Source organism: Salmo trutta, chromosome 28, assembly GCF_901001165.1.
Source record: "Salmo trutta chromosome 28, fSalTru1.1, whole genome shotgun sequence".
NCBI lineage: Eukaryota > Metazoa > Chordata > Actinopteri > Salmoniformes > Salmonidae > Salmo > Salmo trutta.
In genome coordinates, this window is record NC_042984.1 from 11,395,579 (window position 1) to 11,683,936 (window position 288,358).

The 288,358-nt window shown below is 44.7% G+C and overlaps 5 protein-coding genes and 2 long non-coding RNA genes across 29 annotated transcripts in view; 6 read left to right on the forward strand and 1 right to left on the reverse strand.

The window, feature by feature from the left end:
* Nucleotides 1–2,315: 2,315 nt before the first annotated feature.
* Nucleotides 2,316–13,074, reverse strand: LOC115165475 (isocitrate dehydrogenase [NAD] subunit gamma, mitochondrial). Of its 2 annotated transcripts, XM_029718633.1 has the most exons (13): nucleotides 12,934–13,072; nucleotides 12,603–12,656; nucleotides 11,203–11,214; nucleotides 10,930–11,027; nucleotides 8,900–9,009; nucleotides 8,321–8,381; nucleotides 7,705–7,837; nucleotides 7,447–7,580; nucleotides 5,193–5,295; nucleotides 4,788–4,934; nucleotides 4,328–4,422; nucleotides 4,128–4,188; nucleotides 2,316–3,284 (listed from the first exon to the last, which is right to left on the reverse strand). In XM_029718633.1, exons 1-13 carry the CDS (start codon nucleotides 13,012–13,014, stop codon nucleotides 3,183–3,185), a joined length of 1,191 nt encoding a protein of 396 aa, XP_029574493.1. In that variant the 5' UTR covers nucleotides 13,015–13,072; the 3' UTR covers nucleotides 2,316–3,182. The 2 variants fall into 2 exon arrangements, with proteins under 2 accessions (XP_029574493.1, XP_029574494.1); XM_029718634.1 differs by lacking the exon at nucleotides 11,203–11,214 and having other exon boundaries at nucleotides 3,083–3,284; nucleotides 12,934–13,074.
* A 204-nt stretch (nucleotides 13,075–13,278) lies between these two features.
* LOC115165476 (protein FAM3A) lies at nucleotides 13,279–21,184 on the forward strand. Its single transcript, XM_029718635.1, has 10 exons — nucleotides 13,279–13,831; nucleotides 14,083–14,141; nucleotides 14,232–14,339; nucleotides 17,197–17,220; nucleotides 17,403–17,526; nucleotides 18,103–18,161; nucleotides 18,288–18,338; nucleotides 18,547–18,631; nucleotides 19,000–19,126; nucleotides 19,444–21,184. Exons 2-10 carry the CDS (start codon nucleotides 14,129–14,131, stop codon nucleotides 19,540–19,542), a joined length of 690 nt encoding a protein of 229 aa, XP_029574495.1. The 5' UTR covers nucleotides 13,279–13,831; nucleotides 14,083–14,128; the 3' UTR covers nucleotides 19,543–21,184.
* A 1,687-nt stretch (nucleotides 21,185–22,871) lies between these two features.
* LOC115165472 (serine/threonine-protein kinase WNK3) lies at nucleotides 22,872–118,559 on the forward strand. 2 transcript variants are annotated; one of them, XM_029718626.1, is made up of 24 exons: nucleotides 22,872–23,415; nucleotides 44,513–45,814; nucleotides 72,755–72,927; nucleotides 76,773–76,993; nucleotides 78,647–78,804; nucleotides 82,544–82,632; nucleotides 83,094–83,313; nucleotides 83,888–84,224; nucleotides 85,330–85,448; nucleotides 85,678–85,878; nucleotides 90,960–91,003; nucleotides 91,325–91,460; nucleotides 91,571–91,687; nucleotides 91,938–92,039; nucleotides 94,256–94,304; nucleotides 98,936–99,097; nucleotides 102,165–102,496; nucleotides 102,741–102,990; nucleotides 110,512–110,591; nucleotides 110,848–111,188; nucleotides 111,519–111,751; nucleotides 113,107–113,202; nucleotides 113,292–113,467; nucleotides 115,376–118,559. In XM_029718626.1, the coding sequence occupies exons 2-24, from the start codon at nucleotides 45,038–45,040 to the stop codon at nucleotides 116,012–116,014; spliced, it is 5,052 nt and encodes a 1,683-aa protein (XP_029574486.1). In that variant the 5' UTR covers nucleotides 22,872–23,415; nucleotides 44,513–45,037; the 3' UTR covers nucleotides 116,015–118,559. The 2 variants fall into 2 exon arrangements, with proteins under 2 accessions (XP_029574486.1, XP_029574487.1); XM_029718627.1 differs by having other exon boundaries at nucleotides 102,741–102,849.
* A 676-nt stretch (nucleotides 118,560–119,235) lies between these two features.
* Nucleotides 119,236–151,538, forward strand: LOC115165474 (histone lysine demethylase PHF8-like). Of its 4 annotated transcripts, none has more exons than XM_029718629.1 (21): nucleotides 119,236–119,729; nucleotides 125,510–125,850; nucleotides 125,961–126,046; nucleotides 126,308–126,446; nucleotides 128,984–129,144; nucleotides 132,224–132,365; nucleotides 132,597–132,783; nucleotides 134,512–134,674; nucleotides 136,720–136,807; nucleotides 137,225–137,331; nucleotides 137,431–137,522; nucleotides 137,711–137,800; nucleotides 137,993–138,268; nucleotides 138,428–138,510; nucleotides 140,199–140,374; nucleotides 142,490–142,697; nucleotides 142,977–143,323; nucleotides 149,718–149,798; nucleotides 149,977–150,086; nucleotides 150,414–150,777; nucleotides 151,014–151,538. In XM_029718629.1, the coding sequence occupies exons 2-21, from the start codon at nucleotides 125,753–125,755 to the stop codon at nucleotides 151,100–151,102; spliced, it is 3,087 nt and encodes a 1,028-aa protein (XP_029574489.1). In that variant the 5' UTR covers nucleotides 119,236–119,729; nucleotides 125,510–125,752; the 3' UTR covers nucleotides 151,103–151,538. The 4 variants fall into 4 exon arrangements, with proteins under 4 accessions (XP_029574489.1, XP_029574488.1, XP_029574490.1 ...); XM_029718628.1 differs by having other exon boundaries at nucleotides 119,236–119,595; XM_029718630.1 differs by lacking the exon at nucleotides 119,236–119,729 and adding an exon at nucleotides 123,535–124,817.
* Nucleotides 151,539–162,415: 10,877 nt separating this feature from the next.
* On the forward strand, nucleotides 162,416–248,171 carry LOC115165470 (E3 ubiquitin-protein ligase HUWE1). Of its 18 annotated transcripts, none has more exons than XM_029718607.1 (86): nucleotides 162,416–162,519; nucleotides 163,851–163,935; nucleotides 168,404–168,454; nucleotides 168,691–168,760; nucleotides 168,871–168,969; nucleotides 169,437–169,643; nucleotides 170,116–170,268; nucleotides 170,613–170,675; nucleotides 170,926–171,003; nucleotides 171,146–171,193; nucleotides 171,391–171,559; nucleotides 171,888–171,988; nucleotides 172,386–172,536; nucleotides 172,951–173,078; nucleotides 173,477–173,617; nucleotides 174,010–174,130; nucleotides 177,542–177,649; nucleotides 177,784–177,885; nucleotides 178,291–178,371; nucleotides 178,585–178,691; nucleotides 179,442–179,634; nucleotides 181,091–181,182; nucleotides 182,055–182,275; nucleotides 182,445–182,502; nucleotides 185,890–186,066; nucleotides 186,370–186,642; nucleotides 186,917–187,050; nucleotides 187,260–187,375; nucleotides 187,612–187,800; nucleotides 188,231–188,447; nucleotides 188,952–189,074; nucleotides 189,341–189,578; nucleotides 191,038–191,160; nucleotides 191,314–191,407; nucleotides 191,565–191,749; nucleotides 192,053–192,109; nucleotides 192,998–193,120; nucleotides 193,306–193,401; nucleotides 196,080–196,349; nucleotides 196,695–196,847; nucleotides 196,989–197,116; nucleotides 198,258–198,339; nucleotides 198,514–198,690; nucleotides 201,260–201,410; nucleotides 203,167–203,428; nucleotides 206,623–206,803; nucleotides 206,990–207,185; nucleotides 207,457–207,624; nucleotides 208,289–208,431; nucleotides 208,694–208,802; nucleotides 209,022–209,245; nucleotides 213,657–213,868; nucleotides 214,304–214,486; nucleotides 216,346–216,512; nucleotides 220,346–220,567; nucleotides 220,860–220,961; nucleotides 221,324–221,454; nucleotides 221,677–221,833; nucleotides 222,276–222,504; nucleotides 222,794–222,972; nucleotides 223,214–223,303; nucleotides 223,453–223,662; nucleotides 224,616–224,930; nucleotides 225,351–225,561; nucleotides 225,859–225,983; nucleotides 226,159–226,382; nucleotides 226,624–226,839; nucleotides 227,035–227,219; nucleotides 227,328–228,000; nucleotides 228,244–228,937; nucleotides 229,148–229,239; nucleotides 229,721–229,877; nucleotides 230,971–231,106; nucleotides 236,799–237,013; nucleotides 237,290–237,513; nucleotides 238,519–238,621; nucleotides 238,895–239,044; nucleotides 239,370–239,615; nucleotides 239,836–239,953; nucleotides 240,221–240,361; nucleotides 243,837–244,124; nucleotides 244,263–244,368; nucleotides 245,360–245,477; nucleotides 245,918–246,099; nucleotides 246,393–246,583; nucleotides 247,276–248,171. In XM_029718607.1, the coding sequence occupies exons 4-86, from the start codon at nucleotides 168,716–168,718 to the stop codon at nucleotides 247,376–247,378; spliced, it is 13,950 nt and encodes a 4,649-aa protein (XP_029574467.1). In that variant the 5' UTR covers nucleotides 162,416–162,519; nucleotides 163,851–163,935; nucleotides 168,404–168,454; nucleotides 168,691–168,715; the 3' UTR covers nucleotides 247,379–248,171. The 18 variants fall into 18 exon arrangements, with proteins under 18 accessions (XP_029574467.1, XP_029574484.1, XP_029574476.1 ...); XM_029718624.1 differs by having other exon boundaries at nucleotides 237,290–237,372; XM_029718616.1 differs by having other exon boundaries at nucleotides 236,811–237,013.
* LOC115165479 (uncharacterized) lies at nucleotides 231,113–234,157 on the forward strand. The gene is made up of 2 exons (XR_003870178.1): nucleotides 231,113–231,991; nucleotides 232,050–234,157. It is a non-coding gene; the product is annotated as an uncharacterized LOC115165479 (long non-coding RNA).
* Nucleotides 248,172–283,775: 35,604 nt separating the features above from the next.
* LOC115165480 (uncharacterized) overlaps nucleotides 283,776–288,358 on the forward strand; it is a 57,965-nt gene continuing 53,382 nt past the window's right edge. Inside the window, exon 1 of the long non-coding RNA XR_003870179.1 lies at nucleotides 283,776–283,885. This is a non-coding gene — a long non-coding RNA (uncharacterized LOC115165480). The remainder of the gene's footprint in view (nucleotides 283,886–288,358) is intronic.

Here is a 288,358-nt window from a genome sequence, read left to right on the forward strand (position 1 = left end):
TTTGATCAATAACAATGCTAATTTCATTAATCCAGCCACAGCTATAGTATATGAAACCAAAAAAAATCAATTTCATTTAGCAGTTTAATGTGCTCTGTTTACTCTAAATTTTAACCACTAAGTTAAGAGACGGTAAATACCCAGAGTGTACAAAACATTAAGAACACCAGCTCTTTCCATGACATAGCTTTCACTTGATCAGTCTATGATCCCTTACTGATGTCACCTGTTAAATCCACTTCAATCGTTGTAGATTAAGGGGATAAGACAGGTTAAAGAAGGATTTGTAAGCCTTGAGACAATTGAGACAAAGATTGTGTATGTGGGGCATTGAGGGTGAATGGGGAATACAAAAAATGTAAATGCCGTTGAACACGGTATGGTAGTAGGTGCCAGGCACACTGGTTGGGTGTGTCAAGAACTGTAACGCTGCTGGGTTTTTCACGCTCAACAGTTTCCCATGTGTATCAAGAGTGGTCCACTACCCAAAGGATATCCAGCCAACTTGAAATAACTGTGGGAAGCATTGGAATCAACATGGGCCAACAGACCTGTGGAACACTTGAAAACTTGTAGAGTCCATGCCCTGACAAATTGAGACATCCTGAGGGTAAAAGGGGGTGCAACTCAATATTAGGAAGGTGTTCTTAATAATGGTTTGTACACTCAGTGTAGGTATTTGTGGCACAAACACAATGGTTGTTTTTTAAAACAATACAGAGATATATGCACTTCTGGTTTACAATTATGATTCCCCCCCCCCACTGGATCAAGTGAAATACAATATATATAAAAGAGTATAACAACAACATATTATATTTCAGGGTACAGTTCTGAGTTGTTCATATAAAGACACAGTCTGTAACAGACAAAGAGGAGAAGTTATAGACCAGTATAACAAAAAAACCTTACAGATGCACTACACAGAAATCGCTCCGCCATTTCCTGGTTGCTAAAATTCGAATAGTTCACCTAATTAGTATAGTGTAGTGAATCATTGTACCATCTAAACCGCTGTGAAATATATTTTCCATAAACAAAAATATAGTATTTTCAGCTGGTGTACAAAACCGAAAGTAAAAGACGCAAAAACAAAACTTAAGAACTGGAAGCATAGAAATAGCACACATAGAACAGACCTACCGCTTTTAGACTTGCTTTCAACGAGAATTACATTTATAACATTTCCACATGAATTTGGTCAGGTCGCCCAAAAAGTGACATATTGCAGCTTTAAGGCAAATTAAAGAGTACTTAAATTGATTTCAAGATCACAAAAAGGACATTGGTAAATCATAAGACTTTGGTATCTGTGGGAAAGATAAATCTGATAAAGTCACAGATAAAGTGCCCCCCACCCCCCTTTTACGCTGCTGCTACTCTCTGTTTATCATATATGCATAGTCACTTTAACTATACATTCATGTACATACTACCGCAATTGGGCCGACCAACCAGTGCTCCCGCACATTGGCTAGCCGGGCTCTGTGCATTGTGTCCCGGCACCCCCTCTTTTACGCTATTGCTACTCTCTGTTCATCATATATATATATGCATAGTCACTTTAACCATATCTACATGTGCATACTACCTCAATCAGCCTGACTAAGCGGTGTCTGTATGTAGCCTCGCTACTTTTATAGCCTGTCTTTTTACTTTCTTTACTTGCCTATTGTTCACCTAATACCTTTTTTGCACTATTGGTTAGAGCCTGTAAGTAAGCATTTCACTGTAAGGTCTACACCTGTTGTATTCGGCGCACGTGACAAATAAACTTTGATTTGAGGCAGAGAAAGGGGGTTACCTTGTAAGTTGTGCAACAATGCATTCAACAGAAAATGTATCCCAACCCCTCTGAATCAGCGCTTCTACCTGCCAGGCTACCTGTAGACGTAAAGCTAAGCGCTGGACTGCGAGAAGAACATAAAACCGTCTATAATCTTTCAGCAACATTGCAGTACCACTAGTGGTTCTGGGGGGGGGGGGGGGGGGGAGTGCCCCTGTGACAACAATTTTGGACCCCCTTGTGGCCCCCCTAAATGTGGAGTATGAAATAATTTTTACATAACAAGTTTTTGCTATCGTTTTTTTTTTTACTTCCGTTATTAGACAGTGGCAACGATGATGATTATGAACATGGTATTTTGCCTCCTAATGCCTGCAATGCAGTGAAGAAAACGATATGACAACAATAACGTCTAATGTAACTGGCCCCTCTAACAGTACAACTGGCCCCAGCTTGGCCCCCCCAGTTGAAATGGTCTAGAACTGCCACTGTGCAGTACCGTACGAAACATAACCGTTTACACAATTTCTTTTCTACTGTACGATAAATTGCAATTAGGAAAATAGGTCGACAGTATAACCGTTTCAAGTCTCACAAAAGTCTGCAGTGAACCGATATACCTAAGAAACAGTCGCTGAAATATAAATCACACAAACACATTATCTACATATAATAGGTTTAAATGGAGCTGGAGGTGTTGCTGTCTAGGCCATCATGTCCTGGGATGTAGGATGAGCCTAGCAGAGTAGCTATAAAGTGCTGCAGTTAAACCCAGGAAACAGATCCTAGCTGTTACTACTTCACTACAGCATGTTATTACAGATGCAGTTTGAGCCTCCTACTTCCTTTGTTTACACTCAAATGTTAAATGTGCTTGAAACAGCCAAAGAATGGTTATGGAAAGACAGAATGGTGTTAAATTGAAATAACATTGAAAGACACAGACATGAATGAATGAATGGCATGCAGAGGAGAAGATAACATGGTCCTGTGTGGCTCAGCTGGTAGAGCATAACACTTGCAACACCAGGGTTTTGGGTTCGAGTCCCACAGGGGACCAGTACAAAAATGTATGCACTCACTATAAGTTGCTCTGGATAAGAGTGTCTGCTAAAATGTATAAATGTAAAGTGATGAATAACTCTGCTCATCTGAAAGGTGTGTGCGTGTGTGTGTGCGCGTGTGTGTGTGTGTGTGTGTGTGTGTGTGTGTGTGTGTGTGTGTTTACAGACAAGACTAAACTGCTCAACGGAGGAGCATTACTATGGAAATAAACATGCACAAACACACACCCACTCTCTCATATGGCACACAGTTGTTCAAATATACGAGACACACCAAGTATTTGTATGTTATCCAGCAGCATTGACTTGATGTGTGTGGTCGAAGTGCATGTTCAGAGCTCGCTGGTGAGAGGCCCCTTGCTCTGGATGTTTCTCATGATCGCCTGAACCACCTCAGAGGTGGTGCCCTGCCCCCCGATGTCAGCTGTGTGCAACTGCAAGAGAATAATAAAATACTGTAATACCAATCACATTGCCTGCTTCTGTCAACATTCAGAGGTGAAATATTTCACAATGTTGATAACAGAAATAACACAATTGTTGTTCTACACATTTCTTTCAGAATATTCTGCAACATCACTCTCCCCTGTACAGGCCTCAGAATTACTATCCATCACACCCACCAGAGGATGCTGGTGGGAGGAGCTATAGGGCTCATTAAAATGGCCATCCTCCTGTAGCTCCTCTCTGCAGACAACTCAGAGGCATTCTACACAGGTAATAAATCAGTAGGTACATTAGCAACATTTTGTACACTAGAAGAGACTCTATAGAGAAGCATATGTTTGATTACAGGTTGGACTAGAGAGAGTGTCAAAGATGAATTTGAGAAATGCCAAGCTATATTAACAGAATTAAAAAAACATGTGAGTAGCTCTTTATTGGCCTGTGCGCCATTGATAACTGGCCAGACCTGTCTCTCAGGAGGTGAGCAGGCAGTCAGGTGTTATATCAGGCGAGAGTACTGGGCAGGTCAGGTGAGAGTACTGGGCAGGTCAGGTGAGAGTACTGGGCAGGTCAGGTGAGAGTACTGGGCAGGGTCAGGCGAGAGTACTGGGCAGGGTCAGGTGAGAGTACTGGGCAGGGTCAGGTGAGAGTACTGGGCAGGGTCAGGCTAGAGTACTGGGCAGGGTCAGGTGAGAGTACTGGGCAGGGTCAGGTGAGAGTACTGGGCAGGGTCAGGTGAGAGTACTGGGCAGGTCAGGTGAGAGTACTGAGCAGGTCAGTGTATTGCGCATAGTGACAAGTGTGCAGTGAGGTGAGAGGACTTGACTTACCTGAGTCTCGTTCATGGTTGTAAGGACCGCATTCCTGATCATAGTGGCATAATCGTAGAGCCTGAGACACACAGAAGGACAATGACTTTCATACCCTCTGTTCTGCCCAACAAGTCGACCGCAGCTCAGATTATACAGTACATACACATCGTCATGGTTTAGAAACATCACCTTCATTAGACTACGCAAGGTGAACTCACTTGAGGTGATCCAGCATCATGCAGCTGGCCAGTAGCATGGCAGTGGGGTTAGCAATGTTCCTGTCAGCAATACTCTTCCCTGTGTTCCTGGTGGCCTGAGAGACATATAGAGAAAGAACATATTGCGAGATCAATGATATACAGTGCATTCGGAAAGTATTCAGACCACTTTACTTTTTCCACATTTTGTTAAGTTACAGCCTTATTTTAAAATGAATGATTGTTTTTCCCTCTCATCAATCTACACAAAATACCCCATATTAACAAATAAAAAACTGTTTTTTATAAATTTTTGCTAATTTATATATTTAAAAAAAACAGAAATATTCATTTTATATTATTCATCGATCCCAATGGGATCTAAACATTGTCTGTTATTGGGGCATCTCAATAGACCACTGTGGAAGCATAATATTATATTATCAGAGTTGTGGACACTACAGGTGCCCACTGGACTGACCGTTTCGAAGACAGCATAGTCACGGCCATAGTTGGCCCCTGGCACCAGCCCTGGTCCTCCCACCAGGCCAGCACACACGTTGCTAACCACATTACCATACAGGTTGGGCATCACCATAACGTCAAACTGCTGGGGCTTAGACACCAGCTAGGGAATGAGAGAGGGATAGGTTAACAACACCAATAAGCAGTAGTAACACAGACAAAACAGACTTAAAAGATATTTAAAAGCAGGGATATGAACCTTCTTTGCCTGGTCCCAGATCTGTTTCTGCTGTCTCGCCAAGTGCCAACTCATGGCAATATCAAAGACCGCAGGAGTTGGCGAGTCAGCGCAAACAGATATGAGACCAGGCTAAAACTTACTGGTGTGCCTCTATCATAAAGAGAGCATTGATTTTCATACCTGCATGGTGGTGTTGTCTACTATCATGGCGTCGAAGGCAATGTCAGGGTACCCAGCAGCCACCTCTCGACAGCACTGCAGGAACAGACCATCTCCCAGCTTCCTGTGAAGGTGAGAAAACAGGATGTTCATCACCTTGGTTGTAATATAAGTAATGTATACCGGATTGGTCTGAGTACTATCTATCCAAATGTAATGTATATGAAAAAACTATATCTTGCTATGTAACTACTTTGTAAAAAAAAAAAAAAAAATACCATGTAAAAGTAACAACAACAAAAAACGTCCTCCGAAGAGGTGTATGGGCCAATAAAAATATATACAGTACCAGTCAAAAGTTTGGACACCAACTAATTCAAGGGTTTTTCTTTATTTTCACTATTATTATGGCAAGAACAGCTCAAATAAGCAAAGAGAAACGACAGTCCTTCATTACTTTAAACATGAAGGTCAGTCAATCCGGAAAATGTCAAGAACTTTAAAGTTTCTTCAAGTGCAGTCGCAAAAACCATCAAGCGCTATGATGAAACTGGCTCTCATGAGGACCTCAGATTGCAGCCCAAATAAATGGTTCACAGAGTTCAAGTAACAGACACATCTCAACATCAACTGTTCAGAGGAGACTACGTAAATCAGGCCTTCATGGTCGAATTGCTGCAAAGAAACCGCTACTAAAGGACACAAATAAGAAGACTTGCTTGGGCCAAGAAACACGAGCAATGGACATTAGACCGGTGGAAATCTGTCCTTTGGTCTGATGAGTCCAATTTTGAGCTTTTTGGTTCCAACCGCCGTATCTTTGTAAGATCAGAAGAGGTGAAACGGATGATCTCCGCATGTGTGGTTCCCACCGTGAAGCATGGAGGAGGAGGTGTGATGGTGCTTTGCTGGTGACACTGTCAGTGATTTATATAGAATTCAAGGCACACTTAACCAGCATGGCTACCACAGTATTCTGCGGCGATACGCCATCCCATCTGGTTTGCACTTAGTGGGACTATCATTTGTTGTTCAACAGGACAATGACCCAAAACACACTTCCAGGCTCTGTATGGGCTATTTGACCAAGAAGGAGAGGGATGGAGTGCTGCATCAGATGACCTGGCCTCCACAATCACCCGACCTCAACCCAACTGAGATGGTTTAGGATGAGTTGGATCGCAGACTGAAGGAAAAGTGCTCAGCATATGTGGGAACTCCTTCAAGACTGTTGAAAATGCATTCCTCATGAAGCTGGATGAGAGAATTCCAAGAGCGTGCAAAGCTGCCATCAAGGCAAAGGATGGTTATTTGAAGAATCTCAAATATAAAATATATTTTGATTTGTTTAACACTTTTTTGGTTACTACATGATTCCATATGTGTTATTTCATAGTTGAGGTCTTCACTGTTATTCTACAATGTAGAAAATAGTAAAAATAAAGAAAAACCCTTGAATGAGTAGGTGTGTCCAAACTTTTGACTGGTACTGTACATTGGTTGCATTCTGACTGTACCCTTCTTCTAGAAGTGTGCACTTAACTTGTTCACTTCACCTCATGCTTTTCAAAGCATTGGAATAGCGTACGCATGGGCTAGGGGGCGGGGTCAGTTTCCACCATATTTGTTACACAAATGTTTCCTTTAAAAATCTATGAGGCGGCGTGAACGAGTGCACACTTTGGGGAAAAGGGTAGAGATTTGGACCGTAGCCCCAAAGCACTCAGAGTGTAAGTCATTATAACACACATCTAGTGGAATACATAGACACCTCACTGACTGACTGACCTGCCGTCACTGACTGACTGACTGACCTGACGTCACTGACTGACTGACTGACCTGACGTCACTGACTGACTGACTGACCTGACGTCACTGACTGACTAAATGACCTGACGTCACTGACTGACTAAATGACCTGCCGTCACTGACTGACTGACTGACCTGCCGTCACTGACTGACTAAATGACCTGCCGTCACTGACTGACTGACTGACCTGACGTCACTGACTGACTGACTGACCTGACCTGCCGTCACTGACTAAATGACCTGCCGTCACTGACTGACTAAATGACCTGCCGTCACTGACTGACTAAATGACCTGCCGTCACTGACTGACTGACTGACCTGACCTGCCGTCACTGATTGACTAAATGACCTGCCGTCACTGACTAAATGACCTGCCGTCACTGACTGACTAAATGACCTGCCGTCACTGACTGACTGACTGACGTCACTGACTAAATGACCTGCCGTCACTGACTAAATGACTTACATGATGTTGGCCTTATGAACTGCAGTGACCCTCTTGCGACCTTTCTCCCGGGCCAATTTAAAGGCATACTCAGCGATTCTCAGGGAGTTAGTCCGGGTGATGATCTTGAGACACTCCACCACCCCTGATACACTCTACAGGACGAAGGGAAGGAGAGAGGGATGTTCATGCAGGTTATTTACAGCAAAGTGTGAATAGAAAAACACGAAGGGATGAGTTGAGGGTGTGTGTGTGCCTGTGTGCCTGTGTGCGTCTAACCTCATGCTCCAGACTGCTGTACTCTCCCTCAGTGTTCTCCCTGATGATCATGATGTCAATGTTGTTGTGGCGAGTCTGAACTCCAGGGAGGGATTTACAGTGCATGACGTTGGCATACAGGTCCAGACTGGTGCTGTGGGACAGAGAGACAAAGACGGTGTAAGCTGACAGGACTGGACAGAAAGATGGGGGAGACAGTGTAAGCTGACAGGACTGGACAGAGAGATGGGGGAGACAGCGTAAGCTGACAGGACTGGACAGAGAGATGGGGGAGACAGTGTAAGCTGACTGGACAGAGAGATGGGGGAGACAGTGTAAGCTGACAGGACTGGACAGAGAGATGGGGGAGACAGTGTAAGCTGACAGGACTGGACAGAGAGATGGGGGAGACAGTGTAAGCTGACAGGACTGGACAGAGAGATGGGGGAGACAGTGTAAGCTGACAAGGCTGGACAGAGAGATGGGGGAGACAGTGTAAACTGACAGGGCTGGACAGAGAAAGCTACAGAGGACCATTTGGGATAGAGATAGGTGCCCCGTTAGCAGCAACAGAGCACTCAAGGAAGAGGTCCTCTGTCTTTTTGAAATAAACGATTGGATAGACACCTTTACTTACCGGAGGAGGTTGTTTCTGGACTTGTGGGAAGCAGGCAGGGTGTGGAGGGTCTCAATGTTACCTACAAACACAAACATAAGCATGTTGACTGTTTTATAGGCATTCTATAGAACAGTGTTTCCCAAACTCAGTCCTGGGGACCCTAAGTGGTGTATGTTTAGTGGTTTTAGCCCTAGCACTACACAGCTGATTCAAAAAATCAACTCAATGTCAAGCTTTGATCATTTGAATCAGCTGTGTAGTGCTGGAGCAAAAACCAAAATGTGCACCAGGGGGGTCGCTAGGACCGAGTTTGGGAAACCCTGCTATAGAATACAGACACACAACTTATCATATGACGCAGTGACTGACACAGCTGCAGTTAATGGACAACAGGATTAAATAACTAGAAGCTGCCTACAATTTTAGTACAAAATCACTTCAGTATTTCTCCCATAGAAAGTGCCTTCCCCATTCAAGTTAATGATGGCATAAATGGGTGAACTGGCAGCCATTGCAAATGTACCCATGAGTTCACCAGTCAAATTGCCAGGGTTAGAGCTTCCAAGGCTTTTCCATGGATTCTACAGTTTCTCCTACCTTTGAGGGCCACTCCGTTACGGCGGATAGCTGTGATGGCGTTGTTGACGTCATCCTCGGTAGCTGAGCTGACGTTCACAACCTCAAAGTCCACAGGTACACAGCTGAACCTATAGAGCACATTAACACAATATGGGAAGGAAAACCCAACGACTCAGTCATTCTACCTCAACTCATTGGTTGTACTGTACAACTATGGGCATGAGACATATTGATGTCTATGTGTTTATAAGCTGTGAATATCCTGTTATGAACTTGGAACAAGGTAGCCACTCACTACCATTCCAACACATTTAAAGGGATACTTCAGGATTTGGGCAATGAAGCCCTTTATCTACACTGAACAAAAATATAAACGCAACATGTAAAGTGTTGGTCAGATGTTTCTTGAGCTGAAATAAAATATCCCAGACGTTTTCCATATGCACAACAAGATTATTTCTCTCAATTTGTGTTTACATCCCTGTTAGTGAGCATTTCTCATTTGCCAAGAAAATCCATCCAATTTATAGGTCTGGCATATCAAGAAACTGATTAAACAGCATGATCATTACACAGGTGCACCTTATGCTGGGGACAATAAAAGGCCACTAAAATGTGCAGTTTTGTCACACAACACAATGTCACAGAGGTCTCAAGTTGAAGGAGCGTGCTATTGTCATGCTGACTGCAGGAATGTCCACCAGAGATGTTGCCAGATAATTGAATGTTCATTTCTCTACCATAAGCCACAAACGTTGTTTTAGAGAATTTGGCAGTACATCCAACCTGCCTCACAACCGCAGACCACGTGTAACCACTGCAGACCAGTACCTCCATATCCGGCTTCTTCACCTGCGGGATTGTCTGAGACCAGCCACCCGGACAGCTGATGAAACTGTGGGTTTGCACAACTAAATCATTTCTGCACAAACAGTCAGAAACCGTCTCAGGGAGGCGCATCTGTGTGCTCGTTGTCCTCACCAGGGTGTTGACCTGACTGTAATTCTGTGTCGTAGCCAACTTCAGTGGGAAAATGCTCACCTTCGATGTCCACTGGCATTCTGGAAAAGTGTGCTCTTCACAGCTGAACCCCTGTGTCAACTGTACCAGGCAGATAGAAAACAACGTGTCTGGTGTTGTGTGGGTTAAGCTGTTTGCTGGTGTCAATGTTGTGAACAGAGTACCCCATGGTGGAAGTGGGGTTATGGTATGGGCAGGCATAAGCTACCGACAACAAACACAATTGCATTTTATCGAGGCCAATTGTTGTGCCATTCATCCGCCGTTACCACGTCATATTTCAGCATGATAATGTACAGCCCCATGACACAAGGATCTGTACACAATTCCCAGTTCTTCCATGGCCTGCATACTCACCAGACTTGTCACCCACTGAGCATGTTTGGGATGCTCTGGATCAACATATACGACAGCGTGTTTCAGTTCCCGCCAATATCAAGCAACTTCGCACCAGATACTGAATGGTTTTGTGATCCATGCCCCGACATTTAAAAAAAAAAAAGGTATCTGTGACCAACAGATACATCTCTGTATTCCCAGTCATGTGAAATCCATAGATTAGGGCCTCATTCATTTATTTAAATTAACTGATTCCTTTAGATGAACTCTAACTCAGTAAAATCTTTGAAATTGTTGCATGTTGCGTTTATAGTTTTGTTCAGTTTTGTTCGCCAGAGTCAGATGAACACATGGATAAAAAGAAAAATCCTCTGCGTGCAGTTTGAAGGAAGTTGCTAGTAGATACCACAGACTTCAAGTCATTGCGCTAAAGCCAATTGTATCCATGAGTTCATCTGACTCTGGACAAGTAGATACAATCCTGAAGTATCCATTAAATAAACTGTTAAATGAATGAACTGTTATAAGTGTTTATAAGCCATGAATGCTATGACCAGTTATAATACAATTAGCAGACCTTAAGAGCTACCAGGGACATATTAGTGGCTATGTGTTTATAAGATGTTGATGAGGTGCAAATAACAGCTTATAAACACGTTATAGACTGTTATAAAGCATATTTGACTGACCTGAAGAGCTCCTTTACGTGATTGAGCAGTTCTGGTCCAATACCATCTCCAGGTATCAGAGTTACAGTGTGTCTGCCACCATACTTCGCAGGAGGGGGCTGAAATGCATAAATTATTTTGTTATCCTTGCACCCTATTCTGTCAGAGTTACTAGGCTGCACCAAAAGCAAATCAAACTATGGCTGTGTGCCAATGGTGTGAATAAGGCGTTTTGTGTGTGATGTGTAACGTGGGAATGTGATGTACGGTGATGCAATGCAACGCGGTACTTACAATGATTTGTCCCTATTAGTTGTAGAAACGGCCGGAAAAGCAGAACAATACAGTGAGAGATTAGCAAAGCACCAGAAAACAAACAGTTGCCAGTTTTGTCACACCAAATCAACCAAACAGTAATCAATACCAAGCAGAAGTGTCTAGAGCTCCATCTGAAATGTTTAAATCTGACAGAGTGGCAGTGTGAATCTTGTGCTGCTCACAGTAAGATACCTGGGTAGGCTAGCTACATCACCAGTACCATGCCTCAAATAGACATACTTGACAGCAAACAAGCCTTGTGATTTCTGACAGTCAAGTGTACTTGGCAACTCATCATGTGCCTAAAGTGCACATTATAAACTGGTTGGTTTGAGCCCTGAATGCTGATTGGCTGACAGTCGTGGTATACCACGGGTATGACAAAACATTTATTTTTACATTGCCAACCAGTTTATATTAGTAATAGGGCACCTCGGGGGTTTGTGGTATATGGGGCTAAGGGCTGTGTCCAGGCACTCCGTGTTGCGCATAAGAACTGCCTTATTGCTTAAGTAAGAGGCCTAGCTACTGTGATCTCTGCACACTCTGCCAGACAGCTAGCTACTGTGATCTCTGCACACTCTGCCAGACAGCTAGCTACTGTGATCTCTGCACACTCTGCCAGACAGCTAGCTACTGTGATCTCTGCACACTCTGCCAGACAGCTAGCTACTGTGATCTCTGCACACTCTGCCAGACAGCTAGCTACTGTGACCTTTGCCTGACAATCAGACTGTGATAGGTCTGGTTCATAGTTAGATTAATGCCATACATTGGCTTGGAAAATTTCCTCACACAAGCTCTACGAGCCAGAATATTGAATAAAATTATATTTTAACGGTTGTCTGTGTAGTTGGTCCTTTAGGCAGTAGGAATGTGAGACAATATATCCACAGGAAATTATAATTAAATCACCTTATCAAAGTGCTGGTAGTGCTTTCACATTTCTATCACCTGAAGCATGTAAACACTTTACAGGAGCTCAAGTACGCATGCGTGGCGTGCATGTATTTTCATATTGTGCACATGCACGAGGTGATAGAAATCTCAACACACTACCAGCGCTTTGAAACGTTGATTTAATTGTACTTTCCTGTGACTATATTGTCTCACATTCCTACCTGCAAAAGGACCACATTTACATTTAAGTCATTTAGCAGACGCTCTTATCCAGAGCGACTTACCACCCTAAAGTGAGCTAACATTTGATTGTATTTAACGCTCATTTCTGCTTGAAGTAGAATTCAACGCAATTCCACATCGGGTTGGTTTCCATGTAACTGTAATCTCTGCACATTCACCAGATCTAGATACAGTAGGCATACTCAAACCACCACAGACAGCCTATCTGATACAGTTTCCAAGATGGCACTCACTACTGTTGACTTCTCTCTGCGACTGCTCACGGTGGCTCCAAACACCTCAGAAAACTGAAGAACAGGACAGGACGTTAGATAACTCAACATGAGTCCCTTTGGGTCTTTCTAGAGATAAGCAACAATACAGTATACCGTATGAATGTCAAATGAGAAAGTAGCAAAGGGAGAGATATTGGTTATCAGTGACATGCGCTTCTTGCTGATGCTAACCAGCAAACTAGCTAACCAGAAATGACCTTCTATTCTAGTCCAGAAACACAATTTCTCTCAATCATGTTGTATGTAGTTTATTTACCAGCATAACTGTGAATCACAAACTCTGTCTTACTTTTGCTGTCGTTGCCAACCGTCCACCCCAAATGGGTTTAATGATTTTGGACATTGATATCACTGCACTGGAGGCGGCCATCTTGACGGAATCTGACTAATGCCGAAACCGCGCATCTGCTCGTGCCCACACAACAGAGAGAATAATCGATAGAGATCCTATTATAACATTATTCATTATTAAATTACTAATAATTATTAGTATTCTAATTCCCAATTCTATGGAATAATATTGCCATATTAGAGCTCGAGCTGTTCATAAGTCAGTTTACCATATAATTTTGTAATCCATTCTGTCTCCGTAATATAGTTTATGTAGTTAATTGGGTGGTGATATCCCCCCATCATAACATGAACAAAATGTATGACGCATGGAGGCACCATAATGAGTAACCAATGATTTACAGTATGTACTGTATACACATGGGAGTAATGCCGCGTTCAAAACAACTGGGAACTGGGATCTCGGAAATCGCGGACTTCCGACTTCAGTGCGTTCAAAACAACTAGGAACTCGGAAAAAAATCTAGCTCGGTTACTCCTGCCTTTTTCTGGAGCTCAGACGTTCCGAACTGAAAATCACTGACTTTGTGATTTGAAGTCGTATTTTTCCGAGTTCCGAGTTGTTTTGAACGCGGCATAACAGTGGAAAAACGCATGCACGCAGACTTGAGGCTGACGTCACCGAAAATGAAACGCTCAAAACTAATCAGCAAGATCGCACGCTTGATGAAATTAAGATAATTTCTCCATGCTTGTCGTAACTGGAACGATACAAACACTACAGACGGTGAACTAAGCCTCCCAAATCATATTTTTTGGTTTCCAAGTTTGTCTTGCCGGGAAAGGTGAATTTTCACGAAGAAAATCTAGATGAGTTTGCCTTGGAATAAATAACAGTGGGTGTTTCCTTTTTGCTCTCCTTGCAGTGGGCGCCTTCTTTCCACTTTTTGCCTTTGTCTTGTCGAATGCACCTCGAATGAGCTATCTTGCTTGCCACATTGTATCATTGATAGAGATTCCTGTAATTTGCTCAAAAGTATCCTTTTAATGTTTCAAACATTGTTGCTTCAGTGAAACTGCCACGAAATGACCAGGAAAGCCCATGTTCGTTCTAACACGACTATATTATTCTCATTGTTTTCTATAGGACTACTTGCCGGTCTGTCTGCCTTAGCTTCTGAAGAAAATAAATCATGAGATTGGCAGGTAGGAGTGTGTCCATCGGTCTTTTTAGTTGTATCTAATGTATTTTTGCTGAGAAAGAGCCTATTCTAATGGGATGTGTCTGTGTGCCAGGGCCTCTGCGAGCTGTTGCTGTGCTGCTATTGGTGGGCCTCACCTGGGTGTTAGCCAGCTCCATACTTGGAGGGGACAGCAACTTGGTGGTCAAACACTTCTTCAGTGGTAAGACTAAGACAACCTTACTGTCTGACGTCTAGCCCCCACAATAGTACAGTGCCTTTGGAAAATATTAAGACCCTTTGACTTTTTCTAGATTTTGTTACTTTACAGACTTATTCTAAAATTGATAAAATTATATATTTTTTCTCATCAATCTACACACTACCCCATAATGACAAAGCAAAAACAGTTGTTTTAAAAAAAAATTTGAATGTATACAAAAAAACAAACATACCTTATTTACATAAGACTTAAATTGAGTTCAGGTGCATCCTGTTTCCATTGATCGTCTTGGTGGTGTTTCTACAACTTGATTGGAGTCCACATGTGGTAAATGCAACAGGACAAGGACCTTAAAATTAATTTGGGATCGGTGGGTCCCCTGCAGGACAGTTGCGCTAAAATAGGCTAATGCGATTAGCATAAGGTTGTAAGTAACAAGACCATTTCCCAGGATGTAGACATATCTCATATTGGCAGAAAGCTTACATTCTTGTTCATCTAACTGCACTGTTCAATTTACAGTTGCTATTACAGTGAAATAATACAATGCTATTGTTTGAGAGTGCACAGTTTTGAACATAAAGCTATTAATAATCAAATTGGGCACATTTGGGCAGTCTTGATACATTTTGAACAGAAATGCAATGGTTCATTGGATCAGTCTAAAACTTTGCACATACACTGCTGCCATCTAGTGGCAAATCTATATTGCACATGGTCTGGAATAATACATTATGGCCTTTCTCTTGCATTTCAAAGATGACGGTACAAAAAACGGTTGGCTTTTTCTTTGTTTTACCAGATCTAATGTGGTCTCCTACATTCCTTTCACATTTCCACAAACTTCCAAGTGTTTCCTTTCAAATGGTACCAAGAATATGCATATCCTTGCTACAGGCAGTTAGTTTTGGGTATGTCATTTTAGACGAAAGAGACGTGCGTTGTGCATCCATGCAACACTCACCTTTTTTTTGGACCATGGCCTCCCTGCGGCCTCAGTGGATTAGTCCACTGAGACAGGCGCAAATCAGACGGGTCTCTCGTGCCATAAGAAAAAAACATTTGCGACTGCTTTACAAAAAATCTTGGTCGACCAACAGCCTATCAACCGATCAGTTGGTTAATGAGGTCAGCCCTAGTTGACAATATAGCGATCCCACATTCTTCCACAAACAAAGCACAGCTAGCTAAATAAAGTTCATAGTCAACACCAAACAATGGGAAACTGTCACTCTGCTAATGTATAATGCATGCAATGGGTATTGCTCATCTAAAATGAGTAATTCCATATGTTCCTGAGAACCTGAAGTTGCCATCCAAGTAAAAAAAGTAGCCGTGGGGGGTGGGTGCACCAAGGTTGAACAAAGCCTACATTATTGCTTGCCTGACCTTTGCCTTATCTGATGAATCTCAGTTCCTGCTTTTTCATGCTTATGAGAGCACTAGGGTATGGAGAGAACCACAGTAAATGCATACATCAGGCCGAGTGTCAACGTTGTAGGCTGGTGATGATCGTGTGGGGTATTATTTTGAATTCATTGCCAATCAGGTGCATCCCTTCATGGCAGCAGTATATCCATCTGCTAATAGATGTTTCAGCAGGATAATGCCCCGTTCCACAAGGCTAGGATTGTCCAGGAGGGGTTCCACCAACATCAATCCAATTGAGCATCTGTGGGATGAGATGGAATGAGATATTCGGTGTGGAGATGCACTACCAGAAAACTTGCCACAACTGTGGGAAGCATCTGGACTGCTTTCAACACCTTGTAGAGTTCATGCCACGACAAATTGAGTCTGTTCTTAGGGCAAAAGGGAGTGAAACTCAATATTAGGAATAAGTTCCTAATGTTTTGAAAGATAATTGTGTGTGTACACTTTTAATAGGACACTGAAGAGTATGAATTAGGCTGTTTGAGAAGGTTTGAATCCTAAGCAACCTGCATAGACATTGTTTGAAGTACAATAGACCAAAAATAGCTCTGACCTACTACAGTAGCTGTGTGCTAAAAAAAACTTGGTGTAGACATTGTGGAGCACATGTGAATTTCCTTTTTCGGCTTCAGACCAATGCCTACTTCTGACAGTTTTTAATAGACTAGGGCTGGGAATTGCCAGGGACGTCACAATGCAATGGTTAAGGGCTTGTAAGTAAGCATTTCACTGTAAGGTCTACTACACCTGTTGTATTCGGCACATGTGACTAACATTTGATTTGGAATACGATGTTATCACCACACTTAGTGCCGTTAGTATTCACCCCCTTGACATTTTCCACATGTTGTTGTTACAGCCTGAGTTTAAAATGGAGTAAATTTAGATTTTTTTTTGTCACTGGCCGACACACAATACCCCATAATGTCAAAGTGGAATTGTCTTTTGACATTTTTATAAATTAATTACAAATAGAAAACGGATGTTTTGAGTCAGGTATTTAACCCCTTTGTTATGGCAAGGCTAAATAAGTTCAGGAGTAAAAATATGCTTAATAAGTTGCATGAATTTCTTAATAACTATCTTATCTAGCAGTGAATTCCAAACACAGATTCAACCACAAAGACGAGGGAGGTTATCCAATGGTAGCTCTACAAACTGGTAGATTTATTTATAATTTTTAAAAAGCGGATGTTGAATATCTCTGAGAGTGGTGAGGTTATGAATTACCCTCTTGGATTGGGTATCAGTACACCCTGTCACTACAGAGTTACAGGCTTCCTTCCTAATTCAGTTGCCGGAGAGGAAGGAAACCGCTCAGGGATTTCACAGCGGCCAATGGTGACTAAAACAGTTAGTTTGATGGCTGTGATAGGAGAAAACCGGATAGATCAACATTAACTCGTATCTATCTTTTCTACAGGGACAAACGAAGAGCCAACCACTGGTATGTGAAAAGTTAAGACCATTATTTACAGTGCCAATCACAAAAAGTCATCCTTTTGGAACCTGAACATTTCAATGTCAGTGGGACAGTGCTAATCGATGTCCCTCAGTTGAGCACCATATTCCCAGCTTGGGTACGCTTTCATTCTAATGTGCTAATTTGTGTGTCCTCTCCTCTTCCAGAGCCCAAACCACGCAGGTACAAGTGTGGACTGTCGGCTCCCTGTCCTCAGAAACATCTGGCTTTCCGCGTCGTCTCTGGAGCCGCCAACGTCGTTGGACCCAAAATCTGCCTGGAGGATAAGATGTGAGAATTATTGTACATCATCGGTGCCATCACACTTCTTACACCAATGATTCAACATCACCGCCAACCATCTCACTCTCCAGCTTGCCTCTGTTTCCTTTTATTTCTCTTTCTGTCATCTTCTCATCTTAACCCTGAAGTTTGTCTGAAGAGCTGAATGCAAGTATTTGTCTTTTTTTCTTTCTTTCATTAGCCTGATCCCAGATCTGTTTGGGCCATCTTGCCAAAAATGACCGAAGGAGTGGTTTTGTCTGTAGCGTCCTTCTGTCTGTCATTCTGTCTGTCTGGTGGCTCCTTCATTGTCGGTGTGTAACAATGTATAGATCAACTCTTTAGGGGTTAGTTTCCTGAAAGTTTAGTAGCTCTAATCTCATCTTTCATCTACTGCCTACAATGAGTTTATGATCGTCTTAAATTTAACCAGTAAGTTATGAAATGTTAATGGTCACATACACATATTTAGCAGATGTTATTGCGGGTGTAGTGAAATGCTGGTGTTCCTAGTGAGTACGTTAACTAACCCAGGTAAAGTGTTGGTACTTACGGTTCCTCCAACCTTTCCTTTTCTCTCCTCAGCCTTGTCAGCAGTGTCAACAACAATGTCGGTAGAGGACTAAACGTTGCTTTAGTAAATGGTAATTAGAACAATCTCTGCCAAATTGTTCATAGTTATGTTTCAAGTTCATTTGTGCAGTTGTGATTTTGACTTGACTGTTGCACAGATTGCTAACTTTAAATGAATTCATGTTTCTGCTCATCAGGGGTATCTGGAGAGCTCTTGGACACAAAATCATTTGATATGTGGGCAGGAGGTAAGAGGATTAAACCCCTTTATCCTGATGTCCTGCTGTCATTTGACACGTGTTCGTTATATTTGAATGAGTTTATTTTATACATAATTATCTACAATATTTTCACTGTACAAGAGGTTAAAAGTGGATTAACGCCCCTCTACATATTGTTCAGTTAAATACAGGTACTTTAATAGGCTCATCCTACCCGTCTGTCTTCCATTCTCAGATGTTACTGACCTGCTGAAGTACCTCCTGCCTTTACATGAGGGAACACTTGTGTTTGTAGCTTCCTTTGATGATCCTGCCACAAAGTAAGAGTCTAGCATGGACATTACCCAGTGAGCCCCAGTCCCGTGCAATGCTTTCAGCGCTGCGTGGTTATAATATTACGCTTCATGGCACATGACTCGCACACACAGCACGAAAGGGCTTGTTTTACAGTCACCACAATCTTGTAAAATGCTTAACGAAACCAAATTGAACATATTGACGACTTGTAAATCTACCAGTCTATTTCTTACCATTGTAAACATTAAGTGAAAATTATGTTTGGTGTTAAACTATATAAAAATGGTATATTGTACTGTATGGCAGGGTTTCCCAAACTCAAAATGGACATTCATCTAGCTAGCCTACTTTACTGTAACTGTCTGTCTCCCTCTCCTAACACCCGTGTCAGGTTAAATGATGAGGCTCGTCGTCTGTTTGAGGAGCTGGGTAGCACAGCAGTGAAGGAGCTCACCTTCAGAGACAGCTGGGTGTTTGTAGGAGCCAAGGGCATCGAGAACAAGAGTCCATTCGAACAGGTAGACTACCTGTACTTAAAGCCTAAAATATATAGAATTTATACCATACAACAACGCAAGAGCGCCAAGCAAAATGGCTATCCTGCGTAGTTGTCATTTATAATTGGATGTGCTTGTACATATACGTGTGCATGAGATAAGGATACGTGATCTGTGTGATTACGCGTGATGAAGCATCTGTTCACTCACTGTTCTGCTCGTAACCCTGTCCATATTATAGCTACACTGTGTTATATCTATGGTTCTGTCAGTGTGTTTGTTCTGTAAAGCCTAATGTTCATGCCCTCTCTCTGCCTGTCTCTCTCTCTCCCCCCCAGCGTATGAAGAACAGTAAGAACAGTAACAAGTACGAAGGCTGGCCTGAGTCTCTGGAAATGGACGGCTGTGTCCCCCTCCGTTCCCCTTCAGAGGGTTAAACACTCTCTGCTTGTATCACTCCCTTCCTCCACTCTTCTCAGATGATGCTTATGCCCTACATGGATCCAATGCTTTTAAATACTGGGAGTGTGCAAGACAACTGCACACTTTGGGAGAAGGGTGGAGAGTTGGCACGCAACCCGTTTCTAAGGACTAGCACCCTTTGAGAGCGAAGGCCTCTGGTTCTAAGGATGAGCAGCACAGATCTATCTGGAGAAACTGTAGCAGCAGAAGCTTTGACGATGACATTTTGACTAGCCTCGATTTACAGGCTTCCTCACATTCCTTCTCATTAATGAAACTTGTAGACGGACTGGGACCATAAATTTCCCCCTGCATTTCTATCACACCGGACCTTTTTTGTATCTCTCGGCACCCATTAATATCCAAATGGTCATTTAGACAAGCCCGCTTAATGGGCTTAAGATGGCCCTATGGCCAGTCTGTCCCTCATGAGACTTGAGTATGGTATTGGTATTGCACGACTACAGTTGGATGAATGATGATCTGTTACAATATCATGTAACTACAGGGAGGTCAAGACTCGTAACAATACTTCATTTTTTTTCTTCACTTTTAGTTTTTTTGTCAAGTAACACGTGCTGCAAAGGACATCTTCTCTTAAGTGGACTGCCTCACTGTAACAATGCTGGTAGCACAACAGGCAAGCTGGCCTGATGGTTGATATGCTAACTTGTTGAAGCAACTGTTTGGACTTGACATTTGAACTAGGAATTTAAGTATTTGAGGCTTAACGTTCCTGGGGATGACCACGTAGGAGGACATGAACATTTCAGAGACCAGATGTTTGATGCACAGATAAGGGAAGAAGAAAAACGATGCTGGATAGAATAAATGAAAGAAGTAATGTCTGTAAAACCCTGTAAATGCACAGGAAGAGGGCGGATAATGCTGCCTATATGAACGGAAATCGCAAACAAAATACAATTAGGGTTCATAGCTACACTAGTACTTCACTAGTAACATGTTATTGCTGGCTGTTCTAGGAAGGATATTGTATGTTGTGATAAATTAAGATTAAAATGCATTAATATATATTTTGTATGCATAGTTTTAATATATTAAATTGTAGATTTCAATCTAGTTGTGCTAGCCTGAGTGTCTGTCTGTTCCATCATGCCAACTCGTCATGTCAAACATTTGGCTTGACAAGGTGCAATGGAGTTGCCAGAAGCACAAACAGATCTGGGACCAGGTTAAAGTGCTACTAACCTCCACCTTTTAGTTGAGGGTTACCCTGGGTGTGGGCTACACCAATGCCACGATTACTGTATATATGTGATAACCTTTTGTATGCTTGCAATGTGCAGTGATGGGAAGGTACTGGGTAAATGGAGATGTCCTGCTTTAGTTCTCAGGCTGAGAATGGTCTGCAGCTGCTGATAGTCACCCAGCCTCAAGGCCGAGATAGTAGAGAGAGAAACCACAGTCTAGACATGTTTTTCTCATCTTAGATACTTTGTATCTAATCCAATGCAACAATGTTAAGATATGATTGACGGTAGGTTGTATAAAGAGTGTTGTCTCTTGTTTCGCGTCACAGGTCTTTACTATTGAGCTATTCTCTATGTGAAACTCTGTCTGCAATTGCAGTTTATTACTAAAGACTTTTATACCGAGGTTCCTGTGTCTGTGTCATCTATCTGAAAGACTAATTGGTAAAGGAAACTTATATCACCCCATGCAAAGGACCAAACAACATTTTCTTAGAGAGAACATTGATTGCTGCACAGCAAGTTTACCCAAATACATTCTGTCAACATTTGCTAATGTTTAATTATGAACTATTTAACTGGAAATAGAACTAACCTAGTCTAGAATCCTAAAGATACTTATTATACCTCGTAGGCTATTTTCATGGTTTGATTTCACACTAGAGTGGACTTCAGTGCCTAAAATAAACATGATTGTACTGTTGGATAACAACACTATCCATGCTTTTACCTGTGTATCTCAGGCCTTGTCCTTATTGTTGTTTATTTGGATATTGTATCACTTTATTACATTTTTTTCAATTTGATAGGTATCTTGCATATTTTGTTCTCTGGTTATTTGATTAAATATTTACCACTTGTTACATTTTCAATACACTAAAAGCAAACTTCGCAGAATGTTTTGGTCCAGGAATAAGTGCTTTGAGACCAAGTGTACTATAGAATTCTACTATTCATTTTTGTGACTTACACTATTTTGTAAAATATTCAAATCTATTAATCTCTGTGTGTGGTGTGGTTCAGCCTGATTGCCAGTCTGTGTGTGCTATCATGCCATGGCTTGACAATGAGCAATGGAGTTCGCAAGAGCACAAATCGTCTAGGACCAAATACTACCATGAGTAAATTGTATAGGCTATCCTTTGTGGAGTATGACTGCATGCGAAGTATGTATTTGGTCATCTGATTACTGTAATCTGCTTTATGGGTTGATGTAATGACAATGTGAATGATTGAAAAAGCTGATGTCAACTCAATGTACAGAAGACATTGTGATATAAAAGGCAGAATGGGCCCTAGGTCAGCACTGATGCTCTTGAGACATACTGATCCTAGATCAGCACTGATGCTCTTGAGACATACTGATCCTAGATCAGCACGCCTACTCAGTCTTGTTACATGCAGCCCTTGGTTCCTTCCTGTCCATTAATTCTCTTAAAAGCAAAACTGATCCTAGATCAGCACGCCTACTCAGTCTTGTTACATGCAGCCCCAGATCTGTGGGAAGTCGTGCATAATGCCCTCATCTGCATGCTCGATGAAGAATAGGGAGCAGTGTCCTGCACCGTGGTCAGGCAGCAGTAATCTGTTAAACCCGTTAGGGGGCGCCAAAAGACGGGGTTATTCAGTTCATTCTGTACTTGTGTGAGTGGTCGGCAGAATGGAGGGAAATGCCCCCCCCCCCCCCCCCTTTCACTGAAGATCTCCTTCCCCTCTTTCTCTGTCATGTTTTGTGGAATAGAGATTTGATCATTATTGCATTTATATGCTTTTTGGGCATTATGAAAATGATATGCTAAACTCTGTCCTTGACTTTGAGCCGATGCATAAGAAATGGAAAATGACGGCTAAACATCAATTTCACAAATGACAAGTCATAGATTTTGGTTTTGTGCAATTACAGACATGTCTAGCATGCCCAATCTAATTGTAAGAAGAAGAACTCAAATGCCATGTACAGCAGATAATGACATAATCATGACAACAATGTAATGGGACTTACTACTGTGTAATGCAGTATTTCATTCAAATGGAAATGCCGCCCTCTTGTGGGCCTGTTCAGCAGCGCTCCCGGGCGCACGTCAGAGCCTCTCGCAAGCGCCTGCAGTTACACCTTGTACACAGATGGCCGTGTGACTCCTAGCTTGTAAATGATGTACATAAATTAACGTCTGAAGGTATCTGCGTGTATAAGTGTATATGCATTTATGTCGCCACATCGACGGTTGACGGGGAAATCTGTACATCAGAGATCAGACCAACGAAAGGCAAGCATCATCTGTGTGGCACGTACCGTTAGACTTCCAGCCTGCTCTAGTATATATTTAGAAAGACTCGACTCTAGTTGGGATTTTCAAACTTGGATTTACCGACACGCACTAATGGTGAAGCTTACATTTAAAAAAGGATATCATTTGAAAATGAGTCGTATCTCGCATAATTTGATAGAATATTGATGTTATTAAAACAATTATAGCCAATGAAGTGCAATTTAAAGGTCGCTTGAGTAACGTTTGAAATAATTTGTGTAGCTACATAACGGAATATAAATTATAGGGCTTGGTTAGCTAGCTTGCTAGCTGTCTGGTTTACCAGTTTGTCTAAAATAATCAGAACGGACGTCAACGAGACATTTAGGTAAGTGCAGTTTTCTTGCTACATTGTTTCAATTGTAACGAATTTCCAACAGTGGTCGACAGCCGGAATGGATCCCTATTTCTGTTCAGCAGGGTAGCTTAGGTGTTGCCATCTGTTATTGTACGCTACCATGATGGCTAATTGGGGAGTTAAATGTTTCTACCCGGTAATGTCTTGCCTCACATGTTCTTATTTAATCCCAGCACAGGGCAGGCTTCAATATTCATATATTATTTCCTAGGTTACATTGTTTACGTTATGTCAGATGTCTGTAGTGCGGGATAGCCTGTTATTCGCGCCCGTGCGCCTGCTCCATGGAAAATGCCATCAAATGTATTATTTGGCAATTGCTTGTTACGTTAGTTTAGCTTCCCCTGCTGAAACAACAAATATGTTGTCTTATTATAACGTAGCGTATCCATGTATGATTTTTGTGGGATTTCAATCTGACGTGTCAATCATGAATGATAGCCAACCCTTGCGCGCTAGGTGACAACACTGATCCTGCACGGCGTCTACAGTCTGCTCCAGCAGCCAGTGAAATGGAAGAGGACCGGCGCTCGGCCGTGCTGTGTTTATTGTCAACAATATCAGGCTATAGCCTACAAACACCATCATTAATTGCGTTTTGCTTTTATTTTAAGGTCAAATTAGAATCAATCAACATGATGTGTCTTCCTCTTTTATTATTATTAAATGTTGTATATATATATACATAGTGATTATTAAAAATACATATTTTTTGTTTAAAAAAAAGTTTGTTAGAAGAGAGCGTCAAAGTACTGGTTGTCATGTTTTATTGGATCACCCCACTGGGAGTAATAGCAGATGGGTGGCGTCTGAAATGGCACCCTATTCCCTATATAGTGCACTACATTGAACGGAGCCAATAGGGCCCTGGTTAAAAGTAATGCACCATATAGGGGATATGGTGCCATTTTTGATTCAGCCATGGTCTATAACAGTGATGTACTGTAGTCATGATCAGACAATTCCTTCTTGATAAAAAATGCTGAGGACTTCATACGTTAACCCCCTGAACCCAGTCACTGAAAACCATGAAGAGTACAGCTTATAATAAATCACTCTTCTAATATAAACTATGAAACAGTTTGGTTCAGAGGTGACACTCAGTAGCATAGAAATAAAATATGTGCCATGGTCTGAGAGGCTTTGGCCATTCTGTTAATCCAATTTGATCAGTAGTATGATATGTAGTGGCCTAGACCTAAAACAGCAGGCCTGTCCATCCACCATGGGGCGAGGGCTCCATCCACCATGGGGCGAGGGCTCCATCCACCATGGGGCGAGGGCTCCATCCACCATGGGACGAGGGCTCCATCCACCATGGGGCGAGGGCTCCATCCACCATGGGGCGAGGGCTCCATCCACCATGGGCGAGGGCTCCATCCACCATGGGGCGAGGGCTCCATCCACCATGGGGCGAGGGCTCCATCCACCATGGGCGAGGGCTCCATCCACCATGGGGCGAGGGCTCCATCCACCATGGGCGAGGGCTCCATCCACCATGGGGCGAGGGCTCCATCCACCATGGGGCGAGGGCTCCATCCACCATGGGCGAGGGCTCCATCCACCATGGGCGAGGGCTCCATCCACCATGGGGCGAGGGCTCCATCCACCATGGGGCGAGGGCTCCATCCACCATGGGGCGAGGGCTCCATCCACCATGGGGCGAGGGCTCCATCCACCATGGGGCGAGGGCTCCATCCACCATGGGGCGAGGGCTCCATCCACCATGGGCGAGGGCTCCATCCACCATGGGCGAGGGCTCCATCCACCATGGGCGAGGGCTCCATCCACCATGGGCGAGGGCTCCATCCACCATGGGGCGAGGGCTCCATCCACCATGGGCGAGGGCTCCATCCACCATGGGCGAGGGCTCCATCCACCATGGGCGAGGGCTCCATCCACCATGGGCGAGGGCTCCATCCACCATGGGGCGAGGACTCCATCCACCATGGGCGAGGGCTCCATCCACCATGGGGCGAGGGCTCCATCCACCATGGGCGAGGGCTCCATCCACCATGGGCGAGGGCTCCATCCACCATGGGGCGAGGGCTCCATCCACCATGGGCGAGGGCTCCATCCACCATGGGCGAGGGCTCCATCCACCATGGGGCGAGGGCTCCATCCACCATGGGCGAGGGCTCCATCCACCATGGGCGAGGGCTCCATCCACCATGGGCGAGGGCTCCATCCACCATGGGCGAGGGCTCCAGGAATAGTAAACCACTTTAGTAGCATGCGTAGTTGGCCTAGTTATAGTAATAAAAGTGCTCATTCATCCAAAGAGATGGGAGCTTGAGTAGATGATAGCTCCACTCCAGTAGTAGGCATAGGTCCCTTCAGTAACATGTGTAACTCCTATTACTAAATGATTTCAAGTCAGAGGTGATCAGCTCAGTAGTATGTTATATTAAAACAGCTAAATCCATCCATTGGGATCGGAGCGCCATCTCAGTAGTAGACCTAAGACACTTTAGTAACATGTTGTAATCCTGACTTATCACAGAGACATCCGCTGATTAAGGCCCTCTCACCTGGATTAGATAGACTGTTGAGTGGGAGAGGGGAGGGAAGGACAGGACAAGGGACAGAAGAAAGGAGGGGACAGGAGAAATAAGTAAAGAGGAGAGGAGGGGGAGGGGTGGGAGGGAACAGGAGAGAGGAGAACAGAAGGGAGGATGGGAGAGAGGAAAAGAGAGGGGGAGAAGAGAAGGAGACAGGAGAGGAGAGGGGACAGGAGAGGAGAAGAGAGCAGAGAGGGGAGGACAGGAGAGAGGAGAAGAGAAGGGGACAGGAGAAGAGAAGAGAGGGGGAGTGGAGAAGAGAAGAGAGGGGGAGTTGAAAAGGGACAGCAGAATAATAGACGGTTAGATAATACTCCTTCCTCTCACACTCTCTCTCTCGTTCTCTTCCCCCCTCTCTCTCTCTGAGTGATCTCACTCGATATCTCTCCTCTCCCCCCCCCCCCCCCTCTCTCTCTCTCTCTCTCTCTCTTCCCCGCTCTCTCTGAGGGATCTCAGTCTCCCACCCCTCTCTCTGAGGGATCTCAGTCTCCCCCCCTCTCTCTGAGGGATCTCAGTCTCCCCCCCTCTCTCTGAGGGATCTCAGTCTTCCCCCCTCTCTCTCTGAGGGATCTCAGTCTCCCCCCTCTCTGAGAGATCTCAGTCTCCGCCCCTCTCTCTCTGAGGGATCTCAGTCTCCCCCCTCTCTCTGAGAGATCTCAGTCTCCCCCCTCTCTCTGAGAGATCTCAGTCTCCCCCCCTCTCTCTCTGAGAGATCTCAGTCTCCCCCCCTCTCTCTCTGAGGGATCTCAGTCCCCCCCTCTCTCTGAGGGATCTCAGTCTCACCCCCTCTCTCTCTGAGGGATCTCAGTCCCCCCCTCTCTCTCTGAGGGATCTCAGTCTCCCCCCTCTCTCTGAGAGATCTCATTCCCCCCCTCTCTCTGAGAGATCTCAGTCTCCCCCCTCTCTCTCTGAGGGATCTCAGTCTCCCACCCCTCTCTCTGAGGGATCTCAGTCTCCCCCCTCTCTCTGAGGGATCTCAGTCTTCCCCCTCTCTCTCTGAGGGATCTCAGTCTCCCCCCTCTCTGAGAGATCTCAGTCTCCGCCCCTCTCTCTCTGAGAGATCTCAGTCTCCCCCCCCTCTCTCGGAGAGATCTCAGTCTCCCCCCCTCTCTCTCTGAGGGATCTCAGTCCCCCCCTCTCTCTCTGAGGGATCTCAGTCTCACCCCCTCTCTCTCTGAGGGATCTCAGTCCCCCCCTCTCTCTCTGAGGGATCTCAGTCTCCCCCCTCTCTCTGAGAGATCTCAGTCCCCCCCTCTCTCTGAGAGATCTCAGTCTCCCCCCCTCTCTCTCTGAGGGATCTCAGTCCCCCCCCCTCTCTCTCTGAGGGATCTCAGTCTCCCCCCTCTCTCTGAGAGATCTCAGTCTCCCCCCTCTCTCTCTCTGAGAGATCTCAGTCCCCCCCCCTCTCTCTCTGAGGGATATCAGTCCCCCCCTCTCTCTGAGGGATCTCAGTCTCCCCCCCTCTCTCTGAGGGATCTCAGTCTCCCCCCCCCCTCTCTCTCTGAGGGATCTAACGGTCCTCTGTGTGCTTGCTACCTACACTGCCCTCAGTGTCACATGCTTGACCTGGATTGGACAATAGTAGTTGTTGTGTTCCTAAGCCTTGGGTTCCTCCAATGGGAAGAGAACAATCACTGTGTGTTTGAGTGTTGTATGGCAGTTCCAAGTCTCTGTCTAAATGCAGGACAGGAGAAACAGTATCAAAGAGTCAGATACTGTGATGGTGACTATGATTAGAGGAGAGGAAGGAAGTTTAACTTCTCTCTTTTCAAAGTTAGATAAGGCATTTTATGTCTTTGATCATCTCTTCTCAAAATAGATTCTTATTGTAAACGGTGTTGTTGTTGTTGGGCGGTCTGATGTCTGTGTACAAATGCACATTTTCATTCAGCTTCTATCCAAATACAAAATATTCCTCTTCCTGGTATGTTGCTCAAGTCTGTACCTGTTAGCTGAAGCTGAGTGTTTTGGGCGTTGATATACAGTTGAAGTCGGAAGTTTACTTACACTTAGGTTGGAGTCATTAAAACTTGTTTTTCAACCACTCCACAAATGTATTGTTAACAAACTATAGTTTTGGCAAGTCGGTTAGGACATCTACTTTGTGCATGACACAAGTAATTTTTCCAACAATTGTTTACAGACATATTATTTCACTTATAATTCACTGTATCACAATTCCAGTGGGTCAGAAGTTTACATACAGTAAGTTGACTGTGCCTTTAAACAGCTTAGAAAATTCCAGAAAATTATGTCATGGCTTTAGAAGCTTCTGATAGGCTAATTGACATAATTTGAGTCAATTGGAGGTGTACCTGTGGATGTATTTCAAGGCCTACCTTCAAACTCAGTGCCTCTTTGCATGACATCATGGGAAAATCAAAAGAAATCAGCCAAGACCTAAGAAAAAAAATTGTAGACCTCCACAAGTCAGGTTCATCCTTGGGTGCAATTTCCAAACGCCTGAAGGTACCACGTTCATCTGTACAAACAATAGTACGCAAGTATAAACACCATGGGACCACTCAGCCGTCATAATGCTCAGGAAGGAGACGCATTCTGTCTCCTAGAGATGAATGTACTTTGGTGCGAAAAAAGCTAATCAATCCCAGAACAACAGCAAAGGACCTTGTGAAGATGCTGGAGACAACAGGTACAAAAGTATTTATATCCAGAGTAAAATGTAAATGTAAATGTAAAACGAGTCCAATATCGACATAACCTGAAAGGCCGCTCAGCAAGGAAGAAGCCACTGCTCCAAAACCGCCATAAAAAAAGCCAGACTACGGTTTGCATCTGCACATTGGGACAAAGATCGTACTTTTTGGAGAAATGTCCTCTGGTTTGATGAAACAAAAATAGAACTGTTTGGCCATAATGACCATTGTTATGTTTGGAGGAAAAAGGGGGAGGCTTGCAAGCCGAAGAACACCATCCCAACCGTGAAGCATGGGGGTGGCAGCATCATGTTGTGGGGGTGCTTTGCTGCAGGAGGGACTGGTGCACTTCACAAAATAGATGGCATCATGAGGGAGGAAAATTATGTGGATATATTGAAGCAACATCTGAAGACATCAGTCAGGAAGTTAAAGCTTGGTCGCAAATGGGTCTTCCAAATGGACAATGGCCATAAGCATTCTTCCAAAGTTGTGGCAAAATGGCTTAAGGACAACAAAGTCAAGGTATTTGAGTGACCATCACAAAGCCCTGACCTCAATCCCATAGAAAATTTGTTGGCAGAACGGAAAAAGCGTGTGCGAGCAAGTAGGCCTACAAACCTGACTCAGTTACACCAGCTCTGTCAGGAGGAATGGGCCAAAATTCACCCAACTTATTGTGGGAAGCTTGTGGAAGGCTACCCTACCCTTACATTAATCATGCTTTGACACCAGGACAGTTTCAGTTACGGGTATGCCTATCAAGTTAGGATTTGGCCAGTAGCCTTTGATTGAATACAAAATGACTGGTACTTGATACTTTGACCAATAGGACACATGCTTTCATCTCGTCATCAAAGTACTGTATCACTATTCATCCTTCTGAGAGTGAAATGTAAACTCAGATGTCTGAATGATGGATACCTGCCACTGATGTCTGAATGATAGATACCTGCCACTGATGTCTGAATGATAGATACCTGCCACTGATGTCTGAATGATAGATACCCGCCACTGATGTCTGAATGATAGATACCTGCCACTGATGATTGAATGATAGATACCTGCCACTGATGTCTGAACGATAGATACCTGCCACTGATGATTGAATGATAGATACCTGCCACTGATGTCTGAACGATAGATACCTGCCACTGATGTCTGAACGATAGATACCTGCCACTGATGTCTGAATGATAGATACCTGCCACTGATGTCTGAACGATAGATACCTGCCACTGATGTCTGAATGATAGATACCTGCCACTGATGTCTGAATGATAGATACCTGCCACTGATGTCTGAATGATAGATACCTGCCACTGATGTCTGAATGATAGATACCTGCCACTGATGTCTGAACGATAGATACCTGCCACTGATGTCTGAATGATAGATACCTGCCACTGATGATTGAATGATAGATACCTGCCACTGATGATTGAATGATAGATACCTGCCACTGATGATTGAATGATAGATACCTGCCACTGATGTCTGAACGATAGATACCCGCCACTGATGTCTGAACGATAGATACCTGCCACTGATGTCTGAACGATAGATACCTGCCACTGATGTCTGAATGATAGATACCTGCCACTGATGTCTGAATGATAGATACCTGCCACTGATGTCTGAATGATAGATACCCGCCACTGATGATTGAATGATAGATACCTGCCACTGATGTCTGAATGATAGATACCTACCACTGATGATTGAATGATAGATACCTACCACTGATGATTGAATGATAGATACCTGCCACTGATGATTGAATGATAGATACCTGCCACTGATGTCTGAATGATAGATACCTGCCACTGATGATTGAATGATAGATACCTGCCACTGATGTCTGAATGATAGATACCTACCACTGATGATTGAATGATAGATACCTACCACTGATGATTGAATGATAGATACCTGCCACTGATGATTGAATGATAGATACCTGCCACTGATGATTGAATGATAGATACCTGCCACTGATGATTGAATGATAGATACCTACCACTGATGATTGAATGATAGATACCTACCACTGATGATTGAATGATAGATACCTGCCACTGATGATTGAATGATAGATACCTGCCACTGATGTCTGAATGATAGATACCTGCCACTGATGATTGAATGATAGATACCTGCCACTGATGTCTGAATGATAGATACCTGCCACTGTACAAATGCTCCCACAGTTTTATTGTGCAACGTTTTGACCTGAAGGACTTCATCAGGCTCAGATGTCTACAATCCTTTGAATGGCCTTATTTAGGTGTGTTGCCAGGCAGAGGGCAGTGTAGCAGCCACTCTTTTATTCAAACTTTTCTTTCTTCCAACACATACACACACACAAACACATTCATACACACACATTCATTCATACACACACATTCATTCATACACACACATTCATACACACACATTCACACACACACAAACACATTCATACACACACATTCATTCATACACACACATTCATACACACACATTCATACACACACAAACACATTCATACACACACATTCATTCATACACACACATTCATACACACACATTCATACACACACAAACACATTCATACACACACATTCATTCATACACACACATTCATACACACACATTCATACATACACAAACACATTCATACACACACATTCATTCATACACACACATTCATTCATACACACACATTCATACACACACACACCTCCCTGGCGGTCGGTTTCGGTCCTGTGCTCACAGGATTAATCAGCAGGAGCTAACGAGCAGGCCTTTAACGGGCTTATGAGAGTCCTTCCTCCCCTGTCCCCTTCTCCTGTCCTCACCCGTGGCAGGTCCTCGCCCTCGTTCCCCGTTCCTACCCGCGTTCCTCCATATCCCCCCTTCATCCATGTCCCTCCCCCCCAGTCCTCGTGGGGTTATTTAAGATACTATTTGAAGAGGTAGGGTTTCAGAAGTTTTTGGAAGTTAGGCAGGGACTCCACTGTTCTGATGTTAGGTGAAGCTTGTTCCACCATTGGGGTGCCAGGACAGAGAAGAGCTTTGACTGGGCTGAGTGGGAGCTTCCCTCCCATAGGGGTGGGAGGGCCAAGAGACCAGAGGTGGCAGAACGGAGTGCTTGGGTTGGGATGTAGGGTTTGAGCATAGCCTGAAGGTAGGGAGGGGCATTTCCCCTTGCAGCTTTGTAGGAAAGCACCTTGAAGATGATGCGAGCTTAGACTGGAAGCCAGTGGACTGTGCGGAGGAGCGGGGTGACATGGGAGAACTTGGGGAGGTTGAACACCAGACGGATTGAGGTATTCTGGATAAATTGCAGGGGTTTGATGGCAGCAACGGGGAGCCCAGCCAACAGAGAGTTGCAGTAGTCCAGACAAGAGATGATAAGTGCCTCACCACTTCCTGTGTGAGGAAAGGTCGTACTCTACTGATATTGTAGAGCGGTTCACTGCTTTGATGTTTGCAGAGAACAACAGGGTGTTGTCCCGGGTCACAGACACGCCAAGGCTCCCCGCCCCCCTGAAGGATTTGAACCCACCAGTAGTGTGGGTCGATCGGGCAGCGTGGCACCGGGGAACCAAACACAAATAGATCACTATTTAAGTCAATGATGTCATAATGAGTGTATTGGCGGCGATTTGAGCAGTGATTTTATTTCTATGACCAAACTGCTGTGCTCTGGACGGAGCAATACGCCACAGGGCAAAACCCCCCGAGCTTCTGCTCCTTATGCTCCTAGTCACAGTCAGTGGCCATGTCTGAATACCAATACTAGCACACTACACATTTAAACTGCATACTCATTTCGGCGTTTGATCTAGTAGAATTCACTCGTCTTTTCTGACGTGTTTGACAACATCTGATAATGAGATAAATTGATTCGCTGTACCAAAATGAACGACTGGTGGGAGTCAACGCAATAGTGCATTGGATGGCGCATTCGGAGTACTATTTCTCCAAATTTCACATACTATAAAACTTTTTTTTCTCGCATACTATTTAATACACTAGTATGGGTATTCAAACACAACCAGCCACTCAGCCTATAGAAATATTACTATGCTAATGGAATCAAATATCTCCGTCATTTTCCTCTACCCACAATCCATCCACTCTCATTCCTCTCTTTTTCTCATGTTCTCTGTCCTATTCATCCCTGTGCAAACACTAGTTGTTTTTGTTCAAGCAGAAATGTAGCTATAGTCACTGCTTTCATTCACACAAACACTGGCATATTTAATCAGGGAGAATCCCCCACAACCCCCTTTTTTGTCTGTACCCCCCCTCTCTTCATTTCTCTCTTGTTCTCTTTCACACAACATTTTTCCCACCCCTTCAAACCAGCCAGCCCCATTGCTTCTTTCTCTGCACATTTACAGTCGCTCTGGTCCAGGGTTAAGTGCCTTGCTCAAATGCATATCAACAGATTTTTCACTAAGTCGGTTCATGGATTTGAACCAGCAACTTTTTGGTTACTGACCCAATGCTCACCTGCCGCTCTTCTCTCTAAATCTCCCTCTCTCGTGCTCTCTCTCTCTCTCTCCCTCTCGCTCTCTCTCTCTCTCTCTCTCTCTCTCTCTTTCTTTCAATTTGAAACCTTGATGTCCCCTCTCTCCACTCTCAATCCCTTTCTGTCCACACACACACACACACACACACACACACACACACACACACACACACACACACACACACACACACACACACACACACACACACACACACACACACACACAGTAGACACACAAACATTGCATCCCCCTCCTCACCCCCCATCAACACACACATGCACGACCTCGCACACAGTGACACACAAACACACACTGGCACGCACCCCATTCCCCTGGCTCCTCCTTTGTCTGCCTGACTAAATCACCAGAAGTTGTTCAGTCCCAGGGGATTAATGTGTGCATGCCCATGAAGGGAGGGATGAAAAAGAAGGGAGAGAGGGAAAGAGGGAGCACAGTGTTTGTTATGTTTGCAGTGCAGCGACTCTGTGGTACAGAGGGACCCTCTGTGTCCCTCTGTGTCCCTCTGTGTCCCTCTGTGTCCCTCTGTGTCCCATGTCCATGGTGTCCCTCTGTGTCCCTCTGTGTCCCATGTCCCTCTGTGACCCTCTGTGTCCCATGTCCCTCTGTGTCCCATGTCCCTCTGTGACCCTCTGTGTCCCATGTCCCTCTGTGTCCCTCTGTGTCCCTCTGTGTCCCTCTGTGTCCCATGTCCCTCTGTGTCCCTCTGTGTCCCATGTCCCTCTGTGTCCCTCTGTGTCCCTCTGTGTCCCTCTGTGTCCCATGTCCCTCTGTGACCCTCTGTGTCCCATGTCCCTCTGTGTCCCTCTGTGTCCCATGTCCCTCTGTGTCCCTCTGTGACCCTCTGTGTCCCATGTCCCTCTGTGACCCTCTGTGTCCCATGTCCCTCTGTGACCCTCTGTGTCCCTCTGTGTCCCTCTGTGTCCCATGTCCCTCTGTGTCCCTCTGTGTCCCTCTGTGTCCCATGTCCCTCTGTGTCCCTCTGTGTCCCATGTCCCTCTGTGTCCCTCTGTGTCCCTCTGTGTCCCTCTGTGTCCCATGTCCATGGTGTACTATGCGATGGAGACTGTGGTAGCCTAAATTGTGTGATGGAATTTAGTTTCCCATGCTTGCATTAGCCTGTACATTAACTACGTTTTCAAACTTTGAGTTCATGTTTCATTAGAGAAGTATGGGGTTACCACGTGATACATTTTACTGTAGCTAGTTTGTCATGTTTGCAGTAGACTGTAAAAAAATTCTACTTTGAGTTCCAGTTTCATAGAGGAGTTTGGGGTTAAATGGAACTGAGCAGTAATAGGCAAATTGTAAAAATTTCGTAATAATCAACTGAAAGAGTCATGATGATTTTAGCTGTGCATAAAAAAAAAATGATATTAGGCTGCATGCCAAGTGTACACACCTATATGGTCCATAAAGGGCCTGGAGGGACAGGGAGGAAGAACACAGCTGGATGTTCACACCTCATTACATGTAGGCCTACTTGATGTAACTCCATTACTGCAAGGCTGAATGGATGAGATTCAGACCAGCAGTGACATGATGTGATTGTGAACATGTGCCTTCACACAAAAACACAGGTCTACGATCCAAATGGCAACATATTCCCTATATAGTGCACTACTTTAGACCAGAGACCTATGCACCCTATTCCCTATATAGTGCACTACTTTAGACCGAAACATATGCAACCTATTCCCTATATAGTGCACTACTTTTGACCAGAGACCTATGCACCCTATTCCCTATATAGTGCACTACTTTAGACCAGAGACCTATGCACCCTATTCCCTATATAGTGCACTACTTTAGACCGAAACATATGCAACCTATTCCCTATATAGTGCACTACTTTTGACCAGAGACCTATGCACCCTATTCCCTATATAGTGCACTACTTTGACCAGAGACCTATGCACCCTATTCCCTATATAGTGCACTACTTTGACCAGAGACCTATGCACCCTATTCCCTATATAGTGCACTACTGTTGAGCAGGGCCCTGGTAAAAAGTAGTGCACTATTTATGAAATATGTTGCCATTTGGGACACACAATACAAAGCCTCAAAACCAGGCTTTATCTAAACAGTATTTTGTTTGTTATACTTATCTCTTATGACCACTGATATTTATCATATTTGCTGCCAACTTGGGAGGTAATTTCCCTGGTGTCAGGATTTGTTATTTTTTTTATACAGTGCCTAAAGAAAAGTCTACACCCCCCTTGGATTTCTTCACATTTTATTATGTTACAAATTGGGATTAATTCTCTTTTATTTATTTATTTATTTTTTCATTTCTGAAAGATTAATGAAAAATAAAACCCTAGTAAACCTTGATTAGGTAAGTATTCACTCCCCTGAGTCAATACATGTTAGAAACACCTTTGGCAGTGATTAAATCAAATGGTATTAGTCACATGCGCCGAATACAACAGGTGTAGAACTTACCCTAAAAAAATACGGATAAGAAATAAAAGTAACAAGTAATTAACCTCTCTGGGGTATGTGGGACGCTAGCGTCCACCCGCGGGACACACTATTCAACAGCCAGTGAAATAGCAGGGCAGCAAATTCAAAACAACAAAAATCTCATAATTCAAATTTCTCAAACATACAACTATTATATCCCATACACTTCTCGTTAATCCAACCACATTGTCCGATTTCAAAAAGGGTTTAGGGCGAAAGCATAACATTAGATTATGTTAGGACAGCGCTGAGACAAGAAAAACCACACAGCCATTTTCCAAGCAAGGAGAGGCATCACAAAAAACAGAAATACAGAAAAAATTAATCACTAACCTTTGACGATCTTCATCAATGTTACACAATACATGTATGTTTTGTTCGATAAAGTTCATATTTATATCCAAAAACCCCATTTTACATTGGCCCGTGATGTTCAGAAAATGTTTTGCCTCCAAAACGTCCGGTGAATGAACACATCAATTTACAGAAATACTCATCATAAACGTTGATAAAATTTACAACAGTTATTGAAAGAATTATAGATACACTTCTCCTTAATGCAACCGCTGTGTCAGATTTCAAAATAGCTTTACGGCGAAAGCACATTGTTCAATATTCTGAGTACAGAGCTCAGCCATCAAAATAAGCTATACAGTTACCCGCCAAGTCTGGAGTCAACAAAACTCAGAAATAGTATTATAAATCTTCACTTACCTTTGCTGATCTTTGTTGGAATGCACTCCCAGGACTCCCACTTCCACAAGAAATGTTTGTTTTGTTGGATAAACTCCATATTTATGTCCAAATACCTCCATTTTGTTCGCGCATTCAGATCACTATTCCAAAGGCACAATGCGCGAGCGCAAAACCCTAGACGAAAAGTCAAAAAGTTCCATTACCATTCGTAGAAACATGTCAAACGATTTTTACAATCAATCCTTAGGGTCTTTTTATCATAAATATTCGATAATATTCCAACCGGACAATAGCATATTCATTACAGAGGAAAAATAAGGAACGGCGCACCTGCGTGACCGCGCAGTAAACACCTCATTGGCCTCAGGCAGTCCACTTGTTGAGTCAGCTCTTATTCTCTCCCCAGTAACAGTAGATGCATGAAACAAGGTTCTAAAGACTGTTGACATCTAGTGGAAGCCTTAGGAAGTGCAAAATGAACTCTAAGTCACTGTATACTGTGTAGGCAATCACTTGAAAAACTACAAACCTCAGATTTCCACACTTCCTGGTTGGATTTTTCTCAGGTTTTTGCCTGCCATATGAGTTCTGTTATACTCACAGACATCATTCAAACAGTTTTAGAACCTTCAGAGTGTTTTCTATCCAAATCTACTAAATAAACATATCCTACCTTCTGAGCCTGAGTAGCAGGCAGTTTACTACGGGCACGCCTTTCATCCGGACGTCAAAATACTGCCCCCTACCCTAGAGAAGTTAAAGAGCAGCAGTAAAATAACAATAGCGAGACTATATACAGGGGGTTAACGGTACAGAGTCAATGTGCAGGGGCACCGGTGAGTTAGAGGTAATATGTACATGTAGGTAGAGTTCTTAAAGTGATAGATGACAGCAACAGAGAGTAGCAACGGTGTAAAAGGGAGGGCAATGAAAATAGCCTAGGTAGCCATTTGATTAGATGTTCAGGAGTCTTAGGGCCTTCCTCTGACACCGCCTGGTATAGGAAGCTTGGCCCCAGTGATGTACTGGGCCGTTCGCACTACCCTCTGTAGACTCTGCGGTCGGAGACCAAGCAGTTACCATACCAGGCAGTGATGCAACCAGTCAGGATGCTCTCGATGGTGCAGCTGTAGAACCTTTTGAGGATCTGAGGACCCATGCCAAATCTTTTCAGTCTCCTGAGGGGGAATAGGTTTTGTTGTGCCCTCTTCACAACTGTCTTGGTGTGCTTGGACCATGTTAGTTTGTTGGTGATGTGGACACCAAGGAACTTGAAGCTCTCAACCTATTCCACTGCAGCCCAGTCGATGACAATGGGGGCGTGCTCGGTCCTCTTTTTCCTGTAGTCCACAATCATCTCCTTTGTCTTGATCACGCTGAGTGAGAGGTTGTTGTCCTGGCACCACACGGCCAGGTCTCTGACCTCCTCCCTATAGGCAGTCTCGTCGTTGTCGGTGATCATGCCTACCACTGTTGTGTCATCGGCAAATTGAATGATGGTGTCGGAGTCGTGCCTGGTCGTGCAGTCATGAGTGAACAGGGAGTACAGGAGGGGACTACCCTTACCACCTGGAGGCGGCCCGTCAGGATGTCCAGGATCCAGTTGCAGAGGGAGGTGTTTAGTTCCAGGGTCCTTTGTCCAGGTGGGAAAGGGCAGTGTGGAGTGTAATAGAGATTGCATCATCTGTGGATCTGTTGGGGCGGTATGCAAATTGGAGTGGGTCTAGGGTTTCTGGGATAAGGGTGTTGATGTGAGCCATGACCAGCACTTCATGGCTACAGACGTGAGTGCTACAGGTCGGTAGTCATTTAGCTAGGTTACCTTAGTGTTCTTGGGCACAGGCACTATGGTGGTCTGCTTAAAACATGTTGGTATTACAGACCCAGAAAGGGAGAGGTTGAAAATGTCAGTGAAGACACTTGCCAGTTGGTCAGCGCATGCTCGCAGTACACGTCCTGTTAATCCGTCTAGCCCTGCGGCCTTGCGAATGGTGACCTGTTTAAAGGTCTTACTCACATCGGCTGCAGAGAGCGTGATCACAGTCTTCCCGGAACAGCTGGTGCTCTCATGCATGTTTCAGTGTTATTTGCCTCGAAGCGAGTATAGAAGTAGTTTAGCGCGTCTGGTAGGCTCGTGTCACTGGGCAGCTCTTGCCTGTTCTTCCCATTGTAGTCTGTAACGGTTTGCAGGCCCTGCCACATCCGACGAGCGTCAGAGCCGGTGTAGTACGATTCGATCTTAGTCCTGTATTGATGCTTTGTATGTTTGATGGTTTGTAAGAGGGCATAGCGGGATTTCTTATAAGCTTCCGGGTTAGAGTCCCGCTCCTTGAAAGCAGCAGCTCTAGCCTTTAGCTCAGTGCGGATGTTGCCTGTAATCCATGGCTTCTGGTTGGGGTATGTACGTACGGTCACTGTGGGGACGACGTCATCGATGCACTTATTGATGAAGCCAATGACTGATGTGGTGTACTCCTCAATGCCATCGGAGGAATCCCGGAACATATTTCAGTCTGTGCTAGCAAAACAGTCCTGTAGCTTAGCATCTACTTCATCTGACCACTGTTCTATTGATCGAGTCACTGGTGCTTCCTGCTTTAATTTTTGCTTGTAAGCAGGAATCAGGAGGATAGAATTATGGTCAGATTTGCCAAATGGAGGGTGAGGGAGAGCTTTGTGTGCATCTCTGTGTGTGGAGTAAAGATGGTCCAGAGTTTTTTCCCCTCTGGTTGCACATTTAACATGCTAATAGAAATTTGGTAAACGGATTTAAGTTTCCCTTTATTAAAGTCCCCGGCTACTTGGAGCGCCGCCTCTGGGTGAGCGTTTTCTTGTTTTCTTATGGTGGAATACAGCTCATTCAATGCTGCCTTAGTGCCAGCCTCAGATTACAGCTATGAGTCTTCTTGGGAAAATCTATAAGATCTTTGCACACCTGGATTGTGCAATATTTGCCCATTATTCTTTTCGAAATTCTACAAGCTCTGTCAAGGGGTTGGGGATCTTGGCTAGACAGAAATGTTCAATTCTTGCCATAGATTTTCAAGCAGGTTTAAGTCAAAACTGTAACTAGGCCAATCAGGAACATTCTCTGTGTTCTTGGTAAGTAACTGCAGTGTATATTTGGCTTTGTGTTGTAAGCTATTGTCCTGCTGAATGGTGAATTCCTGGTATAAAGCAGATTGAAGCAGGTTTTCCTCTAGAATTTTTCCTAAGCTTAGCTCCATCCCGTTTCTTTTCATCCAGAAAATCTCACCAGTTTTTGCCGATGTCAAGCATACCCATACCAGGATGCAGCCACCACCAAGCTTGAAAATAAGGAAGCAGTTACGCTGTGATGTTTTGTGTTGAATTTGGCCCAAACATAAGGCTTTGCATTCAGGCCAAAAAGTGTATTCCTTTGCTGTGTTTTTTTGCAGTATTACTTTCGTGCCTTGATGCATACATATGCATGTTTAGGAATATTTGTATTATTCTTTTCACTCTGTCATTTAGGTCGTTATTGTGGAGTCACTACAATGTTGTTGATCCATCCTCAGTTTTCTCCCATCTCAGCCATTGAACTTTGTAACCGTTTTAAAATCACCAATGGCCTCATGGTGACATCCCTAAGCAGTTTCCTTCCTGTCCTGCTGCTCAGTTCAGAAGCACGACTGCATCTTTGATGTGTCTGGGTGGTTTAATACATCATCCACAGCATAATTATTATCTTGACCATGCTTAAAGATATATTCAATGTCTGATTTGTTATTCTTACCCATCTACCAATCACTGCCGTTCTTCATGAGGCTTTCGATAAGCTCCCTGGTCTTTGTAGTTGAATCTGTGCTTGAAATTCGATACTTGACTGAGGGGTCTTACAGATGTTGAATGTATGGGGGACAGAGGAAGGGTTAGTCATTCAGAAATCATGTCAAGCCCTTTTATTTCACACAGAGTGAGTCCATATAACTTATGTGATTTGTTAAACCAATTTTTACTTCTGAACTAATTTAGGCTTGCCTAAACAAAGGGCTTGAATACTTATGCAACGACTATATTTTAGTTATTAAATTTGTATTAAATTTTTAATTAAATCTATTTCAATCCCACTATGTAACACAACAACATGTGAAAACAGTTCAAGGGTGTGTAAACTTCCTATAGGCAGTGTGTGTGTGTGTGTGTGTGTGTGTGTGTGTGTGTGTGTGTGTGTGTGTGTGTGTGTGTGTGTGTGTGCATGCCTGTGTGTGTGCATGCCAGTGTGTGTGTGTGTGTGTGTGTGTGTGTGTGTGTGTGCGTGCGTGTGCATGTGTACGCACATCTGTGTGTGTATGTGCATATGTGTGTGTTTGTGTATGCGTGTGCATGTATACATGCCTGTGTCTGTGTCTGTGTGTGTGTGTGTGTGTCTGTGTGTGTGTGTGTGTGTTTATGCGTGTGCATGTATACATGTCTGTGTGTGTGTGTGTGTGTGTGTGTGTGTGTGTGTGTTTATGCGTGTGCATGTATACATGCCTGTGTCTGTGTGTGTGTGTGCTTGCGTGTCTGTAAATGTGTGTGTAGGAGAGAGTCAGTGACTGTGAGGGAGAGAGGGATGGGCTGTGTCAGTGTGAATGTGTTTGATGCACTGTGATAACTCTGTTCCATGGGAACTCCTTGCCCTGGGGACACTGGGGAATAAGCTCTTATTTAAAGGAGATATTCCCCCGTGTCACCTATTTCCTGCTGAGGCCTTACCTATCGACCCATGTCTGTCTCATCCACAGACTCACTTATATAATGTCTGTCCCCATTCCCCACTGTCTGGTCCCAGATCTTTTTGTGGTGTCTTGTCCAATGAATTTTCAATGACCATAGGAGTTGGCAAGATAGCACAAACAGATCTGGGACCAGGCTAATGTCTGTCCTATATAATATGTTTGTCTCCACTCTGGTTGCTTTCCCTTGTTTGTGGTCACATCAATTAATAAGGACAAAGGACAGGAAAGAACAAAGAGAAAAGTTCAGGTTAGCACTGTAATGTGAAAGAGGTATAAGTCAATTGAGAGGTTTGGAATAATATTACTGTAGCTACCTGACTAGACAGCAGCTAGACCTACAGTATTCCTATGACATGTATCTACAGACAGAATAGAGTTTGTGCTCTTAATAGTTATAGTGTCTAACTTTCATCTTTGTCTCAATCCTCATGCTGTAAACAGACTATAGCCTTAATGTAGGCTACAGATGGAGGAGCATGTATTACTGTACTGTATGGGTCTAAGTAGTAATGTACAGTGCCTTCAGAATGTATTCACACCTTTTGACTTTTTCCTCATTTTGTTGTGTTACAGCCTGAATTTAAAATTGATTAAATTTAGATTTTGTTTCACTGGCCTTCACACAATACCCCACAATGTCAAAGTGGAATTATGTTCTTCGAAATGTGTACAAATTAATAAAAAATGAAAAGCTGAAATGTATTAACAAAGTATTCATCTCCTTTGTTATGGCAAGCCTAAATATGGTCAGGAGTAAAAATGTACTTAAGTCACATAATAAGTTGCATGGACTCACACTGTGTGCAATAAGTGTTTAAAATGATTTTTTTTTAATGACTACCTCATCTCTGTACACCACACATACAATTATCTGTAAGTTCCCTCAGTCGAGTAGTGAATTTCAAACACAGATTTAACCACAAAGACCAGGGACGTTTTCCAATGCCTCGCAAAGAAGGGCACCTATTGGTAGATGGGTAAAAAAAGCAGACATTGAATATCCCTTTGAGCATGGTGAGGTTATGAATTGAGCTTTTTGATGGTGTATTAATACACTCTGTCACGACAAAGATACAGGCATCCTTCCTAACTCAGTTGCCGGAGAGGAATGAAACCGCTCAAGGATTACGCCATGAGGCCAATGGTGACTTTAAAAAAGTTACAGAGATTAATGGCTGTGATAGAAAACTGAGGATGGATCAACAACATTGTAGTTACTCCACAATACTAACCTAATTGATAGAGTAAATATAAGGAAGCCTGTTCAGAATACAAATATTCCAAAACATGCATCCTGTTTGGAATAATACACTAAAGTAAAACTGCAAAGAATGTGGCAAAGAAATTAACTTTATGTCCTGAATACAAAGCTTTATGTTTGGGGCAAATCCAATACAACAAATCACAGAGTACCAGTCTTCATTATTTCAAGCATGGTGGTGGCTGCATCACGTTATGGGTATGCTTGTCATCAGCAAGGACTAGGGAGTTTTTTTATTTATAAAAAGAAACGGAAAAGAGCTAAGTACAAGCAAAATAGTTCAGTCTGCTTTCCAACAGATACAGCAGGACAATAACCTTTCAGCAGGACAATAACCTAAAACACAAGGCCAAATCTACACTGGAGTTGCTTACCAAGACGAAAAGGCTGTTACTGTGTAATAGAGTAGCTACAAGTACGAGTTGACAGATATCGCTAAGAGTTGACAGATCGCTAAGAGCATCCCTCTGCTCATGAATGAATAATGAAGGAATGAATGGTCCATAGTACTGAATCATCCATTTTTAATAATCAGAACAGGATTTAGCACCGTTGTATTGACTAATGGTCTCCACCATTGGTCTACACCAAACACAACTAAAATTGCAACACACTCACTAAATTCTGGTTGATGACAAACTCAAAGCAAAACTATGCAATATATTATTCTATGACAGATTCCTTAGTTTAACTAGTCTATGAAGTTAAATGCACAACACTTTTTAGGGGTGCTGGGCTGTAGAAAACGTTGCTTAGTTGAACCGGCCCATAACAAAGATTAGGCTGTCATCAGATGTCACGACACCTACAGAAGGTGGCGCCCCTCCTCGCCCGGGCAGCGCTCGGCGGTCGTCGTCGCCGGCCTACTAGCTGCCACCGATCCTCTGTTTCACGTTCTGTTAGTTAGGTCTAGGATAGGCACGCACCTGTTTTGTATTAGTTGTTAGTGTGGGGAGGTATTTAGGCTAGCTAGATAGGTTTGTGTTTTGTGCGGGATTGTTTTTGTCAGGGCTCATGTTTGGAAGTGAGGGTCTGTGTTTTTCCTCTGCCAGTGTTTTACGCAGAGTTTATATTGGGCTGCGTCCCTGCGTTATGTTTGGAGAGGGTGGTGCGTTTTATTTATACGCCCTGCCCGACCGTGCTTGTATTTTTTTCGTGTGGATATATTAAAGAAGTATTCACGGAATTATCTGTCTCCTGCGCTTGACTCTACCTCTCCTGCTTCCTTGAGCCACACCTTGTGACATCAGGGTTTTTGATTAACAGATTTTAATGGTTCCTTTCCTCAGAGTAGGCCTACATTATCTCAAGTCTCACCATACATGGGGAGCTTGTAGCATGGCCTGTTCTAACATGGCCTGTTCTGGCAGGGCCTGTTCTTAAGCCACCCAATCCAAAATGAATGAATCACCTGACACTCTTCAGAATTAACCCAAAAACACTGGAAACGTGGAACATGCCATCTGCGTTAGCCAGCATCCTATTACTGGAGAATTTCTTCAGCAGACTTATGAGGGTTGAAACTGAAAGAAGCAGTCGGTATCGGCTTGCTGGCAAATTAAGGATTGTAGCAATTTAGAAGATACAAGTTTGCTACTAGCTACGGCACAGACTGCAGAAATAGAAAACCCATTGCAGAATATTCCCTTTTTTAGACGGCAATCAACACTTGAGATGGAACAGACACTGGGGAAATGCCTGGGAGTAACACCATAAATTGGTACTAGCCAGGCAGTGTTTAAAGTGTCCTATTAGGAATGAGTTACATTCAAAATGAGGAAACCATTCCTCTGAGGAGTGTATGAACATTTCTCCATTGATAAGAACTATTTGATTTGATAGGATTTTACACATTGTGAGCAGGCATTCTTTGACAGACAGGACTGACTGTGAAAAGGAATATAGTCCCAGGATAAAGCTGAGAACTTTGATTATTCTCAGATCCTCCCTCTGTGCAGTCACCCACTGACCTCACCATCAAACCCAGAACATCAAACAAAAACAATCTCAAACATCAAACTGAAACTGGTGTTCTTGGAAATGAATGATTTGAATATGACTTGAACAGTGGAAAGTTATTAGCATCTCGCTATACTAGCCTGCTGAATACTAATGTGTTTGTTTGTTTTCTTCACAGGATTTACCTGAGGAGATTCACCTTAAGACTTTGAAGGAGAGAATTATCTAGAAGAGGAGGAAGAGGCCCTAGCTTCCCTTAGCTTACCTCTCTTTCCCAGAGACAGTAAACACTGTCCCCTGCCTCAGCGTGTGTATATAGTAAGATTGGCTGAGGTGAGGCTTTATTGAGGTGCCTATTGAGTTTAGTCCCCTTGGTAAGGTGCACAGGAAAGGGTATGCACTGTAGGAGATGGAGAGAAGGAAAGTAAGGACAGAAAGCTAGGACGGAGTGGAGATAAGAAGCACTGTGCTGCTCATCCTCTTTATGCCTCTGTAAAGACTCTAAAGAAAGGAGAGAGGAGGAAGGGAGCCTCTAGTGGCAGGGCCCAGCCCCGTAGTCACCAGCAACACTGGAAGAACAGCAGCCAGAGAACCTAGAAGGTGGGTAAGAAGAGGACCACAGAAAGAGAGGAGAGACGGGGACTGAACGAGAACCAGAGGGTCGGAGGAGGAGGAGAGGACGGGGAGCAGGAGGGGCATCCCCATGGCGACGGACCCTGGAGAACCCACGGGGACAGAGGACTCCTCAGATAAACCTGATGGAGCGCGAGAGGAGGAGACGGAGCAGGAGGATGGCAGGAGGGGAAGGACGCAAAGTACCCCCTCTGACTTCCCCTCCTCCCAGGCCCAGGAGAGGAGAGCCGCCGAGGGTAGGGATACAGGAGAAGGACCAAGAGGAGGCGGAAGCAGAGGAGGGCGAGGAGAGATGGAGGACAGAGATGTTAAGGAAGAGGAGATACCTCCGTTTAGACCTATGTCTCTCTCCACACCCTCATCCCCGGCTGCGACCGTGGTGGCTTCAGGGTCAAGAGGTCATGGGCCGAGGCTGAGGAGAGAGAAGCGTTTCTTCAGGAAGAGTGTGGAGATCTGCGAGGAGGAGGACGAGGTGGCGGCGGACCCCCCAGAGGTCTCCCACTCCGCCCCCCACCTGGATTCAGTCTTCACTCTCATCGGGGCCCAGGCCCCTACCGCCGCTTCAGCTTCCGCAGCCCTAGGACACGACACCGCTCACCATAACCCATCCAGCCCCAGCACCACCCAGGACCCCGGGGCCAAGGACGCCCCCTCCTCCGCCCCTGCCCAGACGGGGAAGGAGAGGGACAGGGAGCAGGAGGAGGAGGCAGAGATGAAGGCCGTGGCCACCTCGCCAGGGGGGAGGTTTCTGAAGTTTGACATTGAGCTGGGGAGGGGAGCCTTTAAGACCGTTTACAAAGGCCTGGACACTGAGACCTGGGTGGAGGTGGCCTGGTGCGAACTACAGGTAAAGAACAATACTCTTTCTTTCTAGTTCCCTCGAGGCTAGACACTATTCAGACATTGTGCCGACCCAAAACAAACTGTACTGCCTTGGATATGTTATTTTCAGCACGGCTCCAGCAAGTATGGTGGATGCGTATGCAGACAAGCTTAGTACAGCTTGGTTTGGCTCGGCTCAGTTTTATGCAGACCAGATCAGTACAGCTTGGTTTGGTTCGGCTCAGTTTTATGCAGGCCAGCTCAGTACAGCTTGGTTTGGTTCAGCTCAGTTTTATGCATGCCACGGTTTGATTTCTGGTTTATGACAACAGTGTCTGTTTAAGTATGTTAATTACATGTGAGTGGTCTCTAGAGATAATGACATGGAAGGTGTCGGGAGGTAGTACTAATCAATGGCAACAATATATTGTGTTGATTTTACTGGTCTGTTTGGAAAATCTATAGCTATTACTTTTGTATTAAATTACACACACCATAATGCATGATTTAAAGTCAGTTGAAATCTTCCCAGGACCCTCACACAAACACACACACACACACACACACACACACACACACACACACACACACACACACACACACACACACACACACACACACTTAATGCTTCCCAAGAGTCTTCTCAGGAGCTTCTCTCTTCCCTGGGATAATCTCAGCCTGTTGTCTGCTCACTATTCAGTCTGAGATTCAGACTCACTGCAGCACATTGGAGACAGAAAGAGAGAGAGACAGAGAGAGAGCAAGACAGAGAGACAGAGAGAGAGGGGGAAAAAGAGGGAAACAGATGTATTTTTGCTGAACTCAGGAACACATGAATAATGCATGATGATATAGTAGTAGGTACACTCCCTGTGAAAAAGAAAATGCACTAGATTTGAAACGTTCCAGGTTGAATGTGCAGACTGCAGCGAGACAGTCACCCACACATGCCTGTACTTTCTATGAAATCAATAGATGACGGGTGAGTCATTCATTGTCCATTGATAACAACGTTGCCTGATATTCATTACATCCTTGCAAAAAAGGTGCTATCTAAAACATAAAAGGGTTCTTCGGCTGTACCCATAGGAAAACCCTTTGAAGAACACTTTTTGGTTCCAGGTAGAACCGTTTTGGTTCCAGGTAGAACCCTTTTGGGTTCTATGTAGAAACCTTTCCACAGATGGTTCCAAAAGGGTTCTACCAGGAACCAATAAGGGTTCTACCTGGAACCAAAAAGGGTTCTCCTATGGGGACAGCCGAAGAACCCTTTTGGAACCCTTTTTTCTAACAGTGTAGTATTCATTCCCACTGCATTGCAATTATATTGTATTATATTCTGTATTACTACTATTCATTATCACTGCATATGTCATATATATACACTACCGGTCAAAAGTTTTAGAACACCTACCCATTCAAGGGTCTTTCTTTATTTTTACTATTTTCTACATTGGAGAATAATAGTGAAGGCATCAAAACTATGAAATAACACAAATGGAATCATGTAGTAACCCAAAAAGTGTTAAACAAATCAAAATATATAACCATCCTTTGCCTTGATGACAGCTTTGCACGCTCTTGGCATTCTCTCAACCAGCTTCACCGGGAAATCTTTTCCAACAGTCTTGAAGGAGTTCCCACATATGCTGAGCACTTGTTGGCTGCTTTTCCTTCACTCTGCGGCCCGACTCATCCCAAACCATCTCAATTGGGTTGAGGTGAGCGTCTGTTCCTTCTGCGGCAGGAGACGAGGAGCGCTCAAGACTTCGCGCTGGAGTTCCAGATCTTGGCCGCCGGCTCGGGGTGGAACGACAGGGCCTTGATAGACCACTATCGGTGTGGCCTACATGAGGACGTCCGCAGGGAGCTAGCCTGTGGAGACGCTACCCTCACCCTGGACCAGCTAATGGACATGTCCATCAGGCTGGATAACTTGCTGGCTACCCACGGGCGTTCGGACGGGGTCCTGTTGGTTCCACCCCCCAGCACCTCTGCTCCAAACCCCATGGAGGGCGACCGGAGGAGGAGCCTCCTCCCACACTGGAAGTGGTCGGAGAGGGCACACTACCGACCGGTGTTGGAGGGGCTCGTCTGGGAGTCGAGATGGCAGGCAGGGCACTGTTTAGATACCTCAGGTGAGTCAGCACCAGGCTCACCCAGAGCCCCCTGTTGGTCACATGTTTGTTTTAATTTCTTTCCGTGAGTTTTTCCCTCATTCCCAGCATAAGGCGCTAGTCGATTCAGGTGCAGCAGGGAATTTCATGGATCGTGGTTTCGCACAGAGGTTAGGGATCCCCCAGTTTCCGCTGGATAAACCCTTTCAGGTGCACTCCTTAGACAGCAAACCACTAGGGTCGGGGGTGGTCAGGGAGTCCACGGCGCCACTGGACATGGTTACGCGGGGGGATCATGAGGAGAACATTTGTTTTTTCCTCATTGATTCTCCTGCGTTTCCAGTGGTGCTGGGGATCCCTTGGTTGGCCTTTCACAACCCTACTATTTCGTGGCAACAGAGGGCTCTAAAGGGTTGGTCAGAGGAGTGCTCAGGCAAGTGTGTGGGAGTTTCCATCGGTGCAACGACGGTGGAGAGTCCAGACCAAGTCCCCACAGTGCACATTCCTCCCGAGTATGCCAATTTGGCTATCGCCTTCTGTAAGAAGAGGGCGACTAAATTACCACCTCATCGACGAGGGGATTGTGTGATAAACCTCCAGGTAGACGCCGTACCGCCCCCGGAGTCACGCGTATCCCCTGTCCCAGGAGGAGACGGTGGCTATGGAAACATATGTCTCTGAATCTCTGAGGCAGGGGTACATTCGGCCCTCCATGTCCCCCGCCTCCGCGAGTTTCTTTTTTGTGAAGAAGAAAGGAGGAGGGTTTGCATCCGTGCATTGACTAGAGGTCTAAATTCGATCACGGTGGGGTACAGTTACCCGCTACCTCTCGTTGCTACGGCGACGGAGTCATTCCACGGAGCACGCTTCTTCACAAAATTGGATCTCCGGAGCGCGTATAACTTGGTGCGTATCCGGGCGGGAGATGGTTGGAAGACAACATTTAGTACCACATCCGGCCATTATGAGTACCTCGTCATGCCGTATGGGTTGAAGAATGCTCCAGCCGTCTTCCAATCCTTTGTCGACGAGATTCTCAGGGACCTGCACGGGCAGGGTGTGGTGGCTTATATCGATGACATCTTGATATACTCTGCTACGTGCGCCGCACATGTGTCTCTGATGCGCAAAGTGCTTGGGCGACTGATGGAGCATGACTTATACGTTAAGGCTGAGAAATGCGTGTTCTTCAAACAGTCCGTCTCTTTCCTGGGGTATCGCATTTCCACATCAGGGGTGGAGATGGAGTGTGACCGCATTTCGGCCGTGCGTAATTGGCCGACTCCCACCACGGTGAAGGAGGTGCAGCGGTTTTTAGGGTTTTCCAATTATTACAGGAGGTTTATCCGGGGCTTTGGGCAGGTGGCTGCTCCCATTACCTCACTGCTGAAGGGAGATCCAGTGCGTCTGCGGTGGTCGGCTGAGGCGGACAGAGCTTTTGATCGCCTGAAGTCGCTGTTCACCGAGGCTCCCGTATTGGCTCATCCGGATCCGTCTTTGGCATTCATGGTGGAGGTGGACGCATCCGAGGCTGGGGTAGGAGCCGTGCTCTCACAGCGCTCGGGCACGCCACCGAAGCTCTGCCCCTGCGCTTTCTTTTCGAGGAAGCTCAGCCCAGCGGAGCAAAATTATGACGTGGGGGACCGGGAGCTGCTAGCGGTCGTGAAAGCGCTGAAAGTGTGGAGACATTGGCTCGAGGGGGCTAAACACCCTTTCCTCATCTGGACCGACCACCGGAATCTGGAGTACATCTGAGCGGCGAGGAGACTGAACCCTCGTCAGGCAAGGTGGGCCATGTATTTCACTAGATTTAGATTTACTATCTCATATAGACCAGGTTCCCAGAACACTAAGGCAGACGCACTGTCCCGTCTCTATGATACGGAGGAACGGCCCATCGATCCCACCCCCATACTTCTGGCCTCATATCTGGTGGCACCGGTGGTGTGGGAGGTGGATGCGGACATCGAGCGGGCATGTCGTTCAGAGCCAACTCTGCCTCAGTGTCCTGCGGGACGGAGGTATGTCCTGCTTGGTGTCTGCGATAGGTTGATTCGGTGGGCGCATACGTTACCTTCCTCTGGCCACCCAGGCATAGAGAGGACGGTGCGAAGCCTTAGGGGGAAGTACTGGTGGCCCACGTTAGCTAAGGACGTGAGGTTTTACGTCTCCTCCTGTTCGGTGTGCGCTCAGAGCAAGGCTCCTAGACACCTGCCTAGAGGGAAGTTACATCCCCTCCCCGTTCCACAGCAGCCTTGGTCACACCTATCGGTAGACTTCCTAACCGATCTCCCTCCTTCCCAGGGGAACACCACGGTCCTGGTCGTTGTGGATCGGTTTTCTAAGTCCTGTCGTCTCATCCCTTTGCCCAGTCTCCCTACGGCCCTACAGACGTAGGGAGACTCACGTCTTCCGGCACTACGGGGTGCCTGAGAACATAGTTTCTGATCGGGGTCCCCAGTTCACGTCTCGGGTGTGGAAGGCATTCATGGAGCGTCTGGGGGTCTCGGTCAGCCTAACCCCAGGTTTTCACCCCGAGAGTAATGGGCAGGTGGAGCGTGTGAACCAGGATGTGGGTAGGTTTCTGCGGTCGTATTGCCAGGACCGGCAAGGGGAGTGGGCGAGGTATATCCCATGGGCAGAAATGGCCCAGAACTTGCTCCGCCACTCCTCAACTAACATTTTGCCTTTTCAGTGCGTGTTGGGGTACCAGCCGGTCCAGGTACGATGGCATCAGAACCAGACCGAGGCTCCTGTGGTGGAGGATTGGGTATAGCGCTCGAGGGAGACCTGGGAGGTCATCCAGGAGCACCTCGACCGGGCCGAGGCCCGGCAGAAGACGAGCGCTGACCGCCGCCGCAGTGAGGTCCCAGTGTTCACGCCTGGGGATCGGGTCTGGCTCTCGACCCGAAACCTGCCCCTCCGCCTGCCCTGCTGGAAGCTGGGCCCGCGGTTTGTGGGGCAATTTAAAGTCCTGAGGAGGATAAACGAGGTGTGTTATAGGTTACAGCTTCCCCGTTATTACCGTATTAACCCCTCGTTTCATGTGTCTCTCCTCAGGCCGGTGGTGGCTGGTCCGCTTCAAGACGCTGAGGCGCTGGAGGTCCCTCCACCCCCCCTGGACATCGAGGGGGCCCTGGCGTACACGGTACAATCCATACTGGATTCCAGGCGTCGGGTGAGGGGCCTGCAGTACCTCGTGGATTGGGAGGGGTACGGTCCGGAGGAGAGATGCTGGGTGCCGGTGGGGGACATCTTGGATCCTTCTCTGCTGAGTGAGTTTCACCTCCTCCATCCGGATCGCCCTACACCTCGTCCTCCAGGTCGTCCTCGAGGCTGGCATCGGCGTGCTGCGGGAGCCGCGCGTCGGGGGGGTACTGTCACGACTTCCACCGAAGGTGGCTCCTCTCCCTGTTCGTGCGGTGCTCGGCGGTCGTCGTCGCCGGCATACTAGCTGCCACCGATCCCATTTTCCTTTTAATTTAGTTCTGTCTAGTTTTACACACCTGTGTCTTGTTTTGTTTGATTTCGGTGGGTTTATATTTCCCCGCAGCAGGTTAGGCTGTGTGCGGGATTATTTTGCTGTAGGCAACATGTAAGGGGTGCGTGCCTGCACCACGGGCGTTGTTTATTGTTTGTACGGTATGTGTTTACCGTGGACATTTTGCTTGTGGCATAACGGAGTTGAGGTTTCTCCCCTGAATGTGTCGTTGTGCTTTTCGGATCTGCCAAAATAAACGGTGGATTTTCCTGGAACCCTTCTGCTCTCCTGCTCCTGATTCCACACACCCCCCCTCCATCGAGAGGCTCTGTTACAGCTAAGGTGTGTGTAAACTTCTAACTTCAACTGTATAATTCACTTTTTTGGCTACTACATGATTCCATATGTGTTATCTACAATGTAGAAAATAGTTCAAATGAAGAAAAACCCTTGAATGAGTAGTTGTTTTAAAACTTTTGACCGGTAGCGTATATATTGAAGTGACATGTTCCCCTTAGGCACTGTTGTTTAGCCTATCTATCTCTGACGAGCCTGACGCGAAGGATATACTACTTCCTCGGGAACAGGCCCCGATCCCCAAGATCTGCCTCTAGAGTAGGTGGAGAAAGAGGGGCCGAAGGGCGGGCTGCCTTCTAAGAATTCGTAGGCGATCAAATAGACCCCCACTTCCCTCCATTCTGCTTGCAAACGAGAATAAAATCGACGAGCTATGCGGAGAGAATAAAATCGCTGAGTTATGTGGAAGATTAAACTACCAAACGGACATTAAAAGCTGTAACATCTTATGCTTCACGGAGTTGTGGCTTAACGATGACAATATCAACATGGTTATACGATGTACCAGCAGGATAGAACAGTGGCGTCTGGTAAGACAAGGGGCGGTGGACTATGTATTTTGGTAAATAACAGCTGGTGCATGATATCTCAGGAAGTCTCGAGTTATTGCTCGCCTGAGGTAGAGTATCTCATGATAAAATGTAGACCACATTACCTACCGAGAGAGTTTTCATCTGTATTCTTTGTAGCTGTTTACATACCGCCACAGTCAGAGGCTGGCACTAAGACAGCATTGAATGAGCTGTATTCCACCATAAGCAAACAAGAAAGCACTCACCCAGAGGCGGTGCTCCTAGCAGCCGGAGACTTTAATGCAGGGAAATTTCAATCTGTTTTACCAAATTTCTATCAGCATGTTAAATGTGCAACCAGAGGAAAAAGAACTCTGGACCACTTTTACTCCACACTCATACGCATACACACGCATACAAACTCTGCTTTGCCCTCCATTTGGCCCTCCATTTGCCCTCCATTTGCCCTCCATTTGGCAAATCTGACCATAATTCTATCCTCCTGATTCCTGTGTACAAGCAAAAATTAAAGCAGGAAGCACCAATGACAAGATCAATAAAAAAGTGGTATGGCATTGAGGAGTACACCACATCAGTCATTGGCTTCATCAATAACGTCGTCCCCACAGTGACCGTATGTACATACCCCAACCAGAAGCCATGGATTACAGGCAGCATCCGCACTGAGCTAAAGGCTAGAGCTGCCGCTTTCAAGGAGTGGGACTCTAACCCGGAAGCTTACTAGAAATCCCGCTATGACCTCTGACAAACCATCAAACAGGCAAAGCATCAATACAGGACTAAGATCGAATCGTACTACACTGGCTCTGATGCTCGTCGGATGTGGCAGGACTTGCAAACCAGTACAGACTACGAAGGGAAGCACAGCCGAGAGCTGCCCAGTGACACGAGCCTACCAGACAAGTTAAACTACTTCTATGCTCGCTTCGAGGCAAATAACACTGAAACATGCATGAGAGCACCAGCTGTTCCGAAGGATTGTGTGATCACGCTCTCCACAGCCGATGTGAGTAAGACCTTTAAACAGGTCAACATTCACAAGGCCGCAGGGCCAGACGGATTACCAGGACATGTACTGCAAGCATGCGCTGACCAACTGGCAGGTGTCTTCACTGACATTTTCAACCTCTCCCTGTTCGAGTCTGTAATACCAATATGTTTAAGCAGACCACCATAGTGCCTGTACCCAAGAACACTAAGGTAACCTGCCTAAATGAAGCCATGAAGTGCTACAGAGGGTAGTGCGAACGGCCCAGAACAAGCTTCCTGCCATCCAGGACCTCTATACCATGCGGTGTCAGAGGAAGGCCCTAAAAATTGTCAAAGACTCCAGCCACCCTAGTCATAGACTGTTCTCTCTGCTACCACATGGCAAGCGGTACCGGAGCGCCAAGTCTAGGTCCAAGAGGCTTCTAAACAGCTTCTACCCCCAAGCCATAAGACTCCTGAACATCTAGTCAAATGGCTACCCAGACTATTTGCATTGCCCCCCCTCCCCTCTCCACACCATTGCCACTCTCTGTTGTCATCTATGCATAGTCACTTTAATAACTCTACCTACATGTACATACTACCTCAACTAACCGGTGCCCCCGCACATTGACTCTGTATCGGTACCCCCCCGTATATAGTGCTGCTCTTTAATTACTTGTTACTTTTCTCTTGTTCTTATCCGTATTTTTTTTTAAACTGCATTGTTGGTTAGTGGCTCGTAAGAAGCATTTCACTGTAAGGTCTACACCTGTTGTATTCGGCACATGTGACTAATAAAATTTGATTTGATTTGATATTTCAAAAGTATTGTGTTGTAGAGGCCAATGCTTTTGTGTCTGTTCCTGAGCTGTGACAACCAACACAACAGGATCAATGAAGCTTAACCCTATAAATGAATGATGATATTTACATAGAACAATCAACAATTGGACAAGAAAGGTAGAGTGGAGAAAAGAGGGTGTGTGCAGGTACTGAAATAGGAACAATAGCCATAATGAGAACATACCTCACCAAGAGGTTGAGCTTAAGATGAATGATAAGGTGAACATAGAACAACACAGAGACAGAGAATGAAAGGAGGAAAGAAAGCAAGAGGTGAAAAGGGAAAGGGATGTGCGTACAGGGCAGAAAGTGAAATATGAACCAGTAGTCGCTTTAGAGAATGTCCCTTCCCATTGGTGGACTCTCATAACTGTCATTTATTGGCCCTGAAGACCTGAGAGCGTGACAAGCTAAATGTGAGATTGTACCCTTGCGGAGCAGCTCGTGATTTACTGACACTGTAGATCGACAGGGAACAACAGCCAACGGCATCATACGGTGTGGCCTCAACTGGTGGGAGACACCAGTCGAACTTACTGTTTGCGGTCACAAAAGAGAAGCTGTGTGATTCGGCAGCTGATTTGTTTGATGTCTTGTGTGGAAAGGCTAGTAGGCTAGTCTACCATGGCTGTGTGGAAAGGCTAGTAGGCTAGTCTACCACGGCTGTGTGGAAAGGCTAGTAGTCTAGTCTACCACGGCTGTGTGGAAAGGCTAGTAGGCTAGTCTACCGCGGCTGTGTGGAAAGGCTAGTAGGCTAGTCTACCGCGGCTGTGTGGAAAGGCTAGTAGGCTAGTCTACCACGGCTGTGTGGAAAGGCTAGTAGGCTAGTCTACCTCGGCTGTGTGGAAAGGCTAGTAGGCTAGTCTACCGCGGCTGTGTGGAAAGGCTAGTGGGCTAGTCTACCTCGGCTGTGTGGAAAGGCTAGTAGGCTAGTCTACCGCGGCTGTGTGGAAAGGCTAGTAGGCTAGTCTACCGCGGCTGTGTGGAAAGGCTAGTAGGCTAGTCTACCTCGACTGTGTGGAAAGGCTAATAGGCTAGTCTACCTCGGCTGTGTGGAAAGGCTAGTAGGCTAGTCTACCAAGGCTGTGTGGAAAGGCTAGTAGGCTAGTCTACCACGGCTGTGTGGAAAGGCTAGTAGCCTAGTCTACCGCGGCTGTGTGGAAAGGCTAGTAGGCTAGTCTACCTCGACTGTGTGGAAAGGCTAGTAGGCTAGTCTACCACGGCTGTGGTAGGTGTTGGCTGTGGAGCTTATGCTACATAGCAGCTGTGTCCAAACTCTCTCTCAAATGGCACCCTATTCCTTGTGTAGTGCACTACTTTTGACCAGAACCCTATGGGTCAATTCCATTTCAATTTTCTTAATTGAAAAGTAATGAAGCAAATTGTTTGGAATTGAAATTTCAGTTTACTTCTTGAATGGAAAGAATTGAAATGGAATTGTGTTAGAGCACTGCTTACAAGACTAACCACCTCCATTGCTACCCTCTAGCCTTTAGCTCGATTTCCCTGTTTAATAACAGCACTTTTTCAAATATGTGTAATGTTTTATTCAGACAGTATTGAAGTAGAGGGGTAGATGAATGAGGAGAGGAGACTCAGCAGGAAGGATTGATGTCCCGTCTCCTGGGGCGACAGACAGATTTTTATGTGTGCTAGGAACTGTGTTACCATTAGACCACTAGACCACGGGGCTCTACACATAACAACCTCCGTATCCTACCACCTTTCAGCTCTGTCCCTACTGCTCTTACCATAAATCACATCAGGTGTTACCACTAGACTGCTTGTAGAGCTATGACCACCAGTCCTGCTCTTACCGTAAATCAGTCCCACCAGCCAACCGACCGCTCTGGTTTAGATCACTTACCACTCCAACTGGTCACACCATCAAAGGCAGCCAGCAGCAGCCAACCATACCTAAGCACTTAGGAAAGCCAGACATCCTCAACCAGAGACTTACTGAGGCAGTAAAAGTAGCCTGTTTCCATTAAGGCAGTAGTACTAGTGTGTACCATTTACTGTGGTAGTAACATGTTTATTGTACCACCAGAGAAGGAAACCTGCATTATGATTGTATGCACTCTGCTTTGGCCCTTATCTCAAGTAATGAAAACAGTGTTCTAGATCTTGGATTTGCAAACATACTCTAGGCCTTTTCCACCTTATGAAAACTGTTTAAAATGAGAGAGACGGAGTGAGAGAGGGAGAGCGAGGGAGGGAGGGAGAGTTAGAGACTGATGAGCCAAATAGAGGATTAACATGGCATGACTCCCAGAGAGTGGCAGTCTGGCTAATGCACACACACACACACACACACACACACACACACACACACACACACACACACACACACACACACACACACACACACACACACACACACACACACACACACACACAGATGGTTGGATTTGTGTGTGTGCCACACTCTCACACCTCTCTCTCTAGCCCTCTCTTTCCCTCCCTCCCCCCTCTCTCCTCCCTCCCTCCATCCCTCTCCCCCACTTTGTCTGCGAGAGTGAGTATACAGAGTGATCCAGGGAGTTAATTACAGTGGGTGCCTGTCAGGCGGGAACAAAAACCCTGCACAGACAGCACAACTAACTGGTCTGGGGCGGTCTGGGCTAGGATAGAAACCCCACAAACCAACCCCACAGGCTGGCTCACCCCAACCCTCTCTTCTCCTGTCAGCCCACTGAGCCCACACCGGCCTGACCCAATCCAGCCGAAATCCACCCAAACCACCCATTCCACCCACTCCACCAAATCCACGCAAACCACCCATTCCACCCCAATCCAGCCCAAATCCATCCAGTCTACCCAATCCAGCCCAAATCCATCCAGTCTACCCAATCCAGCCCAATCCACCCAGTCTACCCAATCCAGCCCAAATCCACCCAGTCTACCCAATCCAGCCCAAACCCAGCCAGTCTACCCAATCCAGCCCAATCCACCCAGTCTACCCAATCCAGCCCAATCCACCCAGTCTACCCAATCCAGCCCAAATCCACCCAGTCTACCCAATCCAGCCCAAATCCACCCAGTCTACCCAATCCACCCCAAATCCACCCAGTCTACCCAATCCAGCCCAAATCCATCCAGTCTACCCAATCCACCCCAAATCGACCCCATCCACCCAAACCACCCCAAATCCATCTAATCCACCAAAATCCACCCAGTCCACCCCAAATCCATCCAATCCACCTAATCCACCCAAATCCACTCAATCCACCCTGTGTGGGAATGTATCAGTGTCCGAGTGTGTGTGTGTGTGTGTGTGTGTGTGTGTGTGTGTGTGTGTGTGTGTGTGTGTGTGTGTGTGTGTGTGTGTGTGTGTGTGGAATGAGCCAGGCAGCCAGGCGAGGGACAGCTGGATGGAGCTAGTCTAGCCAAGAGAGTAACCTGTCCAGGAACGACAGGTTCCGACCAGTCTTCTTCTTTTCTGGTTTTATGACGGTCTGCAAAACAAATGTTTCTAGGTGCATGCTGCCACCTACTGTACGGGTAGTGAATGAGGAAAATTCTTCTCACTTTCTCCACCTAAGAGACACACTAGACAGCCCTTACTCTTGTCACTTCTGTCTCTATCACCATAAAAGGGCACTTCAGGAATTCGTTGCATGTTTGCCACCACAATTGCAGCATTTCGCCTCAGCTGGCATTTGATATTCCTCCCGTGCCTTTGGAAAGTTTTCAGACCCCTTGACTTTTTCCACATTTTGTTACGTTACAGCCTTATTCTAAAATTAATTAAAAATATTTTTTAAATCCTCAGCAATCTACACACAAAACCCCATAATGATAAAGCCAGAACAGGGTTTTAAACATTTTTGGAAATTTGTTAAAACAAAAAACAAAAATACCTTATTTACTTAAGTATTCAGACCCTTTGCTATGACACTCGAAATTGAGTTCAGATGCATCCTGTTTCTATTGATCCTCCTTGAGATGTTTCTACAACTTGATTGGAGTCCACCTGTGGTAAATTAAATAGATTGGACATGATTTGAAAAAGCACACACCTGTCCATATCAGGTCCCAGTTGACAGTGCATGTCAGAGCAAAAACCAAGCCATGAGGTCGAACGGATTGTCTGTAGAGCTCCAAGACAGGATTGTGTCGAGGTACAGATCTAGGGAAGGGTACCAAAACATTTCTGCAGCATTGAAGGTCCCCAAGAACACAGTGGCCTCCATCATTCTTCCATGAAAGAAGTTTGGAACTTCCTAGATCTGGGCGCCCGGCCAAACTGAGCAATCGGGGGAGAAAGGCCTTGGTCAGGGAGGTGACTAAGAACCCGATGGTCACTCAGAGCTCTAAAGTTCCTCTGTGGAGATGGGAGAACCTTCCAGAAAGACAACAATCTCTGCAGCACTCATCCAATCAGGACGTTCTGGTAGAGTGGCCAGACGGAAGCCACTCCTCAGTAAAAAGCATATGACAGTTTGCTTGGAGTTTGCCAAAAGGCACCTAAAGACTCTCAGACCATGAGAAACAAGATTCTCTGGTCTGATGAAACCAATATTGAACTCTTTGGCCTGAATGGCAAGCGTCACGTCTGGAGGAAACCTGGCACCATCCCTGCAGTGAAGCATGGTGGTGGCAGCATCATGCTGTGGGGATGTTTTTCAGTGACAGGGACTGGGAGACTAGTCAGGCTTGAGGCAAAGATGAACGGAGCAGAGTACAGAGAGATCCTTGATGAAAACCTGCTCCAGAGCGCTCAGGACCTTAGACTGGGGTGAAGGTTCACCTTCCAACAGGACAATAACCCTAAGCACACAGCCAATACAACGCAGGAGTGGCTTCAGGACAAGTCTCTGAATGTCCTTGAGTAGCCCAGCCAAACCCCAGATTGTACAGCAACGCTCCCCATCCAACCTGACAGATCTTGAGAGATCTGCAGAGAACAATAGAAGAAACTCCCCAAATATAGGTGTGCCAAGCTTGTAGCGTCATACCCAAGAAGACTCGATGCTGTAATCGCTGCCAAAGGTGCTTCAACAAAGTACTGTGTAAGGGTCTGAATACATATGTACATTTGGACTCTCCACTGGAATCTATTTCTCCTCACTATTATATCTACTCGACACGCCATCAGTTCAAACAAAACATCCGCTTCCGCCATCTTCCGTTCCGACCAGACAGCGGATGGAACGGCTTTTAGGTTCGCTTTACTGAAGAAAAGGGTTGCTTAGGGACACTTTACCGCAGTAAAAGGTTGCTATGAGACAATCGTTAGAGATGTTGGAGTGATTTAAAGTGTCTGGCCTCCTGAGGATTCACCTTAGTATTTATGTCATGTCCACACACAGAGGTGCTAATGCTCTCTCTCTCTCTTTCTCTCTCGAACACACACACACACACACACACACACACACACACACACACACACACACACACATCCAATAAACACACAGACACTCATACACACACACATCCAGTACACACACAGACACTCATACACACACACATCCAGTACACACACACACATACACTCATACACCCACACACATCCAGTACACACACACAGACACTCATACACACACACATCCAGTACACACACACACACGCATGCATACACACACACACATGCATGCATACACAAACACACACGCATGCATACACACACACACACACACACGCATGCATACACACACACACGCATGCATACACACACACACATGCATACACAAACACGCACGCATGCATACACAAACACGCACGCATGCATACACAAACACGCACGCATGCATACACAAATACACATGCATGCATACACAAACACACATGCATGCATACACACACACCATCCAAGGCTCCAGTTGGGGGAAACATGGTATTTCTGTGACAGACTCTCTAATCGAGATTGGGTTCTGGGTGCTTTAGATTAGGGACAACAAGGTTAGTTAAAGGTGGCATTATCATGTGTTCACTCAGCTCAGACCCTGCGGGGAGAGGAGGCACTCTATTGGATTAAAGACAAAGATTAAAGGTCAAATAACCACAACAAGATAATATAATAGCACAGAAAAGTGTTAATCTGAAGTGGAAGAAAGGCAGATTTATTTAACATATTTTGTTCATCTAAAAGGGCCATTGTAGTCCGGTCAGGGGGAAAAGGGCCATTGTAGTCTGGTCAGGGGGAAAAGGGCTATTGTAGTCCAGTCAGGGGGAATAGGGCCATTGTAGTCCGGTCAGGGGGAAAAGGGCCATTGTAGTCCAGTCAGGGGGAAAAGGGCCATTGTAGTCCAGTCAGGGGGAAAAGGGCCATTGTAGTCCAGTCAGGAGAAAAGGGCCATTGTAGTCCGGGCAGGAGAAAAGGGCCATTGTAGTCTGGTCAGGGGAAAAGGACCATTGTAGTCCAGTCAGGGGGAATAGGGCCATTGTAGTCCGGGCAGGAGAAAAGGGCCATTGTAGTCTGGTCAGGGGAAAAGGACCATTGTAGTCCAGTCAGGGGGAAAAGGGCCATTGTAGTCCAGTCAGGGGGAAAAGGGCCATTGTAGTCCAGTCAGGGGGAAAAGGGCCATTGTAGTCCAGTCAGGGGGAAAAGGGCCATTGTAGTCCAGTCAGGGGGAAAAGGGCCATTGTAGTCCGGTCAGGGGGGAAAGGGCCATTGTAGTCCAGTCAGGAGAAAAGGGCCATTGTAGTCCGGTCGGGGTTATACTGGATTACGCTGTAGGAGTCAAAGGTCATTGTCATGATAATCCCATAGGAATACTATTTAGGGCTTGACTGGTTCAGAGACAACTGGTAGTTCACACTAAAGAGACATACAGTCAATACGAGTTTTGTTGGTTCATTTTGTTAGCCTTTAACCTTAGTTGCTGAATAGGTTATTATTTACACGTGTTTTGGGGAAGGGTGGATTGGGTGGCAAGTGTTAAAATGTTGCAGTATTTAGCAGTAATAAAAAAGAATATGGTAGCAGCAGATGTGATTTGTGTGTGTGAATGAGTGAGTACGTGTGTGTTAATGGATACTTCCGGATTTTGGCAATTATTTAATTGCTGAACACTTGAACTGGACTGACCACCTGCATTGACTTGCCGCCCCTTAAAGGGATACTTCGGGATTTTGCCAAAGAGGCACTTTATTTAATTCCCCAGAGTCAGATGAACTCATGGATACCATTTCCATACTGGATACAGAGATAGAAAAATGGTATCCACATATCATCTGACTCTGGGGAAGTAGATAAAGTGCCTCATTGGCAAAATCCCGAAGAATCCCATTAAGGGGCGACAAGTCAATGCAGGTGGTCAGTCCAGTTCAAGTGGTCAGCGGTCTGATGGCTTGTAGATAGAAACTGTCTCTGAGCTTCTTGGTATCAGACCTCATGCTCCGATACTGTCTGCCAGACAGTAAGGGAGTTCATGGCTGGGGTGTGTGGGGTCCTTGATGATGTTGCATGCCTTCCTCAGGCACCGTACACCACCCACTGAAGGGCCTTGCGGAAGTCGGAAGTTGACATACACCTTAGCCAAATACATTTAAACTCAGTTTTTCACAATTCCTGACATGTAATCCTAGTAAAAATTCCTTGTCTTAGATCAGTTAGGATCACCACTTTATTTTAAGAATGTGAAATGTCAGAGTAATAGTAGAGAGAATTATTTATTTCAGCTTTTATTTCTTTCATCACATTCCCAGTGGGTCAGAAGTTTACATACACTCAATTAGTATTTGGTAGCATTGCCTTTAAATTGTTTAACTTGGGTGAAACATTTTGGGTAGCCTTCCAAAAGCTTCCCACAATAAGTTGGGTGAATTTTGGCCCATTCCTCCTGACGGTAATGGTGTAACTGAGTCAGGTTTGTAGGCCTCCTTGCTCGCACACGCTTTTTCAGTTCTGCCAACAAATTTTCTATGGGATTGAGGTCAGGGCTTTGTGATGGCCACTCAAATACCTTGACTTTGTTGTCCTTAAGCCATTTTGCCAGAACTTTAAAAGCATGCTTGGGGTCATTGTCCATTTGGAAGACCCATTTTTGACCAAGCTTTAACATCCTGACTGATGTCTTGAGATGTTGCTTCAATATATCCACATAATTGTCTTCCCTCATGGTGCCATCTATTTTGTGAAGTGCACCAGTCCCTCCTGCAGCAAAGCACCCCCACAACATGATGCTGCCACCACCGTGCTTCACGGTTGGGATGGTGTTCTTCGGCTTGCAAGCCTCCCTCTTTTTCCTCCAAACATAATGATGGTCATTATGGGCAAACAGTTCTATTTTTGTTTGATCACACCAGAGGACATTTCTCCAAAAAGTATGATCTTTGTCCCCATGTGCAGATGCAAACCGTAGTCTGGCTTTTTTTATGGTGGTTTTGGAGCAGTGGCTTCTTCCTTGCTGAGCGGCCTTTCAGGTTATGTCGATATAGGACTCGTTTTACTGTTGATATAGATACTTTTGGACCTGTTTCCTCCAGCATCTTCACAAGGTCCTTTGCTGTTGTTCTGGGATTGATTTGCACTTTTCTCACCAAAATACATTCATCTCTAGGAGACAGAATGCGTCTCCTTCCTGAGCCTTATGACGGCTGTGTGGTCCCATGGTGTTTTTACTTGCGTACTATTGTTTGTACAGATGAACATGGTACCTTCAGGCGTTTGGAAATTGCTCCAAGGATGAACCAGACTTGTGGAGGTCTTGGCTGATTTCTTTTCATTTTCCCATGATGTCATGCAAAGAGGCACTGAGTTTGAAGGTAGGCCTTGAAAGACATCCACAGGTACACCTCCAATTGACTCAAATGATGTCAATTAGCCTATCAGAAGCTTCTAAAGCCATGAGATCTTTTTTCGGGAATTTTCCAAGCTGTTTAAAGGCACAGTCAACTTTGTGTATATAAACTTCTGACCCACTGGAATTGTGATAGAGTAAATTATAAGTGAAATAATCTGTCTGTAAACAATTGTTGGAAAAATTACTTGTGTCATGCACAAAGTACATGTCCTAACCGACTTGCCACAACTATAGTTTGTTAACAATACATTTTTGTGGAGTGGCTGAAAAACGAGTTTTAATGACTCCAACCTAAGTGTATGTAAACTTACAACTTCAACTGTACATACCCACTTTATTCAGTGGGCATTGCCTATACTCACTTCTTAATCCGTTTTGTTGCGTATCAAAGTAGTGTAGTGGAGGTATTCGACTAATTAATTATGTAATACAATAGAGAAATCATGCACAAAGTAGCCTACACAATCGAAAAGCATGTGAAATATATTCACATGCGCGCAGCACACAGCCTAGTGTCTGTGTTCATATTTCAGAAGAAATATGAACACAGAAATACTGGACATTTTGAACTCCACTGGTGACGATTTGACAAAATTACAGTCATGGTCCTGAATTGGACTGACATTTTTCTGATCTCGGTCTTGACTTGGCCTCGAACCTCTCGTCCCCCTCCCGGTCTTGACTCGGCCTCGAACCTGTCGTCCCCCTCCCGGTCTTGACTCGGCCTCGAACCTCTCGTCCCCCTCCCGGTCTTGACTCGGCCTCGAACCTCTCGTCACCCTCCCAGTCTTGACTCGGCCTCGAACCTGTCGTCCCCCTCCCGGTCTTGACTCGGCCTCAAACCTCTCGTCCCCCTCCCGGTCTTGACTCGGCCTCGAACCTCTCGTACCCCTCCCGGTCTTGACTCGGCCTCGAACCTCTCGTCCCCCTTCCGGTCTTGACTCGATCACGCCTCCGGTCTTGGTCTTGAATCGGTCTCACTTTAGGTGGTGAAGGCGAAGGTCGAGTCATGTGTCCTCCGAAACAAACACCCGCCCACTTAACCCGGAAGCCAGCCGCACCGATGAGAGGAAACACTGTTCAACTGACGAACGAGATCAGCCTGCAGGCGCCCGGCCTGCAGCTTTGGTTTTCTTGGGCACTGGGATGATGGTGGTCTCCTTGAAGGGAGCTGGGGACTACAGCCTGGGACAGGGACAGTTTGAAGATGTCCGAGAAGATGCCGGCCAGCTGGTCAGCACACACTGTGATGATGTAGCCAGGCATGACAACTGGGCTACCCGGTCGCCTCACATTCTCAACCACTAAAACGCTTATAGCCTAGGCTGCTCTCTCAACATGACAGCCACACTTCAGTTAGCTAACAGTATGTACTCACACCCCTAGCTACTCCTCTGTACACACGCACAGAGAATTACCAGTGACCTGTGGAGCTGGTTTCCTACAGGCCATACCTCCCCCTTTCACATGTTAGGTGAATAATCTCCTCTATCTCCCGCATAGACACACCTGAGATGTTAGTTTATAGTAGATAAACCTATCAAAAGGAGGTGTATCTTAAACTCAGTGGTGTAAAGTACTTAAGTAAAAATACTTTAAAATACTACTTAAGTCGGTTTTTTTGGTATCTGTACTTTACTATTTATTTTTTACTTATCATCCCTACTGCCTCTGATCTGGTGGACTCAGTAAACACAAATGCTTCGTTTGTAAATTATGTCTGACTGTTGAAGTATGCCCCTGACTATCGGTATATTAAAAAAACAAGAAAATTGTGGCATCTAGTTTGACATATATATGGAATTTAAACTTTTACTTTTACTTTTGATATCACTTTTTATTTCAAATCAAATACTTTTAGACTTTTCCTCAAGTAGTATTTTACTGGGTGACTTTCACTTTTGCTTGAGTCATTTTCTGTTATGGTATCTTTACTTTTGCTCAAGTATGACAATTGGGTACTTTTTCCATCACTGCTAAAACTGTTGTCTATTTATGGTAATGTAGAGGAGGAATGGAGAGGCCCCTCACAGTCCAAACGAAGTGGGGTTGTTTCCCTGCTGACTGGACACAGATGTCTGCCATGTTGGCTGACTGTCTTACCGGCTGTCTGTCAGGCTGACTGACTGCTTTATAGGCCTTGCTGACCCGGAACCTGGCTGGCTGGCCTTCTGCTTAACAGAAGGTGTCTGGTTCAAAACAGTGTCATGGTGTGTCTGGTCCAAAACAGTGTCATGGTGTGTCTGGTCCAAAACAGTGTCATGCTGTGTCTGGTCCAAGACAGTGTCATGGTGTGTCTGGTCCAAGACAGTGTCATGGTGTGTCTGGTCCAAAACAGTGTCATGGTGTGTCTGGTCCAAGACAGTGTCATGGTGTGGTTGGTCCAAAACAGTGTCATGGTGTGTCTGGTCCAAAACAGTGTCATGCTGTGTCTGGTCCAAGACACTGTCATGGTGTGTCTGGTCCAAAACAGTGTCATGGTGTGTCTGGTCCAAGACAGTGTCATGGTGTGTCTGGTCCAAAACAGTGTCATGGTGTGTCTGGTCCAAGACAGTGTCATGGTGTGGTTGGTCCAAAACAGTGTCATGGTGTGTCTGGTCCAAAACAGTGTCATGGTGTGTCTGGTCCAAAACAGTGTCATGGTGTGTCTGGTCCAAGACAGTGTCATGGTGTGTCTGGTCCAAAACAGTCTCATGGTGTGGTTGGTCCAAAACAGTGTCATGGTGTGTCTGGTCCAAAACAGTGTCATGGTGTGTCTGGTCCAAAACAGTCTCATGGTGTGGTTGGGGTCAACCTGGGTCTGAGTCTATTTACAAGCCTGTGGCTTGTGACTGTGGTTATGGGCCAGGAAGTGGGACTGAAACCGCCACACAGAATGTCTTAGTCGGTTTAAAGACAGAGTTACAGGCCTGTCACTGTGACTGGGCTGGAGACGCAGTGTTGTGCACGTTACCAAAACCATTACCCATACATAGTACATTACCAAAACACATTATCAAACATAACACTAGTCTACTGTACTTACAACCGGATTTACAAGCCTGCCACCAGACAACACATTGCCAAACAGCACATTACCCATTCACATTACATTACCAAAACACATTATCAAACACCTTACTAAACACATTACCAAATACTTTTTTTATCAGGAGCAACTGTGAACAATAGCCATGTCAGACATGAATTACATCTAATTGGCCAATCTTATTGTTCACTGATAGCTCAGGGATACAATCTTACAATACACATTACCAAACAGATTATCACACTAAACATACGGGCCATTATTTGTAGACTTTTAGCCCTGTTCATGTTCAGTAATGTGTTTTTCTCTGAGTGCTACATTGTTATTATCAGCATTAAGTGGCTGTTTGGCTTAGGGGCCCAAAATAGCTGCTTTATAACAACCAGTTAAGTGGTGCAACTATATTCAGTTCGTGTCCTAAATGGCACCCGTTTTTTTTTATAGGCCCTGGTCAAAAGTAGTGCACTTTAAAGGGAATAGGGTCCCATTTGGAATGCATTCATAATCGTCAAATGGGTTGGAGTCATCGAGCAACATCAACACACAAGGACTTGTTAGGAATTATCAGACAGACACTAGATAATGGTTTATTTATGTTATGTGGGAGCCGGAGGAGTTGTGTAGATTATTGCATGATTGCGTCACCAATAGCAACCTATTGCCCATATAGTGCATTACTTTTGACCAGAGCCCTATAGCCCCTGGTCAAAAGTAGTGCACTATTATAGGGAATAGGTTGCCACTGGCAACACACACCATATGTATCACACCACTTAACTTAGTAACTAGGATATTCACTCAGAGGGAATGCAGAGAGACACCCACTAGGTTGTACACAATAGGCCTCTTTCATAGCTGCCCCCATCTCTTTCACTCCCTCTCTTCCTCTGTTTCTCTCTCTGTGTTACTCTGTTGCTCTCTCTCCCCCATTTGTCTTGTGGTCAGCTTGATCTTCTTTGTTTTCTCAACTGTGTGTTTGTCTTTTGTGTATGTTATCACATCGTATACTGCCAGTTTGTTTGCTTTGCTGTAGAAAAGTGTCACTATTTTCATAGCTTAGTAGTTTTTGTAAACCACATATAGTATCTATTTTATTGTGCATCGAATAGCTGGCCAGCGTACTGTGAGATTTGATTCTGGGTTCTGAGAATACTTAGAATGAATGGAGGATTATGTCTTATTTATGCAACCCCAGAGCATATATTCTACTGCCTTAACATATTGTAGAGAGCAGATGTGTGTGTGTGTGTGCGTGCGTGCGTGTGTGTGTGTGTTTGTCTGGGGCTGCCATGACATAACAGACAGGATAATTATGATAATTGACCCTAGTGACCTTTGCTGACCCCAGATTGTCTGACCTGACTCTGGTAAACACAATAGATGCACCAGGGGAGAGGCCAGAATGAATATCTCTACAGGGAGAGCTGCTGGTTCAGTGGAGAGAAAATGGGGAGGTAATGAGACAGATGGCCATACAGGGACAGATGACAAGCAGTGACACAGGGTGGTGCTCTGATTATACACAATGACATTATGACAGATGCAGTCAGACGGTTACCAACGGAAACGACACACACACACAATCACGTTGTAAGGGAGTTAGATGCAGAAATAATGTAAAGAGGCCTAGACAGACCGAAGGACACATCTACTAACACCCAGAGTCCCAGACATATAAAAACACTCACACATAAAGCCAGTCAGACTGTGACGCAGCAGAGAGTCTAGGAGAGGAGTGGAGAGGCAGTGGGGCAGTCCAGATTTGAAGATGTTGAGAGAGAGAGAGAGAGAGAGAGAGAGAGAGAGAGAGAGATAGAGAGAGAGAGAGAGAAACACTTCATTACAATTAGATTATTTACAATGAAATGGTGGTTCTATGTGTTATGTCTCCCTGAGTGCTGCCAAGGGTTACTACATCAGGTGTTTGTGAGGAAATGCTCAGATTGTTGTTCCTTCTAAACTTCAAGATCTAGTTTTGAAAACATCTCATGACGTTTCTGGTCATTTAGGGGTTAGTTAAACCTATGATCGAATTTGGCAAAATGTTTAATGGCCTCGTTTAAAGAAAGACATTTCCACTTACATCAAAACATGCCGTGTTTGTCAGCTGACTGGGAAGCCTAATCAGATGTTAAGGCCAGACCAGCTACAACCTATTCCTGTTGCAGGCCAGCCATTTGAGCATTTGATTATTGATTGTGTTGGACCCTTACCCCGTTCTAATGCTGGTAGCACCTACCTGTTAACTGTGATGTGTCAGCCTACGAGATATTCTGCAGCCTATCCACTTCGCAACATTACCACTAAGTCTGTTGTGAAGGCTTTGTCACAGTTCATCTACCTTTTTTGGAATACTTAAGATGATTCAGAGCGATCACGGTTCCAACTTCACTTTGCACATATTTGCACAGGTCTTGCGTACTGCACTGAATCAGAAGGTGACTGGGAAGAGGGGTTACCCTGGTTGCTACTCTGCTAAAGAAGTATCACAGAGCACCGGGTTCAGTCCTAATGACCTTGTTTTTGGTCATGCTGTATGTGGTCCCCTTGCTCTATTAAAGGAGGATTGGAAGGGGGTTGAGCCTCCCCCAAATTTGTTGTCATATGTTAGTGGTTTCCGACACAGGTTGTATGGAGCCTGTGAAATGGCTAAAGAAAAACTAGCATCCTCGAAGGTGAGGATGGAGCAAGGAGACAATTGCCTTAATCTGGGCGTTGCAGCATTTTGATGTATATGTGGGGTCGGGTGTGGTCCCTATTGTGGTTTACACTGACCACAACCCATTTAGTTTCCTGCACACCATGCTTTGCTCAAATCGCAGGATTATGCGCTGGTGTTTGTTCCTGCAGGCGTTCCATTTGGATGTGCGACATGTAAAAGGTGTGGATAATGTGGTGGCTGATGCGCTTTCCCGTGCACCGATTTAGTCGACCTTCGGACGCCTTTGTTGCGTTTGTTTATCTTTTCGGTTGGTGGTATGTACATGGTTTATTTAGTCCTTCCTGTTGCTCTGGCTTCTGCTCTCCTGTCGCTCGGTCTCCATTTCTTTCTCTGAAATTGTTGCTTCCAGGTACAGTGGTTGCTGAGGTCGGATGGGTTTAGGCGATTTGGTTGGGTTGGTGTCATGGGCATCCGGTGGGCCTCTTACCTTTATGGTTTGTATAGTATTTTGTGTCTGAACCTTTATTAGTTATGGTTTTTGATCAGTTGTATTTGTGTGGTTGGAGGTTTTGTTTTCGGGTCCTTGTTAGACCCCGGTTTTTAGGTGGGGTGGGGCGTTACACCCCCCTCACTCTCCCTGCCTACTTCTCTGTGTTTGTGCTTTTTTTTGCAGATTGGGGACAGGTGGAGCTGATTGGGTCGTTAAGGTGACAAGTTGCACCTGGGTTTGGGATCAACTAGGAGATAAAAGTTCCTGGTGCACAGTCCTGGCTCTCACTCTCCACAAGCACCATTTTGTTTTGTGATCTGGTTGATTATGGTTTTTTGATTAGGTGCACCCTTCAACACTTACACACATTTTACCTTCAGCCAGGCATCTCCATTACACCCTTCACATGCCTACTTTCACACTTCAAAGTTTAGTTTTCCTTTGTAGTTTTATACTTCATTAGTTATTTAATAAATATTTGTGTTACTCCTTAACTGCCAACGTGTCACCATCTAAGAGCCAGGTTGTGACATCTGTAGCTCAGTTGGTAGAGCTTGGCACGTACAATGGCAGGATAGTGGGTTCGATTCCTGGGACCACCCATATGTAAAAATGTATGCATGCATGACTATAAGTCAGTTTGGATAAAAAACATATTTATTATATTAAATGTCTGCAGTAGTAGCTCCTCTCCCTGCAGACAAGGACTCATCAACACAGAGCCTATACAAATGGAAAGCAAAATATTATGAATGCTATTCCTGGGATGTTTTAGGCTGGGTTTCTGTACAGCACTTTGAGACATCAGCTGATGTAAGAAGGGCTATATAAATACATTTTATATGATTTGATTGTTGTTAGTTGTTATCATGAACCTGACAGGTGCTAGCTAGAGGATGGTAGTTATCATGAACCTGACAGGTGCTAGCTAGAGGATGGTAGTTATCATGAACCTGACAGGTGCTAGCTAGAGGATGGTAGTTATCATGAACCTGACAGGTGCTAGCTAGAGGATGGTAGTTATCATGAACCTGACAGGTGCTAGCTAGAGGATGGTAGTTATCATGAACCTGACAGGTGCTAGCTAGAGGATGGTAGTTGTTATCATGAACCTGACAGGTGCTAGCTAGAGGATGGTAGTTATCATGAACCTGATAGGTGCTAGCTAGAGGATGGTAGTTGTTATCATGAACCTGACAGGTGCTAGCTAGAGGATGGTAGTTATCATGAACCTGACAGGTGCTAGCTAGTGGATGGTAGTTATCATGAACCTGATAGGTGCTAGCTAGAGGATGGTAGTTGTTATCATGAACCTGACAGGTGCTAGCTAGAGGATGGTAGTTGTTATCATGAACCTGACAGGTGCTAGCTAGAGGATGGTAGTTGTTATCATGAACCTGACAGGTGCTAGCTAGAGGATGGTAATTATCATGAACCTGACAGGTGCTAGCTAGAGGATGGTAGTTATCATGAACCTGACAGGTGCTAGCTAGAGGATGGTAGTTATCATGAACCTGACAGGTGCTAGCTAGAGGATGGTAGTTGTTATCATGAACCTGACAGGTGCTAGCTAGAGGATGGTAGTTGTTATCATGAACCTGACAGGTGCTAGCTAGAGGATGGTAGTTATCATGAACCTGACAGGTGCTAGCTAGAGGATGGTAGTTGTTATCATGAACCTGACAGGTGCTAGCTAGAGGATGGTAGTTATCATGAACCTGACAGGTGCTAGCTAGAGGATGGTAATTATCATGAACCTGACCGGTGCTAGCTAGAGGATGGTAGTTGTTTTCATGAACTTGACAGGTGCTAGCTAAGAGATAGTAGTTTTTTTGTAGTTTCTTGCTTTGTTTTGCAATATGACCATCAAGCCTTGTTACCACTTGTTGCAAGTGTCACGTCTGCGGTTTCCCCGCCTCAGGTCATGACCTTTGGTTGTTGTCCTATTCAGTCTAAAGTGTGATGTTGAATGATGCCTAAGAGACCACAAGTGACAAGGTCAACTGAGGTCAATGACCACAAAAAGCCCACAATGCTTCATTTGTTCTTTTTTCGGTGACAATTGTTAGGACAGCTGCCATCTGTGAAATGGCTAAGGGGCCCATATGCTTCAACATTAATTTATTGATATCATACATAAAAGTGTCCTGTCATCCTATCATACATAAATGTAAAATCATTCAGCATTTCCTAATAGTATAAAAGCATGCGGAATGGTTCTGACTTAGATTTTTTTCTTTACCCTGTAATAGAGAAGTGTTTAAGTCTGTGATCTCGCCTGGGTTGAAATTAATATGTATTGCATAGCATATTTTTTGTGCTGTATGTTTTCTAACTGCGTACCTGCATCACAATTTCTCATCAAGTAGCTGAATATATCCAAAGTGTGTATTTGCCAGAAGCCAACAGAGGAGCCAGTCAGTAGTCTGCGCTGTGTGTGCTGTGTGTGCTGTGTGTGCTGTGTGTGCTGTGTGTGCTGTGTGTGTGTGTGTGTTGTGTGTGCTGTGTGTGTGTGTGTGTGTGTGTGTGTGTGTGTGTATGCTGTGTGTGTCTGTTTCCACCATGAGTGTGGCTGTCTGCATGTGTGTGTGTGCGCATGCATGTGTGTGTGTGTGTGTGTGTGTGTGTGTGTGTGTGTGTGTGTGTGTTCCCCAATGATTTACTGCCAGTGAATGGATTTCTGCAGCATCCGCCATACTGGTTCTAATAGCAGCGTTGGAGATGCATCTGAATGAGTTGTACAGGCTGAGGTGGGGTGTTGGCTCTCCACTGATGCAGATGAAACTACGTTCTGCTACCGCCATCTAGTGGTTGTAGATGTGTAATTAAATGAAACATGGTTGCTTGGTAGTGTAAAGAGGCCTGACTGATTGGTATAGTTCTCCAGTATTGGCTCTGTTGTTGACAGTACTGTTTCCTGATTGGTATAGTTCACCTGTATTGGCTCTGTTGTTGACAGTACTGTTTCCTGATTGGTACAGCCTTCCCTGTAGCTCAGTTGGTAGAGCATGGTGTTTGCAACGCCAGGGTTGTGGGTTCGATTCCCACGGGGGGCCAGCACAGAAAAAAATGTATGAAATTGTATGAAATGTATGCATTCACTACTGTAAGTCGCTCTGGATAAGAGCGTCTGCTAAATGACTAAAATGTAAATGTAAAATGTTCTCCAGTATTGGCTCTGTTGTTGACAGTACTGTTTCTTGATTGGTATAGTTCTCCTGTATTGGCTCTGTTGTTGACAGTACTTTTTCCTGATTGGTATATTTCACCTGTATTGGCTCTGTTGCTGACAGTACTGTTTCCTGATTGGTATAGTTCTCCAGTATTGGCTCTGTTGTTGACAGTACTGTTTCCTGAAAGCATGCTCCCCGTAATCTCAGGTTTAGTATATGCATCGTCTCCTGAAAGCATTCTTCTTGTCATAGGTTTCATGTTCAGTGTATGGTGATGGTGGAATGTGCAGAAGTGTGAACCTATACCACTTGAAAACAGATCTAAGCACTTTAAACCCATTGTTTGTTTTTGTACAATATTAGGAGTGTAGCACTGAGCGCTGTCTAGGCTGTGGGTATGTTCTTACTGATGAAGACCTTTGGGGTTGAAATGTTGGCCTGCTGGAGCATTCAACGGTGTGCAGGTATCGATCTTTGTAACTTGATCTCACAACCAAGTGCTCTCACTGATGTTTACTTATGTCTAACCTGCGTTGTGTGTATTCCTGTGTGTCTACAGGACCGTAAGCTGACCAAGGCGGAGCAGCAGCGTTTTAAGGAGGAGGCAGAGATGCTGAAGGGGCTCCAGCATCCTAACATTGTCCGTTTCTATGACTCCTGGGAGTCAGTGCTGCGAGGGAAGAAGTGCATTGTCCTGGTCACCGAACTCATGACCTCGGGGACACTCAAAACGTAGGTAGAAGACACACACACATAGACAGACCGACACACACATGCACACCACTGCTCAGCGTCAAATAGGGTTACACCAAAGACATGACGGCTCACTCTAGCTTCCTGTAAATTGGAACCAGTAAGTTGGCTAATCAGAGTGCATTCATGAGGATGTTGATATTCTCTCTGTAGAAATAGGGTCTCACTTTAAATAAAGTATTTCTCATGAAGTTTAATGAAGCCTCTATAAGCCGATGCATCACAAATCACTTATAACCAAATGTCACCTACCGCCTCGATTCAGTGTTATGTAGCAACATTTCTTACATTAGATAAAATTAGAGACTCAGAGATCCAAAATGTTATATCATACACTGCAGTTGAGGAACAATGAGAAAGTAATTCTGCTTCGAAAGTTGATAAATTTGTAACTACACTTTTGAGAAAATGGTCCTTGAATGTTTTGGTACACCTACTGGAGAGCTCTTCTTTGTCTACACCCATTCAGCATCGCTCTTAAGCCTTAGCCCCACCTATCTCTTCAAGGATTCACATGTGAGGCCATGTGCTAAACAGAGTGAGTAAGGTAGTGTAGTAAAGAACCACAGATATCAAGACTAAAAGTGGTGAAAGTAGTAGCCTACAATAAGGAAAGACTCCAGGTAAAGTCACACTTGATCTAGTCTTTGGCCTATATCCTAATCTGACTTTGCTACAGGTCATGTTGTTCTTCACATTACTATCTCTGGTAAACACACACTATATCAAATCAAATCAATGTTTATTTGTCACATGAACAGGATGCAGAAGGTGTAAACGGTACAGTGAAATGGTTACTTGTATATTTGCATAGTAGCAATATCAAAAATAGAAAGTGTCCAAATAAAAAATATTGTATAAATATTGAATCATTTTTAGAGATGATGCTTACCCAGACACGCTTGTCTAAATTGATGGGTCACGTGAAATAAATGCTATAAACACCCCTCAGTCACATCTAGCTAAGTGGATGGGTCACTATTGTCTAGACATTTACACATGTTCAAGAAATACAATAGATGGCCATAATCACCCCCAGACACACCTGGCTAACTTGATGGGTCATGTAATCATCTGGCAAATTGTAGTCTTGTTTAGACATGTAGCTAGCTAGCTAAACAATGAACCATAAATCCAACCCATAGCTACAGTATAAACAGATTGTCATAGCTAGCCACCATGCATGAAATGCTGTTGTATGAATCTGCAGGTAGCTAAAGCTAACCAATTAGCTAGCTAGCTAAAACTGAACCTAACATTAGGCTATAACTAGCAATGCAAATGGCTTTCAGAAATACTAATAATATTTCTACACAGATCATATACGTAACGTTCGCTAGCTAGCTAACAGTATGCTTTAACTTGCAATGAAAACAACTTTCTGACAAAATTAGAAATGTATAATATCTGAAAATGTAGCTAGACTCTTACCCAAATACATGGATGAATCCTTCACAGCAGCATGTCTTTTCTGTTTTGTTTGTAGCTAGCTACAGCTTGTTTGGTCCGTTTTGTCAAGTCACTCCGGTTCACACGTGTGCCAAATGTAGTCCATCACAACTTTTGTCCACTGATCTTTGTTGATAGCGCTGGCCTAATTCAGGGCATCAATGTTGTTGAGAGCAGTAACAACACTTGCAGTTCTCCATGGCTAACATTATATACACTACTCAAAAAAATAAAGGGAACACTTAAACAACACAATGTAACTCCAAGTCAATCACACTTCTGTGAAATCAAACTGTCCACTTAGGAAGCAACACTGATTGACAATAAATTTCACCTGCTGTTGTGCAAATGGAATAGACAATAGGTGGAAATTATAGGCAATTAGCAAGACACCCCCAATAAAGGAGTGGTTCTGCAGGTGGGGACCACAGACCACTTCTCAGTTCCTATGCTTCCTGGCTGATGTTTTGGTCACTTTTGAATGCTGGCGGTGCTTTCACTCTAGTGGTAGCATGAGACGGAGTCTACAACCCACACAAGTGGCTCAGGTAGTGCAGCTCATCCAGGATGGCACATCAATGCGAGCTGTGGCAAGAAGGTTTGCTGTGTCTGTCAGCGTAGTGTCCAGAGCATGGAGGCGCTACCAGGAGACAGGCCAGTACATATGGAGACGTGGAGGAGGCCGTAGGAGGGCAACAACCCAGCAGCAGGACCGCTACCTCCGCCTTTGTGCAAGGAGGAGCAGGAGAAGCACTGCCAGAGCCCTGCAAAATGACCTCCAGCAGGCCACAAATGTGCATGTGTCTGCTCAAACGGTCAGAAACAGACTCAAAGAGGGTGGTATGAGGGCCCGACGTCCACAGGTGGGGGTTGTGCTTACAGCCCAACACCGTGCAGGACGTTTGGCATTTGCCAGAGAACACCAAGATTGGCAAATTCGCCACTGGCGCCCTGTGCTCTTCACAGATGAAAGCAGGTTCACACTGAGCACGTGTGACAGACGTGACAGAGTCTGGAGACGCCGTGGAGAACGTTCTGCTGCCTGCAACATCCTCCAGCATGACCGGTTTGGCGGTGAGTCAGTCATGGTGTGGGGTGGCATTTCTTTGGGGGGCCGCACAGCCCTCCATGTGCTCGCCAGAGGTAGCCTGACTGCCGTTAGGTACCGAGATGAGATCCTCAGACCCCTTGTGAGACCATATGCTGGTGCGGTTGGCCCTGGGTTCCTCCTAATGCAAGACAATGCTAGACCTCATGTGGTTGGAGTGTGTCAGCAGTTCCTGCAAGAGGAAGGCATTGATGCTATGGACTGGCCCGCCCGTTCCCCAGACCTGCATCCAATTGAGCACATCTAGGACAGCATGTCTCGCTCCATCCACCAACGCCACGTTGCACCACAGACTGTCCAGGAGTTGGCGGATGCTTTAGTCCAGGTCTGGGAGGAGATCCCTCAGGAGACCATCCGCCACCTCATCAGGAGCGTGCCCAGGCGTTGTAGGGAGGTCATACAGGCACATGGAGGCCACACACACTACTGAGCCTCATTTTGACTTGTTTTAAGGACATTACATCAAAGTTGGATCAGCCTGTAGTGTGGTTTTCCACTTTAATTTTGAGTGTGACTCCAAATCCAGACCTCCATGGGTTGATAAATTGGATTTCCATTGATTATTTTTGTGTGATTTTGTTGTCAGCGCATTCAACTATGTAAAGAAAAAAGTATTTAATAAGATAATTTCTTTCATTCAGATCTAGGATGTGTTGTTTCAGTGTTCCCTTTATTTTTTTGAGCAGTATATATATTTTTAAATGTGGTAGCAAGGATTATCTACACATACGGAGCAGCTCATGTTATAGACAAAAGCGTTCTACATGGCAGACCAATCCGAACTCATCTCTTGGCATGTCCAGCCCATCCATTATCTCAGCCAATCATGTCTTTTTCCGTGGCTAAACCAACTAGGCTCACAATTTAACAATTTAATTTGTATTTACAAATGGCGTACACGCTTGTTATTAAGGCACATGAAAGTTCACATGTTCCAGAAGGCATTTCTGCCAAAAAACTCATTTTTATTTAAAAATAAAATAGAATCATTCAAATGCCTCTCCTGTGAAGTAGTGACGTGCGACATACACCTAGCTTCTTGAAATGTGTCACAAATGTGGTCATACAGTTGGTCCTCTGTCTATATAAACCATAATCATTATACTGTTGACCTTAGTTATAACCTTTTGTCCTCTCCTGTCCGGTCCTGTCCTCTCCTGTCCGGTCCTGTCTGGTCCTGTCCGGTCCTGTCCTCTCCTGTCCGATCCTGTCTGGTCCTGTCCGGTCCTGTCCTCTCCTGTCCGGTCCTGTCCGGTCCTGACTGCAGGTATCTGAAGCGCTTCAAGGTGATGAAGCCTAAGGTCCTGAGGAGCTGGTGTCGTCAGATCCTGAAGGGCCTCCAGTTCCTCCACACCCGGACCCCTCCCATCATTCACAGGGACCTGAAGTGTGACAACATCTTCATCACGGGCCCCACCGGCTCCGTCAAGATAGGAGACCTTGGACTGGCCACTCTCATGAGGACCTCCTTTGCTAAGAGTGTCATAGGTAACTAACGATCATCAGTTATCAGTTGTTGTCTTATGTTATGTTGTGGGAAGGGTATTGACATTTTTAATGGGCCACAGTTATGTCAGAACTCTTGTGAGTAAGATTTCCGATGTATTTATTACAAATGGCAATTAATCTTGAACTAGTGCTAATGGACCTCTCTGTTGTACAAATGGCTTTTAGAATCTGTGGTCACTCTGCAACATTAGGAATATTTTATAAGCTGCCCCAACTCTCCAACAAATCAAATCAAATCAAATGTATTTATATAGCCCTTCGTACATCAGCTGATATCTCAAAGTGCTGTACAGAAACCCAGCCTAAAACCCCAAACAGCAAGCAATGCATGTGAAAGAAGCACGGTGGCTAGGAAAAACTCCCTAGGAAAAACTCCCTAGAAAGGCCAAAAACCTAGGAAGAAACCTAGAGAGGAACCAGGCTATGAGGGGTGGCCAGTCTTCTTCTGGCTGTGCCGGGTGGATATTATAACAGAACATGGTCAAGATGTTAAAATGTTCATAATTGACCAGCATGGTCAAAATAATAATAATCATAGTAGTTGTCGAGGGTGCAACAAGCACGTCCGGTGAACAGGTCAGGGTTCCATAGCCGCAGGCAGAACAGTTGAAACTGGAGCAGCAGCATGGCCAGGTGGACTGGGGACAGCAAGGAGTCATCATGCCAGGTAGTCCTGAGGCATGGTCCTAGGGCTCAGGTCCTCCAAGAGAAAGAAAGAAAGAGAGAAAGAGAGAATTAGAGAGAGCATATTTAAATTCACACAGGACACCGGATAAGACAAGAGAAATACTCCAGATGTAACAGACTGACCCTAGCCCCCCGACACATAAACTACTGCAGCATAAATACTGGAGGCTGAGACAGGAGGGATCAGAAGACACTGTGGCCCCATCCGATGATACCCCCGGACAGGGCCAGACAGGCAGGATATAACCCCACCCACTTTGCCAAAGCACAGCCCCCACACCACTAGAGGGATGTCTCCAACCACCAACTTACCGTCCTAAGACAAGGCCGAGTATAGCCCACAAAGATCTCTACCATGGCACAACCCAAGGCGGGGCGCCAACCCAGACAGGAAGACCACGTCAGTGACTCAACCCACTCTAGTGACGCACCCCTCGCATGGACGGCAAGGAAGAACACCAGTAAGCCAGTGACTCAGCCCCTGTAATAGGGTTAGAGGCAGAGAATCCCAGTGGAGAGAGGGGGGCAGTATCAGTAACAAGGCAGTATCATCTGTGTACAGTCTCTGCTGTGATTATTCTTGCTCTTAGGTCAAGCCCTAGTGCACTAACTGCCACTCAAAGGGAATGTTAAAGGGATTTTGGCAATGAGGCCCATTATCTACTTCCCCAGAGTGGATACCATTTTTATGTCTCTGTGTCCAGTATGAAGGAAGTTAGAGGTAGTTTCACGAGCCAATGCTAACTATCATTAGCGTAATGACTGGAAGTCTATGGGTATTTGCTAGCATGCAAAAAAAATATTTACAATTCACACATGCATACTACACATGTACATGTGTGACATTTTACAAATATAAAGTACCCAACAAATATAAGTAGCCAACAAATTATTATTTATCAGGTTATTAACCTTTACAGTTGTCTCTGCTGTCCTGTCTTCCAGGTACACCTGAGTTCATGGCTCCAGAGATGTACGAGGAACATTATGACGAGTCAGTGGATGTCTATGCCTTTGGGATGTGCATGTTGGAGATGGCCACCTCAGAATACCCGTACTCAGAGTGCCAGAATGCTGCACAGATCTACCGTAAAGTCACCAGCGTAAGTATGGGTTCCTGGGACTGCAGTCCATTTGAGCTTTGGTTGGCCTAGTCTCTCTATTCCCTACTTCTGCAAGATCTTTCTCTTGATAAAATTCCCTTTGAACCTTTTGCAGTCTTGTCTTTTCCCTACTTCTGCTTGATCCCCCCCCCCCCCCCTCATATTCAGTAAATGATTATACACTACATATACAAATTAGTAGATTTGGCTATTTTAGCCACACCCATTGCTGATAGGTGTATAAAATTGAGCACACAGCCATGCAATCTCCATAGACAAACATTGGCAGTAGAATTGCCTTACTGAAGAGCTCAGTGACTTTCAACGTGGCACCGTCATAGGATGCCACCTTTGCAACAAGTCAGTTCTGCCCTGCTAGAGCTGCCAGGTCAACTGTAAGTGCTGTTATTGTAAAGTGGAAATGTCTAGGAGCAACAACGACTCAGCCGCAAAATGGTAGACCACACAAGTTCACAAAATGGGACCGCCAAGTGCTAAAGTGCGTAACGCGTCAAAATTGTCTGTCCTTGTTTGCAACACCCACTACAGAGTTCCAAACTGCCTCTTGAAGCAACATCAGCACAATAACCGTTCTTCGGGAGCTTCATGAAATGGGTTTCCATGGCCAAGTGTTGGCTGGAGTGGTGTAAAGCTCGCCGCCACTCTGGAGCAGTGGAAACTCGTTCTCTGGAGTGATGAATCACGCTTCACCATCTGGCAGTCCGATGGATGAATCTGGATTTGGTGGATGCCAGGAGAACGCTACCTGCCTCAATGCATAGTGCCAACTGTTAAGATTGGTGGAGGAGGAATAATGGTCTGTGGCTGTTTTTCATGGTTTGGGCGAGGCCCCTTAGTTCCAGTGAAGGGAAATCTTAATGTTACAGCATACAATGATATTCTAGCATTGACAAGCATGACAAGCATTTCTCTACACCCGTAATAACATCTGCTAAACATGTGTATGTGACCAATAACATTTGATTTGATTTTAGACAATTCTGTGCTTCCAACTTTGTGGCAACAGTTTGGGGAAGGCCCTTTCCTGCTTCAGCATGACAATGCCCCCGAGATTCATACAAAAATGGTTTGTTGAGATCGGTGTGGAAGAACTTGACTGCCCTGCACAGGGCCCTGACCTCAACCCCATCGAACAACTTTGGGGTGAACTGGAACGCCGACCGCAAGCTAGGCCTAATCGCCCAACATCAGTGCCCAACCTCACTAATGCTCTTGTGGCTGAATGGAAGCAAGTCCCCACAGCAATGTTCCAACGTCTAGTGGAAAGCATTCCCAGAAGAGTGGAGGCTTTTAAAGCAGCAAAGGGGGTACCAGCTCCATATTAATGCCCTTGATTTTGGAATGAGATGTTCGACGAGCAGGTGTCCACACACTTTTTGTCATCTAGATTGTATCTGTGACAGTATATTATCGGTAGTCAGGGCTTCTTCATTTCTGCTTCATGATTAAAACTCTGAAGCACAGTAGTCCCATTTAAGGTACAGTTGAAGTCAGAAGTTTAGATACACCTCAGCCAAATACATTTAAACTCAGTTTTTCACAATTCCTGACATGTAATCCTAGTAAAAATTCCCTGTCTTAGGCCAGTTAGGATCACCAATTTATTTTAAGAATGTGAAATGTCAGAATAATAGTAGAGAGAATGATTTATTTCAGCTTTTGTTTCTTTCATCACATTCCCAGTGGGTCAGAAGTTTACATACACTCAATTAGTATTTGGTAGCATTGCCTTTAAATTGTTTAACTTGGGTCAAACATTTCAGGTTGCCTTCCACAAGCTTCCCACAATAAGTTGGGTGAATTTTGGCCCATTCCTTCTGACAGAGCTGATGTAACTGAGTCAGGTTTGTAGGCCTCCTTGCTCGCACATGCTTTTTCAGTTCTGCCAACAAATTTTCGATAGGATTGAGGTCAGGGCTTTGTGATGGTCACTCCAATACCTTGACTTTGTTATTCTTAAGCCATTTTGCCACAACTTTGGAAGTATGCTTGGGGTCATTGTCCATTTGGAAGACCCATTTGCGACCAAGCTTTAACTTCCTGACTGATGCCTTGAGATGTTGCTTCAATATAGCCACATCATTTTCCTACCTCATAATGCCATCTATTTTGTAAAGTGCACCAGTCCCTCCCGCAGCAAAGCACCCCCACAACATGATGCTGCCACCCCAGTGCTTCACGGTTGGGATGGTGTTCTTCGGCTTGCAAGCCTCCCCCTTTTTCCTCCAAACATAACGATGGTCATTATGGGCAAACAGTTCTATTTTTGTTTCATCACACCAGAGGACATTTCTCCAAAAAGTACGATCTTTGTCCCATGTGCAGTTGCAAACCGTAGTCTGGCTTTTTTATGGCGGTTTTGGAGCAGTGGGCGGTTTTGGAGCAGTAGGACTCGTTTTACTGTGGATATAGATATTTTTGTAGCTGTTTCCCCCAGCATTTTCAAAAGGTCCTTAGCAGTTGTTCTGGGATTGATTTGCACTTTTCGCACCAAAGTACATTCATCTCTTGGAGACAGAATACGTCTCCTTCCTGAGCGGTATGACAGCTGTTGTCAGAGTTTAGGTGATGTGGGTAAGGCGGAGTCAGGCGCAGGACACAGAGATGAGTAATAATAGTAACTTTACTCAAAAATAATACTCCAACAAGGAGAACGAAAATCCAGAATCACATAAACGAGACAACTGACAACAATAATCTCTCACAAAACCATGATGGCTCCAGAGGGTTAAATAGGGAAATAATTAAAATGAAATGGGAACCAGGTGTGTACAATACAGACAAAACAAATGGAAAAAGAAATGTAGATCGGTGGAGGCTAGAAAGCCGGTGATGTCGACCGCCGAACGCCGCCTGAACAAGGAATGGCACCAACTTCGGCGGAAGTCGTGACTGCTGCGTGGTCCCATGGTGTTTATACTTGCGTACTATTGTTTGTACAGATGAATGTGGTACCTTCAGGCGTTTGGAAATTGCTCCCAAGAATGAACCTGACTTGTGGAGGTCTACAATTTTTTTTCTGAGGTCTTGGCTGATTTCTTTTGATTTTCCCATGATGTCATGCAAAGACGCAATGAGTTTGAAGGTGAGCCTTGAAATACATCCACAGGTACACCTCCAATTGACTCAAATTATGTCAATTAGCCTATCAGAAGCTTCTAAAGCCATGACATCATTTTCTGGAATTATCCAAGCTGTTTAAAGGCACGGTCAACTTAGTGTATGTACATTTCTGACCCACTGGAATTGTGATACATTGAATTATAAGTGAAATAATCTGTCTGTAAACAATTGTTAGAAAAATTACTTGTGTCATGGACAAAGTAGATGTCCTAACCGACTTGCCAAAACTATAGTTTGTTAACAAGAAATGTGTGGAGTGGTTGAAAAACAAGTTTTAATGACTCCAACCTTAGTGTATGTAAACTTCCGACTTCAACTGTATATTACTGTCCATTTAGGACAGAGTAGTCCCATCTAAGGTATATTACTGTCCATGTAGGACAGAGTAGTCCCATCATCTAAGGTATATTACTGTCCATATAGGACAGAGTAGTCTCATCTAAGGTATATTACTGTTCATGTAGGACAGAGTAGTCCCATCATCTAAAGTATTGTCTGTTCTATCACCCCCCCCCCCCCCCCCCCGTCTGTCTCTCTCTCTCTCTACTCTCTACTCTCACTGTATCTCTATCTCTCTCTCCCTCTCTGTCTACAGGGTATAAAACCAGCCAGCTTTGATAAAGTCAACGACCCAGAGATTAAAGAGATCATCGAGTGCTGCATCCGCCAAGACAAGAATCAGAGGTAAGCAGTTTTACCTCTCCCCTCTCTTTCTCTCACCATCTCACTCTGTCTTTATGTCTCTCTGTCTCTCTCAATTCAATTGAATTTCAGTTTAAGGGCTGTATTGGCATGGGAAACATATGTTAAGATTGCCAAATCAAGTGAAGTAGATAATAAACAAAAGTGAAATAAACAATAAAAATGAACAGTAAACATTACACTCACAAAAGTGTCTCTCTCTCTCTCTCATAATAAGGACGAGTGCTTGTAAAAAAAAAGTTCATTTGGTGGACTGTCTAAAGTGATTAGTACCACTGACCTCGGTACACATACCAGATCAGGCATGGGTTCAACTCCAGCCCACTGCCCTTCTGATTTGCCCCTCTCCTACTGTTCCTGTCATCTCTTCTTCACTGTCTTATCCAATAAAAGGAAATAAGTGGGAATTTGTTCTTTGCTTGATGTGTTCTCTCTCTCTGCAGGCTGTCCATCCGGGACCTGTTGACCCACGCCTTCTTTGGGGAGGACACTGGGGTGCGTGTGGAGCTGGCGGAGGAGGACATGGGGTATCAGGAGTGTCTGGCCCTCAGGATCTGGGTGGAGGATCCCAAGAAGCTGAAGGGCAAACACAAAGACAATGAGGCCATTGAGTTCAGTTATGACCTGGAGAATGACAGCTCAGAAGAGGTGGCTCTGGAGATGGTGAGAGAGGGGGAGAGAGAGGGGGGGACCTAGAGAACAACAGTGCTGAGGAACTAGCTTTAGAGAGGGGGAGAAAATGAGGGAAGGAGAGGGGATGGTGAGTGAGGGAGAGAGAGAGATAGAGGCATTGATACCCTTTTCACACTATGGTACCAACCCGAAACGTACTCTGCGGGTTATTTTCTTTTTAGATTGACCTTTCTAGCATGGCCCCAGGCCAGCGCAGTACAGTAAAGGTCGGCTCAGCTCATTAGTGTGAAAATGACATGAGAGAGAGCAGTGCAGGTGGGAAAAGGAATAACTAGGCCCTCTCAGAGAACTACAGGGAAGGTGAGAGGGCCACAGGAAAGGTGGGGCGGAGTTGCTTTGATGTATTGCAAAGTCCACAGCTCATTAATCAAGGTTTCCTCGCTTGTCTAACCTAAATTCCCTTGCAATGCTTTTAATGTCTCTCTGTGTCTTTCTCTGCCTCCCTCTCGCTCTCTTACTCTCTCTCTCCCTCCCTCCCCCTCTCTCGCTCCACCCCCCCAACCCCCCTCTCTCCCTCCTTTTCTCTCTTCCCCCTCCTCGCCAGGTGAAGTCGGGCTTCTTCCATGAGAGCGATGCTAAAGTGGTGGGAAAATCTATCCGCGACCGTGTCACGCTCATCAAGAAGTCCCGTGAGAGACGCCAGCAGCAGCTGCTCCAACAGCAGCAAGGATTTGATGAGAGACGGGACTCCACCCTTACCTCCTCCTACACCAGCTCTTACCCCTCCTGCACCTCCTCCCTGGGGCCTGGGGTGGCTGGGCTGACAGGACGAGGCGGGGGAGGTGGTTGGCAAGGGGAGGCTGAGGAGATACCAGAGGTAGATCAGCATATGAGGCAACAGCAGCAGATCCACAGTGGGAATCCTCTGAGCCTGCCCACAGGTACTGTACGACTCTATCAGAGGCTTATCAGATAGGTTTGTACTGTACAATACACATACACTGACTGTACAAAACATTAACAACACTTTCCTAATATTGCCAGCACCCCCTTTTTGCCCTCACAACAGCCTCAATTCGTTGGGGGCATGGACTCTCAAGCATTCCACAGGGATGCTGGCCCATGTTGACTCCAATTCTTCCCACAGTGGTGTCAAGTTGGCTGGATGTCCTTTGGGTGGTGGACCATTCTTGGTACACACTGGAAACGGTTGAGCATGAAAAACCCAGCAGTGTTGAAGTTTTTGGGTCCCATGTGGCTCAGTGGGTAGAGCATGGCACTTGCAATACCAGAGTTGTGGGTGCGATTCTCTTCGGGGACCAGTATGGGAAAAAGTAAAAAAAAATTCTGGATAAGAGCGTCTGCTAAATTACTAAAATATCAAATGTTAAGAAAAACCAAACCCCGTTCAAAGGCACTTAAATATTTTGTCTTGTCCATTCACCATCTCAATGGCACACATACACAATCCATATCTCAATTGTCAAGGCTTAAAAATCCTTCTTTAACCTGTCTCCTCCCCTTCATCTACACTGAAGTGGATTTAATAAGTGACATCAATAAGGGATCATAGATTTCACCTGGTCAGTCTATGTCATGGAAGAGCAGGTGTTCCTAATGTTTTGTATACAAATGCCACGTTCAAAACAACTGGAAACTCGGAAATCGCAGACTTCCGACTTCAGTGCGTTCAAAACAACTGGGAACTCGGGAAAAAAACGAGCTCCGACTGGGAAATATCGATTTGGACGGTCATCCAACTCGGAATTCCAACTTGGAAACTTGGGCCTCTTTCTAGAGCTCCGACTTTCCGACCTGAAAATCACTGACGTCATGATTTGAGTTCCCAGTTGTTTTGAATGCGGCATTAGTGTATATACAGTACCTACCACTGTAACAACATCAAACAAAGTATATTGAACATGTAACAGATACACATATTTTTGGATTGTGGACAGACTGATACCAGTATAAAAATGTGTATCAAATAATTTCAATATCCCCAAAAAATCTGTTGTTTTACACCTCCCATTGTATTTACTTCAGGAGAGGAGAGCATTGTTTCAGCCAGCTGTGAGTCCAATGCCAATGGCCAGAGCCAGGCGTACCCTCAGCAACGGGAGTCCTATGTGCTTTCTCAATCCAACCTCCCTGCTGCTGCTTCGGCAAGTCTATGGCTACATCTCAAATAACACCCTATTCCCTATGTAGTGCACTAGTTTTGACCAGGGCCATGTAGTGCACCATGTAGAGACTAGGGTGCTATTTGGAACAGACACAATGTTATGGTTGTTCCTGTTTTGGAAAATCCAGTTTACAAAGAGATTGAAGTTTTATTTTCACTCAGCAACACTGCAATCACGTTAACTTATATTGTCTGTTATTTATTTTTAGGAAATTTTGGCCCACACCCAAATTTTCCCAATTAGTCAGAGCAGAGGAGTTCCGAATGTGCTTATTGGTCAGAGTAGTGGGATTTCCGGCATGTCCATTGGCCAAAGTGGTGGTGGGGCTCCTGATGGCCAGCAGACTTACGTTCAGCCTGTTGCCATGCCAACACAGGTTTCACCAGGTGTACCACAGCAGTATTCTCAGGTGAGTGGATCTGCATCTCTATCGACTCTAGTCTCTCAAAAACACTACAGCTACCCTCAAAACAGTTTGAACCTTCCCAAATAACTCTTAATCATCACCTTAATATTTTATCAGATGTTCTTTAACAATAATGACAATTCCAATGATCATAATTATGCTTTCATGTTTTCTAAAACTGTTTATAATTCTTTGATTAAATCATGTGATTAATACTTACACTTACCTTCTCTCTCCACCTCAATACCCCCTCTCCCCTCTTACCATAACTCCCTCTGCCCACCTGACCATCCCTCTGTCACCCTGTGACTACCATCCACCAACCATCTTAGTCATACCACTCAGATGGGTCACAGATTGCACATATGGCCCCTTCCCTGTCCTACGCACCCCCAGCCTCCCCCCAAGCCCAGCTCAACATCCTCCCAGCTCCCATGTTAGCAGGGGACCCAACAGGACGAGTGGGGGCCATGGTCCCTCTCCCACAACAGGCCCAGGCCAACGTCCCTCCCAATGTCATCCAGATGACACCCCAGCCTTTAACCCAGCAAGCACTGCCTGATATGATCCCACAGCAGCAGGCCATTGTTCAACAACAACAGATACTGATGGAGCAACAGCAGCAGCAGCAAATGGAGGCTCAACAAGCCGCCCTGCTTCAGCATCCTCAACAACAACATCAACAACAGACCAGTGGAATTCCCCAGAACCAGGCGGTACTGATACAGCAACAGATGGAACAACAACAGACCAGTGGAATTCCCCAGAACCAGGCGGTACTGATACAGCAACAGATGGAACAACAACAGACCAGTGGAATTCCCCAGAACCAGGCGGTACTGATACAGCAACAGATGGAACAACAGCAGCAGCAGCAGCAGCAACAGCAGACTATAGCAATCCAACAGCAGCAAACTACTGAGCCACAGCAGCAAGTGTATGTGCAGCAAGCTTTGGTTCAGCAGCAGCAGGCCTTACAACACCAACAATCAATAGAACAACAGCAACATCAGGCCTTACAACACCAACAATCAATGGAACAACAGCAACATCAGGCCTTACAACACCAACAATCAATGGAACAACAGCAACATCAGGCCTTACAACACCAACAATCAATAGAACAACAGCAACATCAGGCCTTACAACACCAACAATCAATGGAACAACAGCAACATCAGGCCTTACAACACCAACAATCAATAGAACAACAGCAACATCAGGCCTTACAACACCAACAATCAATGGAACAACAGCAGCAGCAACAACAGGGGTTGTCATTGCAGCAACAGCAATTGGATCAAACCCAAGCCTATGCGCAACCACCACAAATCGACGTACAACAGCAGCAACAACTGCAGCAGCAGCAACAGCAGCAAATATTGTTACTACACCAACAACACCAGATAGAACATCAGCAACAACAACAAGCAATGTTACTAGAACAACAACAGCAAGTGTACATACAACAGCAGCTTGAGCAACAGCAGCAACAGGCTTTGCTACAACAGCAACAACAGGCGCAACTACAACAGCACCAACTGGAGCAGCAGCAAGCGTTGTTACAACAGCAGATATTTGAGCAACAGCAGCAGCAAGCGCTGTTACAACAGCAGCAACAAGAGCAGCAGCAACAGCAAGCCTTAAAGCAACAGCAACAACAGGCACAACTACAACAGCACCAGCTAGAGCAACAGCAAGCGCTCCTACAGCAACAACAGCAACAACAACAACTGGAGGCTCACCAAGTGAGCCAGATACAACAACCACAAATGGATTTACAACAGCTGCAACAACAACAGCAAGCTGTGCTGAAACAACCCACCCAACTACAACAACAGGCGGTCGTCAGTCATCCAGTCAACCCACAGCACCAGCAGGCTGTGCTCAAGCAACAGTTGGAACAACAGCAAGCCATGCTACAACAGCAACAGCTTCAACAGCAACAAGTGATTTTACAGAAGCAGCAATTGGAGCAACAACAGCAGCAAGCTCTGTTACAACAACAGATTGGACAACAACGGCAACAGCAGGCATTGCTACTGCAACAACAAGCGGAGAGAATTCACCAACAGGGTTTGCTACAACAGCAGCAGCAGCAACAAATTCAACAACAGCAAGAGACTGGGCAACCGCACCAGCCAACCGCCATAATTCAAGTACAACAAAGCGAGAAACAAGAGACCGCTTTAATTCTGCAACAATGTGAGCAGCTGCAAGCATTGATTCAACAGCAACAGATTGATGTATGTATGTTGCAACAACAACAGCAAAACCCTGCTTTGTTTCCACCTAGTCACACTAGCCTAACCCAGCAGCAACTGACAGAACAACAGCAAGTGGTGCTGATACAACAACAGCAACAAAAACAACCTATCTTACTGGAGCAACAACAACAAGCGTTCGTTGCCCAACAACATCAGCAGCACCATCAGAGCTCTGTCATTGAACCTCAGCCTCATATCCCCCTTATAGCCCCAGCCATACCAGCAGCAGAGGTTACACAGGCCATTCAGGTCCAAGCTCAGATGGCCGCCCAGGGTCAGGAAGTCATACCTGTAGCCATTCAGCTACAGATTTCCAGCAAAGCTCTACCGGCTGTAGTGCAAGCCCATGCCCAAGTCCTGGCCCAGATTCAAGCTCGGAATGAAGCTCACCCTCAGAGCCAGGGCAATGTCTCAGTCCCAGTACTACAAGCCCAGCCCCAGCCTCCACACCAAGCCCAGCCCCAGCCTCCACACCAAGCCCAGCCCCAGATGATCGAGGTCCAGATTCCATCTCACATGGTGGCCCCAATCCAGGCACCAAGTCCTCCGATCCCTATCCAGCCTCAGGTTCCTCTGGTACAGGCTCCCCATCAGATGCCAGCTCTAATACAGGCCCAGGCGCCAGGGCAGTCAGTCATCCAGCAGACTCCCCAGCCTTTGCATCCAATCCAGGCCCTGACTCAGACTCAGATTCCAGAAGTTCTTGAGACTCAGATGATGCCTCCTAAACAGCAGAGCACAGCTCTGGTCCAACCCCAACCTCCAGTCTCAATACCCCCCATGCAAAGCCAGGTCCAGCCTCAACCCCAGAACCAGTCTCTAGTGCAGCCCAGTGTTCAACTTCCAGATGTGGTGCAGCCTCAACTCCAGCACCAGGCTCCGGCCGGCCTATTGGCACCGCAGTATGTCACTGCACTTCAGCCCACCCAACAGCAAACCATGCAGCCAGTCCAACAGCAACATCAGGACATCACTCAACAACTGACACAACAACAACAACAGATACCGATGGATCAACAACAGGAGATCACTCAACAAGTACCACAACAACAACAGCAGATACTGATGGATCAACTACAGGAGATCACTCAACAAGTACCACAACAACAACAACAACAGCAGATACTGATGGATCAACAACAGTACATGCTGCAGAACCAGCAGATGATGCTGTCCCCTGGATCTGTTGATGTTGGAACTGTCCTTGCAGCCAAGGTCATAGACCCTACCACCTTGGTCTCTGCTTCGTCCCAACACATACAACAACAGACTGGACAAGCTCCAGCTCCAGCCCCCATCCAGCTGGCTCTGCAGTCCCTTCCCCCTCAGCAGCAACAAGTCTCAATTCCCCCTCTCAACCCAAGTCAACTGGCTTCTCCGCTTCCTCAGATCCCCCCACATCTTTTGCCCCAGCAGCCCACTGTTAACCCAGCACAGATAGCAGCCCCCAGTAACGTGCCCCAGCTCGGGACTCAGACTAGAGCCCTACCCCTCTGCAGTCCGGTAGGAGCAGGAGGTCCTCCACCATCCCCCCAGCACCAGGCTCAGCTGACGCAGCTGCTACCCGCCCACACACACACCCAGACGGCCATGCAAGCTCTCACAAACACTCACACCCAGACACTGGCCGAGACGAAGGTCCACACTGAGACCCAGCTCGCTGAGGCCGCATCGGTGGCTGCCACCACCGAGCAACTACACCCTCCGAATCACCCCCAGGCTACTTCCCTCCCTCTTCCACCCATGTCCCCCTGCTCCACTCATACAGCATCACACACCCACCCTGCCTCCCTGCCACCCCTCCATCCTGCTACCCCTGGTACAGAGACCCAGCCCACCCCACCAGAGACCCAGCCCACCCCACCAGAGACCCAGCCCACCCCACCAGAGACCCAGCCCACCCCACCAGAGAGTCAGCCCACCCCACCAGAGACCCAGCCCACCCCACCAGAGACCCAGCCCACCCCACCAGAGAGTCAGCCCACCCCACCAGAGACCCAGCCCACCCCACCAGAGACCCAGCCCACCCCACCAGAGACCCAGCCCACCCCACCAGAGAGTCAGCCCACCCCACCAGAGACCCAGCCCACCCCACCAGAGACCCAGCCCACCCCACCAGAGACCCAGCCCACCCCACCAGAGACCCAGCCCACCCCACCAGAGACCCAGCCCCCCCCACCAGAGACCCAGCCCACCCCACCAGAGAGCCAGCTAACCCTGCCTGGCCTGGCTGATGGCCCTCCGAGCCCCACTTCTCCCCCGCCTGTTGCCGCCGCTGCTGCCCAGCCCCTTGATTCTAACGCCCCCTCGCTGCTGCCCCCAACCTCAACCTCGCTCCCAGACTGTGACCCTGCTCTGCTGAGCATTGCTCAGGTACAGAAGTGCATGCCACTCTACCACTACAGCAGACTGTTCCACTACTACCACTATCTGCAGCCAATAACCAGCCGGTTCTAGAAATGTGTATACAGTAGAGAGCAATCCAAGCACCCTTTTTAAGATACAGAATAAAACACATTATTTATTTTTTTGAAGAAAAGCTCCTTTTACTTAATTACGCTAAGTACATTTGTATGGTACTTGTTCTGATTTAAAGTTACCAGTACTACAACAACATGATCAAGTGCTTTCCTTTAACTTACATTAAAATACAGTCCTTTTTTACTCATTCCCAATTCAGTTTTATTTTTATTAGTCAAATAATGGTTTGGTATGTATTTTTTCTTTGTGGGTTTTTGCTGTTTTCTGAATGTCTGTATGTATTTGTGTGTGCGTTGGTCTGTCTGTGTGTCTGTCTCTATCTATGTGGCTCTACAGGAGAGTCCGAAACCGTCTGGGACAGAGAGACACTCCACTTCAGGGTATGTGTCACATCATTACTCTCAACGTCGGTCCCAATTCGCTGCCTAGCTCTAGCGCCCTGGCACTGTCACGTCAATGTTAGCACATCTATAAGGTGGAAGTGATATGGCGGATGCTTCACCACTACACTGTTTATACCTATCCAGACCCTTCAGATCTGCAATCATCCAAGGGTTAAGGCCAAGGGGAAGGGCTACGGACCGGTTGTCAATTTTATACTGCTCGTTTTGAATGTCAAGCCCTCTTCCATGTTAGAAAAGGTTATGCCCAATACTGTACATGAAGTACTAACAATAGGAGTACTATTCATTTGACCGCAGCTCTGTTCCAGCCAATGGGGATGGGGATTTACAGATGTTGGCCAATGGGAAATTAGAGAGGGTGAAGTCTCAGAGGAGATTGTCCTATCGGGGGCCAGAAAAAGGATCACATGCATTTCAACTGACCATGATTCAGGTATAGTATCCCTAATAGTAAATATTTCTAAAGAAATAGTAATGTCCAAGACATTTTTGTGTCCAAGACATTGGACAGAACAACATGGTTTCTCTTCCTGTGCTCCCTAGGTGTCCGGCTCTGGGGACAACATGGTGGAGTGTCAGCTGGAAACCCACAGCAACAAGATGGTCACCTTCAAGTTCGACACTGAGGGAGACGCACCTGAAGACATTGCAGATTACATGGTGACTAGACCAACACACAGTTATACATGGACATTGTATGGGATTGTAGCACCACAAACATCTACCTGTTTGGATACATTACATGTGATTATATTCATGTTTAATTATATTATATTGGCTGGGATGAGGAGTTTTGCAGCAAGCACTCTCATTTGGTCTAATGCCAAGTTCCCCATGCAGTCTTCGTTTGGTCCATTAAGTTTAGTTTTAAAAAGTGTGTTCTATTGTGTATCTGTAATGGCTTGTGTAGGTGGAGGAGGATTTTGTCCGTGAATCAGAGAAAGAGACATTTGTGGAAGAGCTGAGGTCCATTGTCAAGAGAACGCAGGAAATTCTCCTCACACATCAACAGGTCTGGTTTGAAAACATTGGTTGCGTCCCAAATGACACTGTATTCCCTACATAGTGCACTACTTATGTCCAGAACCCTACAGCCACTGGTCAAAAGTAGCGCACTACAGAACCCTATGGCCACTGGTCAAAAGTAGTGCACTACAGAACCCTATGGCCACTGGTCAAAAGTAGTGCACTACAGAACCCTATGGCCACTGGTCAAAAGTAGTGAACTACATAGGGAGATAGGAAGGGTGCCATTTGGGACGAAACCATTATGTAATGTCTGTTTGGCTCTTTTCTACTCTAAATCTTTACAGACAGACAGTTTTTAATGCTGAGCACCATACACATAGTACAGACGGGACAATAATGTCCTGCTTTGAATATAATGTTGCCTCTAAACAGGTCTATGTACTGTCTGGTCATTTTCTCCTACCATTATGGAAACAATATGTCAGGAGCCATGTTTTATAGTATGGCAAAAATAAAAGAAGAAGAGCCTGCACACTCATGAGCTCCACCCTGTACCTTTATTAATAAACAAACAACGTTTCCATCCTGCAAGGTGAACACTGAACATACAGAGAGCTAATGTCATATGTTTATGGTGTATGGAGAACATACAGGGGCCCTTACAGTAGCTAATGTATTGGAGCAACAGTAACTAATCAGGTGTTTTACCATGTAATTCTGCCTGTATATGTAAACTCAGTAAAAAAAGAAACATCCTCTCACTGTCATCTGCATTTATTTTCAGCAAACTTAACATGTGTAAATATTTGTATGAACATAACAACATTCAACAACTGAGACATAAACTGAACAAGTTCCACAGACATGTGACTAACAGAAATTGAATAATGTCCCTGAACAAAGGGGGGGGTCAAAATCAAAAGTACCAGTCAGTATCTGGTGTGGCCACCAGCTGCATTAAGTACTGCAGTGGATCTCCTCCTCATGGACTGCACCAGATTTGCCAGTTCTTGCTGTGAGATGTTACCCCACTCTTCCACCAAGGCACCTGCAAGTTCCCAGACATTTCTGGGGGGAACAGCCCTAGCCCTCACCCTCCGATCCAACAGGTCCCAGACGTGCTCAATGGGATTGAGATCCGGGCTCTTCGCTGGTCATGGCAGATCAATGACATTCCTGTCTTGCAGTAAATCACGCACAGAACAAGCAGTATGGCTGGTGGCATTGTCATGCTGGAGGGTCATGTCAGGATGAGCCTGCAGGAAGGGTACCACATGAGGGAGGAGGATGTCTTCCCTGTAACGCACAACGTTGAGATTGCCTGCAATGACAACAAGCTCAATCCGATGATGCTGTGACACACCGCCCCAGACCATGACGGACCCTCCACCTCCAAATCGATCCCGCTCCAGAGTACAGGCCTCGGTATAACGCTCATTCCTTCGACGATAAATGCGAATCTGACCATCACCCCTGGTGAGACAAAACCGCAACTCGTCAGTGAAGAGCACTTTTTGCCAGTCCTGTCTGGTCTAGCGACGGTGCGTTTGTGCCCATAGGCGACGTTGTTGCCGGTGAGGTCTGATGAGGACCTGCCTACAAGCCCTCAGTCCAGCCTCTCTCAGCCTATTGCGGACAGTGTGAGCACCGATGGAGGGATTGTGCATTCCTGGTGTAACTCGGGCAGTTGTTGTTGCCATCCTGTACCTGTCCTGCAGGTGTGATGTTCGGATGTACCGATCCTGTGCAGGTGTTGTTACACGTGGTCTGCCACTGCGAGGACAATCAGCTGTCCGTCCTGTCTCCCTCTAGCGCTGTCTTAGGCGTCTCACAATACGGACATTGCAATTTATTGCCCTGGCCACATCTGCAGTCCTCATGCCTCCTTGCAGCATGCCTAAGGCACGTTCACGCAGATGAACAGGGACACTGGGCATCTTTCTTTTGGTGTTTTTCAGAGTCAGTAGAAAGGCCTCTTTAGTGTCCTAAGTTTTTATAACTGTGACCTTAATTGCCTACCGTCTGTAAGCTGTTAGTGTCTTAACGACCGTTCCACAGGTGCATTTTCATTAATTGTTTATGGTTCATTGAACAAGCATGGAAAACAGTGTTTAAACCCTTTACAATGAAGATCTGTGAAGTTATTTGGATTTTTATGAATTATCTTTGAAAGACAGGGTCCTGAAAAAGGGCCGTTTCTTTTTTTGCTGAGTTTATGTTAACATGGTCTGTTCTGTGTCTTCCTGTTGTCCCACCAAGACTGGCTCTATGGAACAGCTGCATGTGAGCACTCCAACAGGCACAGCAAGTGAGTTACAGTCTAAAATGACACCTCATTCCATATATGATGCACTACTTTTGACCAGATCCCTATGACCCCTTATCAAAAGTAGTCCACTACAGATCCCTATGACCCCTTATCAAAAGTAGTCCACTACAGATCCCTATGACCCCTTATAAAAAATAGTGCACTACAGTATATAGGGAATAGGGTGCTGTTTGGGAGGCAACCCTTCCTCTCTCCTCCCCTCTCCCTTCCTCCCTCCTCTCTCTCCCTCCCCTCTCCCTTCCTCCCTCCCCCCTCGCTCCCTTCCTCCCCCTCGCTCCCTTCCTCCCCCCTCGCTCCCTTCCTCCCCCCTCGCTCCCTTCCTCCCCCTCGCTCCCTTCCTCCCCCTCGCTCCCTTCCTCCCCCCTCGCTCCCTTCCTCCCCCCTCGCTCCCTTCCTCCCCCCTCGCTCCCTTCCTCCCCCTCGCTCCCTTCCTCCCCCTCGCTCCCTTCCTCCCCCCTACCACTCCTCCTACAGGATCTATAGGCTATAATCTACTGATCTTGGAATGGAAAATACAGATGAGAAGATAAAAGCGAAAGATGAAAACTTAATTGTCCCTTTACATTTTCATAAAATAGATGATATTGTAATAAACTTTTTACACAGTTCCATTGACATGATGTAATATCTCTCTATCTTCTTGTTGAAATACTGTATTTTTTTTTACACTCAAATAGCAGTCAATACAAACTGAAATGAATGTGTATACAACATTTTAATGGACAAGAGTAACAAAATAAAACAAATAAGAGAAACAATTTAAATCAATAATGTCCCATGGTCTTAAAGCCACTCATTATTCAAAGAGCAGAAATATGGGATTGGTGACCTCAGTCCGTTTGTTTTGGCTGCTAGTGTTCCTGCCTGTCAATGTGATTCGGTCAGGGTGTATCCAGTCCCTGAATTTAGATTTTAAGAGGCTGACCGTGAAGAGTTGTGTCCATCTTTGGTGAAACCGGGGTAGGGACAGGGTCATCATGCTCTCTTCTACTAGACAATACATGGTCATAACATGTGGTCATTACATGTGGTGCTTTGACAAACATGGCTTAACCCTCTTTATAAAGCATTATGAATGATTATGAATGATTTCTGTTTAAGGCAGCTTCCTTTAGCTTTTTTTCATTAAAGTGGGATCTTTTTATACAGGATTTCTCTTTTCTTCCAGCACCCCAGTCAAACATCTCTGTAGGCCAGGATCAATTTCCCAAAACAAAACAAACAATATATACATGCACACACTACCGTTCGAAAGTTTGGGGTCACTTAGAAATGTCTTTGTTTTTGAAAATAAAGCAATTTTCTTTGCCCATTTAAAACACTATCAAATTGATCAGAAATACAGTGTAGACATTGTTAATTATTGTAAATGACTATTGTAGCTGGAAATGGCAATTTTTTTAATGGAATATCTACATAGGCGTACAGAGGGTCATTATTAGCAACCATCATTCCTGTGTTCCAATGGCACGTTGTGTTAGCTAATCCAAGTTCATCATTGTAAAGGGCTAATTGATCATTAGAAAACCCTTTTGCAGGTATGTTAGCACAGCTGAAAATGGTTGTTCTGATTAAAGAAGCAATAAAACTGGCCTTCTTTAGACTAGTTGAGTATCTGGAGCATCAGCATTTGTGGGTTCGATTACATGTGCAAAATGGCCAGAAATAAAGCACTTTCTTCAGTCAATTCTTGTTCTGAGAAATGAAGGCTTTTCCATGTGAGAAATTGCCAAGAAACTGAAGATGTCGTACAACGCTGTGTACTACTCCCTTCACAGAACAGCGCAAACTGGCTCTAACCAGAATAGAAAGAGGAGTGGGGGGCCCCGGTGCACAACTGAGCAAGAGGACAAGTACATTAGAGTGTCTAGTTTGGGAAACGGACGCCTCACAAATCCTCAACTGGCAGCTTCATTAAATAGTACCCGCAAAACACCAGTCTCAATGTCAACAGTGAAGAGGCGACTCCGGGATGCTGGACTTCTAGGCAGAGTTCCTCTGTCCAGTGTCTGTGTTCTTTTGCCCATCTTAATCTTTTATTTTTAATTGGCCAATCTGAGATGTGGCTTTTTCTTTGCAACTCTGCCTAGAAGGCCAGCATCCCGGAGTCGCCTCTTCACTGTTGACATTGAAACTGGTGTTTTGTGGGTTCTAATTAATGAAGCCGCCAGTTGAGGACTTCAAAAACAAGGACATTTCGCAGTGACCCCAAACTTATATATAAATATATATATATATATATACACACAGTTGAAGTCGGAAGTTTACATACACTGAGGTTGGAGTCATTAAAATCGTTTTTCAACCACTCCACAAATTTCTTGTTAACAAACTATAGTTTTGGCAAGTCAGTTAGGACATCTAGTTTGTGCATTACACAAGTAATTTTTCTAACAATTGTTTACAGACAGATTATTTCACTTATAATTCACTGTGTCACAATTCCAGTGGGTCAGAAGTTTACATACACTTAGTTGACTGTGCCTTTAAACAGTTTGGAAAATTCCAGAAAATGATGTCATGGCTTTAGAAGCTTCTGATAGGCTAGTTGACATCATTTGAGTCAATTGGAGGTGTACCTGTGGATGTATTTCAAGGCCTACCTTCAAACTCAGTGCCTCTTTGCTTGACATCATGGGAAATCAAAAGAAATCAGCCAAGACTTCAGAAAAATAATTGTCGACCTCCACAAGTCCGGTTCATCCTTGGGTGCAATTTCCAAACGCCTAAAGGTACCATGTTCATCTGTACAAACAATAGTACACAAGTATAAACACCATGGGACCACACAGCCGTCATACCGCTCAGGAAGGAGACACATTCTGTCTCCTAGAGATGAACGTACTTTGGTGTGAAAAGTTCAAATCAATCCCAGAACAACAGCAAATGACCTTGTGAAGATGCTGGAGGAAACAGGTACAAAATAATCTATATCCACAGTAAAACGAGTCCTATATCGACATAACCTGAAAGGCTGCTCAGCAAGGAAGAAGCCACTGCTCCAAAACCACCATTAAAAAAAACAGACTACGATTTACAACTGCACATGGTGACAAATATCATCCTTTTTGGAGAAATGATCTGGTCTGATGAACCAAAAATATAACCTTTTGGCCATAATTATTATGTTTATTATGTTTGGAGGAAAAAGGGGGAGGCTTGCAAGTCGAAGAACACCATCCCAACCGTGAAGCACGGTGGTGGCAGCATCATGTCGTGGGGGTGCTTTGCTGCAGGAGGGACTGGTGCACTTCACAAAATAGATGGCATAATGAGGTAGGAAACGCATGTGGCTATATTGAAGCAACATCTCAAGACATCAGTCAGGAAGTTAAAGCTTGGTCGCAAATGGGTCTTTCAAATGGACAATGACCCCAAGCAAAGTTGTGGCAAAATGGCTTAAGGACAACAAAGTCAAGGTATTGGAGTGGCCATCACAAAGGCCTGACCTCAATCCTATAGAAAATGTGTGGGCAGAACTGAAAAAGCGTGTGTGAGCAAGGAGGCCTACAAACTTGACTCAGTTACACCAGCTCTGTCAGAAGGAATGGGCCAAAATTCACCCAACTTATTGTGGGAAGCTTGTGGAAGGCTACCCGAAACGTTTGACCCAAGTTAAACAATTTAAAGGCAATGCTACCAAATACTAATTGAGTGTATGTAAACTTCTGACCCACTGGGAATGTGATGAAAGAAATAAAAGCTGAAATAAATAATTCTCTCTATTATTATTCTGACATTTCACATTCTTAAAATAAAGTGGTGACCAAAGACAGGGAATTTTTACTATGATTAAATGTCAGGAATTGTGAAAAACTGAGTTTAAATGTTTTTGGATGAGGTGTATGTAAAAATCAGACTTAAACTGTGTATATATTTATTTATAAAAATAATAAAATCAGAACTTAGTCGGATCTCAGTTTACTGTTGAGAGTTAGAATAGTGAATACACCAGGTGCAATCAGTCACTGACAGTCACACAATTAGCTCATGTCAGCCAACATTTTTTTGGATTGTTAAGTTAGTTCAGCGGCCAGCTATTTAAACTTGTCGTAATCATGGTCAAATTACCGACCACAGGGCCACCATTGATTTTGTTAGTCACTCCCACTCAGATATCATATTAAAAACTGCAAAAATTTCTCTCCACCTTATGGCAAAATGTGTAGAATTGCATGAAATTAGTTCTTGTAACAATTTAATTTTCATGGCGGTGGCAACAAGCTTAGGTCCCCCAAAAGGCTAGAGCTAGCTCTGACTGTGTGGGTGTGGATGTGGGTATACAGACTCGCAAGCCACTGCGACCCTTCATGAGGAATTCCGATCTTTTATGGCCCCCTCCCCCATCAAAGTTGCCTATCCCTGCTATAGGCTTTATGAAGTGTTGATGGAGCCTTGAAAGTTGAAGTTAGTTTAAAGTGGATTCAGAACCCCCCTTGTGGATTCAGAACCCCCCTTGTGGATTCAGAACCCCCCTTGAAAAAACTGTTATGAATGATTCTGAATGACTTCTAAAACATATATGTGGGCTTTATAAAGTGTTTAAGGAAACTTTGAAAGTTGTAGTTTAGTTTAAAGTGGGACTTTTTATATATTATTTTATGTTCCAGTGGACGGGGCGCCCCAGTCGTCTCCGGTGGGCAGATGGAGGTTCTTCATCAACCAGACCATCAGACACAGAGACTCCACATCCAACCAGGGAGGAGCGTCCACCCCTCCACCTCTCTCGACCGGAGAGGTCAGGGTGCCTCAGTCTACAGACACTGACAGAGGTACAGTAACAGGATGACACCTGGGTCTGGGCTAACAGTCATTTAACACTGGGCAGTCATACCCTTTTCACACTACCAAGCCCTCCTGAAAACCAGTAGGGGTTGAAATATTTTCTGAATTGTCTTGTGCAGTTAGTGGGCTATGCACTGTACAGACCATGTACATTTTCTAACACAGTTCCAGCAACCAGGGTGGAAGCGTAACCAGGCCAGCGTAGTACGGATGGGCTCTGCTTAGTAGTGTGAAGAGGGTACATTCTGCTGTGTTTGGTTCTGTCTGTTGAGTAACACCAACTAACCCTCTGTACCTCCTCTCTCTGGTCTGCTTTGATTGGTCGACATACTCTAGAGTGGGATGAAGGATCCCAGAGATCGGACTCCTCCTTTGCTGAAATAGTTTCCTCTCCTCCTATCTGCCCCACCTCCACCTTGTGTGCCCTGGCCTCTGCCTCCTCCCCCCCTGCCTTCACCTGCGTCTCCACCGTTTCTACCCCTGCCTCCATGTCTGCCCCCCCAGCCACTGCTGCCCCCACTCCTGACACGACTGCCTCTGCTGCCTCTGACAGAAGTGTTTCTGACCTGGCTTCTACTAGTGCAGCTGTTGCCTCAGTCCCACACCCAGTCCCCGCTGCCTCAGCTGGCCTAGACCTGCAGGCTTCCATACACCAAACTTCCAGTACAACCACAGCAACATCCTCCATTCCAACCCATGTCCCAAACACCGCTACCAACCTCCCAGTCCCTGCCATGGTAGCTGCTTCTGCCACCATTGCTCCCTCTACCACAGGCTGTCTAACTGAAGCTCTGACCTGCTCCATGGTGAGCCAGGACCAAGGCCCAAGCCTGGGGGATGTAGTAACGATGGCAGCCCCAGGGCAGTGTGTGTCTGGAGGGGGCCACTCATCTACCGGCTCCATCCACCCTCCAGTGGCTGTGGCTACAGCTGTGGCCTCTCCTCCTGCCAGCCATGCAGGTCTAGAGCAGCAGCAAAACACTCTGCCTCAGATTCAGTGCATGGCAGCCCAGCCTCAGGCTCTGCCTCAGATTCGGTGCATGGCAGCCCAGCCTCAGGCTCTGCCTCAGATTCAGTGCATGGCAGCCCAGCCTCAGGCTCTGCCTCAGATTCAGTGCATGGCAGCCCAGCCTCAGGCTCTGCCTCAGATTCAGTGCATGGCAGCCCAGCCTCAAGCTCTGCCTCAGGCCCAGGTCCAGTTACAACAGCAGCTCCAGACAATGCAACAGCAGCAGCAGCAACAACAAAACCTGCAGGCTGTGCAACTCCAACAGGTACAGCAACAACAGCAAGTGTACCAAGAGCAGATACAACTGCAGCAGCAGCAGCAGCAACAAGCGTTGCAAAAATCTATTGAACAGTTGCAGATGCTGCAACAGCAACAACTACAGCCACAACAACAACATCAACAACAACAACAGCAGCAGCAGCAGTCTCAGCTACATTTACAGCCCCAGCTCAGTCAGACAAAGCCACTACAAAAACAGTGTATGTCCCTGCAACCACAGACAGAGATGTTGCCACTGGCACTACAACAACAGATACAGCAACTGCCTGTCCAAATGCAGAACACACAGTGCAACACACAGTTACACATGCAACAGCCACAGCTACACCAGTTACCACCACAACAACAACACCAGTTACCACCACAACAACAACACCAGTTACCACCACAACAACTTCAGCCACAGCTACACCAGTTACCACAACAACAACACCAGTTACCACCACAACAACACCAGTTACCACCACAACAACACCAGTTACCACCACAACAACAACACCAGTTACCACCACAACAACTTCAGCCACAGCTACACCAGTTACCACCACAACAACACCAGTTACCACCACAACAACACCAGTTACCACCACAACAACACCAGTTACCACCACAACAACAACACCAGTTACCACCACAACAACTTCAGCCACAGCTACACCAGTTACCACCACCACAACAACACCAGTTACCACCACAACAACACCAGTTACCACCACAACAACACCAGTTACCACCACAACAACAACAGCCACAGCTACACCAGTTACCACAACAACAACAACACCAGTTACCACCACAACAACAACACCAGTTACCACCACAACAACAACAGCCACAGCTACACCAGTTACCACCACAACAACACCAGTTACCACCACAACAACAACAACAACAGCCACAACAACACCAGTTACCACAACAACAACAGCCACAGCTACACCAGTTACCACCACTACAACAACTACACCAGTTACCACCACAACAACAGCCACAACAACACCAGTTACCACCACAACAACAACCACACCAGTTACCACAACAACAACAGCCACAACAACACCAGTTACCACCACAACAACAACACCAGTTACCACCACAACAACAGCCACAGCTACACCAGTTACCACAACAACAACAGCAACAGGCAGCGATTGACCTGCAGCAACAGCAACAGTTAGGTCTGGAACAGGCTCTAGATATTCAGCAGCAACAGGAAATGCTCCAACAACAACAACAGTCTTTTATGGCTGGAACTGCCATACAGGGAGATGTGTTACAGCAGCAACCTGCGCTGCTAGCCCAGTCAGTGAACCAACAGTATGTCCAACAACAACCAGTACAGCTACTAAACATGGCACTGGTGAAACAACAGCAACAAGAGGTTAACCCTCAGCAGAAGCATCAGGTGCCCCAGCAGGAGCAGCCGTCGTTCCAACAGTCAGAGTGGGAGCTGTCTACATGGGAGGCCATTGTGACCGAGGATAAAGTCAGTCACTCTGCCCCTCTACACCACTCCTCAGACTCCACTATGCCACTCAACATTAACACAACCTCCGATGCCCCCCTACACCCCCTCTCCCTCACCCTGACACCCTCCCCGGTCCAACCATCCTCTGTGGCTGAGTCGGACAGCGAGGGTCCTCCCAAAATCGAGTTTGTAGACAACCGCATTAAGACTCTGGATGAAAAGCTGAGGAACTTGTTGTATCAGGAGTATAGTAGTGGGGCAGCTGTGACGGGGGGAGCTGCTGGGGTTTCTACCGCAGGTCCCACCGCAGTGTCAGCAGCCTCCACATCGGCAGGAGGGGTCAAATCCTCGGAGCCGCCCTCGCTCCATCCCTCCTCCTTCCCTACTCCTGCCTCCTCCTCCTCAGACACCTCTCCTCATTCCTCCTCCTCCACCACATCCCGCTCCTCCTCTACCTCTCCTGACCTGAAGAGGGGGAGAGGAGTAGGGGAGGAGGCTCCTCCAACAGGCCCGGTGGAGCAACAGCCCGCCCCGTCTCTCTCCTCCGCCTCCCCCCCTTCCTCTCCCCTGGCCCTGCCACATGGAGACTCTGCCGGGCCCCCGCCTATCCCTGGAGAACCCACCGTTCTTGTAAGTGAGGTGCACATATCTGAATAGTGTTTGATTGACTTCTTCCTGAAACATTTAATAAAGATCACTGCTTTGATTGCCTTGTTGTTATAAATTGATAGATACATGTATTTTTCGATGCTATGGTTCTTGTAATGTGCTTATGATATTTCAGTATATCTCCTTTTCTCTCTGAGTGTCTCTACCATTACCCCCATGGCTGCAGCCACTCTTACCTTATCGCTGTGTTACCTATCCCCTCCAGGCTGCCCCCTCTCACTCTGACACCAGTACCCCAGGAGAAGTCACTACGTGGCCCCCCAATCTGCACCCCATCCCCCTGGGCCATGGACCGCCACAGCATAATGCAGGAGGTGGATATTTTGGCCTAAACCTGACATGTCCTAGTATCAGAAATCCCGTTAGCAAGAAATCCTGGACTCGCAAATTCAAAAGCTGGGCATGCAAACTGCGCCACTCCGCCAGCTTGTTCAAGAAGCCCAGAGTCAAGCAAGGTAGCGTGTTTTATAGAGAGAGAGAGAGAAAGAGAGGTTGAATGGGGTGTTTGTTGGTGGGGGTGTTTATCTAAAATACAAATGTTGTCTAGTTACGTTTAGTGTAATTCTGTTTAGTGTAACATACAGTGGGGGAAAAAAGTATTTGATCCCCTGCTGATTTTGTACGTTTGCCCACTTACAAAGAAATGATCAGTCTATAATTTTAATGGTAGGTTTATATGAACAGTGAGAGACAGAATAACAACAACAAAATCCAGAAAAACGCATGTCAAAAATGTTATAAAATGATTTGCATTTTAATGAGGGAAATAAGTATTTGACCCCTCTGCAAAACATGACTTAGTACTTGGTGGCAAAACCCTTGTTGGCAATCACAGAGGTCAGACGTTTCTTGTAGTTGGCCACCAGGTTGCACACATCTCAGGAGGGATTTTGTCCCACTCCTCTTTGCAGATCTTCTCCAAGTCATTAAGGTTTCGAGGCTGATGTTTGGCAACTCGAACCTTCAGCTCCCTCCACAGATTTTCTATGGGATTAAGGTCTGGAGACTGGCTAGGCCACTCCAGGACCTTAATGTGCTTCTTCTTGAGCCACTCCTTTGTTGCCTTGGCCGTGTGTTTTGGGTCATTGTCATACCCATCCACGACCCATTTTCAATGCCCTGGCTGAGGGAAGGAGGTTCTCACCCATGATTTGACAGTACATGGCCCCGTCAAATGATGCGGTGAAGTTGTCCTGTCCCCTTAGCAGAAAAACACCCCCAAAGCATAATGTTTCCACCTCCATGTTTGACGGTGGAGATGGTGTCATAGGCAGCATTCCTCCTCCTCCAAACACGGCGAGTTGAGTTGATGTCAAAGAGCTCCATTTTGGTCTCATCTGACCACAACACTTTCACCAGTTGTCCTCTGAATCATTCAGATGTTCATTGGCAAACTTCAGACGGGCATGTATATGTATTCTTGAGCAGGGGGACCTTGCGGGCGCTGCAGGATTTCAGTCCTTCACGGCGTAGTGTGTTACCAATTGTTTTCTTGGTGACTATGGTCCCAGCTGCCTTGAGATCATTGACAAGATCCTCCCGTGTAGTTCTGGGCTGATTCCTCACCGTTCTCATGCTCATTGCAACTCCACAAGGTGAGATCTTGCATGGAGCCCCAGGCCGAGGGAGATTGACAGTTCTTTTGTGTTTCTTCCATTTGCGAATAATCACACCAAATGTTTTCACCTTCTCACCAAGCTGCTTGGCGATGGTCTTGTAGCTCATTCCAGCCTTGTGTAGGTCTACAATCTTGTCCCTGACATCCTTGGAGAGCTCTTTGGCCTTGGCCATGGTGGAGAGTTTGGAATCTGATTGATTGATTGCTTCTGTGGACAGGTGTCTTTTTTACAGGTAACAAGCTGCGGTTAGGAGCACTCCCTTTAAGAGTGTGCTCCTAATCTCAGCTCGTTACCTGTATAAAAGACACCTGGGAGCCAGAAATCTTTCTGATTGAGAGGGGGTCAAATACTTATTTCCCTTATTAAAATGCAAATCAATTTATAACATTTTTGACATGCGTTTTTCTCGATATTTTTGTTGTTATTCTGTCTCTCACTGTTCAAATAAACCTACCATTAAAATTATAGACTGATAATTTCTTTGTCAGTGGGCAAACGTACAAAATCAGCAGGGGATCAAATACTTTTTTCCCCACTGTAGCTGTGTAATTTCTGCTAATCTTATCTTGACAGGAATGATTATTTCTTTGTTATTTTTTAACTAATCTTTTGGTAATAAGTAACTGTAGTCTTATATTTTTCTTGTATTTCTATTGTTATGCGATTGTCTTTGTTATATAGTGTCGGTGTTGACGATATCACTACATGAAACATCACTCTTGTGTTTTGAATTGTTTTGTTTTGCAGAATGGCTTAACTGCATTATTTGGCAATCTTTTTTGTTTGCATGAGAGGGGTTCTTCACCCTGCCTGGGCCTGCTTGAGGGGGGTTCTTCACCCTGCCTGGGCCTGCATGAGGGGGGTTACTCACCCTGCCTGGGCCTGCATGAGGGGGGTTCTTCACCCTGCCTGGGCCTGCATGAGGGGGGTTACTCACCCTATCTGGGCCTGCATGAGGGGGGTTCTTCACCCTGCCTGGGCCTGCATGAGTGGGGTTCTTCACCCTGCATGGGCCTGCATGAGGGGGGTTACTCACCCTTCCTGGGCCTGCATGGGGGGGTTCTTCACCCTTCCTGGGCCTGCATGAGGGGGGTTACTCACCCTGCCTGGGCCTGCATGAGGGGGGGTTACTCACCCTGCCTGGGCCTGCATGAGGGGGGTTACTCACCCTGCCTGGGCCTGCATTAAACCAGAATAATGTAGAAAAGAAGAGAGAAGAAAGAGAGAGATGGGGGGATCAAATCAAACTTTATTTGTCACATGCACTGAATACAACAAGTGTAGAACTTACCATGAAATGCTTACTTACAAGCCCTTAACCAACAGTGCAGTTCAAGAAAGAGTTAAGAAAATATTTACCAAGTAGACTAAAATAAAAAGTAATAATAAAAAATAACACAATAAGAATAACAATAACAAGGCTATATACAGGGGGCGCCGGTACTGAGTCAGTGTGCAGGGGTACAGGTTAGTTGAGGTAATTTGTACATGTAGGTGGGGGTGAAGTGACTATGCAAAGATAATAAACAGCGAGTAGCAGCAGTGTACAAAAAGAAATGGAGAGGCGGGTTGTCAATGTAAATAATCCGGTGGCCATTTGATTAATTGTTCAGCAGTCTTATGGCTTGGGGGTAGAAGCTGTTAAGGAGCCTTTTGGTCCAAGCCTTGGCGCTCCGGTGCCGCTTGCCGGGCGGTAGCAGAGAAAACAGTCTATGACTTGGGTGACTGGAGTCTTTGACACTTTTTTGGGCTTTCCTTTGACACTGCCTAGTATATAGGTCCTGGATGGCAGGAAGCTTGGCCCCAGTGATGTACTGGGAGGAGGAGGAGACAAGGGGAGAGTGTAGGAAGAAAGAGAGAGATTGAGGGGTGAGGAGGAGGAGAGAAGAGGAGAGTGTAGGAAGAAAGAGAGAGATTGAGGGGTGAGGAGGAGGAGAGAAGAGGAGAGTGTAGGAAGAAAGAGAGAGATGAGGAGAAGGAGAGAAGAGGAGAGTGTAGGAAGAAAGGGAGAGATGGGGATGAGGAGGAGGAGAGAAGAGGAGAGTGTAGGAAGAAAGAGAGAGATGGGGGGTGAGGAGGAGGAGAGAAGAGGAGAGTGTAGGAAGAAAGGGAGAAATGAGGAGGAGAGAAGAGGAGAGTGTAGGAAGAAAGGGAGAGATGAGGAGGAGGAGAGAAGAGGAGAGTGTAGGAAGAAAGGGAGAGATGAGGAGGAGGAGAGAAGAGGAGAGTGTAGGAAGAAAGAGAGAGATGGGGGGATGAGGAGGAGGAGGAGGAGAGTGTAGGAAGAAAGAGAGAGATGGGGGGATGAGGAGGAGGAGGAGGAGAGTGTAGGAAGAAAGAGAGAGATTGAGGGGTGAGGAGAAGGAGGAGGAGAGAAGAGGAGAGTGTAGGAAGGAGAGAGATGGGGGATGAGGAGGAGGAGAGTGTAGGAAGAAAGAGAGAGATTGAGGGGTGAGGAGGAGGAGGTGGAGAAAAGGGGAGAGTGTAGGAAGAAAGAGAGAGATGGGAAGAGGAGGAGGAGAGAAGAGGAGAGTGTAGGAAGAAAGAGAGAGATGGGGGGATGAGGAAGAGGAGAATGTAGGAGGAAAGAGAGTGATGAAGAGGAGAGTGTAGGAAGAAAGAGATGGGGGTGAGGAGAAGGAGAGAAGAGGAGAGTGTAGGAAGAAAGAGAGAGATGGGGGTGAGGAGGAGGAGAGAAGAGGAGAGTGTAGGAAGAAAGGGAGAGATGAGGAGGAGAGAAGAGGAGAGTGTAGGAAGAAAGGGAGAGATGAGGAGGAGGAGAGAAGAGGAGAGTGTAGGAAGAAAGGGAGAGATGAGGAGGAGGAGAGAAGAGGAGAGTGTAGGAAGAAAGAGAGAGATTGAGGGGTGAGGAGGAGGAGAGAATATATCTCTCTATTATATAGTATATCTCTCTGGTCACCCCTAAAGCCAACTCCTCCTTTGGTCGTCTCTCCTTCCAGTTCTCAGCTGCCAATGACTGGAACGAACTACAAAAATCTCTAAAACTGGAAACACTTATCTCCCTCACTAGCTTTAAGCACCAGCTGTCAGAGCAGCTCACAGATCTCTGCACCTGTACATAGCCCATCTGTAATTGAGCCCAAACTACTACCTTTTCCCCTACTGTATTTATTTATTTTATTTATTTTGCTCCTTTGCACCATATTATTTATATTTTAACTTTTAACTTTCTTCAAACTACAAATCTACCATTCCAGTGTTTTTCTTGCCATACTTTATTTACTTTGCCACCATGGCATTTTTTTGCCTTTACCTCCATTATCTCACATCATTTGCTCACATTGTATATAGTCTTATTTTTTTCTACTGCATCATTGATTGTATGTTGTTTTACTCCATGTGTAACTCTGTGTTTTTGTATGTTGTCGAACTGCTTTGCTTTATCTTGGCCAGGTCGCAATTGTAAATGAGAACTTGTTCTCAACTTGCCTACCTGGTTAAATAAAGGTGAAATAAAATAAAATAAATAAAAGAAGAGGAGAGTGTAGGAAGAAAGAGAAAGGGGGGGTGAGGAGGAGGAGAGAAGGGGAGAGTGTAGGAAGAAAGAGAAAGGGGGGTGAGGAGGAGAGAAGGGGAGAGTGTAGGAAGAAAGAGAAAGGGGGGTGAGGAGGAGGAGAGAAGGGGAGAGTGTAGGAAGAAAGAGAAAGGGGGGTGAGGAGGAGGAGAGAAGGGGAGAGTGTAGGAAGAAAGAGAAAGGGGGGGGTGAGGACGAGAGAAGGCGACAGTGTAGTAACAAAGAGAAAGGGGGGGTGAGGAGGAGGAGAGAAGGGGAGAGTGTAGGAAGAAAGGGAGAGATTGAGGGGTGAGGAGGAGGAGGAGGAGAAAAGGGGAGAGTGTAGGAAGAAAGAGAGAGATTGAGGGGTGAGGAGGAGGAGATTGTAGGAAGAAAGAGAGAGATGGGGTGAGGAGGAGGAAAGAAGAGGAGAGTGTAGGAAGAAAGGGAGAGATGGGGGTGAGGAGGAGGAGAGAAGAGGAGAGTGTAGGAAGAAAGAGAGAGATGAGGAGGAGGAGGAGAGAAGAGGAGAGTGTAGGAAGAAAGAGAGAGATGAGGATGAGGAGAGAAGAGGAGAGTGTAGGAAGAAAGAGAGAGATGGGGTGAGGAGGAGGAGAGAAGAGGAGAGTGTAGGAAGAAAGAGAGAGATGGGGATGAGGAAGAGGAGAGTGTAGGAAGAAAGAGAGAGATGAAGAGGAGAGTGTAGGAAGAAAGAGAGAGATGGGGATGAGGAAGAGGAGAGTGTAGGAAGAAAGAGAGAGATGAAGAGGAGAGTGTAGGAAGAAAGAGAGAGATGGGGATGAGGAAGAGGAGAGTGTAGGAAGAAAGAGAGAGATGGGGATGAGGAAGAGGAGAGTGTAGGAAGAAAGAGAGAGATGAATAGGAGAGTGTAGGAGGAAAGAGAGAGATGAAGAGGAGAGTGTAGGAAGAAAGAGATGGGGGTGAGGAGGAGGAGAGAAGAGGAGAGTGTAGGAAGAAAGAGAGTGATGAAGAGGAGAGTGTAGGAAGAAAGAGATGGGGGTGAGGAGGAGGAGAGAAGAGGAGAGTGTAGGAAGAAAGAGATGGGCAGTATAAGGAGGCTGATGATGAGTTTACATCTGTAACTCTGGAGATCAGAATTGAACCTGGCTGCTTGCTGCACCCAGGATATGAGAGCATTAGACCCCTTTATGACCCCCACCAGCCCCGCCACACCCCCAGTCTGCCCCCACTCTGCTCTCAGAGGGTAAAGGCCACTGCACACTGCTCAGTCAGTGCTCACCACATAGCAACCACGCACTGCTCTACGCTTCACCTGCTCAGACTGAGCACCTCACACTTGGCAAATGTCATGACAATCACCCCATTAGAAATGCAATACATTATGCAATGCTTTATAAATGACTCAATTGCTTGCCAGTATGTTCTGTATGTAATATCCTAGAATATAGTGGCATCATAATTGACTATACATTGTTCAGTGCAGGGTTTAGAAGCAACTACCTGTTCCCTTTCTTTCTTACCTGCATAGGCTTTTACAAGGCCGTCATTGTAAATAAGAATTAGCTCTTAACTGACTTGCCTAGTTAAATAAAGGTTAAATAAAAAGAAAACAAATAATAAAATATAAGGCTGAGCCAATAAGCCACATTGTTTTAGAAGACTGCTATGCTTGCATGTATTAGTGTGTTCCACTGTAGTTTAGTTATATGTGAATGTTTATTGTAGATATAGCATGAACATACAGCACGTTACATACCTTATGTTCAACATCTGTGTGTATCACAGGAGGCTGCTGAGGGGAGGACGGCTCATAATAATGGCTGGACCGGAGCAAATGGAATGGCATCGAACCATGTGTTTGATGTATTTGATACCATTCCCCCAATTCCAGTCATTACCTCAAGCCCGTTCTCCCAAATGAAGGTGCCACCAACCTCCTGTGATATACACACTTTCTGTTTAAAAGCTGCCAAATATCATACACCACGGACAACATCACTGTTTATCCAAGTGAATTCATAATGTCAATCAATTCATTGATTGGTTGATTGATTGATTGATGTTGATTGGTTGATTGACGTGTGATGTTAGTGTGGGGTGTAGTATGTTATTGGGACACTGTCTATGAGTGTGTGAGAGAAAATGGATGTGTGTGGGTGGGTGGGTGAGAGAGAATGGATGTGTGTGGGTGAGAGAGAATGGATGTGTGTGGGTGGGTGGGTGAGAGAGAATGGATGTGTGTGGGTGGGTGGGTGAGAGAGAATGGATGTGTGTGGGTGGGTGGGGATAAACTGATGCATACGTTGAACTAACTGACCCCTCCCCTAAAATAGATTTATATATTATGATTAATCACTTATCTACCACACTTCCCCACATCCCATAACATGTCATGCTTATTTAAGCAGGATTTTATTGTAGATGTACTGTATCTTTAGTTGTCTTTATCATTACCTTTTTGTTTATTCCTGTCGCTGTAAGAAAAGGACAGAAAAGCATTGTAAAAATACTATAGTTTTCTAAATCAACGTAATGTACGCACACTTTCCCATAGTCATGCATGTACTGTTAGCTTGTATACAATGCATACAATGTATTGTACAGTCACAGGGTGGTGTGCTGATGCTGATGTGATGTCGTGTGATTCAATGATTTTTAACTCTGTTCTTCTGTGGTGTCTGTGTGTTCATGTCTTATCTCTGTACTTGTTGGTGTGTCCCTCTTTGTGTGTGTTTGTTTCTGTGGCTCTACCTTGTCCTCACTCATGTGAATGTCTGTCTCTATGCCTGTCTCTGTGTCCTTGTCTCTCTGTGTATTCTCTTTCTCCTCCCCTTGTTTTTCATTCGCCCTCTTTTTACCAGATGGTCACTCTAGAGGCAGCCAGGCAGTCAGAGAGGGAGCTTCCTCCAACCCTACCCACTCACTCAAGGGACGATTTCGGGTACGGCCCATCCCGAAAAAAAACTAGCCCCCTAGACAATAGATCTGAAAGGATTAGATAGGTGTAAGAATTATGGTAAAATATCCACCAAGTGTACGAGGGGACAAGATACCTACTACCACGTCTAATCAATTATTTCAGATCTATGAGGTGCCTAGAACTTTCTGATAATCCTGAAAATCCCTTCCTGTTTAAATATCAGAATACGCTGGTAGGGGAAGAACACAATCAAAGTTAATGACTCACATTTCTCCAGGTCACCGCAGTGCCCCAGCTCCCCGAGGCCTCTCCCCCCAAAGAGGCAGGCTCCAGTATAGGCAGCAGTCACAGGAAAGTGGGGCGCTTCTCTGTCACCCAGACGGAGGCCCAAAAAGAGGAGAAAGAGCTAACAGACAGCTCTCCTGTGTCTCCTGACCTGGAGAGAGAAAGGAGGAGGACCCGAGGGAAAGAGGGAGAGGATGGGAAGAAGAATCCAGCACTCAGCCACCCACCCCGAGGACATGGGCATGGTCACTTACCCCTAGGCAGTAGTGATGATGAGGAGAGTGAAATGGGGGATGAAGACCTGAGGAAGGAGCTGCACAAGCTGAGAGAGAAGTGAGACATGGAGGGGATAAGGAAAGATTAGATTATAATGAACCCAATCAAGAAAGAAAGAAACTGAAGTATCTACTGAATTCACCTTTTTCACATTTTGACTAACCAGTTTTTATTCTCTTCCTCCCTCCCACTCCACTTCATCCCTGCCTGTCTATATTCTCAAAATGTACTCACTTTCTCCTCCTCAATTATTTCTCTGTTTCTCTATACTGTCTCCCTTTCATTAATGATCTCCCAAACTCCATTCTATTAATTTCCCTTCCTCCCTCCTACCCTTCTCCTCTTCCTCTTTCCTCTTTCCTCTACCTGTGTTCTACCTCTTGCCAGACACATCAAGGAGGTGGTGTCCCTGCAGGCTCAGCAGAACACAGAGCTCCAGGAGCTGTACAAACAGCTCCGCTCCCTCAAAGACCACCGGCCGACCCTGCCTCTGCCCCGCACCCCAACCCTCCCCTCGGGAGCGGCAGCCCTCTCCCCCCGCAGGCCCCGCCCGGCCAAAGCCAAGCTCCGGCCCAGACCCCACTCCCACATAGACAACAATGGAGTCACTGGTCACCCTGGTAACCAATCTCTCTTCCTGGGTCTACTTTCGGTCTTTCAATCTCGATCTCCTTGTATTTTTCTCTCTCCCCCCCTCCTTCCCCCTACACAAAACACCCCATAATGACAACGCAAAAACAGGTTTTTAGACATTGTTTCTCATGTATTAAAAAATGTAAAACAGAAATATTTTATTTACGTAAGTATTCAGACCCTTTGCTATGAGACTCTAAATTTAGTTCAGGTGCATCCTGTTTCCATTGATCATCCTTGAGATGTTTCTACAAGTCCATCTGTGGACATATGATTGGACATGATATGGAAAGGCACATACCTGTCTATATAAGGTCCCACAGTTGACAGTGCATGTCAGAGCAAAAACCAAGCCATGAGGTCGAAGGAATTGTCCATAGAGCTCCGAGACAGGATTATGCCGAGGCACAGATCTGGGAAAGGCAGTTAACCGACTGTTACCCGGTAGGCCGTCATTGTAAATTAGAATTTGTTCTTAACTGACTTGCCTAGTTAAATAAAGGTACAAATAAAAACAAATAAAAAATGGAGTTTGCCAAAAGGCACCTAGACTCTCAGACCATGAGAAATAAGATTCTCTGGTCTGATGAAACCAAGATTGAACTCTTTGGCCTGAATGCCAAGTGTCACGTCTGGAGGAAACCTGGCACCATCCCTATGGTGAAGCATGATGGTGGCAGCATCATGCAGTGGGGATGTTTTTCAGCAGCAGGTACTGGGAGTCTAGTCAGGATCGAGACAAAGATGAACGGAGCAAAGTACAGAGAGATCCTTGATGAAAACCTGCTCCAGAGCACTCAGGACCTCAGCCTGGGGCGAAGGTTCACCTTCCATCAAGACAATGACCCTAAGCACACAGCCAAGACAACGCATGAGTGTTCGATCGGCTTTCGAACCCAATCGAATATCTCTGAAGAGACCTGAAAATAGCTGCGCGGCAATGCTCCCCATCCAACCTGACAGAGCTTGAGAGATCTGCAGAGAACAGTAGGAGAAATTCCCCAAATACAGGTGTGCCAAGCTTGTAGTGTCATACCCAAGAAGACTCGAGGCTGTAATCGCTGCCAAAGGTGCTTCAACATTGTACTGAGTAAAGGGTCTGAAATCTAATGTAAATGTGATATTTCCATTTAAAAAAAAAAAAAAATTAGCAAACATTTCTACAAACTTGTTTTTGTCATTAAGGGGTATTGTGTGTAGATTGATGAGGGGGGGAAAAACGATTTAATACATTTTTGAATAAGGCTGTAACCTAACAAAATGTGGAAAGCGTTATGGGATCTGAATACTTTCCAAAGGCGCTGTACATGTGATATCTGACTGTCTGTTGTATCTCGTGAAGGTATCCAGCAGTCCAGTAGTTTTTCAGGTGGAGAACAGAGCAGACTACCACCATACTGCAACCCAGAACACACCAGTCTACTGACTACTAAAAGAGGTAAGTAAAGGTTTCACCAAAACATAAGACTATTCCTCTTCCTCTGAATAAAGTGTTTGATTGAATATCTTCCCTTTTTCTTTTCTCAGACCACAGTCCTCCCTCCCAAGGTGCCAGGAAGAGCACGTTCACAGATGACTTGCACAGACTGGTTGATGATTGGACAAAGGAGACAGTGGGTCCCACCCATCCCAAGCCCTCGCTCAATCAGATGAAGCAGATTCAGCAGGTGCAGGAGTTGAGAGGCTGGCCACAGCCCACAGAGGTAAAGTACAAGGTTCACCCACTTGTGACCTATACGTACAGTTGGTGTACAATTCAGTCTATGACTGCAAGCTACCAATAACTACTACTACTACTGTTGTTACTACTACTACTACTACTACTGTTGTTACTACTACTATTACTGTTGTTACTACTACTACTACTACTGTTGTTACTACTACTACTACTACTGTTGTTACTACTACTACTACTACTACTACTACTGTTGTTACTACTACTACTACTACTACTGTTGTTACTACTACTACTACTACTACTACTACTACTATTGTTACTACTACTACTGTTACTACTACTACTACTACTACTGTTGTTACTACTACTACTGTTGTTACTACTACTACCGTTGTGAATACTGTCGTTACTACTGTCACGGTTGTCGTAGGGTAAAGTGGACCAAGACGCAGCGGGGAAATGTGCACTCATCTTCTTTTATTTAAATGGACAAAGAAGGTGAACCAAAATAAACACGTACACAAAAACACAACGACTAATAACAGGCCGGTAAGGCAACAAAGCTATACCCAGCACAATCTCCCATAAATACTAAAACAAACACATACCTATATATAGAACCCTCAATCAGAGGCAACGAGAAAACACCTGCCTCCAATTGAGGGTTCAACCCCCAATTAACTAAACATAGAAATACATATAACTAGACTGAACATAGAAATACATAAACATAGAACAGTGCCCAAAACCCGGAATACTAAATCAAACACCCTACAACTAACACAACCAGCCCAAACCACATAAAACAAATACCCCCTGCCACGTCCTGACCAAACTACAATAACAAATAACCCCTATCACTGGTCAGGACGTGACAGTACCCCCCCCCCCACCCCCAAAGGTGCAGACCCCGGATGCACCTCACACAAATAAACAAAATAACCCCAAAACAAAATAAATCCCCTAAACTAAAGGGAGGGAAGGGAGGGTGGCTACCGTCAACGACAGCTCCTGTGCTACACCCCCCCCCCCCTCCCCAACCAACCTATACTGGAGGTGGCTCAGGCTCAGGTCTATTTCCCCCACCCAACCTGTCCACCCCTGCTGAATACTCAGGGCTGTAGAGCGTCTCTGGGAGCTCCGGACTGTAAGCCGTCTCTGGAAGCTCCGGACTGTAAGCCGACTCTGGAAGCTCCGGACTGTAAGCGGGAACAGGACGTTGTTGTTATGTTTAGGCTATAATCTGAATGGAGTTATTGTTATGTTTAGGCTAACTGTAGGACAGTGAGAAGTGCAGTAACATTATGGCTAGCCTCAATTAGTTTATTATATCTCTGTTTGATGTAGTCAAGACAGGTAATATGTAATCGGATTGGGACGATAAGTTGCTAGCGAGAAGTCAGTCTAGCGTGAGATAACAGTGGTTACGGTCTCTCCCTCCATGCTGCGGTGCTCCTAGCCTTTTAATAAAGTAGCAAAACCATTGGCTTTTCTGCTGCTTCCCTCACTCGGATCGGACCGCTTGTCCTTTAGATCATTTTGGAACAGGTTTTGAAAAGGCATATTGAGTCTGGGGCTTTCCCATGTCTATTTCGGAACGGAAACTCTAACTCCCATCACTATTTGTCCTTATTCAAATTCAATCATGATGTGTTTAGAGACTGATTAGAGGAACAATAGAGCACTTAGTACCAGGCCATTAGCAAGGGCCATTAGCAAGTTTGGTAGGCTACTCATCAGCGCCATTCATTTGCAGTTTTGGATTGGGATTACAGTGACCAACGGTCATAGGCAATTTGACTGCGGTCATGACTCGTGACTGCCGGTGTGGCGGTAATATGGTCACTGCAAAAGCCCTAGTTATTACATACATTATAATGGTATGCTTGGTGTTATGGTGCTCATTAGTGTGTCTTGACTGTCATCTTTCCAGGTGGCTCCTCCAGGTTGGTTCCCTGTGGCACCACTGAACCCCCAGGCCTCCCCAGCCCCAGCTCAGTACACTGCTGGGCGGAGCCTGAGCCAGTGGCGCGGGGTGGGGGGACCACCAGGATCACAGCAACAACAACAACAAACGCACATGCCTCAAGTCCCACAGCTGCAGCAAAGTTTACATCTCCAGCAAGCCCAGCCTCCTCACCCATTACAGATACAGCCCTTTCAGCAATCACCTCTATGCCTACAACAACAGCCCCTAATCCAGACTCCACTATTGTCTCAGTCCCCGGCTCCTGTACAGCCACAGACTGGGCAACAACAGACACCCAAGCAACCCAATGTCGGTGTAGGAGCCTCACCACAGAATCAGAATCAACCTCTGTTGCCTTCCCAGATACCCCAAATGGCCCCGTCATCTCAGCTGGCCCTATCCCAGCCTGGGTGTCTGATTCCTGGGTCTAGCACAACCACGGTGGTGGGAACCATAGACACTGGACCTGCTGCTGCTGCTGCCACCGGTGGCCCCGGAGGGACATTCTGCTCCTCCTCCTGCTGCTCTGCTGCTACTCAACTATCCAGTGCCAAACTTCACCCCACGCCCCCAACCTCAACTCTTCCTCTGGGACAGCAGTAAAATGAAGAAAATCAAAAAAGGGAAGAGTGATGTCGATTATGATGGAACGAGGGAAGGAGAAAAAAGATGGAGAGTGTGTATGTTATGAGAGGTAATGTCTGAGAATGAGAAAATGGACGCCAGTGGGTTTGTAAAGATGAGATGGGGAGTGAATGAGAGAGATGGTTGAGTCTATGTAGAGTATGTAGATTAGAGTAGAGTATGTACAGACAGAGGGGACATTTGGAACTCTGGGGGGGGGTTATTGTTGTGTTTGAGTGTTGAGATGTACAAACTTACGTAACGTTTGTGTGTGTATTTGTGTGTGTGTGTTTGTGTTGCCATTGATTTTCTCAATACATATCTCTTGTGTGTTTTGACACCAAGTAACAGTCATGTTATTTTTTAAATCCAACTAAAGTTGGACCCTGAACTCTTCTCCCAAGTAGAGACATGAAGGAACACAAACATTATGACATTATTATTGTATTTTTTTATTTTATTTGTCAATGCTTACTTATATTGAAAAGGACTATGGATTTTAGAAGTGCAATTACTAACTGTCATCTAAATGTTTTCATCCTGTATTGGCGTGATTTGTCTGTAAGGCATTTAACTAAATATTTTTGTAGAAGCACGTTGACAACAATCAACCAGACATTTACAAGCCAATACAGTGAGCCAACATCTTACATGAATATAGCACAAATGTTTCAACAGGCTACCAATGAGATGTAAAGCAGCTAAAAACAGCATGTTACAGTAACACCACAGAGCATGGTAATAATGGTGCTACCTGGCTATTATCACTACCACAATGTCACTAAGCACACTGTTGTACGGTGTAGTGCACTTGCAAGGCATGTACTTTGTGTATTGTTATATTTTACATTGATAAGTAGTGGTAACAACTAGGTTAGAAGATTTAAAATAAGTTGATGAGTAACATGATTAAATTCTGATCAATTGATTTCCTTAATACACTGATAAATTGATTTCATTGATGAATATGTTCAGTGGGCTTTCATTGAAATCTTCCTGAATAGACACTCACCGAGACTAAGACTGCGTGATCTTACTGCTACAACATACCTTGACTTGCCTGACTTTAGTGCAATCTACTTACACGTGTGCTTATATATATATATATCACGTCTGCTGCTGTGCACAACAGAAAACTCCAAGGTAACTTATTGATCAGGAATAAATCAATGTTTTATTTGAGCTAAAATAAATACATTTGTTTTAGATAAATGTTTTATTTCCTCTACCAGTCTCAGCCCTGCATATTGAAGGTGTCATCCAAGGAAAACAATGATGAGAAAACAAACAAAATGCTAAGTCATTTCATGGTAATGGAGAACCCATGTAAATGTATAGGGGCTGTTCTCATATTGCCTTCTACAATTAATACTTTACTGTGTGTGTGTGACTGTGCACCAAAAACGTGGACTATGTACAAGAAGTGCTATAGTTTCTAAAGGGTTTACCCTATATGGTGAAAATACCCTCAGATTAAAGCTGACAGTCTGCACTTTAACCGCATATTCATTTTATAATTTCCAATCCAAAGTGCTGGAGTACAGAGCCGAAACAACACATAATGTGTCACTGCCTCAATACTTTTAGAGCTCACTGTATGAGATAGACTGCTTCATAGTGAATTGAAAACTCACCATAAAACTACTGAAAGTGGAAGGACGAAAACAAAACATTGACATTTCTATTGGGGAGCTAAAACAGTTTGTGCTTACGCTTATGGTTGTTCAAAAAGTAAAACCGTTACAAATTGCATATGAATATAGAGTTTAACATAATGGTTTCCAGTATTAATGAGACAACCCACATTTTCACAGTACTATAGTTGCTGATTATTAGTGGAGGAAGTTGCTGTGCTGTCAAGTCAATACTAACATGTTGACCATATGTCACAGCTTAATGATATTCATGAAAAGGAAATGTGGAACTCATCCTTTCCTGAAGTGTTACCAAAATGTAATCTAAAAGAAGAAAATATTATTTTTGTATTTTGAAATGGGGTTGTACAAAATGTAAAAATGGTGTTCTTCTGATCAACATTTAAAATCTGAGGTTATCTGATACTAGAAAACATTGGTTCTCATCTCTGTTGATGGAGTCCCTCCATGCATATATTATGTTCCTCTTAGACTATGTGCTGAAACAGAGCTACGTCATGTTTCAATTACCAGAGGTTTAGTCAGCGTGGATATAATCATAGGGATATCTCAACTTGTTTTATCTCTATGGTAATATTGTCTTACATTTCACATCTTGACTCACTGGACAACAACAAAACGTTATCAAGGGGCAGACCTAGACTATCTATCGGCCATTGGGATCTTCTATATGACACATACTTGAGTGTCCAGATATTACACTAGATTGGGAACCAATGATTTATAAAGATATTTAATCAGAAAAATATATAAATAAAACTTATGTTGCTGGTGATTTAGCCTCTGTAAAATGTTAACTAATTGAATTGTTGATTTTATTTATGTTTTGTAACTAATCAAAATAAATGGTGTTAAACATCAAACTGTTAATGGGCATTTTGTTGCTTATTCTATTGGACACACACCTGTCCTCAATTTCACCAGTCTTGTCATTATATGGTTGAAATAATGTATCTTATTACAGACCTAGGTGGATCGGGTGGAATAGCTGCTGGTTAGGGTTATTACAGTTGAGTGATTACTTCCTTGTAATGTAAATATTGTTTCATTTTGTGTCGGCCTACATCACAGATTATCCATTATATTGAACAGATAAAATAAATGTCTTCAAAAATGGAAGGCATTTGGGAGGAGGTAAGATCGAAAGGACGAATTCCTGCCAATTCCAAATCCAGCCAATGACAGGGCAGATATGCGTGTGAACAACAGGCACAAAGTCAAAATGGGCTATATCGTAAGAATTCATGAAAACAAAAATTTGCTTTCTGGTCTTAATTTAGGATTAGGGTTAGCAGTGTGGTTAAGATTAGGTTTAAAAGCACATTTTAAGAGGATACATTGTGGAAGTAGGCGGAGTTTGACTTTGTGGCTGTGGTAACTAGTGACAACCAGGACCAACTCCGATATGAAGTGTTTTTTCTCAAAGTTGCCGGGATATCACATATCCTACTTATATCGATACACTCATAACAACCTAATAATTACGAAACTTATATTCAATCAAATAGGCCACACGTAGCAAATAAGCCATTACATTTTTTGTTAACCAAATTCGATACTCACTCATTGGCCTCCATACAAAAATTCATCGCCTAGTGAGCGAAAAAACGCCACCTGCTGGAGAAGACAGATTTCGGGCCCAGTTATGCCGCTCGCTTCGCCTCTTCCTCTCTGCCTACATTTGAAGGCCCGCTACTAGCGCAACTTTATTGTTATTTCAACTGCAGACAGTCTCTTTGCGAGTGGTTTGAAATGCCGTTGCTCCATCACAAATGTCTTTATTTCTGAGTTGTTTATAGTAACATTGCTCCTGTAGTGGTCTTTTCATCTATTCAAACCCTGCATACATATTTGGTGACAAACTACACACCTGGACATAATTTGTGGCAAAAAAAAACCTATGCAGTAAGTGCAATTTTGTTAATACTTTTCGCTGCACAATAAGGCCTCATCGATCCTCGGCCTTTCGTACGGATTTTAACCGATTTCGAATGCTTGGCCGGTGGCCTCTTTGCAGCAACCAGACAATTCAAATCCCGGTAAGAAATGATTTCGGACCGATTTTATGGACGTGCAACTTACGTACAGCTAATACAATACTCTTTTTTTTGTCATGAACGAATATGAAATACTAGATATTAAACTAGCTAGATTAATACAGATTTATCCGATGTTTAGTTAACGCGTTACCTAGTTAGGTTGCATACGTTAGCCGCTAGCAGAACATGCTAGCCACCGTTGGCTAAGTTAGTGAATAAACAGCAGTTATAGTAGCCAAATACTGAAATGTGTTGTCTTGAATTGCAACTAACTAATATATAGCTAATCATTTAATTAATACAAATTATTACCAGCTTGCTAGCCATCGGTAACGTTAAATTAACTGTACTTTTCGTTTGTTAGCTAACATTAGTTTCCATACCTAGTTACTTTTTATTTATTTTATTTATTAACAATAACATGCAAAACATAAACATAACAGCCAGAGGGATTCCAAAGAATTGAGAAAAAAAATACAACTATTCCACATTATATCAAATCAAATACAGACATATAGCGAATACATTTTTGTGACATTTTGTTTTGTATACGTTTTGTATACGGTTTTTTCTTCATAAATTTTGATGTGTATGAAACATTTTCCTAATAAAATAAAGAGATTTATGACATACTCACGTTCAATTGTGGAATCAGTGTAGTAAAAATATGTCAAACTTAGTAATATCAATGGTTGTATGCAATTTGAGGCCAAGATATAGTTTTACATCAGTCCAGAACACTTCACTATATAAACAATTACAGAATAAGTGTTCAATAGATTCAGTTTCTAGTTCACAAAAACTGCATTCACTGGTAACATCAAGTATGTATTTAGAAATCAAACTATTACACGGATAGAATCTATGGATTATCTTAAAGGAGATCTCCTTCACTTTATTGGTCACCATAAATTTGTGTGGAGTGAGCCAAGCACGGCGCCAGTTTACATCAAACGATGAAGCCCAATAAAATATCGTAGAGGGAATAGACTTCCTGTAGAAAATATCCCTTACTAAACGATTGTTGAATTTCGTATCTAGTAGACCAATGCCATTCACCTGAACATTGCTTACAATCGAAGATATTCCAAAATATGTATTATTCTGAAGTAAAGTTTTTATCCTATTAGGTATAGCTTTAATAACAGTGTCATATTCCTTGCTTGAAACCTCAAAGTTGTATCTTTCCATAAATTCTCTCCGTGTAAATTGATTCCCACTATTATCAACTAATTGGCTGACAAGAACAATGTTTTTCGAGAACCATTTATGGTTAAATAACATCTTGTTTCTCTGTAATATCGACCCATTGTTCCATATAAAACATTTGAGGTGAAAAGTTGTGTTTATACAACAAAGCCCAGCACATTAAAGCCTGCTTGTGAAAATCCGCCAGTTTCACAGGAAGTTTACCCACAATATATGGACATTGTAGTAAAAAATTAAGCCCTCCGAACTTCTGAAAAACAAAATGAGGTATAATATTCCAGAAACTATGATGATTTTTTTATGTACCTTTTAATTCAGTTAACCTTTGATATCTGATTAAAGAGAGTGAAATCTAAGACATTTAGACCACCATCACAAACCCTGTTGGTGATAACATCTCTTTATCTTATGTGGCTTGTTTTTCCATATGAAGTTGTACAAAAGCCTATCTAAGGTACAGCAAGTGGATTTGGGAATGTCAATAGATGAAAAAAGATAGGATGCACGAGATAGCCCCTCAGCTTTGGATAAAAGCACCCTTCCTTGAAGACTTAAATCCCTCCCTAACCATGAGGATATTTTTTTTGTTGACAGATTAAGTTACAGGGTTGAAATTAAGATCATTCATAGCCTTAAGATTTTTGGTGATCTTTACACCAAGGTAGGTTACAGTATCTTTTTCAGAGATGTTACAATCTGCTGGATTGACAGCTCCTTTCAAAACAAACATCTCACATTTGGAAAGATTTAAAACCAAACCTGAGATTTTGGAGAACTGCTTCACGATATCCAATGCTAATCTAGCTTGAGACACATTTTTCAAAAAAAGTGAGGTGTCATCCGCCAGTTGGGATATCTTGATCTCTCTGGCCTGGAATGTAATGCCTTCAAATTGACTTTTATGAACTAATGAGCATAGCATTTGAGATACTAACAAAAATAAAAAAGGTGAAATTGGACAACCTTGTCGTATTCCTTTGTAAATGTTAAACCTCGAGGATGTTCCATGACAGAGTTTGATACAGCTATTGCCACCATTATACAGAGTTCTAATAGCATCAACAAAAAAATGAACAAATTTCAAATGCTTAAGACAATCAAAGATAAAATTGTGACTTACTGTATCAAATGCTTTCTGAAAATCCAAAAATAGGATAACAGGGAAGTCATCTAATAGATCACAATACTCAACCAAGTCTAGCACCAGCCTCAGATTATTAGATATATGGCGCCCTTTCATAAACCCTGATTGACATTCATCAATCAGATCATTTAAGCAAGACTTTAACCTTTTTGCAAAGATTAAGGCTATCATTTTGTAGTCGTTTGTAGTTTAGGAGTGTGATTGGACGCCAATTATCAATACTTAGGAGATCCTTGTGTGGTTTAGGTATAAGAGTAATAACCCCTTGCTTCAGAGAGGCAGGTAGTTCTCCCTTCTTTATAGCCTTCTTAAAGGTTTCAAGTAAAAAAGGTGCTATTTCTTCAAAGAAGGTTTTGTAAAATTCAGAGGTTAATCCATCACAACCTGGAGATGTGTTCTTTTTTAACTGAGCAACCCCGTACTGGATGTCCATAATGGATAAATCTTGGCAACAAGACTGAGTTCTTCACTAATCAAATTAACATTCTCTATAGAATCAAGGAGATCCTTAGAGTCACTCAAATTGTAATCGAAGGAGTAAAGATTCTCATAAAATTTAGTGGTAAATTCTGATAACTCTCTATCCTCAGTGGTAACCCCATTAATCTTAAGTTTCCGGAGTGTGTTGAGTTCCCCTCTCCTCTTCTCCAAATTAAAAAAGTATCTACTGTTCTTTTCGCCTTTTTCAAGCCATTGTTTTCTAGATCTTATGAAAGCTCCTCTAGCCTTTTCCTCATACAATGTATCTAGTTGATTCTGTAAATCATTCAATTTAGCTTTCTCATTAAGATCAAGATGCTCAATCTCTGTGATATCGGCAATTGTTTTAGAGAGTTCAGCTACCTCACATCTCCTTCTTAAAGCAAGCCGTTTTCCATAAGTAATACAGGCTGAGCGGATTTTAAATTTCAGCAGTTCCCAATATTTCCCATATTCTGCATTAGATGTAGCTAAACTCCAGTAAACAGAAATTAGATTCTTAATCACATTTTTTAAATCATGCAATAACAATGAGTTATTTAATTTCCAGTAACCACCAGAGTATTTCTTACCATCATTACTGCATATTCTTACAGTCAACCATATGACTTTATGATCCGTCAGGACTGCAGGCAGTATTTTTACCTCTACAGTGTTGGGCTCAAGACTAGAGGTTATCACCCACAAATCAATTCTTGATTGTAAGGAACGATCTCTATTACTCCATGTGTATTGTATCTCTCCAGGGTTTTTTACTCTCCATATGTCAATTAAGTCCAGGCTTTGGCAGAAATTCACCAACTTGTTCACACCAATGTTAGGCCTATGAGGCAATCTATCAGTCTCATTAGAATAAACCATATTAAAATCTCCACCAACTATAATCTGACTGGATGGATATTTTCTCAGAAGACTTAAGAATTTCTTCAATTTCCTCTAGAAGTAAGTTATTTGGAGGACTAGACCAGTATCCATATACATTACACAACACAAATAATCTGTCCATGTGGTTGATGACCGCTACTAGCCAATGTCCATTGGAGTCCATTTGAGTAAACAAAAATTTCCCTTTGAAATTGTGTGCTAAAATTGCAACCCCAGCTGAATGATTTGTCCCGTGGGCCAAAAAAATGTCACTGCCCCACTGATTTTTCCAATAATTATAGTCCTCTTTGCATGAATGTGTTTCTTGAACGAATACAAGATCTGCGTTGCAGTCCTTACAAAACAAAAACAAAAAGCTTTTCTCTTCAACAGGTTACGTATCCCCCTGGCATTGATTGACAAACTTCAAGTCCATATCTATAGAATAGAAAGAAAAATCCTATGCAATATCAACTTTACCCTCTCTATAAAAAGTTGCTTCATATATGTATTAACAGAAGTCTTAACTTGTAAAATAGTAACACCATGTTTCAAAAGTAGAACGTTCAGTTTGCAGTGAGGGAGGAACTACCTTGTAAACCTACAGACAGAACAAATCACCCCGGTCGTATTTCTTTACCGTTGGCGAAAAAGGCTCTGATTCCCCTGTAGTATCCACCCTTTCCTTGATTTCGGGCCTGTTGTACAAGAGGCCACAATTTCGCCTTTGCTGCCTTGTCTGCTGCAGTCAAATCCTCCCCGAATCTAAGTTTTCTTTCTTTCAGAAAGGCGCTTTCCTTTGCTTTCTTCCAAACTGCATCTCTCGCTGTGCGAAAAGCAAACTGGATGATGATCGATCGGCTGACGATGGCATCTTGTTTCTTCCCAATACGATGAGCGACATCCACAGCCATATCCATCGGGAAAGTCCGGTGCCACACGGTTACAGATGTCTCTTACTAAGCGCTTCACATTCTCATCCTGGTCCTCGGGGACACTGTAAAGCCGTAGCCCCACCTTCTCCGGTATCGCTCTGCTTCCGATAAACGCTCTTGCATGTCTGCGATGGTATTCTCCTGAGCAGTGCATTTCTCAGACGTAGCAGTGTTTGCAAGTTTAAGCTCTTCGATACTATTGTATGCATGATTCAGAGAGGTCTCGAGGTCAACTATTTTTGATGTGTTTTCGCGTATCATTTTCTCCAGACCATCGGCTCTTTCGTTTATCTTTGCAGTGACAGCATCGATTATGTTGACCTGTAGTTCGCGCAAAGACAATTTTTTCTGTGTCTTTTTGGGTGCAGGACTATTGACTGCATTTTCAGAATCAACGGAATGTCCAGAATCCTCCATTTCTTCTCCTGAGGAGTCAGGTGGCGGTTTTTCTCCAGTGTATGAGTGCTCAGCTAGCAAATCCCTTCTCCTCCCTTTGCTCTTTCGCACATTTTTTCCTTCCATTTCTCAAAGTTTCGAATCAAATTATCGGTCAATTAAACGTTGTTCTCTATTGTGTTTACTATAAGCCAAGTTCCGTTACATTTAAGTAAGTTTGAGAGGGATAAAAGTTAAGGTTACTCAGAGCAAGCTGGAATCTCGTCTGCAATCGCCGCCATCTTTTTGCGGCCCCCCATAGCTAGTTACTTACTAAAGCCATTATTGTTAGCCAGGCTGCCATCTTTACTTATCTAGCTAAGCTGCTAGCTAATGTTACTTTCCTACCTAGTACTAGCAAGCTAACGTTACTTAGCCAATAATGTTTGTCTGATTTTTCAGTTAAGATGTGAAAGCTGTCAGTTTGCAAGGCCTACCCCTCCCCATACACCATGTTATTATTAGTTAGCCAACTTTTGTAGCTATATTGTGTTTAATATGCATCTTGTTAGCTAACTATATTTAGCTAATCGGGGGCTAGCTTGCTAGTCAAGACCCACTGCTAGCAAGCCAAGTATAACGTTAGTAGCTAACTAACGAGACACTTTCTGTTAGTAAGACTAGCCTATCTTTCTTATCCTTTAACCTAACACCCAAATCCCTGTATACGTTTTTAACATACGTTTGTGCTCTCTTTTCTACCCGTTCAACAGGTGCTTAACCATGGCCAGTACAGTGTGACAGGCACCTAGTCCCAGTGAAGTGACACAACCGTTAACCTGGCACTGCCCTGTGCTGCTTCAGTACCCTCACCATTTTAATGAAATATATATTAAGCGCTCAATGCAACCCTGACCTATTTCCAATTTAGACTATCACGTGTAGTGCTGTTCCATTCTCAGTAGCCTAACTGTCAGTCAGACACAGAGCAGTACTAGTTCCCATACACTCCCAGTATGGCGTCGGTTCCAGTATACTGCCTGTGTCGCCTACCCTATGATGTCACACGCTTTATGATCGAGTGCGACATCTGTCAAGACTGGTTCCATGGAAGGTAAGTTATATTTCAGTGTCATTGAGCTTTACTTATTAACAACTTTTTACAGTAGGCTAGTTGAGTAAATTGGTTTTGTTTATTGTGTACATTATTATTTTTTTGTTTAGTTGTGTTGGAGTGGAGGAAGACAAAGCAGCAGAGATTGACCTGTACCACTGCCCCAACTGTCAGGTCACTCATGGGCCCTCTGTCAGTAAGTCCCTCTTGTCACTTTCAATTTGATTTCCAGGCTGTCTTTTTATATTTGACATGTATTTCAGACCTGTGTGAATCTATTGCATCAGGTGTGCTAGTCCTGAATACATTAAATACGTGGAATGTCTGGGGGTACTCAAGGAGAGGTTTAGTAAACCCAGCTCTACAGGAATGCACATGCCAATTCCTCTGAGTCTTCTGGTCTGCCTTTAGTAGTGTGGTTCTGGTTGTAATCCCAATCTGTTGTTGTCCCCTTTATGTTCTGCAGTGAGGAAGCGGCGTGGAGGAGCCAAGCAGGCGGATGTTGGAGCCACTGGAGGAAGAGACACTTCTGGTCGACCGGTAAAGACTGGCACTCCACAGTTTGTCAGAGAGCTACGTAGCCGCACCTTCCCAAGGTAAACCTCCCATATTACGTTATGTCTATACAGTACATGTTCATTTTCTTCCACAGTCTTTATATCTACTATTTACATTTACCTAAAATCACTCCCTCCCAGAGGAAGAACCCAACCTGACACCTAAATGAATTCAAGCGTAAATCTTCTGCTTGCGTACATATTTTTGTCTTACTTTTTAACTTGGCATTGTTTGGAATGTGCTCGTTAGTAAGCATTTCAATGTAAAGTCTACACCTGTTGTATTCGGCGCATGTGATCAATATAATTTAAATACATTTTATTTGATATACAGTGTAGTGTCTCAACTCTATCGAGTGGTCCATAATATGGCCTTTTAATTCTGCATTTTGTATTCAGTTAATCTATCATTGTGGAGTGACACTCTAATAATTATTTCTACCTCTACAGTTCTGCCCTGGTTCCCTCCATTGAAGTAATAATAATGTCATTTCATTTGTAAAGTGCTTTTCTCACACCTGAGGCTCTGAAGAAAACAACTAATAAAATTGTCATTTTCTATAAAGCTGAGTTTTTAACTGTGGCTTAAACCAGGCCAGAAACTCTGCAGCCCTGATAGTGACTGGAAGTGTGTTCCACAGCCAAAGAGTCACACAACTGAAAGCCCTGTCATCCATATCCAATCAAATTGTATTGGTCACATGCATATGGTTAGCAGATGTTATTGCGAGTGTAGCGGAATGCTTATGCTTCCAGATCTGACAGTGTAGCAATATCTAACAGGTAATATCTAACAATTCCACAACAAAACCTAATACACACAATCTAGTAAAGGAATGGGATAAGAATATATCAATATACGGATGAGCAGTGACAGAGCGGCTAAGATGCAATAGATAGTAAAGAATACATAGTGAAGGATACATTATATACATATGAGATGAGTAATGTAAGATATGTAAACATTCTTGAAGTGGCATTATTGAAGTGACTAGTGTTCCATTTATTAAAGTGGCCAATGATATCATGTCTGTAGGTAGGCAGCCGCCTCTCTGTGCTAGTGGTGGCTGTTTAACAATCTGATGACCTTGAGATAGAAGCTGTTTTTCAATCTCTGTCCCAGCTTTGATGCACCTGTACTGACCTCTCCTTCTGGATGGAAGCGGGGTGAACAGGTAGTGGCTCGGGTGGTTGATCTTTTTTGCTTTCCTGTGACATTGGGTGTTGTCGGTGTCCTGGAGGGCAGGTAGTTTGCCCCGGTGATGTGTTGTGCAGACCGCACCACCCTCTGGAGAGACCTGTGATTGTGGGCAGTGCAGTCGCTGTACCAGGTGGTGATACAGCCCAACAGGATGCTCTCAATTGTACACCTGTAAAATTTAGTGAGGGTTTTTGGTGACAAGCCACATTTTTTCAGCCTCCTGAGGTTGAAGAGGCGCTATTGCGCCTTCTTCACCACACTGTCTGTGTGGTGAAGTGTTCAGTCTGCTGTGAGGCTGCTGAAGGGAGATGGACCTGGATGAACGAAGGGTGCATGTGGGGTAGGATGAGGTCAGGCAGGTACTTGGGTCCAGAGTTGTGGATAGCTTGGTTGGTGTGAACCAGGATTTTAAAGTCAACGCATGAGCATATGAGGACCCAGTGGAGGTGTGGGTAGGAAACGTGCAGCACAGTTCTGGACATATTGTAGCCTTAGGCACTTGGCACATGCGCCAACAAACAGGGTGTTATAATAGTCCAGACGGGATGAGATGAAGGCGTGGATGTTGCTCAGATTCAGGCTGTGACGTCATAGGTCGTAACGTGGCAATGTTCCGTAGACGGAAACATAAAACACCTTGATGTGGGTAGAATTTTACATCATAATACCATAACATCCACATTGAGTGTACTGTCAAATTGTGCTCATGTTGATTTTGTCAATCCGCACCAGACGCGTTCATGATATGAAGGTTAAAGTACCAAAACCAACTATATTAATTTGGGGACAGATTGAAACACATGCACATTTAGCTAGCTTGTTGTTGCTTGTTGTTGCGGCAATACCAGTCTCTAGCTAATCCACTCACTGTACTCCATGTCATGTGCCAAAGAGACTGGCCTGTCTGTCATCTTCATATATGAACATTCTATCATTAATGAGCTCGAGGAGAACTGAGGAATTCATCCTGATTCGATAACCCTCACAGCTATCCTGCAATCACACCGATTTATGCAAATATTGGAACTTTCTTCTCCACAGAACACATTGGTATCTGGTTGCTCACATCTAAGTTCTCAATCTAAATACATACTGCAATTCCAACCACAAAACGTCTAACACTAATTCTATTTTTGAGGCAACACATGTTGTCATGGAAAATATTCATGTTATTGCCAACAAGCAATGAGCAACTCTGCTGTAAAATCCAGTGCATATTAAACGTTGAGATTCCTGAAAGGCCAGTCACTTTGGCACTGGCAAGGAGTGGAATGTTAGCTAAATAGGCTGGTACTCAGACTAGCGGTGCTTTTCCCATTCTAGTTATTCAATTTCTATATGTCCCTTATGCTCTCCCAATCTGTGTTTTGTTCAGTGCTGACGAGGTGCTGTTGAAGCCGTCGGGGGCCCAGCTGACTGTGGAGTTCCTGGAGGAGCGTTCCTTCAGTGTTCCCGTGATGGTCCTCAGGAGGGACGGCTTGGGCATGAGCCTTCCCCCGGGGAACTTCGGAGTCAATGACGTAGAGCACTATATTGGTAATCCTCCCCGTTTTACATGCCATTATTTTGATATGTGGTGGTTTTACCCACATAATTAAATAGAACACTGAATTATATTCTCTGCTATGGTACCTTTACCTACCTTAGTTGAATGTATTATTTTTTTATTTTACCTTTATCTAACTAGGCAAGTCAGTTAAGAACAAATTCTTATTTTCAATGACGGCCTAGGAACAGTGGGTTAACTGCCTTGTTCAGGGGCAGAACGACAGATTTTTACCTTGTCAACTTGGGGATTCGATCTTGCAACCTTTCGGTTACTAGTCCAACGCTCTAACCACTTGGCTACCTGCCGCCCCATGCACTGACTGGAAGTCGCCCTGGATAATAGCATCTGCTTAATGATTGAAATGTCAATGTAAACCTCCCACAGTACACCTGCTCTTCAACTAGTCACATCTCAACGACATTTCATTACCATGGGAGATGTGACTTAGTGTAGGTTGTCAGAGTAACCTAATGTCTTTTCTCCCGCGACACTTTTTCTGTGAAGTTGTATATGATCATGGTTGGGGCTGTGGCGGTCATGAAATTTCTTTAGCCGGTGATTGTCAAGCAAATAACTGCAGGTCTCACGGTAGTTGACCGTTAATTAATGTAAACATATTTAGCTTCTCCTGGCTTCCACGCAAAGCCTACAAGCCACTGATGCAGACCTTTGGAACATCTACATTTAAAAAAAAGTCAAATACATCCATGTTATATAGCTTTCACATCACGTTAAAGCCATTATTTATTTTAGACAGGTCTAAAGAAACATTATATGAAGAAATGGAGTCTATTTCAGAAGAAAAGAATAGCATACTATGCGTTGTCCTTATGTTAGGTCCTGATCTGGCTATGCCATATGGCTGTGGGCTACACTAGTTCATTTAGCAGACAAGATTTGCTTAGAATTCCATGGCATTATTTTATGTTGTAGTATAAAGAATACAATTGAGCATAGCTGAATAAAATAGAAAGGATATTTTCTCCAAACAAATTCTGAGGGAGTGCACACTATTTTGTGTTGAGCGGTTATTTATTTAACTTTAGTTGTGATACAAACGTTGGGCTTAAAATGTTGATTTTCAATACATTCTAAGGCTGCATAATGCAACTCTAATGATGATTTGGAAAAAGTCGCATGAAAGGCATGAGCTCTGCTCTGTTTTTTTGCGCAGGCTGTACACACTTCATCAGTCTGTCATTCACAATTTGACAAGTACTTGATAATTCCTTGAATTTCTCGGAGGCATCCCCCCCTTGTGTGGCTGTAATGCCCCCTAATCCACGCCTTTTGCGGAAAATAATAATAATAATTCCCTTCTCCCAACTGCATGCTCCAAAGCACCTCACTCAAATGGCTCTCCGTCACATGATCGGGTCTTTCTCACAGGCTACAAGTGAAGACGGACACATCAGGGACGCAACTGCGCGCATCCCATTCCGAGGCGCATATTGAAGATATTGGAACAACTGTCCACATTTACTTTTCGTGAGCCAACAAAATGAGTAGGCCTAACGAACAGCAAAAGCACTAGCCTATGTTAATCTACTATCCCCCATAGTACAAAAGTTGACCTATTCTGTGCGAGAATAAATATTCCAAACATAGTCTGGAACAGTTGTGGGATGCGATAGATCCCAAATCAATGCAACCACTACCATTAAAAAAAAACCCAGTTTTAAGCAATGAGGCTAACACAACAGATCAGAATGTTTTAGCTGGTACTCAGTGTAGGTTATCAGAGTATGTAACCTAGTGTTGATAAACTATTAGGCTGTTTCTTCACATTGTAAGCTCAGCAATGCGCACATGGCAGTAGGCTATAAGCGCGAATGTTCCATTAGCGGGGTAACTCCATTCTCAAAAGTGACCGCAAATGCTATTATGCATATAATGCTGTTGTTATAAAAGTGCATTTTTATGGTGAAAATGATCTTCCCAAACTAGAAACTCACGCGCTGAGTATCTATTCCAGTTAGGCTTTACACCCGTTGTAAAGCGGATTAATGTGCTTCAGTTTAAGAAGTTATTTGGCCACTTTAGTTGTGATTCAAAACATATAGGCCTATGGGCTAGGCTACATGAGGTGTGATACTAACCTTATCAAAACATATAGGCCTATGGGCTAGGCTACATGAGGTGTGATACTAACCTTATTAAAACATATAGGCCTATGGGCTAGGCTACATGAGGTGTGATACTAACCTTATTAAAACATATAGGCCTATGGGCTAGGCTACATGAGGTGTGCGACTATGATTTCAAAAAGTCTCAACAAAAGGCATGAGTTTCTTGCCTTACTGCACACAAGCTGGGCATCATTCAGTGATAGACTAATAGTGTCACCCTTACGACTATTCTTGATTTAATCTTGTCATCACATATACTAAGTAAAATATGTGTGAAATTTGTTTTGATTTAGAATGGACATTATCATGCACCTGTATCAAAACAGGGGCAGCAGGAAAAAATGTACTTAAATAGTGAATGGAGGACGCTTTTCTCGTTGTTCATTTTCATGCCAGCCAGGTAGGCTATATCCTGTTGTAAAGAGAAGCCATGTGCTTAATATTAGGAAAGTTGACAAATGTGTGTATATATACAGTAGGCCTAGCCTATAGAAAGCTGATGGGATCCTCCTCTTTTTAAGAGTCCATCACTCTGTTTTCACACGCAATTGCATAGCCTATAGAAATGTTGCGCAACATGAGCTCATGGTCTCTCATGAAGTGTTTGATTTGATTTTCAGTTACATTTAAATTGATGTCAGAGTGATTAGAGGGACAATAGAGTGCTGAGTACCAGGCAGTTAGCAAGTTTGGTAGGCTACTAATGACCATTAGCAGCATGAAATCAAATGTATTGGTCACATACACGTGTTTAGCGTCAGACCTTGGAGAAGCCTAATTACCGTGACTAAACGGTCACGTTAAATTTGACTGCCACCATGACTCGTGACCGTCGGTGTGGCGGTAATACGCTCACCGTAACAGCCCTGTTCACTACAGGATAATAAAGTCTGGGGAGCAGCAAGATGTGATTGTGTTGATTGCGTGTTGTCTGTAGGTCCAGACAGGGTGATTGATGTGATTGACGTGTCTCGCCAAGCTGACCTGAAGATGTGTCTAGGGGACTTTGTGGAGTACTACAACAGCCCCAACAGAGACCGAGTCCTCAACGTCATCAGCCTGGAGTTCTCTGAGACCAGGTACACTGCTTGTTCTTGGGTCTCTTCGATCCACTCATTGGTTGGTATTGCTTTCTAGGGGTCTTCCTTGTCACCAGTACATCATTTGGTTGATCAAAAGTTCCATTTTGCCAGAGCCATACTGAGTGTAAGAAATGACTTGGCATAATTGTTTCTGCAGAAAAGAGTAGTTTAAGTACTGTTGTAAAATCTGATGTTTTAAATATACAAAATGTAAATGTTCTGTACCAGGCTGTCCAATCTGGTGGAGACTCCAAAGATAGTGAGGAAGCTGTCATGGGTGGAGAACCTGTGGCCTGAGGAGTCAGTGTTTGAGCGGCCCAACGTCCAGAAGTACTGCCTCATGGGGGTAAAGGACAGCTACACGGACTTCCACATCGACTTCGGAGGCACCTCTGTCTGGTACCATGTACTACGGGTAAGAAGAGCGCCGTTATGGGACAGTTGTGGGACAGATTGTGGAAAGGGACAGTTGGCACTAGGCAGTCTTCCTGCTGTGCTGACATGCACAATTGGATAGTTATACACTGAGTATACAAAACATTAAGAATACCTGCTCTTTTCATGACAGACTGACCAGGTGAACGCTATGATCCCTTAATGATGGCACTTGTTAAATCCACTTCCATCAGTGTAGATGATGCCTTGAGACAATTGAGACATGAATTGTGTATGTGTGCCATTCAGAGGATGAATGGGCAAGACCAAAACATTTAAGTGCCCTTTGAAAAGTTATGGTAGTAGATGCCAGGCGTAGGACAGTTGCAGTGACCGTATTACCGCCACACCGGCAGTCACAAATTCCCTGTGACTGTTGGTCACGGTAATCCCAATCCAAAACTGTGCAAATGAAGGGTGCTGATTTGTAGCCTACCAAACTTGCTAATGGCCTTGTACTCCGCGCTCTATTGTTCCTCTAATCACTCTCTAAACCAGTGGTCCCCTACCGGTCGATCTCCAAGCCATTCCTAGTCGATCACCAAACATTTCTGTAAAATAACCAACAATAAAGCCTTGTCTTCCTATTTGTTTTATTCGTTTGGAGCTGTTGACGGTAGGTGCACTTGATTCTGCAGTCCTAGCGCCTGACTAGTAAAGGCCCAGTGCACTACTTTTGTGAAAATAATATATTTTTCCCCAAAAAACTATATTAATATATTTGTTTCATTCTGATTTTTCAGAACCTCAGCCACCCTACTTCCCAAGGCTATGCTTCCGTTATTATTTGTGGCTTGCCTTTTTTAATATTCCAAATTGCAACTCAATATTAGGAAGGTGTTCCTAATGTTTGGCATGCTCACTATATAGAGGTGTTACAAGAGATTTAACATTTAAATGTATTTTATCCATTACTGCCTTTATGTTGTTCATCATTGTACGTGCTGTGTCTGCCTGATGGATGAAAATGAGCTCTGCTGCTAACATGCTGACCAGACAGGCTCCGTGCATGCGTATGCACGCGCCATTGTGCGCATATTGATTTTGTCAATATGCACCAAACCCGTTAAAATACCAAAACCAACTGTTAACCAACTATATTAATTTGGGGACAGGTTGAAACACATGGACATTTAGCTAGCTTGTTGTTGCTAACAAATTTGTCCTGGGAGATAAACATTGAGTTGTTAGTTTACTTGGATTGCATATGGTCCTTTTTTTTTTTTTTTTTGCTGGAACTTTGTAGAATTTTAATCCATGTTGAGTCATACAAAATCATGTGTTCTCTACTCCGACAATTAATCCACAGATAAAAAGGGGAAAACTAGTTTGTTTTTAGTTTTTCTTTGATAAGTTCATCCTTCTTCTGTGGATTTTATATGGCAGGTGGCAACCAACTTTAATGTGCATTACCACCACCAACTGGAGTGTGGATCTTTCAATCACCACCGTTGGTATGAGTAGATGGAAGAGGCGGGACTTGAACCAAGTTCTATGTTAGTGCCAGGCTATGCAGACTCCCGCGAGCAGTTTGGATGAAATTATTATATAAAATGTATGTGTACATTTTATTTTGTAACTCTCGCGCACGCGACGTGGCCGGTCTGATCAGCATGCAAAGCTTACGTTCATGTGGAATAAAATGTTGATCAACTGAAAGGTTGATTTAATAAGCACTGTTAGATGAATGTCTACGTGTGTCTCTCAGGGTGAGAAGATCTTCTACCTGATCTCCCCCACGCCGGCCAACCTGGTCCTGTTTGAGCGCTGGAGCTCCTCGTCCAATCAGAACGAGATGTTTTTCGGGGACCAGGTGGACATGTGCTACAAGTGTTCCGTCAAACAAGGGAACACACTCTTCATCCCAACAGGTAATCACCCTCGCTCTTCATCCCAACAGGTAATCACCCTCGCTCCTCTTCATCCCAACAGGTAATCACCCTCGCTCGCTCTTCATCCCAACAGGTAATCACCCTCGCTCTTCATCCCAACAGGTAATCACCCTCGCTCCTCTTCATCCCAACAGGTAATCACCCTCGCTCGCTCTTCATCCCAACAGGTAATCACCCTCGCTCGCTCTTCATCCCAACAGGTATTCACCCTCGCTCGCTCTTCATCCCAACAGGTAATCACCCTCGCTCGCTCTTCATCCCAACAGGTAATCACCCTCGCTCGCTCTTCATCCCAACAGGTAATCACCCTCGCTCGCTCTTCATCCCAACAGGTAATCACCCTCGCTCGCTCTTCATCCCAACAGGTATTCACCCTCGCTCCTCTTCATCCCAACAGGTATTCACCCTCGCTCCTCTTCATCCCAACAGGTATTCACCCTCGCTCCTCTTCATCCCAACAGGTATTCACCCTCGCTCGCTCTTCATCCCAACAGGTAATCACCCTCGCTCGCTCTTCATCCCAACAGGTAATCACCCTCGCTCGCTCTTCATCCCAACAGGTAATCACCCTCGCTCGCTCTTCATCCCAACAGGTAATCACCCTCGCTCGCTCTTCATCCCAACAGGTATTCACCCTCGCTCCTCTTCATCCCAACAGGTATTCACCCTCGCTCCTCTTCATCCCAACAGGTATTCAGTGTTGTCAGAAGTTTCCCAGGTCTAAATCAGTCCCTGATTAGAGGGCAATGATGAAAAAACACAGTGGAACTGGCTTTGAGTTCCAAAGTTGAGTTTGAGGGATCTAGAGTACATCCATGTAGGGTACTATTAGGTACACCCATCTAGTACTGGGTCGGACCCCCCCTTGCCTCCAGAGCAGACTGAATTATCTGGGGAATGGATTTTACAAGATGGAAACGTCCCACAGGGATGTTGGTCCATGCTGACGCAATGTCATCCATGAACTCATGCTGCTTACACCAAATCCTGACTCAGCCATCAGCCTGTACTGTCGACACCAGGCAGGACTGGGGAATGAACTCATGCTGCTTACACCAAATCCTGACTCAGCCATCTGCATGACTCAACAGGAACCTGAGTTCGTCAGACCAGGCAGTGTTTTTCCACTTCTGAATTGTCCAGTGTTGGTGATGGCGTGCCCGCTGGCGTGGTCGTCTGCTGCAATAGCCCATCCATCACAAGGACCGACGAGTTGTGTGTTCCAAGATGCCGTTCTGCACACCACTGTTGTACTGCGCCGTTGTCTGTTTGTGGCCCGCCTGTTAGCTTGCTCGATTCTTGCCATTCTCCTTCAACCTCTCATCAATAAGTTGTTTTTGTCCACAGGACTGCCTCTGACTGGATGTTTTTTGTTTGTGGCACCATTCTTGGGGAAACCCTAGACACTGTTGTGCGTGAAAAGCCCAGGAGGCTGGCCATTTCCTGAATCCGCCGTGCCTGGCACCGATGATCATACCACGCTCAGTCGCTTAAGTCACTCATTTTACCCATTCTAACGTTCAATCAAACAGAAACCTGGATGCCTGTCTGCCTGCTTTGTATAGCAAGCCATGGCCACGTCACTCACTCTCTGTAGGAGTGATCCATTTTTGCGAACGGGGTGGTGTACCCAATAAACTGTCCGGTGAGTGTATGTACAGGGAGTAGTCCTGTGACAGGCCTGCTATTGTGTTTGACATGCAGTACTGTTAAGTTCATGTTTTAAGTATCCCTATATTTCTGTTATTACGGTGTTAGCACTGTCAAGAGTGCGCCTGCTCGGGAAGTCTAGTTGTTGATGGACCGAGCCTAGAGGGGAATGGCTACCTTGTAGTGTGTTCATACAGTATAGTAAACTTTGTTAAACTGGAACCTTGTCGTTGTGTCATTTCGAGTTAACAGTACATTTCCGGTGGAGTTCGTCAGAACTCAGTATATTATGTGTTAATAGTACATGCATAAATTAATATTTTATTACCTGTATATGTGTGAGTTGTTCACATGTACCTGTGTGTGTGTTTCAGGATGGATCCACGCTGTGCTGACTCCTGTGGACTGTGTGGCCTTCGGAGGGAATTTCCTACACAGCCTCAACATTGACATGCAGCTCCGGTGAGTCCCTTCACCCCTGCCTCCTCTTAAAACATTGTACCAGAAGCGTTTTATATTACCGTTGTACCAGAAGCGTTTTATATTACCGTTGTACCAGAAGCGTTTTATATTACCGTTGTACCAGAAGCGTTTTATATTACCGTTGTACCAGAACCGTGTATTCCTACTATAGCTTCTATTATAAACTGGTTGGATCCATCCCTAAATGCTGATTGACTGACAGCTGTGGTATTTCAGACCGTATACCACGGGTATGACAAAACATTTATTTTTACTGCTCTAATTACTCTGTGTTGGGTTGTGTTTAAGAACAGCCCTTAGTCGTGGTATATTGGCCATATACCACACCCCCCTTGGGCCTTATTGCTTAAATACCAAATGTCTAATAACATTCTTTCTGTGTTCTCTTCCAATCAGAGCGTATGAAATAGAGAAGAGGTTGAGTACAGCAGACCTGTTCAGGTTTCCAAACTTTGAGACAGTGTGTTGGTATGTTGGCAAGCACCTGCTCGACACATTCAGAGGTGAGGCGCTTCATCATAAATCAACCTCTGCTGAACTGCATTTGTTTGGGCAATGTTTGTCAGGAACCTTGATATCTTCTATACTGGTCTACTTTACAGGTCTGCGAGAGAACCGCAGACACCCTGCTTCCTACCTGGTCCACGGAGCCAAGGCCCTCAACAACGCTTTCCGCACCTGGACACGCAAAGAGGTGATTCTTTATTGTAGGCCCCCTTATGAATGCATTAATTAAGCCTTTATAGCAGCTACATAAGACATAATAACACCTGTCATAGGCAGTCATAAACATTATGAACAATGGCATGAAGGTATCATGAAGCTAGTTATATTGGGTGCAGTAGTCCTTTGTGTTTTGTGATGTTTTTGTGCTCTGGCCAGTCGCTGACTGACCACGAGGTGGAGATTCCAGAGACCATAGAGACTCAGCGTCTAGTGAAGGACCTGGCCAAGGAGATACGACTGGTTGAGGTAGGCAGGGGGAAATATTTCATAGAGTACTCTGACCGAGCCAAGCTACTGGGCTGGCCTGGCCTGGTAGTTCGTCCACCATAGAAAATATCTGAGCCAGTACAGTTCAGGTCGCACCTATAGTGTGAGGCACTATCACATTTCAGTCTGTCTTACTGAGACTACTCCGTCTTCTCCTCTCTGCCACCACAGGACATCTTCCAGCAAGGCCGTCCTGCGGCTCCTTTCACCTCTACACAGGGCTTCCCCACTCCCCTCCCCAAAGCCTCCCCTCTAGCTGTCTCCCAGAGTCCAGGCCGCCCCCCGGGGAAGAAGAGAGGTCCCAAACCCAAGGATATGTCCCCCAGCCCCAAGAAGAAGGGTCCAAAGGGCTTAATGAAAGAGGCAGGCGAGTTGGACCTCCTGGAGATCCACACCAAACACACACTGAAGAAATTCCAGTGTGGAAACAAGAGAAACAAGAAGAAGGTATGACTGATTGTTCAATAGTCCTTTTTACCTCAATATTTCCCTCTCTGGAACAAATAAGGTTGAAAGTCAAAATGTACTTTGGCTCTCAGCCTCACATTGTTAATTTGTATTATAGTGAAATGCTAACAGGATTGTGCCATTCCTCTCCGTCTCCAGTTAGAGCTGCCTCTGGAGGAGTTTGCAGGGAAAATGAGCAAGAGCAAACTGAAACTGGTGCTGACCAACGGCAAAATACAGGGGTAAGACTGGGAGGTCAGGAGACTCTTCATGCCAAATCTTCATCTCTCACTTTTTTCCCTCACCCTTTCTCACTCACTCTGCCTGTCTGTCTGCCTCTCTGCCTGCCTGTCTGTCTGTCTCTCTGCCTGCCTGACTGCCTCTGTCTCTGTCTTTGTCTCTCTCTGCCTGCCTGACTGCCTCTCTCTGCCTGACTGCCTTTGCCTGCCTTTGCCTGCCTGCCTCTGTCTCTGCCTGTCTCTGCCTGCCTCTGTCTCTGCCTGCCTCTGTCTCTGCCTGCCTCTGTCTCTGCCTGCCTGTCTCTGTCTCTGCCTGCCTGTCTCTGTCTCTGCCTGCCTGTCTCTGTCTCTGCCTGCCTGCCTCTGCCTGTCTGCCTCTGCCTGCCTGCCTCTGTCTTCCTCTGCCTGCCTGCCTCTCTGTCTGCCTGCCTGCCTCTCTGTCTGCCTGCCTGCCTCTCTGTCTCTCTGCCTGCCTCTCTGTCTCTCTGCCTGCCTCTCTGTCTCTCTGCCTGCCTCTCTGTCTCTCTGCCTGCCTCTCTGTCTCTCTGCCTGCCTCTCTGTCTCTCTGCCTGCCTCTGCCTGCCTCTGTCTGTCTGTCTCTGCCTGCCTCTGTCTGTCTGTCTGTCTCTGCCTGCCTCTGTCTGTCTGTCTCTGCCTGCCTCTGTCTGTCTGTCTCTGCCTGCCTCTGTCTGTCTGTCTCTGCCTGCCTCTCTGTCTGTCTGTCTCTGCCTGCCTCTCTGTCTGTCTGTCTCTGCCTGCCTCTCTGTCTGTCTGTCTCTGCCTGCCTCTCTGTCTGTCTGTCTCTGCCTGCCTCTCTGTCTGTCTGTCTCTGCCTGCCTCTCTGTCTGTCTGTCTGTCTCTGCCTGCCTCTCTGTCTGTCTGTCTGTCTCTGCCTGCCTCTCTGTCTGTCTGTCTGTCTCTGCCTGCCTCTCCGTCTGTCTGTCTCTGCCTGCCTCTCTGTCTGTCTGTCTCTGCCTGCCTGCCTCTCTGTCTGTCTGTCTCTGCCTGCCTGCCTCTCTGTCTGTCTGTCTCTGCCTGCCTGCCTCTCTGTCTGTCTTTCTCTGCCTGCCTGCCTCTCTGTCTGTCTTTCTCTGCCTGCCTGCCTCTCTGTCTGTCTCTGCCTGCCTGCCTACCTCTGTCTCTCTCTGCCTGCCTGCCTACCTCTCTGTCTGTCTCTGCCTACCTCTCTGTCTGTCTCTGCCTGCCTCTCTGTCTGTCTCTGCCTGCCTGCCTGCCTCTCTGTCTGTCTCTGCCTGCCTCTCTGTCTGTCTCTGCCTGCCTGCCTCTCTGTCTGTCTCTGCCTGCTTGCCTGCCTCTCTGTCTGTCTCTGCCTGCCTGCCTGCCTCTCTGCCTGCCTCTCTGTCTGTCTCTGCCTGCCTCTCTGCCTGCCTCTCTGTCTCTCTGCCTGCCTCTGTCTGTCTCTGCCTGCCTGACTGCCTGTCTCTGCCTGCCTGTCTCTCTGTGTGGCTGCCTCTCTCTCTCTGTGTGGCTGTCTGTGACTGTCTGCCGCTGTCTGACTGCCTGCCATCCTCTCGGTCTGCCTGCCATCCTCTCGGTCTGCCTGCCATCCTCTCTCTCTGCCTGTCTGCCTCGCTCGCTGTCTATCTGTCTGCCTGCCTCTGTCTGCGTCTCCGTCTCTCGTACTGTTCTTGCTACATTTCAGTGTCACCCATCCTTATTTCTACCCACAGGAAGAAGGGTGGTCGTTCAGGCATCAGTAACAGTGCGGCCCGTGCCTGTCAATTCCAGCACCATGCTATGGGAGGGTCTACCTTGTCAGATTTCGAGTCCGAGGACGAGCTGCAGATTGATGATACTCCCCCTCCACGACGCAAGGCTGGAGGATCTAGCAAGAAGAAACTCAGTGGTGAGAGAGTACATCATTTAGTTTGAATGTAATATGTAGTGGGAAGCACCTGCTTCATAATAGCATTCATTACTAAAGACTACAACCGTTTTCTGCTCCTGTTGGGGCATACAGTTCATCCTTCTGAGCCTTGAGGAGGAAGGTTTTTGAAGAGTCCTTTGGAACAGTGAGTGTTATCGTTATTAAATTGTATTGGTCGTATACACACTGAGAGCCAGGCCTAATCGCTCAACATGAATGCCCAACCTCACTAATGCTCTTGTGGCTGAATGGAAGCAAGTCCCCTCAGCAATGTTCCAACATCTAGTGGAAAGCCTTCCCAGAAGAGTGGAGGCTGTTATAGCAGCAAATGTTGGACCAACTCCCTATTAATGGCCATGATGTAGAATGAGATGTTAGACAAGCATACTGTTGGTTATGTAGTGTATTGTGCGGGGTAGGTTCTGTTTATTAACCATTATTTTACCAGGTATATTGACAGAAAATACATCTCTTCTACTCGTCCCCAGGTCCTTTGTGTACAAGAGAAGAATGTGCCTATTTGAAAGCTATATATAAGAAGTAGCTCTCGTGCTTGAAAAGGTTGGCGACGCCTGGCCTAGATCGTATACCATCAGGGCACACTTGGCAACAAAACCCGCTACGGAAAAAAATTAAATTAACTTTAACCTCTCTTGGGTAGGGATCAGTATTTTGACGTCCGGATGAAAAGCGTGCCCGTTGTAAACTGCCTGCTACTCAGGCCCAGATTTGGATAGAAAACACTCTGAAGGTTCTAAAACTGTTTGAATGATGTCTGTGAGTATAACAGAACTCATATGGCAGGCAAAAACCTGAGAAAAAAAATACAACCAGGAAGTGTGGAAATCTGAGGTTGTAGTTTTTCAAGTGATTGCCTATCTAATGCACAGTGTCTGTGGGGTCATTTTGCACTTCCTAAGGCTTCCACTAGATGTCAACAGTCTTTAGAACGTTGTTTCATGCTTCTACTGTGAATGGGGAGCATATGGAGTCAGATGACTGAGAAAATGACATGAGCTCAATCGCGCGTGCTCCCGTGAGAGTTAGGTGTGTTCCTTTTCATTTCTGAAGACAAAGGAATCGTCTGGTTGGAATATTATGGAAGATTTATGATAAAAACATCCGAAAGATTGATTCTATACATCGTTTGACATGTTTCTACGAACTGTAATATAACTTTTTTGACATTTCGTCTGAACTTACTGCGCGAGCACAGTGCATTTGGATAACTCGAGTGAACGCGCAAACAAAATGGAGGTATTTGGACATAAAGATGAACTTTATTGAAGAAAACAAACATTTATTGTGGAACTGGGATTCCTGGGAGTGCATTCTGATGAAGATCATCAAAGGTAAGTGAATATTTATAATGTTATTTTTGACTTTTGTTGAATCCAAAATGGCGGGTATCTGTATGGCTTGCTTTGATGTCTGAGCGCTATACTCAGATTATTTCAAAGTTTGCTTTTGCCGTAAAGCTTTCTTGAAATCTGACACAGCGGTTGCATTAAGGAGAAGTGTATCTATAATTCTTTAAGTAACAGTTGTATATTTTATCAACGTTTATGATGAGTATTTCTGTAAATTGATGTGCTCATTCACCGGATGTTTTGGGAGGCAAAACATTTCTGAACATTACACGCCAATGTAAAATGGGGTTTTTGGATATAAATATGAACTTTATCGAGCAAAACATACATGTATTGTGTAACATGAAGTCCTATGAGTGCCATCTGATGAAGATCACCAAAGGTTAGTGATTAATTTTAGCTGTATTTTTGTTTTTTGTGACGCCTCTCCATGCTTGGAAAATGGCTGTGGTTTTTCTTGTCTCGGCGCTGTCCTAACATAATCTAATGTTATGCTTTCGCCGTAAAGCCTTTTTGAAATCGGACAATGTGGTTGGATTAACGAGAAGTGTATCTTTTAAAATGGGATATAATAGTTGTATGTTTGAGAAATTTGAATTATGAGATTTTTGTTGTTTTGAATTTGGCGCCCTGCTATTTCACTAGCTGTTGGCGAGTGTGTCCTGCAGGTGGGACGCTAGCGTCCCACATACCCCAGAGAGGTTAACAACCCTTGTCCCCTCAGGTCTCCCCCGGAAGCTACCAAGGGCCAAGCCTTGCTCTGACCCCCATCGCATCAGGGAACCCGGAGAGGTGGACTTCGACATTGAAGAGGACTACACTACAGATGAGGAGGAGACCATGACTGTCCATGGAGTGAAGGGTGGAGCCGGGGGCATCCTGGACCTGCTGAAGGCCAGCAAACAGGTGGCAGGGCTGGACTCTGCTCTCAGGTAGGACGTGCCTCGCAGTTCCAGACACTTAATCAGCACTCTGAATAAATTTTGTTTGACTATCATGTCTTTTTATTTTTTATCTTTCTGAAGTCAAGTGAATAATGGAGCCAATGAAATGTGGAAGATTGTTTTACTCTTTGCTTCCATTAACATTACTGAGAAGCTTGGACGACTTGTGTAATCAAAGTTTTTGCTACAGATCTTATTTGAATTCTTACTCAAACTACATTTAGTTGTTTGTGGTGAATCTTGATCACTCACCTCTCTACCCTCCAGTGAGGAAGCGCCAGCCTCTCCCAGCACACGAGAAGCCATTCAGGGCATGCTCTCCATGGCCAACCCTCCCTCCTCTTCCTCCTCTTCTTCGTCCTCCTCCTCTTCCTCACCTCTCTCCGTCTCTGGAGGACTGTCTGAGGGACTGGGATTAGTCAAAGAGAAAGGAGGGAGAGCCGTGTGGGTGACAGGAGACAATAAGAGCAGAACAGGAAGCGCCTCTAAAGAGAAGACGACGTTGCAGCGCCCCGGGAAACGGCCTGTCAAGCGGCCGGCCCGTCACCTTAGTGATGAGGAGAGCACAGATGAGCAGGAGACTCTTGGCACCTGTTTTAAAGATGCAGAGTATGGTGAGTTATAGGCTGTGTGCGTCCATATGACACCCTAGTCCCTATATAATGTACTACTATTAACCAGGGACTTGTTTCCATTCAGCCACAAGAATTAGTGAGGTCGGGCACTAATGTTGGGCGATTAGGCCTGGCTCGCAGTCGTCATTCCAGTTCATCGCAAATGTGTTCGATGGGGTTGAGGGCAGGGCTCTGTGCAGGGCAGTCAAGTTCTTCCACACTGATCTCGACACACCATTTCTGTATGGACCTCTCTTTGTGCATGGGGGCATTGTCCTGCTGAAATGGGAAAGGGCCTTCCCCAAACTGTTGCCACAAAGTTGGAAGCGCAGTGTCATTGTATGCTGTAGATTTAAGATTTCGATTCATTGGAACTAAGGGGCCTAGACCGAACCATGAAAAACAGCCCCAGAACATTATTCCTCATCCACCAAACTTTACTGTTGGCACTATGCATTCGGGCTTGGGCGTGTGTATAGATATACAGTGCATTCGGAAAGTATTCAGACCTTTTTTTACTTTTTACATATTTTGTTACGTTACAGCCTTATTCTAAAATGAATCAATCTACACACAGTACTCTATAATGATAAAACCATAACAGGTTTTTAGACATTTTTGCAAATGTATTAAAAATAAAAAACGGATATCTTATTTACATGAGACTCGAAATTGAGCTCAGGTGCATCCTGTTTCCATTGATCATCTTTGAGATGTTTATACAACTTGAATGGAGTCCACCTGTGGTGAATTCGAATGATTTGGACATGATTTGGAAAGGCACACACGTCTATATTAGGTCCCACAGTTGACAGTGCATGTCAGAGCAAAACCAAGCCATTGTCTGTAGAGCTCTGAGACAGAACTGTGTTGAGGCACAGATCTGGGGAAGGGTACCAAAACATTTCTGCAGCATTGAAGGTCCCCAAGAACACAGTGGCCTCCATCATTCTTAAATGGAAGAAGTTTGGGTCCACCAAGACTCTTCCTAGAGCTGTCCGCCCGGCCAAACTGAGCAATCGGGGAAGATGGGCCTTGGTCAGGGAGGGGACCAAGAACCCAATGGTCACTCTGACAGAGCTCCAGAGTTCCTCTGTGGAGATGGGAGAACCTTCCAGAAGGACAACCATCTCTGCATCGTCTCTACAGAAAATAAATAATTTTGGCAATTTAATAAAAATATACTTTATGGAAAGCTTAACTTCCTCTAGCCTTATGGAGGCACCGCCTACGCTCTCGTGTCTTACGCACGGTCCCCAGCCCCTAATAGCCTACAGCTGCTCGCTCTGTGCCTCTCTCTCTCTCCCTTCCGGCAATGGCTCCGGTTTAACCCCCTAGAGTCGATTGACACACCGTTGCTTGAGAGTGATTAGAGCAGGGGTTCTTAAACTTTTTCAGCCTCGGACTCAAATGAGAGATTCTGTGTTTTCCTGGGACCCAAACTTCTGAAAACATGCAACTATACGTAAATATCGCTACATTCCATTGCCCTTATTCCATCCTAAAACAAATGCAATGAAATACCCATATAAATATCTATTCGTGTTTATTTTTCCCTTTAAACAACTCTTACATATCAATCAAATGTGTCTATAAAGCCCTTCTTACATCAGCTGATATCTCAAAGTGCTGTACAGAAACCCAGCCTAAAACCCCAAACCGCAAGCAATGCAGGTGTAGAAGCACAGTTGCTAGGAAAAACTCCCTACAAAGGCAGGAACCTAGGAAGAAACCTAGAGAGGAACCAGGCTCTGAGGGGTGGCCAGTCCTCTTCTGGCTGTGCCGGGTGGAGATTATAACAGTGGCCAAGATGTTCAAATGTTCATAGATGACCAGCAGGGTCATATATTAATAATCACAGTGGTTGTAGAGGGTGCAACAGGTCAGCACCTCAGTAGTAAATGTCAGTTGGCTTTTCATAGCCAATCATTCAGAGTTAGAGTCGAAAACAGCAGGTCCGGGACAAGGTAGCAGGTCCGGGACAAGGTAGCACGTCCGGTGAACAGGTCAGGGTTCCATAGCCGCAGGCACAACAGTTGAAACTGTAGCAGCAGCACAACCAGGTGGACTGGGGACAGCAAGGAGTCATCAGGCCAGGTAGTCCTGAGGCATGGTCCTAGGGCTCAAGTCCTCTGAGAGGGGGAGAGAATTAGAGGGAGCATACTTAAATTCACACAGGATAAGACAGGAGAAATACTCCAGATATAACAGACTGACCCTAGCCCCCCCGACACAAACTATTGCAGCATAAATACTGGAGGCTGAGACAGGAGGGGTAGGGGGACACTGTAGCCAAACATGATATAACCCCACCCATTTTGCCAAAGCACAGCCCCCACACCACTAGAGGGATATCAACAGGCCACCAACTTACTACCCTGACACCAGGCTGAGTATAGCCCACGAAGATCTCCTCCACGGCACGAACCCGAGGGTGATTTAGAGCAGGGGTTCTGGAATAATCTGTCTAGGTTGGAACTGTTGCTGTTAAAATACAATAAATAATTTTCAATCTGAACTGGAATAAACTGAACACAGGCTTTTTGATAATGCAACACGAAGTAACAGTACAGATGAAAAATGATCAGGCCAACTGTACATCTAACAGTAGAAATTCTTGTTGAAAACAGGTCTAGGTTGGAACTGTTGCTTTTAAAATACTAGTAATCATTTGTATTCTGAACTGGAATAAACTGATTGATCGCATCACACAGATGTAGACCAGAACACACACAGTCCTGATGAGAGGTGTGTGGCTAGTTAGTTTTCAAGAAACAGGTCTATTCTGGGCTCCGTTTTTAACAGTGTAACCCAGAGGTCATGCTCAGCATTGACTCTGTTCCTTTACTTGTTTCTTAAGTATGCCAGAGTTGAGAACCCTGACTCGCATAGGTATGTGGTGCCAAACTGGACCAGAACATCAGCCAGGCAGGAGACCGCTTCCTGCTGTAGATGAACAACTCAGAACTGTGTGTGTGTTTGCCTCAACAAGCATCAGGCTTCAATCAGTTTATTCCAGTTCAGAATACAAATTATACAAACGTTCCAACCTAGACTTGTTTAACCACAATTTCACAATGATATACCCATATAAATATCTATTCATGTTTATTTGCACAAGGCCAGGGGAATGTTTGAAAGAGAAACTCACATCTACTACTATGAGCGAGTACTCTGCTTATCATCACCTATTATAAAATGACAACAATGCCTTGCTAGCTGACTTTCACTGTCGAAGCACTGTTTCCTGAAGCATTCTGCTCTGTTCTGAAAGAACTCCCTGGGTTTACCGTCATGCTCTGGATGTTTGGCCAGAACGTGTCCTTTTTATTCATCTGTTTGTTTTGAGAGACTCATTACTAACGTTAAGCACAAAACATATTGTAATGACCAGGCTAGATCACAAAGGAACAATTGTCCAGACAGGTTTGAGTTTACGAATTCACGTTTATTAACCCAACTCCACACAGGCTACTGTTTGGCCGTAGCCCACGTCAAATATATGAAAGATACCCGTATAAAACAACCGTGACCTTCTCTTGTGAAGACCAGACGTAAGCGAGAGAACAATGGCTAAACTTGGCCTTAACTTGCAATGCTCCATCCCTCTGCCCTACGTTCTGCCGCGCTAGGCGAGACAAACATATGCAGTTGTGGTGTGTTGATTGGGGGAAAACATGTTGGCTGAAAAAGTCTCAAAATAAAGGTGGATATAAGTTGTGTAACCAAACAACAAAGTGCTTCCCTAAAAGCTGCCTGGAGTTAAACAAACATCTCTTTTCAGAAAGAGAAAAGCTCAATTATAGCAACAAAATAGCTAAGTAAATTATTTTATCTAGAATATTATAGTTTAGCTTCAGATTGTCATAGAGAGGAATCAATATATGCATCTGAGTCATGTCTCTTGCGGGCATTTTCGAACATGTTTCTACCATAAGGCATCACCGAGTTAAGCATTGTTATAGAACGCTTGATATAATCTGGATACGTTTTATGTATTTATTTAAAAATATAAAGCAAACAATACATACCCTTTGTTAAAGAAAAGGGCAAAAGGGTACGTGATACCCTCACTCAATTCGAGCCCTGGTTTTAACCAAACACACCAAGCCCTTCCCAGACAAGGAGGTATTTTAATCAGTGCATGGGACAGGATTGGAGTGTTTGGCTATACCGAAATGCTATCCATAGATTATTGTGTTTGTCAAACAGGTAGGCTTCCACATATTTTTTGGAATATGAAGAAATAGGCTCCAATTATATTTAATTCTATGTTTATTCCCATAAATGTTGGTGCACGCGTGCATATATAGGAGGTCCCTTACCAGGCAGAAATTAATTTTATTTGAACCCCTGCATCGGAGAGTTACAATGTTGCTGTCACTATACAGCGAACTACCTATAGTAGGAAACCTGGTTTCTTATTAATAATATCCCACCTGTTATCACACATGGCACGACCCCATAGGTGTTACAATTACAATAAAAAATAACACTTGTATAACATATTTAACATATGTTTTAATATTCCTGTGTAACTGTAAAAATAAATAGTAAGATCATTAGAACTTTGGAAACAAGTGCTTTCATAAACGCATGGCGCGCCTTGTTTCACTGGAGCAGTGTAAAATAAGCTTTATGTCAATGACCCAGCCTTAACGAATTGTGTTTATGTACACATCGAATTTGATCGTCCAACATCAGTTACAGCATTTATTTATTTTGTCACCGCCTAGAGTGGTCTCTTTCCTCTGCTGTGGTGCTGTATTGCAGTCAGCGATGTTGTCTCTCGGGGTGGCTGTCCATGGTCCTGAAATCAAATCAACTGTTTGCTTGGACACCAGCCTGATCTCCAGCTCCTTCCACTTCTGGAAACTATCTAGGTGGTCATGTGACTTCTCATGCGAGCTGAGGTGGCACAGATTCTTCCAGTCCCTTTTCCATTCCTGACCAGCGCAGATTTTCACTCGTCTGAAAAATGTTTGCAGTAAAAACAAAAGGCTGTATCGTTTTGCTTGGAATAGACAAGCCATGGTCTCCACTCTCTCCCAGTTCGCCATCCTCCTATTGTAGTGGGCCACCGAAAACTTTAGCTGCCCCTCTCTTGGGAAATCCCCCTCCTTATCCTGATGTGGCCCAGCCTGCACGAACATACCCCGTAAAGATCCATTCATATATTTTGGCCACTCACTGGAATCTTTTATGTTTTTTGCCCTGCGAAGACCCTACTATCTTGGACCCGGACTCCGATTCGTCGCTCCTTGTCCCCGATGACGGTGGTGGTGGTGCTGCTGCTAAATCTGACTCCCAGACAAAAAACATTAAAGATCCCAGTGAGTGGCCAAAATAGGAATGGATCTTTACGGGATATGATCGTGCAGGCTGGGCCACATCAGGATAAGGAGGGGAATCTCGGCGAATGAATGGCCTGGCCTCGTATGCTTGTCATTCTCCACACCTGCTGATGGACATTCACCAGCGAATTTCTTTGGTTTAGAGATTGTGCCTCTTTTTTCTCATTTTTATTTTATTGATTTTTTTTATATTCGCTTCCTGATAGTTTATCTTAAACATGGTAGCAAGTTGTTTCAAATCTCTATAGATCACTTTTAGCTACGACTCATGGATATAATTTTTGCTATCTAACGTTAACAGGCTAGGTTACGCTACCGCCTTAATCACTAATCATACTCATCACACACAAACATAAAAAAAATAATAATAATAATTTCATTGGCAGAATCATTTTAATTCATGTTTCACAATTGGATAATCCCATATAAACACACACATCACCATAGCTACCAAGGATAGTGGGAGTGAACTTCGGGAGAAGAGGGAATGGGGTGGGGGCGGAAACTGCAGCAATGCTATGAGCTGGTGTCTGGGGTGCCGCTGGCGGTGTAGGAGCCTATTGGGGGTGCTGGTGGATGGCAGCCAATTGTCAAAATGCAGCCCCAAATTCAAGTGCCGCCACAGGCGGCTGCCTAATCTTGCCCAATGGGAGGGCCGGCCCTGGTCGCGACCAATACTTTAAAGGCTGGATTAGAGGGACAAGAGAGCGCCAAGTACCAGGCCATTAGCAAGTTTGGTAGGCTACCCATCAACACAGTTCCTTTGCACAGTTTTGGGATTATGGGGTTACCCTGACCAACGGTCACAGGGAATTTGACATAGGTCATGACTCTTGACTGCCAGTGTGGCGATAATATGTCACCGCAACAACCCTCGTCTCAAATATGCACACTGCCTAACTGGTTCCCGGGCGAGCTAAAAAACACAAACATTTTAGCTTGTCTAAGTCATGGTCCAATCAGGGCACTATGGATGCTTAACTAAATGTGAATGATCCAATGATGTCACAGTCATTATCCTTGACTGTCTGTGTTTTCAGTCTATCCGTCCTTAGAGTCTGATGAGGAGGACCAGGTCAAGAGGAAGAGGAACTGGGGCGACACTCCTTGGAGCCCCAAAGGTACTCATTATTGAGGTCCCTGAATATTGGACAGTGGACATATTTCATCACCAAATCAGCGAAGGAAATGTGTTGATACTTAGTTTAACATTTTACAACCATTGGTAGGGGGATGCTCCAAATAAAGTGTTACCAATCATTTGATTAATTCCACTAAAATCTTCTCTTGTTCCCTCAGCCCGGGTGACCCCCACCCTGCCCAAACAGGAGCGCCCAGTAAGGGATGGGGCCAGAGTGGCGTCTGTAGAGACTGGCCTCGCTGCAGCTGCTGCCAAACTGGCACAACAGGTGAGAGGGGACATATGTTGGAGGAGGATCTACTTTTAGCAATAAATAAGCTTTTTAAAATGTAATTCCATTGTCCAAGTGTTGCTGTATCTCCTCTCCACTTCTGCGGGCAGTTTGGGACAAGTTAAAGTTCTGAGAGGAAGGGCTGTTAGCGCTAGTGCTTTTTTTTTACTAAATCTTATAGGCATCCAAATAGATAAGACAACCATCAAAGAAATGTTTTCCCTCAACTGTCAATTGAGAGCCAAATGTCAAAATGCCGTGCTCCAAGGAACTAGGGAAGCTGAGTGCGTGTCAACTGATTTGTTTGTTTATTCATTCATCCAGGAGATCCAAAAACCCACCAAGAGGAAGTACACCAAAAAGCCCCGCCCTGTTGCCCCACCACAGCCCCTTCCTCAGGCTGAGCCGTCCCCTCCCTCCCCCCCTCGGGCCCCGGAGCCTCCCACCCCTGACTTCAGCCCTGAGCGGAGGATGGAGTGCTATTCTGCCAGTCTACTGGACCATGAGTACACGGCAGGCCCTGGCCCGTTCGGCCCTGGAGGCCCCAGAGGGAGTGCTGCTATGGCTCCTGGGGTGTTCCTCACCTCCAGACGACCCTCCCTCTCCCCCCAGAACAGCAGCACTTACTCCCCCTCAGCAGCCTCCACTGCTGGGCTAGCCAGCCCCGGCAGCATTGGAGCTTGTGGAGGTAAGTACACAAACACAACATCACAGCACATAGACATGAGTTGTGTTCGTTAGGGCACACAACGGAAAACGTTTCTAAGCATTTTGCAATGGAAAATGATTATTACATGTCCAGATAGTCCCTCCCTGTGTGTCTGTTTTCTTCCATTTGGTGCCTAATGAACAAGACCCTGCACATTGACATTCATAAATGTGACAAACTATTTTCTTACCCATTGCCTTCTTCCTTCATCTCAGGGAAACGTCCAAAGAAAGGACTTGCAACAGCAAAACAGAGACTAGGAAAGATTCTGAAAATACACCGCAATGGGAAGCTTCTCCTGTGAGAGATGCTTGGGGAGATAGACGGAGAAAGATTTTTAGGAATGATTTTCGGAGGAAAGATGGATGTAATTTTAAAGAGGACTTGAAGGACGTGACAGCTTTAAGAGACTGTTTATTTTTTGTTCTATAATTCAACTTTTGTTCATCTGGTGTCCTCATGTTCCACCCTATACTCCTTCCCAGTCCCCTTTAATAATTAGTCATTGTTTGAATCTATATAGCGCTTTTCTAGCACTGAAATATTCCCATTCTGCTTTGGTACTCTGCTTTCACATTTGGGATTATTCATACCTTCATATGAATATATTGAGAAGCATCTCAACATTTAGTTGGTCATGCACCGCTCAGATCAATGGAAAACATATGGTCAATTAATTGATCTGTCTAATCGTCAATCAAACCATTTAACTTGCATGAAGGAATCATTTATTCATCAAATTGGAAATGAAAAATGTCTGAAATCAATTTTAGTTGATAAGTTTATAACCCACGATATGACCCATTCTTCATTTGACGTGGGTCTACTTTGTGTGCACAAGCGCGCATGCTTGACGGCAACGGGGTGAATATTTTAAATGGGAAATAATGTATTTCCTTACAATTCAGTCAAATGGGATTTTGAGTTCGTTTTTAGTTTGAGATTGACTAATTTAGTTGGGGATTATTTATTTTCAAATAGCTTTTATATTTATTTTGTGGTAGTAGGAATGCTTGCCATTCCCTTTCCAGTTCTGTGTTGTCATCCATGTTCTCACTTTCAACTCCTCAAGTTCACTCCATCTTTTGTATTTATTTGACTAATCTAGGTTGTTCCTTTTATTTATTCACCACCTGGGCTTTTCTTTTTGTCCCCATGTACATAGCAAGCAAACATTTTTAAAGGCACAGTGCAGTCAATGTCTTTTTTCTGTTTTATATATATTTTCACACTGAGGTTGGAATAATATTGTGAAAATGTTGATTATTCCCTTTTAGTGTGCAAGCTGTTTTTGAAAAGTCCACCTGGAATTTCAGCCTGTTTTAGTCGGATATGGAGTATTGGCCTGCCTGGTGACTAAATGAGTTAATAGACCAATAAGAAAGAGTTCCAAACCACTGACGACAACAGCTAGTTTTCAGTTTTCCCCTCCCCACTCAGACCACTCCCAGACAGTCCTAGCAAAATGTTTACTTGAGAAATTGCTCTTTTGCTAAAAAAAAAAAAGTTATTTATTTTTGTACCTTTTTTTTATAAAAAAAAACAACAATAAAAACAAGCACCATAAGGTACTTAATTGTTTCCCAGAAAATATGTTATATTGAGATAACAGCAACATTGGACCTTTTTTTTTTAAATTATGTGAAACCTGTCACCAGAAGTTCTGCATATATTTCAAGAGATTTCACTTGTGTTTTTGATTCTATTCATTTAACAGACTGGTACCTAGGCTACATTAAACTCACATCTGGATGAAGTTTTGTGATTTTAGATGTGTATATTTTTGAATTGATATAGCCATCTGGTCCATTAGTACTGTTATGACATGAACAGTCTGGTTCCTAATAATCTTCCAATCCACCATGGTTTGTATTCAAGTCTTTGTATTATACACTTGAGCCAGCAGTTGTAGAATGCGTCCCAAATGGTGCCCGATTCTCGTTTGCACTATTTTTGACCAGGGCCCATTTGAGTAGCATACGATTTCAGGAATAGGGTGCTGTTTGGGACGGAGACATAGAATGTGTTTTTTTTAAATTACGTGCTACACATTTAGACATGCAGAGTTGTAGTTTCATCTAAGGATATTGAAGTCGGGAAGCTATGGATTTGATAATGATTCTGAAATGTACATAATTGTTGGAATTTTGTTTTTATATAGTTCAAAGGAAGGTTTTGTTATGTCTTAACATACCTTGTATAAAATACATAAATGTAATTTGGAAAACTGTATGCAATAGTCTAAAGTATAGTTTTTTAAATTTATTTGTATGCAGTAATAATTGTCATTCTGTTTAGATGGTTGTGTTATAATTAGCAGTAAGGTCCGAGGGCGTGTTGTATATGGCCAATATACCACTGCAAAGGGCTGTTCTTAAGCATGATGCGGCGTGGAGTAGCCGCGGTATATTGGCCATATACTACAAACCCACAAGGTGCCTTATTGTTATTATAAACTGGTTACCAACGTAATTAGAGCACTAAAAATACATGTTTTGTCAAACCCGTGGGATATGGTCAGCCAATCAGCATTCAGGACTCGAACCACCCAATTTATAATGGCAGTAAGGCACCTCGGGGGTGTGTGGTGTATATGGCCAATATACCACGACTAAGGGCTGTTCCTATGCACGACGCAACACAGAGTGCCTGGACACAGCCCTTATGGTATATTGGCCATATACCATAAACGCCTGAGGTGCCTTATTGCTGTTATAAACAGGTTACCAATGTAATTAGAACAGTAAAAAAGTATTTTAAAATGTGTCATACCCGTGGTATACAGTCTGATATACCTTGGCTTTCAGCCAATCCGCATTTAGGGCTGGAACCACCCAGTTTATAATGAAGTTTATGTTCTCAGTAGCTCTGCTCTTATTGTTTCCCTTATGTTATCATTTAGTATTAATAATATTTACCCTTGTCAATGTATATGTTAGATGTGAAAAGCATTGACCTGGAGGAGATATACTTTCCTTTTCTTATTATTTGTGTGGCCTGCAGTTGTTCACCAGTACCAAAAAGGCCCTGTACTCACTCATGTTGCACTACTGATGTACAACGCATTTAACACAATGGTTGTGTGATATACAACAGTTTGTCTGTAAAAAGTTTCTCCACATAACTTCTGTAATAATTCTTGTGCTAAAAAAAACTTTGTACCACAACAGTTGTGTGAAATGTGTTGTACATAATTTGTACAACCTGAGTATACAAGACCAAATAGTGCAACCTTTTAGTGGGCCAGTACTGTTACATTATGTTTGTTTTACTACACTTTTCTCTGCAGTTGACCCCTGTCTTAAACCATATCTGGGTTAAAATACTATTTGAAGTCATTCAAAATACTTTAGCTGTGCTCGATTTGAGCTTGCCTGTTGCAATGAAACCAATAGAAGTCCCAATAGTGCAAACCCTCCCACCAGACCTGGCACTCCAGGCAGGCGAAAGCAAACACTTAAAGTATTTGAAACATTAGAAATAGTGTTTCAACTCAGATCTGTTTTCTACCAGTTTAAAAGTTTCATAGCTGGACAGATGGTGGCGACACTGAAACGCACATCAATCTCAACTGTATGTTCAAGATGAATGGTTCTGACTGCTATTATTGTAATGATATTAAAACAAGGAACATTTTGCATTGTATTAAACACACCAATACTTTACATGTATTTGGACGTACATTTTCTTCCCCCTTCCTATAGCATTTCTACCAAGGACTTTCAGAGGATATGTCTGCACCATCCCTTATTCTTTGTCATTGCAAGGAAGGCATTTGATTTTTGATATATATTTTTGTTATAAGTATATCACTGAGCCATTGCTATTTTATATTGGGATGGTTTATTATAGTGTGGATCACACAGTTTCTCTCAGGGTTTTATTTTGTATCTATATTGTGCTTATTAGCTAATGGTGATACTTACATTTACACAAGCTGTAGAAAAATATCTCTCTCATTTGTATTCCATGTACTGAATTAAATGTCAGGTAATTAGCCATCTGGTTTTCAGAGCTTGAATGTTAATATTAAGTGGAATTAAATCATATACTTTCAAAGGTCAGTCGTATGTTTCCATGTGATTGTCTGACTCATTTCATAATTATTGAGGAATTGTTTCTCAGGACCGGTCTCAAGCTGGCAACCCGAGGGCTGCTGGGCTCATATTCACAAAGTGTGCTGATTTTAAGTCCCTCCTGTCCATATAATCTTATCTAAAAGGCTAAACTGATCCTATATCAGCACTAAGGTACTGTTGTTGTGCCCTTGAGCAAGGGACTTAATCCCTAAACTGCTCTCCATCTAGAGGTGCTGCTCTGTGGCTGACCCTGTAAATCTTAGTGTGTGTGTGTGTCACAAGATGGGCAATAAAGTAACTATTCGATTCTAAAGATTTATTCAATAGTTAAGGCCCAGTGCAGTCACAAATGAGATTTTACAGTGTCTTCAAAGTATTCATACCCCTTGACTTATTCCATTATTTTTTTTGTTACAGCCTGAATTCAAAATGGATTAAATAGCTGTCTTTTCTTACTCATCTACACATGAAAAAATTCAATTTTGTAAATTTTACATACAGGCTGTAAAACAACAAAATGCAGAAAAAGTCAAGGGGTGTGAATACTTTCTGAAGACACTGTATTTATATTTCCACACTATAATGTTGGAATAATCCTGTGAATTAATGAAAATTATGATAATGCCCTTTTTTAATATAAGAGATGTTTAAAAAGATGGCCTGATATTTCAGCCTGTTTTGGTGGGGAGTTTTGGTAAAAAAAAAAAAATGGCGTTCCAAACATTTTCATGCGAATATGATAAAATCGGCATAAATAAAAGAAGCGCATTTTACATCAATTTTACTTGTTGCGGAGAAAAGTCTGTGCGTGAAGAAATAGGGCACAACTTTTGCGGTTAAATTCCCAAGTACCAAATAAAAAATACAATTTAACTCTACTGATGGTTTTGTCACTAAAATGTTGCATAAGGAGGCCTGCATCTTGTCGGAGAGATAGGTAGGAGCAAGTCCATGTAAATCTTTGTATTCATTTTTCCATCCGGGATTTTAGAACTATTTTATATAAGGTCTGTGTTTCGTGTAGACTTACCCTGGTGAAACGTTTTGATAACTGCCCAAAGTCTCGGACAAGGTCACTTTTATCAATAATTAGCATTGTAAAACATTTTTTAAAGAAAATATTGGCGAATATATCGATAAAACTCACCTTGTCCGAGGTAATTACACAGCTATCAAAACACTACGCTTAGGTAAGCCTACACCAAATACACAATTAATTAGATTGTTTAAATTTATTCACGATGTGAAAAATGAATGGAACCATTTCCAACCATTTATTGGTATTATGACACGTCCACTCTGGCGGACAAAAGGACAGGCACCCCCAAGTGTCTGACCAGCTCTGTAGCAACCAAGCAGTGCCAAAAGCCCTGGTCTGTTCTTCTTCGAGGTTTAACGGCGGTTGGCATTCCATAAATGTTGCATTACCGCCACCTACTAGACTGGAGTACAACTCCCGAATACTTTGCTTCTAGCACTACACTCACAAAAATAAATAAATAATAAATAAATCAAATGATAAAGAATAACACCACCCTACTCCACTATTTAAATCTATTTAGTCCTACCGAGGGTTGCACATTTTGTGGAATATTCAGAGGTGGAAACTTTCAGTGGGAATTAACAGGATTGGCATTGGATATATTTACCATATATGGAGGCAGAAACATAAACCTTTATCATAAGTAGACATTGCAAAAGATTAAATCCTTCCAATAGAAATTTTAAAAAAACAATGTAGTTAAGAATTGAATTTTAATTAGATGAGTTGACTCTTCATTGTGGGCGGCAGGGTAGCCTAGTGGTTAGAGCGTTGGACTAGTAACAAAAAGGTTGCAAGTTTGAATCCCCGAGCTGACAAGGTAAAAATCTGTCGTTCTGCCCCTGGTCAAGGCAGTTCCTAGGCCGTCATTGAAAATAAGAATTTGTTCTTAACTGACTTGCCTAGTTAAATAAAGGTAAAATCAAAAATATGAGATTTCACTGAACAACAAAAGAAAGGGAATGATCCATTGCCCAAAAACATTTAACATACATCTGTAAAATGGAACCAATATACACAGGCAGTTAGGAAAGCAAAGGCTAGCTTTTTCAAACAGAAATTTGCATCCTGTAGCACAAACTCCAAAAGGTTCTGGGACACTGTAAAGTCCATGGAGAATAAGAGCACCTCATCCCAGCTGCCCACTGCACTGAGGTGGTGACATCAGCTAAAGAAAGAGCTTCAAAATCTGAACCCCTACAAATCAGCCGGGCTAGACAATCTGGACCCTCTCTTTCTAAAATTATCCACCGAAATTGTTGCAACCCCTATTACTAGCCTGTTCAATCTCTCTTTTGTATCGTCTGAGATTCCCAAAGATTGGAATGCTGCCGCGGTCATCCCCCTTGCCTACCTGGTTAAATAAAGGTGAAATAAATAAATAAAAAAGGGGGAGACACTAGACCCAAACTGCTACAGACCTATATCTATCCTACCCTTCCTTTCTAAGGTCTTCGAAAGCCAAGTTAACAAACAGATCACCGACCATTTCGAATCCCGCCGTACCTTCTCCGCTATGCAATCTGGTTTCCGAGCTGGTCATGGGTGCACCTCAGCCACGCTCAAGGTCCTAAACGATATCATAAGAGACAATACTGTGCAGCTGTATTCATCGACCTGGCCAAGGCTTTCGACTCTGTCAATCACCACATTCTTATCGGCAGACTCAACAGCCATGGTTTCTCAAATGACTGCCTAACCTGGTTCACCAACTACTTCTCAGACAGAGTTCAGTGTGTCAAATCAGAGGCCCTGTTGTCCGGACCTCTGGCGGTCTCTATGGGGGTGCCACAGGGTTCACTCCTCGGGCCGAGTCTTTTCTCTGTATACATCAATGATGTCGCTCTTGCTGCTGGTGATTCTCTGATCCACCTCTACGCAGACGACACCATTCTGTATACTTCTGGCCCTTCTTTGGACACTGTGTTAACTAACCTCCAGACGAGCTTCAATGCTATACAACTCTCCTTCCGTGGCCTCCAACTGCTCTTAAATGCAAGTAAAACTAAATGCATGCTCTTCAACCGATTGCTGCCCACACCTGCCCGCCCGTCCAGCATCACTACTCTGGACGGTTCTGACTTAGAATATGTGGACAACTACAAATACCTAGGTGTCTGGTTAGACTGTAAACTCTCCTTCCAAACTCGCATTAAGCATCTCCAATCCAAAATTAAATCTAGAATCGGCTTCCTATTTCGCAACAAAGCCTCCTTCAGTCATGCTGCCAAACATACCCTCGTAAAACTGACCATCCTACCGATCCTTAACTTCGGCGATGTAATTTACAAAATAGCCTCCAACACTCTACTCAGCAAATTGGATGCAGTCTATCATAGTGCCATCCATTTTGTCACCAAAGCCCCATATACTACCCACCACTGCGACCTGCATGCTCTTGTTGGCTGGCCTTGGCTTCATATTCGTCGCCAAACCCACTGGCTCCAGGTCATCTATAAGTCTTTGCTAGGTAAAGCCCCGTCTTATCTCAGCTCACTGGTCACCATAACAGCACCCACCCGTAGCACACTCTCCAGCAGGTATATTTCACTGGTCACCCCCAAAGCCAATTCATCCTTCGAGCTGCCTTTCCTTCCAGTTCTCTGCTGCCAATGACTGGGACGAACTGCAAAAACCAATGGATTGCCACCGACGACAATATATATGAATGGACAAAGATTTCGATCACATGACACCATTCATTCCTATGTGAAGACTCATTGAAGCCAAATTAAATTGGTTAAGATGGCGTCTCGAGCACACATAACATCTGTTACGAACCGGCTCAGAGTTCGCAACAAAAGGGAGACAACGTGGAGACAAGGAGTATCATAATATATATTTATTAAATAAAGTAACTAAGTAATTAACAATGGTGTGTGTAATCAGTAGTGTAAGTGAGTGTTTTGCATACCTGAATGTAATAATGCAGAGTGTTGAAAGGTGCCAAAACAAACAACCAAAAAAAAACAAAAAAAGGTGTCTGCATGGAGAGAGTCCCCACAATGACAGTGGAAGAGGTCTCTTTATCCTGGGACACACCCGAGCCCAGGTGTTTCCCATGTAGCTGACGACCCTTCCAACTCCGCCCACCGGCATCCTAATAAGGAAACAAGAACAAAGAGAGAGAATAAGGCAGACAGAGTGGGAGGGTCGTCACACATCACAGAGTTTCTTAACCCAGAGGCGCAACATCACAAGACTTCTGGGAATGCTTGCGAAACAGACTAAGTAGACCAGGTCTGAGAAGTCAATAAGATGCATTTTAAATCATTCCTTGGTTGTTAGTTAAATAACAACCTCGTGAAAGTGACAAACTGACAGTTTTTCATTTTCATCAAAAACAACTTTATATCGAAGGAGTGCATTTGATTTGATGGCTTGCACATGTGCAGTTCAGCACAAGACGACCGTTTGATGTATACAAACCCTGGATTGCTGATGCTATGTATGTCTTTTATTTAACCTTTATTTGACTTTTAATATTGTTAAGTATTTAATATTGGCACTCCCTAGTAGGAGCAATCCTCCATAGTAATGAATGGAATTCTATGCTATTTCAATTAAATCAGGGATGGGCAACTGGCGGCCTGCGGACCAAATATATATATATATATATATATACAGTGTGTTTTTTTGTTGTTGGGGGAACTCAGTCGGGGTCTCAACTTACTTTCAGAATAATATAATACACAAGGTGCAATTTCAAAATTTGGTTGTGCATCAACAGTCACTCAATTAGCCCATGTCAGCTAAAATGTTTTAGATTGGTAATTTATCTAGCGGCCAGCTATCTAAACTTGTAGTAAGCATGGTTGAATTACTAACTGGGGTGGGGCCCATTGATCATCAGTTATCATATTAAGAACGGCAAACATTTGCCTCCACCCTATGGCAAAATGAGTAGAATTGTAGTGAATTAGGTGTAAAACTATACATTTTTCTCTCCGCCCAATGGCAAAATGAGTAGAATTGCATGAAATGAGCTATAAAATTGCAATATTGTCTCTCCGCCCAATAGCAAAATGTGTAGAATTGCAGCAAACTTGCTTCAAAACTGCAACATTTTCTCTACATCCAAGGCAAAATGCACAGAATTGCAGGAAATTAACTTTAAAACAGACCCACAAGCCACTGCGCTGCCTCATGCTGAGTTATTTTTTTGTGGCCCTCACCCCCATCAAAGTTGCCCATCCATGAATGAAATGTTTCAAGTACAACATTACATGTATTTAAATATTGTTGTTGTGGGAACAGTAACAGTAAAAAATACTTTCAGTTGAATTTTTATGTTTAGCCTACATAATATAATTTTAAAGTATGCATTAAGATGTCTGTAATATAATAAACGTGTCAAAAACGAATGTAGACATTAATAAATGCATTTCTGTAGTTCCCTCAATATTTTTTACAATTGAGGAGTGTCAAGATGGCTGCGCGGTGGCTTCAATACAGCGCCTTCTGTTAGTCGTCCAAGGTTTTTACACATCATTGGTTTAGCTAGCAAACGTCGCCATGACATCGCCACAGACAATGACCCAGATACTTCACCAAATGTATAAATGTGAAGCATCCGGTTCGCGTTTTCACTAACTACCAAATATGGTGATGAGAGGAAGCCCAGCGGCCGGCAAGTGGGAGAATATGGAGCAAGGTGGATTTTGGCCGACATTCTGCACATTTTCTCATCGATTAAACATGTGATCTCCATACAGTTTTCTGTTTCCAACACTACAATATTGTAACGACCCTGGGTTTATAAGCGCGGAAATCGACTCTGCCGGACGAGCATGCTTTTGCGGCACAGTCGATAGCGCGCCGGACTTCGGGCTTGAAGGTCGAGGGTTCGAGACCTGCTCCCTGCCTGTTCATTACAATATGTAACAAACAGAGTAGACTTCACCCTTCGCCAAAGTAAAAAAATAAATAAATACGTTGTTTAGGGGTGCAAGTGCGAATTTAGTTAATGCACACACATGCATCAGAGTAGCTAACGGAAATATGTGCCTATAGGATCTCACATAGTGCTTGCCTATGCCAACCTCCTTGCTTGTTCTGCCCACTATGATTAATTTACTCCCATTGGAAACGACAGGCTCTGGTCTATCTAGGGTTAGTTATAAAAAATATTTGACATCGCGTACACGTGTGATCGGGGATTTCTATTGGGGAAGCCGTTTCTACCAATCTTCATACTGTACTGTCTTTGAAAACATGCAGTTTAATGAACATTGCAGCACTCGGGATCCCGAGTTGCGCTGTATCACAATCGGCCGTGATCGGGAGTCCCATAGGGCGGCGCACAATTGGCCCAGCGTCGTCCAGGTTAGGGGAGGGTTTGGCCGGGGTAGGCCGTCATTGTAAATAAGATTTGGTTCTTAATTAACTGACTTGCCTAGTTAAATAAAGGTAAAACATTTTAATGAAAAGCACAAGGGCGATGCGCACAAGTTGGTGGCAGAACAAAGGGAGTTCTTATAGAACGGCAGCAAAAAAAGCCTCTATTTACATGTTGCTTATGAGTACATTTCCCACTCATTTTGAATTATAATTTGATTTTAAGCCTGCGAAATGTTTGTGTCATCATCGCAAATCAACTGCATTACACTTAAAAACACTTAAACTTCAACCAGTAAGATGGCTCTTTGGCTAGCTTTTGCTACTGCCAATATCAATGATCGTTAGTATTCTAGATAAAATAGTTATTTTGAAAAGATCACAACCAAATATAATCTTAGGGACTGTTCAAGCTAAAATCAAAACATCATTGTAAGAATATGAGAACCACAAAAAGTTATTTTGTTTAGAAATAATAAAAATGTAAACCTAGCCTTTGTTGAATGAGTGCAGATGGTGATGGCTTTCTTACTGCCGCCAAGAGTCGCGCGCATCTATGCGTAACGTCAGTGTGTCGAGTACTGGAAAAGGGTATTTTGAGTTAGTTAGTTAGTAGGGTCATAAAAAATATATATAAATTAAAAATATATATATATATATATTTTACGGTTCCCTTTTCCCATGTATCACAACATGTAATGGCTCTATATACTATCGTTCAGTTGGGGGCAGTAATGCAACATATTGGATGCCAACCGCGGTTAAACCCCACTGAAGAAGAAGGACATGCGCAGTTTGAGCTACTCCGGGAAGTGACGTTGCAGGCTAGCTCAGTGCTGCCACCTCTCCTTGTCTAACTCAAATTGAAGGTCGACTGGGGTACTGCATGCTGCCATTAGCAACTAAATTATCCTTACTTCTGTGTGTGATTTTTAAATAATCGGTTGAAGGACATACATCTGGTGTATTAGAAGCAACTATTGGTACCATGATTGTCTTCTAAACATGTTGTTCTTTAACACGAAATTTGCCATTTTCCATTCACTATAACGGGGATCCTGTTTGCCGCTAACAATGCCTGCAGTACCGCGGTCGATCGTGAACTACCTTGGCTTCAATGACATGAGGGGCAGTCGTTCTCTCCTGCAAGACACTCGCCAGAAAGCCCCCAGCTTACGTAGGGAGCGCAGTTGTTCTCGCGAGATTCAAACCTACCCAGCTCGCTAGTGCAAGATGGAGAAGTGAAATTTACACGCATCTAAGGTAAGTAACTATATGCATATATTCGTTAACATTGGGCTCTAGTATGATGAATTTTTGAAATTATGAGTCTTTAAAAACTGTTCATATTGGTTTGATAGTGCTAAGCAGGGGTCTGAAATGCGCGTTGTTTTAGGCTAAAATACGGACATTCTGCTGTGTGAACCGCCATTATTAATTTAGCCATGGACCATGCATACATAGTCCCACCAGAGTTTTCTGTCTTTGGTCCCACTGAGTGAAAAAACATTGTGGCAAAGATAATTTAAATAAACTCTGTCGTTGTGGTGCGCTATACACGCGCTACAAACACACTGCAGCTTGCGTGTTTTGTGAAAAGCTAGCTAACCTAGCTTGTAATGTTTCCTGAATTTTGTGTAGGGTAAAGGCATTTTGCAAGAGGCAGATGCCCTTTGCTTTGAGATTTACAATGAGTTAGTCGATTAACCATGTAAACACGAACATCAGCGGCAGAGAATCAGATATCCCGTTACGACTAACTACTACTGCTAGTCGAGATTGCGGATGAAAGTTTAGCAGAAAACCGACACCAATGTAAAGAGGCTAGCGAGTTACTAGGCTAGCTAGGGCTGGACATCACATTATGCCGGTATTTTGATTGACAGGTCGTTTGTTTTACGAGGAGATCCTAGAAATGGTATTCAGAACGGAACAGAACAGCCAGCACACATTCAGTTATTCCTAGAAAGTAGAGGTTGATTTAGGTCAGATCAGCCCATTGGATTTGAAATAAAATTATATATTGTTGACATTGTGTGAATAGTCAGTAACATTTGAGTAGTTCATATCTGATTATTAATAAGCCCAGTCTTTTTTAAATTTCTCATGAGCTTTAGATTGAGATTTCCAATTCCATCCAATTTCACAAACTGCCGTACAATATTCCATTTGCTTTTACATTTAGTTTTTTTAACCTTCATTTAACTAGGCAAGTCACTTATTTACAGTGATGGCCTAGGAACAGTGGTTTAACTGCCTTGTTCAGGGGCAGAAATAAAGATTTTTACCTTGTCAGCTTGGGGATTCGATCTAGCAACCTTTCGGTTACAGCCTGGGGATTCGATCTAGCAACCTTTCGGTTACAGCCTGGGGATTCGATCAAGCAACCTTTCGGCCCCATGCTCTAACCACTAGGCTACCTGCCCCCCAATCTATGACAGTTCCCTCATACCCTTCAGCTTCATTTGAATAGGTAGGCCAACCATTGTCTTAGTTGTTTTTTGTTCATCTATAAGTTTGGAATGTCCCCACAGGAGCCCAGCTGTCAAAAAAAAACAAAAAACATTTTGCTCAATAGATGTGCTTGTTTTTAGGCTTTCAGATTGTTTAGGAGACCAGACAAAACTATGCTAAGGAGGAGGAAATGATGGTGGCACTAGTGAACCAAAGCAATTTCTGGTATGTACCAACTACTGGTAGTATTGTAAACTACTATAATTTACTATAAGTATTAATCTCTTCTAACAAAGTTGTCGTTCTTCTGCCATCATTTTATTATGCTATTTATCTAACTAAAATAACTAGGGGATGAACTTGAGAATATTGTATACTTACATGTTTCATCTGACTTTGAATTGTAGCTAAAAGCATTTTGACCATCAGAAAACCATTTGAATAGCAATGCAGTCTAATTGATGTCAGACAAACAGCTGCAGATCGAGATTCTTCCAGTGATTTGCTTTTATGTATTCCACTGTCTTCAAGAGACCATTGTTTGCCTTTGACATCCTCCTGTCACATAGTGTGGTTATCCTTCTTGCTGCAGGGCTCTAAGGAGGCTTTCACACAAAATTGGTTTGGAGTTAATTTACCCCTTTTAGTTCGGTTAGTGTTAACACCAGTCGAAACTATCTGCACTCCGAAGCGCACTAAACAACGCACCATGGTTCTCTCAAAAAGGGTGGTCTCAGTCCAATTCCATTTGTACCGTGATGCGGTTCGCGCCAGGTGAGAAGGCAGTCTGGACCAAACACAGGAAAAGAACCAGAGGCGAGCTATATTATTGGTTGTTTGACTGCGATCATTTGATGAAATGCATACATCATCATAATTTCATATCCCGGGGATATATAGGCTACTGAATATAGCCTTTTCACCTCACAGTTAGAGCAGCTATTATGCTATTTCCTGTTATTATTGGAAGGCCAAATTAATATGAAGATTGGGATGCTTAATTTCATAATAATCATAAATGGATTTAATGTGAGCATTTTGTGTAAAGTAAACAAATTACTAGCATGAACACATGATTTTGTTTAGGCCTTTTAGTTTGTTTGACATTTGGCAATGTGAAGCCAACCCGACCAAATTGTGGGGAAAAATACAATGTAACAAATAGTCTAACTCTGATTTAACCTATAGCTCAGAATTATGTGTGAAAACGCCCTATGGTTGAGGCCAGACTGTACATGGAGAATGGACAACATTAGAATGGATGTATTTTGGTCCGTGTGTGATATGTAAAATGCCCTCTTTACTAATTGGCTGAAGGGGGGGGCAATACATTCTTGGCCAATACTAATAATTGGCCAAGAATGCATATAGAGGAAACCACTGAAATTGTAAGGATATGGACCGATCATCTCAGCTGCGGCTCCCATTGTGAAAGCATTTGAAATCACGGATACAGATTAAATTAATGGGCCAGTCTGGCCTCACCTTAATGCTGCAATTGCTTTGGCAAATATAAGAGAACCCAACAGTTAATTGCGTTCAGCTAATACATTTCACTAGATTGGAGATGTATACATAGACAGACAGGATTTCCTGTCAAAATGCCAAAAGTATGTTTGCTCACCTGCTGATGTTTTACATTTATGAAGTGCTGCTTGCTAAATGATAGTGGAGACGAGTTCTGACTACGTTGGTACCTTCAGCTTATTCAGAGGATAATATTACCCTAGTTACAGGGGGGATGGATGGTGACTTGTGTTAATATTAGATCTATAGATAGAACTCTTATGATAAAGACAATATATGCACAATTTGGTTACTGAGATTTTGTGGTTGCTGGATAGGGGCTTAATAAAATGTGTGTCAGTGGTCTATAAAAGGCAATAGGGGGTGTTTTGATAGTTACTATTTTCAGACAGTAATACTTGATGTGGGAAGAAAAAAATCTCCACCCCAAAGTATTTTTTTATACTGAGTAACACACAGGAATTCAAATCCTAAATGTTTCTGCAGTTACAATGGAAAACATTGAGATATTTGTATTTAACTTTTGTACAGAAACTTGCAGCAGACATTCATACACAAAATATGAACATGTTTTAGAGGGATGGAGAAATGAACGCCCATCTCCTATCACCGGTACTAACTAGCTACGCAAATGTGATTAACTAAAACTGAAATACACCACCAACTCGCTGTCACGTTAGGTCCGTATGGGGGAATGATTCAGCTGGTTATTATACGTTTCGGCTAGCTAACCAACCGGCTAGCCAGCGCGGTAAGTGAGTGCGTCTTTTTATCCACTTCAAGCATAATATTTTTCGAGGAGGTATGGTAAAACATAAACGACTGATTCGTTCACGCCTGGTCGGGTGTGACTGTTGCCAGCTAGTGAGTTGTGTGTACGGTTTGTGTATTTGTGTATTGGTAAGGATGCAGGACAGGAGAGTACGGGCTTCTTGTGAGGCCTACTGCAGCCGGGCGCTAGATTTAACGGCGTGTTAAAACCGTTTGAGGAATGGGGAAAATACTCGCGGTAGCGGCGGTTGAATCTCTCAACTTGTCATTAATAGGCTAGGCTTAGCATAGCTTGTTAATTTGCTAGCTAGTTTACCACACATTTCGTTAGATACGTCTTATTTGATATTGCCTCGAGTATTAGATGTGTGTTGACATCCTCAAAAGCAATATTGATTGAAGTAGCTCGTTAGCCAGTTCACCCACTGTCACCCAGCTAGCTAACTAGCTGCTAACTAACCTCCTACCCGGACATTTTGGCTTAACGCGAATTTACTCATGTTCTTTCGATGAGGTAAACAATACATATGTATGATTACAGTTTAGCTAACTAACCGCATTTTTTCCTCCATTAGCCAGTTAGCCGCGTTAGCTAGTGAACTCTCCCGTTTTTTTAGCTAGCTAGCTAATAATTTCCTTACCGCAGTAGCTAGCTAGCTACAGTAATGTTAGCTAGCTAACAGTTGCCTAACTACCATTTGGTTGATGCTGTTTTCGTGTATGCTTTATTTGATAACGTCAGCTTTGTTTTGGATAGCAACATGCTTGTCTGGTGTTAGACTAGGTTGCTAGCTAGCACATTTGTTACGTTGAGTATGACCGCGGTATGTAGAGAACGTTAATGTTAGCTAGATAGCTAACGTTAGTTGGCCATACTCACCTTGTTAGAAAATGTAGTAACTTAGCTAGTTAGCCAATTGCGACGTTCTCAGATTCTACGGTCTATTGGTGAACATTCATTGTAGTTTAAATGCAAACGTTTGAATGCTTTTAAAGCACTTGCCTTGACATGTTAGAGACATTAAACTGGTAACGTGTGATTATTTTTGACTAGTTCTGTGCGGGAATCATTCAGCTATTCAGTTATGTTGTAATGTAGATTAATATAGCTACTATACTAGTTAGCTTCTTCATCAAGAGAATGTATCAGCAAGGTTTTCAAATGCTTGGAACCAGCTGAGCAAAGCCCCCGAATCCAGTCAATTGCAAACAGGTTGAGGGTAGCTGGCAACAATAGTCTTTCTGATTTGTCTGGGGTTTGTAGTGAACCAAGCCTTAGAGAGATAATGTGAAAATGACCCATGTTTGATAGTATGTTGTTCAGAGATATACTGGTGGAAATGTGCCATGTTTCTCAACATTGTATTGATTGGAACTGTGTGGATGCGCAACTGTCCTTAGGCCTATACTTTTGAACCCACACTTGGCTGTCTTGCTCAGAAGCTGTGTCCAGACTACTGACTGTTACCTAATTGTATAGGGTAATGATTGGAGTCTGCACCACTGAGCAAATAGATTTTCCTAGCTAGGCCCTCCTTGGTTGTTCTGTCTGTCTGTGTTGGCAGGGGTCGCGTTAGAGTTCAGAAAAATACATTTTCAAACGCGTACCATCCAAAAAATCAGCATTTTAAACCATTTCACCTGCGTTTTTATATATATATATATATATTTTTTTTTACTTCAATAGAGTGATCAGGGGCGTGCAACTATAATTTTCCTTAACAGAAAATACATTATTGCAACACATTCGGCATAAAATAGCTTAATTTTCATCAGATGACAACAGAAGTGCAACGCTATTTGGCTAGCAGCCACACAAGTAAATGAGCTTACAATGAAAAATTGCCATATTTCTGTTTATCTTAAAAATAATGCAGCCAGCTACATTTCCTAATGTTTTGCTTGAAATTAATCTTGCATTTCACTTGAGAAAAGTAGGCAACACCAAGAAAAGCACCACAGAAAAGTAGCCAGACATCAGCTGTCTGCTGATAGATCTCATCCGATTGAAGTGCAACTGAAGTGTCAAATGCAGAGCAGAAATTACAATAAGAAGCCTTATAGATATGCGTTTACAAAATGCAGCAAGATATTTCTTATGCATGATCTTTTTTCGTCATGGACAAACCCAGAATTCTGCATTAACATGACCCCTGGTTGGACAAGAGACATCCATTTTTAATGGGAGGAATGTTTTTTTTTTATTAGGGCCTAATGTCTAAATGTGTAAGTTATGGTTAGACAAGTGTATTTTAAACTTCCCGCTATTCTCTCCCTTACAAGTGTTGACAGGCTTGTAGGGAAATTAGTGCCTTGACACAGGAGAAAATCATTTTTAGTCTTTCATATTGCCTTTATCTTTATAATGTGAATGACTGTCTTTCTCTTGTTTTAGGCATTGTGAATGAAACATGCTGTTAAGTTGGTATTGCCAAATTACTTAACTGTAAGTGACACTTGTATATTGTTTTTCTTCTCAAAAATACCCATTGCATAAGCTCCATTTCAGTCTGAAATCAATTAAACTTACCGTCTACTATTTAGCTTCTCATTTGTTGTTGCTAGACTAGATGTAAGGCCTAAATATGCAACTGTACACAACAGCACAATTTCCATGGAAACACACATGCATTGTTTTTCTACAGACTGCATGTTAATCTATTATGTTCTACATTCCAACAGGAGCATCAGATAGAAGCTATTGACAATGAAGGTTGACAGAAGCAAGTTAAAGAAAACCCCCACTGAAGCTGTGAGTATGCATCTCAATGTTGTCTCTGTCTGTAGTTCGTGTTGGACCCGGGCCTGCACTCTCCGTCCTTTACAGTCTCCCCCTCCTCTCTTGCCCTCTCTTCCTCACAGCCTGCGGACTGCAGAACGCTCATAGAGAAGCTTAAGGGATGCCGCGACGAGCAACTGCTGTTGGAGCTGCAGCACATCAAGACCTGGAATATTGGCAAGGTGAGCAGGAGGGAGAGGCACTTTGCAAATGTATTTGTTAATGTCAAACTTCTGGGTGACATTCATTCTTTGTATTAGATCACAATTTCATTCATAGGCAGTACTTTACCTGATCAGGTAAATGTATAGAAATGTTTCAGGTTTCTCAGAACCATTTTAAGCTTCCTCCTCAATGTAATATTATGCGTTTTAGTCCAGGACCAGGCTTAATCTGGGTCTGGTAAACAAGCACTGTATTGTACTGACATGACCCTGAATTGGCGTCACCAGGGACATATCCTCGTTCACCTGGGCTGTAGAACAAACCATCCTCTGACATGTAACAGCTATATTCATGACCTTTCTATCTATAAAGTTCCACAACGTTTGTCTGCTGAACGTGGCCCAGGTGTTGATGCTCAATCAGCAGAATGTTAGCTCTATCTAAAGTTATTTCTTGAGTCCTCACCTGCCCCTCTCCTTTTCAGTGTGAGCTGTACCACTGGGTGGACCTGCTGGACCGTTTCGATGGGATCCTGTGTGACGCGGGTCAGACGGTGGAGAACATGTCCTGGCTGCTGGTGTGTGACCGGCCGGACAACGGGCAGCTCAAAGCCCTGCTGCTGGCCGTGCTCAACTTCACTGCCCTGCTCATCGAGTACAGCTTCTCCAGGCACCTCTACAGCTCTATAGAGGTAGGAGTAGGACCACTCTCCAGTTGACTCAATGACCAGGGACAGTAGGACCACTCTCCAGTTGACACAATAACCAGGGTCATGTTTAGTAGGGCATACTGAATATTAAACTGTGGACCACTTATTGGACAAGTTCATGTTCAGGCTGCCTCCCCTCTTCACTTCCTTTAAACATTTTCTCCCTTCTGACACAACCCATTTGTTCACAATGATGTGGTTTCCTCTTCTGTTGTGTGGGTGAAGTGGGCCTCCCTGCTTAGCTCTGTTGGGACCCACCTACCTAAAATAGTTTGATCTCTTGGTTTAAATGGACAGTTCTGGTGCCTTTGTAAAATAATCCAGGAAACGCATTGCCATAATGTGTCCTGAGTAAAGGTTAAATTAATAAACTGTTTCTTTCTCTCTGGGTGATGCACCTGTCACAAACATAGGTGGAATGAGCCAATCAGTCTTTCACTTTCTCTCCTCACAGCACTTGACCACCCTGTTAGCGTCGTGTGACATGCAGGTGGTGCTGTCTGTGCTGAACCTCCTGTACGTGTTCAGTAAACGCTCCAACTACATCACTAGACTGGGCTCTGACAAGAGGACCCCTCTGCTGGCACGCCTCCAACATCTGGCTGAGGTACCGTACAGGTGGCAGAATGAGAACATGTTATCAGATATCCTGATGAAGACATGCTTGTTGATGCTTTTTTTCCTGCATGTCCATGTTAAACCGACTTAACTTTGATAATGAGTGACATAGCCGTTTGTTTTTGGCTTTCAGTCTTACTGGTTTTCAACATGCAAGCAACAGCTTATTTTGATGTTAGCACTTGGTGTTATATTTCAAAACCAACTGGCCAACTGTATAGAGCAGTAGAGTAAAAATGATTGTCTGTTAATGTATTTGCATTATGTTGATGTTTAGCCTAGGTAATGAAGTGATTTGGATAGGTGGTCTGATGTGTGATGTTATCCCTGTAGAGTTGGGGAGGAAAGGAGAATGGCTTTGGTCTGGCCGAGTGCTGCAGGGACCTGCCTATGACGGTGAGGCTGAACCTTTGTGACAATGATAATCTATAAAGGCTTGCTGTCTCCAGACAATCAGCTCATTTGCTTTGTAATGATTACATTTCCCATTATGACTGTCAAATGATACTGATGATGATCGTTTCTATCAACCCCCCGCCCCCACAACTCACCTATCCTCTGTTTGCATCCCTCACCCGTCTCTTTCCCCGTCCTTCCACATCTCTTCTCTTGGCATCCCCCATCCCTGTTGTGGTGACCTGAGCAGAAGTACCCTCCCAGTGCCACCACACTGCACTTTGAGTTCTATGCTGAACCTGGCCCTGAGGTCAAAGTGGAGAGGAAGGTAAAGACTGACACATTTCCTTGTACTGTGCCAGAAAACAAATATTAGTGTGCGACTAATGCATGTCCCTGGTCTTTAGTAAGTCATGTCTTGTTATGAGTGGATTTATTGACCATTTGTGAACTTTCTCTCTGCCCGACAGACCAGCAGTAACACATTACACTACATTCACATCGAACAGCTCGACAAGGTAAGGGACAAATGTTGTCTATTTTCTCAGAGCATTTAATGAATTTAACCGAAGACTGAACAAAAGTCAATTTACCTTTTTAAATTGTTTAGGACTTCGCTGCTTTTCTTCCATTGATCCGACATTCATATTAAAGAAACCAACCTATCCCCCAGGCCAAATTCAGATATTCCTGATATTCTATGTTGTTCTTCCAGATCTCTGAGAGTCCCAGTGAGATCATGGAGTCACTGACAGTGATGTATAACATCCCTAAAGACAAGCAGACCCTGCTGTTCACACACATCAGACTGGCCCATGGCTTCTCCAACCACAAGAAGAGACTACAGGCCGTGCAGGCCAGGCTCCACGCCATCTCTATACTGGGTAAGAGGGAGGGAAGGAGTGTGTGCTGCCTCAATATAGTTCAAAAGAGGTTATAATTGTTGGATTTATGTAGAGCTTTTCCAGACTCTGACTGTCATTCACCGCCAATGACATGGTGGTTTTCTACAACCACCTCCAAGTTCTATGTTCAGTCGGTCATCAGTGCTTATGTCTCTGTGATGTTTACCTGTGTGTCCGTATTGTCTGTCTGATGCATCAAATCCAATTTCCCCCCCGGGGATCAATACAGTCAATTCATTACATGTCATCACTCTTTGAAATTAGTTTGCGTGGTAACTATTTGAATTGAGGTTCTTTCCCTCCACAGTGTACTCCAATGCACTCCAGGAGTCGGCCAACAGTATTCTCTACAACGGCTTGATAGAGGAGCTGGTAGATGTGCTACAGATTACAGACAGACAGCTTGTGGTAAGAAATTACTTTTTCTCCTTTCCCCCTCTCCTTTCCCCTCTGTCTATCCTGCTGTCCTCTGCCCCTAATGGGTTGGTGAGTCTGTGTCACATACCAATAGTAGGTGTGAAATTGCAATCATGTCATATTATTGACCAGTATCAGATGTCACTGGATTGTAGTTAATGTAGCTAATGATTGCAATGTGGTCAGATTTTGTCCAATGTTTTTGGAATTGCATGACAATACAATCATGATTGTCTTAGCATTGTATATGTCCCTAAAGAGTTTCCACAGTCATGGACAGTCCTGGAAATAATGATATCTTGAAAGTCCAGGAAAACATACCTTTTGACCTATATGTAATCCTCTATGCAGTTCTATAGTTTCATGAATACCCTGTCTCTTTCCTCAGGACATAAAGGCAGCGTCTTTACGCACCTTAACATCCATAGTGCACCTGGAGAGGACACCCAAGCTGTCCAACATCATCGACTGCACCGGCACAGCCTCCTACCACGGCTTCCTGCCTGTGCTGGTGCGCAACTGCATACAGGCCATGATCGGTGAGTGGTCTATCGATTTGAACTTGGACTGGTTTTGATGCCAGTCCAATGAGAACACAAGCCTTTACATTTTAGCCATTTATCAGACACTCTTATCCAGAGCCACTAGGTGCAAACAATGGAGTAACACAACTTCAGAGCTGGTGTTATGGTCGGATATGACTGTTGTACTAAAGCTCTGAAAAGACACTCTTAAAAACTTTTCTTCAAGACAAGATGGGTATTTTGGTCTCCCGTCACTGTGCCTGTCTGTGTGACTGAGTAGAATCAAGTAGAGGTTGATGGACTCAGCTCTAGGAAGTAAGGCTGCCTAAACAAATGGGCAACTGCACCGAAAGGCCTGCAACAAAAATAATTGAAGTGACCGTTGAACTGACTGTGCCTCTAACCTGCGGTGGGCGTTTGTCTCCTCAGACCCTCTGATGGAGCCGTACCCGCACCAGTTTGCCACTGCTTTGTTCTCCTTCCTCTACCACCTTGCCAGCTACGACGCTGGGGGGGAGGCCCTGGTCTCCTGTGGGATGATGGAAGCCCTGCTCAAGGTAAAGAAACACACTGTCACCTCTGACCTGGTGTCTACTCACCCTTTTTTTATTCTGCTGAGCTGGCCTGGTTTCACTATGTACGTATGCTGCGCAGGTGTCTGACAATTTGAAGATCTGTTGATCGCCCACAGAGTCTGTTTATGTCCAGTCCAGCATACTCACTTGCTCTGCATAAAGGCTGAACAGACGTAAATATATCCTTCCTGCTTATGGTCCCCATAGGTACGCCAATTAAGCCCCCTTCTGCACTAAAAGGCTCCATGTAGAGGAGCTTAATTGTTTTCTAAGACAAGAATAGGCTTGATCTGGGAGTCTGGTCCATAGTGTTTGTATGCGCACAGTCTCAGCTCCCTCTCCCCTCCCTTACTCCCCTCCCTTACTCCCTTCCTCTGTAGGTGATCAAGTTCCTGGGGGACGAGCAGGACCAGATCACGTTTGTCACGCGTGCAGTTCGAGTGGTGGACCTTATCACCAACCTGGACATGGCAGCCTTCCAGTCACATACCGGCCTTACCATCTTCATCAGCAGGCTGGAGGTAGGGTCCTGTACACATGTATACCCCTAACACACCTACCATTCTAGATTCAGGGCAGGCTCCTCTGCCTATCTCTGTTGCCCCCAGCCAAAACGCTTTTATTAGTTTAAATTGACATGTTGCTGCCAGAGGGCTTGGAAGTTGCTTTTGGGGGCCTTTGTGACCCACCTGGTAAATAATAAATGTTGCATAAATAACCTGAGTGGGTGACGACGCACCTAACTGCCTGGGATCTGACGCAGCACTCTAGGGGCTCTGTACTCTGCTCAGAGTCTCTGCTGGAACAACCGTGTGCCAAAGTCTTGTACTCTTTCCCTCTCTCTCCCTCATCTTTCTTTCCCTCTCTCCCTTTCTCCCTCCCACTCTTTCACACTCTCTGTCTCTCTGTGCAGCATGAGGTGGACCTGTCGAGAAAAGAGTGTCCTTTTGTCATCAAGCCAAAGATCCAGAGACCCAACTCTACCGTGGAATCTGAGGACATGGACACGGACGTGGATGGCCAGTCAGAAAGCTGTAGGCTCCTTTTTATTTTCTATTGTTGTCAATCAGCTGTTCCATACATTGGGCTATAGGTTCTACATTTAGTTGAAGAGACCATATGAATTGATCAACATGGTTATAAGGTGTTAGTCTAAAAATGTTACCATGTTTTGGTCAGTCAATATAGATCCATTTTATTGACATTTGTTGAGGGTTAAACTGTATGTGGAGGTACTGTCCAGTGATTGTTCTATAATAGTTAGCTAGCTACGTGTTGTGTTATGGTCATTACCAACAAACTAATCAATTCCCAAAACTAGAATGTAAGAATTAAATGGCCTCCACGTTTTCCTTCCCTTTGTTTTGGGTGATAATATAGATCCAGTGTTGGCTGTTGTGGTATGGCTATTGTGTTGTAGTGGTATGGCTGTGGTCTTATGGCATTGTGGCTGGGTGTGGTGGTGTTATACTTGAGAGATAAAATGAACTGCAGACCAAGATGTCTGACTGTTGTTTTCAAGGTAATCTACTCAGGTTCGCGGAATGCTTATTCATGGACTCTATCGTGCTTAAATCTGGTTTATATGGACCAACATGACATGCGCACAGGGAGCAGTGATGACGTCATCCAAAAACATGGCAGACACTGGATGAATATAAACTCAACAAAAGAAACGTCCCTTTTTCAGGACCCTGTCTTTCAAAGATAATTTGTAAAAATCCAAATAACTTCACAGATCTTCATTGTAAAGGGTTTAAACACTGTTTCCCATGCTTGTTCAATGAACCATAAACAATTAATGAACATGCACCTGTGGAAGGGTTAAGACACTAACAGCTTTAAGTAGGTAGGCAATTAAGGTCACAGTTATGAAAACTTAGGACACTAGAGGCCTTTCTACTGACTCTGAAAAACACCAAAAGAAAGATGCCCAGGGTCCCTGCTCATCTGTGTGAACGTGCCTTAGGCATGCTGCAAGGAGGCATGAGGACTACAGATGTGGCCAGGGCAATAAATTGCCATGTCCATACTGTGAGACGCCTAAGACAGAGCTACAGGGAGACAGGACGGACAGCTGATCATCCTCGCAGTGGCAGACCACGTGTAACAACACCTGTACAGGATCGGTACATCCAAACATCACACCTGCGGGACAGGTACAGGATGGCAACAACAACTGCCCGAGTTAGACCAGGAACGCACAATCCCTCCATCAGTGCTCAGACTGTCTGCAATAGGCTGGACTGATGGCTTGTAGGCCTGTTGTAAGACAGGTCCTCACCAGACATCACCGGAAACAACGTCGCCTATGGGCACAAACCCACCGTCGCTGGAGCAGACTGAGCATTACACCGAGGCCTGTACTCTGGAGCGGGATTGATTTGGAGGTGGAGGGTCCGTCATGGTCTTGGGCGGTGTCACAGCATCATCGTACTAAGCTTGTTGTATTTGCAGGCAATCTCAACGCTGTGCGTTACAGGGAAGACCTCCTCCTCCCTCATGTGGTACCCTTCCTGCAGGCTCATCCTGACATGACCCTCAAACATGACAATGCCACCAGCCACACTGCTCGTTCTGTGCATTATTTCCTGCAAGACAGGAATATCAGTGTTCTTCCATGGCCAGCGAAGAGCCCAGATCTCAATCCCTTTGAGCACGTCTGGGACCTGTTGGATCGGAGGGTGAGGGCTAGGGCCATTCTCCCCAGAAATGTCCGGGAACTTGCAGGTGCCTTGGTGGAAGAGTGGGGTAACATCTCACAGCAAGAACAGGCAAATCTGGTGCAGTCCATGAAGAGGAGATGCACTGCAGTACTTAATGCAGCTGGTGGCCACACCGGATACTGACTGTTACTTGTGATTTTGACCCCCCCCTTTGTTCAGGGACACATTATTCCATTTCTGTTAGTCACATGTCTGTGGAACTTGTTCAGTTTGTCTCAGTTGTTGACTCTTATGTTTATACAAATATTTACACATGTTAAGTTTGCTGAAAAGAAACGCAGTTGACAGTGAGAGGATGTTTCTTTTTTTGTTGCTGAGTTTGTTAATATCTTCGGCTGTCAGTGTTGAATAAGAAAAAAAAATCGGCCTCAGCGACAATTATTGGAGTAATTTAATGGATGTTTTGTGCACAAAGGTGATGACTGATGTCTTTTTAGTAATTTTTCTATCTGACTTTTCTGTGGCCGTCTATGGAAATGGTCTTTCTGGGCCGGGCGTCAGTTAAATATAAGGATGTAGATTTGACCAGTCATGCTTATCGGTCTCTAGGTTCATTTGCATAATTTTGTGGAATTATGGTCATGCATCTTATCACGCCCACAGCATACATGAATATCCTATCACCTATCAGACAGAGCCAGAGTAACTCCTCACTGGAGTGAAACGTGCATTTGTAAGTCCAGTCATTGCTCAACCAATAACAATTCTAAATGCAATTGCCTTTGATGGCCACGATTGGAAAAGGAAAAATATTTCACAATCTCAACTGGTAATTAAAGTGTGCCTCCCGTTTGCCATTCGAGTACATAGCCTGCCTACCGTTGACTATAGCCTATCAGCGCATCACCCACCACTTTGCAATGTGAGCTTGAGGCAGGAATTACCTGAAAGCTTTACTTGAAATAATGACACAGGTCAACCAGCATTTCTCTCCAGTTCTGTTGGTTATCATATCAACTTTCTTTCGCTGTCCTGAAGCCCAGGGCACAATCCTGGTCATATTAGCAATCAATCCTGGTCATATTAGCAACCAATCCTGGTCATATTAGCAACCAATCCTGGTCATATTAGCAACCAATCCTGGTCCACCTCTGTCATATCTGCTTGCATTAGATTTAGAAGAAAAAAAACTTTTTTTCCCAGGGAATTGCGTTGTTTGACTTAGCTGCTTCATTACAGAAGTGACATGTTCAATAATAGGCTATAGCTTTTTGACTGTAAGACAATTGGCTTGCTCTTGTTACATGTTTTCATTAAGCTCTTGAAGAAAAATGTCCAGTCTTTCTGTGCATGCTTAGTATCATAGAGGGAGAGGCGAACTGAGAGCTTTCACTCTGACCAAAATCTGTCCAAAACAAACCCAATGTGTTTCTATGTTGCCTGCCTTACAGCCTTGGGATGACTACCATTGCTAGGGCGGAGAAATAAGAATCTCATATACAGTTCTCTGATAGTATTTTCTGTTGGTCACGTCATTTTACTGTTTATAAATTTTTTTAGAGTTTGGTAACCGGTTAATGAGGGTCAGTTGGTTGACAGCAAAATTGACCACAATGTACATCCCTATGCAGTACCGAGGCAAAACTGTAGAAGCAGTTGAAACCATGCTTCCAGACTGGAACCCTGGCCCCTCGGGTGTTATGGCTGTGTGGTTTGGCTGTTTTGTGGAGGCGGTGTGGCTGTTTTGTGTTGTGGTTGCTAAAACTGTCCTCTTAACAGTGTCAGAAGAGAGGATGGAGAGCAGCCCTGGTCCCTCAACGTCCTCTGGCTCCAGACCTGAGACAGACCACCGAGCGCAGAGCAGCACTGCCAGCACGCCCCGCACAGGTACACACTCGCATAGCAACGCACATAAACAAACATTCTCAGCTTAGACTATCATACGCTCAGTCAAGCGCGCGCGCACACACGGGCGCTCACACTCCTATGTGTTCCATCTCCCATATGTTTTCTCCCTCCAGGCCTGCAGTGTATTCCCCAGAGAGCAGCTCTGCTGAAGTCAATGCTAAACTTCTTGAAGAAAGCCATCCAGGACCCTGCCTTCTCTGATGGCATCCGTCACGGTGAGTGAGCTATGATAACCACACTCTAAAAAGCATGATCAATGGAGATACGCTAGACTTAAGCTATCTGAGGGAAACTGGTCCTATTTTTTTTTTTTACATTTATTTTATCTTTTATTTAACTAGGCAAGTCAGTTAAGAGCAAATTCTTATTTTCAATGATGGCCTAGGAACAGTGGGTTAACTGCCTTGTTCAGGGGCAGAACGACAGATTTTTACCTCGTCAGCTCTGAGATTCGATCTTGCAACCTTTCGGTTACTAGTTCAACGCTCTAACCACTTGGCTACCTGTCGCCCCATGCTCTGACTGGAAGTCGCCCTGGATAATAGGACATTTATTGTATGAAGGCCCCCTGGACGTTGCCTGACTAACCTCCTGGTCTCTGTACGGCCTCTCTTCTCCAGTCATGGACGGGTCTTTGCCTACCTCACTCAAGCACATCATCAGTAATGCAGAGTACTATGGACCTTCTCTTTTCCTACTGGGTGAGTACTCAAGTCACACAACATGCTTCAGAGGAATCTACTATGACATGTATTATAATGTGTAGTATGTTTACTAATATCACTTGATCATTGAGACAGTTCTGAGAAGTCCATCAAAGCATACACTATGCCATGTTGATAAGAGGCAGTCTTTGTCCTCTGATTTTAAACACATTCCCTCCCTCCCTCTCTCCCTCCCTCCCTCTTCCACAGCGACGGAGGTGGTGACAGTGTTTGTGTTCCAGGAGCCATCTCTGCTCTCCTCCCTGCAGGATAACGGCTTGACTGATGTCATGCTGCATGCCCTGCTAATCAAAGACGTGAGTCCCACAGCACTCCATCCCCTCTCAGCTCACCCTGCATTCAGACCACTCCATAGTCGTCAATGCAGGTTGGCTTTGATAAGTGTGAGGGAAAGTTTGTCGCTGGTGTCAATGCGGGGTCACTCTTTCTTTCTTCTCAATCTTTTCTCTCCCTCTTCAGTCGCTCAGCGGACCCCCCCCTCATTTCTCTCACTGCTCACCCTCTCATCTCCCTCTTGTCCTCTCCTGCGCATTTGACATGTTTAAATGTCCCGTTTTCTTTTTCAGCAGGGTCATACATTAACACCGGTGTAGCCAGTGGATGTAGAGCCTACACTGCCTAGTCTTCATCTTGCCCTCCATCTCCTCTCTGTCACACAGCATTGCATTAAACAGTCATTCTCCCTCCTTGGTTTCACCGCTTCCTTTCCTCCCTCACTCTTTCCTTCTGTTTTCCCCCTGCTCCTGATTGCCTTTACGTTTTGGTTCCCTGTGCCCTACCCTCACCCTCTCTTCCTCCTACCCTCACCCTCTCTTCCCCTCACCCTCTCTTCCCCCTACCCTACGTACCCTTCGTACCCTCACCCTCTCTTCCCCGTACCCTTCGTACCCTCCCTTCCCCCTACCCTTCGTACCCACGCTACCCTCCTTTCCTCCCTCCCCAGTCCCCTTCCTCCCAGTTGTTCCCTACCCTCGCCACTCTGTCTCTCACTCGCTCTCTCTCTTCCTCCCCTTTTTCTCTCTTTCTCCCTTTTCTCTCTCTCACAGTCTCTCTCTCTGCAGGTCCCGGCCACCCGGGAGGTGCTTGGTTCTCTCCCTAACGTGTTCAGTGCCTTGTGCCTGAATGCGCGAGGCCTGCACTCCTTCGTCCAATGCCAGCCCTTTGAACGCCTCTTCAAGGTGCTGTTGTCACCTGACTACCTGCCTGCCATGAGACGACGCCGCAGCTCTGACCCTCTGGGTGAGTTGGGTGTGTGTGTGTGTGTGTGTGTGTGTGTGTTAGTTATTGCAATCTAGTATGGCAAGAGAGACCTTTAAGAGAGGTGTGTTAACTTAAAGGAAGCTAGTATATTGGGGGACAATTCACTCTGTTGAAAAATAGGTGTTTGTTATAGGAATGTATAATGTTGGGTTGTAATTTGAAATACCTGCTACACTAGAAGTTAATGGTTACATGTATGAGGAATGTATATTGTAATGGAGGTCGGATAAGAGCCAGGGGCTTGTAGAGTGTCTTTTTCCCTTAATTAGTAAATCACATAGTTGTGGTCACAGGTAAGTGTGGATAGCTGTGGATGAGGAATGGGGGCTGTGGTCAGGTCACGTGAAGGGAGAAGGAACAGTTTATTACCCACATCACTTATCTTCCTGCCTAGCAACAAAGATGTAGTGTTTAGAGAAAGGAGGAGACTCGGCCTAAAGGGTGTATAAATACTGGTGCTGGTGGGAACATGTCTTTGTCTTTTCAGCTGTTTGACTCAGTGGGTGAATTAAATTGGTTTGAACTTTAACTAGTTGTCTGTTAGTTTGTACTCTGTTTATTTAGAACCTAACAATACTGAACAAAAATATAAATGCAACAATTTCAGATTTTACCGAGCAGCAGTTCATATAAGGAAATCAGTCAATTGAAATAAATGCATTAGGCCCTTATCTATGGATTTCACATGACTGGGAATACAGATATGCATCTGTTGGTCAAAGATACTTTAAACAAAAATGGACCTCACAATGGGCCTCAGGATCTTGTCACGGTATCTCTGTGCATTCAAATTGCCATTGGTAAATTTCAATTGTGTTTGTTATCCATATCTTATGCCTGCCCATACCATAACCCCACGGCCACCACGCGGCACTTGTTGACATCAAAATAACGCTCGCCCACACAACGCCATATACGTGGTCTGCGGTTGTGAGGCCGGTTGTATGTACTGCCAAATTCTCAAAAACGGCGGATGTGGCTTATGGTAGAGAAATGAACATTCAATTCTCTGTCAACAGCTCTGGGGGACATTCCTGCAATCATCATGCCAATTGCACGCTTCCTCCAAACTTGAGACATCTGTGACATTGTGTTGTGTGACAACTGCACATTTTAGTGGCTTTTTATTGTCCCCAGCACAAGGTGCACGTGTGTAATGATCATGCTGTCTAATCAGCTTTTTGATATTCCACACCGGTCAGGTGGATGGATTATCTTGGCAAAGGAGAAATGCTCACTAACAGGGATGTAAACAAATTTGTGCACAACATTTGAGAGAAACGAGCTTTTTGTGCCTATGGCACATTTCTGGGATCTTTTATTTCAGTTCATGAAACATGGGACCGACACTTTTTTATATTTTTGTTCAGTGTAGTATGGCGACACTGTTGATGCAGATGTCTTTATGTAACCATGCTGGTTTGTGTGTGTACAGGAGATACAGCGTCCAACTTGGGCAGTGCTGTGGATGAACTGATGAGACACCAACCTACTCTGAAGACTGACGCCACTACTGCCATCATCAAGGTGGGTTTACAATGACATGTACAGGAGGCCTGGAAAAACTGAAATGATCAGCACCATTGAGCAGGGATGGGAGTGAGTTCTCCAGTACAGGTTGGCATTTGATTACTAATAATCAAATACAAGTACTCAATTTACAAATATAACTATTTTAGCAGGTTAAATGTATAAGCACAGGCACAATTTCCAACTGTAAGATGTTTATTGTTTGGAGAGTGTCAAGTGCAGTGACAATGTTAAAGTTGTGTATCAGAATCACCAGTCATTGGAACAACCTTTAGCATACTGCAAACTTTTTTGGCCTTCAAACCCGTTTCACGGTAACATGTGAGTACTCAATTACTCAAAATGATTTTAGTGAGGTTCTCAGACACTCATTCAAATGCCCATCCCTACCATTGTTCATGTCTGGACTTCTAGTTTTGACTCCGCATGTGACTTGACCAGGAAAAACTGAGGTCTTGTTGTAGCTTTTAACTAGGGCACAGAGTTCAACTGGTTCAGGTAATGTGTTAGGACCCTAATGATATAGATTAACCTTGTAAACTGCATAGTGAATTAGCACAACATGATTGTTTCTGTAACCTGGGCCATGTGATCTGAACAGGAACAACTTATTGTTTATCCCTGGAGGGGTTGTTACGGTATGGTAAATTAACACAGACTTGTCTTCTCTTCAAAACAAATACCCTTGCTTTGTTTTCACCAGCACTCGAACTTGTCTTATCTTGCCAGCACCGACTTTGCTGAGAGCTACTTTATTGAGGAAAAATGTACTTACTGTGGCTGTGATATCCTAGCTATCTTAAGACGAATGAGTCGCTCTGTATAAGAGCGTCTGCTAAATGACTAAAAGGTAAACTGTCCTCTCCCAGTTACTGGAGGAGATATGTAACCTGGGCCGAGCCCCGGAGTACATCTGTCAGAAGCCCTCTATCCAGAAGACTGATGGCACTGTCACCGCGCCCCCCGCCCGCTCCTCCCACGCTGCCGAAGAGGCTTCCAGCGAAGATGAGGAGGAAGAGGAGGCGCTCCATACCTTCACCCAGCAGCAGGGGGAACCAGAGAGCAACAGACAGTCAGTGCCAGTTGAACTGTATGACATTCCAAATCAGCGATGTGATTCTTCCTGATCAATTCAGGATTTATTGCTCCTGATATAAAAAAAAAAAAGATTTATAAATATAGAGATTTTTATGTATTTACATTTTGTTGCATGTTTGATCGGGAGTTGGGATAATAGTGTTTTGTCATTTTTCCTATAGGGTTGTTGGCACTGAAGAGAGGATACCGATTCCTCTGATGGATTACATTCTGAATGTGGTACGTGTGTTGATGCACGTTCTCTGGTTATTTTATGTGATAATACCTGCAATAAGACACACTTAAATCAAGTCCCTTTACTCACCTAAAATTGTCAATGAAGTGATGACAGGCAAGATAACATTACGACATTTCTCTATTCAAAATTAATCGGAACATTTGTACAAAATAATGACTGCTGGGAGCATATAACGGTACTACTACTACTATCGTCTAATCACTTTTTGGGACGTGCTTAGTCAGTCACTAGACGGCTACCACCTGGTTAGTGAACTCTGCACCTTAGAAGCTGCTGCCCTATGTGCATAGACATGGAATCACTGGTCACTTAAACCTTTTCACACGTGAGTTCCAAATATCTAATGGTCGCCCCAGCGTGAGTCGTTTTATGCACGTGATGTTAGAATGCACTCACTGTTAGAAAATGTGATTATAACGCAATGGGACGGTTAACACGCGCTGCCTGCCAGATATCTTTTGGCTATGTTTCAACTTGTCAATTTCAAATTATTTTCTAACAACAGTTTGAATTGAGGTGTGTTCCGCTGCCTCATTAATTCACATAGAAGTAGCCGATTTCAGCGTTGCAAACAATTTGTTTGAGACTTTACTGTGTAGGCTAAACTTCTGTCTTTGAGGAGAGCCTAACACACTTCACTCATGTTTGCGCAGATCAAGTATGCATATATTTGTGCAGTCTTCCAAGAATTGGAACATTTTCTTGCTGGCGCTCGCTTTGCCTTCCTTGTTGTTTTCCTTACAAATGACAACTTTGGATATGTGTGTGTGTTACTTTGATAGGAAGTTCCTTATTTTCTGTATATTATGTTTCTACTGTAGGCGCGTATGTATGTATGGAGCATAATGTATTTACAGTTTTATTCATGTTTTCAAGTACTTGTGACAATAATGCATTCCGATAATTGCATCTATTGTAATGGGCACCGATGTGCGTAAAATAATTTTTTGAAGGTTGTACTGATGATAATGAGCTAAACTATTTGCCAGCTATGTGTGGCGCCATGTTTGTTGACATTATACAATGCATTCTGGGTGTCACGTAATCTGTCAGACCGAAGATGTTATGAGGTAAAGGAAGGGTTCACTCTTCTTTTGGGTGAACTTCCGGAAGTGGATGATCGTAGATGACACACCCCCTACAACATGCATACTATAAACAGACAATTCTCATCTTGTCTCTTATCTTTGGTTGATGCGAAAAAAATAAACATTCCGGCACGCAAAAACTACCCATCGTTGGATTACTTTCCATTTCTAGAACGTGTTTCACTCAATTATTTCGATCAATGGTGAGCTCACCCGTGATGTGATTTAATTATAAATAGTAATTGCTATTAGCTAATTCATATTGTAGTTTCTGTCAGCCGAGAGTCATATTTGAGTTATACAAAATACTCAATCTTTCCTCGGTTAGCGTGAGGACAAATGTAGCCTACATTTTCCGGTTTGGATGATTGTGTTACGCTGTAGCTACTTCTGTGAATGTCTGAACATTGCATCCAAAAATAAACCGATCACATTCTGGACATAACTTTGTAAGGACTGTGTTTGTGCAAAATGTTTCTGTGGAAAGAATTGTTGCGTCAATCGAAAATGGATGTTGTAAATAAGCGTTCACATCAGGCGTTTTAATCACACCGGTTTGATCGTATGCTACAGGAACCACTATAGAACTATACAACGATCACACCCGTTTGTTGGTACTTGTGAAAAGGTTCATGTTTACAAACTGTTTTACTCATTTCATATGTCTATATACTGTATTCTAGTCAATGCCACTGCGACATTGCTTGTCCTAATATTTCAATATTTCTTAATTCCGTTATTATACTTTTAGATGTGTCTTGTTAGATATTACTGCTTGTTCGATATTACTGCAATAAAATTATATTTGATTCCTTACCCCTTTAAAACCTCTTGAGGATACAATCCCGGTAACGGGATTGTTTGGACAACAACCAGTGAGAGAGCACGGCGCGATATTCAAAACAAAATAATCTCAAAATTAAAAATCAAGTATTATACGGCATTTTAAAGATACTCTACTCGTTAATCCTATCACATTGTCCGATTTTCAAAAAGGCTTTACGGTGAAAGAAAAACATTAGATTATTTTAGCATAGCACCTCAGCAAAAAAAAGCCATTTTCCAAGCACGATAGCCATCACAAAACCAGATATACAGCTAAAATTAAGCACTAACCTTTGACAATGTCCATCAGATAACACTCCTAGGACATCATGTTAGACAATACATGCATTTTTTGTTCGATCAAGTTTATATTTATATCCAAAAACCCAATTTTTGCTTTGGCGCGTGACGTTCAGAAAATGTTTTCTCCCGGTGAATAGGCACATTTAATTTACGAAAGAACTCATATAAACGTTGAAAGAATGTATAACAATTATTTAAAGAATTAGAGATCATCTTCTCCTTTATGCAACCACTTTGTCAGATTTCAAAATAACGTTACGGAAAAAGCACATTGTTCAATATTCTGAGTACAGAACTTAGCCTTCAATGCTAAGCTATACAGTTAGCCTACAACCACGGCGTCGACAAATCTCTAACAATATGTTCGAAATATTTACTTACCTTTGCTGATCTTCGGCGGAATGCACTCGGATGGGCACCCACTTCCACAAGAAATGTTCATTTGTTCTGCAAAGTCCATCATTTATGTCCAAATACGTCCGTTTTGTTGACCCATCCAGAACACTTTACAATGCCATGTGGCGTGGACGCAAATCCATAGACGAAATGTTCAAAGTTCCATTACCGTTTGTAGAAACACGTCAAACGATGTTGACAATCAATCCTTTAGGGTATTTTTTTAACGTAAAATTGCGATAATTTTACAACCGGGCAATAGCTATTCATCCCAGAAGAAAAATATAAAAATGATGACGTCACGTGCACGCGCATCATAAGACACCTCTCCTCAGACTGGCCAATGATTGACTGAGCCAAAATGATCTGCCCGGTAACAGCTGACGGTTGAAACCAGTTCATAAAGATTGTTGACAGCCAATGGAAGAGTTAGGTGTAACGTAAATCCTATGTCACTGTAGTTTTTCAAGGGATTCAAAACAAGAACTACATTTCTAAATTCTCCCACTTCCTGATTAAATTCTTCTCAGGTTTTTTGCCTGCCATATGAGTTCTGTTATACTCACAGACACCATTCAAACAGTTTGAGAAAAGTCAGAGTGTTTTCTATTCAAATCTACTAATAATATGCATATTCTATTTTCTGGGACAGAGTAGTAACCTGTTTTAAATTGGGTACGTTTTTTCATCCGGCCGTGAAAATACTGCCCCCTAGCCCCTAATACTGCCCCATTCCCCTTTTGTGTTTCTTCCCAGATGAAGTTTGTGGAGTCGATCCTTAGTAACAACACGACAGACGACCACTGTCAGGAGTTTGTCAACCAGAAGGGTCTCCTGCCCCTGGTCTCCATCCTGGGTCTGCCTAACCTGCCCATCGACTTCCCCACATCAGCTGCCTGCCAGGCTGTAGCCGGGGTCTGCAAGTCCATACTGGTGAGACCTGACACTGGGGATATGGAGTTGGGATGGTTATGATGGGAGGCTGTAGCTGGGCTCTGCAACTCCATACTGGTGAGACTAAGATGTGGGGATATGATTTCAGTGAATTTGTTAGTGATTGATCTCAAGCAGAGCTGGAAAATGGACTATAGACTCTTTAGAATATATAACCTGTGGTATTTTGATGGTAGGCTTATATTTCTGAGGTTCTCTGACTGTTGTGACTAAACTCCAGGGAGACCTGTTAAATGTAACCATTCAGTCTCTCCCTGTGACTGTGCTGTATTGATACTGAAGCATGGTGTGTCGTCCCGTGGTCCCCAGACGCTGTCCCATGAGCCCAAGGTGCTCCAGGAGGGGCTGTGTCAGCTGGACAGCATCCTGTCGGCCCTCGAGCCGCTCCACCGCCCCATCGAGGTCCCCGGGGGTTCCGTGCTGCTCCGAGAGCTCGCCACCGCCGGTCACGTGGCCGACGCCACGTTGTCGGCCCGCGCCACGCCACTGCTGCACGCGCTCACCGCCGCACACGCTTATATCCTGATGTTCGTACACACCTGCAGGGTAGGGCAGGTAAGATGCCTGTAAACCAATCAGCAAGGACCTCACGTTATGTCACTCCACACCTGTAGCCCACAAAGTAGAGGCTGTAGATTAGGTTGACGTTTGTATTCAATTCATTGAATGATGTCAGCAGCATATAATCAACCAAACAATCCGCCTCTGTGGTTTTAGAGCGCACCACCTCTGTGGATTGTCATTGTTGGGAAGGAGTTGCTTGACTGTGAGTGGTTTGGTATTGTTGTGCCCAGGTGTGTTCATTAACCTTCCCCTGTGTGTTGTGCAGAGTGAGATCAGAGCCATCAGTGTGAACCAGTGGGGCTCCCAGCTGGGTCTGAGTGTTCTCAACAAGCTGAGTCAGCTCTACTGCTCTCTGGTCTGGGAGAGCACCGTGCTGCTGTCTCTCTGCACACCCAACAGGTACGCTTACCTCTAAGCCTGTCTGATACGCTCTCTGTCGCTCTCCTCCTGGTCTAGCTCTCTTTAGCCCTCTATCTTTTGGCCTTGAGGTTCTCACTGGTTCTCTCTCTCCCCCTCTGTCTCTCTGTGTGTGTGGCTGTATCTTTCTCAGCATGCAGTCAGTCGACAGAACACACTAACTCTCTCCTGTGTCTCCTCTCCTCCCCCAGTCTCCCCCCAGGCTGTGAGTTTGGCCAGGCTGACATGCTGAAGCTTGTTCCCAAGGAGGAGAAGCCATCTGGCAGCACCACAGCCACCGCTTCTGCCTCTGGATCCAGGAGAACTGGTAACAGAGATGCCCTTCTACTGAAAAACAACCAAAAGAAAATGTTAAGAATGGGACAATGTTTGGCAGTTCGTTTTTCTTTTTACATTCTAAAAACAACTTTGGAATGTTGGAGTTTGTTAGGCATCGTTTGAGCAATGTGCAAGAAAGGAATGTATAAGCATATTTTAGCCAAACTATCTTCCAGCAGAGCCACCCCTAGCTCTAACCACTAGCCCTTTCCCCTCTCTCACTAGCTGAGTCTGAGGCTGTTGCTGTGGACCCCTCTGCCACGTGTCTTCTAGAGGGGATGGGGTTGGACGGGGACACGCTAGCCCCCATGGAGACTGACGAGCCCACTGCCGGCACCTCTGACCCCAAGACCAAGTCCAAACTGACCCCCGCCATGGCCACTCGCATCAAGCAGATCAAACCCCTGCTCTCTGGTGAGGACATCAGGAGCTTTGTCTTTTCTTTTTCACACCATTGTCTATTTGTAGGCATACCTCAAGTGTAGATTGGTAGTCCCACCAAATACAGCAATGTGCTGTCAGAATCTCTGCATTAGTGAAGAAAGACATAGGAAACATACAGCCTCATACATTTACATTTTAGTCATTTAGCAGACGCTCTTATCCAGAGCGACTTACAGTAGAGTACATACATTTTTTAAATACTGGCCCCCCGTGGGAATCGAACCCACAACCCTGGCGTTGCAAGCGCCATGCTCTACCAACTGAGCTACAGTGGGACTATACAACATACAACTCTCTAGTGAAGGTTGAAACACTGTCCGTTGTGACTGCTGATTCTATATTTGTGAGTGCTGGCTGTCTCTTTCATCCTGGTGTGGTAACTCTCCCCTCTCTACTCCAGCGTCGTCTCGTCTGGGCCGGGCTCTGGCCGAGCTCTTTGGTCTGCTGGTGAAGCTGTGTGTGGGTTCTCCAGTCCGACAGCGCCGCTCTCACCACGCCACAAGCACCGGTACAGCCCCAACCCCCGCCGCCCGGGCCACTGCCTCATCCCTCACCAAGCTGCTCACCAAGGGCCTCAGCTGGCAGCCCCCGCCGTACACCCCCACCCCTCGTTTCAGGTACTCTACTGTTACCCCTACCCCTCGTTTCAGGTACTCTACTGTTACCCCTACCCCTCGTTTCAGGTACTCTACTGTTACCCCTACCCCTCGTTTCAGGGACTCTACTGTTACCCCTACCCCCCTACCCCTCGTTTCAGGTACTCTACTGTTACCCCTACAACCCTACCCCTCGTTTCAGGTACTCTACTGTTACCCCTACACCCCTACCCCTCGTTTCAGGTACTCTACTGTTACCCCTACCCCTCGTTCTAGGTACTCTACTGTTACTCACAACGGCTACTTGGGTTGCTTCCGGATTTTCTACCTGTCTCAGGAAATCTGCACCTACACACCCAGTGGTGGAAACTTCCTTTAACTAATGCTTACACTAATTCAATACATACTTCTGGCGAAGGGCAGAGATATCCCACAAGGCTGTTCTGTAGATCTGAGAGGATTGGAGTTATCAGATGTGTGTTCTCATGGCCGTGATGTCTCTGCTCTCTCTCGCCTCCCCTCCAGGCTGACTTTCTTCATCTGCTCGGTGGGCTTCACGTCCCCCATGCTGTTCGACGAGAGGAAGTACCCCTACCACCTCATGCTGCAGAAGTTCTTCTGCTCAGGAGGACACAACGCACTCTTTGAGTGAGTAGATCACCCTCCGATAATAGACCTGTAGCTACAACCAGGCTCATTACTGTTGCTGCTCAGCTCACACCATTAATACCTGACTGAATATTTATTTGGCACTACCTTATTGTCAGGATTATTAATAGAATGATTATAAGTAGGGCCTTGAGTTTTCTCTGACCAGGGAACATATGGGGCGGTAATTGTGAGTGTACCCAACGAGCTTATGTTTCTCTGCCCATCGGCTCTGACACATCTCTCGTTCCCCCTCCTTTCCCCAGGACATTTAACTGGGCCCTGTCTATGGGTGGTAAGGTGCCTGTCTCTGAGGGCCTGGAGCATGCGGAGCTGCCAGACGGGACAGGGGAGTTCTTGGATGCCTGGCTGATGCTGGTGGAGAAGATGGTGAACCCCAGTACTGTGCTGGACTCACCCCACAGCCTGCCTGTCAAGGTTCCCGGGGTCACCCCCACCACCCCCCAGTTCAGCGCCCTGCGATTCCTCATAGTCACTCAGAAGGTAGGGGGATTGGTTAGTGGTGTGTGTGTGTGTGTGATTATTTTTTCCCCCCCTTGATGTTTAACTATTCTTGTGGGGAACAGAAGTCCCCGCGAGTAGTAAGCAAACAAAAATTTGACCTACGTTACATTTTGTTAGTCCTCACATGGTCAAATGCTATTTCTAGGGGATTTAGGGTTAAGGTTAAAATTTGTGTTAGGGTTAAAATTAGGTTTAGGGTTAAGTTTAGGTTTTTGGGTTAACTTCTTATGGGTACCTGGGACGGTAGCGTCCCACCTGGCCAACATCCGGTGAAATTCCAGAGTGCCAAATTCAAATTAAATTACTGTAAATATTTAACTTTCATGAAATCACAAGTGTAATACATCAAAATAAAGCTTAACTTCTTGTTAATCCAGCCGCCGTGTCAGATTTCAAAAAGGCTTTACGGCGAAAGCAAACCATGCGATTATCTGAGGACAGCGCTTAGCACACAAAACATTACATAGTTACCAGCCAAGTAGATTAGTCACGAAAGTCACAAATAGAAATAAAATTAATCACTTACCTTTGATCTTCGTATGGTTGCACTCACAAGACTCCCAGTTACACAATAAATGTTCATTTTGTTCGATAAAGTCCCTCTTTATATCCAACAACCTCCATTATGTTGGCGCGTTTTGTTCAGTAATCCAATGGCTCAAATGCGGTCACAACAGGGAGACGAAAATAGTACCGGTAAAGTTCGTAGAAACATGTCAAACGATGTTTATAATCAATCCTCAGGTTGTTTTTAGCTTAAATAATCGACAATATTTCAACCGGACAATAGCGTCGTCAATATAAAAGAAAAACAAGAAAGGTGCACTCTCAGTCGGGCGCAGAGAACAGCTCTGAGGACATCCCACTATTCACTCAAAGTTGTCATTCTCTCTCATTTTTCAGAATAAAAGCCTGAAACAATGTCTAAAGACTGTTCACAACTAGTGGAAGCCATTGGGAATGGAATCTGGGTCCTATCCCTTTAAATGGTGGATAGGCTTTCATTGGAAAAACAGCCATTTCAAAATAATGGCACTTCCTGGATGGATATTCTTCATGTTTTCGCCTGCCATTTCAGTTCTGTTATACTCACAGATATTATTTTAACAGTTTTAGAAAGTGTTTTCTATCCAAATCTACTAATTATATGCATATCCTAGCTTCTGGGCCTGAGTAGCAGGCAGTTTACTTTGGGCACGCTTTTCATCCGGAGGTGAAAATGGTGCCCCCTACCCTAGTGAGGTTAATTAAGGTAAGAGTACTGGTTAGGCGAAATAGCATTTTGAATGGGACTGAATTGTGTGTCCCCACAAGGTTAGTTATACAAGACTGTGTTACATGAAAAATTATTATATATTTTTTTTTAGATGCATGTTTCCAAGAAGACAAACACACGTTGCTCCCTCTAATGCTGAGCCACTCTCTGCCTCCCATTTAGGCAGCGTTCAGCTGCATCTGCAGCCTGTGGAACAGGAAGCCCCTTAAAGTGTACGGGGGCCGCATGGCTGAGTCCATGTTAGCTATACTGTGCCACATCCTGAGAGGAGAACCTGTCATCCAGGTGTGTTCTTTTATATAAGGTGCAGTGGCACACCAGAAGAGAGAAACTAGTGGGGGGGATTATTTGTAATGTACACAAATTTTCTTTGTCAAATAATCCTTTGAGGGATGGTTGCTAGTGGCATGTAAATGAAATTTCGTTCATTTCTCCCAGGAGCGCCTGGCCAAGGAGAGGGAGGGCACAGCCCGTCCAGAGGAGGAGGGAGGTCTTGGGGCCTCTACGCTGCCTGTAGGCCCCAGCTCTGGAGGTGAGAGGAAATGGTGTATTTTCAACAACATTACATGGTATTAATGACAGCGAAGGCTGTCATTTGTTACAATGTATTTTTATACACATGAAGGATAAATGCACAATAACTATACAAGAGCACATAATGATTTATAACACTTGAATGTAAAATCCAGGTGCAGGTGGATCAGCAGGGGTCCCTGGAACAGCAGTGAATGCAGGAGAGGGCCCTGCCGGGTCAGTTCCAGGACCAGCCATTGGAAACAGTACAGCACCACCTGCACCAGGGGGTGCAGCAGAGGACTCCACTAACACTACTCCCAGGAGAGAGCCACAGGTTAACCAGGCTCAGCTACAGCAGGTGAGGAGGGTGTGGCTGTCGGTCCGGTCCGTGTGTGTTTTTGGATTCCTTAACTTTTTGTGACCTTTTCTTCATAGAAATGGCAGTTTTTGTCAGACCGTTTCCTCAACAGACAATTTTTGGCATTAAACATGCATCATTCGACAGCTTTGATAGATATAACTGCTAGCATTACTAGATACCGTTGAGATCATTGGTTGCACTGTTAGCATAGGTTGAAATTGTACTGTTTTGTTGTCAACCTCTTGTCCCCTTGAACCCTCACCCTGGTGTGGCCTGCTCTACTTTGTTTTGTTGTGACAGGCTCAGGGAGGAGGCAGGGAGAGGCAGCCAAACGTCAACCAGCAGCAGCTACAGCAGGTATACAGCTAGATGGCTCCGCACTCAGCGTCAATCTGAAAAAATAGAAATGGAGTCTATTTATATGCAGTCTATTTTCTGAGCGTTTAAATGCTGCACCGAACTTGCACTTTCTAGACGGGGCGAATAGGCGCGAGCGCACATTTGACTAGAATTTAATCTGATCTTTCGTTTGTAATGGGGTCAAGGCTGAAGGTGGCCAGGAGGAACCAGAGGGAGGGAGGGAGCAAGAGAGAGTGGGAGGCTGGATGTCCCTTGGTTGGTGTAGCATTTTTGGTACACACAGGAAACGGTTGTGCGTAAAAAAAAAAAAAACAGCAGCGGTGCAGTGCTTGACACAAACAGGTGCGCCTGCCAGCTACCTACATACCCCGTTCGAAGGCACTTAAATATTTTGTCTTGCCCATTCACCATCTCAATGGAACACATACACAATCCATGTCTCAAGGCTTAAAAATCCTTCTTTAACCTGTCTCCTCCCCTTCATCTACACGGAAGTGGATTTAATAAGTGACATCAATAAGGGATCATAGATTTCACCTGGTCAGTCTATCTTGGAAAGTGCCGGTGTTCCTAATGTTTTGTACAGTCACTGTATATAATGCGTGACGTTGACTCACTGATCACACTGTGCCTTAGCCATAGTCTGCTCCTTTCCTCTCTCTTTCTCTCTTTCTCTCTTTCACTCACTCTCTCACTCACTCACTCACTCACTCACTCACTCACACCAGCAGTTATGACACTGCTTTACAGATACCCAGCCTAAAACACCAAAGAGTAGGCAATACAGGGGCTTGGGAAAAACTCGCTAGAAGGAAGTCTCCTCTAACCCTGTCCTGTGCTCGGTCTCTCTGTCTGTCGTTTTTAACCGATGTCTCCTCTATCTAGTTGATGGACATGGGTTTCTCCAGAGAGCATGCCATGGAGGCCCTGGTGAACACCAGCACCATGGAGCAGGCCACAGAGTACCTGCTCACACACCCTCCTCCTCTACTCAGCGGAGCCGTTAGGGTACGACCACACACATACTTACGTGGGAACACGCAGTAAGGGAGCGATTGACTGAGTCAAATACAGAACATGCACACTCAGCCATGTTCCATTGACACACTATTTGCTCATATTACACGCATTCACAGGAACACACACACATCTCCTCCCGTAATGTGTGTTAAGTGTACTCTGTTGGTCTGTAGGACATGACCATGTCAGAAGAGGACCAGATGATGAGAGCCATCGCCATGTCTCTGGGACAAGAGGTCAGCATGGAACAGCGCTCTGATTCGCCCGAGGTGCGCTGCCACGCGCACACACACACACTAAGACACGCCCCCACTCACAGGCGTACGGATGGAACATATTGCTGAATGAATGGACAACAACTCATGAATGAATAACCAGGGCCCCCTCCAGAAAGGAGCTGTGGAGTCTACAATACACCCTAGGCACTTGTGTGATCTGAAAGTATTGGATAGGTGTGTAGCCTAGCGGTTAAGAGCATTGGGCCAGTAACTGAAAGGTTGCTGGTACTAATCCCTGAGCAGAGTAGGTGAAAAATCTGTTAATGTGCCCTTAAGCAAGGCACTTAACCTTAGTCGCTCTGTATAAGAGAGTCTGCTAAATGTCTAAAATGTAAAAGGATATAGTGTTTTCCACAAGCACATGGAGTAGCCAGCCAGCCTCCTCCGGTTAAGACATTACTCCCAACAGGCTGTATTTTGGTGGCCTCCGGCACATTCTAATCCTAGATTAGATTTTCAACCAGGAAATAACCCAACTTTTTTTTCTTCACACTTTTATATGGTTAGTTTCATCAGCTGTTGTACAACATGATATATAAATCACAGGGGGAAAATATTTAGACTATACTGGGCCTAAAGAATCCTGGATGAGTCTGCTGACTTCCACGGGCTTCAAGCTTCCTTTTTAAGACATTTTCTCAACTGTCTGCAATACAGGTATGATAGATGAATGTAGCAGGTGTTTAACATGGGCTTTGCTACACAGAAAACAGCAGTTGACTAGTCCATTGTCAACACTCTGAAGTCAGTAGACCTATGTCAATAAGTATTAATAGGTTTAAAACAACTAGCCTACCTATCGTTCCTGCAGTGAGGAGGATTTACCATATTTTATAAACTAGTCAAGCTTGCTGTCCCTCAATCAAAGCACATTAAAAGGTCATATGCGCCACCACTCCTTGGCTGCATATGAAACACGCCAGGGTCCAAAGTTTAATTTATTTTCTCACTGGGCAAAAATCTACTGGCCTATCAGAATTTCTACATGGTGTAGTTGTTAAATGTGTTGGGGTCATGGAGGGCCTATAGGTTGTCATGCTTTCTCTATATAGGCCCATTCAGCTATTAATAGGCTACATTTGGTTATTATGTGTGTTTAAAAAGCTGTGTAATGTAAGCCATGACTCCGTTCTTTAGAACCGCAGTGTATTAATTGCATTCATTTTTGTTTGTAAATTATGTATTTTTGAGAAGATTTGAAAATAGGATGCTGCCCCCTTTAAGACAAATGTTCCAAAAGAGAGAGATCAACATGACCACAGTAGGCTAGCCAAGACCAATGCCACTTGTCTTTTTTGCAGACTATCAACAGTAGCTGGCCTATTGCTAGTATGTGCACAATCACTTAAATTAAATAAGCTCAGTGAGTAGATCGATGGGCACGTCTTTTTACTCTGGACAGCTCGTGTGCTGTGTGACAGCATCAACCTATTGTTACGAACCGGCTCAGAGTTCGCAACAAAAGGGAGACAACGAGTATCAAAATATATATTTATTAAAGTAATTAACAATGGTGTGTGTAATCAGTAGTGTAAGTGAGTGTTTTGCATACCTGAATGTAATAATGCAGGGTGTTGAAAGGTGCCAAAGCAAATAACCAAAAAGCCACAAAACTACACAACCAAAATCAACAAAGTGTCTGCGTGGAGAGAGTCTCCTCAATGACAGTGGAAGAGGTGCCTTTATCCTGGGACACACCCGAGCCCAGGTGTTTCCCATTTAGCTGACGACCCTTCCAACTCCGCCCACCGGCATCCTAATAAAGAAAGAACAAAGAGAGAGAATACGGCAGACAGAGTGGGAGGGTCGTCACACTATGTACTGCTCGAAGTTATGATTGGCAGGAGAGTGGTAGTGCTTGAATGATCGGCCTATCCTATTGCTCAAATACAAATAGTGTGACGTTTACGTGTGTAGTCTTCAATGGTAGACTGTGACAGAGCAGGCAAATGTTGAACTGGAATGAAAAAAAGTGCTGGAAAGTCACTGGCCCCCACATGTTTTTACTGCCAGCGGGCCAACATTAATGTCAGACCCTGCATGCAAAAGGAAAATCAATGTGCCAGAAAACAATTTGGCGAAGTGGATTTCGACATGCAAATTCATGCTCTCTCTGTGTAAAGATGCTAAATGACTGAAATGTAAATGAAATGTAAATGTAAAGAAATTTGACTGCAACCGCAGCGCACCCAACACACACACACCCAGGTACAGAGAGGCGGGACAGACAGTCACACCAGCAGTGTGTCCCTGTCATCTCTCACTTAGACTGACAGGCTCCTGTCCTATCAATAGATGACTAGAAGATGCATGTTGTTCATTCTAGCAGGAGAGGGCTTTGCGCTCTTTTTTTTCTCTCTCTCTCTCCTGACTAGCGAATTGAAAAGTAGTTAATTTTAAGTGGAGAAAGTACCCGGCTGAAAATGACTCTAATTATCTGTATAGCCGACAGCCGGCGCAAGTGGAAAACACTGGGTGTACAATTCTATTTATTGTTGCAGCTCCAGCTTTTCATTTCATAGACTTGGTGAAATATCAGCTGTATTGCTTTTATCTATACAGTGGTCTCAGATGTATACACAGATTGTTTAGGGGTTGTTTCTGAAACTGGGCCCACACCACTTCACCCCCACAGGTGCTCACATTCCCTCCCTATATCTTTCTCTTAGGAGGCGGCGCGTCATCGCGAGGAGGATGACAGGAGAGCCAGGGAGCGTACGGAGGAAGAGGAGGCTCGCTGCCTGGAGAGGTTCCTGGAGGCTGAGCCCCTGGACAGTACGGAGCTCCACGCCTTCACTGACTCCATGCTGCCCGGCTGCTTCCACCTGCTGGACGAGCTGCCAGACACCGTCTATCGCCTCTGTGACTTGCTCATGACTGCCATCAAGAGGAGTGGTCCCGAGTACAGGGACCTCATCCTACGACAGGTGGTCAACCAGGTACGTGTAATACCAATTGGTCAACACCTTGGAGAAGTGATGAATATCGCTAGTGTTGTCACTCTGTTAATGACCTCTGGACGATAAGCTGTAGGTGTGTCCTTGTGACCATCTGCACCAATTATTTGAGTTCTCTGTGTCCTGTATGTCAGGGTTTTCTAATCTCTGTCCTGGGGCTCCCCCTGGGTGCACATCTTGGTTTTTGCCCTAGCACTACACAGCTGATTCAAATCTTGATGAGTTGGTTATCATCTGTGTAGTGCCCCTGGACAGAGATTGGGAAACTTTGCTGTGTGAAATGTCAAGGTGTGATCTATTAAAGTATATGATCTTTGACATGTGTAGGTGTGGGAGGCAGCAGACGTGCTCATCAAGGCAGCAATACCCCTGACCACCAGTGACACCAAGACTGTGTCAGAGTGGACCAGACAGATGGCTACCCTGCCCCAGGCCTCCAACCTGGCAACACGCATCCTGCTGCTCACACTGCTCTTTGAGGTACGGACATACACACACAGACAGGAAAAACCTCCTGCTCAAACTACTTTAGTGACAGAGACATGGATGCACAGTAATTCCTTCCTCACACACCCCTACCGGCCCTGAATGTTGATCCATGCCGTCTTCTGTTCCCTGTAGGAGTTGAAGCTGTCATGTGCTAGGGTGGTGGAGAACAGTGGGATCCTCAATGTGCTCATCAAGCTGCTAGAAGTAGTGCAGCCCTGTCTGCAGGCTGCCAAGGAGCAGAAGGACATCCAGACGCCCAAGTGAGTAGCACTCCCCAGAGCTGTGTATTTAGAGTTGGGCCAACTTTTATAATTGTGGATGTTGTTGTAATTCAGTTTCAAAGTATTAATTTGATATTTCCCATGTAATTATAATGGGAGCTAACATGGCTGCCATAAAATGTTGAAGTGTCGTTCATGTAATTGCATCATAATGAAGAAACCTCAATTGTCCAAGTCTCTAAATACCGTAATTTCCGGACTATTAAGCGCACCTGAATATAAGCCGCACCCACTGAATTTAAAAAATATATATTATTTTGAACATAAATAAGCAGCATATGTCTATAAGCCGCAGGTGTCTACCGGTACATTGAAACAAATTAACTTTACACAGGCTTTAACGAAACACGGCTTGTAACAAAAAATAAAAAATTAGCAGTAAGCTTTAGTTGTCTTTTTGCACTGAGTCAATTCCTCACGCTGCTGTTTCCAACGTCTTATCACCGACTCATTAAGACCAAGCTCCCGTGCAGCAGCTCTATTTCCTTTTCCAACAGCCAGATCAATCGCCTTCAACTTGAAAGCTGCATCATATGCATTTCTCTGTGTCTTTGCCATGATGAGGGTGACAAAATGACTACCGTAATCAGAATGATGGGAAGTTTGAGAGCGCTCGATTTAATCTAAACAGTAAACAAAAAAGTTGTTTGACCTTAACCCGTTCGGCAATTTCATTGGGCTAATGAAAGCTTCATGCCGCCAAAAAACTGAGCACGTCACAGAATGTGGGAAAATATTTGAAAGCGGGAAAAATCCATATATTAGCCGCGTCATTGTTTAAGCCGCGGCGTTCAAAGCCTGGGAAAAAAGTTGCGGCTTATAGTCCGGAATTTACGGTACATGGCTCTGCCATCCCCCATGCTCTTTGACAGCAAACGGACTAAAGGACCGCTATTGAGATTAGCTAGCTAACACACGTGTGGAAATTAATACCATTCAGAAATATACTGTCCTGCTACAAATGGCGGCATGAACGATCTTCATTTTTTAACGAAGCCTTTTCTTATTTCAGCGCTACTTTTCTTTCGTACTTGGGTGAGGTACATGTATAAGCATTGCATCTGTCAGACAAAAGGCAATGTACAACACGACTGAACGTTGTCTGTCCGACTGTGTACAGGTGGATCACTCCAGTGCTGCTGATCATTGACTTCTATGAAAAAATGGCTGTTTCATCCAAACGCAGAGCGCAGATGAACAAGGTAAGAGGAATGTCCCCGTGCAACATAAAGATTAACCCACCTTATAGGATATGCATGTGATTACCATTGTATCGCCATGTCTGGTCTTTTAGTCAACCTTCTCTCGCTACCCCAAAAAAAAAAAAAAAATTTCTCCTCATCCTTTCGTCCCCACACCCCCTCCACTCTCTCCAGTACCTGCAGCCCAACGGTAATAACTGGCGTTGGTTTGATGACCGGTCGGGGCGCTGGTGCAGCTACTCTGCCTCTAACAACGGCACAATAGACTCAGCCTGGAGGGCCGGGGAGAGCAGCGTCCGATTCACCGCCGGACGCAGGAGATACACCGTACAGTTCAACACCATGGTCCAGGTATAGAGAGAGATGTATATAGTGCCTTAGGAAAGTATTCAGACCTATGACTTTTTCCACATTTTGTTAGGTTACAGCCTTATTTTTTCCCCTCATCAATCTGCACACAATACCCCATAAAGACAAAGCAAAAACAGGTTTACACATTTTTGCTAATTTATTAAAGATTAAAACAGATCACATTTACATAAGTATTCAAACCCTTTACTCAGTACTTTGTTGAAGCACCTTTGGCAGCGATTACAGCCTCAAGTCTTGGGTATGATGCTACAAGCTTGGCAAACCTGTATTTGGGGAGTTTCTCCCATTCTTCTCTGCAGATCTCTCAAGCTCTGTCAGGTTGGATGAGGAGGGTTGCTGCACAGATATTTTCAGGTCTCTCCAGAGATGTTCAAGTCCGGGCTCTTGCTGGGCCACACAAGGAGAGTCAAAGACTTGTCCCGAAGCCACTCCTGCATTGTCTTAGCTGTGTGCTTAGGGTTGTTGTTCTGTTGGAAGGTGAACCTTCGCCCCAGTCTGAGGTCCTGAGCAGTTGGAGCAGGTTTTCATCAAGGATCTCTCTGTACTTTGCTCCGTTCATCTTTGCCTCAATCCTGACTAGTCTCCCAGTCCCTGCTGCTGAAAAACATCCCAACAACATGATGCTGCCACCACCATGCTTCACCGTAGGGATGGTGCCAGGTTCCCTCCAGACATGACGCTTGGTATTCAGGCCAAAGCATTCAATATTGGTTTCATAAGACCAGAGAATCTTGTTTCTTATGGTCTGAGAGTCTTTAGGTGTCTTTTGGCAAACTCCAAGCGGGCTGTTATGTGCCTTTTACTGAGGAGTGGCTTCCGTCAGGCCACTCTACCATAACGGCATGATTGGATTGTTGTCTTTCTGGAAGGTTCTCCCATCTCATCATAGGAACTCTAGATCTCTGTCAGAGTGACCATCGGGTTCTTAGTCACCTCCCTGTCCAAGGCCCTTTTCACCCCCCTGCTCAGTTTGGCCAGGCGGCCAGCTCTTGGAAGAGTCTTGGTGGTTCCAAATTTCTTCCATTTAAGAATGATGGAGGGTGCTGTGTTCTTGGGGACCGTCAATGCTGCAGACATTTTTTGGTACCCCTCCCTAGATCTGTGCCTCGACACAATCCTCTCTCAGAGCTCTACGGACAACTCCAACCTCATGGCTTCTGCTCTGACATGCACTGTCAACTGGGACCTGATATTGACAGGTGTGTGCTTTTTCAAATCATGTCCAATCTATTTAATTTACCACAGGTGGACTCCAATCAAGTTGTAGAAACATCTCAAGGAGGATCAATAGAAACAGGATGCACCTGAGCTCAATTTCGAGACTCATAGCAAAGGGTCTGAATACCTATGTAGATAAGGTATTAATTATTATTTTTGTATTATATACATTTGAAAAAATGTCAACTGGTTTTCGCTTTGTCATAATGGGGTATTGTGTGCAAATTGCTGAGGATTTATTTTGTATTTAATCAATTTTAGAATAAGTCTGTAACATAACAAAATGCACTGTACACACTCACTAACTCAATGGCCAGTTTATTAGGTACACCCATCTAGTACTGGGTCGGACCACCGTTTGCCTCCCAGAACAGCCTGACTTGTTCGGGGCATGGATTCTACAAGGATTCCACTGGGATATTGGTCCATGCTGACGCGATGGCATCACACAGTTGCTGTCGATTGGATGGTGGTACATCACCTCCACCAGCCTGTACCGTTGACACCAGGCAGGATTGTGCCATGGACTCATGCTGCTTACACCAAATCCTGACTCTGCCATCAGCATGACTCAAAAGGAACTAGGGTTCGTCAGACCAGGCAATGTTTTTCTAGTCCTCAATTGTCCATTGTTAGTGATCGTGTGCCCACTGGAGCTGCTTCTTAGCTGATCGGAGTGGAACCCGTTGGGGTTGTCTGCACACCACCGTTGTACTGTGCCATTATTTGTCTGTTTGTGGCCCGCCAGTTAGCTTGCTCGATTCTTGCCATTCTCCTTCAACCTCTCATCAATAAGTTGTTTTCGTCCACAGGACTGCCTCTGACTGGATGTTTTTTTGTTTGTGGCACCATTCTTGGGAAACCCTAGACACTGTTGTGCGTGAAAATCCCACAGCCCGGAGGTTTCTGAGATACTGGATCCGGCGTGCCTGGCACCGACGATCATGGCACGCGCCAAGTCTTTTAGGTCACTTGTTTTGCGCATTGTGATGTTCAATCGAACAGTAACTGAATGCCTCTGTCTGCCTGCTTTATGTAGCAAGCCACGGCCACGTAGGAGCGATCCATTCTGGTGAAAGTAGTGGTGTACCTAATAAGCTCGCCGGTGAGTGTGGGTGGGGAGCCTCTTCTATACAGAGACCACTCAAACAAAGGAGCAGAGTCGACAGTGGATTTTTTTTTTTTTATTAGACTTAGGAATACTTTAATAAATCCTGGTGTTAATAGCATGCTCAATGGAGAGTATTCATTGAAAGTGCTTATCAGTCCAGTTATGGGCATAATTTGGGTCTGGGAAACCATTGACTTGTATATCTTTGTTCTATTCCAGGTGAATGAGGAGACTGGTAACCGTCGTCCAGTGATGCTGACGGTCCAGAGAGTGCCTCGCATTCTTAAACCTGCCAAAACTGGCAGCATGATGGACTCTGAGAGGGAGGAGGGGGACAGGGCCAAGGCAGAGGAGACACAGACAGACCCAAGTAATAACTGGATAGGAGCTACTGTTCTAGTATAGCCTCGAACAGATACCTGAGACTGATGAGGGGGACATGGGCAAGCCATAGGGTAGAGAGACCCAGATAATGGACCTACTGCCTTCCACAGTGCCTTCAGAAATTATTCACACCCCTTGACTTTTTCCACATTTTGATGTTACAGCCTGAATTTAAATTAAGATGTTTGTCACTGGCCTACACACAATACCTCATATCAGTGGAATTATGTTTTTACAAGTTAATGAAAAGCTGAAGTGTCACGGCACTAAGTATTCAATCCCTTTATGGCCTAAATTAGTTCAGGAGGAAAAAATGGGCTTAAGTCACATGATGGGTTGCATGGACTCACTCTGAATTTGTTTTACATTATTTTTGAATGATTACCATATCTCTGTACCCCACACATACAATTATCTGTAAGGTCCTTCAGTCGAGCCATCAATTTCAAACACAGATTCAACCACGAAGACCAGGGAGGTTTTCCAATGCCTCACAAAGAAGGGAAACTATTGGTAGATGGGTATCAATAAAAAAAGCAGACATTGAATATCCCTTTGAGCATGGTGAAGTTATTAATTACATTTTAGATGCGGTCAATATACCCAGTCACTATAAAGATGCAGGTGTCCTTCCTAACTCCGTTGCCGGAGAGGAAGGAAACTGCTCAGGGATTTCACCATGAGGCCAATGGTGATTTTAAAACAGTTACAGAGATTAATGGCTGTGAGAAAACTGAGGATGTATCAACAACATTGTTGTTACTCCACAATACCAACCTAAATTAGAGTGAAAAAGGAAGCCTGTACAGAATAAAAAATATTGCAAAACATGTTTTTTATTTGCAATTAGGCACTAAACTGCCAGAAAATGTGGCAAAGAAATGTACTGTATGTTTTGAATATGAATATGTTTGGGGCAAACAGATCACGGAGTACCACTTTTAAAAAATATTTTCAAGCACGGTGGTAGCTGCATCATGTTATGGATGTGCTCGTCATCGGCAAGGACTAGGGAGTTTTTATATTTATAAAAATAAATGTAATAGTGCTGAGCACTGGAAAAATACAAATGTCTGCTTTCCAACAGGCACTGGAAGACAAATGTACCTTTTTCAGCAGAACAATAACCTAAAACACAAGGCCAAATATAACCTGGAGTTGCTTACTGAGATGACATTGAATGTTCCTGAGTGGCCTAGTTACAGTTTTGACTTAAATCAGCATGAAAATCTATGGCAAGACTTGAAAATTGCTCTCTAGCAATGATCAACAACCAACTTGACAGAGCTTGAAGAGTTGAAAAAGAATGAGCAAATATTGTACAATCCAGGTGTGCAAAGCTTAGACTTACCCAAAAAGAGTCATAGCTGTAATTTCTGTCAAGGGTGATTCTAACGTGTTGAATACTTTTGTAACAACATATATTAGTGTTTTATTTTTTGGTTCAAATTTTTCTTCCTCTTTGACAGAGTATTTTGTGTAGATCGAAAAAAGATTTGAATCCATTTTAATCCCAATTTGTAACAACAAAATGTAGAAAGGGTGTGAATACTTCCTGAAGGCGCTGTAGATTTATAACTTTGGAAGAAATGTGCGCAACTCCAGTGTTTAAGTAAAGTGTGAAGTGTACCTTTTATTAGACATTGCTATTGTCACAAAGCACACTTTGTTTAGATGAAAAATGTATGTATATTGTTACTTTAGTTGTATACCATAGTCAAATCCTCCCCTCTCTCTTTCAGACTCTGCCCCAGTAGCCGTGGAGATGAGTGCTCCTAAAGATGACAACACTACCCCTCAACTAAAAGAGTCCTTCTCTGGTCCCTCTGCTCCTCCTGCCCCCCCTCCCGCAGCCCCCCTGGACCCCACGTCTGAACGCACCGGGCTAGGAGGAGCCATCGTGGTGCAGGGCCTGACAGAGGACATGACCACGGTGCTCATCAGAGCCTGTGTATCCATGATCAGTGTCCCCGTGGACCCAGACACCCTCCACGCCACACTAAGGTTCCTACTTTTATTTTGTTCTCTTAAGTCTTGAACCTTATTTAAATGCAGTGTTTTCCATTAGTGTCGCCTAATCAGCGTGTTAGTCAAATTTTCAGCCAACTACTTTGTCCACTTCATAATCATATTAACTAGGCTACTTTTCATTTAAGTTTCTGTCGAGCCCTCTCTCGCTGGAAGGAACAATATGCATCTTCTAGCAATCTATTGATAGGATAGGTGCTGACCTGAGGTGCTGACCTGTTGCACCCTCAACAACCACTGTGATTATTATTTGACCCTGCTAGTCATCTATGAACATTTGAACATCTTGGCCATGTTCTGTTATAATCTCCACCCGGCACAGCCAGAAGAAGACTGGCCACCCCTCAGAGCCTGGTTCCTCTCTAGGTTTCTTCCTACGTTCTGGGCTTTCTAGGGAGTTTTTCCTAGCCACCGTGCTTCTATACCTGCATTGCTTGCTGTTTGAGGTTTTAGGCTGGGTTTCTGTACAGCACTTTGAGAGATCAGCTGATGTAAGAAGGGCTTTATAAATACATTTGATTTGATAGGTGCCTGTCAGTCACAAAGCGAGCGATGACAGAGAAACGCAGTCTGGTGTCTGTCCTGCCTGCCAGTGCAATTTGTGTGCACTATTTGTTTGCAGTCAAATTTCTTTACATGGAGGGAGTGGGGATTTGCATGTCCGATGTAATATAAGTGGTTGACAATGAGTCCTAAATCCACAACTTGGCCAAATTTGTTTTTTAGAACATTCCATTTATTTTCTTTCTGGTGTTTCACATAGCCAGCCACGTGGAGTTGTTATACATAATAGGCTGTTTACTGGGCTTTGATTGACAGCTGAACAGCAAGTGTTGACCAACTTGTAAAAGGTGTAGAACTGATTGAATTAACTCCATCTTCTATATCCCTTTGCCATTCATAAATCATACAATGTGGTTATATGAACATGGAATCACATCTGGACAAGGAAACCAAAGGATTTCCTAGGTTTCCTTTCCTAGGATGTTGGAACTTGCCAGACAGTGACGCTGAAGTGAGTGAGTCTCGTCAGTCAGTGTAGGCTACCAAATCGTATCGGTGAGAGAGCCATTAATTTGGTTTCCTAATTTGCTACTAGTATGCCTATGGCATTTTGCCGATTATCTACAGATACATTTATGAAAACATTAGATGAAGATGGTGAATCATCACTGCAGGAAGAATAGGTAGTGGAGAGCCTCATTCTGGTCCAAATATGATGATTAGGCCCCTAATGGTATCTAGGCATTAAAGCGGAATTCAACTCTGTAAAAAGATGTATAGACCTTAGTATGGAATCAACTAAATGTATACATTTGCCCAAGTTTATCATAAGACATGAACTGAATGCATCAGTTATTCGTATTTCCTGCAACTTTCTGAAGAGGCAACACAAATGCCCCTTGTCTGTGTACGCGGTGTGTGCGTCTACCTCTGTGTAGCCGTTAGCCATGATGCTCATGAAAAGCCTTCTTATAGTTGGAAAGGCTTTCCCAAAAACCTTCTCAATTAAACTTTAACTACAAAGTAGCCTATGCTTACCTGTCAGAATGATATCATAATTATTTTCATCAATCCAGTGGGTATTTGTTTTGCCAACTCTCCCATCACGTGTGCTAGAAAAACACAGCTAAACAACAGCCTCTTGCTAGGTGCACACTGGGATTAAAGGGGAACTACACCCAAAAATCAACATTTATTCAGATTTTTCCCAGACCTCAAAAGTGGTTTCCTGATTTGGTTTAAGCATTGTTGTGGATTTGGAACTAGGCTTGGGCAGTATACCATATACAGGAGTATTTGGAAATTGCCAAAGGATGGTTTTTCAATACTGTCATTATTGTTTATACTTTGTTTGGTGATCTATTTTTATACATTTGGATATTTGTAGCTACTTTTTATGGAAATACCTGCAGTAAACTTGTGCATTACGTTAGGAGATGAGGAATATTGAGTTAATTTAAATGTTTAATTACTAACCTTACTGGTAGTCCCCAGTCACGTGGCCTTTACAAGCACACAACAATGAGAGATCGGAGCCTTGTTGTGGAGTAGTATGGAATCCACAACTAAATGTTTGCCAGCTAGATATCTTAACTTAACTGTCTAAAATGTGCTAAATGCTCTGCAGTTGTGCATTTGATTATCTAATTTATTAGCTTGTTACCTAAGTGGTTACCATCTTCCATAATCAAGTTTCCCATGGTAACAGCGGAGAATCCCCTCCTAGATCAAGAGCCTTGCAGTCTAATATTTATTTTGTGCATGCAGCTAACTGTGAGTAGTGTTTTTGAGCTACTTCTATAACTCTGAGCTGGGATCAGTCCTGCAAATAATTTAGGTCAGAGATTGTATAATAACATGCTCGCAATGCGCTCGTTAGCATTCTCTATAGGATTTTACATATATTTGTTAGCATTGCTAACCTACAGATTACAAAGGCTCAGTGGGGGTTGAAAATAGCAGTCCTGTTCAGTGCCGGTATTACCAAATATCCCGGTATGACCGTATGGATACTTCTCAAGCCAACTTAGAACATCCAATGTTGTGGGAATTGATTTCTTGCAAATAAAACTGTAAATAAGACTTCAATCTTGAAGATTAATTGTAAAAAAAAAAAAAAATGTATTTTTAAAAGTAATGTTATTTTACATAGAAAATAGTCCTGATCATATACTGTAGGTCTAGACCATATCCAAAATAACTAACACCTTGTTCTTACATTATCAGTGATTTCAATTATAAAGTCATCTCTTTCTACATAATACCACAACTACATTTTCCAGGTATTCAATCATTTTGCTGTGAATTTCGGATGGAATCAAGGCATTAGAATGTGCTCGATGCCACAAATGGAGCTCCTTAGGCAAAATATTTTGAACCCAGGGGGCCAGACCCACCCGGCCCAGGTCATGCTGGCTGTCTACTTTTTCTATTTTACTACTCTAAGTACTTGTTGCACACTGAAAAGGGTCATGAAAAGTGCTGTACAAATCAAATGTAGTAGTTTTATTTTACTGATCCGTAATGGGAAATTGGTTTGCGTCAGTCATAAAATGGCACCCTTTGAATCACAACTGCGAAACGTAACATAAAATACATCTATATATAAATTGCACCGGAAGAACTGGCATCAATTGGACTGTGTGTAATTTATAATTATTCTTCAGGCTGTGCCTGCGCCTGACGAGAACCCACCACTACGCCATGATGTTTGCTGAGCTGAAGAGTACCAGGATGATCTTGGGGCTGACGCAGGGGTCGGGCTTCAACGGCTTCACGCCGCTCGTCACCCTGCTGTTCAGACACATCATCGAGGACCCCGCCACGCTACGCCACACCATGGAGAAGGTACTGGAACACTTTGACCTATTTGAACTATTTGGTATTATTTTCAGTTTTCTGATCAGTGCAGCTGAAGGCAAGGAGAAACTGAGAGGAATGAACTTCAGACTGTTGAGAAACCCCCAGTCAGTGTTAAAATGTAGTGCACTATAGCCATTTGTAATTTGCACTTAGTGTCTGTCTGACCTCTAGGTGGTGCGGTCAGCAGTGACCAGTGGGGCGGGCAGCACCACGTCAGGTGTGGTATCAGGCTCTCTGGGCTCCAGAGAGATTAACTACATCCTGCGCGTTCTGGGCCCGGCTGCCTGCCGGAACCCAGACTGCTTCGCAGACACGGCCAACAGCTGCGTCCGCATCGCCCTACCTGCACCCCGCGGAGCTGGTACGGGTATGTTAAAATACTCTGGTAGGAGTCTGGATAGTTGAATGTCCACAGGTCTATCTGGTTCGAAGGACCATGCAAAACAGTGTGGTGTGGTGACCAAATCTTTTTAAAACTACTTCTGAATACATCTTGGACATCTCAGACAGACCTGTGGCCAGTCAACTAGCCGCTTGCACTTATAGCTCTCAGCTAGTGCCCCTATTTCACAGTGTGACTTAATGTGACAGTGTGTGTGGTTGCTGTAAGTGTTGACATCTTTTCTCACTCTGCTCAGCGTCAGATGATGAGTTTGAGAACCTGCGTATCAAGGGGCCCAACGCGGTGCAGCTGGTGAAGACCACCCCCCTCAAGCTGTCTCCGCTGCCCCCCATCCCTGACACCATCAAAGAGGTCATCTATGACATGCTCAACGCCCTGGCTGCCTACCACGCACCTGAAGAGGGTAAGCCCCTCACAAGCACCCTATCCCAATTTGTGTTTCCTCGATACCTTGCGTCCTATGTCCTCACCTCCTTCACTATATTGAACAAGGTCCAAGGTCCTTCCCCTCGGTTCTTAATCTCCAGTGCATTAGGAGAAAGAGGGGAGAGTGGATGTGAGGAATGAAAATACATCAATGAATTCAGACAGCAAGCCGTACACTGAGTGTATAAAACATTAAGAACACCTTCCTAATATTGAGTTGCATCCCCCCTGCCCTCAGAACAGCTTGTCAAGTTGGCTTATTGTCCTTTGGTTGGTGGACCGTTCTTGATACACATGGGAAACTGCTGGGCGTGAAAAACACAGCAGCGTTGCAGTTCTTGCCACAAACCAGTGCTTCTGCAACCTACCTCCATACCCTGTTCAAATGCACTTAAAGCTTCCGCCTTGCCCATTCACCCTCTGAATGACACACACGCACTATCCATGTCTAAATTGTCTCAAGGCTTAAAAATCCTTCTTTAACCTGTCTCCTCCCCTTCATCTAGACTGATTGAAGTGGATTTAACAAGTGACATCAATAAGAGATCATAGCTTTCACCTGGTCGGTCTAGGTGATGGAAGCAGCGGGTGTTCCTACTACACGTGTGTAAAGTGAAAGGTTCTGTGGGTCTCTTGTGTAGCTGAGCGTCCAGAGGAGCCTGCTGTGGCGGTGCCCGGGGGGCAGGACCTGTGTCAGATCCTCCAGGATGATGATGTCTACCAGCAGTACAGACTCACCAGACAGGGCAGTGACTTCGACTCACAGTCCGCTTTTCACATCAACGTAAGTGTCACATCTGGCTGGCTGTTTGAGAGTCCTGGCCATGGTCCTGTTTCAGTAGTGGATACACGTTTTGCAACAGAAAACAGAAGATGTGTTCTTATTGGAAGTGTAGGTTATACCTCTGTTTCAAAATGTTTTCCCACTGACTGAACAGGCCCCAAGAGTGAGTTATCAATGGAAACGTATATGTATGTTTTGAAAACTGCTGTATTAGTCTAGATATTGTAAGTAATATTTTCTCTATCTCCCCTCGCTCTCTCAGGCCCAGGTGTTTACTGCAGATGGTGCTGTGGCTGACTCCTCTCAGTCTGGCACGCCCCAGGGAGAAGGTGAGGCACTCCCTCCCTGCTCTTCACCTCCAGCCTCTACTGGTATTGACTGCATTTACATCCTTACACTTCTTCCTTTAGTTTGATTACATTTTAGGATGAAAATATACAATATAGTGTGTTTACACAAACTGAATGAAAAATGATTTTGGCACGAGTGCATCCTTAAAAATGTGTTCTAACAACCTCTCTACCCCCACTTGATACCAACTCCTCTCTTCTCTTTCCCCTCTGTCCATTTCCCTCATCTCCTCTCCCCAGCCTCTACTCCAGAGGAGATGCGTGAGGAGAAGAAGGAGGTGGAGGGTGAGAACGGAGCCAGCTCAGAGGAGGGTAAGGGGGCCAAGGCTAAGGCCTCCAAACCTCTGATGCCCACCTCAACCATCCTGCGTCTCCTGGCAGAGCTGGTCAGGTCCTATGTGGGCATAGCCACCCTCATAGCATCCTACTGCTACACGGCCGGACAGTCTGAGCTCATCAAGGAGGTGGGTTGGTTCGCCTGGACAAAACTTCAATTATTCAAAGTCTATTTGTATTGAGATTTTTACTACTGTAATACATTTAACATTAAGAACCCAAAGGGATCAAAGCTTGAAGTTTCCCCAACTCAGTCCTCGGGACCCCCAGAGGTGCACGTTTTGTTTTTTTACCCAACACTACACAGCTGATTCAAATGATTGAAGCTGGATGATTAGGTCATTATTTGAATCAGCTGTGTAGTGCAAGGGCAAAAACCAAAACGTGCACCCGTTGGGATCCCGATGCTCGAGTTAAGGAAACCCTGCTTTCAGTACTTGAAAATGCGTTGACAAACTCCTGTTCAACTCTTCCTATCCCTGTGTTGCCGTAGCCTTTACTTGAACACAAAACAGAATGCAAATTCACATGAGTACCACAATGCCTACTCCCCCCATGCTCTACCAAGGTTTTCCATCACATTTTGATCTTCCACAGTAGCTATGTTGGTCCATTGTACTTCAAACAACTTGTGTAGGCAGGTTGATTGTGGATTCAAACCTTCTCAAATAGCCTAATTCAAACTCTTAGCAGAGGTGCTCCCACAATAATGTGAGTTTGTACTGCATACAATGTAAAGTGTTGGATTTTTCACACACCAAAAGCTTTGCTTTTATACTTTTTGTCTTGTGGTGATGTGGTTTCTGCCTGTATTTCCTTAAACCTTTATTTTGGCAATACATGTCAATATTTCATAACATGTTTTTTTGGTCCGTAGGTGTCCAACATAACAGCAGGTGGTGGTGTTGTACACAGTCACTCATATAGATATATAGGTCTTTACAGCCTGTCTGCATTCCTGTTTTCTCTCATCATTAGCTTACCTGTGTAATGCTGACATAAGCTCAGAACCACTTGTTTTATCGATTGCTGTGCTCTGCTAAATGTATATTTAGTCTGTTTGTATTTCTATTTGTAATAGATTGACGCTATAATACATTTACTCTAGGCCTGTATCTAAAAATACATACAGCCTAATGAGACATGCATGCATACATACCGTAATTTCCGGACTATTAAGCGCACCTGAATATAAGCCGCACCCATTGAATTTAAACAAATATATTATTTTGAACATAAATAAGCTGCCCATGTCTATAAGCCGCAGGTGCCTACCGGTACATTGAAACAAATGAACTTTACACAGGCTTTAACGAAACACGGCTTGTAACAAAAAAAATAAAATTTGCAGTAAGCTTTAGTTGTCTTTTTGCACTGAGTCAATTCCTCACGCTGCTGTTTCCAACGTCTTATCACCGACTCATTAAGACCAAGCTCCCGTGCAGCAGCTCTATTTCCTTTTCCAACAGCCAGATCAATCACCTTCAACTTGAAAGCTGCATCATATGCATTTCTCTGTGTCTTTGCCATGATGAGGGTGACAAAATGACTACCGTAATCAGAATGATGGGAAGTTTGAGAGCGCTCGATTTAATCTAAACAGTAAACAAAAAAGTTGTTTGACCTTAACCCGTTCGGCAATTTCATTGGTCTAATGAAAGCTTCATGCCGCCAAAAAACTGAGCACGTCACAGAATGTGTTTTTAAAAAAAAATAAAAAATATTTGAAAGCGGGAAAAATCCATATATTAGCCGCGTCATTGTTTAAGCCGCAAGGTTCAAAGCCTGGGGAAAAAAGTTTCGGCTTATAGTCAGGAATTTACGGTACTGTTAATTCGGAAAGTGTTCAGACCCCTACACTTTCTCCACATTTTGTTACGTTACAGCCTTATTCTAACATTGATTAGGTAAACAAACAATTGAATCTCCACACAATACCCCATAATGACAAAGGAAACACAGGTTTCTAGATCTTTGTTAAAATGTAAAAAATTAAATTAAAAAACGGATCACATTTACATAAGTATTCAGACCCTTTACTTAGTACTTTGTTGAAGCAGTGATTACAGCCTCGAGTCTTCTTGGGTATGACGCTACAAGCTTGGCACCTGTATTTGGGAAGTTTCTCCTATTCTTCTCTGCAGATCCTCTCAAGCTCTGTCAGGTTGAATGGGGAGCATCGCTGCACAGTTATTTTCAGGTCTCTCCAGAGGTGTTAGATCAGGTTCAAGTCTGGGCTTTGGCTGGGTCGCTCAAGGACATTCAGAGACTTGTCCCGAAACTACTCCTACGTTGTCTTGGCTGTGTGCTTAGGGTCGTTGTCCTGTTGGAAGATGAACCGTCGCCCCAGTCTGAGGTCCTGAGCTCTCTGGGGCAGGTTTTCAACACACATCTCTCTGTACTTTGCTCCGTTCATCTTTCCCTCGGTCCTGACTAGTCTCCCAGTCCCTGCAGCTGAAAAACATCCCCACAGCATGATGCTGCCACCACCATGCTTCACCATAGGGATGGTGCCAGGTTTCCTCCAGACGTGACTTGTGATATTCAGGCTGAGGAGTTTTATCTTGGTTTCAGCAGACCAGTGAATCTTGTTTCTCATGGAGTCTTTAGGTGCCTTTTGGCTATCTGACCAAAAAGGAGAGTGATGGAGTGCTGCATCAGATGGCCTGGCCTCCACAATCACCTGACCTAAACCCAATTTGAGATGGTTTGGGATGAGTTGGACCACAGAGTGAAGGAAAAGCAGCCAATAAGTGCTCAGCATATGTGGGAACTCCTTCAAGACTGTTGGAATAGCATTCCAGGTGCAACTGTTTGAGAGAATGCCAAGAGTGTGCAAAGCTGTCAAGGCAAAGGGGGGTACTTTGAAGAATCTGAAATATAAAATATATTTTGATTGAACACTTTTTTGGTTACTACATGATTCCATATGTTATTTCATAGTTTTGATGTCTTCACTATTATTCTACAATGTAGAAAATGGTAAAGATAAAGAAAAACCCTTGAATGAGTAGGTGTTCTAAAACGTTTGACTGCTACTGTATTTTTATATATTTTTAGTAGCAGGACACTGTGAATAAATCTAATCAGTCACGTGCGCCGAATACAACAGGTGTAGACCTTACAGTGAAATGCTTACTTACTAGCCCCTAACCAACAGTGCAATTTAAAAAAAAAAATACTGATAAAAGTAACAAGTAATTAAAGAGCAGCAGTAAAAAATAACAATATATACAGTTAGTTGAGGTAGTATGTACATGTAGGTAGAGTTATTAAAGTGACTATGCCTAGATGACAACAGAGCATGGGTAGAAGCTGTTTAGAAGCCTCTTGGACCTAGACTTGGCGCTCCGGTACCGCTTGCTGTGTGGTAGCGGGGAGAACAATCTATGACTAGGGGGTGGCTGGAGTCTGACAATTTTCAGGGCCTTCCTCTGACCACTGCCTGGTATAGAGGTCCTGGATGGCGGGAAGCTTGGCCCCAGTGATGTACTGGGCCGTTCAAACTACCCACTGTAATGCCTTGCTGTCGGGGGCTGAGCAGTTGCCATACCAGGCAGTGATGCAACCAGTCAGGATGCTCTCGATGGTGCAGCTGTAGAACCTTTTGAGGATCTGAGGACCCATGCCAAATCTTGCCAAGGACCCATGCCAAATCTCCTGAGGGGGAATAGGTTTTGTGCCCTCTTCACAACTGTCTTGGTGTGCTTGGACCATGTTAGTTTGTTGGTGATGTGGACACCAAGGCACTTGAAGCTCTCAACCTGCTCCACTCAACCCTGTCGATGATTATGGGGGCGTTCTCCTTTGTCTTGATCACGTTGAGGGAGAGGTTGTTGTCCTGGTACCACACGGCCAGGTCTCTGACCTCGTCCCTATGAGGCTGTTTGAGAATGTTTGAATCCTAAGCAACCTGCCTAGTAGTGCTGACTGATTAGTGCTCTTGGAGGTCGCTAAGATGTTAGCGTTGTCAGAAATGCTACAGAAGGTAGAACGTTGTTAGTTCTTAATGGACAGAAATAAGCATGTGAGAGTGATAAATTGTACTTTCATTAACTTTTGCCCCTACAAACCTATTCAATCTGAAAGGTGGCAAGTCTAATTTTCACTTTATGGACCCTGTATTCTCGTTCTTATCTGACACCCAGATAGTGAGCTAGGTCGGGGCAAGACATTGTCTTTTTTCTTCATGCTACTGACCCTGTTAAAAGTCCAGTATGTGGTTCTCGGTAACAGCCCGATGGCCAGGGAGTGTGTACGACATTGGTGTCATGTTGTCTTAGATATAATGGTAGGGAGATGTGAATTTAACATTGAGCTTCAATCAAAGGCTCTTGTTGCGCTGACTGGCTTTATGTATTAGTTTGTCCAATAAGTTCCTCAGTATTGTCCTGACTCTCGTCCTCTCCTGGCCTTTGTGCTGGACCACCCAGGGGTCCAACTCTACTTTTCTCTCTCCCTATGCTGCACCGTTCTATATTTGTTGGGTATAATACTTGTTCTCCTGACTCCCTTTGCTTTCTCTCTCTCTCCCTGCAGGACTGTAGTGTCTTAGCCTTCGTGCTGGACCACCTGCTGCCCCACACCCAGAGCTCTGAGGATAAGGACACCCCTGCCCTGGCACGTCTGTTCCTGGCCAGCTTGGCAGCCGCCGGCACAGGCACCGACGCACAGGTGGCTCTGGTCAACGAGGTGAAGGCCGCACTCAGCCGGGCGCTGGCCATGGCAGAGGGCACGGAGAAACACGCCAGGTGTGTGTGAGAGTATTGGGTGTGTGTGTCAACCTTGCGGCGGTGCGTGCTATGCCACTGCTTATAACGATCAATTAAGTATAACTGTAAGAAATCTAAGACGTGTAAAATAAGTGATATCCAGGTCAGGGCTCTAGCTATGCATTTGGTTTGCTAAGTGACTACAGTAGACAATCAATCCCCTCTTGGATCAAGATCCCTGTAGCCTAAAATTGTTTTGTGCGTACATTTTTTTTATATATCGATATAGTAAATAGTGCCTCTTGTGTACACTTCCGGTAATACCGTTTACCCGGGTATGGTACGACGGTATGAACATCTGTATACAGCCCAACCCTTATAGATATCACTTTTATGTACTGAGTAATATAGCCATCAGAGCCAGTTCATGCTTCAACTTTATTATGCAGTTTATAATAAGATTTCCCCCCCCAGGCTCCAGGCAGTGATGTGTATCATCAGCACCATCATGGAGTCGTGTCCGTCCACCTCTAGCTTCTACAGCACGGCAGCAGCCAAGACGCAGCACAACGGCATGAACAACATCATACGTCTCTTCCTCAAGAAGGGACTGGTTAACGACCTGGCTAGAGTACCACACAGCCTCGACCTGTCCAGGTACACACACCTCTGATGCTCTCAAACCCCCTGCTCACCCTCTCTCGGAGGATTCACAAATAAGAAAAGGTTATTGTTCTCAAACAATTGCAGTGTGCACATGGAGCAGGCTATTCTGTGTTGCGTGTAAAAGTGATCATTTGAAATTAAGACTTAATTGTTAACTTTACTTGTGATAGGCCTACAAACCTTAATATCTTTGAAATCAAAACATATAGGCTGCATGCGAATATATTAATTATTTGAAAGAAGTTACAAAAAAGGCATGTGCTCTGTTCCTTGCTCCTCCCACCGATAGAGAGAGAACATTGCATGGCTGCTTGTGTGGCAAGCAAGTAGGAGTTATCTAATCAATGGAAAATGGAATTAAAATGACAGTATTAAATGTGAAATGAGAAAATTACAACAACCAAAAGCCAACCGGTGGGCTGCTATTTATAATCCGAACGGAGTTGTTGCTTTTAGCTGTATGTTGGGTAGAAGTGAAGTAACGTTATGAGGCTAGCCTCAATTAGCCTAGCTAGCTTGACTAGCTACTCAAGGTTTGGTGCAGTCAAGAAGGGTACTATGTAACTGGATGGGATGATAAATAACTAGGAAAAAGTTAGTCTACTAACGTGACTTAACAGTGCTTGTCGTCTCTGTTTCTATTCCTGCTCCCGTGTCACTCACAGTGGGAAGACACCCTGCACGGCCCCTCCCCTGATCACTAGCACCGTACAGGCGCTGTTGTTCGCTCTCTCCCATTCTCCGTTCTGGTTAATAAAGTACAAATTCAACTGGGTGTTGGACCTGACCAGGTCTCTGTTTTAAAAATGTATTTGTTCATATTGTATCCGGCTGGGAAAGCCCCAGGTCCATTTCGAAACACAACCTCTAACCCCATCACCATTTATCCTCATTCAGATTATTCAAATGCAATCATGAAGTGTTTGTGACTTTCAATTGCATTTATGTCAGAGTGATTTAGATGGACAATAGAGTGCTGAGCAGGGGTTGGAACCAGTTTAGGGAACAGAACCGAAAACCTGGAAAGAAAACATTATTTGAAGAATAGAATCAGGACCGGGAACGGAAGTGAATCTACTATTCCGGAATAGAACCGGTACATTTTTTTCAAAGTCCGGGCATTTTCTTCCAGTCCCACACAAAAAAAGTACCTATGCAAAGCTCTGTCACTCAGTTATTCTAGTGTCTGCTTGCCAATTGAGTCTTTGCCAGTGTGTAGGCTACCAGCCCCTCTCCCGCTCCAGAGCATAGATTACTGTAGCCTACTGACGACGTTACATGCGTGACTCAGAAATGGTTTCTCTTTTTCGATGCTAGATAACTATAGTATCCTTATCACGTTTCCCATTGGATTTATTAACTATAAAAAGGTAAGACGTGATTTTAATTCTTGTGCTGCTCTGCACACATGCTTGTTAGCTCTTGTCCAACGTTAAGTCACCTCTCGGAAGTTCAAAGACATAAAACATTTTTATTTAACCAGTTAAGTCAATTAAGAAAAAAATCTTATTTACAATGATGGCGAGTTGGGTACTGGCAACGTGTCAGTGCCATTCATGTAGGCCTACAGAGCGCAGAATGGGAGGAGATTACCTTGAATCAATGGTCACTTGGAATTTTACTGTCAGTGTGGCGGTCACCACAACAGCCCTAATTATTACATTTATAGTAAGGCATCAGTGAATTCTCCCCCGTGGGTCTTTCTTCCAAAAAAAGTTATAACAAAGCCTGTCTAGCCACAGCTCTCCTCCCTATTGGTCATTGCAGTCTGAAATTTGCATAATTTTCTCAACTTGTCGCTGAATGATTTTTGCATATTTTCTCACCATTGATTTCTTCTCTTATCTCAGTCCTAACATGGCCAACACGGTGAATGCAGCTCTGAAACCCCTGGAGACTCTGTCCCGTATCGTCAACCAGCCCAGCAGCCTGTTTGGAGGGAAGGGGGGATCCAGCAAGAACAAGGCTGAGCATGACACTGTGGGAGCCGCCAGGGACTCAAACAGCAACACACAAGGTACCACAGGGGGTGTGTGTGTGTGTGTGTGTGTGTGTGTGTGTGTGTGTGTGTGTGTGTGTGTGTGTGTGTGTGTGTGTGTGTGTGTATAAACTCAGCAAAAACAGAAAAGTCCCCTTTTCAGGACCCTGTCTTTCAAAGATAATTTTTAAAAATCCAAATAACTTCACAGATCTTCATTGTAAAGGGTTTAAACACTGTTTCCCATGCTTGTTGAATGAACCATAAACAATTAATGAACATGCGGAACAGTAGTTAAGACACTAACAGCTTACAGACGGTAGGCAATTAAGGTCACAGTTATGAAAACTTAGGACACTAAAGAGGCCTTTCTACTGACTCTGAAAAACACCAAAAGAAAGATGCCCAGGGTCCCTGCTCATCTGTGTGATCGTGCCTTAGGCATGCTGCAAGGAGGCATGCAGATGTGGCCAGGGCAATAAATTGCAATGTCCGTACTGTGAGACGCCTAAGACTGCGCTAGAGGGAGACAGGATGGACAGCTGATTGTCCTCGCAGTGGCAGACCACGTGTAACAACAACTGTACAGGATCGGTACATCCGAACATCACACCTGCAGGACAGGTACAGGATGGCAACAACAACTGCATGAGTTACACCAAGAACGCACAATCCACAATCAGTGCTCAGACTGTCCACAATAGGCTGAGAGGCTGGACTGAGGGCTTGTAGGCCTGGTGAAGGCAGGGCCTCACCAGACATCACCGGCAACAACGTTGCCTGTGGGCACAAACCCATCGTCGCTGGACCAGACAGGACTGGCAAAAAGTGCTCTTCACTGACGAGTCGTGGTTTTGTCTCACCAGGTGTGATGGTCGGATTTGCGTTTATCGTCGAAAGAATGAGCATTACACCGAGGCCTGTATTCTGGAGCGGGATCGATTTGGAGGTGGAGGGTTTATGACAGTCTGGGGCTGTGTGTCACAGCATCATCGGACTAAGCTTGTCATTGCAGGCAATCTCAATGCTGTGCGTTACAGGGAAGACCTCCTCCTTCCTCATGTGGTACCCTTCCTGCAGGCTCATCCTGACATGACCCTCTAGCATGACAATGCCACCAGCCATACTGCTTGTTCTGTGCATGATTTCCTGCAAGACAGGAATGTCAGTGTTCTGCCATGGCCAGCGAAGAGCCCGGATCTCAATCCCATTGAGCACGTCTGGGACCTGTTGGATCGGAGTGTGAGGGCTCGAGCCATTCCCCCAGAAATGTCCGGGAACTTGCAGGTGCCTTGGTGGAAGTGTGGGGTAACATCTCACAGCAAAAACTGACAAATCCGGTGCAGTCAATGAGGAGGAGATGCACTGCAGTACTTAATGCAGCTGGTGGCAACACTAGATACTGACTGTTACTTTGGATTTTGACCCCCTTTTGTTCAGGGGCACATTATTCCATTTCTGTTTAGTCACATGTCTGTGGAAACTGTTCAGTTTGTCTAAGTTGTTGAATTTTGTGTAAATATTTGTATGAACATATGTTCGGTTTGCTGAAAATAAACACAGTTAACAGTGAGAGGAAGTTTATTTTTTGCGGAGTTTGTGTGTATTAATATGTATACTGGATAAGTGTGCCTTGAATTCTAAATGGATCACAGACATTGTCACCAGCAAAGCACCATCACACCACATCCTCCATGCTTCACTGTGGGAACCACACATGCGGAGATCATCCGTTCACCTCCTCTGTGTCTCACAGACATGGCGGATGGAACCAAAAATCTCAAATTTGGATTCATCAGAACAAAGGACAGATGTCCTCCGGTCTAATGTCCGTTGCTCGTGTTTCTTCACCCAAGCAAGTCTCTTCTTCTTTTTGTTGTCCTTTAGTAGTGGTTTCTTTGCAGCAATTTGACCATGAAGGCATGATTTCAGGCAGTCTTCTTTGAACAGTTGATATTGATATGTCTGTTACTTGAACTCTGAAGAATTTATTTGGGCTGCAATTTCTGAGGCTGGTAACTCTAACTTATCCTCTGCCGCAGAGGTAACTCTGGGTCTTCCTTTCCTATGACGGTCCTCATGAGAGCCAGTTTCATCATAGTGCTCGATGGTTTTTGGGACTGCACTTGAAGGAACTTTCAAAGTCAATGAAATGTTCTGCATTAACTGACCTTCATGTCTTAAAGTGATTATGGACTGTCATTTTCTCTTTTGCTCTTTCAGCTGTTCATGCCATAATATGGACTTAGCCCTACTTGGTAAAAGACCAGTTGTCACAACACAACTGATTGGCTCAAACGCATTAAGAAGGAAAGAAATACTACAACAACAAAAAACTTGAACAAGGCACACCTGTTAATTGAAATGCATTCCAGGTGACTACCTCGTGAGGCTGATTGAGAGAATGCCAAGAGTGTGCAAAGCTGTCATCAAGGCAAAGGGTGGCTACTTTGAAGAATCTGAAATATAAATAATACTTTGATTTGTTTAACACTTTTGATTACTACGTGCTTCCATTTGTATTATTTCATAGTTCTGATGTCTTCACTATTATTCTACAATGTTGAAACTAGTAAAAAATAAAGAAAAACGAATGAGTAGTTGTATCCATCTTCTGACTGGTACACACTCTACATGGTCAAAAGTATGTGGACACTCCTTCAAATTTGTGGATTTGGCTATATCAGCCATAACTGACAGGTGTATAAAATTGTGCACACCGCCATGCAATCTCCATAGACAAACATTGGTAGTAGAATGGCCTTATTGAAGAGCTCAGTGACTTTCAATGTGGCACTGTCATAGGATGCCAGCTTTCCAACAAGTCAGTTCGTCAAATTTCATCCCTGCTAGAGCTGCCCAGGTCAACTGTAAGTGCTTTTATTGTGAAGTAGGAACATCTAGGAGCACCATAGGCTCAGCCTCAAAGTCGTAGGCCACACAAGCTCACAGAACGGGACCGCTGAGTGCTGTAGCACATAAAAATTATCGGTCCTCGGTTTCAACATTCACTACCGATTTTCCAATCTGCCTCTTGAAGCAATGTCAGCACAAGAACTGTTTGTCTGGAGCTTCATCAAATGGGTCAAAAAAAGGATCCAAACATTTCAAAGGTCCCTGTATGCATGGCACGCAAGGGTACAGAAAGCACCCCCTTCTCCCAAACAGCTAGGCTGCCCACGACAGCTGAAACAGAGCAGTACCTAGCCAATTTCTTTGCCCTCGTTTTTGTCAGTCCCTCAATCTGGAGGCCACTCCCTGCAAGCCTGTGTACATGGCCGAGACTGCCAAATATCAGCACCACCAGCTGGCACCTCCACCCCAGGCTGTCCCAGCATGCCACGAGGGGCTGGTACTGAAGCGGCTTCTCAGCCAAGGCCGGCTCCATGTAGCCGTCCAATGAGCAGCCCACTTCCAAAATGAGCACCTCCCCCTGGCCTCTCCCCACAACAATATCTGGCACACAGGAAAACACAATCATAACACACAATCATAAACCTCAAACCAGCTTCCCCTTACACAAGAATGTTTATGCATGTGTGCTGTTGGTGACATTACTTTTCTTACCTTGCTGGCTATCAGGTCAACAAAGTGGTCATGTTTAGCAATGTACTAATCCTTGCATATATATATATATATATATATATATATATATACACACACACACACACACACACACACACACACACTCTCTCTCTCTCCTCTCTCTCACTCACTCACTCACTCACTCATAAATACACATGTACTAACAAATATGTTCTCACTACACACAAACATGTACTCCACAGAAGCAAAGGGAAATAGAAAAGCCTAATTTGGACTGTTCTAGGCTTATCGTTCCGTTCATTTTACTGGATCCATGTTCGTTGCAGGTGACTCGGGTGAGGTTGAGGGGACTCTGGTCGAGGGCAGTCACAGGGTCCAAGGGACAGACGGTGACCTGATGGATGGAGAGACGGAGGGAGACACAGTGGTCATCGCTGGACAGCCGGAGGTGCTCAGCACCACAGCCATGCAGGTAGAGAACGAGCTGGTGGATCTGATAGACGAGCTGTTGGAGAGAGATGCCGGCACCGTCAACAGCTCCATTATTGGTAAGCAGAGAAGCCTGCTGTCCAGGACTCTGTTCAGAAGGGTGAAACGTTACACAACCTCCAGGTAGAATTGTTTTGTTGTAGAATAGGTCTGTCGTGCAGAAATGGGCAAATGTTCTACTATTTTGCTTACATCTCTATTGGAAATATTGTTAACGTTTCACCCCTCTGAATACACCACTGGGCTCATCAGACTGATATGGGATGGTGTCAATTGAAAGGGGCGGGCACATACAATAGTCTTGATGGGTTATTTTTTAGATTTTGTTATATCGGTTGTTCTGTCACTCAGTGGGACGTGGTAGCGGTGAGGACGAATCACAAGAGGACGTGTTGATGGATGAGGCACCATCCAATATCAGTCAGGCTTCTACACTACAGACCAACAGAGAAGGTCAGTGCTGGCGCTGATGGTTTCTTTTCACGTTGTCCTCTCCATGATTCCGACAGTTATGGTGGATGCGTAACCAGGCCAACACAGTATAGCTTGGCTCGGATTTGTCATAAAGATACATTAAATTACTATTTCATTTGTTGTATTCAGTACTATGGGGTTATTCGTGTGAAAAGGGTCAAAGTGTGTTGAATGGTTTGGTCTCAATCCATCTGTCCTTCACTGTCTCTCCATCAACCCTTCACTGTTCTCTCCATCTCACCCTCCAACTCCTTCACTGTCCTCCATCTCTTCATCTCACCCTCCAACTCCTTCACTGTCCTCCATCTCACCCTCCAACTGTCCATCTTTTCCTACCGTAGACTCTATGAACATCCTGGAGCCTGAGGATGAGGAGCACACGCAGGAGGAAGACTCCAGCGGCAGCAATGATGATGAAGACAGCCAAGATGAAGAGGAGGAGGAAGAAGAGGAAGAGGAGGAGGAGGACCAGGTGAGGAAAAGGGAGTGTTTTTGGTGTTTGTGTAACAAATAGCCATACTTGACAAGTAGCCTTTTTTGAGACCTGAGGAGTTGCATTGGCTCCGGCTTAATGGGCTAATATAGGGAAGATCTGGTTGAACCCTCTCGGTCCCTTCTGAACGGTCTCCATTCACTTTAGAGTTAGTTTTACACTATTATGTAAGAAAAATATTCCATGTTCTCTTTCTCTCAGGATGATGAAGGTGATGAGGATGATGATGATGAAGGGTCGGAGATGGAGCTGGATGAAGATTTCCCAGACATCAACGCAGCGCCACACATCCGCTTCGAGAGGTTTGACCGCGACGATGATCTCATCATCGAGTTTGACAACATGTTCTCCACCACCGGTGAGTCATCTTGGTGTTTTATTCGTCTTTGTTTTTAATATATGGATAGATTTAGAAGGCAATTTATGTTATTGGCCTGGGCCCATATTTATAAAGCTTCTTGGTGTAGGAGTGCTAATTTAGGATTAGTAACCCCTGTCAGTCATATTCCTTTTAGTCTGAAAGGCAGAGCTGATCCTAGATCAGCACTCCTTCTCAGATGCTTTATGAGTACTCGCCCTGATATCTCCAAGTAGATTTCTAGTCTCTCTTCGAAATCCTCTTTAACAACTAAGACTACAGACACACAGCCTTACCAATAGCTGGATTAGCTATGTAGCTGTAGTAATATATAGCCTAGATTATGATAACCATGTAACGGTATGTAGAATGACGGGGTTGTGTCACTACGTGTCCCCCTAATGTCTGCAACTGTTCTCTCTGTTTATCATGTTCCCATCAGCTGACATCCCTCCCTCCCCAGGCAACATCCCCAGCTCCCACCCCCTGATGGTGCGTCACGCCGACCACGGCTCCTTAACGCTGGGCGGAGCGGGCACCAACAACCGTCTAGCGCAAGGCATGGGTCGCAGCCAGAGAACGCTACGCCAGCTCACTGCCAACACAGGCCACACGATACACGTCCACTACCCTGGGAACAGACAGCCCAACCCCCCACTCATCCTGCAGAGGTAAGACAGATGCTACAGTGAATGAATAGATTAATTAATGGGACTTTTCCTTGATTCGGTCAAATACTTCAGCTGCCTTTTGATTTAGTTTGCCAGGTACAAAGGGATCTTTGGAATAGTCCCCAAGTTCATAGTCCAAGCAAAATCAATCACACCTCATAAACAAAGTATTGACACTAGTTGCTTTACTGATGTTTGACTCAGGTCCATTTCCAAGAAGGTCATGTATGTGGGTGGGTTTAAAGAGAATACTAAGATCATATATATGCCTGTGCCTTCCCTCCTCTAGACTGCTGGGTCCCAGTGCTGCAGCAGACATCCTGCAGCTGTCCAGCTCTCTGCCACTGCAGTCCCGCGGCCGTGCCCGACTCCTGGTGGGCAACGAGGACGTGCACATCATCGCCCGATCTGACGACGAGCTACTGGACGACTTCTTCCACGAGCAGAGCAGCACCGGAGGACAAGCAGGTAGGACACTCACTCACTGTCCACCAGTCCACGCTGCTCTATGGGGCCGCTTTACCAGACCCACGTTAAGCCTAGTCCTGGATGTGGAAATACTTTCATTAGAGAATAAGTCCAGGACAAGGAGGAATCTCTGTGGGAAATGGTGTCCTAAGGGCTTAGTCTGTGCTAGTAGCCCCAGTCAAAGCTTGGATTTGCATTTCTTTGAATTGCTCGTAATTCTGTTTCTGTCCGGTCTTTCCAGGCACTCTGTCCAGTATCCCCACTGCCTTAACCCGATGGACTGATGAGTGTAAAGTGCTGGATGCTGAGAGCATGCACGACTGTGTCGCAGGTATTTCAAATCTTCTACTAGTCTGCTATTGGACTGACAAATTATTATTTTTGTATTCCCTGATTCTCATATTGTTGCTGAATCATGCAGTCACACACAGTACACTTTACCCCTCTAACCCCACCCCTCTATTTCTCTCTCCTTCCCAGTGGTGAAGGTTCCTATCCTGCAGCACCTGGAGACTCTGAGAGACGAGGAGCTGGAGGAGAGGAGGGAAAAAAGACGGAGACAGCTGGCTGAGGAAGAGGAGGCTAAGCAGAACGACAGAAGGACAGGAGGAGGAGAGGAGGCCAGGGAACAGAGTCTACAGGGCTCAGGACTGGGGACGGTCAACACTGCTGCTGGAGAGACCACTGCTGGTACTGCCACTTTTTGTTTTGAAATGCCTCTATTTGTAATATTGCTTTTACCGGATTCATCGAAGTTTGAAGCTCTAACTTGTAAACAATTTTGCTCAAGTGAAATTCTTTTCAGATAATGTTCTGGTCATTTTCAGTGTGTTATTCTTCTGTGCATGTCTTTAGTAGCCTAACCCAAACCCTCTGGACCCTTCTGAAGCCAGTGGGCAGACGGGCGGACGGACAGATTAGCGGGCTGTGGGCTGAGGTAGTAGTTTGTATAGTTTTAGGATCACACCAGATCTGGGAGATGACTATACAGTCTACTGTCTTTCCCACGGCAACGCCATGGCGACCCAACTATTACCATGGAAACAACAGGACTGCCGTCTTATTGATCAATAAAATTTGATTGATTGTGGACGGTTACTCTGCAACTGATGGTTGAAAAACATGTTACTGTGACAGTATTACGTAATATTATATTTCTATGCAGTGATGTTGTAATGTGCTTCTGTCCGCTTGTTGTATGGCTGGAACCCTTCTATGGCTGTGCTGTGGTGAGGTAGTAAGTTGTGTTGTTGTTGGGGATCAGGATAGTGCGCCCCGTACGGGAGATAACTATACAACTTACTGCCTTCCTCAGTGCTGCCCAACAACATCTCACAGCGATCTCACTCAGGAAAGAAACTAAAGGTTTGGACCGCTGATGTCATTGTTACCTCTCTGACTCGGGGCTCCTTAAACCTCTGCTTGAATACCACAGCCAGTTCCACTGATAAAATCTACAGTACTAGCACACCTGTAGGATCTGCTGTAACTGAAGTAGTGAACCTATTGCTTCCTATTGAGTTAGTTTGACTCATCTCCTGTTCTGTTTGTTGTCCCATCAGTGACATCAAGTGAACCTGTTGCTCAAAATCAGAACTGTTTGTCAGTTGTCCCCTCTGTTCTGTGTGTCTTCCCTGGTTCAGAAGGTGAGCCCCAGGGCAGTGAGGTGTCCTGTCTGGATCCCCCCAGGGTCTCAGAAGGCTTCCTTACCGCGCCCCCTTCAGGAGAGGTCACCCCCACCACCCCAGCCCCCCACGAACAGGCCCTGGTCTTCCTGGAGACCGCCATCAGCCAGCAGGTCCACCAGCCAATCACAGATCTGCTCCTGGCCGAGTCGCACGCCAATTCGCTGGCCACACTGGCGGGGGCGGGTCTTCCTGACCTGACCGCTTCATCCGATAGGCTGAACTGTGAAGCTGAGGCATCCCAGATGGAAATGTCCCCGGCGCCCCCTATTGGTGAGAGGAGGAGAGATGATGGATGGAGGCAGGAAAGGTGGACTAGCTTTGAACTGTAAAAAGTATCAGCATGTTCGTTTTAGCTCGCCCCCAGCACCGGCTGGCCGAGTTTGCACATTTGAGACCATTCCACTCTTTCACAGAGTGATTTGATGAGCAGTGAGGACACACATCTTGTATTTGCAGTGATGCTGTGGAGCTATCTGTCTGACAACAATCTGTCTTTTAAATATACCCGTCATGGCTAACTACACATTGCTTCACAGTGTTGTGCTAGTGTAGATATCGGAACAAAGCAGGTGTAAATGCAACCACATTGTTTTTCCCAGGATGTTGTCATCAGCCTATAAAGAGGTGCTTATTGTATCAACATTTTGCTTCTCTTCCTTGTCCTCTCCTCCCCTGTCTTGCCCGCACCAGCCTCCCTGAGTCCAGACATCGTGGAGACCTCTGAGCCTGCAGCAGTGGGCGTGTCACAATTGGAAGGGTCTCCCATGGATACCAGTAGCCCCGCCTCTGCCACGCAGGAAGAGCATGTCCCCAACCCTGCCCAGGCTGTCCATCTGTCTCAGGAGCTGTCTGGGAGTGGAGACAGCGGGCTGACGGACGCGCACACAGACGCAGAGACCTGGTGAGGGTCTTAGAAGACAATACGAACGATACATTCCAAATTTGAACCCTAGCCCTTCTTTAGCTCCAGAAGATTTGGATAGGTTTATATCGAACATGATACATTCTACCTCACCTGTCAGAGGGTAACATGAAGCTACTACTGTTCTATATTGCTTATATCAATGTGATCTAAACTAACATCAGATCAAAATAAATGTGATCTAGGCAGAGGCTCTGAGGGAAAGATGAGCTAAACAAAACTATTTTTCTCATGCCAAGCCATTCACCCCCTTCCTCCCTCTCTCTCCCTCTGTAGCTCCACCACTGTCTCCCCCCCTGGAGAGACCATGCCCCTGAGTGACCGTGCCAACAGCCAATCTCAGGCCATCCAGGAAGAGCCACTCCCATCCACCAGCAATGAGGATGAGGACCCACTGGCAGGTAAGAAGAGTCTCATTGGTTGTTTTTTATCTGTCCCTCTCCCTCAGTGGTGGGCATCCAACACTATTCTAACGCGCCTGATTGTACTGCTCACCTGTTGCACATCAGGTGCCCTAATTGTACTTCATGGACAGTAGAGCTCTACATTTCTACAGTCGCCCCTCTCTCTGTCCAGGCATCAGTCTACCAGAGGGTGTTGACCCGTCCTTCTTGGCAGCTCTTCCAGAGGACATCCGTCGTGAGGTGCTCCAGAACCAGCTGGGTATCCGACCCCCGGCACGCCCCCCTGCCTCATCCACCCTCCCCTCCACCACCACCCCAGTACTAGGAGGAGGACCCGGGGTCACGGAGGTCAGCCCTGAGTTTCTGGCTGCCCTGCCACCCGCCATACAGGAGGAGGTGAGGAACACAACTTAGGACTATTAAAAAATCGTATTATTTAACCAGCCATGTAGTTGTAGGACTGAACTGTGTAAGAATTATTTTGAAGACGTTATGAATTCTCAATAAAGCCTTTATATGTTGTTTAACTTATTTTGGTTTAAAGTGGTATAGTTCTAGATGGTGTCTAGAAGTCTCTGTCGAACCTGCCTCTTCCCTTATCCCTGTCTCTCTCTCTCTCCCCTTCTCCCTCCCCCAGGTGCTAGCGCAGCAGAGGGCAGAGCAGCAACGTAGAGAGCTGTCCCAGCAGCCCACGCAGGGCGACACTCCCCTGGACCCTGTCACCTTCATCCAGACCCTCCCCTCGGAGCTGCGTCGCTCCGTCCTGGAAGATATGGAGGACAGCGTGCTGGCAGTGATGCCCCCGGACATCGCCGCCGAGGCAGCCGCGCTGCGCCGTGAGCAGGAGGTGAGTGTAAGATTGTTTTTTTTCTACACACTATCACCAAGTAACACAACTGTGCCAACCCACGTAGAATATCTTCGATAAAAAAACAGAATTGATCAAATACTGTTTCGGCTACATCATGTGCTTAGATGTAAAACATGAGAAACCCCTTATTATTCAGTTATTTCATCATTGCATTGATTGTAAATTTGACATCAACAGGCTCGTCAGAGACAGCTGATGCACGAGAGGCTATTTGGCCATAGTTCCAGCTCGGCCCTGTCGGCCATCTTGAGGTCGCCTGCGTTTACCAGCCGCCTGGGGGGAAACCGAGGAGTACAGTACACCCGCCTTGCCGTGCAGAGAGGAGGGACCTTCCAGATGGGAGGAGGGGCCAACCACAGCAGGTGAGAGGGACAGGATTGTTGGTGAAGGGAGAATGTGTCTGTGTGATGTTTTAAGGAGAACGCGTGGTCTTAAGGTTCCGTCTAACGTGTCCTCTGTCCTCTCCCCAGGCCGTCTAGTTCCAGCGTGGACTCTTTGCTGCGTCTGCGTGGTCGTCTGCTCCTGGACCACGAGGCCTTGTCCTGTCTTCTGGTCCTCCTCTTCGTAGACGAACCCAAACTCAACACCAGCCGTCTGCACCGCGTGCTCCGCAACCTGTGCTACCACTCCCAGACGCGTGGCTGGGTCATCCGCAGTCTCCTCTCCATCCTGCAGCGCAGCAGCGAGAGTGAGGTGTGTGTCGAGACCACCCGCCTGGAAGACGCCAGAGGCAAGCGGACCGCCGGCGGTCAGGGAGGTTACGGAGGGAGTAAAGGATCTACGACCACAGCTACCGCTGCCTCCTCCCTCTCCTCCTCTTCCTCCTCCTCTCTGGAGTTGATCAACAGGGTGGAGTCTCGTAGCTCCTCCCAGCTTTCTTGGCTGTCCGTTTCCATGGACGCGGCTCTAGGCTGCCGCACAAACATTTTCCAGATCCAACGGGCGTCGGGGCGGAAGCACGCCGACCGGCACTCTGCTGGGGGGACGTCAGGAGGGCCTGGGGGGACCCTGGGAGGAGGGGTACAGGGGGTTACAGCTGGGGTGACGTGTGCAGGGGGAGGAGGGTCGACTGTACACATCCACCCCCAAGCCGCCCCTGTGGTCTGTCGACACGTACTGGATACTCTTATCCAACTGGCCAAGGTAGGAGACAGTTTAGTACTGGATGAGTGGGTGAACATGGTACTTCTCAGGGAAAGTGGGTCTGGAATCTGTATCAGTCATTCATTTTAGGGCTCAGACCAGAGCCTTTGTATGTCTTGGTCTTTAACTCAATTTTTTTACTTTGAAAGTGGGTTTCAAAATGTTATGGAAATAGTGAATTGTTAATGTAATGTCTCAATTAGTCCAGGTCATTAACCTCGTGTGTTACTCTCTTATCGCCAGGTGTTCCCCAGTCACTTCACCCAGCAGCGCTGTAAGGACCTGCTCTCCTCCTCCACCTCTGATCTGGACTCCCGTCTGTGTGCTGCTGCCTCCATCCTTACTGGAACAGCAGGAGGAGGCTCTAGATCTACCCAGACTAACGCCTGCTCCACTCCCTCCTCAGCCCAGAACTCCCTGGGCGGGGGTGCCTGTGGAACGGCCATCACCCCCCAGTCCCTGGGCATCTCCACCGACTTCTGGGACCTGCTGGTGAAACTGGACAACATGAATGTGTCGAGGAAAGGCAAGGCCTCCATGAAGACTGTTCCCCTAGGGGCAGGAGGGGATGCCGAGGGGGCTCAGTACAGCCTGGAGGCCTCTCCGCTGGGCCAGCTGATGAATATGCTGTCCCACCCAGTGATACGACGCTCCTCCCTGCTCACCGAGAAACTGCTGCGTCTCCTGTCCCTCATCTCCATCGCCTTGCCTGATAATAAGGCTTCTGAAGTCCCAGCTGGACACCCGACACCGCAGTCTACCACCGCCGGAGCTGGCAATCCCACCACTGCCACCAGTGTAGCAGCAACAGCAGGTGCTCCGGGCTCTGTCTCAGCCTCTGCTCAGGGGACCACTGTAGGGGTGGTAGTTCCAGCTCAGGGTTCATCTTCCACAGCTATAGTGTCCATACCCACCTCTACTGGAGCCAGCGCAACCGGTGAGAACGCACCGCAGCTACACTGACATCAGTTTATCAGAGTGGGTTAAGATGAGATTGACTTTGTCACCAAGGGTAGTTTGGGCTTGTCTACCCGTCACGCAATACTAATAGTGTCAATGTTTATCTTTGTGAACGCAACAAGGTAACGCACCATAATAGAAGACTATAATGATGTGTGTGTGATGTGATTGTGTTTTGTCTCAACAGGGAAGCATCGAGCGACCGTGCTCTGTATTGAAAGTGACACCAAGCTTGCCTCCACTGGACTCACTGAGAAACAACTGCAGCTCTCTGTCGAGGTACAGAACAGAATGCGCTCTAAAACAACACTGGGTCCCTAACTGGGAAGGCTCATAGCTCTCTACATAGCTAGGTGTATCTGTTGGTGTAGTAGAAACTGTTCAAACGTAGTGTAACATCCAGGCACTTTCAGCTGCGGGCTACAAAGCAACGTCTAGTGATGTCCCTACAGTAGTACTTCCTTCCTGTTGGTCTGTTTTCTTCCGTTTGGTTCATAATGAACCACCCAGGTTTTAGTAACACTAGTGGGACTCTCCTGCGAGGCTAATGTAAGTGCCTCCCACCTTTTCTTACGCAAGGCTCTGATGAAGGCGTCCTACGCTGAAATGTACGCCTGTTTCTAGGTCCTGAAAGTAAATTCAGATCAACACAGTGCTGCTATTTCTTGGTCTTTAGTTTCTTGGGGTTTCACCTGTTGAAGTGTCCTGAGGTAAGGAATGTTTTTTGGCTAGAGTAACACTCTTCCCCGCCCCTCCCCAGGTGCTGACCAGTCACTCGTGTTCAGAGGAGGGTCTGGAGGATGCAGCTAACATCCTGCTCCAGCTGTCCAGAGGAGACGGAACCACTAGAGACACTGTACTGCGTCTGCTGCTGAGTGGAGCTAGACACCTGGGATACACACTCTGCAAACAGATTGGTTTGTAGGCTACATCATACACACAACCATATACAGTCAAGCTGTTTGTATTCAAAGCTGAAACTACACACACTTCCAATGTTTACATTTGTTTCATTTTCACTAAGATTTCACTTATGAACCAATTTAATGGTCAGGGTTTATAAATTACTTGACCGATAGAACTGTGTATCTACTGATGGCGTTAAATTAGGTTTTCTGGACATAACGAAAGGTGTCCCGCAGGGGTCAATTCTGGGTTCTGAAATGTTTACATGAAATAATATGGACTTGTCTGCAATTTTTTTTTAACCTGCGCTTGTATGCTGATGATACTGTTGTATGCTATTAGACCCATGGTTAACCAGGTTCCTTCTAAACTAGCCTGCCTTCATTGTATTACAGAAACACTTTATTGACCTGAAATTAGTATTGAATGCAGGTCAAACTAAGTATATGTTCTTCTTCTCTGATTTTAATAGGTCATGCCTGTTGCTAAATAGTAGAAAGCAGATTATTCAGTCGACGGTCCTAGATTATGGCGACATCTATATGAACACAGCTGCTACTTCATTAAAGCTGTTAAATGCAGTTCATTCTAGTATTCTACTGTGCTTTATTACGGGTGACGGTTTTAGTACTCATCACTGCATTTTCTACCAGAATGTTGGTTGGCTGCCTTTTGATATCATGTAGGTTGCTACATTGCTATGTTTTAATTTATAAAGCCCTTTTACTGAACTCCCACAGTACCTAACATATTTATTAGACTTTAGACATGAGTTACCACCCCCGGTCTCAGGGATGGTTAACTCTGGGAGTTCCTTCGGTCTCTACTCAATTAGGTTAACCATCTTCCTAATGCTCTGGTGCCTCGAGGGCAATTCAAAAAGCTGATTGAGAACCTTATTATTGATCAATCTCTTTGTTATTTATGACTGTCTTCCTGCTTACATTTCGATGTGTATTTTCAGTAATTTCTGTAATTCAGGGCTCATCTGTGAGAGACATTGGTAGTCTCAGTTTGACTCCCTGATAAAATAAAGGTTACATAAATAATGTGCAAATGTAACCAACTTACTATCCTGTCTACTCCCCCTCTCTCTTCCTCCAGGCACTTTATTGGCCGAGCTGCGGGAGTACAACCTGGAGCAGCAGAGGAGAGCCCGGGCTGACGCCCAGTCACCTGACGCCCCTGCCGAGGACACCTCCATCTCCGCCAGGCTGAAGGCCGGCAAGCTCTCTAGCAGGTGAAGAGAGCGAGAGTCTTGAGATTTACGGGGGTTAGGGGTCAGGTTTAGGGTTAAGCTCTCTAGCAGGTGAAGTGATGGGTTCTGGGGATAGATGGGGGTTAGGGTTCAAGCTCTAGGAGGTAAAGAGGGTCTGGGGAGGCCATAGTACCAGATGCTGTTTTTCTGGATCCAGATTAAGACCACACCTAAACTAAAAATCACTTTCGGTTTTAGTCCAGGGGTAAGCTTCTCTATTGCTTTTTAGTCAGCTTAATCTGTGTCTGGGAAACTGGGCCTCAGTGTCTAACTCAAGTGGTCTACATACTAGTGTTAAGTTCATGTTTTAAGTATCCCTATATTTCTGTTATTACGGGGCTATCACTCAGTCAAGAGTGCGCCTGCACGGGAAGTCTAGTTGTTGATGGACCTAGCCTTGAGTGGAATGGCTACCTTGTAGTGTGTTCATACAGTATAGTAAACTTTGCTAAACTGGAACCTTGTTGTTGTGTCATTTCGAGTTAACATTGGTAGCAGAGGATGGCTAATAACTACAATGTGCCACCTCGCTTCGATGAGAAGAGGTCGTACGAAAGTTGGAAAAATGAACTTGGAATATGGACACATGTTACTAATCTGGATGCGAAAAAGCAAGCACTTGCGGTGATATTATCGCTCGAGGGAAGAGCGCGAGATACAGCACTGGAAATATCCGTTGAGGATTTGAACAAGGTTGATGGTATGAGAACTGATCAGAGCACTGGAAATATCCCTGGAGGATTTGAACAAGGTTGATGGTATGAGAACTGATCAGAGCACTGGAAATATCCCTGGAGGATTTGAACAAGGTTGATGGTATGAGAACTGATCAGAGCACTGGAAATATCCCTGGAGGATTTGAACAAGGTTGATGGTATGAGAACTGATCAGAGCACTGGAAATATCCCTGGAGGATTTGAACAAGGATGATGGTATGAGAACTGATCAGAGCACTGGATTCTGTATTTCTTAAAGAAGAGAAAGACCGTGCCTACGAGGCATTTTAAAACTTTGCCAGTGTTACGAGAGATATTTTGGTTGCAATGACGGACTACATAATTGATTTGGAACAGAGGTACAATAGGATGCGCAAGTACGACATGGTTCTCCCGGATGCAGTGTTAGCTTTAAGTTGCTAGATACTGCCTGTCTGTTTGGTAGGGAGAAACAGTTGGCTTTGACTGCTTGTACTATGCTGACTTTTGTCGGAACTATAATTTTTGGGGGGTGAAATTACGTCTGTCGGGCCAATAACAGATGAGTGACGCAGCATATTACACTGAGCAGCGGGGAAAAGGCGCCAACAAGTCACGTCCTCAAGACAACCAGACGAGGGCGCCATTGCCCGGCACAAATCCACTGGACAAATATGGAAGGAGATCAAAATGTGCTATTTGTCAAAGCACTTACCATTGGGTTAGACTGTCCTGATAAAAATGAACAAGTTAAACTAAGAGGAAAATGTAAACACAGAGAGAGAGCAGTGTAACATTACACTGTTTTCAAACAAAACTGCTTCTGATACTGAGATCATTATTGTTGAATCCTTAGGATCTGCTGTGATTGATACTGCATGTTCACAGACAGTGTGTGGTGCAAAATGGCTTGATAGCTATGTCAGAGAACTAAATATGAAAGAAGTACAAAATATGAGTGACACACCAAGCAACAGAGCTTTCACATTTGGAGATGGGAGACTCATCCATTCTACCAAGAGTTAAGATACCAGCAAAAATGTGTCCGACTAAGAGTCACATTGAAACAGAGATGGTCCCTGCAGATATCTCCTTACTATTAAGCAAAGCTTCCCTAGAAGGCAGGGGCTGTACTAGACATAAACAATGACAAGGCAGTGATGTTTAAACAACCAGTGACTCTTGAACTTACTACATCAGGCCACTATTGTGTAAACATTTTAGACAAAGACATCAGAGTCCGTGTGAAAATTTGATTCTGACAGACACAGAGAACCATGGAGATTCTGACAGTCACAGAGAACATGAACACAAAAGAAAAACACAAAGTATTGTTAAAGCTTCACAAACAGTTTGGACATGCTACAGTTGACAGACTTCAGAAGTTTAGGGAATAATGACGATGAGAGTATTTCCGTTCTACAGCAGGTAGTTAACAGTTGTGAGACATGTCAAAAATACAGTAAACCTAAGCCCAAACCAGCTGTTGGTTTGCCACTGGCTTCCAAGTACAATGAAACAGTAGCTGTAGATCTACATGAGCTGGGACCAAGTGTGTGGTACCTTCACATAATCGACCACTTCACACGCTTCAGCGCTGGAAGCATTGTGAATACAAAGAAACCCAGTGACATCATCAAGCACTTCATTCATTCCTGGATATGTGTGCATGGCCCGCCCCAGAAATGGTACAGTGACAATGGAGGAGAATTCAATAATAATGAAATAAGAGAAATGGCAGAGAACTTAACATGGAAGTAAAGACAACTGCTGCATACAGTCCATGGAGCAATGGACTTCTGGAGAGACACAATCAAACACTCACAGAGATCATGCTGAAAGTGAAGCAAGACAATGGATGTGACTGGAACACAGCCCTAGATAGTTACATTTCTTTTTGCAATCAAAGCCCAATGTTCAAGGCTACAGCCCATACTAACTAGTGTTCTGGCAGAACCCTAATCTTCCCTCTGTACTGGTTGACAAGCCACCAGCACTAGAAGGGAACAGCGTGAGTCCATGGGGGGCAACACCTTTCAGCACTACATGCAGCGAGAAAAGCGTTCACTGAAGCAGAGTGCTCAGAAAGAATTTGCAGGGCTCTGCGTAAACAGCTACGACCCACCGATGAGAAGTACGAAACTGGAAACAAAGTGTACTACAAACGAGTTGACTGTCAAGAGTGGAAAGGACCGGGAGTAGTCATTGGCCAAGATGGTGTGGTGATATTTGTGAGGCACGGAGGCATCGTTGTCAGGGTACATCACTCAAGATTGCGGAAAGTAAATGATCAACAAGATAGAGGGGCTGTTGCTGAGAATCAGCCTCCTAATGAAAATTACAAAAAGGACACTAACAGACACAAACCTACCAGATGACGCATCCAATGATATGGACACTGAAACTGACACAGGAAATGAAGCAGAGACCTTCAACCATGCCACAGATAATACTGTTGAGCGTTCAAATGAGGAAAACATTCAACAACAGCCACGTGTTAAGAGAACATAGTTCCAATCTGAAAACTGGACAAACTGTTAAATACATGGATAGAGAAAGTGGTATTCCACATACAGCAACCGTCATTGGACGAGCAGGAAAAGCCAAAGGAAAACACCAGAACTGGTACAACTTGCAGTACTCTGAACCAGCTACACTTTCTGGTACAACAGGGTCAGCTGACCTGTCACTTGTAGATAATCTCAGAATTGAACCAATGGAAAATCGAGAAAAACAATGACATTCAAAATGATGTACTTTAAACAAAGGACGTGTCATTTGACTCAGCTAAGCTAGATGAGCTCAGTAATTGGAGGGAAAATTGAGTGTTTGAGGAAGTCAAAGACATTGGCCAAAAATGTGTCTCAACAAGGTGGGTGTGTACCCTTAAAGAATCCTTAACTGGAATAGTGTCTAAAGCATGTCTAGTGGCTAGAGGTTTTGAGCAGCTGGCTGCTGAAGAACTCCCAAAAGACTCACCGACATGCGCCTCAGAGTCACTCAGATTGCTGATGTCAGTGATCTGCCAGAAAAAATGGAAACTTAATTCCATAGACATCAAATCTGCATTTTTGCAGGGAACAGAGCTGTCAAGGGACATTCACATCCGACCTCCACCTGAAGCTAAACGCGAAGGAACACTGTGGAAACTAAAGAAGTGTGTGTATGGACTGGCAGATGCATCACTCTACTGGTACAACAAAGTCAAGGCAACAATGGTGAATACAGGTGGAAAAATGTCACAAGTGGATCCTGCAGTCTTCTATTGGCTTGATCAAGACTGCAATGTGACTGGAGTACTTGCTCCAGTTGTACCTTAGCTACAACTGTGATTCCACACCTCAAAGCTGTTTTCCAGGTCAGCCGTGAGGAGTATGATAGTTTTTGTTATGTTAGCATAGAGTTTATTACAGTTGATGGGACAATACTGATGCAACAGGAGAGCTATACCAAGAATCTTCAACTCATTCACATGGATTCTTCAAGAGCCGTACAAAGGAATTCCCTTCTGTGGAATTGAAGCTGATCAATTGAGGTCAAAGATAGGACACATTTTATGGGTTGCTAGACAGAGTAGACCTGACGTAATGTTTGATGGTTGCAACTTGCCATCTAACACACAACACGCCACTGTATAAACCATTCATGAGGCAAACAAAGTTGTTCGTAAACTGAAATCACAACAAGTGACTAAAGTTTCAGCATGTTGGAAAAGATGACTCTTTGAAACTTCGCTAGGGAACCGTACAGATGGAGGCACACAAGGTGGACATCTAATTCTCACCTATCTGTTGGCAGTCAAAAAGGATCAGAAGGGTTGTCCGAAGCACACTTGCTGGAGAAACACTTGCTCTTGCGGATGGAATTGACAATGCGATCTTTCTTGCAACTCTGTTCTCAGAGCTTACCACTGGTGAGACAAAACGGCACATTCTACCTGTAGTTTGTGTCACTGACAACTACTCATTAGTTGATGCTGTGAAGTCAACCAAGTCTGTCACAGAGAAAAGACTTTGTCTTGAGATTAGCAGCATCAAGGAACTTATTCAAGCACAGAGAATCCAGCGGATTCTGTGGTCGACCACAAAGGAACAGCTTGCTGACTGTCTGACTGAAAAAGGAGCATCCGGTCTTGTGCTCCTACAGGCTCTGAGTAATGGAAAGTGGCAGCTTGAGTAATACAAATAAAAACTGTCACACAACCCATTTGTAATGGGGAACTTGAATAATACCTGGACATTTTAATTATGTTGTTGATGTTTTATTTGTCTTTAAAGAAAAGGGGGAGATTGTTAAGTTCATGTTTTAAGTATCCCTATATTTCTGTTATTACGGTGTTATCACTGTCAAGAGTGCGCCTGCACGGGAAGTCTAGTTGTTGATGGACCTAGCCTAGAGGGGAATGGCTACCTTGTAGTGTGTTCATACAGTATAGTAAACTTTGCTAAACTGGAACCTTGTCGTTGTGTCATTTCGAGTTAACAACTAGGACAGGGAAGACTGTGTGGAAGAACTGCTTCTAGTAGATTTATTATCTTGAGACTAAAAGCCCAGTATTAAGGACAGTGTCCTGTTGAGTCAGCTATGTGATTAGGTTGACATTTAGCTCTCTAAAGTAAACTCCCCTGTGATGATAGTGTCATAGTAATGAATAGTCATCGGTGGTTCTCTCCTAGTGCCAACTTGACCTATTCAGATTTGGCATAAATACGACACTTTAAATAGATGAGTCTGGGAGATTAGAGAGACCCACAGTTTAAGGCTTGAAATAGAAGGAATCTATTTAATTTTAACATGGTCGTGATTTTCAAAGTTTATAGAGGTTTAGGCTCATAAAATAAGTTAGTCCACCATGTCTGATCATTTAGGCCCCAGCTTTTTCCTTGTTGTGTCTGTCTGCGTTTGTCTATCCTGCTCTACCGCCACTCCGTTTCTGTATAATGATAGTACTTTGCCTTGTCGCCCGTCCTCGCGTGCTGACGGGGGCGCAGGTTCGACGGCTCTGAGAGCGTGGTGATTGTGGCTGCCCAAAAGCGTACACTGGGCGGACGGGAGCTGCAGCTGCCCTGCATGTCTTCCCTGACCTCAAAGACGTCCACCCAGAAGTTCTTCCTGCGGGTCCTGCAGGTCATCATCCAGCTCCGGGAGGACACGCGCCGCGCCAACAAGAAGGCCAAACAGACCGGACGACTTGGTGAGATGTGTTGCACTACTAACACATCACTACCCCATTACACAGAGAGGGCAAAATCAGTCATAGTAATGGCTTCAGCCTTTTCATGTAAAGAGATGAACCGGAACAAAACTGTTTTTATGAGCTGGTTAATATGACCAGAAAGACGAGAGCGGTTGAGAGGGATGGGATTTCCCTAATTATCAGGAATGACAGCGTTTCTAGTTTAGACTTTCTATGTTGTCTGGATCACATCTCTGCTCTGGGTGTTCTGTAACTGGTCTCCTGTGTGTCCAGGCTCCACCAGTCTGGGCTCTGCCAGCAGCATCCAGGCGGCGGTCCGTCAGCTAGAAGCCGAGGCTGATGCCATCATTCAGATGGTGAGAGAGGGGCAGCGGGCACGCCGTCTGCAGCAGGCCCCCCCGCCCTCCGCCTCTGTCGCTGCCGTCACCACCTCCGGATCCTCTGTGGCCGCCCCTCATCCCCCCGCTGCTGCCCCCGGCACGGCGAGCGCTGCCACGGTTAGCATGATGGGCCGCATCGCACTGACAGAATACTGCTACTACTGAGCAAACATGACTAAACGCAAACGTGCATATTGATCCATACGGTCACACATTATTGCTGTTGACTACATGACTCATACTGACCACATGCTCATTCTGTAGACCTGGCTTCAAATAGTACCAGGTGGGCATTTTTCTATTGCACTTTTGGGACTTATTGGTGCCATTGTATCAGGCAAGCTCAATCAAGTGTAGCTGAAGTATTTGAAAGAAATCAGACTATTAAAAACCAAGGTCAGATGACATGCATATTGACCGTACACTCTCACACTGCTATCGTTGACATTTCCATGCATATTGAACTTACTCTACAGGCATGTAAACTGACAGTGCTATTGACATCGTCGTTGCATTTACAATCAGCCTACAGTACAGCCCAACATCCATGATGCATGACAGGAGCTGAAAACAGACAGACGATCCACTGCATTCTGACGGCCTGTCCGGTCTGTCTGAAGAGGGAATGTATCCATCAGACCTGGGTTTAAATACTATTACAAATCATTTTATATACTTTATCTGAGCTTTCCTGGCTTATTGGACCAGTAGAATAGTCCTAAAATCTTGACACCCCCCCCCCCTCAAATAGTATTTGGACCCAGGTCTAGAATGGATGTGCTGGCTGCTCTCTACTGTATGATGTGAATTGATGATGTGTGTATTGGCTGGCTGTCATGGCTTCATGCTTTTGCCCCCTCCCTCCCTCCCAGTCCCCCTCTGTCTGTGTCTGTCTGTAGCCTTATGAGAATGTCAATGTCATGGTGCATCAGCATGCCCCACTGGTTTTCTGGTTTACTGGAAAACTGTCAGCCTTGTGTTGAATTAATCACATTTTTCTTTGTTTTGTTCTTTCTCTCGCCCACCCTCTCTATTTCCCTCTTTCTTTCTCCCTCTGTCTCGTTCGCTCTGATTCTCACTCTTTTTCCTCTCTTTTTGCCCTCCCTACATTCCTCTCTCCAGTCAGAGGTGGGGTCAGTGTCTGAGCCCCAGGCAGTCCAGAGGGATGATTCTCCCATGGATGTAGACCAGCCCTCTCCCCTGGAGCAGGACCCTGCACCCCTGGGTTAGACAGGCCACAACCACAACACAGGTTCCAGCTCATCTTTATTGCAGTCACGCTGTGCAGATCAGATTTCACAACGCCTAAAAAGGTGTTTCAGGAACCACATTCGTATGGTATAGCAAAGTTCTGAGAGCAGCGTGACTGCAAAGAAAGACAACCTTGAACATGACCAAAGCCACTCAAACCACAACAGAAATACCGCGCTTTAGGAGCACTTGTCTTGGCACAGTGATTCTAACATTATTGTGTTTGGTATTTCCTGCTCTTGTGCAGATGAAGAAGGCAACAGCCAATCAGAGACAGAGGAGCGTCTCCCGGACCTTCCCCTGCTGAGCGAGCAGCTGCTATTGGACGAGTTGTGGGACATGCTCGGCGAGTGCCTAAAGGAACTGGAGGAGTCACATGATCAACACGCTGTTCTGGGTACGTTAGGATTACAATATTGAACCTCACATGGGTAAAACTAGGGCCCTGAGTTTTTCCTGAGAGTGACATCTCTGTACTATGTGTTAACACTGTATCTGTCGTAGAACCTCCATTGGAAAACCAATGTCCTGAATGTGTCAAAAGTAGTGGTCATTGATTTTGCAGTCATGCAGTGAAACATGGTCAACCCTCAGCCCATATGAAACAGGAAACGTTTGGAAATGGAATGTTTTGTTCTTACTGAACACAACCTTGGATAAAAGCCTTTTTCGCAGGAGTGATGACGTAGTCTACTCACATCTCGCCCCCCTCTCTCCCTCAGTCCTTCAGCCAGCGGTAGAGGCCTTCTTCCTGGTCCATGCCACAGAGAGGGAGAGCAAGCCCCCTGTCAGAGACACCAGGGAGAGCCAGCTGTCCCACATCAAAGACGAGCCTCCCCCCCTGTCCCCCGCACCCCTCACCCCCGCCACCCCCTCCTCTCTGGACCCCTTCTTCTCCAGAGAACCCTCCTCCATGCACATCTCCTCCAACCTGCCTCCCGACACACAGAAGTTCCTCCGCTTCGCTGGTGAGTTTTGGGACTAGGAAGAAGGGTATAGCAGGTTATGGACTCCAGTATTTTCCTTGCGCCCTCTCTCTTTGCCAGTCACTTAAAACATCAGAGGAAGTGAGGTGTCGAGAAATAATTTAGAGATTCAGCCTGGATCATTTTGGAAAGCCCACGTGTGTTGCACTGTAGGTCTTTGTCTCTTTCATTATCTCCTTTTCTCTCCCTCCCTCCCCCTCAGAGACTCACCGTACAGTGCTTAACCAGATTCTGCGCCAGTCCACCACCCACCTGGCCGACGGACCCTTCGCTGTGCTGGTTGACTACATCCGCATCCTCGATTTTGACGTCAAGAGAAAGTAAGTAAGGAAGGATTTTCTTATGGGGCATCATCTGGGTCGTGTTCATTAATCACCTAATGGAGGAAAACTGATGAAAACAGAGACACCCTGGACTTGTCCAAAAATAAACTCATTTCGTTTTCAGTTTAAAACATGTTTTCGGTTGCTCACCCTAATGAACGACCCTGATCTCTCTCTAGGTCAAACACTGGTCCTTTGAATGGAAGCGTGCCTCTTTCATGATAACATTTGAGCTTTTTAAAATATTATTGACCCTCTCCCCAGGTACTTCCGTCAGGAGCTGGAGCGTCTGGACGAGGGTCTGAGGAAGGAGGATATGGCTGTCCACGTCAGGAGAGATCACGTGTTTGAAGACTCCTACAGAGAGCTGCACCGCAAGAGTCCCGAGGACATGAAGAACAGGCTGTAAGACTGGTTTCTGTCTCTTAGGGTCTCTGTCTCTTAGGGTCTCTGTCTCTTAGGGGGTCTCTGTCTCTTAGGGGGTCTCTGTCTCTTAGGGGGTCTCTGTCTCTTAGGGGGTCTCTGTCTCTTAGGGGGTCGGTCTCTTAGGGGGTCGGTCTCTTAGGGGGTCTGTCTCTTAGGGGGTTTCTCTCTGTGTCTCTTAGGGGGTTTCTCTCTCTGTCTCTTAGGGGGTCTCTGTGTCTCTTAGGGGGTTTCTCTCTCTGTCTCTTAGGGGGTTTCTCTCTGTCTCTTAGGGGGTCTCTGTGTCTCTTAGGGGGTCTCTCTCTGTCTCTTAGGGGGTCTCTCTGTCTCTTAGGGGGTCTCTCTGTCTCTTAGGGGGTTTCTCTCTCTGTCTCTTAGGAGGTTTCTCTCTCTGTCTCTTAGGGGGTTTCTCTCTCTGTCTCTTAGGGGGTTTCTCTCTCTGTCTCTTAGGGGGTTTCTCTCTCTGTCTCTTAGGGGGTTTCTCTCTCTGTCTCTTAGGGGGTTTCTCTCTCTGTCTCTTAGGGGGTTTCTCTCTCTGTCTCTTAGGGGGTTTCTCTCTCTGTCTCTTAGGGGGTCTCTGTGTCTCTGTCTCTTAGGGGGTCTCTCTCTCTGTCTCTTAGGGGGTCTCTCTCTCTGTCTTTTAGGGGGGTTCTCTCTCTGTGTCTCTTAGGGGGTTTCTCTCTCTGTGTCTCTTAGGGGGTTTCTCTCTCTGTGTCTCTTAGGGGGTTTCTCTCTCTGTCTCTTAGGGGGTTTCTCTCTCTGTGTCTCTTAGGGGGTTTCTCTCTCTGTGTCTCTTAGGGGGTTTCTCTCTCTGTCTCTCTTAGGGGGTTTCTCTCTCTGTCTCTCTTAGGGGGTTTCTCTCTCTGTCTCTCTTAGGGGGTTTCTCTCTCTGTCTCTCTCAGGGGGTTTCTCTCTCTGTCTCTCTCAGGGGGTTTCTCTCTCTGTCTCTCTTAGGGGGTTTCTCTTTCTGTCTCTCTTAGGGGGTTTCTCTTTCTGTCTCTTAGGGGGTTTCTCTCTCTGTCTCTCTTAGGGGGTTTCTCTCTCTGTCTCTCTTAGGGGGTTTCTCTCTCTGTCTCTCTTAGGGGGTTTCTCTCTCTGTCTCTCTTAGGGGGTTTCTCTCTCTGTCTCTCTTAGGGGGTTTCTCTCTCTGTCTCTCTTAGGGGGTTTCTCTCTCTGTCTCTCTTAGGGGGTTTCTCTCTCTGTCTCTCTTAGGGGGTTTCTCTCTCTGTCTCTCTTAGGGGTTTCTCTCTCTGTCTCTCTTAGGGGGTTTCTCTCTCTGTCTCTCTTAGGGGGTTTCTCTCTCTGTCTCTCTTAGGGGGTTTCTCTCTCTGTCTCTCTTAGGGGGTCTCTCTCTCTGTCTCTTAGGGGGTTTCTCTCTCTCTGTCTCTTAGGGGGTTTCTCTCTCTCTGTCTCTTAGGGGGTTTCTCTCTCTCTGTCTCTTAGGGGGTTTCTCTCTCTCTGTCTCTTAGGGGGTTTCTGTCTCTTAGGGGGTTTCTCTCTCTGTCTCTTAGGGGGTTTCTCTCTCTGTCTCTTAGGGGGTTTCTCTCTCTGTCTTTTAGGGGGTTTCTCTCTCTGTCTCTTAAGGGGTTTCTCTCTCTGTCTCTTAGGGGGTTTCTCTCTCTGTCTCTTAGGGGGTTTCTCTCTCTGTCTCAGGGGGTTTCTCTCTCTGTCTTTTAGGGGGTTTCTCTCTCTGTCTCTTAGGGGGTTTCTCTCTCTGTCTCTTAGGGGGCTTCTCTGTCTGTCTTTTAGGGGGCTTCTCTGTCTGTCTTTTAGGGGGCTTCTCTGTCTCTTATGGGGTCTCTCTGTCTCTTAGGGGGTTTCTCTCTCTGTCTCTTAGGGGGTCTCTCTCTGTCTCTTAGGGGGTTTCTCTCTCTGTCTCTTAGGGGGTTTCTCTCTCTGTCTCTTAGGGGGTTTCTCTCTCTCTCTCTGTCTCTTAGGGGGTTTCTCTCTCTCTCTCTTAGGGGGTTTCTCTCTCTGTCTCTTAGGGGGTCTCTCTCTCTGTCTCTTAGGGGGTTTCTCTCTCTGTCTCTTAGGGGGTTTCTCTCTCTGTCTCTTAGGGGGTTTCTCTGTCTTTTAGGGGGTTTCTCTCTCTGTCTCTTAGGGGGTCTCTGTCTCTTAGGGGGTCTGTCTTTTAGGGGGTTTCTCTCTGTCTCTTAGGGGGTCTCTCTCTCTGTCTCTTAGGGGGTTTCTCTCTCTGTCTCAGGGGGTTTCTCTCTCTGTCTCAGGGGGTTTCTCTCTCTGTCTCTTAGGGGGTTTCTCTCTCTGTCTCTTAGGGGGTTTCTCTGTCTGTCTTTTAGGGGGCTTCTCTGTCTCTAATGGGGTCTCTCTGTCTCTTAGGGGGTTTCTCTCTCTTTCTTTTAGGGGGTCTCTCTCTGTCTCTTAGGGGGTCTCTCTCTGTCTCTTAGGGGGTTTCTCTCTCTGTCTCTTAGGGGGTTTCTCTCTCTGTCTCTTAGGGGGTTTCTCTCTCTGTCTCTTAGGGGGTTTCTCTCTCTGTCTCTTAGGGGGTTTCTCTCTCTGTCTCTTAGGGGGTCTCTCTCTCTGTCTCTTAGGGGGTTTCTCTCTCTGTCTCTTAGGGGGTCTCTCTCTCTGTCTCTTAGGGGGTTTCTCTCTCTGTCTCTTAGGGGGTTTCTCTCTCTGTCTCTTAGGGGGTTTCTCTGTCTTTTAGGGGGTTTCTCTCTCTGTCTCTTAGGGGGTCTCTGTGTCTCTTAGGGGGTCTGTCTTTTAGGGGGTTTCTCTCTGTCTCTTAGGGGGTCTCTCTCTCTGTCTCTTAGGGGGTTTCTCTCTCTGTCTCAGGGGGTTTCTCTCTCTGTCTCTTAGGGGGTTTCTCTCTCTGTCTCTTAGGGGGCTTCTCTGTCTGTCTTTTAGGGGGTTTCTCTGTCTGTCTTTTAGGGGGCTTCTCTGTCTCTAATGGGGTCTCTCTGTCTCTTAGGGGGTTTCTCTCTCTTTCTTTTAGGGGGTCTCTCTCTGTCTCTTAGGGGGTCTCTCTCTGTCTCTTAGGGGGTTTCTCTCTCTGTCTCTTAGGGGGTTTCTCTCTCTGTCTCTTAGGGGGTTTCTCTCTCTGTCTCTTAGGGGGTTTCTCTCTCTGTCTCTTAGGGGGTTTCTCTCTCTGTCTCTTAGGGGGTCTCTCTCTCTGTCTCTTAGGGGGTTTCTCTCTCTGTCTCTTAGGGGGTTTCTCTCTCTGTCTCTTAGGGGGTTTCTCTGTCTTTTAGGGGGTTTCTCTCTCTGTCTCTTAGGGGGTCTCTGTGTCTCTTAGGGGGTCTGTCTTTTAGGGGGTTTCTCTCTGTCTCTTAGGGGGGGGGTCTCGTGTCTTTGTCTCTCTCTCAGGGTTTCTGTGTCTCGCTCTGTCTCTATTTATCTGGCTTGCTTCTGTCTTTTTGTATCTATTTATCTCACTGTGTTCTGAGTATTATGACAGTCAACTGCACTGACCTCGTACATCTCCTTTCCCCCCCACCAGGTACATAGTGTTTGAAGGGGAGGAGGGTCAGGATGCCGGAGGTCTGCTGAGAGAGTGGTACATGATCATCTCCAGGGAGATGTTTAACGCCATGTACGCCCTGTTCCGCACCTCGCCCGGCGACAGGGTCACATACACCATTAACCCCTCGTCCCACTGCAACCCAAACCACCTCAGCTACTTCAAGTTCGTAGGTCGCGTGGTGGCCAAGGCCGTCTACGACAACCGACTGCTGGAGTGCTACTTCACACGCAGCTTCTACAAGCACATCCTGGGCAAGAGCGTCAGGTAACACACTACTACTTGGCCTATGAGGGCAAACGGTGTTGAGATCATGGAGATGTACGTATGTAGAGATGTGTGTTATGTTTAACTGTGGAGTATCACCTTGCAGTGGTTGATTGAGCGTGTGTGTTGTGTCGTCAGGTACACAGACATGGAGAGTGAGGACTACCCATTCTTCCAGGGCCTTGTCTACTTGCTGGAGAATAATGTCTCCACTCTGGGCTATGAGCTGACATTCAGCACTGAGGTACTTCCTTTCTGTGTCTTTTTATATGAACCAAACTTAGAAAACAGGCGAGTGCCTCAGGATGGGTATAAAGAATGTGACCTAAATGATCACTAACAGATGCCAGCCCTTGACCCAACATTGGATAAATCATGTTAGTTACATTTCTCTATAGCCTGTGACCCCACACATACTGTTACATTCAGTGGAAGCACTGCTGAGCTGTCTCCCTCCCTCCAATCCCTCCACCCCCCTCGCGCTTGCCTCTCATGTCCCTCCATCTTCCTCTCTCTCTCGTCCCTCCATCTTCCTCTCTCTCGTCCCTCCATCTTCCTCTCTCTCCCTCGTCCCTACATCCTCCCCTCTCTCTCGTCCCTCCCTCTTCCTCTCTCTCTCTCGTCCCTCCATCGTCCTCTCTCTCTCTCGTCCCTCCATCGTCCTCTCTCTCTCTCGTCCCTCCATCGTCCTCTCTCTCTCTCGTCCCTCCATCGTCCTCTCTCTCTCTCGTCCCTCCATCGTCCTCTGTCTCGCCCCTCCATCGTCCTCTCTCTCTCGTCCCTCCATCTTCCTCTTTCTCTCTCGTCCCTCCATCGTCCTCTCTCTCTCTCTCGTCCCTCCATCGTCCTCTCTCTCTCTCGTCCCTCCATCGTCCTCTCTGTCTCGCCCCTCCATCGTCCTCTCTCTCTCGTCCCTCCATCGTCCTCTCTCTCTCTCTCGTCCCTCCATCGTCCTCTCTCTCTCTCTCGCCCCTCCATCTTCCTCTCTCTCTCGTCCCTCCATCTTCCCCTCTCTCCCTCGTCCCTCCATCCTCCCCTCTCTCTCGTCCCTCCCTCTTCCTCTCTCTCTCTCGTCTCTCTCTCGTCCCTCCATCGTCCTCTCTCTCTCGCCCCTCCATCGTCCTCTCTCTCTCGCCCCTCCATCGTCCTCTCTCTCTCGCCCCTCCATCGTCCTCTCTTTCTCGTCCCTCCATCGTCCTCTCTCTCTCGCCCCTCCATCGTCCTCTCTCTCTCAGGTCCAGGAGTTTGGTGTGTGTGAGGTACGTGATCTGAAGCCTAACGGAGGAAACATCATTGTCACCGAGGAGAACAAGAAGGAGTACGTCCACCTGGTGTGTCAGATGAAGATGACTGGTGAGACCAGACACATCAATCACATGGATTATAGAAATACCTTTTTCACAAGGTCATTTACAGATACCCGGCCTTTAAAAGTACATCTTTAATTGGCATAGTACATTTGTGAACATTCAGTCAAATAGCCAGAGATATATTATACAGTTATACATGTCATACACTTGTTGGAGGTGGTCATGTATAATAGGAGCATACTTAGTTAAATGTACATCAAGACTTTGTCGGGAACACTGCAAAATATGAAGTATGCGCTTTTGACCTGTGTGCTGCAATACATATATTTGTTTTTAATTTTAAAAATCCTGTAAGATAGGGAAGTCTGTTTTATGTGAACCAGCCTTCTTTCTCATAGGTTGCTTGGCAGAACTCATCTTGTCATAGTGAAGTACTACTTGTGTAGCCTTGTAAGTGTTTAACTCTGTTCTCCCCCCCTGTAGGTGCGATCCGTAAGCAGCTGTCCGCCTACCTGGAGGGGTTCTACGAGATCATCCCCAAGAGGCTGATCTCCATCTTCACGGAGCAGGAGCTGGAGCTGCTGATATCTGGCCTGCCCACTATAGATATAGACGACCTCAAGGCCAACACCGAGTACCACAAGTACCAGTCCAGCTCCATACAGGTGCATACATAGACGCACACGCCAGGGTCATATTCATTAGGGCAAAATGTAGCGCCACATTTTGCAACGGAAAACAAAGATGAGTTTCTTATTGGACAAGTTCCGGTAGAACCTCCCTATTGCAGTCACTTGTCTTTAGTTTGGTGCCTGATGAATACGTCCCAGGACCAACAATGTCCCACAATGCCAAATGATAGTCTGTTGGTTGTATTATATACTATGCATTCATATAGATGTGCTACTGGTCAGTGTAGTGAGGCTGTGACCCTGACTGTTCCTCCCCGTCACCTCAGATCCAGTGGTTCTGGCGGGCCCTGCGTTCCTTCGACCAGGCGGACAGAGCCAAGTTCCTGCAGTTTGTGACGGGCACGTCCAAGGTTCCTCTGCAGGGCTTCGCAGCGCTGGAGGGCATGAACGGAATACAGAAGTTCCAGATCCACCGCGACGACCGCTCCACCGACCGCCTACCGTCAGCTCACACCTGGTAAATAACACACTGCTCACGCCCGGGAAATAACACACTGCTCACGCCCGGTAAATAACACACTGCTCACGCCCGGTAAATAACACACTGCTCACACCTGGTAAATAACACACTGCTCACACCTGGTAAATAACACACTGCTCACGCCCGGTAAATAACACACTGCTCACGCCCGGTAAATAACACACTGCTCACACCTGGTAAATAACACACTGCTCACACCCGGTAAATAACACACTGCTCACGCCCGGTAAATAACACATTGCTCACGCCCGGTAAATAACACACTGCTCACGCCCGGTAAATAACACACTGCTCACGCCCGGTAAATAACACACTGCTCACGCCCGGTAAATAACACACTGCTCACGCCTGGTAAATAACACACTGCTCACGCCCGGTAAATAACACACTGCTCACGCCCGGGAAATAACACACTGCTCACGCCCGGGAAATAACACACTGCTCACGCCCGGGAAATAACACACTGCTCACGCCCGGGAAATAACACACTGCTCACACCTGGTACCATTAATGAATACTGATGGATTGATGTCAAAAGAATGTAGTTAGTTATGCATGTAGATCTGAAGTTTCCATTCAGCCAGGTCGATATGATAGAACTTCAGTTACTCAGGTTAAGAGTTTCCATTCTCAATTCCCTTATAAACCATTTGTCTCCTCTCCTGTAGCTTCAACCAGCTGGACCTTCCAGCCTACGAGAGCTATGAGAAGCTGAGGCACATGCTGCTGCTGGCCATTCAGGAATGCTCCGAGGGATTCGGACTGGCTTAGACCTACCCACACGGAGACTCAACACACACACACACACACACACACAATTTAGACTTGCGTACTTTGACAGATTCAAGCTGATGACACACACACACACACACACAGACACATTGTCACACACACACTCGCACTATCATAGACATTACTGGATGACTGGAAATGGCCTCTAGACATACAACTGGTTCCTAATCCATATAAAGAAACAGACGGACCAGCAGAGCGGTATGATTAACTGACTGATATTACCTACTACACACAGAGCCTCATGTCAATAGACACAGACCTGTGCCTGGTATGTCTCCCTCCCCTTCCACATTACAATGGCAGAAAGGATAAAAACCTGGACTAATATAAGACATTTTCTCCATTTAGTTTGATTTCTCTGTACAAAAGGTTTGGGAGTTTATTTTTCTTTGTTGTTCTTCTCTGGCTGTGTAAAAAAAAAAAGGAGAAGGTTGTTTGTGTGTGAGAACAGGATGGTTATAAAACCTTTGGGGAAAAAATGTTGGCTGTTTCTTTTTGCGAATTTGTGACCTCCATAAGCCTTGAGGGAGAGGGGGGTGGCATTTTTATGGGGAAGAAGGAAGAAGTTTTGAAGAAATTCAAAGAAATGCACTTTTCAAAGTTTTGTGGCATTTTTAAGGAAGGAAAACAAATGATGAGAGTAAGAAAGGAAAGGAGATGATGAAATTAACCACAAATTCTAGAGTATTTTTAGCTATTAAATCGCTGACCCCGCCTTGAGCCTTTGAATCAGAGTGAAATAACTACATGAATAAATGCATAAAATGGAGTCCCGTTTGTCTCTTAACATTATTATATATTGAAACCTGTATCACCCTTCATCTGAAACAAACTATAGCCAATCATACTAGACCTTAATTACAAAAATATGTACTGTTGTAATAGTGTGCCATTGCACAAATGCTAATTATTTGAAACAATTGTTTAATCTTGTGGAGGACCTCTTCCCTGAAGATTGTGTGCTCGTCCTTATGGTCATTTTGAATTGTCCTTGAGCGTTCCCTGGCAGATCAAATTAAAACCAGTAATAGTGAACACCTCTCCGAAGAGCCTGGATGGGTCACAGCGTGGGACCAATCAGAATCTACATCACAAGGTCACTCAAGTCCGCACTGCCCACCAGCAGAGAGAATCTTAATGAACGCAACAGAATTCCATGCAACATTTCAGCCAGGTTTATTGGCATGACACTTAGCTATGAGGAAAATGTGTTTCTGTTGTCTTTATCATGCTCCTCTCCGCTGTCCCCCCTGTCCTGGCCTTTGCTGTGTGAGTGGATACTGATGGACTGTACGACACCTTACCAGACTGGCCTGTGAGGAGGCTGCAGAGAAAAGCAGGCAGCTGGAGCTAGAAATGCAAGCATTTCGCTCCACCCGCAATAAAATCTAATTTGTTTGTGACCGATAAAATTTGATTAGATTTGAGCTGCGGTTCAGGATCTGTTTCAGTTGTCTGGCTGACTCCTGTGGCCATTTGGGATGTCGTGACAGCACAAATGGGTTTGGAACCAGGCTAGCTTTGTTCTGTTCAGACAGGCTGGTGCAACTAGCATGCTGAGATGACAGTAAATCAGTCCTCCAGACACAGCTCTCATGTAACACAGATGGTGCTAGCTAGTCTATGTGCCTGCAGCACTACTGGTCTGCAGTCTGGGTCTCCTCAGCCTCACAATCTCACTGCTGATGGAAGTGACAGGTCCAAGAGTGGGCCATTCAGTTGGACAGGGTTGCATTTTGATTGGGGTGTTTTTGTCACATGGTTCATGTTGTGATTCATTCACCCCAGAAGGTATTGATTTGCAGCATCACTCTAGGATTCATCATGTGGTCATCTGGAGTGAGACCGGAATGACCACTGACTTGCCTAGTTAAATAAAGGTTACATTTTTTTTTTTTTTTTTTTATTAGTACCACTACCTGTCTGTTGTCCGTTGCAATGTCCTCCTGTCCGGTATCACATTTGAGCTGGTTCCTAATGATTTCCCCATGACTGACTGGTGATGAAATAGTTTTCTTCCTCATCAGCCCCTGGTCAGAAGTACACAGAGAGGGAGAGACTGGTCATGTGGTCTGAGGTGTCTGCTGCTCTGACAGTGTAACCCCATCCTCAAGCTAATAGCACACAGCAGTGTCTGATGTGTGAGACAGAATGAGACGCTAGCTGTCTGGACCAGGGCCTGGTTTCCCGATAGGGATGAAATTTAGGCTTAAGAGTGTTTTAACGATGCATCTGTCATTCCAACGGCTGAAAATGCAATATGCGTTTCCCAAAACACCACACAGAGAGAACTGTTGTTTGAGGCATGGGTTGATACTGATAGGATTTAAAAGGGAGCACTGCTCTCGGATCAGCTTCCTCCATTCAAATCTGACCTTATCATTATAATTATTTCTCAATACTGACGACAGATCAGCTTCTAGAGTGATCTTGCCACCTACCATTGCAAATGTTGAGGCAGCTTATTCTAATACACACAATGCACTAAATCAAGATTTGGCACATAAACATGTTAAGTTTGCTGAAAATAAGCGCAGTTGACAGTGAGAGGACGTTTCTTTATTTGCTGAGTTTGTTAGGCAACACATAAAATAAACTCAGCAAAAAAAGAAACATCCTCTCACTGTCAACTGCGTTTATTTTCAGCAAACTTAACATGTGTAAATATTTGTATAAACATAAGATTCAACAACTGAGACAAACTGAACAAGTTCCACAGACGTGACTAACAGATGGAATAATGTGTTCCTGAACAAAGGAGGGGGATCAAAATCACAAGTCACAGAATCTGGTGTGGCCACCAGCTGCATTAAGTACTGCAGTGCATCTCCTCTTCATGGACTGCACCAGATTTGCCTGTTCTTGCTGTGAGATGTTACCCCACTCTTCCACCAAGGCACCTGCAAGTTCCTGGACATTTCTGGGGGGAATGACCCTAGCGCTCACCCTCTGATCCAACAGGTCCCAGACGTGCTCAATGGGATTGAGATCCGGGCTCTTCGCTGGCCATGGCAGAACACTGACATTCCTGTCTTGCAGGAAATCATGCACAGAACGAGCAGTATGGCTGGTGGCATTGTCATGCTGGAGGGTCATGTCAGGATGAGCCTGCAGGAAGGGTACCACATGAGGGAGGAGGAGGTCTTCCCTGTAACGCACAGCATTGAGATTGCCTGCAATGACAACAAGCTCAGTCCGATGATGCTGTGACACACAGCCCCAGACCATGATGGACCCTCCACCTCCAAATCATTCCCACTCCAGAGTGCAGGCCTCGGTGTAACGCTCATTCCTTCGATGATAAACGCGAATCCGACCATCACCCCTGGTGAGACAAAACAGCGACTCGTCAGTGAATAGCACTTTTTGCCAGTCCTGTCTGGTCCAGCGACGATGGGTTTGTGCCCATAGGCGATGTTGTTGCCGGTGATGTCTGGTGAGGACCTGCCTTACAACAGGCCTACAAGCCATCAGTTCAGCCTCTCTCAGCCTTTTGCGGGCAATCTAAGCACTGATGGAGGGATTGTGCGTTCCTGGTGTAACTTGGGCAGTTGTTGTTGCCATCCTGTACCTGTCCCGCAGGTGTGATGTTCAGATGTACCGAGACCTGTGCAGGTGTTGTTACACGTGGTCTGCCACTGCGAGGACGATCAGCTGTCTGTCCTGTCTCCCTGTAGAACTGTCTTAGGTGTCTAGCAGTACGAACATTGCAATTTATTGCCCTGGCCACATCTGCAGTCCTCATGCCTCCTTGCAGCATGCCTAAGGCACATTCACGCAGATGAGCAGGGACCCTGGGCATCTTTCTTTTGGTGTTTTTTAGAGTCAGTAGAAAGGCCTCTTTAGTGTTCTAAGTTTTCATAACTGTTACCTTAATTGCCTACCGTCTGTAAGCTGTTAGTGTCTTAACGATCGTTCCACAGTTGCATGTTCATTAATTGTTTATGGTTCATTGAACAAGCATGGGAAACAGTGTTTAAACCCTTTACAATGAAGCTCTATGAAGTTATTTGGATTTTTACGAATTATCTTTGAAAGACAGGGTCCTGAAAAAGGTACATTTCTTTTTTTGCTGAAATTATAGTGAGAGAAATTACAGACAGTAGTATACAAGTAGCAGAATATAACTAAATTGATTGAGAATGAAATGCAGACTATTTCAATATGATTTAAATTTTTTATGTTTGTATCAATTGCAAAGATATTGGAATTTTATTTGTCGTCAACTTTGTTCTGAAGTTATCGGCGGTCACAGAAAGACGGATAAAAGGTGTGATAATGTTTAGTGGGTATCTTATGTGTATAAAAAGATGCAGGAGGGCACAAATGCCCACTTTCCCTCTTACCCCACATCTCTCTCCCCCCATCCTCCATCCCTCGTCTTCCCTCTCTATCTCTAGCCTTGTCTCATAGCAATCTCCCATTACCAGCTTTAGTGTGGAACATTTGTCCCAGTTGAGAACTTGCTGCTACAACAGAGGGACCTCTTCCATTAGTATATTGCTTCTAGAGAATCCCTCTCATACAGCCAGCAATCATTCTCTGATGGCTTGTTGGACCGTGTGTGTGTGTGTTTGGCTTTGTTTAAGCAGGCAGCCCAATTCTGATATTTCTACCACTAGTTGGTCTTTTGACCAATCTCGTTAGATCTTTTTCAGAGCTGATCCGATTGGTCAAAATACCAATTAGTGAGAAATAAATATCATAATTAGGCTCCCTGTCTAAATACGGTGTGTGTGGCTCTAGCTGGCTAGTACCCCTTCAGCCCCTAGGAGGATACCAGAGCATGGTTGGTGGGTGACAAGAACAAATCTTTAAAACCTTTATGCTTGATCCGAAAATTTGGTTGGATGCACCATATGAAGTGGGTGACACAATCGCGGTGCCTCCAGAGACATGCATAGGCCAAATTGATCTCTACCGCATTGCCATGCGCCTCCCAAATGTTTCAACAATACAGAGGGCTGCATATATTATAGCTCAGCATTGACATGATTGGTTGATGGTAGGTGGGGGCGGGCGGGAGGTCCTGTATTAACACAAACACACTTCCTTGAAAACTTCCTTCACAACAGCTCTGCGAAGCGCAAGAAGTATAAATGCCATGACTTCTGCAGAGGCCGTATCACTGTAAATGCTGCACGGCCAACGCAGATGTCGGATTGACCACGCAGTGCCTTTTTAGTGTGGGAATAACTGCATGACAGAGGGACTAATTTCATTCATCACGCATGACAGAGAACACACACACACCATGTGTTTTACTATCCTTGTGGGGAGGTAAAATTGATTTCAATTCAAAATCCTGTTTTCCCTAACCCCTAAACCATGATTCTAACCCTAACCTTAATCCCTAACCTTAAAATAGCCTTTGTCATCGTGGGAAATGTCCCCACAAGGGAGAATTTTCTTTGTTTTACTATCCTTGTGGATTACCGGTACCCACGAGGATAGCAATACAAACACAGACACACACACACACACACACACACACACACACACACACACACACACACACACAGGCTATTGGCCACACATGATTTAGACTGACTGAAGGCATCAACTACGGTGTGCTGGCAGCTTGGGGATTTAGTTTCACCAATTAAAGTAGAAAATAATTTGTCGCTTCACACTGGGATTTAGCTGGCAGATGAGTGAGGGAATTTACCTTTTCCATTGCACTGTGCTGCCAGATTCACAATGTATTTTGAGTAATTGTGTTGATAACAATTGGGGTTATACAGTACCAGTCAGAAGATGGACACACCTACTCAAGGGTTTTTATATCTACAATTGTCTACATTGTAGAATAATAGTGAAGACATCAAAACTATGAAATAACACATATGGAATCATGTAGTAACCAAAAAAGTGTTAAACAAATAAATATATTTTTGCCTTGATGACAGCTTTGCACACTCTTGGTATTCTCTCAACCAGCTTCATGAGGTAGTCACCTGGAATGCATTTCAATTAACAGGTGTGGCTTGTTAAAAGTACATTTGTGGTATTTCTTTCCCTCTTAATGTGTTTGAGCCAATCAGTTGTGTTGTGACAAGGTAGGGGTGGTATACAGAAGATAGCCCTATTTGTTTATTGACCAAGTCCATATTATGGCAAGAACAGCTCAAATAAGCAAAGGGAAACGAAAGAACATCATTACTTTAAGACATGAAGGTCAGTCAATATGGGACATTTCAAGAACTTTGAAAGTTTCAAGTGCACTTGCAAAAACCATCAAGCGCTATGATGAAACTGGCTCTCATGAAGACCGCCACAGGAAAGGAAGACCCAGAGTTACCTCTGCTGCAGAGGATAAGTTCATTAGAGTTACCAGCCCAAATAAATGCTTCACAGAGTTCAAGTAACAGAAATCTCAACATCAACTGTTCATAGAAGACTGCTTGAATCAGGCCTTCATGGTCGAATTGCTGCAAAGAAACCACTATTAAAGGACACCAATAAGAAGAAGAGACTTGCTTGGGCCAAGAAACACGAGCAATGGACATTAGACCAGCGGAAATCTGTCCTTTGGTCTGATGAATCCAAATTTTTGATTTTTGGTTCCAACCGCCATATATTTGTGAGACGCAGAGTAGGTGAACGGATGACTTCTCCGCATGTGTGGTTCCCACCGTGAAGCATGGAGGAGGAGGTGTGATGGTGTGGCCGTGCTTTGCCGGTGACACTGATTGTGATTTATTTAGAATTCAAGGCACACTTAACCAGCATGGCTACCACAGCATTCTGCAGCGATACGCCATCCCATGTGGTTTGCGCTTAGTGGGACTATAATTTGTTTTTCAGCAGGACAATGACCCAACATCTCCAGGCTGTGTAAGGGCTATTTGACCAAGAAGGAGGGTGATGGAGTGCTGCATCAAATGACCTGGCCTCCACAATCACCCGACCTTAACCCAATTGAGATGGTTTGGGATGAGTTGGACTGCAGAGTGAAGGAAATGCAGCCAACAAGTGCTCAGCATTCCAGGTGAAGCTGGTTGAGAGAATCCCAAGAGAGTGCATGATTCCATATGTGTTATTTCATAGTTTTGATGTCTTTATATTATTCTACAATGTAGAAAATAATAAAAATATACAAATACACTTGAATTAGTAGGTGTCCAAATGTTTGACTGGTACTGTACATGTCTTATGCTTACTGTATCTGTTGTTGCTGTTTTTATGACAGATGAGTGGATGCTCCTTTTTTCATCACACTGTGGTAGTTTATTTAATCACACAGTACTGACAGTCTAATAATGTGTTGTGATAGTTTATTTAATCACACAGTACTGACAGTCTCATAATGTGTTGTGGTAGTTTATTTAATCACACAGTACTGACAGTCTAATAATGTGTTGTGATAGTTTACTTATTGTTTCTTCACATATTCTAATTATTTATAGATACAGTATGTATGGTGTAAATAGTGGGCATATTGAAATGAGCTGCACTGTATTACTCTTTCCAGGAGGTGGTGGTTTTGATTTGATTTGATTAGGATTCCCATTAGTTGACGCCAATGGTGACAGCTAATCTTACTGGGGTCCAACACAACGAAAATACATTACAGACAAAATACTTTACAGTTGACATACCTTTAAAAACATGACATGTAATGTGTGTGTACTCATCTAACAGTTGCACATGTCATTACATACACTCAACAAGTAGGTCACATGGGGGAGAGGCGTTGTGAGCTGTTGCTTTGTTTGTTTGTGCTATATGAGATGGAAGGGAATTCCATGCAATCATTGCTCTGTATAATACTGTACATTTCTTTGAATTTGTTCTGCGAGATCATGATGTTGTACTGCTGGACGGTTTCTAGCAGGGTTGGGATTAATTCAGGAAGTACACTGAAATTAAAATGATCTTTAATGCTTTTCAATGAGGAAAATTCAGAATTGGAATTTCTTTCTGAATTGTCTGGAATTAAAACAGAATTGACCCCAACCCTGGTTTCTAGCCTGGTCATTGAATTTTCCTGTGTATTCTTATCACCTGTCTGTTCTGTGTTTTTCCAAGTTCAACCATTTCTAAGGGTTGAACGAACAGTTGAAGAATTTAAATCAATTCTTGTCTGGTAAGTATTGATACTTTTGATCATGTAGTGACACCTGCTCATCCAACATCTCATTCCAAAATCAAGGGCATTAATATGGAGTTGGTCCCCCCTTTGCTGCTATAACAGCCTCCACTCTTCTGGGAAGGCTTTCCACTAGATGTTGGAACATTGCTGCAGGGACTTGCAGCCACGAGAGCATTAGTGAGGTCGGGAACTGATGTTGAGCGATTAGGCCTGGCACGCAGTCGGCGTTCCATTTCATCCCAAAGGTGTTCGATGGGGTTGAGGTCAGGGCTCTGTGTAGGCCAGTCAAGTTCTTCCAAACCATTTCTTTATGGACCTCACTTTGTGCACGGGGGCACTGTCATGCTGAAACAGGAAAGGGCCGTCCTTAATTAAACTGTTGCCACAAAGTTGGAAGCGCAGAATCGTCTACAATGTCATGGTATGCTGTAGCGTTAAGATTTCCCTTCACTGGAACTAAGGGGCCTTGCCCAAACCATAAAAAACTGCCCCAGACCATTATTCCTCCTCCGTCAAACTTTACAGTTGGCATTATGCATTGGGGCAGGTAGTGTTCTTCTGGCATCCACCAAACCCAGATTTGTCTGTCGGACTGCCAGATGGTGAAGCGTGATTCATCACTACAGAGAACGCGTTTCCACTGCTCCAGAATCCAATGGCGACAAGCTTTACACCACTCCAGCCAATGCATGGCATTGCGGATGGTGATCTTAAGCTTGTGTGCGGCTGCTCCTGACGAAAAGTTATTGTGCTGACGTTGCTTCCAGAGGGAGTTTGGAACTCGGTAGTGAGTGTTGCAACCAAGGATAGACGATTTTTACACGCTACTCGCTTCAGCACTTGGCGGTCCCGTTCTGCGAGACTGTGTGGCCTACCACTTCGTGGCTGAGCCATTATTGCTCCTAGACATTTCCACTTCACAATAACAGCACTTAGGGGCAGCTCCAGCCGGGCAGAAATTTACGAACTGACTTGTTCGAAAAGTAGCTTCCTATGACGGTGCCACGTTGAAAGTCACTGAGCTCTTCAGTAAGGCCATTCTTCTGCCATTTTTTTTCTTTGGAGATTACATAGCTCTGTGATCAATTTTATACACCTGTCAGCAACGGGAGTGGCTGAAATTGCCAAATCCACTAATTTGAAGGGGTGTCCACATACTTTTGTATACAGTGCATTTGTAAAGTATTCAGACCTCTTGACTTTTTCCACATTTTGTTACGTTACAGCCTTATTCTAAAATCAATTAAATAAAAATGTCCTCATCAATCTACACACGATTCCCAATAATTACAAAGTGAATACAAACCCACTGCAATTGAGCTCAGGTGCATCCTGTTTCCATTGATCGTCCTTGAGATGTTTTAATAACTTGATTGGAGTCCACCTGTGGTAAATTAAATTGATTGGACATGATTTGGAAAGGCACACACCTGTCTATTTAAGGTCCCACAATTGACAGTGCGGGTCAGAGCAAAAACCAAGCCATGAGGTCGCTCCATTTATCTGTAGAGCGCCGAGACAGGATTGTGTCGGGCCACAGTTCTGGTGAAGGATACCAAAACGTTTCTGCAGCATTGAAGTTCCCCAAGAACGCAGTGGCCTCCATCATTCTTAAATGGAAAAATTTGGGAACTTTTCCTGGAGCAATCGGGGGAGAAGGGCCTTGGTCAAGGGAGGTGACCAAGAACCCGATGGTCACTCTGACAGAGCTCCAGAGTTCTTCTGAGGAGATGGGAGAACCTTCCAGAAGGAGAATCATCTCTGCAGCACTCCACCAATCAGGCCTTTATGCTAGAGTGGTCAGATGGAAGCCACTGCTCAGTAAAAGGTACATGACAGACCGGTTGGAGTTTGCCAAAAGGCACCTAAAGGACTCGCAGACCATGAGAAACAAGATTCTCAGGTTTGATGAAACCAAGATTGAACTCTGGCCTGAATGCCAAGCGTCACATCTGGAGGAAACCAGGCACCGCTCATCACCTGACCAATAACATCTACGGTGAAGCATGGTGGTGGCAGCATCATGCTGTAGGGATGTTTTTCAGCGGCAGGGACTGGGAGACTAGTCCGGACCGAGGGAAAGATGAACAGAGCAAAGCACAGAGAGATCCTTGATGAAAACCTGCTCCAGAGCACTCAGGACCTCAGACTGGGACAAAGGTTCACCTCCCAACAGGTTGCTGGATCGAATTCCCTGGCTGACAAGGTACAAATCTGTCGTTCTACCCCTGAACAAGGCATTTAACCCACTGTTCCCCGATAGGCTGTCATTGTAAATAAGAATTTGTTCTTAACTGACTTGCCTAGTTAAATAAAGGTTTAAAAAAAAACAAAAAAAACAGGACAACGACCATAATCACACAGCCAAGACAACGCAGGATTGGCTTCAGGACAAGTCTCAATGTCCTTGAGTGGCCCAGCCAGAGCCCGGACTTGAACCCGATCAAACATCTCTGGAGAGACCTGAAAATAACGTGCAGCGACGTTCCCCATCCAACCTGACAGAGCTTCAGAGGATCTGTAGAGACGAATGGGAGTAACTCCCCAAATACAGGTATGCCAAGATTGTAGCGTCATACCCAAGAAGACTCAAATGGATTAAATCTACACACAATAAATACCCCATAATGACAAAGTAAAAACAGGTTTTAGAAATGTTTGAGTATTCCGATCCTTTAGTATTGTGTTGAAGCACCTTTGGCAGTGATTACAGCCTTGAGAGTAAATGCTGTAACGTAACAAAATGTGGAAGAAGTAAAGGGGTCTGAATACTTCCCAAATGCATAATTACTGAAGATAAAACAAAAAAGATCTCCTGAAAGCATTTGATATCTCATTCAATAGGTTACTTCCAGTAGACTGTAAAGCCACACTTACCACTCGTCTCTCTCCTGATGGTTTTAGATGGAGGGAGAGAGGAACTATGGCTCTAGAGCAGCTCATTAATAAACAGTACTTAGTGTGTTGGAGGCAGAATGCTCTCAGACTAATACAGCACTGCTCTCCCAGATAAATCACACTATGACTGCCCTCTCTCACCATAAGAGAGAGAACTGAGAAAGAGAGAAATTATAAAAGCAGGGGAAGCAGGATACTGAGAATTAAATGTAAAGGGACCACATAGTGAGTGAGTTCATTACTGTAATTGGTTTAATGTTCCTAATTGGCAAAATGGGCAATATTTTTTATTAATGGCAGAATGGGCTTAAGTGTGTTATTTTGCTGGGAATTGTTGACAGTGATTGACCATTCTCTTTGGCACAGTGGCACAGCCTTGCATTTTCATTAATTCACACTGACTCAACTCCTGTGATCTTACTCCAAGTGCATTCTGCATTGGGAGTGCCTAGTCTCGTGTTGCCATCCTTGACGTCAGACCCTCTAAGAGGAGTTAGGCACCTCCTAGCCTCGGAAGCCCGTCTCATTCACATGTGAGAAGCCTGGGCTTCCGAGGCTAGGGGGTGCCCAACGCCTCTTAGGGGGCCTGACGCCAATTTTAGATTTTTGGAGGGGGGATAATCTCTTATTCTATATTTTATGGGGTTTTTTTTCCATTGATTGCACATTTTAGTCTAGGACTAGGCTTCATTTAGGCTTAAACTAGACTTATCTTAGGGTTTGCAGCAAAAAGAAATGTTTTAATATAAAATACGTGTTATCTGGATCCTTAAAGGGTTCTTCAACTGTCCCCATAGGAGAACCCTTTGAAAAAGCCTTTTTGGTTCCAGGAGGAAACCCAAAAGGGTTCCACCTGGAACCAAAAAACATTCTCCAATAGGAACAGCCGAAGAACCCTTTAGGAACCCTTTTTTCTAAGAGTGTACAGTAAGGCATACATTGACAGTAAAATGATAATGCTTTTATGAAATTAATAATTTAACCTTTGAGTTTTACTGAAAGCCTAAAACTCAATCTTTCAAGGAATAATTTATTGTATCCTATGTTTCCATGGTACAGAGACTGATCAGAAAAAAAACCCTTCAGCACTGACAGTATATCAAATGTTTGGAGGGGTGTTATAGCTGTGTTCCAAACGGCACCCTTCCCATAGGGAATAGGGTGCCATATATACTGAGTATACCAAATATTATATACTGAGTATACCAAACATTATATACTGAGTATACCAAACATTATATACTGAGTATACCAAACATTATATACCGAGTATACCAAACATTATATACCGAGTATACCAAACATTATATACCGAGTATACCAAACATTATATACCGAGTATACCAAACATTATATACCGAGTATACCAAACATTATATACCGAGTATACCAAACATTATATACCTGAGTATACCAAACATTATATACCGAGTATACCAAACATTATATACCGAGTATACCAAACATTATATACCGAGTATACCAAACATTATATACCGAGTATACCAAACATTATATACCGAGTATACCAAACATTATATACCGAGTATACCAAACATTATATACCGAGTATACCAAACATTATATACCGAGTATACCAAACATTATATACCGAGTATACCAAACATTATATACCGAGTATACCAAACATTATATACCGAGTATACCAAACATTATATACTGAGTATACCAAACATTATATACCGAGTATACCAAACATTATATACCGAGTATACCAAACATTATATACCGAGTATACCAAACATTATATACCGAGTATTCCAAACATTATATACCGAGTATACCAAACATTACATACTGAGTATACCAAACATTACATACCGAGTATACCAAACATTATATACTGAGTATACCAAACATTATATACCGAGTATACCAAACATTATATACCGAGTATACCAAACATTATATACCGAGTATACCAAACATTATATACCGAGTGTACCAAACATTATATACCGAGTGTACCAAACATTATATACTGAGTATACCAAACATTATATACTGAGTATACCAAACATTATATACCGAGTATACCAAACATTATATACCGAGTATACCAAACATTATATACCGAGTATACCAAACATTATATACCGAGTATACCAAACATTACATACCGAGTATACCAAACATTACATACCGAGTATACCAAACATTACATACCGAGTATACCAAACATTACATACTGAGTATACCAAACATTATATACCGAGTATACCAAACATTATATACTGAGTATACCAAACATTATATACCGAGTATACCAAACATTATATACCGAGTATACCAAACATTATATACCGAGTATACAAAACATTATATACCGAGTATACCAAACATTATATACCGAGTATACCAAACATTATATACTGAGTATACCAAACATTAGGAACACCTTCTTTCTTTTGGAGAGAGATGGGGTGCTCTCTGGATCGCTGGACTCTCTGGGTCGCTGGGCTCTCTGGACTATCTGGGTCGCTGGACTCTCTGGGTCGCTGGACTCTCTGGATCGCTGGACTCACTGGATCACTGGATCGCTGGGCTCTCTGGGTCGCTGGACTCACTGGATCGCTGGGCTCTCTGGGTCGCTGGACTCACTGGATCGCTGGGCCCTCTGGGTCGCTGGACTCACTGGATCGCTGGGCCCTCTGGGTCGCTGGACTCATTGGACTCAGCTAGTCATCAGGTACATGTACTTTTGTTACAGTACACACACACACACACACACACACACACACACACACACACAGTTGGATCTAACCTCCCAATCCTGACACAGAACAGTAGTGACATTTTCTTTCTAGTTTAAAGGTCAGGGTGTATCTGAAGCTGAATAGTCCTCCACCTCTCAGGTCAAAGGGTGCATCCCAAATGACACCCTGTTATCTATGGGCCCTAGTCAAAAGTAGTGCACTATATAGGGAATAGGGTGCCATTTGAGATGCACCCTAAATCTCCATTCCTTCTCACTTTGACATCATATCTGCTCTCCGCCACTGTACCCTTAGACCCATACCCTCTAACCCTCACTCACCTAGCCCTCTCAAACAGGCCTCTCTCGCTCTCTCTTTTTCTCTCACTCTCCTTCCCTCGGGCGCCTTACCTGGCCTGGCACTGTGTGTTCTCTCTGTGGCATTTCAAAGAAGCCAGGTGGCCACCTGATTCCCACTGTTTAGTCACCTGGCCAGATCGAATCCACCTCTGGAGCCTGCCCTCATCCCCCAGCTGGCCACGCCCAAGAGGAAAGAAATCAGAGAGACAGTTAGTCCGGCCAGCTGGAGTATGACCTACACAAGGTTGGACTATACAACACCACATCAGCCTGAATCCTCATCAGCCTGGGATCCTCATCAGCCTGGGATCCTCATCAGCCTGGGATCCTCATCAGCCTGGGATCCTCATCAGCCTGGGATCCTCATCAGCCTGGGACCTGGCCTGGAACAGGGCGGCATGGAGAGCCAAATGTCCAGGCACAATGCTCCAAGGAGCTAGTTAAGATGAGGGAGGGAGCGAGCGTGGTGGGCACCACTACATGTCAGCCCTCCTACAGTACCTCTGGACCATCATTATTCCACATGGAATGCGATGAAAAACTATATAATACCTAGTTTATAGACAATTTGGATCATTTCTCTTTCTCGCTATGCTATTTAGAGATAAAGGGTTGTTGAGAGACTACACTATACCTTTGAAATACATTTTTGCGCTTGTTATTTTTCCTGAGGGAATTAAACATAAAAGTAGAACAGAGATAAAAAAAGACAGACAAGATGTCAAAAGACGAGTGTGTCTAAAGACAGTTTCATGTAAGATTTTATTTCTTTTTATTTCCCTCTATCTCTTTTATTCAGGCAGATGAAGACAATCTGTTCTGACAAGGAATAGCCTGATTACTACTGTTGTTGATGTTGTTGCTGAATCCTTGGCTACCGGTAGTTGATATTTCATTGTCCCTCAGTCATCAGATCATATGTAAAATTGAAAAAATTAGAGGGTTACAGAGGCCATTCTTGACTCAGGATATGACAATTATTATCCTGAGTCAAGATTTATTGTCTTTTCATGACTCTTTCCAAATGGTCCTCTGTAACCCAAGTTTGTTCTGATAGTTCAATGACAAATTCTGTGCAAAACCTGCCTGCTTTGCGTATCAATGATGTGCAAAGATAACTCAAATATTCTCAACCACTAACTAAAACATTATGAGTCATGTTCATTTAATAATGTAGATCTCTCCTCTCTACTGGCTCCTCACCTCTCCTCTCCACTCTACTCTACTCTGTCTCCTCTCCACTCTACTGTCTCCTCTCCTCCCTCTCCTATCCACTCTATTCTACTGTCTCCTCTCCACTCTGTCTCCTCACCTCTCCTCTCTACTCTACTGTCTCCTCTCCACTCTGTCTCCTCACCTCTCCTCTCTACTCTACTGTCTCCTCTCCTCCCTCTCCTATCCACTCTACTCTACTGTCTCCTCTCCACTCTGTCTCCTCACCTCTCCTCTCTACTCTACTGTCTCCTCTCCTCTCTACTCTACTGTCTCCTCTCCACTCTGTCTCCTCACCTCTCCTCTCTACTCTACTGTTTCCTCTCCTCTCTCTCCTATCCACTCTACTCTACTGTCTCCTCTCTACTCTACTGTCTCCTCTCCTCTCTACTCTACTGTCTCCTCTCCACTCTGTCTCCTCACCTCTCCTCTCTACTCTACTGTCTCCTCTCCACTCTGTCTCCTCACCTCTCCTCTCTACTCTACTGTCTCCTCTCCTCCCTCTCCTATCCACTCTACTCTACTGTCTCCTCTCTACTCTACTGTCTCCTCTCCTCTCTACTCTACGGTCTCCTCTCCGCTCTACTGTCTCCTCACCTCTCCTCTCTACTCTACTGTTTCCTCTCCTCTCTCTCCTATCCACTCTACTCTACTGTCTCCTCTCCACTCTGTCTCCTCACCTCTCCTCTCCACTCTACTGTCTCCTCTCCGCTCTACTGTCTCCTCACCTGTCCTCTCTACTCTACTGTTTCCTCTCCTCTCTCTACACTGTCTCCTCTCCTCTCCTCTCTACTATACTGTCTCCTCTCCTCCCTCTCCTATCTCTCCTCTCTCTCCTATCTCTCTCCCTCTCCTATCCACTCTACTCTACTGTCTCCTCTCCTCTCTACTCTACGGTCTCCTCTCCGCTCTACTGTCTCCTCACCTCTCCTCTCTACTCTACTGTTTCCTCTCCTCTCTCTCCTATCCACTCTACTCTACTGTCTCCTCTCCACTCTGTCTCCTCACCTCTCCTCTCCACTCTACTGTCTCCTCTCCGCTCTACTGTCTCCTCACCTGTCCTCTCTACTCTACTGTTTCCTCTCCTCTCTCTACACTGTCTCCTCTCCTCTCCTCTCTACTATACTGTCTCCTCTCCTCCCTCTCCTATCTCTCCTCTCTCTCCTATCTCTCTCCCTCTCCTATCCACTCTACTCGCCACTGCACATCTTTGTGGGCTATACTCGGCCTTGTCCCGGGATGGTATGTTGGTGGTTGGAGATATCCCTCCAGTGGTGTGGAGGCTGTGCTTTGGCAAAGTGGGTGGGGTTATATCCTACCTGTTTGGCCCTGTCCGGGGGTTTCATCGGATGGGGCCACAGTGTCTCCTGACCCCTCCTGTCTCAGCCTCCAGTATTTATACTGCAGTAGTTTATGTGTCGGGGGGCTAGGGTCAGTCTGTCACATCTGGAGTATTTCTCTTGTCTTTTCCGGTGTCCTATGTGAATTTAAATATGCTCTCTCTAATTCTCTCTTTCTCTTTCTTTCTTTCTTTCTCTCTCTCGGAGGACCTGAGCCCTAGGACCATGCCTCAGGACTACCTGGCTTGATGACTCCTTGCTGTCCCCAGTTCACCTGGCCGTGCTGCTGCTCCAGTTCCAACTGTTCTGCCTGCAGCTATGGAACCCTGACCTGTTCACCGAACGTGCTACCTGTCCCAGACCTGTTGTCCCAGACCTGTTGTCCCAGACCTGCTGGAACCCTGACCTATTCACTGGACGTGCTACCTGTCCCAGACCTGCTGTTTTCAACTCTCTAGAGACAGCAGGAGCGGTAGAGATACTCTCAAAGATCGGCTGTGAAAAAGCCAACTGACACTTACTCTTGTGTTACTGACTTGTTGCACCCTCGACAACTACTATGATTATTATTATTTGACAATGCTGGTCATTTATGAACATTTGAACATCTAGGCCATGTGCTGTTATAATCTCCACCCGGCACAGCCAGAAGAGGACTGGCCACCCCTCATAGTCTGGTTCCTCTCTAGGTTTCTTCCTAGGTTTTGGCCTTTCTAGGGAGTTTTTCCTAGCCACCGTGCTTCTACACCTGCATTGCTTGCTGTTTGGGGTTTTAGGCTGGGTTTCTGTACAGCACTTTGTGATATCAGCTGATGTAAGAAGGGCTATATAAATAAATTTGATTTGATTTTGATTTGATACTCTACTGTCTCCTCTCCACTCTACTGTCTCCTCTTCACTTTGTCTCCTCTCCACTCCACTCTGTCTCCTCTCCTCTCCACTCTTCTGTCTCCTCCTCTCCTCTCCCCCGTCCCCAAGTTAATGACAATAATAATAATTCTTTATTATATGTCAGACAGCAGCGAATTCATAAAAGGCTGTTGCTACTTGCATGTGGTAAACATGCTTAATAAATGTGTTTATGAGAGTGCAATGTTGGGCTTCTTCACAAATGGCACCCTTCCCTATATAATGCACTACCATAGAGTAGTGCAAAACGACTATGTAGGAAATAGGGTTCCATTTGAGATGTACCCTTGGTCATATCTGACAGACAGACAGACAGGGCAGCACTCTGTGGGTTGTAGGAGGAAGCTAAATCAGAGTCATTTCCCTTCAATTAGTGAGTGATTAACGCCGGGTCAAGACAGCTGGGTGACCTTATAGCCACATAATGACTTTAACCCGATCAATGGAGAGAGCATTGAGAGAGCAGTGAGCCATGGAGGCAGAAACACAGCAGCTAAAACAGCTCAGGCACCCTCACTAGGAACTGACTGGCTCACTAAAGAGTGCTAGCTACATCCGTCGCTCTGCCTCTTTCAGTTTCTCGCTCAAACACTCTCTTTTCCTTTTTTCTCTCTTTTCTCTCTTTCCCTCTCCAACACTCTTTCTTTCTCCAACACACGCTCTGTCTCTCTCACTCTCTCTGGCTGGAATCCTATCTTCAGATTCGACATGCGTAACTAGTTTTTCGTACAAATCTCTGATTGACCTCAATGCATGATTTACACCAAAGTCATTGAGTTAAGCACATGGATCTCAAGTTAGGATTTAGGCTTGTCTTGCTCTCTCTCTCTCTAAACCCACACTCACTCTCTTCTCTCTCTCTCTCTCTCTAAACCCACACTCACTCACTCTCTTCTCTCTCTCTCTCTCTCTCTCTCTCTCTCTCTCTCTCTCTCTCTCTAAACCCACTCTCTCCTCTCTCTCTCTCTCTCTCTCAATTCAATTTAAGGGCTTTATTGGCATGGAAAACATATGTTTACATTGCCAATGCAAGTGAAATAGATAATAAACAAAAGTTAAATAAAAAATGTTCAGTAAACACTTACAAAAGTTCCAAAAGAATAAAGACATTCAAATTCTTTTTGGGTCTGTGTAATCTGAGGGAAATATGTGTCTCTAATATGGTCATACATTTGGCAGCTCAGTTTCCACCTCATTTTGTGGGCAGTGTGCACATAGCCTGTTTTCTCTTGAGATCCAGGTCTGCTTTGGGAGTCCTTTCTCAATAGCAAGGCTATGCTCACTGAATCTGTACTGTACATCGTCAATTTCCTTAATTTTGGGTCAGTCACAATGGTCAGTTATTCTGCCACTGTGTACTCTCTGTTTAGGGCCAAATAGCATTCTAGTTTTTTTGTAAATTATTTCCAATGTAATTATCTTTTTGTTTTCTCATGATTTGGTTGGGTCTAATTGTGTTGCTGTCCTGGGGCTCTTTGGGGTCTGTTTGTGTTTGTGAACAGAGCCCCAGGACCTGCTTGCTTAGGGGGCTCTTCTCCAGGTTCCTTTTTCTGTAGGGGATGGCTTTGTTGGCTGCTTTTCCTTCACTCTGCGGTGCAAATCATCCCAAACCATCTCAATTGGGTTGAGGTCGGGTGATTGTGGAGGCCAGGTCATCTAAAGCAGCACTCCATCAATCTTCTTTTTGGTTAAATACCCCTTACACAGCCTGGAGGAGTGTTGGGTCATTGTCCTGTTGAAAAACAAATGATAGTCCCATTAAACACAAACCAGATGGGATGCTGTAGTGTCACCAGCAAAGCACCCCCACACCATAACACCACCTCCTCAATGCTTCACGGTGGGAACCACACTGCCGGAGATCATCCGTTCACCTACTCTGCGTCTCACAAAGACACGGCGGTTGGAACCAAAAATCTCAAATTTGGACTCATCAGACCAAAGGTCAGATTTCCACCGGTCTAATGTCCATTGCTCGTGTTTCATGGCCCAAGTAAGTCTCTTCTTCTTATTGGTGTCCTTTAATAGTGATTTCTTTGCAGCAATTCAACCATGAAGGCCTGATTCAGGCAGTCTCCTCTAAACAGTTGAGGTTGAGATGTGTGTGTTACTTTTATTTGGGTTGCAATTTCTGAGGCTGTTAACTTCAATGAACTTATCCTCTGCAGCAGAGGTAACTCTGGGTCTTCCTTTCCTGTGGCGGACCTCATGAGAGCCAGTTTCATCATAGCACTTGATGGTTTTTGAGACTGCACTTGAAGAAACTTTAAAAGCTCTTAAAATGTTTTTGCCATAATATTGACATGGCCTTTTACCAAATAGGGCTATCTTATTTATATATATATACCACCCATACCTTGTCACAACACAACTGATTGGAACAAACACATTAAGAAGGAAAGAAATTCCACAAATTAACATTTAACAAGGCGCAGCTGTTAATTAAAATTAATTCCAGGTGACTACCTCATGAAGCTGGTTGAGAGAATACCCAGAGTGTGCAAAGCTGTCAAGGCAAAGGGTGGCTACTTAGAAGAATCTCAAATCTAAAATATATTTTGATTTGTTTAACACTTTGCACATATGATCCCATATGTGTTATTTCATAGTTTTGATGTCTTCACTATTATTCTACAATTTTATTCTACAATTTTTAGGAAAACTCTGGAATGAGTACGTGTGTCCGAACTTTTGACTGTTACTGTATGTTGAAGAGGGTGGGGCTTAAGCTGCATCCCCGTCTCACCCTCAGCTTGCTTAGGAGGCTCTTCTCCAGGTTTATTTCTCTGTAGGTGATGGCTTTGTTATGTAAGGTTTGGGAAACGCTTCCTTTTAGGTGGTTTTAAAATTTAACTGCTCTTTTTTGGATTTTTATAATTAGCAGTTATTGGCCTAATTCGGCTCTGCATACATTATTTGGTGTTTTACGTTGTACACAGAGGATATTTTTTGCAGAATTCTGCATGCAGAGTCTTAAATTGGTGTTTGTCCCTTTTTGTGAATTCTTGGTTGGTGAGCGGACCCCAGACCTCAAGTATTTTTAGCCAGATCATAATTGGTATGTCGAATTTTATGTTCCTTTTGATGGCATAGAAGGCCGTTCTTGCTTTGTCTCTCAGATCGTTCACAGCTTTGTGGAAGTTACCTGTGGCGCTGATGTTTAGGCCGAGGTATGTATAGTTTTTTTGTGTGCTCTAGGGCAACGGTGTGTAGATGGAATTTGTATTTGTAGTACTGGCGACTTGCCCTTTTTTTGGAACACCATTATTTTTGTCTTCCTGAGATTTACTGTCAGGGCCCAGGTCTGACAGAATCTGTGCAGAAGATCTAGGTGCTGCTGTAGGTCCTCCTTGGTTGGGGACAGAAGATCATCAGCAAATAGTAGACATTTTACTTCAGATTCTAGTAGGGTGAGGCCAGGTGCTGCAGACTGTTCTAGTGCCCTCGCCAATTCATTGATATACAGTATATGTTGAAGAGGGTGGGGCTTAAGCTGCATCCCTGTCTCACCCCACGGCCTTGTTGAAAGAAATGTGTGTTTTTTGCCAATTTCTGTGTACATGGATTTTATAATGCCATATGTTTTTCCCCCAATACCCCTTTCCATCAAATTGAATAGCAGAGAATCATGCCAAATTGAGTCAAAAGCTTTTTTGAAATCAACAAAGCATGAGAAAACTTTGCCTATGTTTTGGTTTGTTTGTTTGTCCGTTAGGGTGTGCAGGGTAAATACGTGCTCTGTCGTACAGTAATTTGGTAAAAAGACAATTTGACATTTGCTCAGTACATTGTTTTCACTGAGAAAATGAACTAGTCTGCAGTTAATGATAATGCAGAGGATTTTCCCAATGTTCCTGTTGACACCTATCCCATGATAATTATTGGGGTCAAATTTGGTTCCACTTTTGTGGATTGGGGTGATCAGTTCTTGGTTCCAAATATTGGGGAAAATGCCAGAAGAAGGATGTTAATGAGTTTAAGTATAGCCAATTGGAATTTGTGGTCTATATTTTATGATTTCATTGAGGCTACCATCAACACCACAGGCTTTTTTGGGTTGGAAGGTTTATATTTTGTCTTGAAGTTCATTCAATGTAATTGGAGAATCCAGTGGGTTCTGGTAGTCTTTAATAGTTGATTCTAAGATTTGTATTTGATCATGTATATTTATATGTTTTTGCTGTTTGTTCTTTGTTATAGGGCCAAAAAGATTGGAGAAGTGATTTACCCATACATCTCCATTTTGGATAGATAACTCTTCGTGTTGTTGTTTGTTTAGTGTTTTCCAATTTTCTCAGAAGTGGTTTGAGTCTATGGATTCTTCAATTACATTGAGCCGGTTTCTGACGTGCTGTTCCTTCTTTTTCCATAGTGTAGTTCTGTATTGTTTTAGTCATTCACCATAGTGAAGGTGTAGGCTCAGGTTTTCCTCGTCTCTATGTTTTTGGTTGGACAGGTTTCTCAATTTCTAGCTTTGGTTTTTGCATTCTTCATCAAACCATTTGTCATTGTTGTTCATTTTCAGTTTCCTGTTAAAAAAAAATTGATAGGGGAGCTGAGACGTAAAATATACTGTTTAGGTTTTCTACTGCCAAGTTTACATCTTCTGTCACACCCTGATCTGTTTCACCTGTCTTTGTGATTGTCTCCACCCCCTCCAGGTGTCGCCCATCTTCTCTATTATCCCCTGTGTATTTATACCTGTGTTCTCTGTTTGTCTTTTGCCAGTTTGTCTTGTTTGTTCAAGTCAACCAGCGTTTTGTGTCCCAGCTCCTGCTTTTTACAGTCTGTCTTTTCTCACCCTCCTGGTTTTGACCCTTGTCTGTCCTAACTCCGAGCCCGCCTGCCTGACCACTCTGCCTGCCCCTGAGCCTGCACCTTTTCCGCCTTCTGGATTACCAACCTTACCTCTCCTCCTAATAACAGTCCCTTCCATCTCCCCCTAATAACAGTCCCTTCCATCTCCTCCTAATAACCTTACCCTGAGCCTGCCTGCCACCCATTACCGTTTCCCCACCTCTGGTTTACTGATCCCCTGCCTGCCTTGATCTGTCTATTGCCTGCCCCTGTTGGAATATTAAAGTATTGTTTATTTGAGGTGGTCTGCATCTGGGTCAAACCTTCATACCTGATATCTTCACTATTACAGTGGAATGTTTTGTCCAGGAAGTTGTCTAAAAGGGATTGAATTTGTTGTTGCCTAATAGTTTTTTTGGTAGGTTTCCACACTACTCTCCTTCCATCTATAGCATTTATTAATATTATTCAGTTCCTTTGGCTTTGATGCCTCATGATTGAGTATTGCTCTGTTCAAGTAGACTGTGATTTTTCTGTGATCTGATAGGGGTGTCAGTTGGCTGACTGTGAACACTCTGAGAGACTCTGGGTTGAGGTCAGTGATAAAGTAATCTACAGTAGTACTGCCAAGAGATGAGCTATAGGTGTAAATCAAATCAAATGTTATTGGTCACATACACATGGTTAGCAGACGTTATTGTGAGTGTAGCGAAATGCTTATGTTTCTAGTTCCGACAGTGCAACAATATCTAACAAGTAACAATTCCACAACAACCACCTAATACACACAAATCTAAGTAAAGGAATGGAATAAGCATATAAACATATGGATGAGCAATGACCGAGCGGCATAGGCAATAGATGGTATAAAATACAGTATATACATATCAGATGAGTAATGCTAGATACAGTATGTAAACATTATTAAAGTGGCATTATTGAAGTGACTAGTGATCCACTTATTAAAGTGGCCAATGATTTTAAGTCTGTATGTAGGCAGCAGCCTCTCTGTGTTAGTGATGGCTGTTGATGGCCTTGACAGTCTGATGGCCTTGAGAGGCGTGCATGGCCACGCAGTCATGGGTGAACAGGGTGCACAGGCGGGGGCTGAGCACAGACCCTTGTGGGGCCCCAGTGTTGAGGATCAGCGAAGTGGAGATGTTGTTTCCTACCTTCACCACCTCGGGGCGGCCCCTCAGGAAGTCCAGGACCCAATTACATTTACATTTTAGTCATTTAGCAGATGCTCTTATCCAGAGTATACATTTCATACATTTTTTTCCCCCGTACTGGTCCCCCGTGGGAATTGAACCCACAACTCTGGCGTTGCAAACACCATGCTCTACCAACTGCGCCACAATTGTACAGGGCGGGGTTGAGACCCAGGGTCTCAAGCTTAATGATGAGCTTGGAGGGTACAATGGTGTTGAATGCTGAGCTGTAGTCAATGAACAGCATTCTTACATAGGTATTCCTCTTGTCCAGATGGAACAGGGCAGTGTGCAGTGTGATGGCGATTGCATCGTCTGTGGACCTATTGGGGCGGTACGCAAATTGAAGTGGGTCTAGGGTGACAGGTAAGGTCGAGGTGATATGATCCTTGACTAGTCTCTCAAAGCACTTCATGATGACAGAAAAATCAAATCAAACTTTATTTGTCACATGCGCCGAATACAAGTGTAGACCTTACCATGAAAGTGAGTGCGTTTTTCAAAAGACGTTTTCGTCTTTTGAGCTTCTAGTCATGAAATCTATGCAGCCTACTCAATCACTTTTTATAGCTACTGTTTACAGGCCTCCTGGGCCATATGCAAGGGCTGATTTCAAGGTTTTACTGCTAACCTACAAAGCATTACATGGGCTTGCTCCTACCTATCTTTCCGATTTGGTCCTGCCGTACATACCTACACGTACGCTACGGTCACAAGACGCAGGCCTCCTAATTGTCCCTAGAATTTCTAAGCAAACGGCTGGAGGTAGGGCTTTCTCCTATAGAGCTCCATTTTTATGGAATGGTCTGCCTACCCATGTGAGAGACGCAGACTCAGTCTCAACCTTTAAGTCTTTACTGAAGACTTATCTCTTCAGTAGGTCCTATGATTAAGTGTAGTCTGGCCCAGGGGTGTGAAGGTGAACGGAAAGGCTGGAGCAACGAACCGCCCTTGCTGTCTCTGCCTTGTCGGTTCCCCTCTTCCCACTGGGATTCTCTGCCTCTAACCCTTTTACAGGGGCTGAGTCACTGACTTACTGGTGTTCTTCCATGCCGTCCATGGGAGGGGTGCGTCACTTGAGTAGGTTGAGCCACTGACGTGGTCTTCCTGTCTGGGTTGGCGCCCCCCCCTTGGGTTGTGCCGTGGCGGACATCTTTGTGGGCTATACTCGGCCTTGTCTTCGGACGGTAAGTTGGTGGTTGTAGATATCCCTCTAGTGGTGTGGGGGGCTGTGCTTTGGCAAAGTGGGTGGGGTTATATCCTGCCTGTTTGGCCCTGTCCGGGGGTATCATCGGATGGGGCCACAGTGTCTTCTGATCCCTCCTGTCTCAGCCTCCAGTATTTATGCTGCAGTAGTTTATGTGTCGGGGGGCTAGGGTCAGTCTGTTACATCTGGAGTATTCTCTTGTCTTATCCGGTGTCCTGTGTGAATGTAAATATGCTCTCTCTAATTCTCTCTTTCTTTCTTTCTTTCTTTCTCTCGGAGGACCTGAGCCCTAGGACTACCTGGCATGATGACTCCTTGCTGTCCCCAGTCCACCTGGCCATGCTGCTGCTCCAGTTTCAACTGTTCTGCCTGCGGCTACGGAACCCTGACCTGTTCACCGGACGTGCTTGTTGCACCCTCGACAATTACTATGATTATTATTATTTGACCATGCTGGTCATTTACGAACATTTTAACATCTTGACTATGTTCTGTTATAATATCCACCCGGCACAGCCAGAAGAGGACTGGCCACCCCTCATAGCCTGGTTCCTCTCTAGGTTTCTTCCTAGGTTTTTGGCCTTTCTCAGGAGTTTTTCCTAGGGAGTTTTTCCCAGCCACCGTGCTTCTTTCACATGCATTGCTTGCTGTTTGGGGTTTTAGGCTGGGTTTCTGTACAGCACTTTGAGATTTCAGCTGATGTACGAAGGGCTATATAAATAAATTTGATTTGATTTTGATTTGCTATGGGATGATTAGTCATTTAGCTCATTTACCTTTGCCTTCTTGGGTACGGGAACAACGGTGGCCATCTTGAAGCATGTGGGCAGAGCATTACATTTACATTTACATCATTTAGCAGACACTCTTATCCAGAGCGACTTACAAATTGGTGCATTCACCTTATGATATCCAGTGGAACAACCACTTTACAATAGTACATCTATATATTTTGGGGGGGGAGGGCAGGGGGGAGGGTTAGAAGGATTACTTTATCCTATCCCAGGTATTCCTTAAAGAGGTGGGGTTTCAGGTGTCTCCGGAAGGTGGTGATTGACTCCGCTGTCCTGGCGTCGTGAGGGAGCTTGTTCCACCATTGGGGTGCCAGAGCAGCGAACAGTTTTGACTGGGCTGAGCAGGAACTGTGCTTCCGCAGAGGTAGGAAGGCGAGCAGGCCAGAGGTGGATAAACGCAGTGCCCTCCTTTGGGTGTAGGGACTGATCAGAGCCTGAAGTTCCCCTCACAGCTCCGTAGGCAAGCACCATGGTCTTGTAGCAGATGCGAGCTTCAACTTGAAGCCAGTGGAGTGTGCGGAGGAGCGGGGTGACGTGAGAGAACTTGGGAAGGTTGAACACCAGACGGGCTGCGGCGTTCTGGATGAGTTGTAGGGGTTTAATGGCACAGGTAGGGAGCCCGGCCAACAGCGAGTTGCAGTAATCCAGACGGGAGATGACAAGTGCCTGGATTAGGACCTGCGCCGCTTCCTTCGTACTCTGCGAATGTTGTAGAGCATGAACCTACAGGATCGGGTCACTGCCTTGATATTAGCCAAGAACGACAGGGTGTTGTCCAGGGTCATGCCAAGGCTCTTAGCACTCTGGGAGGAGGACACAATGGAGTTGGAGACTGCGATAGGGAGAGATTGAATATGTCCGTAAACACACCAGCCAGCTGGTCTGCGCATGCTCTGAGGACACGGCTAGGGATGCCGTCTGGGCCGGCAGCCTTGCGAGGATTAACACATTAAAATGTCTTCCTCACGTCAGCCATGGAGAAGGAGAGCCCACAGTCCTTGGTAGTGGGCCACGTTGGTGGCACTGTATTATCGTCAAAGCGGGCAAAGAAGGTGTTTAGTTTATCTGGCAGGAAGACATCGGTGTCCTTGACGTGGCTGGTTATATTTTTGTAATCCGTGATTGTCTGTAGACCCTGCCATATACGTCTCGTGTCTGAGCCGTTGAATTGCGACTCAACTTTGTCTCTATACTGACATTTTGCTTGTTTGATTGCATTGCGGAGGGAATAACTACATTGTTTATATTCGGCCATATTCCCAGTCACCCTATCTATCCACGGTTTCTGGTTAGGGTAGGTTTTAATAGTCACGGTGGGTACAACATCTCCTATGCACTTCCTTATAAAATCCCTCACCGAATCAGCGTATAAATCAATAATATTCTCTGAGGCTACCCGGAACATGTCCCAGTCAGCGTGATCAAAACAATCTTCAAGCGTGGATTCCAATTGGACAGACCAGAGTTGAACAGTCCTTTTCACGGGTACATCCTGTTTGAGTTTCTACCTATAGGAAGGAAGAGGCAAAATGGAGTCGTGGTCAGAGTTACTGAAAAAGAGGGTGGGGGACGGCCTTGTATGCATCACGGAAGTTAGAGTAGCAGTGCTCCAGCGCGAGTGCTACAATCAATATTCTGATAGAATTTCGGTAGCCTTGTTCTCAAATTTGCTTTGTTAAAATCCCCAGCTAAACTAAATGCAGCCTCAATAGATATGGTTTCCAGTTTGCATAAAGTCCAGTGAAGTTCCTTGAAGGCTGTCGTGGTATCAGCTTGAGGGGGTATATACACGGCAGTGACAATAACCGAGAGAATTCTCGGCCGGCATTTGATTGTGAGGAATTGTAGATCAGGTGAACAAAAGGACTTGAGTTCCTGTATGTTGTTACAAGTACACCAGAGCTGTGTTCGAATACTCATACTAACCACTCTAAGTGTACTATTTATGACGTGAATTACAGTTGAAGTCGGAAGTTTACATACACTTAGGTTGGAGTCATTAAAACTAGATTTTCAATCACTCCACAAATTTCTTGTTAACAAACTATAGTTTTGGCAAGTCAGTTAGGACATCTACTTTGTGCATGACACAAGTCATTTTTCCAACAATTGTTAACAGACAGATTATTTCACTTATAATTCACTGTATCACAATTCCAGTGGGTCAGAAGTTTACATACACTAAGTTGACTGTGCCTTTAAACAGCTTGGAAAATTCCAGAAAATGATGTCATGGCTTTAGAAGCTTCTGATAGGCTAACTGACATCATTTGAGTCAATTGGAGGTGTACCTGTGGATGTATTTCAAGGCCTACCTTCAAACTCAGTGCCTCTTTGCTTGACATCATGGGAAAATCAAAAGAAATCAGCCAAGAACTTAGAAAAACAATTGTAGACCTCTGCAAGTCTGGTTCATCCTTGGGAGTAATTTCCAAATGCATGAAGGTACCACGTTCATCTGTACAAACAATAGTACGCAAGTATAAACACCATGGGACCACGCAGCCATCATACCGCTCAGAAAGGAGATACGTTCTGTCTCCTAGAGATGAATGTACTTTGGTGCGAAAAGTGCAAATCAATCCCAGAACAACAGCAAAGGACCTTGTGAAGATGCTGGAGGAAACAGGTACAAAAGTACCTATATCCACAGTAAAACGAGTCCTATATTGACATAACCTGAAAGGCCGCTCAGCAAGGAAGAAGCCGCTGCTCCAAAACCGCCATAGAAAAGCCAGACTACGGTTTGCAACTGCACATGGGGACAAAGAACATACTTTCTGGAGAAATGTCCTCTGGTCTGATGAAACAAAAATATAACTGTTTTCCCATAATGACCATCGTTATGTTTGGAGGAAAAAGGGGGAGGCTTGCAAGCCGATGAACACCATCCCAACCGTGAAGCACTGGGGTGGCAGAATCATGTTGTGGGGGTGCTTTGCTGCAGGAGGGACTGGTGCACTTCACAAAATAGATGGCTTCATGAGGAAGGACAATTATGTGGATATATTGAAGTAACATCTCAAGACATCAGTCAGGAAGTTAAAGCTTGGTCGCAAATGGGTCTTCCAAATGGACAATGACCCCAAGAATACTTCCAAAGTTGTGGCAAAATGGCTTAAGGACAATAAAGTCAAGGTATTGGAGTGGCCATCACAAAGTCCTGACCTCAACCCTATAGAAAATGTGTGGGCAGAACTGGAAAAGCGTGTGCGAGCAAAGAGGCCTACAAACCTGACTCAGTTACACCAGCTCTGTCAGGAGGAATGGGCCAAAATTCACCTAAGTTGTTGTGGGAAGCTTGTGGAAGGCTACCCAAAACGTTTGACCCAAGTTAAACAATTTAAAGGCAATGCTACCAAATACTAATTGAGTGTATGTAAACTTCTGACCCACTGGGAATGTGATGAAAGAAATAAAAGATGAAATAAATCATTCTCTCTACTATTATTCTGACATTTCACATTCTTAAAATGAAGTGGTGATCCTAACTGAAGTAAGACAGGGAATTTGTACTGGGATTAAATGTCCAGAACTGTGAAAAACTGAGTTTAAATGTATTTGGCTTAGGTGTATGTAAACTTCCAACTTCAACTATAAGTATATACTATGCTTATTGGTCATAGTATGGATATAGTTAGTATGCCAAAAGTTCCCGGATGTTGTAATAAATTTGCCAAAATATGAAATATACACGCAGAGGACACCATTTCTGTACTTTAGGGACCATAATGCAATTCTACAGGAAATGGGCGTGGCTTCACATCTTTTTCAGATTTGAAGAAAATGGCGGAAAATATGCAGCCGAAGTACAATGAGAGCGGATACAAATCCATTGCTTTAACTAATTATGACAAATGTTAAGAAAATGTGGAGCTATGTAATAAAGTGATGACTTTTCAAATAAGTTACCTTACACGTTATGTTGGCTGACAATTTGTTAGCTACGCTGTCCTTACGAACCACATAGCATATCATTACAGCAGGATGTACCAGTATGTTAGCTAGCTATCTAATGTTAGTTGGCTGCTTATACATCAAACTTGCCAGTATATTAACTATAGGCTATCTAACTACCCAACGTTTATTGACTTGATTATTCCCGTCATTCTTAGCTTAGCTAAATGCTATATGGACATTGTCAATGGACATTCGGAAGCTTTCGTAAATTCGCTCTGGCTATCTACTCAGATTTCAGAGCACTCTAGTCCGAGTGTACAGTACCAGAGTGCAGAATAATACATTTACGAGTGCTCAAAACCCGTTGAAAATGGCTGGTGTCAGTAAACGTTGGCAAAAAAAGAGTAATTAAATTGTTGCCAGCAGCACAGTTACAGTCACCAATGCTCTGGATAACATGAAAACTGTCTAATCAGCTCTGCTTGGGTAAGTAAAATGGTCAGAGTGGTCTCATTTGTGTCTCGAAGTAGCTAGCCAACGTTAACTTGGGTGCTTGACGGCCATTGTCAGGTCAGAACGCTCAAATCAACCCTACTCCTCGGCCCGAGCGTCCAGTGTGCGCTCCGAGAGGGAAACGCTCTGAATTTACAAACAGACAATCTGACAATGCTTTGAATTTATGAGCACACTCTGGCACATCACATTGAATTTAAGAACACACCCAAAGTCGTAAAATGTCTAACTAGTCATTTGTTATGCTAACTAGCTAGCAAGAGGTTGCATAACGACAGCATCAACTTCCGGTAGACAGGCGAAGAGCTAGTACACTCAACTGAAAGCATACTGTTAGTTTATAGTATACTAAAATTACCTAATAGTATATTGTATGTAGTATATACTCGTGAAGTATGTAGTATACAGTATGTTAGTATTGGTATTCGAACACAGCTCATGAGTCGTTAATCATGAAACATACAACCCCGGCCTTCTTCTTCTTGGAGAGATGTTTATTTCTGTCAGCGTGACACACAAAGAATCCCGGTGGCTGTATCGACTCCGACAGCATATCCCGAGAGAGCCATGTTTCCGTGAAACAGTGTTACGATCGTCTAAAGAACTGGACCAAGGTGCAGCGTGGTAGGCGTACATTTTACTTTTAATAAAAATGACACTGGAAAAAACAACAAAATACGAAAACAAACATAAAGCTACATGCAGTGCAGAAAGCAACTACACACAAACAAGATCCCACAATCACAGGTTGGAAAAAGGGCTGCCTAAGTATGATCCAGCTGCCTCTGATTGGGAACCATACTAGGCCAACAAAGAAATAGAAAGAAATAGAAACCTAGATATGCCGACCCAAGTCACACCCTGACCTAACAAAATAGAGAATAAAAAAGGCTCTAAGGTCAGGGCGTGACAGTACCCCCCCCCCAAAGGTGCGGACTCCGGCCGCAAACCTGAACCTATAGGGGAGGATCCGGTTGGGAATCTCCTCTCCGTGAAGGCTCCGGTGCGGGAAGCAGACCCTGCTCCGCTTGAGGCTCCCCCCACTTCCGTGGAACCGGACCGTGGATCGTCGCTGGAGGGACCGGATCATAGATCGTCGCCGGAGACTCCGGACCGTGGATCGTCGCCGGAGGCTCCGGACCGTGGATCGTCGCCGGAGGCTCCGGACTGCCGACCGTCGCCGGGGGCTCCGGACTGCCGACCGTCGCCGGGGGCTCCGGACTGCCGACCGTCGCCGGGGGCTCCGGACTGCCGACCGTCGCCGGGGGCTCCGGACTGCCGACCGTCGCCGGGGGCTCCGGACTGCCGACCGTCGCCGGGGGCTCCGGACTGCCGACCGTCGCCGGGGGCTCCGGACTGCCGACCGTCGCCGGGGGCTCCGGACTGCCGACCGTCGCTGGGGGCTCTGGACTGCCGACCGTCGCTGGAAGCGTCGGGCCATGGTTCTTCACTGGAGGCTTCGGGCCATGGATCATCACTGGAGGCTTCGGGCCATGGATCACCACTGGAGGCTTCGGGCCATGGATCACCACTGGAGGCTTCGGGCCAGGGACCGGCACTGGAGGCAGAGTGCATGGAACTGGCACAGGACGCACCGGGCTGGAGAGACTCACTGGAGGCCGGGTGAGGGAGCTGGCACAATGCTTCCTGGCTGGATACCCAGTTTAGCTCATTAAGTGTGGAGAGCTGGCACAGGGCGCACTGGAGGCATAGTGCGTAGAGCCGGCGCAGGATACACTGGGCCGTGGAGGCAGACTGGAGGTCTGGAGCGTAGAGCTGGCACAATGCGTCCTAGCTGAATACCCCCTGTAGCACGGCAAGTGCGGGGAGCTGGCACAGGCTGCACTGGGTTGTGCTGGCAAACTGGGGATACCGCTGGTGCAGGATATCCGGGGACAAGGAGACGCACTGGAGACCAGGACCACTGAGCCAGAACAATCCGTCCTGGACAGATGCTCACCTTAGCACTGCAACTCCTGAAAGCAGGCACAGAACGCACCGGGCTAAGGGTGCGCACTGGATCCCACTTGATCCCTGTTTTTCTTGCCGTTCCACTCTCGCTGCCTCCGTCTGCTCCCATGGAAGGCGATACTTTCCGGCCTGGATTTCTTCCCACGTCCAGGATCCCTTACCGTCCAGGATATCCTCCCATGTCCAGGATGTCGGCTCCTCCTGGCCACGCTGCTTGGTCCTTTGGTGGTGGGATCTTCTGTTACGCTCATCATTTGAATGAGGAGACCAAGGTGCAGCGTGGTAAGCATATATCTTTCTTTATTTGATGAACACCAACAAAACAACAAAATACAAAACCGAACGTAATGTTCTGCAGGGCTAGACAGCACAATGCAAAAACAAGATCCCACAATCTCAGGTGGGAAAAAGGGCTGCCTAAGTATGATCCCCAATCAGAGACAACGATAAACAGCTGCCTCTGATTGGGAACCATACTAGGCCAACAAAGAAATATAAACATAGATTTGCCCACCCAAGTCACACCCTGACCTAACCAAATAGAGAATAAAACAGACTCGCTAAGGTCAGGGCGTGACAAACAGAGTATGTTACAATCCCTGATGTCTCTCTGGAAAGCAACCCTTGGCCTAATTTTGTCTACCTTGTTATCTAGAGACTGGACATTAGCAAGTAATATACTCGGAAGCGGTGGGTGGTGTGTGCAATTCCGAAGTATGACCAGAAGGCCGCTCCATCTTCCTCTTCTGTGGCGACGTTGTTTTGGGTCAGCCTGTGGAATCAGTTCAAATGCCCTGGGTGGTTCGGACAGAGGATCCACTTCGGGAAAGTTGTATTCCTGGTTGTAGTGCTGGTTGTGCTGGTAAGTTGACGTCGCTCTGATATCCAATAGTTCTTCCCGGCTGTATGTAATAACACTTAAGATTTTCTGGGCTAACAATGTAAGAAATAATACATAAAAAAAAAAAATTACTGCAAAGTTTCCTAAGGACTAGAAGCGAGGCGGCCCTCTCTGTCAGCACCATTTTGTACCTACCATAGGAGTCCCCTCGAAGCCTACCATTGACTATGTACATACCCAGCGTGCGACAGAGCTGCAGGAGTTGTGACCCGTTTTTGTTGGTTATGTTGGCGTAGTTGTGCCTTTCTCTCTCCCTGTCTCTCCCTTTCTTTCTCTTTCTCTCTCCCTGTCTCTCCCCGTCTCTCTATTTGCTCTTTGGGCTAATGGCATTCTCTCTCTCTGTCTCGCTTTCTCTCTTTCTTTCTCTCTTTTCTGTCTCGCTTTCTCACTCTCTTTCTCTCTTTTCTGCTGACAGCATCCCCTTTTGCCGCAACCCTGGTCTTAACATTGTTTATTCATACTGCTTCCCTCCCTCCTTCTTTCCCTCCCTCCCTGTCTCCCTCTTTCCCTCTCTCCCTCCCTCCCTCCCTCCCTACGCTCCTCCCTTCTCATATTTCATTCCATCCACATATCCCTTCATCTGCAGCTGACTCACCCTTCCTGTAAACTGAGGAAAAGAGAGGGAGGACGAGAGGGAGGAAAAGGGAGGAGGAGAGAAGGGGTTTATGAGGACAAGTAAAGATGGTCTGACGTGGATTAAGACCGAATAAATGCACCTTGGTAAAGAGTATGAGAGAATGTGAGACATTGATTGACAGGTAGTGTGAGCAACTATGTAGATAAGATAACAAAAGTGAAAGTAGGCTACAGTTTGTTAAAAGGAAAATGTATTCCTCCTGGTGATTGGTTTATTAGCTGTCTTACTCTTCTATTGGTTAAGTTGTGCTGGAAATGGACCTCAAGAGTCTTTCCTGGTTAGATTTAGGTCCATATACTGTAGATCCAACATGAAGGAGATAAGTACTCTTTGTATAAGTCAAGCAGAGCTAGAAGAGGGAATAGAGAGATGTGTTCCATATTGATCTGTCTGAGCTTGACTTCCTACATCTCCCCACTCTGAATGATCCACTGGGCTTCCTCTCTAAACATGACTAATGTTACATTATGAAATACTACTGTATTGCTACAACAGGTTCTTAAATGAGACTGTTCAGATGAAAGGACTGTGGTTGTGAATGGACTTCAATGATCTCCTGCCGCACTGCTGCTCACTGCAGTTTCACATTGATGCTGATCAGAGCTACTCCGTCACCTTCAGTATCCCCAGTGCCAACCCCATTCCTTCTTGAAATGCTACAGTATCTCTCAAACCCTGGTGATGATGTTGACCAGAAAAGATCCTTGTGGTTAAAAACCTATTTTGATAACACTAGTTTCAACCTCAGCTCTAGTCCAAGTTATTATCTGTAGCCTCAGAGACCTGTATTCACAAACGGTCACAGAGTAGGAGGGCTGATCAAAACCGATGCTATATTCCAACTCTGACTGTGTACGCCCTAGGGTTGGGTTGTTCCTCATCTGGTCTTAGTGTAACCAATCATCTATGCCACCATGCCCATGGTTCCTATGCTTCCTCCTTTGTCAGCCACTTTCTGTGGGACTGGGTACATTGGCAGTTGGACTGGCACCAGTGGCAAAGTGAAAAGACATGGAGCTCAATGGGACTGGGATAATACTGCTATAATGCCAGTCATCCTCAACTTTAAACTGTGTGGTTATGTGGATCTATTGCTCTCTGATGGCATCATCTCTCTCTCTCTCTCCTCTCTCTTCTCTCTCTCTCTCTCCTCTCTCTCCTCTCTCTCTCTCTCTCATCTCCTCTCTCTCTCTCTCCTCTCTCTCTCTCTCTCTCTCTCTCTCTCTCCTCTCTCTCTCTTCTCTCTCTCCTCTCTCTCTCTCTCCTCTCTCTCTCTCTCTCTCTCTCTCTCTCTCTCTCCTCTCTCTCTCTCTCTCCTCTCTCTCCTCTCTCTCCTCTCTCTCTCTCTCTCTCTCTCTCTCATTCTCTCTCTACTTTCTCTCTCTCTTCACATTTTTCTGGATTGATGAAAACAAGTAGGGGAGTAGACAATGCTTCCGCAAAAGTCACAACATCATGAGAAAAGATAAGCATGACGATCAGTAGAAAATACAGTAGAGTTGTGTACAGTCCTGATCAATCCTGACCAACCCTCTCCTCTTCCTCTATCTCTTCCTCTCCTCTATCGCTTCCTCTATCTATTTCTATCTCTCTATTCAGTTTTAGGATCAGTGAAAGGCCAGTTCTGTACAGCCCTCAGTCAGTCTAGACCCAGACCACCCCAGGATAGACAGTATCATAGTCAAAGTCTTAATTTCCCCAGTGTTGTCTCACTGTAATCACCTGACAGGAGCAGAAAGATGAGAGAATAAACTATAGAAATGAGTCCCACTTAGATCAATGCAGATTTCATTGCCAAGCTTTTGGTCACAAAGACCCTTATCAGAGTATACAGCCAACTTGCTCGCTCTCTCTTTGCAGTTTTTAGGGTCATTTAATGTGTTGTTGTGAATGTAGACCACCCAAGACACTGAGTATCATATTTACAAAGTGTTGTATCACTGTTATCACCCAACTGCCTGTCTGTTATTATGTCACAACACAGAGAGGCTTCCTACAGATTACTAAAACACTTCCTCATTATCCCCCAATCAGCAAGTCTCAGAATCACCCGGCTCTGCCCCTCAGACACACCTCCCAGTCACAGATCACAGACGACATTAATTCACAACACATTTTACACGTATTATTGTATTACATAACACAACAATGCTTTCAGACACTGACATTTCCCTTAGATTGGGCTACTATTAATTGAAAACCCACTAGATTGTGCGTGTGAGTACGAGTGTGTGCAAGCGTGTGTGTCTGCAAAAGATGTCTTAGTAGCTACAGAAGCCAGAATCTGTTAATTGTTAGAGAGAGATGGACTCGTTCAACCATGGTAGACGGCATGATGAAGAAGAGACAAGGAGAGATGTGGGGTGCATCCAAAATGGCACCTTATTCCCTGTTTAGTGGACTACATAGGAACTAGGGTGCCATTTGGGAGGCAGACAGGCAGCAGAGAGAGTGAGATGTAGAGCACAGCGTCGGGTCGTAGGCTATACCACTATGCTAATAAGTCTATTGCTATGCCTGCTAGAGCTGATCTGCATCGATGCATATAGGAAGAGGAGAGAGAGCTGCTATCTGGCTGCTGAAATCTGGCAAAACTAATCCAGCTAGAGAGAAGAAGGAGGGGAGGAGGATGGAGGGAGGGAGGTGGTGGGGTGAACTGAGGGAATTGAGCGAGGAAAGGGAGGGATGGGGAAGAAGACAATAAAGGAATGGTCAGAATTCACATATAGTGCGAGCTGAGTGAGAGAGCGAGACAGGGGAAGAGGGAGGGATGAGGGGAGAGGCAGAGCAGAACAAAGGTGATGTCACCTCGTGCAGGAAGCCAATGAGAGCGAGGGAGGCGGAGAGAGAGGGAGAGAGGGTGTGTTTTTGTATCACTGCAGCATCAGCACAGAGAGAGAGGAGAGGGCACAATCAATTTGATAGAGAGAGGGGAAGAGAGAGAGAGCGAGGGGAAGAAAACAAGGAGGACAGAGGAAAAGGAAAATCAACATCCCTGAGGCCATCTTTTAAACCTGTGGAGGTAAGAGAAGAACTGAGAGACAGAGAGATGAATTAGAATGCTGGCTGGGTGGAGGATTATAGCTTCACCACACCTTGGTCACATCTGCAGTTCCACTCACAACATCACAATCACCTTCCTAGCCTGTCTGTGATGGCTGTGGAAAGATGGTTAGATTTCTAGAAGAGTCATTTAATGTGCTGTTGTGAATGTATTTGTAGTGAGTGGAGAATAATATTAGTGGTGATGTCATTGGATACAACTGTCAAAGTATTTATATTTCAAGATTTCTGTTGAGAATATTGTTAAAATGGGCAAATGTGCTTATCGTCATTTCTCTCAATGTTGTGGTTGTAAGTTTTGTACCATAGTATCACCTTCACCATAGTTTACGTTTAATTAATTTGAAAATGATGATTTGTAATTGTGAAAATGACAGCATATTGAAGCAGACATCTTGCTGAATAGTTTGAATGGATGTTACATAGAGAAATGATTTGATGGTATGTCTTCAGTACGTTTTGCTGGGCACACAGTCAGACAGTGTGTAGCATGCAACAGGGTCTGACTGGTTGGTATTAATATTGAATGCAATGCTGTTGTGGGACTTTGGAGGAAATTATATTATCGGCTGGTGATTTACTAATCTGCATAAATACAGATTTGACTTTGCATTTTATGACTGTGTGTGATGATACAAGTTTGAAATAAGTGTTGACACATTAAAAAAAATACATTGAAAATGAGTGTGGGGTTATTTTGCTCACTTAAAATGTTTTCAAAAAAATATTTTTACAAAATACAATATCTTATTATTGCTACAATATGTGAGGCATTTTAACACAGTTCTGTTAACTTATGTCCTGCCCTTTAGACCATGCCTACCTTTATCATGTTGACCAATCTTCCAGTTAACTCTGCTTATTTTCGGCTTATCGCTCTTTCTACTCTGCTACTTTATACAGTATTTTCCACTATTTTCCCTGTTGTCCTCCCCTCCTCCACCTTCTCCTCTAACTCACTGGTTTAATGTTAAGGAAGGCTCTGATTGCACTGTGCTGTAATGATATATTCACAGGTCTGGTAGCCTGCTGCTCCCAGGTCTGTTTGTGTTCATATGGGAGTTGGCTATACAGCACAAACAGATCTGGGATCAGGCTAGTGGTCTGAAGGAAGGAGGTCTAATCTGAGAGAAAGAGAGTTATCCTGATCTAGGATCAGTTTTGTCCTTTAGATCATACTAAATAAGATCATATGGACAGGGAGGACCTGATTGATCAGCACTCAACGTTGTGAATACAGGCTTTCCTGTCCTGGCTATCCTACTGCAGTGTATCGCTCTCTCTCTCATCTTTCTCTCTCTCTCATCTTTCTCTCTCTCTCTCTTCTTTCTCTCGTCTTTCTCTCTCTCTCTTCTTTCTCTCTCTCTCTTGCTCTGGAACCGAAGGCATTTATCTGGGGCGGTGCTCCTCTGAGGTGCTCCTGTGTTTCTCCCTCTAGCTACCTTAACTACAGTACTGTCTGATGGGACAGAGAGGGAGGCGAGAGAAGAAGAGACAGAGCAAGGGGTTAAGGAGAGCGAGAGAAAAGGGGAGAGAAACAGGTGGAAGGGGAGGGAGAGAGAGTGAAGTGATAGAGGAAAGAAGAGAGAGGTAAAGAAAGAATGATGTCAAAAGAGAAAAAGAGAGAGATGCTTTCAACAGAAAAGAGAGAGAGAGAGACGTTGAAAAGGAAAAGATGGGTGTGGCAGTCAGGCAGCTCTCCCAACAGACTGTATGGGTGTGCCTGTGAACGGATGCAAACACCAGGCAACGTGCCAAACATGGCAACGAACTTGCAAATCTACATTAAACCATTAGGCAAATGAGAGGATTACAATGTAGAGTGTTCTGGTATTCTAGAATGCAAAACATTCTATTCTGTTTCTAGAACACAGAACAGGCAGCCCATAATACAATGAACAAAAATATAAACACAACATGTAAAGTGTTGGTCCCATGAGCTGAAATAAAAGATTCCCAGAAATGTTCTACACCCACAAAAAGCTTATTTCTTCCAAATGTTGTGCACAGATTTGTTTACATCTCTGTTAGTGAGCATTTGTCCTTTGCCAAGATAAGTAATCCACCTGACAGGTGTATCATGATCATTACACAGGTGCACTTTGTGCTGGGGAAATAAAAGGCCACTCTAAAATATGCAGTTTTGTCACACAACACAATGCCATCAATGTCACAAGTTTTGAGGGAGCATGCAATTGGCATGCTGACTGCAGGAATGTCCACTAAAGCTGTTGCCAGAGAATTTGTTAATTTATCTACCATAAGCCGCCTCCAATGTCGTTTAAGAGAATTTGGCAGTACGTCCAACCGGCCTCACAACCGCAGACCACGTGTATGGCGTTGTGTGGGAGACAGGTAAAATGCTTTGTTGATAGGTGGGGAGCACCCCAACCAAATCTTGCTTATGGACCCCAAAAGGCTAGCGCCCTGCTCCTCTCTATCCCCAAACGCTCTATCCTCTCTCTCTCCTCCCCCCACCCGCCTCTCTCTCCTTCCTCGTTCCATGCCTCAGTAACCCCCAGCCTGTCCCAGATGAGATGAAGATTGGACTAGGGACGTGGTTCGACGGCTGACAATGACTTGTTACCATCTGTACGACATCCATAAACATACTGCACAGCACACACAACATAAATCAAAATCTAGCCAGGGAGAGATGAAGGGTGTGAGTGTGTTTGTCGTTGCGTGCAGGTGCATGTGCATGCTTGTGTGTCTCGCTTCTCTGAGACTGCTTCTCTGCTTCTGCAGCTATCATACTGTTTAATGCAATAGTGTGTGTTTCGCTGCGGTGGTGTTTTCAGCAGGGACCCCATTTTCTTTTGCCAGAATTTATGGGGACCCTGTTTTTTTCTCCAAGAATTTGTTGCGACTCCACTCCACCACAAATCTAACGACAGACACTTAAAATAGGTACATTTCACATCAATAAATAACCTTCAATTCATTGCATTTTCATGTCTTATCATTATTCTTATTTTTTAAATACATTTACTCAATTGTATTTTTCGATTTATCTTTCTCAAAAACATTTGTATATTTTCCCAGACTATATATATATATATATATATATATATATTTAGACAATAATACAATCTGTACTCTTGTTTTTTTTTTTTTATTGGTGACCCCAATGCAGTTCCCCCTTGACCCCAGTAGGGGTCACAACCCTGACTTTGAATGTCCTAGATCTACTGCTCATAGAGCCAGACAGATAGTTGTTATTTCTTACTGTCTTTCATATAGCTACACTATAAACACACACACATCGCTGTACAGTACAGTGCGTGATTACCCTGGGTCCGCTATGCCGTAGCATGGAGATGAATTGAGCTGTTCTAACAGAGGGATGGCTGAAGAGGGGGATTTAAGAGAGACCAGGGAGAAATAGAGAGAGTGGGGGGGCAGATAAAGAGAGAGTTAAGAGAGAGAGGTAAGAGAGAGACGGAGGGAGGGGGAGCGATAGAGAGGGAGGGAGGGAGAAGGGAGAGAGAGGGAGGGAGAGAGAAAAAGAGGTTAAAAAGAAAGAGGGAGGGGAGAAAGAAAGAGGGGAGGGGAGGCTGAGAGAGGTAGGGAGGGATAAGGGAGAGCAATAGCGAGGGTGGGAGAGAGAGCGAAAGGAAGGGTGGGCTCCCATTTAAAAAGCAATGCACTCACGATCCTGTAATATATATGCTGGTAGATAAATTGTCTGAAGAGACAGAGAGAAAAAAAGAGAGGAGGGATCAAGAGAAGAATGAGCGAGAAAGACAAGTTCACAGGGAGATGGCAGCAACGACAGAAGAGAGGAAGAAGGGATGGAGGGAGGGAAAGATAAACATGATATGCACAGTTTATATGACATATAGATCAATGTGTTAGTGAACCAGAGAGACGGAGCAGGGTTGCATCATTTGCAGGGTTTATTTTCATATTTCTTTCTGTGCACTATTAAGTTTTATGTAATGCCAACGGTGTTGGTCTTATTCATGCTACGGTGTTGGTCTTATTCATGCTACGGTGTTGGTCTTATTCATGCTACGGTGTTGGTCTTATTCATGCTACGGTATTGTGTGTGAGTGTGTGTGTGTGTGTGTGTGTGTGTGTGTGTGTGTGTGTGTGTGTGTGTGTGTGTGTGTGTGTGTGTGTGTGTGTGTGTGTGTGAGTGTGTGTGTGTGTGTGAGTGTGTGTGTGTGTGTGTGAGTGTGTGTGTGTGTGAGTGTGTGTGTGTGTGTGAGTGTGTGAGTGTGTGTGTGTGTGTGTGTTAAACTGTAGAGATGTCATTGTGTTAAGGAAGCTGGGCTGTTTGCTCTCAATCTGCCACTGGAGAGCTCACTGGGAAGAGAGGTGTTATTTATACTAGCTAGTGAAGAGCACTGTATGCTGGACCTGTTTAAAGGCTTAGTAAATGAGGCACTCAGTGTGTGTGTGTCTTTAGTTTTTAGCCTGACATTAG

Excerpts from the sequence above, each read along its gene's own strand:
- LOC115165474 (XM_029718629.1), top strand. The coding sequence starts at position 125,753 with ATGGCGTCGGTTCCAGTATACTGCCTGTGTCGCCTACCCTATGATGTC. Across the intron at positions 129,145-132,223 it reads TGACGTAGAGCACTATATTG|GTCCAGACAGGGTGATTGAT; the intron begins GTAATCCTCCCC and ends TGTTGTCTGTAG. Across the intron at positions 138,511-140,198 it reads ACCAACGGCAAAATACAGGG|GAAGAAGGGTGGTCGTTCAG; the intron begins GTAAGACTGGGA and ends TTCTACCCACAG.
- LOC115165470 (XM_029718607.1), top strand. The coding sequence starts at position 168,716 with ATGAAGGTTGACAGAAGCAAGTTAAAGAAAACCCCCACTGAAGCT. Across the intron at positions 189,579-191,037 it reads TCCTCATAGTCACTCAGAAG|GCAGCGTTCAGCTGCATCTG; the intron begins GTAGGGGGATTG and ends CCTCCCATTTAG. Across the intron at positions 237,514-238,518 it reads GCACGGCGAGCGCTGCCACG|TCAGAGGTGGGGTCAGTGTC; the intron begins GTTAGCATGATG and ends TCCTCTCTCCAG.
- LOC115165476 (XM_029718635.1), top strand. Across the intron at positions 18,339-18,546 it reads ATTTGATATGTGGGCAGGAG|ATGTTACTGACCTGCTGAAG; the intron begins GTAAGAGGATTA and ends TTCCATTCTCAG. Across the intron at positions 18,632-18,999 it reads TTTGATGATCCTGCCACAAA|GTTAAATGATGAGGCTCGTC; the intron begins GTAAGAGTCTAG and ends CACCCGTGTCAG.
- LOC115165472 (XM_029718626.1), top strand. The coding sequence starts at position 45,038 with ATGGCGACGGACCCTGGAGAACCCACGGGGACAGAGGACTCCTCAGAT. Across the intron at positions 85,449-85,677 it reads ACCTCCCTGCTGCTGCTTCG|GAAATTTTGGCCCACACCCA; the intron begins GCAAGTCTATGG and ends ATTTATTTTTAG. Across the intron at positions 94,305-98,935 it reads CACTCCAACAGGCACAGCAA|TGGACGGGGCGCCCCAGTCG; the intron begins GTGAGTTACAGT and ends TTTATGTTCCAG.
- LOC115165475 (XM_029718633.1), bottom strand. The coding sequence starts at position 13,014 with ATGGCCGCCTCCAGTGCAGTGATATCAATGTCCAAAATCATTAAACCC. Across the intron at positions 5,296-7,446 it reads GTTCATAAGGCCAACATCAT|GAAGCTGGGAGATGGTCTGT; the intron begins GTAAGTCATTTA and ends TCACCTTCACAG. Across the intron at positions 3,285-4,127 it reads CAACCATGAACGAGACTCAG|TTGCACACAGCTGACATCGG; the intron begins GTAAGTCAAGTC and ends ATTCTCTTGCAG.